At 35.4% G+C, this 288358-nt stretch overlaps 2 protein-coding genes across 2 annotated transcripts; one reads left to right on the plus strand and one right to left on the minus strand.

Moving 5' to 3' along the window:
- Positions 1-9527: 9527 nt before the first annotated feature.
- TBC1D32 (TBC1 domain family member 32) lies at positions 9528-178022 on the minus strand. Its single transcript, XM_090280627.1, has 33 exons — positions 177868-178022; positions 166337-166498; positions 156213-156390; positions 155511-155579; positions 153500-153625; positions 148908-148986; positions 148668-148771; positions 148511-148572; positions 147796-147940; positions 145346-145405; positions 137419-137509; positions 136207-136347; positions 133082-133168; positions 130999-131141; positions 126461-126588; positions 122837-123038; positions 121992-122074; positions 120129-120267; positions 115566-115653; positions 113540-113658; positions 109982-110098; positions 99099-99187; positions 81033-81155; positions 78557-78665; positions 77669-77762; positions 59679-59804; positions 54486-54569; positions 45722-45791; positions 35374-35489; positions 34421-34575; positions 24980-25120; positions 17453-17641; positions 9528-9840 (listed from the first exon to the last, which is right to left on the minus strand). The coding sequence occupies exons 1-33, from the start codon at positions 178020-178022 to the stop codon at positions 9721-9723; spliced, it is 3894 nt and encodes a 1297-aa protein (XP_090136753.1). The 3' UTR covers positions 9528-9720.
- A 65827-nt stretch (positions 178023-243849) lies between these two features.
- Positions 243850-256769, plus strand: GJA1 (gap junction protein alpha 1). Its single transcript, XM_090279801.1, has 2 exons — positions 243850-244073; positions 253831-256769. Exon 2 carries the CDS (start codon positions 253847-253849, stop codon positions 254993-254995), a length of 1149 nt encoding a protein of 382 aa, XP_090135927.1. The 5' UTR covers positions 243850-244073; positions 253831-253846; the 3' UTR covers positions 254996-256769.
- Positions 256770-288358: the final 31589 nt, after the last annotated feature.

Consider the following 288358-nt stretch of genomic DNA (forward strand, 5'->3'; position numbering starts at 1 on the left):
AAAAGCTTATCCTACTAAAATAGATTTGGATTTATGTCTGTAATTTATACTCTAAACCAGAGTTTGAAAAAGTTTCTTATAAAGGGCTAGATAATAAATATTTTAGATTTTGCAGGTCACACCATTTAACTCTGCCATTTTAACACAATAGCAATAGACAGCACATAGACAAATTAACATTGTGGTCCAATAAAACTTTGTTTACAAAAACAGAACACCTAATTACCTCAATTCAAAAAGGCCTTCTCCAAGGCCCATTGTATTAAAACTGTCAAAAATTAATGACAAGGGAAGAATTCTCAAGGCAGCTAGGGAAAAAAAGAAAGTAACCTATAAAGGAAAGCACATTAGATTATCATCAAACTTCTCAGTAGAAACTCTACAAGCAAAGAGAGTATAATCATATATTCAAACTACTAAAAGAGAGAAATTACAAGCCAAGAATAATATATCCAGCCAAGTTATCCTTTAGATATGGAGACCTAAAGAGTTTTCCAGAAATACAGAAGCTGAGGAAATTTACCAACAGTAGACCTCCACTGCAAGAAATACTCGAGGAGGTTACAGAAGATCACAAAACTAAGAGTAAGATCAACAAAAACTTACAGCATAAATAGGAATAATTTTTAAAAACAATAACATAAAAGAGGTGGCGGTAAAGGTCTGAACTTGCAAAGAAGGATGGAGATTAGACACATTCCAAAGAAAAAGGACTACCCTATGCATGAAACCTTCTTTTAAATAAACCTAATGATAACAACACACACAAATACCCAAAACTGAGACACATAACTTCAAAAAAAGAGGAAACAGAAAAAAAGATCATGGCATACCATCAAACAAAAAGGACAAAAACACAAAGGAAAAGAACCGATGGAGGTACAGAGCTACCATAAAACAGAAAATAAAATGGCTACAAGAAATCCTCATACATCAATGATTATCTAAATGTAAATGGAAAACTGAATGCACCAATTAAAACAAAGAGAGTAGCAGATTGGATCAAAAAACAAAAGCCAACCATATGCTGCCTTCAGAAGATACATCTCAGCTGGAAGGATGACTACAGACTCAAAAGAAAGGGTGGAAAACAATACTCCAAGCAAATGCCATCCACAGAAAAGCAGGTGTAGCCATTCTTGTATTTGACCAAATAGATTTCAATATAACAAAGGTAACAAGAGACAGAGATGGACATTTTATAATGAGAAAGGGGGCACTACATGAAGAAGACATAATACTTCTCAACATATATGCACCCAATCAGGAAGCACCAAAATACATAAAACTACTAACATTACTAAGGGAGAAACTAACAATAACAGAGTCATAGTAGGGGACATAAATACCCCATTGACAACAATGGATAGATCATCCAAACATGACATCAATTTTAAAAAATTGGTTTTAAATGACACAGACCAAATGGACATAATTGACATTTACAGACCCTTTCACCCCAGAACATCAGATTATAATTTTTTCTGTGGTATGCATGGAACATTCTCAAGTACAGACCATATGTAGGATCACAAAATTAGCCTCAACAAATTTAAGAAGATTAAAATCACACCAAGCATATTTTCCAGCCATGCTTTGAAATTAGAAATCAACTGCAAAAAGGAAGCAAAAACCCCTCCACAAACATGTGAAATTAAACAACATGCTACTGAAAAAAGAAAAATGACTGGGTCAAAGAAAAAATAAAAAGTGAGATCAAAAGATTTAGACAAATGAGAATGACAATATGACACAAAACTTCTGGGATACAGCTAAAGCAGTAATAAAAGGGAAGTTTATATCATTACATGTCTATCTCAAGAAACAAGAAAAATCACAAATAATCAGAACCAGAAAAAGAAGAGCAAAAGCAACCCAAAGTCGGCAAAAGAAAAGGAATAATTAAAATTAGAGCTGAGTTGAGTGAAATAGAGAACAAAAGGACTATATAAAAAATTAATGCAACAAAGGGGTTTCTTTGAAAAGATTAATAACATTCACAAACCCCTGGCTAACTATTAAGGAAAAAAGACAAAAGACTCAAATAATGTCAGGAATGAAATAGATGTTACCACAGACATCACAGAAATACAAAGGCTCACACAAAAAATACAATGAAGGGACTATATGTGACCAAATACAATAACCTAGAAGAAATTAATCAGTTCCTAGAAATATATAACCTTCCTAAACTGACTCGCGAAGAACTGGAAAATCTAAATAGGCCAACCAACAGTGAAGAAATTGAGACAACCATCAAACACCTCCCCAAAAGTAAAATTTTAGAATCAGATAGCTTCACTAGTGAATTTTACCAATCATTCAAGAATTTGATACCTATCCCTATCAAATTCTTTCAAAAAAAAAAATTAACAGGCAATACTTCCTCATACATTTTATGAGACCAGCATAACCCTGATACCAAAACTGGCAAGAATAACACAAAAAATAAAACTAAAGACCAATATCACTGATGAATCCAGACACAAAAATCTGAAACAAAATAATAAGAAATCAAATAAAACAATACATTAAAAAATATTATATCATGATCAAGTGGGGTTCATTTCAAAGGCACAAGGATGGTTCAACATACAAAAATGTAATGCACCACATTAACAAAATAAAAATCTTAGCAATAGATGAAGAAAAAGCATTTGATAAGATACAATAGACACTTATGATTAAAACAAAGGGGTGTAGAAAGAAAGTACCTCAACATAATAAAGGCCATATATGACAAACCCTTGGCTAATGTTATACTCAATGTTAAAAAAACTGAACACTTCTCCTCTAAGATCAGGAACAAGACAAGGATGTCCACTCATACCACTATTAGTCAACATAGTACCGGAAGTCCTAGCCAGAGCAATCAGGCAAGAGAAAGAAAGAAAAGGCATCCAAATGTGGAATAAAAAAGTAAATGTGTCACTTTTTGCAGACATAATTTTTTTATATAGAGTATCATAAAAATTCTACCAAGAACTATTAGGAACAACAAACACAGTAAAGTTGTAGGATACAAAATCAATGTTTTCCTATATACTAACAATGAAATTTCAGAAAGAGAAATGAAAAACAAAACAATTCCTTTTGTAATTGCAACAATGAAAACCAAAATACCTAGGTACAAACCTAACAAAGAATGTGAAGGACCTATATACAAAAACTATAAAGCATTATTAAAAGACATTTTAAAAGACATAATGAAATGGAAAGATATTCCATGTTCATGAGTGGAAGAAATGACATAGTTAAAATGGCCATATTACCCAAATCAATATACAGATTTAATGCAATTCCTATCAAAATCCCAATGAAATTTTTTAAAGAAATAGAATTTTTTAAATTATCAGATTTGTATGGAACCAAAAAAGACCACACATAGCTAAAACAATCCTGAGAAAAGATAATGAAGCCAGAGGTTACAAACTTCCTGACTTCAAATTATATTACAAACTGATGATAATCAAAACAGTATGCTATTGACAGGAAAACAGACACACAGACCAATATAACAGAACTAACTGAGAACTCAGAAAGTAAACCACATATATAGGAGAAAATCGATGTTTTGACAAATGAGCAAAAAACACACAATGGAGAAAAGAAAGCCTCTGCAATAAATTGTGCTGGGAAAATTAGAAAGCCACATGCAAAAGAATGAAAATAGATTACAGCTGGTCCCATGCACAAAAATTAATACAAAATGGATCAAAGACGCACATATAAGACCTGCAACAATAAATTACATAGAAGAAAACATAGGTACTAAATTTATGGACCTTGATCATAGAGAACATTTTTATGAATTTGACTGCAAAGGCAAGGGAAGTAAAGGCAAAAATAAATTAATGGGACTGTATCACACTAAAATGCTTCTGCACAGCAAAAGAAAAAACAAAACGAAAAGTCAACCAAGAACACAGGAGAAGGTATTTGCAAACAGCTCTGACAAGGGGTTAATAACCAAAATATATTAAAAACTCATACAATTCACATCAAGCAAACAATACAATTTAAAAATGGGCAGAGGACATAAACAGACATCTCTTACAGAAGACATACAAATGGCCAATAGATATACAAAAAGATGTTCAATATCACTAGCTATTAGCAAATGTTAAGGAAAACTACAATGAAATACCACCTCACAACTTTTAGAATGGCTATTATCAGCAAAACAGGTAATAAGTGTTGAGAGAGTTTGTAGAGAAAAAGAAACCCTCATTCACACTGGTGGGAATGTAAACTGGTACAGCCACTATGGGAAACAGTATGGTGCTTCCTCAGAAACTAAATTGAGTTACCATGTGACCAAGTAATTCCTCTTCCAGGTATCTACCCCAAAATTTGAAAGCATTTATTCACAAAGATATATGCACCCAAACAATGGAAATAACCAGAGTCCTTTACTGGATGATTGGATAAGAGATGTGCGACATATATATTATACAATGGGACAATGTTCAACCAGGAGAAAAGATGAGACTATCATGCTAAGCAATATATATTGACAGAAAAATTTAAGAACCATATAATTTCACTTATATATAGGATATAAAACTGAAAGTAACAAATGAACAAATAAGAGAAACAAAAACAGACACAGAAAACAATATGGTGGTTATCAGATGGAGGACAGAGAGGAGGATAGCAAAGAGTAAAGGGGCTTTAATATACCGTTACAGAAGGAGATTTGATTTTGGGTGGTGGGCACACAATACAATGTGCAGATCATGTATAATAGAAATGTACACTTGAAACGTATGTAAACTTATTAACCTAATCTTATGTCACCCCATAAATATAATTTTTAAATAAAATAAAATCATCATAGAGGCATCTGTGAAATACTAGAAAAACCATTGATAATGAAGTCAGAAAACTTGATTTCAAAACAACAGATATAAAAACTCAACAAAATTTTAATAAATCAAGTCTGATAACATAAAAATGATAAAATATCATGACCAAGTAAAGTTAATCTTAGGACTCAAGGTAAGTTTAGCATTTGAAAATGTTGGTAAGTCATCATATTAACAGACTAAAACAAACAAAAACAAACAAAAAACCCTTATATGATTACTTTGATATAAAGCATTTGATAAAATTATTTTCTAATTGAAATTCCATTTCTGGAACTCTCACTAAGATAGGAATAGAAGGAATCTTTTCAACCTGATTAAGGCATCAATGAGTAACCTACAGGTAACATAATTGCTAAAGCTGAAACTTTTCCATTATGATTGATTTGTGAATGTCTCTCTATTGAGGTGAAATTTACATAAAATAAAATCCACCCATTTTTAACTACATATTTCAAAATATTTTACAAACAATCTAGTCATGTATCCATTGCTACATGAAGTGCTATCTGCCTCTTTGCATAAAATCCCTTCTTCATACCCATTCCCCAGCCTCAGCCTGTGGAAACCACTAATATTCTGTCACTACAGATTTGCCTTGTCTGGAATTTCATATAAATAGAATCCTACAGCATAAATTCTTTTGTAAGTGTCTCATTTTGGTTGTATAATGCTTTTCAGCTTCATCCATGATTTTGTGTTCATCAGTAGATGGCTACTTTCTAATGCTGAATTGTTTCATTTTATGGCTAAATCACATTTGTTTATCCATTCATCATTTGAGGTCTGGGTTGTTTCCAGCATAAGGCTATTATGAATAAAGCTGTAGTTATTATTCATGTATAAGTCTTTGTATGGTCATATATTTTATTTCTTTTGAAGAAATACTTTGGAGGGGTATTGCTGAGTCACACAGTTAAGTGTGTGTTTAAAAAAAGAAAAAGCCCAACTTCCAAAACAGTTGTTGTACTTTTCATTCTTTAAAAATAAATGTATGAGAGTCCCAATTGCTCTACTTCCTTGGAATCCTTGCAACCAGGTATTTCTCTTTTGTTTTGTGTATGTACTTTAGTTTTAGCCATTTAATAAGTATCTCCTGTGGTTTTAATTGCATTTCCTTAGTAACTAATAATGAGGAGCATTGTTTGTGCAAAGTTGTCATCTGTATGCCTTCTTTGGTGAAGCTTTTGTTCAAATATTTAGCCTATTTTTTTATTACATCATTTGTTCCCTTATATTGAGTGGTTAAAGTATTTTTTTATAATGTGAATACAAGGTCTTTTACTAGATTTAGGTTTTAAAATCTATTCACGTGGTATGTGGCTTATCTTTTCATTTATTTTAGAATGTCTTCTAAAGTTGTTTTTTTCCTTTTTAAAATTTGAGGAAGTCTATAAAAATTACCAATTTTTTATTATATGGTTTGTACTTTGTGCGTGGTAACAAATGCTTGTCCAATTCACTACCTACTCTTTCCTGTGCCTTCACAGAGAAATGCAGCTGGAGAAAAACATACAACTTTGCTAACTCATCTCATAAGTATTAAATCACAATTATATTTTCCTATTTTGTTCACTCTTCTACTATCCCTGAGAACTATTCCACTTATTCTCACCTCCTAAAATCTACCAAAGTGTTCGCCATCCTAATTCTTAGCTGATGACCTCTTCCTATTTCACTGAGAAAACAATAACTTCCATCTTGTCTCTTTGGCCATTTACACCAGCTCCTCTTCCCTAACGTGAAGCATCTAAGCTCCAGGCAAAGGCTAATTCCCAAACTTATTCACTAGACCCCATCCCCCAACCATCTGTAATTCATGGTCTTTACTCCAGCATTTCTCTATTCAGAATCACCAGTTTTCCTTCTTTACTGCATCCTTTATACCCACATATACACACACTTCCAATTCCCACCTTAAGTCTTTTGATCCAATGCCTCCTCTAGTTATCACCTCCCTTATTCTCCTTCCCTGTACAGCAATATTCATAGAGGGCACTTGCCAAATATTTCCTTTCAGCATCATTTAAACCTGCTCCAACCAAACTTTTGCCTTCACAAATCCATCAAAATTACACATCAAAATCACCAGAACCATAGGTCGATGCTCACTTGTTATCCTTATAACTGTTATTTTCATAGTTGTAAAATTCATATCACATGAAGCCTTCAGACTCTTGAGAGGAGACCTCAATTTTCTTATCCTAAATATTAAAAATATTTCATTATATGTGTAACCCTCAAACCATGTCTGTTTAATCAAATGACTGAGGAAATTGCTTTAGTATCTTGGAAATGGAAGATCAAATTAGAGAACACCATAATTTAATAATCATAAATTTAGATAGAATTCTGTTGGAAAGTTTACATGAATTTCTGAGATTTATTTACCTTCACGTAATCTTTAGATGCCTATATAGCATAAGAAGGCATAACTACAAAATTACACTTTGAAGAGAGATATTTAAAGATTTATATATGTGCACTTAAATTATTCACAAATTTGTTTAAATTGTATCAAAAAATACAGTTTATTACAACAAATCCTGTAAAATGTGTGAAGTCCCTTCACATAATTAGAAATAAATTTGTCCTTTGGACTTATACTTTAAATAATTGAAAACAACACTGAAAGGCAAGACAGAACAGCATTTATTTCTATTCGAAAAAGTATTCTTAAAATACAAACAGGTGCAAAAATAATTCACAGTGTTATCTATACAACAGCTAACATGTAAATAGCTAAAATGTAAAATACAAATATTTACATTATTTCACCAAATTTATTAGTGTCTTTGTCACTGTTCATAATACAGTTATCAAGTGGAAACCAAAGTCTTCTGGCTCGAGCCGAAGTTAATTTTCCAAAATGTAATTGTTATTATCTAGATTTGCTTCAGTTTTCAATCAAAACCACCAATGGATATTTTAAAATTAAGTTATAGTTTCTTCTCCATTTGCATTTCCAATTACCACATAAGAGATTTTAAAAAGAAATAAGTCACAATATAATTGTGATTTAATACTCATGAGATGAGTTAGCAAAGTTGTATGTTTTTCTCCAGCTACATTTCACTGTAGAGAAGGAAAACTCTGATTCCAAAAAACCTCCGCTGCCTTGCGGCATACCTCTTCAGGGGAAAGGCTAAGGGAGTAAACCCCGACAGAAAATCCGGAGCCGGAGTCCCTAAGGCGGTTTGACGTTGTAGTCAACACCGGCAACTCCTGCGGCGCACCTGAAGCCAAGCTGTATTGACTCCGTCTTTCCCTTGGATCCTTCAGCTGCGAAGAGAGGGGGGGGTCTGCTGCATGGGCAACAGCAGACCCTCCATATCACCCTGCCCAGGCTCTGTAGCTTCAGCTCCAATGGAGAGGACACTCCAGCGTCATCGCAAGATGTCGATTCAACACGGGAAGAGACAGATACCGTGTCACTCCCGAGTTGGACTGCACAGCCGCCATTCTCGGCGGTGCAGATAGACTCTTAAGAAGCTACACCATCGTCTCTCGAGACGGACGGCTGCCGACGACGACATTTCACTGTGAAGGCACAGGAAGGACTAATAATAGTAACTTAGGAACAGAATGGAAAGAAATGGATCCATAACATGCATGACAGGTTCTGTGGAAGAGCTTTTCAAAATTAAGTTTGAAAGTACTAAGCTTCGTGTTGCGGGTCACCTAGGACTCTTTTACTTAACTCATATCAGCAAGAGGTAAAGTGAGCAATATGTCAAATTAACTTGCTCAATTTTCTTTTCTCAACTTTCCCAATGCCCTTTAGCAACATCATTACTGAGAAGCTATTGTTGGCATTTATAGCATAAAAGCTGATTTTGGAAGGTTGCTATTGCAAGAGCCAGAATAGCACAAAATTGAAAACTGTAGGGGACCAGTTGTTTCATTGTACTCAAGGAAAAATGAATGTGTGGATGAGCCATTTTCTGTTGAAAAGGAAAAAAAAAAAAGGCTTCAGAGTGCCTTTAATGGTTGACTTAAAAATGTTGAAATTGCTAACTGAAAAATTAACAATTTAATATTTTTATGTATTATCTTTCATACATGAAATGAGACAGTTATAAGAAAATAGACCCTAGCATATTGTATTAATCTCATTGAAGCAGAGATTCTATTTAAATAAAACATAGTGTTGGTGATTTAAAATAATTTAGAAATCTATTTTCTTTAATGTTTTCAATTCAGTACAAATCAAATCTATCACCAGGGAAAATGCACAACTAATGAGAGTCAAATTCTTATCAGTGAAATAACTAATCTATCTTTTAAATGAACCATGTAGAGACTATATTTTACATGAAAAATTATAAATTGATATAGGTATCAAAAGCAATTCCTAAAAATACAATTATGTCTGAGGACAATATTTGTCCTACAACTTGCCATGATAAGTATGATTTGTTCCTTCACATGTCAAATAAGCAACTGTAGTTTTATCTATTTTCCTTATATGTGCAGACAAAAAATAAAAACAAACTTTTCCTTGTGTCTATGGACTTTTTCTGGCTAGTCAAACAATTATTTACAATACTGCTGCTACTTTCAAAACTCATTGGAAAAAATATTTTATTCATCTGGTGAAGGAGGAAATCTAGGTTGGAAATGTCTCTTAAATATAAAGAACTATAAGTAACGTAGATTTGATTCTAAAACAACCGTACAAAACAGCAATCTTATAAAAATAAATTCATTTCATGTCAAAAATTGAGCTAATAAGTATTTATATATTATTACATTACTTAATCTACAGTATTGATTTATAAAGTGTATATTCACAAAGCTTATGTTGCTGTGGACACAGACAGGAAACGATGGAGTCCCTTTGTTTCATGATCTATGAGCTCTGCGCTCTGATGTTTCGCATGTCTCTCAACAATGCTAGTCGGTAGTTTTGTTCCAAAATTTCCATGTATTCAAAGTAATCACTCACTCGAAACCCATGAAGTGCTTCTTCCTGTCAAAAAGTACAAAGAGGACAGTTCATTCGCCCAGGTAAAGAAAGACACACAATTCTAAGTTAATAAATTTTAAATAGTTAGTGTGCCATTTTTTTTCAGCTATAGACAAGGAGTTTCATGTTGCTGGTAAACGTGTGATTGTTTTCTGTTTGCTAGGCCGTGTAAGTATATGAGAGCAAGAAATCATGTCATTGTGAAACAAGGTTGTCTGTTTTCAAAACCAAAACTGTTTTACAGGTAACAAAAAATAAACTCTCAGATGAGATTTTCCTAATATTTTATATATAATAAAGTCTCAATTAAAGAATGATGTTTACATTTGTAATTAGTAAAGACCTTAAAGCTGTTCTATCAGAGAATACTATAATACTGCAAGATATATCTGTTAACAGCAATTGTTCGTAAAACCTTCAACAGTCTGCAATCGATAATGTTGGTACTACGCATGTCTATATTAATTTGGAATTTAATGGTTAGTGTTCTAAATGAGGCACTCTGCAGTAAATACAGTAGGGACAGCCATTTAACATCTTAACAACTGTTAGGACATTTTATGACTATTTCCTTTAGCATCTTCAAATACTAGCATGCAGTACTTACCCATCAGAGTCACAACCACAACAACAAAAATCTGCATAAGAAAGATTATGCTTGACTCAATGTAATAAGTATAACTATTATACTTAAAACAATCATCTATAAGTATTATAGAGTTTTGGAGGTTATAGAAATTTTTGGATAATTCATGCCTTTATGGAGATTATAGTTTAAAAGTAAAATTAACTACTAGAAAAAGAGAGGGAGGGGGAACAGAGAGCCAATTAAAACAACTAATTGATGAGAATTTCCCAAACCTATGGAAAGAGCTAGATCCTCAAATCAAGAAGCAAACAAAACACCTAATTACCTCAATCCAAAAAGCCTCTCCAAGGCACACTGTATTAAACTGTCAAAAATTAATGACAAAGAAAGAATTCTCAAGGCAGCCAGGGAAAAGAAGAAAGTAATATACAAAGGAAAACCCATTAGGTTATCATCAGACTTCTCAGCAGAAACTCTACAAGCCAGAAGAGAGTGGAACCGGCCAAACAGGAGATGATATTTGTTAACAACAGCTCTGATGAGGAGTTAATATCCAAAATACGCAATCTATATAAAGAACTCCTACAACTCAACACCAAACAAACAAACTATTCAATTAAACAATGGGCAGAGTACCAATAGATATACAAAAAGATGCCCAACATCACTAGCTATTAGGGAAATGCAAATTAAAACTACAATGAGACACCACCTTACACCTGTTAGAATGGCTTTATCTACAAGACAAGTAATGACAAGTGTCGGAGAGGTTGTGGAGAAAAAGGAACCCTCATTCACTGCTGGTGGGAATGTAATCTGGTACAGCCACTATGGAGATCAGTAGAGGAATGCTCAAAAAATTAAGAATGGAGCTACCACAAGATCTAGGAATCCCTCTTCTGGGTATTTACTCAAAAAACTTGGAAATATTTATTCACAAAGATATATGCACCTCTATGTTCAATGTAGCATTATTTACAGGACCATGACATGGAACGAATCAAAGTGTTCTTTGACAGATGACTGGATGAAGAAGATACTATAGAATACTACTGAGCCATAAGAAAAGATGAAATATTGCCATTTGTGCCATGGATGAACCTTGAACATATTATACTAAATAAGTCAACAAAATAAATCTAAGAACCATATGATTTCTCTTATATGTGGGATATAAAACTGAAACTCATAGACACAGACAACAGTCTGGTGATTACCTGAGGGAACGGGGGTGGGGAGGTAGTAAAGTGTTAGGCTTAGCATTAGTAAAGGGTAAAAAGGGCCAAATACATGGTGTTGGAAGATAATTTGAATTTGGGTGGTGGACATACAATGTAACAGACATTTCTATGGTACCTACATAGTCTTATTAAGCAGTTTAATAAAAAGAAAAAAGTATGGAGGAAAAAGTAGGGTAAGTCACTTTGAGTAGGTTAAATTGGAATAAAGAGTTGATTCTCACTAATAATCACCAGAAATAATATAAAATAAATGTTTATCACAGAAGCTATAGAATTTACTGTACACTGAGGTCACTTACCAAAGTGTTTTCATTAATGTCAAATTTCACCTAAGAAGCAACAAATCATATAAAACAGTCACATGAGAGAAGGAATTTTGTGAGCACAGCTCTGCTCTTGACCCTTGCTGGACATGAAATTTTGTTGGGTCTGACCAAGAGTAAGACAAAGAACCTTCTTATCTGATCAAAGGGGGTAGAAACACAACCTGCAATTATTGTTTCTTCTAGTAGATCCATACTGGGGCACTTGGTAAGACAGAAATTCCCGGATGTCATGTCTCCAAAACTTCTGAGTCTTGATTGTGGCATTCTGGATTCAAGCTCCAAAGTTAGCATTTTTACACATTCCAAAAGTTTTGAGCTACTTGAGAATTTGTACTGAAATCTGATAACTCGGGACTCTGTCATGAACATTCTGTTTTAAAAGGTCTCGGAAGAACCCTGGTTGCTGTGGCTCAGTGGACTGAGCGTCAGCCTGCGAGCCAAGTGTCGCTGGTTCGATTCCCAGTCAGGGCACATTACTACGTCGCACGTCAGTTCCCCAGTTGGGGGCGCGAATGAGAGGCAACCACACAGTGATGTTTCTCTCCCTCTCTCCTTTCCCCTCTCTCGAAAAATAAATAAAAAAACAAACAAATTATAAAAATCAAAAATAAAAAACAAAAATAAAATAAGAAAGGTCTGGGAAGAGTCTAGATATATCACTTTTAATAAGCACCCTCGTGATTCTTAGGATTAAGGAAGTTTGAATAGATGTGTGGTTCTGGATAGAATGTGAGGTTCTTAAATATTTAGGACAGAGTAAGTGGTTCTTAAAGATTTTTAACTCAGCTGAAGGGTTCAGGGGCATATGTGACGACTGGAGAGATGATTCTATCTTGGCTGGGTACGTCAAGAAATAGACCTTGATCAGATGTAAATGAATGTTCCTGACATAGAACTGAAGGTTACGTCAATACCAGGTTTTATTAGCATGATATAAAATAATAAGACATCTTGGGGCTGAAGGAAAAAAATGGGAGCAAAAGTACATAGGCTAGCTATGGACTCAGTAGAAAACTGTTTCTTTTGTTGTATTCTCTACACGACTTTTTCTTAAATAAGAACAAGAAAGAGATGGGAGAGGCATGGAACAGAAATATAGAAACTCAACAAGATTTTTAAGAACTTTCAATGTGTCAGAGGATGATGTTTTAGAAGTACTTTACAGACATCATCTCATTTTATTCCTCAAAAACCTTCTGTAATAGGTATTATTTTGTGCCCTATTATATAAATGAGGAAACTGAGGCATAGAGAAGCTAAGCACCATTCCCCAGTTTACAGTTAGTGAAAGACAGAGCCAGAATTTTAATTCAGGTGACCTCAAGTTATATAAGAACAATGCAGAAAACATCTGTAAACAACAACCGACAAAATACTGAACATGTTTAATTTATTCTCTCAGATAGTAAATTATTTTTATTATCATATATACTTTTGTTTTTCAAAGGTTAGCATTCAATTGCTTTTTCTCAGTCTAATCACCTTTTCTTAGCCTGTCAACATGTTCTGGAGCAACAGCTGCAACATCAACACACACAAAAAAACCCCTCTTGACAATTAACTGATTGGGTTGAAACTAATCTGAGTTCTTCATAATTATAAATTGATTTTGCCATAACGTGCAAGAATATGCAAGATTTAGTTGAAGCATTTTAATTAAGTATTTTGAGCCTTCACAGCCTTTCACTGGAAGGCAATCTTTTCCTTGCTTGACATTCAGTGACGTTTGTCCCCAGGTTGAATTCACAAACAAAATCAAGATCACTGCTAGCTTATTAGCATGCTTGAGAGGAATGAAATACAGTCAGTTGGCTCAAACAGAGGGTATTCTAAAATTACTATTAAACTAACTCAACAAACATGTGTCTGTATCTGTGTCTACTGTGTATAGGTGTGTGTGTGTGTGTGTGTGTGTGTGTGTGTGTGTATGTGTGTAAGAAGGGCAGGGAGAGGGAGACTGCATTAACAAGAAAACAACCTTAGACTTCCAAGCTTGTTGAGATATTTGGGAATATTTATTTTGTGGGATGATATTTTTCTCTCTGGAAATCTGATGCCTCCAGATTTTCCGAAGCATCATCTGTCACAGATAAAAATGTTCAGAATCCCCAGAACAAGGACTAAGTTCTTCAGCATGCCTTCAGAACTTGCCATCTAGCTCAGTGCTAATCTATTAGTCACCATAGCATGGGAATGATGTATTTAGCTGCTCTATTATCCAACCAGCACTTTTGTTGTGTCTGCAAAGATATTGTGAAAAACTCAGACAATACCTTGCTGATATCAACTTAAACTCATGATACTCATCTAATCTAATATTTAAGTGGTTTAATCAAAAGAGGAAAAAATAAACAAGTTTTTTGTTTGTTTGTTGTTTTGTTTTTTAGTAAACATGAGCTGCCCATTAGTGCTCACCACCTTCTGGTCTAAGAAATTCCAAGGAAATCTTTGAAATATATTGATTGATCATAAAGAATTATTCAGTGGGCAATTATAAATGAAGGAAATGAGTCTAGACCCTCAATTAACTGATTTAAAATACTGAGCTGAAACCAAAATGAAGACAACTAGGTTGGTATATTCTTTATGCTTCTATTATGCCACTTTCTGTCAATACATGAAACTCAGACCAGGAAAAGAATTGTATATTTTCAATCTTCTAGAACCATCTCATCTGAAGTTTCTCAGGATAACTGATAATGGAGGAACACATATGTTTATGGTTTTTCAATATTTTGCAAACTAATTCAATTGGGCCTAATTATTTGAACTTATTTATAACAGTCAGATGTTTGCTTTGTTTACCTTTGTATAGTGATTCAAGTCAAGGGACTAAGATATATGACCCATGGACATGGTCAAATAAATGGGGATAGACTGTGGGCGAGGGGGGAGGTGGGTAGAACAGGGGACGGCAAAGGGGAAAAATGGCACAACTGTAATAGAAAAACAATAAAACATAAATTTAAAAAATAGTTTTATTATCAAAGAAGTATGAGCCCATTCTTAAAAATAAAATCCAAATAAATACATGCAAATATACATAATAACAAGTAAAGGTCTCCTCTTCTACTTCACCTTCTTTCCTCTCAGAAGCAATCATTACTAAATATGTTGAGTCAGGGAGTAATTTGTAATTTAAAAGAATATTATTATGGTTGTGACAAGTACTAATATGGACAATTGCTGATAAGTTATTTTTTTCTCCCTTAGTACAATGCTGAGATTTTGGATCAGAAAGTATAAAATGTAATTTCAAAGGTTTAATCCCTATAACTACAGTTAAATCATATAGCTATTCCTAACTTAAGGGATTTTCTGAGGGATATATAAAAATCACTTCATTAATCAAAATTCTATTATTGATTTATGTTAATAAGTGAAAAATGGTATACATAAGTTTATGTCCTTTGCAAACGAGACAAGACTTAATAGAGTAGCTAAAGGGGTGTGTAAATGCATATTTAAATAACCTACACTCGAATTTATCTCACAAAAAGAAAACTGCCCACCCAAAGAGATCAGTGAAGTTGAGACCTACGTGCTGAAAAGGAAACAGAAAGTCAAGTGAAGTCCGTACCCGAGGGGCATTTTTCTAATCCCTCAATGACTTCAAACAGCAGAAGTAAGAAGTAAAGTTCGTTCCAGGACAAGTATTAATAATTAATTCTCTGCCAGCATGTCCTTAATTTGGATTTAAACCAATTCAATTAAAATTTTAGTAATTTAAATAAGATTTTGTTGGTAAAGATAATGTTTTTCTCTTCATTTAAAAATTGTTTAATTTTAAATTGATAGCATTGTGCCCAGAGCACAACAGAGTTTGGGACACATTTAAAGAGATCGCAATTTGCAAACTCCATTACAATGTTCCTGGCATTAGTGAAGAAAGAGATGAAACTGCAATAATCACCACCATTTATCAATTTTAAAGATGATGAAATATAACGATACCCTTCTGGCAGGAAGGAAGATAAGTGACAATTATTTGAAGAATTTAATAATGTTTGTTATTCAATGTGAATAAAACTAAATTCATCATCCATCTTTCCCTTTACATTTATTTACAATCATTGTTTATTCTATCAACAAGTATTTATTGAGTACCTACTATGTACCAGATACTGTTCTGGGCACTGAAAATACATTAGTAAACAATATAGACAAAATCAAAGTTCTTCCCCATTTTACTGGGGAAGACTGACAAAATACATATAAAATAATTTCAGCCAGTGACAAACACGGTAAGAAAAACGAAAGTAGGATAAGAGGTTATAGAATTATGGGTTAGGAGACACACAAATATAAGAGTTCAGGAAAATTTCAAACTCTGAAGCCTCTATAACTGACCAGGTTGTAACTGACAAAAATATTCCCTACTGAAAAGGAATTCACATTTTGTCCTCAACAAATTCTCATTTGCTTAGCTATCCCTATACTCCAAATACCCTTTTGAGGGTCTTGTTTTGTTTTCTACCTATTGTCTTGGTATATACTTTTTCATTAAGAATTTTTCTAAAATCATAATTCCAGTAATACATGTAGGAAATTTGAGGCCTTTTGAATTACATATTTATGAAATAAAAATACTTGGCAGTTTGGCAATCTTAAATGATCAATGACATTCATTTACAGAAAATCATTATTAAATGGAAAATAACTGAAATATGTAATGGTAAAGAAATAAAGATAAAATTCATTTACACAGAAATTAGCCATTGACTAGAGAAAAACTAGCAAATGATAAATATTGGTTTTGGTGTATACATGTCAATGTGTGCCTGTAGGATAATAAGGGTGATAGGGGAAGGGAAACGTACTTAAATTCAAGGAAAGATCTGAACTTAAAACAAAAAGAGTTGGACTACCACCACAAACTGTACACATGGGTGTATTTCTGTATCATGTATTTCCTAAAGTTCAAAGCTTCAAAAATCACATTACTGTGAACGAGAAAGTAAGCAACTATGTCTTGTTTAAAAATATTAACATGTTTGGTAATGATTTTTTTAAAAGGAGTGTTATGATAGAATAATTTTTCAAGAAAACCTTATATAAAAATTAGAAGTTTAGAAAAATAAAGAATATAAAGGCATAAGAAGTTGTATTAAATTTTTTTAACAAGTATCAAACTTCTGTATTAACACAGTAACTTGCACTTTAATTGGCTAAGATATAGATATCTTTTTGCACAACACGCTAGTTAAAAGTAGAGTTTTGGATCCAGACAGCTTAACTTCACAGTCCAGCTCCATCACTCTCCAATTGGGAATTTTGAGCAATTTACTTAATTTGGTGGCTCAGTTTCTTCACCTCTAAAATGAGGATGATAATAGCACCTTCCTCTAAAGGTTGTTTTTAGGATTAGATGAGTTTAGAACAGTATCTGACATTAAGCAGCCCATCAAAGTTACCTATTAAATCTTAACCATTTTCCCTTTAGATATAAAGACACTTACTTTCAGAAAAACCTGCAGATCTTGAGTCTGAGTGTGCTGTAGAATGTCGTGCTGTAGATGCTTGAATATAGCTATACAGATATACACTTGATAATCAGGACCAAGGAAAACACAAGTGGCAATATAATGGCAAATTTCTATCCAATCTAAATAATTCCAAAAACACTGAGTTATCCACTGTAGACAAATCTAGAAAAAAATAAGTCAGTTCATTAGAAAGTTTATAACATCATATTTGACTTTCAAAAAACAATAACCAATAATTCAAACAAAACCATTGAAGAACTTCACATTTAATCAAAACAGAAAGACCTTCTGCATGTAAGTCTAACGAGGATGCTTCACCTGTTTGTTTAATGCATGAGAAAACTTTCATGGCCTTGGGGCTCAGGACTTGGGATCAACTGATGGTGCTGACACAGCTCAAATACTTATTTCTAAATGCCTTCTTTACTCATACGATCCTCCCCCACCAGTAACACCAGTCTGCTCTCTACAGATAATAAATGCTGAGAGACTATTTTAAATCAGAAATGGAAGTTTTTTCTTTCCTACCTATAATCACAGATGTATAATTATGCAGATGACAGATTGCTAAATGTTACATTAATGCAAATGGACTCTTGCTGAATCAGAAAACAATTTAAACCAAACAGAATTATATAACATAAAAATTGAGAGCAAGTGTACAGAATAATTTAAAAATGAGACTTAAAAAAAATAATTTCTCTTACTTTTTGAATAGCATTTGTTCAGATAATAAAATAGATAGATGTCCATTGTGGAAAAACAGTGAAGTTTAAGAGAAAATAACACTTAAACAGGGATTAACATCATTAACATTTTGGTACATTAATGTTATGAATGGAATCGTGTACTCCTGCAAAACGTATGTCAAAGTCCTAACCCCAGTACTTGCGAATGTGACATTATTTGGACACAGGGTCTTCACAGAAGTGATCAAGTTAAAATGAGGTCATTAGGGTGAATCCTATTCCAATATGACTGGCATACATATAAAAAGAGGAAATTTGGACAAAGAGATACACAGAGAGGGAAAATGTTGGAAAGTCACACACAGAAAATGTCACACATAAAGACAGGTGACTGATGCATCTACAAGCCAATAAATATCTAAGGCTACTAGAAGCTAGGAAAGAAACACTGAACTTCCCCTAGTCTGTTCAGAGGGAACATAGCTTTGCCAACACTTTGATTTTGATGCCTGGCTTCCAAAATTGCGAGGCAATAAATTTCTGTTGTTCTAAGCAGCCTAGTTTATAATACTTTGATACTGCTTTCTTGGAAAATCAAGACAATTAATTGCTTTCCAATATTTTAATTTTTTTTAATTTTATTTTTTGGTTTTTCAATTACAGTTGTCCCATTTTTCCCCCATTGCTCTCCCACACCCAGCCCACCCCTTCTCCCACAATCATATCCCTTAGTTTTCATTTATGATCAACAAATTACCACTGAGGAAAGATTCCCTTTATTGAACCTCTCTTCTCCTATGGCGTTGTCTTAGGGGGTGGGAAGAAGAAATGGGAACAGATATAGTAGCTTATATCAACTTATCATGGATACAAAAGATACGGAGACAATTTTCTTTTGCTCTATCATTTTGTTCTTTTAAAAATATATTGTTGAATAGTTTCTAAAATTTGTTTTTATACTCCTGATTCAATTTGTGGGATGCTGATACTGCTTTTAATTGCCTTTAATATGGTATATTAGGTTACTAGGGCTGTCAAAAAAAATTATCAGAGACTGGAGGACTTAAACAACAGAAATTAATCTTCCCACAATTCTGGAGAAGTCCAAAATTGAGGTGTTGGCAGGGTTGGTTTCTTCTGAGGCCTTTCTCTTTGGCTTGTAAATGGCAGCCTTGTCTCATATTTTCACACAGTCTTTCCTCTGTACATGTCGGTGTCCAAATTTGCTATTCTTGTAAGGACACCTCTCATATTGATTAGTTGATTAGGGCACCCCTTAATGACCTCATTTTAACATAATTAACACCTTTAAAGACCTCTTCTCTAAGTAGTCATGTGCTGAGGTATGAGGGGTTAGAACTTCAACATATGAATTTGGAGAGACACAATTCAGTCCACACTAGATGGCATCATTGAATTTTTGTTTTCCATATATTATTACTCATGTCAGCCATTGACCTTTAAATTTCAGCCATTATGGGCATGTCTTTCAGCTCCTACCCATATTTTCTATTTTGTTTTGATAATGCCAACTCTATATGACCAAATATTTTCTTCTGTTTTTTATTGTAATTCTGTTCTCAGGTATAAAATTTTCCTTTACAAATATTAAGTTCCTTTCTATTATGCTTCAAATCTTTTCATAGAACTTATGAGCTAACTCAATATTGAATCAGAATATGCCTATAAGTGTATAGTATTTGTCAACAACAGGACAAATTTAATTTCCTTTGGTGCCAACTTTATGTTCACTTGAAATTGATAGGATTCTTTTCCCAGACCTCAACATGGAGGCTAAGCTGGCATGCAGAATTTATCACCAAACTTCTATTGCCCAACAAGTGGCTCTACTGGATCAGGGAGGAGAAAAAAACCTCCTGCTCCTACCTGACTAGATAGGTTGGAGCATTCAGTGGTTCTTTGACTACAAGCAATTCTTGTCATTCCTTTAAGGCCCTGCTACCAGGGTTCTCCGTCTTGGTTCTTTGCTGCAGCTACTATCAATTTATGCCCAGGTTGTGTTCATGAAAATGAGAATCTCTGGATGAATGAAGGAGAAACACCTGAAGTGTAGAAATTAATACAAATAATCTCTGCAGCCAGAGAGAGCAGTTGCTACTCAGTTGTGAGTTTCAGGGATGACCAGCAAGGAGGCAAAGATGAAAGGGGTCACAGATTCTGTCCATCTTCTTTCTAGTTGGCTTTGCTTTTCTACAGGTTGAATGGTGTGAAACTGCTGCACACTGACTTATTATAACCTTTAAACCTACCAACTGTTATGTGTTCCAACAAATATATCTGATGTAACAATGTATGTAAAGAGATACTTATCCATCTACCTTTATCCAGATTGGTTAAAAGAAAATCTCCCCAGAATCTGCAATTAGTTCTCTATTATATAGTTTCTAATGCCACTGCAATCTTCTGGCATTGACGTACATTCAAGAATTGCTTTCTGTACATTGTCTAGTTTTCTTCCATTTAATGGAGAAATAATACCTATCTTTTCTACATATGGGAAATTTAGGAGAGTAAAATGAGAAATAACTGAAAGCACTTTGAAAATATATATATGCTCTGTATAGGTTATTCTGTAAAAAAGATACAGATGTCTAGTATTCAATTAATAAATATTTACTGAGTAGTTAATATACAAGGTTATAATTTTTAAGTGAACAAAAGACATTTAGTCCCTGTTCTCATGGATCTTTCACTTAAAGGGGAGACATGCAATTTCTAAAAATATGACCCTCTTGATCTGGCAGAAATTATATCTGCTATTGTTACTATATGTACAAAATACTTCAGAATTATTAAATTGTAATAGAATTCTAAAACACTATTCCCCTGGTAGAGTGCTGAACTATGAGTCACAGATTTTAATTCTTGAGCAAATAATTTCTCCATTTTTATAAAGTGCAAGGGTCTGCAACCAGCTGAGAGTCTGGGATTCTAACAGGAAAAAGGGAAGTAGTAAGTGCCCAGTTGGGCAGGATAAACTTTTTCTTTAGCATTTTTTATTATGTAATTTTTCAAATATGCATATATGAAAATTGTACAGGAACCAGATCTAACACCGCTTCAAAATTTTGATTAGTTGATATGTTCCAAGCCAATTTTCCTCTACAGGTTCCCCCTCTTTAAGTTGCTACAAGTTTTATCTGTGATTATTTTAAAACACATTGAAAAATCTCAGTTATCAATGGTATCAGAATAACTTTTCATTTCACTTAGCACGCAAGGAAAAATAATCTCAGAATAGTAATACCAACACTATTACAAGCAACGTGATTACTCAAAACAAATGATAATGTTTTAAACTGCTTCTCATGAGCTTATACCATCACGTGGGCACTAACTATTAGGTTCATTTGGTTCAGTTTGAATTTATATTCTTTATTTAGCTGGTTATTTATATATACTTATAATATAAAATATTTAAATGATTTGGAAGTAAAAATATGAGGCAAGGAATATTCTCTGGTTTTTCAGCTCATTTTTTCTCTATCGTAAAAGCAATCATTTAAAAAATATGCTACACTCATTCATGTTTTATTATAAGCACATTTGTATCCCTATCTTTTCTTCTTATATAAATGATAATATACTAAAATTTATTTTTCTTCACCTTTTTCTCACTTAACAAAAAAAAATCCCATATATCATTCCATGGCAATGTAAAAAGATAACTTTCACTCATTTTTATAATTGCATAGTATTCCACTATGTATAAAACATTTATTCAATCAAATCCCTATCACAGACATCTGCATTGTTTCTAGTAATTTGCTACTATAAATAGTGCTATTAAAACATATTTGTGTGCATATATTTAAAAATTTTTTCTCAGTATATCTCTGGGATAGATTTCTATAAATGACATTGCTGGATTAATGGATAAATGCACATGTGATTTTGCTAGAAATTTCCAAATTCCTTCTTATACTTCTCAAAACTATACAATACTATATACTTTTAAAAAAGCTGTTGAGTCCTCATATTTGTTGAAAAATAGTAGTAGTTTATGAAATGGTTTACAAAGAAAGTGAAGCAAGCTAATTATGTTTGTTTTATAGTAAGTCAATGATCTTTAGACCTAAAGACACTTTAAAACACTTAACTGGCTTTTTTAGGTTTATAAGGAAAAAAATCACTTGCACAACATGTATCAAAATGTACCACAGCCTTCCTAGGAAATTCTTCTCTTCAATCATACTTAAGCTTATGCCAAAGAACATTAAGATGCAACATTGAAAGAAATATAGTTATTTTATCTGAGGTAAAGTATTCTCACAGTATCTAGATTTAACAATCTTCAAAGAATTCCATAAGAATTAAGAAGAAAAAAAAACTAAAAATAATTCCTAATGGATACCTGAATAAGCCAAAGTATTTATGATTTAAATGGTCAAGTTTTATGATCCAGAGAAGTTTTTAACAACTATTCTGGCCTTATTTTATTTGCTCTCACCATAGAAAGAAGTACTAAAGTAAGAAATAAAACTAATTTCAAAATCAAACATGTAGTTTTAAGTGAAGTCTTCGTTATCAGGGTAACCTAAGTAAGTCAATTCATTTCATTGATACTGCATTTCTCCATCTTTCATATGAATTTAAAATTTAAAAAAAAATAAGGTCTGAAAACGCATTTTTTACACTGCAAAGAATTAAAAGATATTATTTTTGTTGCACCTGTAGGCAAGACCGTATGTCAAACACTCAAATGACCTGAAGCTAAGTCAGGCACATACTTCTTTAAGAAACTTGAACCAGTAAGAGAGAGGTAAAGAAAACAAATAACTATTCCACAAAGCAATATATATATATATATAATAGATATGTAGATATATAAATATTTCTACTAGAAAAGAGGTATAGAAGCAGTATAAAAACTCAAAGCAAAGCAGAATAATGTATTTGTAGCCTATCCAAAAGCATCCATTTAGGCAGACATTCAAGGATAAGTACCTGACAAGTAAAGATGGGGCACAAGGAGGGAGAAGGTATCATTTCAAGTAGCAATATTAGCCACATGAGGAGAGGCAAAGCCTGGACACATTTATAAGTATGACTCTGAACAAAGGGCCTTCCCAACCTTGACATTCTATTTTGAATTTGTATAATTTTACCTTTTCAAAAAGCACTGTCACAAAATGTAAAATGATAAAACAGTATTCTGTAATTCTGCTTTCATGGTAATGGTGGTGGTGGAGACCCAGCAAAAGAGAAAAACCAAGAGGTTTTTCTAGAGGGTATTCAGAGAATTATCCATGTTATGTCAAAAGATGTCCCAAAGGAATTACAAGAGATAAGGATTAGGATTAAAGATATGTGATACTTCTTAAGCCAGGAGAGTTAATAAAATTCAATAAGGGTTTTTTTAACAAAGGTAAAATTGGTCAAAAAGTTAATCAGAACATATAATTTTCTGTTCACTTTAGAAAGAATATATATTTGAATTTCTATTTCATTTCCAACCTCAGTTACTCTTAAAAGAAACTCTGATCAACAAATATGTATTTCTAACTACATTTATTTTTTGTATTCTAGTTGAGCTATTTATTTTTGCTGTAGAGAGCTACATATTTTATTTAGCAACCTACCCACAAATCCTTCATTAATCAACCAGTCCCAATCCCTTAGTGTTTTTAAATTAACAACTTCAAAAAGCACTGCTTGTATTTAGGTCAAAATGAATAAGCTTTGAAATACAAAATTTGTACCCAAATAATTACTTAACAACACATACCCATCTAGTTAATTAAAAGTACTTTACATATTTTATAGTTACTCATAAAATGGCAAATAACATCAACAAAGCAATGATATATACTTTAGACACAAAATGTTTAGTTCACAAAGGGAGCCATTAAAACGGTATTTTACATTAGATAACGTAAGAAACATAATATTACTGCTGAGAAATAATGCAGTGGTTTTTATTAGATAAATCTGCTTGCTACATGTAAGCAGTTTCAAATTGTTAAAGATAGCACTGAATTGATAAAGAGATGCCAAAATGATAGATACGGAATTGATAAGTGAGGCCTGATGTATTGCAAGTTTACTCTTTGGCAGTCCATTTTGAAATTAAAAGACATATGTCAAGAACTAGTAAATGATCGGAAGTATTAGACAATACACATTGTATTAAACATAACTAGAATGGCAAAAAGGAACTCTCAGAAACGTATTGCTCCCTGGCTTGGATTTTTAGAATTGAAAGAATGGACTATTGAGCTTATATTAAATACTTAAGTAACTACTTCCAACCAAAGTTAAGTATTTTGCGATTCAAAATTCCCAGGACTGTTTTAGGTACATGCACAGTAAGAGCTATGATCAGCTGAGAAAGAGTATTCCTTTCCACTACATGCAATTCCTTGCTATATTTAGACTTACTAATTTCTGGAAATTTAAAACTCAAAAGGTGGAGTAACCTGATATGAATAAATGTAATAAATGACATAAGGGCCCTTTAAAATAAGTAATCTTTAAATTAGCCTTCTGAAGCACATATTATCTCCATTAAAAAGCCTATGTCACAGACTTTCAGAACATCTCTACCTTTGAATAGCTAAACTTGAACTTGAATTCTGTGAATGCCAGATATCTACTATAAAGTAAACTTAAATATTGTAATAAAGCCAAGAAGAAAAAGACAGTTTAGGAATCTAAACAAAAAGGTATAAGTACTTATAAAAATGATTTTATTAATTTAAATGTATTTCTTATATCTGATGAGAATATCATTTTCTTTAAAGACACTGAAATTTGTGAGTTGAAGAAAAGTTACTCCCTTATGGATTACCTGTGATGGTGCAAAACCAGACATGTGAAAAGCTGAAAACACAAGGGGCACCTCTGCCTTCAGGAGCATTTCAATATAGTGAGCGCTGCAAAAATACACTGGAGGCATGCCAGATTCTATAGTGTCAACAGGTAGGTACCTCTGCATCAAAGAGAGAAATTGAGAATTGATGAACATGCAGCTAATTTAAAATAATCAAACATCTAAATTTTTTGCTTTGAATTGCTACTTTAAAATTAATGTGGTCTCATAACAAGTTATGTAAATATTATAGTTGCATAAATTTAAAAGTCAGGTGTTAAGCAGTGTACATATACCTTCCAAGACACAGGAATAAAGTTGTCATTTTGTAATGTTGGCAACTTCAACCCCTTGTGGAATGATGGGGATGGGTGTTATATAAGAATAAATATGAGTGAGTACATGTGTAATAAATGCTTTACTTTTAAATTCTATGTGTATTTCAATATACTTACTATGTTTGGCTTTGGCCAATGATTCCATAATGTTAAAAAGTTGTAATTTGTCAGTTCTTAGAGATACTTGCCTATTCCCCTTTTTCTAAATTAATCCCAAATTTAAACTTGTGTTACTAATAATTGAAATTGAGTACTCCACAAGAAATTCATCTTTAAAACTGAGGAAAAATACATAATGCATTTACATCAAAGTATTCAGGCCAACTATATATAAGTATATATAAACACAAATATTTACAAACTTCTATTTCTCATCAATTTCTTTGTAAATTTGGTTATTTTTTAAATTTAGTTTCCACAATTTATTATCATAAATGTTCTATAATGTTTTAATGACTGTCAATATAAAACCAACATTTAACCACAATAATTTGAACAAAGAATAAACTTGAAGATATAAGTTTATGTCAACAAAAACTCTTAGACTAGCAATTATGTCATATAGTCTTATAATAAAAATAGATACTCAAATTAGACCTGAAAAATACCTAATTAAGAAAGTTTCAGAAAGGTGTTTTATGTTCTTGCCTTTACTGGGCCCTCTTATTTTTTAATACAAAAAAAAGTTATTATTTTAAAATTAAAACTTGAACAATTAGTTAAAACAAGGAGGATTTCTTTCCAACTTTATTGCTAAACTGCTTTTATGAATTTAGACTTGAGTTACATACTAAATTTATGAAATCATTGAGTTAATTTCTTAGTGGATTTTCTGTTTTATCATTCATCACCATAAATGATGACTTACTGTTTCACATGCAGAAGTATATATTTTTAGAAAAACATGTTGTAGAAAACTATATTTTATGACCTGTTCTCAAGAAGAACAGTATACACAAAAAAACCATAATGATGACAAGATATGCATAGCATATTAATTGGACATCTTGTAGTTAATTGCATACAGATTTCTAGGACAAAATATAACCTTTTCTATTGAGTAAATAAAAATATTAATATGAACTGCATAAGAATTAATATCTGTTATGTTCTTTATTTTGTGAAATACACAATGTGTTTACCTAATAAGTACTTGTAGAGTAAAATTAATGAATCTAATAAACATATAAAAGCAAATGAACATACATACATAATATTTTAATTTTCAGTACAAACTTAGGTAACACTTTTCTGAATATATGTATAATAGTACTATAAGAATTGTATGTATAAGAAATAATTCTTATACAATATCTATGTTGTATTGAAAACAACATATTTAGAGTTGATCTATTAAGAGATGGTAGTAATAAAATAATTAATTACACTCTCAAAGAAAACAAATCATTATTATGTAATGAATAACCAAAGATAAGGAAAGAGTTATTCTATTATTATAGATTAAACTGTTAGAAGAAATTATACCACATATTTTCGTAACCAAAACAAGCTCCCAGCATCAAACCTTGAATAGAGTAGCTACTCAACAAATTATTGACTGAATGACAAGAAAAGATGCTAACAATTGCACACAGTAATCACAGTAAATTCACTTATAATAATTTTATTAATTGATCTATTAATTGCCATTTCGTAACTGTAATTTATAGTAAATGGTGTTGTTAGAGCCAGATCAATGACAGCTGTGAGCCAAACAAATACAACAAAGAGTATTCTGAGTCATCAAATTATACATTATGTTTGTTACATTTTTAGTGTTTTGATGCATTTTGCTTAGTCACAACACTCTAAAAGGATAATTTCTATTAAAGGTAACCCGAAATAAAATCCAGAATATGCACTGGTTGGTGTGGCTCAGTGGGTTAGGCATCATTTGCAAACCAGAGGGTCATGGTTCAGTTCCCAGTTGGGGCACATGCCTGGATTGCAGGCCAGGCTGGGGGTGTGCAAGAGGCAACCAATCAATGTTTCTCTCACACATTGATGTTTCTCTCCCTCTCTTTCTCCCTCCGTTCCCCTCTCTCTAAGATAGATAAATAAATAAATAAAATCCAGAATATAGGATTAAGTGAAACACATATAAGATAATAGTAGCATTTACTATACCATCTAAGTGACATATAAACTGATATATAAACTATGCTAAATTCATGAAAAAAAATTATCAGTAAAAATTTTTGGCTTGGGATATACTAGAAAGTGGCATAATAACAAACAAGGCCTTTATAAAATAATAAACACTCAGACTATTCTACTTTAGTAATTAAAAATAAAAGATTTGTGCTTTTAAGAAATGAAAGTTTCTTAGTGGTTTTCTTTTTTTCTTCCACTATAGGTAGCTCTGATAGTCATTTTATTCCTGACACTAAGAAAAATCTGGTTCTATGAAAATTAAACAGAAAGATCTTATTAGAAAGACAAGTGCTCTCCAAACCAATCCAAACTGATCCAGTCCAGTCCCATCCAGTCCCAGTGCTCCACCCTGGGGACCTGTGGCAGATACTGGCCATGCTCTGTCAGCAACACTGCAGTGATCCATGTGTGCAGCATGTGCGACATCATGCTTCTTCTAAGCATGAAGAGAAAACGTTGAAGGTAGTTTTTAAAATGTGATTCTGTAACTCTATAAAACATACATCTTTCTCCTCTTGGGAAAAATAAAACACATGAGAAAATGGAATCTTCAAATATAAATGCAATTTAAAGTCACATGTAAGAAAGGGATGGGGTTCTGACTCTAGTCCTCTTTCTTACAAGTGACTAGTCACATGACTTGCTATTGCTAATGCCCCGCAAGTGGGTCACAAGTGTGTCATGACATGCCAATGGTTGTACAATTTAAATCTAAATGTACAGGTGACAACTGCAACACACCTTTGGAAACTGGAAAGCAGAAAGTCTTTGCAGGATTGAAAAAACCTGAATCTTAAGTTAACAGTTGGGAAAGCTGAGAACCAACCAAATTCACTCTGAAAAATCATCAAAAGCTGCAAAAAGTGGTGGCCAGGAATCTCTGGAAGTAGGAATAAAGAGGAAAGGGCAAAAATGAGAAGGACTGGATGGACCTTTGAGCATCTGACCTCTCCTGTTACCTGGGCAGAAGTTTAAAATTTTAATTTCTGAAGTGGATAAAACAGAGGGTCTGGCTGTCTGGCTGAAGGGACACCAAGGTATCGTTAAGAACAGTGATACCATATCAAAAGCAGAGGAAATATACAAAAGAAGTTTTAGAAAATCTAAATGTGTATTTGAATTCTATTAGAATTTTTAACTCTAACCTTCCTGTGTTGGGTAGTTATTATTTTGTGAGGAACTGTGTATGATCTTTTTTTATCAATGGAGTTCTGTGTGAATCTGAATATATAATAAAATACTTCAGTTTTTAATCTCAATTTAATTTGTTCCATGTTTTCAGGTTTTTACTAACAGAGCTGGCATATATAATTTTTATTTTTGTTATAATTATTATTTGAGATTAGGTATTACTATAAAAAAAGCTAATTTCTTATTATATCTTAATCTCTCATTTTCTTAACAGCTTTAGTTTAAATATTTAGCCAAACTCTGATTCTTGATGGAATTTAAAAAAGAATGATTTTTGAGCCTAGACCAGTGTGGTTCAGTTGGTGGACACTGTCCTATGAAGCAAAAGGTCGCTAGTTCAATTCCAGGTCAGGACACATGTACAGATTGCAGGTTTGGTCTCAAGAGGCAATCAATCGATGTTTCTCTCCCTCTCTTTCTCCCTCCCTTCACCCACTCTCTATAAATAAATAAATAAAATCTTTAAAAATTTATTTTATGTTATTGTTGTTCAATTAAAATTGTCCCAGTTTTTCCCCCATTGCTCTCCCCTGCCCTGCCCACCCCGTTCCCACAGTCAATCCTCACCAAAAAAGAATAACTTTTGAAAACTTCCAATTGGTATTCCATTATTTCCTACGCTGCTTATTGTAGGCCAAGTTTCTAAACTTTATTTTTTTGATGCAATTTGTTTACAACATTCTTAAGATGCAGAGGATCCAATATCTTTAAAATACATTCTCTCAGGTCACATAAGCCTAATGTCCTTCACATATTTCTAGTTAAATATTAATTCTCACATTCAACACGTATTTATTAATTAATATGGGCCACAGTTTGGGACACATCAGTAAACAAAACAGAAACCTTACCCTCACAGAATTTAATTTATGTATTTATTATTAACTCAAGTGTATTAATAATATATAGATACATGAATTAAGCAACATCAGAAATTGATGTAGGTTATGGAACACAAGGACAAAACAGTAGGATAATGAGGTTGGTGGAATATGAGACTGGGGAAACAGGTTGAAGCTTTTTTGAGATTGATTACAATAATGTAAGATGGAGCTAAAGTAGGTGGACAAGCTTGTGCTATTAATAGCAAAAGTGAAAGTGTCTCACCACACCGCAGATTTGCTTAATTTTTCTACCTGCATAAAAACTTTCAGTGCAGGAAGACTTCCAGTCAAGATGGCAGCATAGGTAAACCCACTTGCCTCCTTGCACAAGCACATCAAAATTACAACTAGACTACAGAACGACCATCACTCAGAACCATGAAAAATCAAATTGAATGAAAGTCTGACAACTATGAAATTAAAGAAACCACATTCATCCATACTGGCAGAAGGGGCAAAGATGCAGAATGGGGTAGTCCTACATCCCCATGAGGTGAATAAAAATTCTGGACAGATATCTCAGAAGTGAGGAGTCCCAGCCTTGGTGTACCAGGCCCCCTAGCCCTGGGTTCCAGTGCCAGGAAGAGAGTTCCCAATAACTTTTGGCTGCAAAAACCAGTGGAGATTGAGTCGGTGGAAGAAACCTCTAGAGTCCGAAGCAGTTCCTTTTAAAGGACCCACACATGAACTTACTCAGACTCACTTCCTCTGAGTTCCAGCACAGGGAGAGCAGCTTGAAAGGCACCAGTGGCATACAGCAGATGTCCCCAACTGCTGGGCAGCAGACCACTAGCACAAGGCCGCAAGCAACGGCTGCCAAAGCCCTGCCTCTTGTCTCTCCTGCTCCCTCACTGACACTGGGGCAGCAAGCAAAGCTCACCTGAGCTCCACCTCTTGTCCCATCCCCAACCCCTCTGCCTCCATCTTCTACAAAACTGGTCCATGGTGCCAGAAAGGTTGGGGACTGATGGCATAGGGGTGGAACTGAAGTGGCTGGCTTCAAGGTGAGAGCTGGGAGACAGCTTTCTCCCAGACAAAAAGGTAGGCAGAGGCCACTGTCCCTTTTCCGAACCCTCCCCCCACAAAGCCACAGAGCAGGCAAGCAGGTATCATTTCTGTGACTGCAACAACCTGCCTAACACTGTTTGCCCCTCCGTGGAGAACCCCCAAGGCTCCATCCCACCCAACATATGGGCCCACCCAAGTTATTAACAGACTTTTCCATATGAATGGCTGGTCTTGGCTCATGCTTCACAACTTTTTAAATCCTCTCAAACAAACAACAGCCAGCTTCAGTGAACCCCCAAACCCCTAACCTCTTGCTAAGTCACCCCAGGCCAGTCACTAGCAGCAACCAGCCTAGATTCACAGCTTGGGTTGGCCTGGGAATCTCTAAGCCTAGCACAAGTAGCAGCCATCTCAGATTGCTTTGTAGCTCATGCAGGGAGGCCCCAGACAGAACACAGGTCGAGGCTGACCTTGGCCTGAACCACCTGGGACACGCCAGAGCCTGCACACCCAGTGGACAGCTACAGACCACGTCAGAGCACCACCAGCCAGTTCCACACAGCCGATCCTCCGTGCAGGACAGAGGTTGATGGTAAGTGGTAACAGCCATTCCTTGCAGCTGACTGGCCTGGGTAAGTCCCTCCCATTGACCTGCCAACAACAACCAATGCTCAACTACAACAGAAGGATGTAGTCAGTCCATACAAAGGGCACACCTTGGGTATCTAGCTTGGGTGATAGAGGAGACTGTGCCACTGTACCTTACAGGACACCAACTACATTAGGCCATGCTACCAAGAAAGGGAGTCATAGAAGCTCTACTTAATACATAGAAACAAACACAGGGAGGCTGCCAATGTGAGCAAGGAGACATGGCCCAAATGAAAGAACAGATCAAAACTCCAGAAAAAGAACTAAACAAAATAGAGACAAGCAATCTATCAGATGCAGAGTTCAAAACACTGACTATAAGGATGCTCAAGGAACTTAGTGAGGACCTCAACAGCATAGAAAAGATCCAGTCAGAAATGAAGGATACACTAATTGAAATAAAGAACAATTTATAGGGAAGCAACAGTAAAGCAGATGAAGCCGAGAATCTAACCAATGAATGATATGGAACATAAGCGAGCAAAAAAATTCAGAACAAAAAGAAGAAAAAAGAATCCAAAAAAATGAAGATAGGATAAGCAGCCTCTGTGACAACTTCAAGCATTCCACATTCCATCATAGGAGTGCCAGAAGGAGAAGAGAAAGAGTTAAGAAATTAGAAATCTATTTGAAAAAATAATAAAAGAAAACTTCCCTAATTTGGTGAAGGCAATAAGTCCAGGAAGCACAGAGAATCCCAAACAAGGTGGATGCAAAGAGGCCCACTCCAAGATACATTATAATTAAAATGTCAAAGGTTAAAGATAAAGAGAGAATCTTAAAGCAGCAAGAGAAAAGCAGTTAGTTACCTACAGGGTAGTTTCTATAACACTGTCAACTAATTTCTCAAAAGAAACTTTGCAGGCTGGAAGAGATTGGGAAGATATATTCAAAGTCATGAAAAGCAGAGACCTACAGGCAAGACTGCTCTACCCAGCAAAGCTATCATTTAGAATTGAAGGGCAGACAAAGAGCTTCCCACAGAAGAAAAAACTAAAGGAGTTCATCATCACCAAACTATTATTATATGAAACATTAAGGGGACTTACTTAAGAAAAAGACAAAGATCAAAACTATGAAAAAAAATGGCATGAACATATATCTATTAACAATTGAATCTAAAAAACAAACTAAGCAAGGCAAGAAGAACAAACAGAATCATGATGGTTGTCAGATGGGAGGGGGTGTGGGGGAATGGGTGAAGAGGTGAGGGGATTAAGTACAAAAAGGTCATTACAGAATTGCCTTGGGGATGCAAAGTACAGTATAGGAAATGGAGTAGCCAAAGAACTTATACACATGACCCATGGACATGAACAGTGGTATGGGAGATTGCCTTAGGGAGTGGGGGGTACTGGGTGAAGGGAGGTGAGGAGGAAAAAATTGGGACAACTGTAATAGCATATTCGATAAAATATAGTTTAAAAACTGTTAGTACAATCTGAAACCAATGGATCAAACGAAATAGAAAACAGACTACCTTTTAAATAATATAGTAAAACTTACTGAGTGCATTAACAAGTCATTAGCATAGACAAAATTCCAATCCAAAAAATTAGTAAACAAACAAAAAGTATACTGTGGAGTGGTTAGAGTATAGACAGTGGTAACTACAATTAGCTAACAATTTTAGATAGAATCCCTGAAGAAGAGTCTTAGCAGAATGTTATTGTTTTATTGAAAACCATTAAAATTACAGGCAATGAAATATTCAACTTGGTATGTTTGTATGTTTGAAAAGAAAAAAAAAACGATACTATGGAAAGCACTGCATAAGTTTTCATTGATGTTACAGCTGCACCAACTGAAAGATGTCAAGGCTTTACAACAAGGGTTCATTCTGAAACCTGGATCTACATGTCACTCCATTCCATTCACAAATCTATATTCCATATTAAATGATCGCATCAATACAGTAAATCTAATAAAATACAAGCCTCTAGTGTCATGCCTGGTTTCAGGTTTATAAGCAGAGATGGTAGAACACATTTGTGTTGCTATGTTAAAACTAAAAGAATGTGTCATGAAAATATTTATAGATTCAAAGCAAAAATGTTACAAATTATGGTTAAAAACAGTTCACTGGTGATGTATGACACTGTCAAAATCAAAACACTAAAGTAGAATTGAGACTAATGAAATATAAGTACCATTTAAGAATACTCAATATGAAAATGTGTGAATGGACTCAAAATCCATACTTATCAAAAGAATTTTCAAATTACATTTGTAAATGCAGTAGTGAAAAATCTGTAAGATTTTTAAAATTTTTATGTACAATTTAAAGAAGTGTTTGAATTCTAGTTATCAGAAGGAAAATAATTTCATTGATTGGGAAGTATTATTCAGGAAAGGCATATAGCTACTTGAAGCATAATATCATAAAACTTTAATATTTAATACATTTCTTGATGTTTTGCTGTTATTGTCCTTATAACTAATATATATTATAAAAAGATATAACACATGTCTTAATTTAATTTCATATGCTGATATTCTCCAGCCCTCTTAACTTATCCTTGGGTGCCACATGATTCCATTGTTCATGTGCAACATGCCAGGGAAAAAGTTTGGGAAGCATTAGCATAGTTTATATAGTACACAGTTTCCCCAAGTTGGAGATCTTAAATGGCAGTAAGCAAATAAGTAAAAAAAAAAAAAAATACAAAAATATTACTTGAGGGATGCATTTACCACAAAACTAAACTCTGAGATCTCATGGGACTTATAAAATCTTTAAAAATTTACTATAATACCTTGATCAAAATTCATCATAGATTTCAAAAATGTATATAAAATGTGTTTTTCTCTATTGAATATGGTTACAATTTCAACTTAATAGATATTTCTTTATACTATAATTTCACCAAGGAAGTCTTTCTAATGAAGCAACAAAAAATATTTACTTAATAGTTCTTTTTGCATATAGAATTTTATAATTTATTAAGTGAGAAGTTTAAAATTTAATAATACATGTATTATCATTAATTTTTCATTCAGATACCATTAGGTAAGACACCAAATATTTGAGAAAATGTCAAACCTATATCTTCAAAGAGAATCACTCAAAAGCATTCACTTAGAAAATGAATATAAATTAATACAGAGTCCTCTACAAATAATAAGATCTCAAATAATTTAAACAGGAATGAAAATTTAAAACACTACTTTAAAAACAGACTAAAAAGTCTTACAGAAATATGTAATCTTGGCAACCAAAGGAAAGTAGAGGTCAGAAGCCTGGAGAACTGCTGAAGGAACCGGAATGTTTTCTGTTTGTCTCCCAACATTATCATGAACAAAGAAGATACAAACCAGTCATGGCCAGCATAACTGCCCTGCAGGCAGACTGAAAAGCACCGTTAAGGCGATCATAATATATTATCTTACAAAATGAAATATAACAACTCCATAAATATTCAGGATCTCTATGAGGAAAGATATATTAATGATACTTAGTCCTCATTTTATCTTTAACCAATTTACAAAATATTGATTTAAAATTAAATTTTATTACGTAACAAATTACACAGTAACTATTATAATGTACTATTTGCTTAAATGTCTAGTGGAGGCCAACAGCACTAGCAACTGAAGGAAAAGCTATCTGCTTTGTAGAAACACACTTGTTCAAGTCATGAACACAATTGTACTACCTTTTCTGTAGTACAGGTTATCTGCTAAATTACTAGCCTAATCAAGTATTTTAAAAATCCACACATTTGTAGATTCAGTAATGCTAACAGTTTGTTTATATTTTTCTTCAAGTCAAATTCTATTTCTAAAATATAACCAATTCAAATAAAATAATAAAGGGATTTTTAAATTCTTATTCTAGATTTACTAAATTTAGGATAATATTTTTCTACATCAACTAACTCTATTTTTAAAACTATCTTTAATGTCTGAAAATATATTCTAATAACTTTATTCAGTTCCAGATTCAATGAATAAGATTGGACTTAATAATAACTACTCAATTTAATAAAATGTATATTTAAAATACAGAATACTATGAAGATATATCATACAAAATCAAAATACAGGTTAAAGTATTATTTTACTATAAAAGTGTTAAGGTACCTCATCTAAAACTATGAAAACTATATAAGGAAAATTGAACTGTGAATCCACTAAGAAAGGATATGAAGAGAAGATGTTATATGAGCTTGCTGCTGTTTCAGGAATCTCTCACAATGCTTTAAAACCCAGGTAAGATCATTTTCTGCACCATCTTTTAACAGGTTGAGGAACTTGCCATACCTACATTAAAAACCCGCAAAATATACAAAACGATAAATGTCAGGCCCTTTATTGCAAATTCATTTTTTAAAATCCATCAAAGTGTAGTCCTCTTGAAACCTTAAGCTGTTAAGTTTTCAAATTTCTACTTTTGGCATAACTGTGCTATACAGAGCACTTAGGAAACATTAACACTCAATATATCTTACTGATGATGACGATATTTAGATTAGCAGTATTCATCTGGTAAGTTCTGGTAACTTTAAAGCAAAATAAAACAATAATTAGAGAACAAATGTAGATACCATAGATGCAGAAGAAGTGGAATATAAGCATTTCATCCTGAACCTCATCTAAAACACTGAATGCTGACAGGTTAGAATGTTAAAGCTAAGAAGCAATTGTAGTGTTCATCTATTCTAATGATTCTAAATGGGAGTGGCACTTCCCCCAGGGGCCACTTTGGAAACTTACAAAGGCTTTTTTTTTTTTAATTGTCATAGTGACTAGGAGCAATACTGATAGTTGGTAAGTGAGGGTCATGAGGTTGTACATGGGACAATATGTGAACAACTTGCAAATGCCTTGCCTGTTATTTGCATGGATTAAAAGCTACTTATAATGATCTAAAATTTTATGATTTTTATATCATAAAAATTTTATATAAAATCATTGTGATAGGTCATTTTTTACTTTTTTTGCTATTGTGCCATTTTTGCTTTCTTACTCCAGTGGCAAGTTATTTTGCTCACTTATCCCAGATGCACCAAGAATTTATTAGCTGAAGCCCCCTTGTTAGTTCACCCTGGCTGTTATCTCTATCCCAGATGCATCAAGAATTTACTACCAAGAATTTACTAGCTGAAGTCCCTGTGTTAGCTCACCCTGGCTGTTATCTCTATCCCAGGCGCACTAAGTGTACTAAATGCACTAAATGTTTATCAGCTAAAGCCCCCTGTAAATTAGAAAGTGTCTATGTGTAGTTTCTCCCACCTACTACTTTTATTGGGCAGCTCCAAGGACATGAGTCTAGTTTTATTTATTTATTTTTTTTTTTGCCTTTAGAAACCTTTAAAAACCTTATAGTCTGTAAGGCAGGGCGGCTCTCCCATCTTCCGCCTCTGAAGGTGGGAAGAACCGTCCCTGGCCAGGTAAATAAACGCCATCAATTTGTTTCTAAATTGCCTCGTGTCCTCTTTGCTCGCTAATGCTCCATAACATTTGGAGGCCCCAGCGAGATCCCCAACCTTTGTTGGGAAAGGAGGTCGAGGCTGGATGGCTACCGGACGAGAGTAAGGGGGAGATCTCCGAGAAATTTTTCTCGGCCCCGACTCTGCAGTCCAAGCCGTACCACTGCTGTATCCTTGATTGGCTGTTTGGCGTTCAGGTATTGCCAAATACACCGAGGGAAAGGTGTATTTGGACAGGTCTGGAATTGGTGCACCCAGGGGGTCCGGTGGAGGACTGGACGCAGTCTTACTCCCCGGACTAGGTCGAACCGCACGACGGTGGGTTCGAACCTCAGGTTTTCTGGTTACTGTTCTGTTTGATGTTCTGTTTGCTGTCTGTCTCGGTCTTGGTCTGTTTTTCGCTGAAATGGGTCAGTCCTCTTCGTGTTTGTCTTGTTCTCCTTTGGAATGTTTTCTCGAGAATTTTTCTGATTTTAAACGAAGGGCTTACAGCCTCTTTGGGGAGAAGGTGTCCCCTGGACGACTACAGACTCTCTGTGAATTGGAATGGCCTACATTCTCAGAGGCCTCCTGGCCATCTGAGGGGTCTTTTGATCTTCAAATGGCCTACGGGGTCCGCCGAGTCTGCGCCGGGAAGCCTGGCCACCCCGACCAAATTCCTTATATTCAAATTTGGATTGAAATTTTAGAAGAAAAGCCCAAATGGCTACAAAAATGTCAGAAGAAAAATGCAACTATTTTGCTTACATCTAAACCGAAGGATAGCCCTTTTAAGGGTCCCCCTCCGGTCCTCCCGGCCTCACAGGAAAGTCCCCCTCCTGTGAGACCCCCTCCTTACATCCGACCAGTTTCGGAGCCTACTGATGAGGGGAATGCGGCAGGCCGCAATCCTCCTTTTAGTCCTTCCCACACCCGTTCAGGCCGGGATTACACTCCCCCTGACTCTACAATAGAGCCAGCTCCCCTTCTCCCGCTGCGAGAGGCCTCGGCCCCCGCTGAGCCCTCAGGTCGGCCCTTTATGGTGTATGTCCCTTTCTCTACCAGCGACTTATACAACTGGAAGAATCAGAACCCATCTTTTTCACAGAATCCCACTGGACTTATCTCCCTTTTAGAGTCTATTTTCTTTACTCACCAGCCAACCTGGGATGATTGTCAGCAGTTGCTTCAGACCCTCTTCACTTCGGAGGAGAGAGAGCGCGTAAGAGGGGAAGGGCGGAAGCTCGTCCTCGGGCCAGACGGGCAACCATCTGAGGACCCAGTGAGACTTGAGCACGTCTTCCCCTTAACGCGCCCAACTTGGGATTCAAACAGCGAACGAGGTAGGGAGGCATTAGAGCGATATCGCCAGATTCTCCTCCGCGCCCTCCGTGCTGCGGCTCGCCGACCGACTAATCTGTCAAAGGTCACTGAGGTAAGTCAGGGCCCTGATGAGTCGCCGGCCGCGTTTCTCGAGCGGCTGCAGGAGACTTACCGTCTTTATACTCCCATTGATCCTGAAGCACATGAGAACCAGAGGGCTCTAAATATAGCTTTTGCATCCCAGTCGGCCCCTGATATTAGAAAGAAGTTGCAGAAATTAGAGGGCTTTGAGGGAAAGCCCCTGACCGAGTTGGTAGAGATTGCCCAGCGTGTCTTTAACAACCGAGAGGATCCTAGGGACTTGAATAAGAAAATGGCTCGTGTTCTCCTAACTATGGCAGGAGAACCCCCACGGAGGGACAAACAACCGTTTAAAGGACCAAGGCATATGAGACAGGAAAGGACCCCGCTTGGCAAAAATCAATGTGCTTACTGCAAACAGGAAGGACATTGGAAAAATGAGTGCCCCAAGCGTAAGGCTCATATGCCCCGTCAGCCAGTCTTGGTACAGGAAGCTCGGGACTGATGGGGCCGGGGCTCTCTACTTTATGCCCCCAAAGAGCCCAGGGTCTGTCTCAAAGTGGGGGACCAACCTATCAACTTCTTAGTGGACACAGGTGCGACTTTCTCAGTTCTTCAGGAAGCCCGTGGGCCAATCAGCCAGAAAAAGACTCTTATACAAGGGGCTACAGGCAAGGCTAAGTCGTACCCCTGGACTGAGGCCAGAATCACAGACCTTGGTGGCCGCACCGTCACACATTCCTTTTTAGTCATGCCTGAATGCCCGTTTCCTCTCCTGGGTCGAGATCTTCTCCATAAGTTGGGGGCAACAATTTCATTCCGCCAGGAGAAACCAGAAGTGTCCTTGGGATTAGCACCTGCAACGGTGTTTGTCACTTGTCCACTTGAGGAAGAATATCTCCTCCTAGCAGATTCCACCACCACTCAGCTTTCTGACCTTCTGGTTCAATGGCAACAAGCCATCCCAACTGTTTGGGCTGAAAACAACCCTCCTGGCATTGCTTCCCATGTACCTCCTGTAGTTGTTACTCTTTTAAGCAATGCAATTCCATGCCAACAGAGACAATATCCTATGCCCCTGAAAGCTCGGCGAGGGGTTGCAGTCCATATCCGGCGTCTGCGAGAGGCCGGTATTTTACGGGCTTGCAAATCAGCATGGAACACCCCTCTCCTCCCAGTTCAAAAACCAGGCACGGAGGACTACCGCCCAGTACAGGACTTAAGAGAAGTGAATAAAAGGGTTGAGACCATACACCCTACGGTGCCCAATCCTTACACTCTTCTCAGTCTTTTGTCTCCTGATCATACGGTGTATTCAGTATTAGACTTAAAGGACGCCTTCTTCTCCATACCATTGGCACCAGTCGGTCAGCCTATTTTTGCCTTTGAATGGACAGACCCAGACACAGGGGAGTCAGGGCAACTAACGTGGACCCGGTTGCCCCAGGGATTTAAGAACTCCCCAACTCTTTTTGATGAGGCACTCAGTCGGGACCTTGCCCCGTTTCGAGCAGATCACCCTGGTGTCACTATCCTACAGTATGTAGATGACATCCTGCTAGCGGCCAAAGACTTAGACAGTTGCAAGGAAGTTACTGAGACATTGTTGCGACTACTAGCCCGTTTAGGATATCGGGTGTCAGCGAAAAAGGCCCAGCTATGCAGGGAGGAAGTCACTTACTTAGGATACAATTTGAAGGGAGGTAACCGGTCGCTGTCTCAAAGAAGAATTCAGGCTATCTTGCAGATCCCAACTCCCACCACTAGACGCCAAGTCCGAGAATTCCTCGGGGCAGTCGGTTATTGTCGCCTATGGATCTTGGGATTTGCAGAACTAGCTAAGCCTCTCTACGCCTGCACTGGGGGGGCAAAGGAACCGCTAAAATGGACTGAAATAGAGGAGGCGGCATTCCAGGCGCTTAAGAAGGCTTTAGCAACTGCTCCAGCCTTAGCCCTACCCAAACTTGACAGGCCCTTTCAACTTTATGCAGCAGAAAATAAAGGAATCGCCAAGGGGGTGCTCACACAACAACTAGGTCCCTGGAGGAGGCCCGTAGCATATCTATCAAAGCGATTAGACCCCATTGCTGCGGGATGGCCGAACTGCTTGTGAGCTATAGCAGCTACTGCACAACTAGTGAAGGAAGCCACAAAGTTAACTTTCGGGCAAGAACTACAAGTTATCACTGCCCATGCAGTAGAAACTCTGCTAAAAAGTCCCCCTGATAGATGGCTCTCCAATGCACGTATTGTACAGTATCAAGTTTTACTTCTAGATCCAGACCGTGTCAAGTTTCTCCAGTCTGCAGCCCTCAATCCAGCTACTCTTCTCCCGGATGATGATCCCAGCCAGCCGCTTCATGACTGTCTCGATGTGCTCACCACCCTCACCAATTACCGGGAAGATCTAACAGATATTCCCCTGACAGATCCTGATGCCGTCCTGTACACCGACGGCAGCAGCTTTGTCAAGGAAGGGATCCGGTATGCTGGGGCAGCTGTTGTAACAATGGACACTGTCATCTGGGCGCAGGCTTTAGGACCTGGGGCATCCGCCCAGAAGGCGGAACTGATAGCCTTGACACAAGCGCTGCGCTGGTCAAAGGGGAAGCGGGTAAACATCTATACAGATAGCCGGTATGCTTTCGCTACTGTACATGTTCATGGTAGCATCTATCAGGAAAGGGGACTCTTAACATCAGAAGGAAAGCATATAAAAAATGCTCAGGAAATCCTGAACCTCCTTGCTGCTATTTGGCTCCCAAAGCAGGTTGCTGTAATCCACTGTAAAGGGCACCAGGTTATCTGTACGCCAGAGGCCCAGGGAAATGCCTTTGCCAATCAGGAGGCCCGGAAGGTTGCCTTGCAACCAGTGGAACCGCTCACTCTGTTGCCGCTTGTCCCACCTCCAGTTCTCCAAGGGCCTCCTGCATACTCAGAGAAAGATCAGGCACTGGCTATCAGACTAAGAGTCCCGGAGACCCAGGAAGGATGGAAGTGCCTCAAGGACGGCCGCCTCTTAGTTCCAGAGGCTTTAGGGAGGGAGCTCATCAGGCAAGTACATCAAAGCACACACTTAGGGGGAACAAGATTAGCAGAACTTCTGCAGACAGTCTATTATATCCCGGGACTATACCAAAAGGCAAAGAGTGTTAGTCGCCGGTGCCCCCAGTGTGCTGCTGTTAATTCAGCTCCAGTTTCCAAGGACCCATTAGCACCTCATCACCGTAAGGGTGGACTCACGCCGGGAGAACTATGGGAAGTTGACTTCACAGAAATGCCCGCAGCTCGAGGTGGTTTCAAATACCTTCTAGTGCTTGTAGATACATTCTCGGGCTGGGTTGAGGCTTTCCCCACTCGGTCAGAAACGGCCCTAGTAGTAGCTAAAAAGTTATTACAAGATATCATCCCTCGATTTGGTCTCCCCCTAGCTATGGGGTCCGACAATGGCCCGGCTTTCATTAGCCAAATAACCCAACAATTAAGCAAAGCTTTAGGCATCAAGTGGAAACTCCACTGCATATATAGACCCCAGAGTTCAGGTCAGGTAGAAAGAATGAATAGAACCCTAAAAGAGACTTTGACTAAATTAAAGCTAGAAACTGGCGATGATTGGCTAAGCCTCCTTCCCTTTGCCCTGTTAAGAGCCCGCTGTACTCCTTATTTTCAGAAGTATACTCCTTTTGAAATTATGTTCGGACGGCCACCGCCCTTGCTCCCCAAGCTCAGGGCCGATTTTACAGCTGTTAAAACTAACCAAGAACTTCTTAAGGCCCTGCAGGCTTTTTCAGTAAGCACCCGGGAACTGCACGCCTATATCCGAGAGTGCCGGCCCGCCCCAGTTAACAACAACTCCGGACAACCACTGGCAGAACCGGGAGACCTTGTGTGGCTAAAGAAGTGGAATCCAGACAAGCTCGGACCGAGGTGGACTGGACCACACCAGGTGATCTTCAGTACCCCCACTGCAGTTAAAGTCGCCGGGAAAAGGTACTGGATCCACCGCTCCCAGGTCAAGCCGGCAGAACTATCGGACAAGGACCTTGAGAAATGGACAATCGAGCGAACAGAGCACCCCTTGCGGGTGCGGCTGCGGCGGCACTCTTCCTCTTCCTCTCCCCCTTCCCCCTCTTAACTATAGTTGCAGAAAACCCCCACCGCTTAATTAATTACACCTGGCATCTCTCCCGAACTGGAGACAGAAAAATCGTCAGCCAGGTTAGCACTCCTGGAGCCCCAGTGTTTACTTTTGACCTCTGTGCCCTTCTTGGTAATCAGTTTTACCCCGGAGGTTGGGGACAAGAGTGGACCCCAAGACGCCCTCCAGGGCCGTTAGGCGCCCAGCTGGGTACTGGGGCCTTTAATAGGGTTCTAACCGGGCCTGGGTGCGGTACCCTACAGGGAGAAAAACAGTTACGATCTGTTCAATTTTATATGTGCCCCCTCTCAGAATCCCCACCGTGTAACAAACCCACAGAGTTTTACTGTCCACAGTGGTCTTGTGTTACTATAAGCCAGCAAGCCAGCTCTGATACATCCCTCTCCCAGAGCCGGCCTAAGAGTCCGGTGACGTGTGAAACCTTGCGCACCTGTAATCCTATCTCAATGTGGCCTCTCGAACACTGGGACAAACAGTGGAAGAGTGGAAAAACCTGGGGTCTGAGACTTGTCGCAGTTGATCGGGATCCTGGAATTCTCCTTACCATCCAGAAGCGTCGTATTCCCCAGCCTAGCCTCCCAATCAGTCCCCTTGCAGGTTTCGGGTTACCCGAGAAGCCCAAGGCACCACCCCCACCCAGAGCTTCACCGTCCCCTTCTAGGAAACCAGGCCCCCGAAGCACTAGGGCGGTCACCCTCAGACCAGTCTCACTTACTACCCCGAAGCCGGAGACCCAGCCTATATACAGGACCCTGAGCACTGTCTTTCAATATCTAAACAAGACGCAGCCTAACATGACTAAAGACTGCTGGCTGTGCCTTAACCCAGGGCCTCCGTATTACATTGGCATAGGTGCCAACCGCAGTTTTGGTAATCAAAATGAGAATATACAGAACTTAACTCTATCCCAGTTAGCCAAAAGACCCCAAGACTGCCGATGGGGGCATGCTCCTAAATTAACTTTAGGGTCCTTTAAAGGCCAAGGAGCTTGTGTTCTCTCCTCCAGTTTTACCCTCACCACTTCCCCGTATAGTAGCTCCTGTGCCCATATGACTACCCTACCCCCCAGAGGTGCAGCGGAATTTGTCTTAGTTGCTCCTTCAGGTACCTGGTTTGCATGTACAAGTGGATTAACTCCCTGCATTTCTTCCTCTGCACTAGACCCCAGTTTTCCTGAATTATGTATTTTAGCTCACATCCTTCCCCAAGTATACTATTATTCTGGCAGTCAAGGTCGAGAGCACCTGAGGTTAGAGGGTTTATACCGATATAAGAGAGCTCCAGTACTGGTCCCGGCGCTCATTGGCCTTGGGATAGCAGGATCTGCTGCCATAGGAACCTCGGCCTTACTAGTTGGAGACAAGAACTTTAAGGATTTAAGTGCTCAAATAGATCAGGATTTAGGGACGTTAGAAAAAAGTGTGAGTAAATTAGAAGATTCACTCAGTTCTCTAACAGAAGTAGTGTTGCAGAATAGAAAAGGTCTAAACCTGCTTTTTCTTAAACAGGAAGGATTATGCTTAGCCCTTGGAGAAACTTGCTGTTTTTATACTAACCACTCTGGAGTTATAAAAGACAGCCTTAGCCAACTTCGTAAGAGGCTGCAGGATAGGGAAGAGGCCAGGAACAGAAATGAAAATTGGTATGAACGATTTTTCTCTATGTCCCCTTGGGCAACAACTCTTTTAACAGCCTTAACTGGGCCACTTGCCCTTCTCCTTTTAACGTTAACAGTGGGACCTTGCATTATTAACTGCCTAGTAAAGTATATCAAACGAAGAATTCAAGCAGTGAAGCTACTAGTTCTCCATAGCCAGTACAATAGACTAAATACTCAGGATTCAAGGATTTGAATTAGTTACAAAAACCAGTGGGGAATGTGATAGGTCATTTTTTACTTTTTTTGCTATTGTGCCATTTTTGCTTTCTTACTCCAGTGGCAAGTTATTTTGCTCACTTATCCCAGATGCACCAAGAATTTATTAGCTGAAGCCCCCTTGTTAGTTCACCCTGGCTGTTATCTCTATCCCAGATGCATCAAGAATTTACTACCAAGAATTTACTAGCTGAAGTCCCTGTGTTAGCTCACCCTGGCTGTTATCTCTATCCCAGGCGCACTAAGTGTACTAAATGCACTAAATGTTTATCAGCTAAAGCCCCCTGTAAATTAGAAAGTGTCTATGTGTAGTTTCTCCCACCTACTACTTTTATTGGGCAGCTCCAAGGACATGAGTCTAGTTTTATTTATTTATTTTTTTTTTTGCCTTTAGAAACCTTTAAAAACCTTATAGTCTGTAAGGCAGGGCGGCTCTCCCATCTTCCGCCTCTGAAGGTGGGAAGAACCGTCCCTGGCCAGGTAAATAAACGCCATCAATTTGTTTCTAAATTGCCTCGTGTCCTCTTTGCTCGCTAATGCTCCATAACAATCATAACATTTTTTCCCTGTGTTTTTTACATAAACTGAATGCAACCATGTGTATAATACATGGGGAAAAGATAGTACTTTGTTTCATTTAAAGCCTTACTAAGCCTTATTCACCATTTTGGAAAGTCACTTAACCAGTGGCAACTCTTGCAGTATTTGAAGCACCAAAGTAAAATCAGTCTCTGTTTGTAGCTGCCAGAGTCACAATGATTTTACGTGAGCGCCAGCCAAGTCTTACACTATAGTTTTATACAAACACTTCATTATAAATCATTTTCCATTTATTTCTTAACAATAAGACATTTTACGGAATTTTAAAAATATGTGACTTTACTGCTCATATTATCTACAGATTCCATTTCGTCACAGAAATAGGGCATTTAAAATAAAAAGCAGCTTGGGAAAGAATCAATGTTATATGTCCAACGTAAGAAGGTGAGCAAGCTAGAATTACTACCGTTTTCATTATAATGTTACGAATTTATAAAAACACAGTGTTTTTAACATCTTCCACATGTATCTTTCTAAACCTTAATTCTGATTCTGATCCTTCAGAATGGGACTATCACTATCCCCATTTAATAATCAAAATTGGGGGTAGGGTAGTCAATGACTTGGTCTTAACTCTCAGTCTGCTATTTAGCTTGTCCATCTCCTTTGAAAATTACAATTTGAGCACTAAAAAGTCAAGCTACTATAATTGGTTCATTCATTTTAACTTCTGCATCTATCCTTAAGGTACTTTTGTACTCATCGCCATAGCTTAATAGTTTAAACTAATCATATTTTAGAAAATGGCATGATTATGCTACCAATGTGCCATTTTCACAATGTTATTTTTGGAAAAAACCTCATAGTCATAGAGGCTTTAATACACTGGAATTAAACTCTGAAATAATAATGAATCATAACTGATTTACCTACAGAGATCATTTAATAATGTTCCAATATCATCAAAATAAAGTTATTTTCTGAATGATAAATTATATATTTAAACTATACAAAACAGTTGGTTGTTAAATACTATTAAGCACATATTGGGCAGATAAAAAAAAAAATTCTAGAAATACACAAGAGCTATTTCCCTGTAATATACCTGACAGTCATTTTAACGCCAAGCTGCTGCACCAGTGAAAGATTTTCGTTCTTCACATTTGCATCAGTAGCTAAAAACAACAGAAAACTGGATTATAAAAATGTACAAAAGTCTATATAATAATCACATTTTAATTGAAAATTGACTAAAGCAATATTTTTCCATATTTTAATGTGAACATTGAAAACACTGATGAATTTGTTCTTTTAAGAGCTGTCAGTTATGTTTTTAAAAGAATTAAGAGGAAACTTTTTACAAATACAAAAAGCATTTTAAAAGCATATTAAATACAAAGCAACTAATCAGTTTTTAAAAAATCTTTTACTTGGTTCTCAGAGCACAGAAGCTATTAACCATAAAATAGTCTAGAATATTGTCTTTTGTTAAGCAATGCATATATAAGATTTTGAATTACAAATATATATATATATTTACTTCTTAAATGTGTATATATATTTACTTCTTAAAGATTTAGACAAGAGTCTCAAAAGGAATAATCAGTATTCTGCTTATAATGTACAACAATGGATGAGGGTGGAGTGAACAAGTTCCTTCTTGCAAGTGAATTCTATGAGAAGTAAGAATTGTGATTGTCTATCAAAAATGAAGAAGGGGTTCCCTCTTCTCCACATCCTTGTCACTACTTGTTGCTTGTTTGATTTACTGATGACAGACTTATAGATACAAAGAACAAACTGACAGCTGTGAAAGGGGAGGGGCTGGGGGGCCTGGGTGAAAAAGGTAGAGGAATTAAGCAAAAAAAAAAAAACCCTCATAGACAAGAGTATGGTGATTTCCAGAGGAAAAGGGGTGGGAGGGGTAGGAGAAGGAAAGGGGGACAGATGATGATAGATTTAACTTGGGGTGGTGAACACAAAATACAATATACAGATAATGTATTATAGAATTATAACCCTAAAATCTACATAATTTTATTAACACCCAAAAACATTCAACTAAAAAAGTATAAAGAATTAAAAGAATAAAGACAGGAAAAAAAAAACTGAAGAAGGGGTTGTTCAGTACAGAAAACATAGGAGAGGCTGAAAGTTTTGATTAGTCCTTGAGAACTTTGGCTGGCTCAGCTAACACTAAAAAGCATCACTAAATAGCACTGAAGGTCTAGCTGAAACTTTCAGTTTTGGGCTAACGAAACGGTAGTGTACTTATGTACACACGAACACACAATATTAAGGGAATTTTCCAAAATCACATATTATCTAGTGGTAGAGATGATCAAAAGCTAGGTTTTCTGAATCTCATATCACAAGTTTTACTTCTCTCCGATTATATATTGAAGCATGGCATACTATCAATATAATCCAGTTAACTCATGGACTCATTCATTCCTTTTAATAAACCTTTCTGATAAAGTAAGTGTAGCACACCATGCTAGAAGCTCTGGGGGATAAAAGACAGATACTACATCATGTCCTAAAATAACTTTCCATGTAGTGTCAGAGATAAAATGCGTATATAGATAGCTCTAATTTTTGAAAAGTGCTAAGAGGAATAAGAATGGTACAGATAAAATGTTATGTGAATTCAGAAGAGGGCGAGATGAGGAAGACATGGCATTTCAGCTGAACCTTAAAATATGGGTAGACTTGAGATCTGTAGAGATAGGGAAGAACAAATTAAATATCACTGTTATCAAACATCTACTCTTGGAGCCAGCAATAATTCATCTTTTAGCACTCTCAGAGCTAAGGTAATCTAGTTTTAGTTTACCTAGGAATTCCATGGTTTTAGTACTGAAAGTGCCATGTCCAGAAATTCCTCACAGAACTGGGCAAACTAGACTGGTTGGTCACCTAGCTAGAGTGATAATTTTCTTAAAAAATAGATGGTCAGACAGACAGGTATATAAATTTCAGTTAATTTCTAGATAAACTATTGATACACCTGAGTTTTACTTATTTAGACCTGAACACAAACTTAGCAATATTGTTACAATTTTTCCTATAATGATGATAGTTAAGCTATATTGTATTTAGCTTAGAATTCCTTGCTCTTTATAACCTTTACTGTGCTAACAAATGTACCTTCTATCCCTAGGGGAGAATGATACCAGTTCTGTGCTTCTAGCATCAAGTTAAGCAAGGGAGACTACACAATGTCTTCTCCAGATTTTTCAAACTGGAGTCAAGTAGACATTCTGCTCCCGCCAATAATCAGAGGGCTATGAGGTGCTCTAGGTCTCTAGTAGAGAAGAATAAACCCAACATACAAGAAGAGGGAGAGACAGAAGAAGGAGACAGATTGCTAAGAACAGCTTTAGCCCATTTATATGAGCCAATGATTCTGCCTCATTTTCTTAGACAAAAAAAAAAAAAAAAGTTCGATTTAATTTTCCGTCTCTTGGTACAAAAAACATTATGTATCACAAATTATTCTCACTCTGACAAAATAATGGCCAATTTTTAAAACTATTAATCGTCTCCATTGTTCAGCATGATTTCAACTTTTTAATCTTATCAATAGCATTTTTTTTTATATAGCCATAATTTAAACACAGCTTTTGCCAATACCCACTACAATCCAATCAAGTTAAATTCATCTGGGTAAGGACTAGGAAGTTCTTTTTATTTCAGTACCTGAATCTGTTCCTGGTGATCCTATAGCTTATGATTAATTATATTTGTTTCCCAAGTTTAAATATGTAAAAATGTAGTGGTACAGTGTTGGTGACATTGGCTGATTCTGACAAATTTAAATAGTTCCAGTAAGATAAACATTCTGACTTCATATATTCCTATAGCCGTAGTACAGCTCTACCTCCTATCGTAATGTGATATGATGATAAGATTGAGATTTGTAAATTGTTGCAAAAAATGCTGTTAAATTAGAGAACACTTAGAATTCCTATACATATAAACTGGGATTATTAAGCATGAAAAATACTTATCTTCATTAATATACAGACCTGTGTGCTTGTAATAATACTAATGCTGAGTGAATGAATGAGTAGATGAATAAATAAATAAATGAATAAACATCCACTGAATAACACAACAAATTGTGTTTTATATATCAAACTAGAAGCAAGGTGGAGATAAAAATAGATTTGGACTTTAAAATATTTTCTGTATGTTGAAATCAACTAACAAATAGAAAATATAAATCCCTAATCCCTGGAGTCACTATAAAAAGCTTAACAAAATATGTAAGTTGTTAAAAAAAAAAGAACAGTGACACCTGTAGTCAGTGACTTACTCTCACTACTCAACAATGCCTAACTCAATCTCAGCATTAATATTCAATCAACTATTTGAAATAACCATTCATTTTAATTATAAATATAATAATCTCAGAACAAAATGAGTTGAAAAAATTTACTTAATAGTGACTGATATCACAGACGCTGGTAATGCATTCTGTTCTATTTTTGGTTTGCAGAGCTAGCACACAGAGTAGCGGTAGAACAAATTAAATCTTTTCTGCCCGGCACTTGGCTAACGGTGTGGAAAAAAGATAAATTTTCAAAAAAGTAAAGTTTCTCCACTGGAAGACAAATCCGTGGTTGAAGAAGCAGTGACTGCTTTTTACTGACTTTCCTGAAGCCCTGCTGTATCTGTCATAGAGTGAGAGAACTTTCAATCACCCAAAGAAGTCAATGGGTCAGTATACTTCCTCCTCGCTCCTCCCTTCTGCAGTCTGTCTGCAGATTCTGTTGCTTCTTTTCAACATGTGGTTGTATCTATCCATTTTATTCAATTCTTACTGGCATAAAATTCAATTCCTCATAACAAAGGCTGTGTCCTAACTGGCATGGTCAGTGTTATTTGGTAAAAAGCATTTCTCTTTCCATGTCTTCAATTATTCAATTCCCTTTGTCTGCAAGAGTCCTCCCCTGCCCTATTCCTTTCATCTGTACTAGCCCAGGAGGCAGTACCAGCGCCATTGCCCCTGCTCCATTATCACTTCTTCTTTGTATCTTCCATGATGGCACTAGTCAACAACATCACTCTTTCCATTAAACTCCTGCAGCACCCACAGCAAAAACCCTCATCTGATAAAAACCCAATGCAAATAGGATACTTGGCAGTCCCTAGCAGATTGCCTGAAACAAAGTTGTCAGTTAAAAAATATCAGTTTTCTTTTATTTCTTCATTTTCTTTCTTACTATATGCTTCAATCTACTTAATTTGTCATTTTAGGTGTACATCCTATCTTCCTTCCTTGAGGAGAGGAACATTCATATTACACACCTCCTTGCAATTATATTGTAGACTCACAAACATGCCCTATAAATGTAAGAGCATATTTGCTGAATACCCAAAGTATAAAAGGCGTTTAACTGTATATGTTAAGTTTCAAAATATTTTGGTAGTCAAAAGAAAAAACAATAAAATTTTTGATATTTTTTCAACCTTTTTATTAATAACACAAAGAGAAAAGGAATGAAATTAAAATATTTATTATCCTGAAAAGAATACTTAGTTTATTATTTCTAAGAAGCAATCAGAGTAGTGGAAAACTCCCAATGTGTCCAGGGAAGTGAACCAATGAAACATTAGTGTCTGTTAAGATATGAAAAGATACCTGTATGAACTTACAAACTGCAAATACACAGAATTTTCTGTTTGTTCTTTCCTCTTTCTTCGAGGGGATAAACAGCCAAACTAATTTGATTTTTTTCAGATTTGCAAATTTTATAATGGATTGAAATCTCGAGGGAGCTAACAACAGATGGATGACCGTGTTATTCAAATTTCAGCTACCTTAGGGTTTAGCAAGCTGTCATTTTAAAAAAGACAATCAATTTCTCATTTCAAGAAACATAAAAAACCTTGAATATATCTATGCAGCATTTGCTTTAAAATGTCCTTTATATCAAAACAGTTGTTGTTTATTTAAAGTAAATAAAATGAAATTTTACAACAGCAAACCATTGTTCCACCAGCCAAAAACTAAATGACAAAGGATGAGGATCCCTAAAGCCATGGGGAGAAAACAATACTACCAACAAGCTTACCATATCACATAACAAATATTAATCAATCAATAGGAAGCCCCTTTGTTTTTGCTGTACTATAAAATTCTGGAGCCTTTAAAGAATTTAAATTCACATCATGATTTATCTGCCTAGATACTACTTTCAAAAAAGACAATGCATGAGATCTCACTTAGCATAATTTAGAAATATAGCAGAACACAGGAAATACATATACACTGAGCAGTCGGGCTGTTGAATATTTGGGTAATGCACATAACATAATGTTAATTTTATTAGGTTATCTACAGAAAATATAATCCAATAGAACAATGTGCCTTGGCTGCATTGAAAGCTGCAGAAATTAGAGATTTTCATGCTGAAGACTGGAGAAAGAGCCAATCTGACCATGCAAATCTCTATGATTACTACTGCTTACTGATTTTCTTTCTTACTCACAGACATGAGCATTATTCCCTGTATATGTTTCCTGTACATTTTCAGGTTTGTTCATAAAGTTATAATTTTCTTCACAAATGCTTTCCTTCAAAATTGTCTTCATAATTTGTTTTCTTTCCTACTTAACCTAAATTTCCTGATTTTAAATGTAATGATAATGCCTACCTTAGAGAGCAGTTATAGAGTTGAATGATATAATGAACATGAAGGGCCCCAGTACACTATTTAACTCACTAGAAGTGCTCAACAGATATCAATTCCCTTCACTTACCTCAACTTCTGATTAAAGCAACCTTGTATCTTCCTCTCATTCCACTGTTTTCATTTTCTTATGTTCTCTTTTATCCCTTTCCCAAATCTACATTAGATGTTGCTATGTGTAAATAATTAGCTATATGCTCATGTGTGTATTTATAATTATCAATATATTTAAATTGTTATACAAATGTATTTGTGTGAATATAAATGTTTATATATCAGTATGTATACTTCAATAAAAACACATCAAATGTTATATGAAAGATACAAAGAAGTTTGAGGTCTATTGAAATAACTTAAGCTAGTCATACATAACAATGAATATCAAAATAGTAAAGTGAATGCAATAGGAGCACAGAGGAAGGACTTCTGCTTAGAGGTAGAAAGGAAGATGACATTCTAGCTGCAACTTTATAATTGAGTTGGACATTATCATATGGATGTCATGAGGAGGGAAAAGTTTATCCAGAAAGAACCGAAGGAGTAAGTGTTCAGTGACATGAATGCATGGAATGTGCCTGAACAGTGGTGGCTAATAGCGCTAGAAACATAGGCTGGGACAGATGAGAACTGTGTGTTTATATAACTTTATGGAGATATGATATAAAGTGTCTAAATTGAATAAATAACACTTATTTGAACAGTGGTTTCTGTAGCAAAGAGGCCATGTCACTTTTATGAGAAAAAAATGCAATATCCCTGGATGATCTGTTATCGTGAGTGTTATGCTACCTCTCTGCTTTCTTCACCATCTCTTTGTTTACCAACCCCAGGTACCGGATATTCACCTTTGGCAAATTTCAGTTCTGCACTTTACCTCATCCTTTACACAGTTACTAAAATGATCTCCCTAAGATACAGATGAATCAAGTAGAGCTGCTGAAAAATCTTAAGTGGTTTACTCCATTGTCTATTAAAATCAAGGTAAACTGATAGTCACAGTATATAAAGTTTCCTTCATTCATTCTTTTATCCAATCTTTCTTTTATATGTCCAACATACATTGACACTGTTATTCTAGGTGCAGAGGATACATACAATAGTTAAGACATAGAAATGACTTTATTGGTGTTAAGTGTCATGCACGAAATTAGACATTAAGTTAGAATATGAGAAAGATATGACAAAGAGATGCAAACTGAATTGTCTTTATATACTAAGCTGATGATTCAAGAATTTGTATTTCCACCCTATACTTTTCCCTTAAATTCCATATTCAAATATCTAGCATGTACTAAGCATGTCTAGTTAAATGTGTAACATGCATTTAAAACATAACATAAAAAGCAAGCTTTTAAATCTCCTTTCTCAAACTTATTCCTTTCCTATTCTTCTCCATCTCAATGTATGATAATCCCATTTTTCCAGTGACTCAAATCAATAATGTAACCTTCTTTGATTCTTTCCTTCCTTTTTCTCATACCCATATTCAATCTATTACCCATTTCTGCTGGTCCCATCTTCAAAATATACCCAGAGTCCAAGTATTTCTCATCATCTCCTCTGACATCCTCATCCAAGTCGTTACCATTTTTCATCTGGATCTTCTCAAAAACCTAACTTGTCTCCTGGCCTTAGCCCTTTGTCTTCTTTCATTCATTGCTCAATAGAGCAAACATAGTGATCTTTTAAAAATGTATTCAGAGCATGTCAATCCTATGTTCAAGAGCCTGCAATAACTTTCAAAATCCTCTCCTTTATGACTTCCACACAAATAACTCTGCCTTCTGATTTCTTTTCAGCCATACTAATCTCCCATGTCATTTGCTAAAATTCTCTTCCCTTAAAAATATCCATATATCTTGCACCCACTGCTGCTGGTCTGAACACTATTTAATATTGTAATCCTCACCCTCAGCTAGCACTCCCTTGTTCCCTTCCCTGCTGTGTAATTCTCATCTACCACTATACCATCTGACATACTGAATCTTTTAGTTATTTATTGTCTGTCTTCCAACCAAAAGGTGAACTCTGTGAGGGCAAGATTTGTTTCTCTCTTTTGTTCAGTGCTGTATCTGAATGCTTAGAAAAGTTCTATTACAGAGTAGAGGGCAATATCCATTTGTTCAATAAAGATTGTGTATGTAGTGAGGGAAAGAAGAAGCTGGCAGTGTTGCTAACAGTTTAGTGTTCCTGGAAAATAAATATGAGGCACGGAGAGAAAGGGATAATAAGAGAGAAGTACAGAGGGCAAGACTAATTTAAGACCTTTGGTATTACAGTAAAAGACTTATACTCAATGCAGAGTTCAATGGTGAGATTCTATGGAGTAGAAGAATGAGTGGATCAGATTTGGGCTTCAAAGGTCACTTTGAAAGCAGCATAAAGAATGCCTTTGAAAAGAAATCAGACTACATTCAGAAACCCAGGTGAAGAGATGGTTGTAATACTCTAGGCAAAAAGTAATGGTGTCCTGGACTAACATAAAGAAGAGTAGAAATCAATAGAAGTAGATCACATATTAGGAACATGGAGATATATTGGAGATATATTAAGAACACAGAATTAACATGGTTTGGTGACTGGGAGGAAAATGGGGACTCAGAGAGTTCATCGTTCTCCAGTTTCTGCTTAGATGGACAGTAGATGATTGTGATGCCCACCAAGATGGACAAGGCAGGGAGAGGATGTATATAAATGAGGTATGATGAGGTGAGGGCCCTGTTGGACATCTAGAATTTGAGGGTTTCTGAAGCACATTCAAGTGATGTTTACCTGTGAAAATAAAACTTAGAGTAGATCTTTGAGTAGAAGATGTAAATTTAGAAATCATCGATGAATGAGGTATGTAGAACAGAATGAGCAGATGAGATCACTAGGGGGTAGCGATTTAAATAAGAATGGAAAATATTGCCTTAAAGTAAAACAGTTTTTAAGGGATAGACAAAAAAAGTGGCTCAAAATGGAATAAGAAAGTTACAAGGAAATGCAGGCATCTGCACAGAAAAGACTGAATGATATCTGAAATGTATATGAGAGATTTTTAGGATGAGAAACCTTGTGCATATTTGTAATCTAATTACACGTCTCTATGAAATAGTATTTATTTGTACATCTCTATGAAATATTATCTATTATCTATTTTCAAAATTCAAAATGTTTAAAATGTACCTGTATATTCTACTGAGGGGAAGTAGCATTCTGATGGGCTTTCAGAGAGATGAAGCAGAAATTTTTCAAGTAATTCTACTAAAGCTGTAATAAACAAGAGAATAATTAGAATATTAAAGGACAAGAATCATGCATGATAACGCATCTCAAATCACAGACTAGTACATAAAAGTCATCTGAACTTCTTTAGTTATGCCCTTAAGGGGGTCCAGTTCAAAACACATACTGTTTTAATATTCTTAACAATGTTTCTGACATAAATTAAATTTTAATAGCTTCACTGAGAACCTATGAATGTAGACTGGAAAAGAATCATCTGTTATCTTTAGTGTCTCTAAGGACTACTTCAGAATTTGCTAAATGGTTTTAATACAGAAAGAAAATTATCACTAATTAGACTATAACATCTTATCATAATTATCTACGCATACAGAAAAAAAACTTTTGCGAACTACAAGACCAAGATCAACACACAGCTCACTCCCCTTTCAAAACCACTACATACTATGTGTATTATATACTTTGCAACTGCTGATATCTGTCTAAGGCAACCAGATCAAAAGTAAGCTTGGCAGGGGTTGGGGGAAAAAAGAAATGAATAGGCAGGCAGAGTGCAGGGTTCTTAGGACAGTGAAGCTCTTCAATTCACTGAAAATACCATTATCTATAATGCAAGAAAACTAAACCATGTCATGAAACACTTCTTAATTTTAAAAACATATTAACTCTAAGATATTATACTATCCAAAAGGCCAATTGTAGAATACTGTTTTATCTTAGGTAGATCTTAAATGAAAAATCTGGAATTTCTATAAAGGATTTTAAAGTATGAGCCTTTTCTTTTTAATTATATTTATTCTCTGGGGTTGGAATATGACATAAATAGACTATAAAACCAAAATTTATAATATCTTTATACTAAAAAGGGGACACGGGTTTTCTGCCAAGGAAAAACTAAAGACACACTGTTCAGAGATACTTGGGTATCGACACTGCTTTCTTTCTCCCTGCTTGTCATTACCATCACAACAATAGCTGATTCCAAATTTAGGATAGCTCAATGTTTGTAAACATGCAAAACTTCTCATTTGAAATATTTTATCACTGTTAGTGTATTGTCAGATCACAAGAAAATTACAATTGTTTCCCAATAAATTCATTTTCATGTAACCATAAAGATGTCTCTTCCTTGAAAACTTGCTTATTCAAGAACTTACCGTGGTTCTCTCTAGTAATGGGTTTCAAGCACTTTGCAATCTTATAGCATCCAATCATATCCACTTGTCATACAAAATGTTATAAGCACAGTCAATTTTTCTCAATGTTCTGACATAGTTTGTTCTTTCTTCTGTATTTTTTAAAAAACGTATCTTGTTTAATTATAGGTTCACAGAAAGTTGTAAAGATAGTACAGAGGTAAAGAACTTCCTTTATCCCTTTCCTTTAGGGAAGGTATGCTAGTGACAAACTCTTCATCTGGGAATATCTTGATTTTCTCAGTATTTCTGAAGATTATTTCCCATACATGAAGAATTCGGGCTGACAGTCCCTTGCTTTCAGCACTTGAATGATGTCATGCTCTTCCTCTGTCTTTTCTGGTGAGAAGTCCACTGTCATTTGCATTGATTATCCTCTGTAAAGCGTTTCTCTCTCTGCTTTCAAGATTTTATTCTTTGTCTTTAGTTCTCAGCAAGTTAATCATATTGTGTCTTGGTGTGGATTTCTTCAGGTTTACCCTGTTTGGGTTTCTTTATTCCATAGTTTTAGGTCTTTGGCAAATTTGAAAGTTTTCAGCCATCATTTCTTCAAATTTGTAGTCCTGATGTCTTTCCAGGGTTCCAGTGACACAAATGTTAGATATTTTTCTGATGGTTCCACACGTCTCTGAGGATCTGTTAATTTGTCAGTCTATTTCTTCTTGTCTGATATCAAGTTCTCTGATTCTTCCCTCTGTTCCCTCTATTTTATTGTTGCACCCATCCATTGAGTTTTAATTTTGGTTACAGTGTGTTTCAGTTCTAAAATTCCCTTCTGGACTTTCTTTACTGATTCTTTGTTGACACTTTCTATTTTTTTAAATCTGTTTCATGTGTTAAACAAAGACACGTGTGGAAGGGAGGAAGAGGCTACGTCCTAGCTATCACTGGGTGGGGGTGAAAATCCTACCTCTCTACCTGAGCGTCCTCTGCAACCATCCAAGCAGCAGGAGGCAGGAGTGCCCTATTACCACCAGGCGAGGGTGGACGTGCAGGCTGCACAGCAGGGTTAGTGGGCAGGATTTTCTGTGGTGTTTGGCTGAATTGAAGTGGTCACATGCAACAAGTTTTTAGTCATGGTACACTAACCTCTTCCTGGTCCTCTGGCTAGAGAGAGCAGGCTTTTATAGCACCCCTCTCCTTTTTTTTTTTCACCCTTGCATCTGTCGGCATTCTTAATCACTTAGTCTAGGATGTGTGAGGTGAAAAGAAAACCCAGGGACTACACCTCTAAGATGTTCCTTGGGACCTAAAGTCCCTAACCAGTCTGCCTATTCTCTCCACCTTCCAGAGATATCTATTTTTGTTTTATATACCACGTCCAGAGATTTTTAGTTGTACATAGTAAGACGGGTAAGGGAAAGAACATCTGCTCTACCTTTCAAAAGTAGAAGTCATCTATACTTTTTTCATATAATTATTTAGGCTCCTTAAAGCCTGAATATAAGTTTCAACAAATAAATTAGACTGCCGCACACCAATATTTTCATTTTTTTTATTTCTTAGTCTCTTTGGAATAATTTCCTATATTGTTTACCATGTAATTGGTATCAAGTGTTAGAGAATTATCTGACTGTGTCAAATACATTTACCTTATAGCCTATTCAGTGTCTATGGAAATGCAACAACCGTAAGAGTACTATCTGGATATATTAGTAATGCTGAAGCACAAAAGAATTCAGAAGGTGATGGAATAGTGAGGAACTGAGCTGAATTCCTCCCTCCCCTGGTTGCCTATGCCAAGAAGAGAGGTTATAAGAAAAGTAGCTTTAGAAACACATGATGGACAGGTGCCACTGGGAAAATGTTGCTAAGGACAGACCAATAATGATACAGGGTGATGATCACAAGGATAAAGTAAATAGGAGAATGAAAGAATCAATGCTTTTACCCAGTTAGCACCAGCCACTGGGGATCCCCTTTTTAGAACTCAGGCTCTTACTCTCACCATCATGGCCTCTCTTATGCTTTCTTTTATGAGCCTTAAAGTCTTTGTGTCTGCTTCTACCCAACAGTCTATACTTTGGCTATATGCATCTTTATTAAGTGATTTATTAGCAATTTGATATTAGATGAACTATATTACTGAAAATTTTGGTCTCCTTAGTCTATATTTGAAATGAAATGGGATAATCTTCACTGGCTAGGGTCCTATGGGTTCAAATGAGTTTTTTTTTTTTTTTTTTTTTCTTAAGTATAATAAAGAATCAGAGCCATAAGATAAAATAAGTAGAATTTAAAATTATATTATAGAAGTATGTTTACTGACATTAAATTATACAATATTGCATTGAGTTAGAAGACAAAAGAAAATGGTATAACAGGTATTAAGTTTGAGGGGCTAAAAATAAAAACTTAATGCTAATATCTGAAGGATGAAATTAAAGTTTAATTCAGTTTCTTCAATTTGCTTACTTATAATTTCTGCTTTTCCTAAAATGATCAAATATTAGACACTAGTAGTCCAACTGCTGAATAGTTAATACTTGAATTCAAGTAGTGGTAGGTGATATGGACGAGAAAGAACAGATAAAAGGCATAATTAGGAAAAAACTCTGTAAGGATAGGTAACCAAAGGATGGGAGTCAAAGTACAAAGGGAGAAGTCAAAGGGAACTACTTTATTCCCTTCAATGACTGGGTATATGCTAGCGATAGCAATCAGAAAAAAAGAATGCAAGAGGAAACATATACTTCATTTGATATTCTCCATGGTATCTCACATAGCCGTAAAATCTAAAATTTGGGGATAGCATTGGAATTTAAACAAACGGTAGGTCAAAAGGAAAAATTCAATTAAACACTCAAAGAAAATAAAAAGAAACTTAAATATAGCCTGAAGTAAATTAGAAAAAACAAAAATATATTTTTTTTTGTTTAGACATGTTCTTGTCTCATGTCATCTTAATTATGTGGAGCATAATTATGTTGGAGCTCAAATTTAGTCCCTAACATTATTCTTGAACTCTATGTTTAAGAGCAGGAACAATGAGTCTGGAAAACTTCACTGTTGTTACTGAGACAGGATTCTTTCAGAGGTAAACATGAAGAAAAAAAAAAGTTTAAAAGGACAAAGAGGCCAGAAAAAGCACTTCACAGAGTCCAAGTTGTGATAATTTGGGCATCTAAAGAATTCCCAAAATGTGTTAAATGGTTACACAAAATGTATTATAGTTAAAAAGTATACCACAGTTTCCAGTATTATCTATCAGACATGTTGATTGAGACATACTGTCTACCAGAAGTATTGATTAGGAGCTATTGTGAAAAATACAGAGGCTTCTTTTTATAGGGAGATGAGTGTAGAAAAGATGTAAAGGTTAGGAACTATTAAATATGCAATTAATTATAAAATCTACTGTTTAGGATGAATAGACATCAAAGGGTAGGTTAGTGAATTCAGGAGAAACACAGATCAATCAAACCTATGGGGATTTTTCAGACAATAAGGGGAAAAAAAGCAGAACTGTGGAATGATCTGTGTTTTAATGACTAAAAAGAGGTAGCCCATGAACACATTTGAAATTCAACCTAATGGAGTAGAGTATCTACTCTCTGTCCTGCTGGAGATGGCAGAATTCCAAAATCTCTGTCAATAAAAATTCAATAAAAATGTCACAAATACAGCAGTATGGTATGTGCAGATAAAAGCTGGTAAAATCACACAAGCTGTTACCTGGGCAAAGATAAATCAGTTTTTCGGTTTCGTTTACCAAAATATCTTAGATAGTTTTTGAAAAAACATTAGTCACCTCAGATTTTAATCTTTGTTCTACAGGATCACAAGTTTCTCAGAAGTCAATGGACTTCTTGAATTAATATTATGTATTCTAGACATGCCAGTGCTAATCTCCAGAAAACAAAGTTTCTATTAATAATATCATTTTCATAAACCCCCCCCAAAAAAACACCCCAGAAAAATAAAACAATGCACTCACCACATCCACTGATTACATCAGGTTTAGCCTTCATCATTTTGCAAAATTGTCTTTGGAAGTTTCCTTTCCACTCAGGTTGTTTATCAGACATCTTGAAGTGTAATAAAATTTTGGCGAGATCATTATCTAATCAGGAAGATAGCATGTATTATTATAAGACATGCTAGCTACATTGAAAAATAAATATTAATGTTAAGCATGTAAAGCTACAAATTCTAGAAGTATGTAGAATATATATGGCTTTCAAAGGAAAACATTTTTCTGTAATTACATCTTATACCATCAAATGCTGTTTACCACATTCAGTATAAACAGGACTGACACAGCAATGCCAGGTGGTGGAAGAGCTGAAAGGCCCAGTTGCAATACCAGGAAATTGGATTTGAGGCAATAAAGAACTGCTGAGTGGAGACAGTAACTATAGGACTCCTAGAGAGAGACAGCTGTATTACTTATATACTTGTGGTTACAGTTTTCCCTAACCATCAATGGAAGTGTGCACTTTTCAATTTGCATTTCTCACAGTTAAAAATATTTAGTGATCTGATATAATGTTAATTGACAAATGTATATCTGTGATATTGTTATGTTTGAGGAGAACAATAATTCCCTTATTTTCCTGTCCAAATTTGGGTCCAACTGAGACGTAGATAAGAGTAGATAAATTGAGTTTAAAATATTAGTGTTAGTACTGGAAAAGCTAAATTAGGCACCATTATTGGATCTGCTGCCACATGGACTTACAAATGTCTCCCCCGAACCGAACAAACCTACTTAGTCACAGACCATGACAGATTCATGACAGACAACCAGAGCTCTCACCTAAATGCTCTTGTTACAAAAGGTGTGACTATAACCTAAAGATAGGCTAACTTGAAAGTATAACCTACAACTAGGCTGATCCAAGATTTTTCCATTCCTTTTCCCAAATTCACCTTCCAAACATTTTTCCTACCTTAGAGTAGAATAAGTGAGAAAGTCCAGAGAGAGGTCAATGGTTTAGTTCCAGCAAAAGCCCTCAGATACGAAAAACGAGGCAGAGGAAATGGAATCACAGGAATGGTATCGTGGAATATAATAACTACAAATTAGTGATTATGTGAGTAGAATAAATATGAATGACATAGAATCTGATGTTTCCCGAAATTACAATGTTTATAATCACACAACAAATTTTAAAAACCAGAGCTTTGCTTCTGCTCATGATGTAGGAAAGAATAGACTGGCCCTCCTGCTGTAAACAACTCAAAAACCGAATAAAATATGTCAAGAGATTGTTTTTAAATGTTGGCTAATAGACAGTCAAAGACTGTCATATGTGAAAAAAGGGACACTAAGGAGGTGATCTTTATAATTAGCCCCCTTTGTTTTCTTGGAAGCACTTTTAATATTACTGTGTAGAAAGGGAGATCTCTGAGATCTTGATGAATTGAAGAGACAAAAGTTAAATTGCAGAGACTGAGGACTCTAAAATGTGTGGATCAGAGTACCGGAGAGGAAGAACAGAGAAAGAACTTCAGAAACGTGTATAAGTCTTTGTCAAGTTGATTGCAAAATAATCAGGTGTTCTGGTGAGGAGTGAAACTCCCACAAGGATGGAGAGAGAATGGCTGGGAATTGTAAAACGAACAATTCCCAGAATATATACACATAAGTCTAAGAGCTGTCCAAGTTCCAATCAGAGTCAAGAGTCCTCCTTTACTATCAAGGTATTCTGCAGAAGAGCCAGAAAAGTCACACTTGAATGAAAGAGCTAAATTAGCCGTAAATAAAAACAGCTCTACATCTACACTAACAACAACAGCAGCAAAATTAAAGCCTTAAAAGACCAAACTGATCCATGAGTAACATAAATATATATCAAAAATTGTCCATTACTCTTTAAAGAAAGACAACAAAACCCAGCAATCAACTATGTAAAATTAATAATGTTCAACATTCAATTTTAAAAAATCACTAATACAAAGAAAGAAGAAAATATGTAGTAGATATATGAAGTAGATATATAACCAGTAGATAAATGAATCAATATATACTCAGAAAGGACTGAAATGATACAATTAATTAGCAATCAAAGATGTTAAAGTAGTTATTTTTTTAGGATTTAAGGAAAATACAAGCACTGTGAAAACAGAAAAGAAAGAAACATCAAGTTTTTTTCTCTACAAAATTCACCAATCTTAGCTGACAGTATTTCATACCTAAACTCTAAAATTCTTTGTTATGGTAAGCACTATAATATTTTCATACTTGAGGATATTGTATAGTTTGTTTCTCAACAGATTATTATATAGATAATTATACTGATTATAAGGTTATTATAGATAATGCAAAAAGAACCTCAAGTTCAAGGCGAAGGAAAATGTAAACTATATACATTTTTTTTTAAATCTTCTATTTACTCAGAAAATTTTAGTACTTCTTCCCTAGGATGTCAGTCAGTAATTTTCCATGCTCACTTTATATATAATATAAAAACAGATGTTGCAAAAGAAATAAAATAAATGGAAGATTTCATAAACTAGCAAGAGATTCCAAAGCCTCATTTAGATGGTCATCCTCTATTATCTTGAAGCTTATTTGTGGGATATGTGCTTTCCATTTGTGTTTCTGCTTACCTCTTCTCTTCTTCCATAGTCATTTCAATTTACTCTTTTAATTGCTTTTCTATTACAGTTGTCCCATTTTTTCCCCCATTGCTCTCCCCTGTCCTGCCCACTGCCCCCTCTCCCACAGTCAATCCCCATTTAGTTGTCCATGCCCATGGGTCATTTATACTAGTTCCTTAACTAGATCCTTCCCCTTCTTTCTCCACTTTTCCCCCTCCCCTCCCTTCTGGTCACTGTGAGTTTGCTCCTTGTTTACATGCCTCTGGTTCTATTTTGCTTGTTTTTTGTTTTGCTCACTAGTTTCCTGTAGTAGGTGAGATCATATGGTATTTGTCTTTCACCACCTGGCTCATTTCACTAAGCATAGTACTCTCCAGTTCCATCCATGTTGTCACAAAAGGTAGGAGTTCCTTCTTTCTTTCTGCTGCATGGTATTCCATTGTGTAAATTTACTCTTGTTATAATAAAGAATGTTAGACTTTGGAGTGCTCCACACTCTATATATTCAAGAAGCAATTGGAAAGATGCTTAAATTCTCTGTATTACAAAAATTCTCTGTACCTCTAAATTTGGGAGTATCTGCTGTCTTACACATCTTAATTTTGTCTGAACATCTGTGGGTACTTAACACATGAAATCTATATTTTATATAGATTATTCCTAATTTGGAAATATTGTATCAGTTTTACTTTTCTTTAATATGTAATAATTAAGCATATAGTACAGGAGAAATCAGTGAAAAGTCTTAAAAAAATAAGGAATTTGTTTTACCTTATCACCTGTACCTAATCTAGTAGGTGATCTGTTTCCCCTGTTTGACATAGATATATTTGTTTCAAACTTAAAAGTAAAAAGTACATAGAAATGAAAATTTTACTATTCAAAATAATACTTACTTTGATTTTTAAACTAAGTTTCTCAACAGCTACAGCTCAAGATTTATTACATTGGAAAAAACCTTAATTTCATACTCCCAATTTCCTTAATTAATAAGATGATATCAAATAAAAGTCATTTACCTTTATCTGCAAAAAATAAATCTTAATTCCAAGGTTAGGAATAATAATGGAAAAAAAAGAGAATATGTCTGACTCAACATAAAGACCTAAGAAATATTTGATAAAAGGGCAAATTCATTACCAAAAATATTTATAGACTGATTATATGTGCAAGACATAAGGCAAGAAGGCTTTTAAAATCGGAAGAAACAACAATTCATCATCATGTTGTATTACTTTTTATACAGTACCATGCTATTTTTCAAAGTACTTTCACATACCTTCCTCTGCGACTCTGTTTTCAGTTGATTGGAAAAAAGTGGTAATCCTAATTCTTACATAATTGTCAGACTAGCAATGAAGGCAGTCTAGTCTACTCATCTGCTAATTGGGCAATTTTCATCCTTTTATTAAAATATAGTTTCCACTGTATGTCATTTCATTCTCCCCTTTATTTTCTTAAAAAGTTTATTTTTACATACTATGTAGATAGCATTCCAATTTTGAATCTATACTATTAGGATTGTATAATGGATAGTCATCCCATTTGCAGATAAAAAGGCATGAAGATAACTCATTAGGAAATGGGCAAGGATTTAATCTCTGAAAAGAGAAATTATCAGCATTTCAGCAAGAAGCAGGATCAGTGAATAAAGAAATAAACCCAGTAAGGGCATAAAAATTTATTAAACAAAATCAAAATAAATGAAAACTGTCTTATAGAATAAGAAAGATGTTGTTTCAGGGTGAGGGGAGGTAGAAGAGGGTAAAGAGGGGATAAATGGTGAGAGAAGGAGACATGAATTTGGGTGGTGAGCACACAGTACAATATACAGGTTGTATATTATAGAATTGTACACCTGAAACCTATATAATTTTATTAACCAACATTACCCCAATAAATTTAATAAACATTTAAAAAAAGGGATACTGCTCCAATAACAAAATAACAGTATTTACAGGTGTAAAGACTAAATTTCAATGTATTTTAATGCACACAACTTAAAGTAATATCAGAATGTCTTAAGAATGAGGATACATATGTTGGCATCGTAAGAACATAACTACAAACCCCATGAACTTTACTGCTCATTCACTGAGTATTGCATCACTCCAGAGGTAGGAAATAAGATACTCTTGCTCCTCAGCTCCATCTCTAATTTAGAAACTTTACCCATTCATATTTGTGTCCTTATTGACCAAAATACACTGCAGTGATTAACTCATTTATAAACAGTAGTCTGAAACTATAAAATATGTAAAATAAGTTTATATATGCATATAATAATACCTATCAAAAAGCCATTTCCACTCCCCCCAAATATTAATACCTAAACACTACCAGTGGTTTGCATTTTCACTGGTACTTTTATAAAGTACCAAATTTATGCAAATAATACAGATTTAATATAGTGGCTTAGAGTCATGGTCTTTTCCTAAGAACATATTCTGGTGCTCACAGACATTTGATCAACACAGAGAACTGAATGATTAAACACATATTTAATACTGAATTCACTCAGAGATGAAAATTTATAAACTGTGAAAAGAAAGCTCTAACTGAAATTTGCTTCACTTCTGTATAACAGCTTCCTTTCTTTTTTCGTTTAATTTGTAGATAAAAAATTACTCATGTTGAGGCAAAAAAAAAAAAAAATAAGAAAGAAAAGAAAGAACTATACCAAGATATTTATATCTCACATATTATGAACTTTAAAATGATGTTTTCTCATATAGAGATAATGTCATCTAAAAATATCTAATTAAAAATATCTAAACAATTTGATAAATATTTTAATATTATTTGGTGTATTACATTAAAGGAATGATTATTACCATGGAACTTATCCTTTTATATAGTATTGAAAGAGAATGTTTTGCCAGGCAGAAAATCAATTTTCTACCAGATAAGTAGAAAGGCATAGAGGAATCAGTGAAGTTAAGATACTGAAGCTATAAAAGATTAAATTTAAACTATTCACAGAATAAAGGCTGTGCAGTTTTTTGGTTATTTTTTCAATTGTTAAAAATGAACAACTTTTATGTGCTATAAAAATATAAAGGGCCACTTTGTAAATGATAAAATAACTATAATAGCAGTGTCTATTTCATAAATGAGATCTCTAGAAGTCGAGCTCAAGGAGTCTTCTAACTGCAAAGCTATTCAAGCTCTAAAGAATGAGATCAGAATTTTTTCCAGGTATGCGTAAAAATGTCTAAACTTACATCAGAGTAGCCTGGAAGAAAGTCCCACTGTCCACTGATAAATATTTGTAAGAGTTTGATGATGGGAAAAAGAAAGATAGAAGAAATTCAATATTAATTCATATGTTCATTTAATAAATATTTATTACTACCTACTAACTAAGGCAGACAGCATCTCTGTCTCACAGAGGTTACATCCGAGGCCAGCAGACATTGAACAAATAAATATATAAGCTCAGAATAAGGTTTAAGTGCTGTTAGAGAAATAAGCAGGGAGCCAGGGAGTGATAAGCAAGGGAAGAAGCGTATTTTAGATAAGGTGGAGATAACTTCTCTGAAGAAGTAAACATTCAGATTAAGCTCAGAAAATTTGGAAGGAACGATCCATGTAAGAATATATGTCAGCACTCCTGGAATAGGGAACATCAAGAAAAAAGAGGCATAAGTTGAATGTATTATAAGATGTGAAAGAAGTTTCCAAATCATGTATCTGATAAAAGATATATCTAGAATATATGAAGAACCCTTACTACAAAATAATAAAAATAAATAAATAAATAAACCTAATTTAAAAATGGGCAAAGGATCTGATAACCATTTCTCCAAGTAAGATACATACAAATGGCTAATGAGAACATGAAGAGGTGCTCAAAATTATTACTAATCAGGAAAATGCAAATCAAAACCACCGTGAGACACTTCACACCCAGTAGGACAGCTAGGATCAAAAGTCAGATCGCAACAAACAATGATGTAGAGAAATCAGAACTCTCATACCCTGCTAGTGGAAACGTAAAGTGGTGGCACAAGTGCTTTAAAGAAGTGAAACAGTTCCCAAACTAGTAACAGAGAATCACCATGTAATTCCTTTATTCCACTTCTAGGCATGTACTCTAGATAAATGAAAACAGGTTCAGACAGAAATTTGTACAGCACTATTTATAACAGCCAAAAGGTAGAAACAATCCAAGTGTCCATCAGCAGGCAAATGTATAAAGAAATTATTTTACAGCTATACCATGGTATAGTATTTGACCATAAAAAGGCAAGAAGGAAGTTCTTACATATGCTACGTGAATAAAACTTGGAAACATTATGCCAAAGAAAATAAGCTAGTGACGAAATATCACATACTACATTACTCCTTTCATATGGAAGTCCAGACTAAAAATTCTCTCGAGACAGAAGATTAGTGGTTGCACAGGGCTGGGTGAGGGAAGGAGGGGAAAGGGGGTATTGGGTTTCTTTTTGAGGTCATACAATGTTCTAATATTGCTTGTGGTGACGGCTGCATAGATCTGTGAATACAGTATACTAAAAAACATAAAACTGCACACTTTAAATGGGTGAAGTGTATGGTATGTTAATTTTTCTCTCAATAAAGCTGTTTTTAAAAACTGAACTAACAAGCAAAATAGAGACAGACTCAGAGAGCAGGATGACACCTATGGGATAGACAACAGTGCGGTAACTGCGGGGAGGAGGGGTTTATGAGAAGGATAAATGGCAATGGAAAAAATGCAATAAAAAATAAAAAAAATAGCATCAGCCTGCGAACCAAGTGTCGCTGGTTCGATTCCTAGTCAGGGCACATGACTAGGTTGCACGTCAGGTCCCCAGCTGGGGGCATGAGTGAGAGGCAACCACACAGTGATGTTTCTCTCTCTCTCTTTCTCCTTTCCCCTCTCTCTAAAAACAAACAAATTCTAAATAAATAAATAAATAAAAACATATAGTAAAGGTAAATAAATAACTAAAGTTGGTTTTTAAAAGTTAAAAAGGACCCACATGGTTGATAAAGAATATGTAGGATAATTACTATAGAAAGAGGAAAGACATGAGATGAAGTATACGGCAAAGGGCTGTTTCGTCGGCAGCCGTCCGTCTCGAGAGACGATGGTGTAGCTTCTGAAGAGTCTATCTGCACTGCCGAGAATGGCTGTGCAGTCCGACTCGGGAGTGACACGGTATCTGTCTCCTCCCGTGTTGAATCGACATCTTGCGATGACGCTGGAGTGTCCTCTCCAGTGAAGCTGAAGCTACAGAGCCTGGGCAGGGTGATATGGAGGGTCTGCTGTTGTCCATGCAGCAGACCCCCCCTCTCTTCGCAGCCGAAGGGTCCAAGGGAAAGACGGAGTCAATACAGCTTGGCTTCAGGTGCGCCGCAGGAGTTGCCGGTGTTGACTACAACGTCAAACCGCCTTAGGGACTCCGGCTCCGGATTTTCTGTCGGGGTTTACTCCCTTAGCCTTTCCCCTGAAGAGGTATGCCGCAAGGCAGCGGAGGTTTTTTGGAGTCAGAGTTTTCCTTCTCTGATGTGCCCTGACTGGAAGATCGAACCAGCGACACTTAGCTCGCAGGCCGACGCTCAATCCACTGAGCCAAACCAGCCAGGGTAATAGGGTAAAGGGCTGTTTACTTCTTAGAAATCCCTAAGGAGGAAATTTTCAAAAATGGCCTCAGGAGGGATATATGGGTAAAGAGTGACTATTGAGGAGTTCCTAGGAACACTGAGGAATTCATTTGCCTTAGCAATTACCAATGTGTTTGAGGCTTTCAATTGAGTAGTTATGTGAATTTTAAAGATCAAAGAAAGGCGATCAACACCAAGTGACCTGGCTGCCAGCGACCCTGAGTCAGTGCTATACTTCTGCTATTCTGTAAGCCCTGTTAGGAGTAGTAGAAACACACAGGAAATGCCAAGAAATTATTCTCTACTGTTCTCCACTTTGGAGATACCAGCCTCAGCTGGGTAAATATAAATCCAAATGGTTTCTCAATAAAGACAGAAATTCCACAGTACAGTTGGCCTTCTATATCTGCGTATGAGAAACCCAATGATATGGAGAACTAACAGACTTGAGCATGTGCGATTTTGGCAATTTTGGGGGTCCTGGAACCACACCCCCAAATATATCCAGAGACATCTGCAATAGGTATAGAGGATACAGATACAATCTAAATTGCAGATTATTTTATAATTCAGCCTAAGTAATCATTATAAAAGTAACAAAATACATACTTAATGGTAGAAAAGGAAGTAAAAAGAGCAAATGTCTTATATTACTGAGATACATCTCTGATGCTTCCAGTAACCAGCGTGTGCTATCCAACTTCTTGAGCCATTTTTATTTCTCAGTATGGAAGTAGTGGATTTCCCTTCCTCCCTAGAGAAAGAAATCTGCATCCGGAATATACCAAAATGGAATGCAGTAGAGCAGACAGGCCAGTTAGGGGTATAATTCCTAGGTGGTCTTATTTTAGCTTAGGAACACACACACACACACACACACACACACACAACTGACTGCTATCTTACAATCTCGTTTCATATAGGAAAGGCATTATGAGTCAATCTCCAGTAGTTCCTTCTAACACAACCTGACTTGCCACCAGGACTTGATTTTAACAGTGTACAACCCTCCCTTCTCCATTTCCCTTGCCTCTTCCTTATCTTCTGCACAGGTAACAGTAAGTTACTGCACTAACACATTTCCTCTTACTTATCTAAACTCTCAGGTAACAGAGAGCTGATCTTCTGAAGGTTGTTTCTACCACATGAAAGGAAATTTTTCATGTATGTAGAATGATTTATACATCATTATGTATAACTTTTATGCTCATATCTTACACATTACATCTACATATAGGCACATATATGTACATGCACACACATGCACTTATACATGTGTACAAATATACATGCACATGTAAAATGTTAATCAGTAGCTTTTAAAGGGCTTTTAAATTTTAATGTGATAACCCTAAAAATGTAGATAAAAAAATAACTGAACCAGATGATACCTCAAGAGTCTTATTCACAGATAAGATAAATTATCTAATAGCTAACACTGATGTCAATGAGCTAACAAGAGGCAATTTAATAGATGAGGAGATGCTAACTGTAGCAAGGAGGATAAATCTCAAAGCTGGGAGACAAATCAGAAAGATGTTGCCATGTGCACACAACTGAAGTGATTCTTCTTCCATAACAATGAAATAATATCACAAAAATTTTTCAGTACAAATGACAACTAAAACAACACCTATCAGAATCAATGAGTCATTACTTCCAAATCAAAAAAGCAAAATGAAATGTATAGGAACACTTGCCTTTAAAATAGTGATTTGTGCCATAAAATATTACTAGCTTAAACACAGTATTTTAAAAAAATACATAATGTTTAACATACTGCAATGCATTTAACCAGAAACATTACTTTCAAATTAGCTTTATACCTGCTAGATATGCATTTCGCTCCACTTGTCTCATTGAGTTCATGGATATATCATCACTATATTCTCTTAGGTACACTGAAAGCCAGACATGATTCTGATCTCCTTTCTTTTTCTCTGCTATTCTACTATGAGTACAGCATCAGTAACACATCAGCAATATCAGAGTCACATATATTTTATTCATAATTGATTCAAAATGTAACTATGTAAAATCTCTGGTCTGTCCACTGGTGCCTAGATCATTCTCTCCTGCTTAACTATAATCACAGTAAATGCAGGACCACTATTATTAGGAGAAATTATCAGATATTGCTATTAAATTGACAGGAAGAAAGTCATTGGAGGGTTTCAATTAGGGGAGTAATATGATCCAGCCCACATTTCAACAGCATTGCACTGGCTGCTGTGTTGAGAACACACTGAACAATTAGCAGGCTACTGCAATACTACAAGTGAGAGACAGGTGAAAGTGGTTTTTTCAGATAAGTAGAGTCAAGGGCATAGGCCAACAGATTAGATGTAGGGTCTGAAGACAGAAAAGAGCCAAAGAATGCCTTCTGGTTTACTCCCTCAAGAACCTGGAACACAAAGTTGCCATTTCTGAAATGAGCAAGAATACCAAAGAAATAGATTTTGAGGGAGTATCAGAAGTTTATCTGAGACTTAAGTTTGATATGCTTATTAATCTTCCTAGCAGAGGTATCAAACAGAGTGTTAGATGTGAGTACAGAGTTCAGGGTAAGATAGGGGTCAAAAATATAAATCTGAGAGCCGTAAGGATGGTGGGCAGTATTTCAGTCATAAACTAGAAGAGATTCTCCCAGAGTAAGTACAGCTAAGGGGAAAAAAGGCAACTGGGAACTAAGACTTCAGGTAATCCAAAGTTTAGAGGTTGAAGAGAGGTGACGGATCCAACAAAGGAGATAGAAGAATTTGCCAATAAAATCACATAATGTATGTTCTGAAAGCCAAAGGAATAAAGTGTTTCAAAAAAGAGGGAGGGGTCAAAAATGGTCAGTGGTAATACTAGGTCTAGTAGGGCGAGGACTGAGATCTGACCAGTAGATTCCAACATTGTGGAATGGCGGGGGCGAGAGCCTGATTAGTTTCAAGTGGCTTCAAGACAGAATGGAAAGGTAACTGGAACACCAAGATTAGAAATTCCTTCAAGAAATGTTACAGTAAAAATACAGAAATGAGACTGTAGTGAGGGGAAGGGGTTCAAAATAAGGTATTTTAAATATGGAAGAATTAACCTCATTCTTGTTGGCTTATGGAAAAGCTACAATGGAGATTCACCCTGGCTCCCTAAAGAAAATAACCAATAAAGAAAAAGAGAGAACTGTTAGAAGCAATATCTTTGAGAAGGAAGAGTAAGAAATGTAGTGCACAAATGGAGAAGCTGGCTTTTGTAAGTAACATAGGCAGTTTATGAACAGTAATAAAAGATAGGTTGGCACAGATACAGTTGAGTTCATAGGTATCAGGAGCACATGGAAACTTTTTTCTGTTTCTTTTTTTGCCAATAAGAGAGCAAATAAAGTTATCATCTGACAGGACAGATGGGGAAGAGATGAGGAATGTTTGATGAAAGATGTGATGGTAGTCATCTAGGACACTAGGAGAGTAAATGGACCTGCAGCACAAAGTATGACTGCCTGGCAGCGTTATGGGCCCATTGTGGTTAATAACCATCCTGCAGTTATATTCTATACTAGACAAAGAAGCTGTTATTACTCCCTTCTCCAAATCACTTACAAGAGTAGGGCAAGGAGTAAAATTACACTCCTCTGAGCACTGATTTCCAGGAATTGATAACATATTTTCTTTTACTCAGGGAAGTGTCCACCTAGTCTTGCCTTTTGATTTCTGTCTGGCTTGTTCAATTTAAAATAAGGCAAATTTTTACCAAACTCGTTTGATAAAACAAATTATCGAATGTGGCAGTCATGCAATAAAACTGATCATAAATTTCTTATTAAAAAAACGGATAAATATTTGTTTCCAAGAGAAACTTAGCAACATTATATCATAACAAGAAAAAGAGATCAGATAAAGAGCTGAGACACTGAGAATGGACCATGCCTTATACATCAACTTATCTCCAATGTCTAGTAAAGCACATGACAATCAGCACTCAAGAAACATGTTACACAAAGGAATGAGTGGGAGAATAAATGATGAACCCTAAAACGAGAATGACCAACTATAAGGGCTGCTTAAAAAGACCAAAAGTAAGACTGGAGAATATGAGAGTTAACAGTTTGAGAACAGTTTGTGTTCACTGAAAGATAAGAATCAATAGAAAAAGAGTCCAAAAGAGACTCTCTCAAGAGTCTCTTCTTGAAAAATACTTAGTATCACTCCCACATTCTGAAAACGATAGATCACAATAGAGAAAAACACAAAGGCAAAATTTGTAAAGTGAGTTATAAAGACAAATATTAAAAACTTTAAAAACCTCCCTCATACTTCCTTTTTCCTTAACATCTAAGTAGAGAGAGAAAAAATGAAATTTTTGTTTCCATCCAATTTTGAGATATATAATGCAATTTTGAGATATATAATGTATATCTCAAACACTGAATAGAAACAAAAATAATGTATGCCAACTGATGGCCTCTATTGATAGTTTTAAAACAAATAGATGCAAGGAAAGTTAAATGGCATATAAAACCTCATTAAAAAATTCTTATTTTTAACAATCACTCTATATAACTTAGCCTATATGAAATTAATCTTATGTTATTTCTTTCCAATGAAAGTTTGATGGTATTATGAATAAATTCATGTTGGTGTAAGATTAAACTTCTCAAATTAATGAATAGTTTGTTCATATGTCTTTATATTTTATCTTAGACTCTCCAATCTAAAAACTGTTTGAATTTCATAGCTCTTATGAAAACAGTCTAAACACCTGAACTTGAGCTATACTAGCCTTATGTCTGTACTTAGCTCACCTGTCTAGCCTCATCTCTGGTGACTCTTACATTCATATTATAAATCTCAGTCAGCCTTGAACTACTCATAGTTCTTTGAATTTGCTCTATCTAGCCACTCTTTCATTTCTTCTGTCGAAAAATCTCTTCTATTAAGCAGAAAACATATTTAATTTAAATTTCACACCCTGCTTAAAGTATAATTTTATTGGATATTTAGCTCCTGTGACACTGTGTTACCATCCAATTATCTGATTATTTGAATGTATTCTCTGAAAATTCATGAACTCTTCTAAAGCAGTTACTTGAATTTTTATTTTATTAACATATATAACTTATATATTTATAGTGCAAGTCTTGAGCACAAAGTACATGTAAGGTACACAGATACTAAAAAATATTACTCTGTTAAATAAAGTTCTACATACCTAAAATTAATTAATCAAAAATCATTAATGATACTTTTAAGCCAAAAAATGTTCTAATAAAAACTGTTTGGGACCCAAGATCACAGAGGAGTACGTGGAAGCTACACTAAACTCCTTCCAGGACCAAACTGGAATTACAACTAAATTATAGAAAAATCTGAGACCTTCGCCCATTGTCCTTTACAAGATTACAAAGGGTCCTAATATTTGAGAGGGGGGGGATAGTTATTTTTTACGAACCAGGGATATGGACTTGGGGGGGGATTGCTGGGGGAGGGAGATGCTGGGTGGAGGGGAGCAAAGGGGAGAAAATTGGAACTGTTGTAACAATATAATCAATAAAAAACATTAAAAATAAATAAATAAATAAATAAATAAATAAATAAATAAATTATAGAAAAATCATCCTGAATAACCAACTGAACACTAGCTGGAGAGAAGCCTTATAACCACAGACAGACGGAAGAAGCCACATCACTACAGTAAGACTGGTAGGGAGTGTGGAGGAGGCGCAAGAGGGCATGCCGGGCTCCACAGGCATCAGCTTAAGTGCTGGAGGGAAATTTCAGTGGCCAGGAGGGGTACTCCTGAGAAGTATAGGATCTAAATCCCAAGCTGGGCTCCCCAGCCTATAGTACCAGAGCTGGGAAAGAAACACAGATAATATCCATCTGAAAAAGCAGCAAGGTTTCTGTCTGCTAGGGAGAGAGAGCAGGGGATGCAGAGAGCCTCTTAAAGAGCCAATGCACAAAATTTTGTTTGCAGCCACTGACCCTGGGCACCTGAAGAAGGAGGGCAGAGTAGACTAGAGACACAGAAGGACAGTCTGGGGCTCATGGCTCTGTGGAGAGAACTGAAGGAATAGCTGCCAGGATCCCTATGCTGGGTCATTCCACATACTGCAAGAGTCATCTTTCTCAGGCAGAGCGCTCCTCTCTGAATGTCATCAGCCTGAGGGGAAGCAATAGTTCTGTCCACCAAAACTACTCTGCCCCACCCTGTGGTGCTTGAACCTCGCTGTTGAGGAGTACAGTGGAAGACATTCACTGATTAAACCTATAAAAAGCCTGCAGGCAGAGGTGGATCTTTGACAGCTCTGAGACTTCAGCTGAATCTCCCCCAGAACTGAAGTTAATGAAAGCTGGCCTTGGTCAGCAGCCTGATCCTTTCTGCACACACCCAGGTCCAGCAGAGGGAGCCACATGCTATGGGTTTCTGATAGCTCCAAATAGGGATAGAGATAAATAAGCAGGATTTGACTTGGGCCTGCATCAGACTCTTGCAATCTACCTGTTGCATAGAAAAAAACACAAAGAGGCAGCCAGAAAAGAAAAACAAAGAAACAGGACCCAAATGAAAGAACAGAGAACTCTCCAGAAGAACTATATAAAATGGAGGCAAGCAATTTAATAGATAGAGTTTAGAGTAATGATTATAAGGAAACTCAAAGCATGAAAAAAGACATAGATATTATAAAAATGGACCAGTCAGAAATAAAGAATGCAATATCTTAAATAAATAATACACTGGAAGGAATAAATAGTAAGTTAGATGAAGCAGAGGATCGAATCAATGATTTTGAAGATAAGGTAAGAAAAAATACCCAAGTAGAGCAAGCAGCAAAAAGAAAAAAAGATCTTTAAAAAATTAGGAGAACTTAGAAACTTTTGGGACAACATGAAATGTAACAACATTTGGACCATGGAAATACCAGAAAGAGAAGAGAATGAGCAAGGGATCAATAACCTATTTGAAGAAATAATGACCAAAAACTTACCTAATCTGATGAAGGAAAAAGACACACAAATTCAGGAAGCTCAGAGAGTCCCAAACAAGTTGGACCCAAGAGGCCTACACTGAGACACATCATAATTAAAATTGTAAGGCCTAAAGACAAGGAGAGAATCCTAAAAGCTGCAAGAAAAAAGCAGGTAGTTAACTACAAGGGATCACTAATTAGACTGTCATCTGATTTCTCAACAAAAACATTCCAGGCCAGAAGGGAGTGGTCTGAAATATTCAAGGTGATGAAAAGCAAGGACCTGCAACCAGGGCTACTTTACCCAGCAAGGCTATCATTTAAAATCAATGGTGAAATAAGGACTTTCACAGACAAGTAAAAGCTAAAGGAATTTGTTAATAAAAAGTACTGCAAAAAAAATGTTAAAGGGCTTGCTTTAAGAAGAAGAAGAAAAAGAGGAAGAAAAAAAAAAACCAGAGGAAAATAATCTAACATTAAAATAGCACTAAATACATACCTATCAATATTCACCTTAAGCGTAAATGGCTTAAATGTTCCAACTAAAAGACATAGGTAGTTGAATGGATGAGAAAACAAGCCCCATATATATGCTGCCTCCAAGAGACCCACCTCAGATTGAAAGATACACACAGACTAAAAGTGAAGAGATGGAAAAAGATATTTCATTCAAATGGAAACAAAAAGAAATCTGGGTAGCAATACTTATAGCCAAAAAACAGACTTTAAAATCAAGGCTATTGTAAGAGACAAAGAAGAACATTAAATAATGACAAAGGGAACAATCCAACAAAAGGACATTAACCCTCATAAACATTTACACACCCAACATAGGAGCACCTAAACATGTGAAGCAAATTTTGATGGGCATAAAGGAAGAGATCAACAGAAATACAGTCATAGTCAGGGGTTTTAACACCCCATTGACTTCAGTGGATAGATCTTTAGCACAGAAAATCAACAAGGAGACAATGGCCTTAAATGACACATTAGATCAAATGGATTTAATTGATATCTTCAGAGCATTTCACCCCAAAGCAGCGGAATATACATACTTTTCAAATGCACATGCAACATTTTCTATAATATGCCACATGTTAGGTTAGGACACAAAACAAGTCTCAATATTTTAAGAAGACTGAAATCATACCAGGCATCTTCTCTGACCACAGAGCTATGAAACTAGAAATCAATCACAAGAAAAATAAACTGAAAAACACACAAAGACATGGAAGGTATAGTAATCAAAACAGTACTGTACTGGCATAAAACAGACACAGATCAACAGAACAGAATAAAAAGCCCAGAAATAAACCCACACCTTTATTGTTAATTAATATTCGACAGAGAAAGCAAGCACATACAATGGGCTGAAGATAGTTTACTCAACAAATGGTGTTGGGAAAATTAGACAGATACATGCAAAAAGATGAAACTAGACCACCTTCTTACACCGCACACAAGAATAAGTTCAAAATGCATTAAAGACTTAAGTGTTAGACCAGAAACCATACAAATCATAGAAGAGAACATTAGGCAACAAAATCTCAGACATTGCTTGTAGCAATATTTTATCAGCTATATCTCCCCAGGCAAGGGAAACAGAAAATAAAATAAATAAATGGGATTACATAAAATTAAAGTTTTTGCACAGAAAGAAAACCATCAACAAAATAAAAAGACAACCCACAGAATGGGAGAACATAGTTGCTGATACATCTGATAAGGAGTTAATATCCAAAATGTATAAAGAACTTACAAACCTCAACACCCGAAAAACAAGCAGCCCAATTAAAAAATGGGCAAAGGGCCTGAATAGACACTTCTCCAAAGAGGAAATACAGATGGCCAGTAGGCATATGAAAAGATGCTCAACATCACTAATCATCAGAGAGATGCAAATTAAAACCACAATGAGATATCATCTTATACCTGTAAGACTAGCAATCATCAATAAATCAACAAACAACAAGTACTGGCAAGGATATGGAAAAGGGGAACCCTTTTTGCACTGTTGATGGGAATGCAAATTGGTACACCCACTGTGGAAATAAGTATAGAGATACCTTCAAAAATTAAAAATTGATCTGCCTTTTGATCCAGCAATCCCACTTCTGGGACTATACCCGAAGAAACACAAAACACTACTTTGAAAGAATATAAGCACTCTTATGTTCATTACAGTATTATTTACAATTGCCAAGATATGGAAGAACCCCAAGTGTCCACCAGTAGAGGAGTGGATAAAACAACTATGGAACATTTACACAATGGAATACTACTTGGCCATAAAAAAGAAAATCTACCCTTTGCAACAGTATGGATGGACTTAGAGAGCATCATACTAAGTGAAATGAGCCAGTTTGAGAAAGACAAATACCATATAATTTCACTCATATGTGGGATCTAATGAACAAACTGAATTAACAAGGAAAATAGAGACAAACTCATAAATAGTTGCAGAATGACAGCTAAGTTGGGGTGGGCAGGATAGAGGGTGGAGGGATTGAGCAGAAGGAAAAATGGCTCACGGACATGGACAACAGCGTGGTAACTGCGGGGGTGGAGCAAAGACAGGTATAAGGGGACTGATGGGTAAAGGAAAAAAACATAATACAAAATTTTAAAAAACTATCTGGCATCATACAAATATTAATTTCATAAGAAACTTTTAAAGTACAAAGAAATAAGCATAAATGTATATACATTCACAAGCAGAACGAAAACAGTATTTATTTCTTTTTCATTACTTTCTTTTCCAAATTATAACAAAAGCACTAAAATAACATGACATTTGATAGCAAATATTTTACCTTGTTTTAGATCAGCATTTTTTGTAAGTTCTGACAGATAGCAGTTTGGTAAAGGATATGATGAAAACATTGGCCAAGGATATGGGTCATCACCCTAAAAATAAGACAGATGACTTAGAAAGCAGTTTAAAATAACACTGAATTTTAAGGCTTTATGAAATATTTTTCATTGAAATTGGCTATGTTTCATAAAAATTCTAGGGTATACCCTAACTAAACAAAAGCTGTTATAATTCAATGCTCTAATGAATAATAACTCAAATGCAATAACATAGAAACAACACTAAATAAGCAATAGACAAACACGGTCAACTTGTTCTAGTAAGTAGAACTGATAGTGATGTCTTTCATATTTTTTTCATGAAAGAAAATTTATAGCCTTCAAAAGAAGCCTGTATTTCCTATGTTGCACACATAACAGTTTCTCTTGTACTGTCAGTCACTTCTCTCCCATCTGTCCCAGAGTGACAGCCAAAGCGAAGTGCACTTAACATAAGAAACCCAAACCCTCAAGAGAACTCCTATTAATATCAATGGCAGGAGAGGTACACATATTGCTAATCAAATACAAAAGAAAATAGTCACCTAATAAAAATCAAGTGACATGAAAGAGAAAGACATCAAAACTAAAAAATTCAAAGACACACAAGGAAGATGACAACTTTTAAATAAAATAATACTCTGCAACAGAAACTAGTACCCATGACCCATTGCCATGAAGAACAGTATTTTGTTTGAAAGTGTTTGCTTTCATCCTAAAGTTTTTCTACTAATAAAAGTTCACCTCTGTGACGTAGACATTTGAGAGTTGTTGGTTAGTGTCAACGGAGTTGGCTACCTTGCTTTAAAATATGTCAGAAAAACATTTCCTCCTCTTACCCCACTCACCTTCTCTAGTATCCTGGCAGGCAAAATTCGTTCCATTGGTCCACCAATAAGATTTATTCTAACAAGAACATGATTTCTCTCTACTGATAAGCCATCAATGATAAAATCCCTGAAAAATAAACATCAATTTTGTGACCTAATTAAATATAATTTAGTTTTAAAATCAAGTCAGTAGAATGTAAAGAAAAAAGGCCAATTTCTGTAGAAAAACCTAGATAAGAGACGATTTGTTGTTTTTACTTAGAAATGCAGATGGGGCAAAAGTAAGTCTTTAGTTGTGAGTACACAATACACAATTTATTTTTGTATTATTAATTATTGTATTATTTTTCATATGAACAACTATAAACGTACCTTTCTCTACCCTATGTATTTGTTTTTTTCTTTTTCCATTTTTCCTTTTTTGTGAATAATATTTCGTTGTTTTTCACATTAACAGAAGCCATGACATCCTTTCTTGAGTTCTTTCCCTCCCCTATTAGTATTTGCCTAATTTTGACTGTCCTTGACTGCCCTTCATGTATTCGTGGCTAAAAATTTTGATGATATGCTGTTTCCCCACCCCCACTCAATCCTTGGGGTTATTTCTAGGATAAGAAAGGGGAAATGCCTAAGTATTGTTATGTTTTGGTTCCATTTCATTGTATCTAGCAAAATGTTTTGACTTTTGTAGACTAAGTCTGAACGGTTCTCTAAATTGATGATAGTAGATTTTCCCTTTGTTTTATATGCATTTGGTTATTTTTGTCAGGTTCTGGGGAATGATATTGAATTGCCCTTTTTGACTCTTTAATGCACCCACCAAACATTTTTCTCTCCATTTACAAATGCTATTAAGTAGATAAAATATGCAGTTGCATCAAATTCAAAAACTAAAAAATATACAGTGAGAAGTATGTTTCCTTCCAGTCTCTCAGATTCCCCTCTAATTCCTATAGAGCTATAATTCTTACAAGTTTCTTTCTCCCCCCCCCTTTGGAGATTTTGTATAAAAACAAATATGTGTTTATGACTATATTCAAATGTTTCTCCATATTTTTTTCAAAATATACCACTGTATACAATGTTTGTGTCTCTCCTTTTTCACTTAACTTTACCTTGGAGATAATTCTTTATCAAAACATGTATAACTACTCTGTTTTAATATCTGCATAGTATACCACTAGACAAAGGTACCCCAAATATTTGAACTTCTTACTATGGATGGACATTTAAAAAATGTTTCTGGGCCCTGACTGGTGTAGTTCAGTGGGTTGGGTGCTGGCCCACAAAGCAAAAAGTTGCCGGCTCGATTCCTGGTCAGGGCACATGCCTGGGTTGTAGGTTTGGTCCCCAGTTAGGGTGTATATGAGAGGCAACTGATCAATATTTCACTCACATCAATGTTTCTTTCCCTCTTTCTCCCTCCCTTCCACACTCTCTAAAAACAAGTAAATAAAATATTTTTAAAAAATTTTTGTGCTTTTATGATCATTCCACATTAAGCATCTTTGTACACAGTCCATTGTGCTTGTTCACATACATTTCTGAGATTATCAGTGAATCAGTTAAAAAGAGTTAAATTTACCCTGTATCTTACAGCTTTCTTCGCTCTCTAGCAAAGAATTTATGGAAATATAATTGATATAATGGAAGGAAAAAATTAATAAAAGAATATTTACTTGACAAGTATTTCTGCATTTTTAAAAATGGGATCAAGATACACATTATTTTACAATGACTTTAGCACCTTTTCAGTCCATGTTCCCTTAGGTTCTAGTCCAGTGCCTTAAATTCAAAATCTGAATGTTGCTTTTAAACAGCTGCCACACATCCTGCAGCTGCCAATACTACCCTTCTATGTCAAACCTAGAATACACGGTAACAGGCCTGGTTTTCTAGAACTTTCCAAGGCCCAGCTAAGATGAAGGCACACTTTTTTGAAGATTACAGACACAGAAACAATACCAGCTCTTGAATGTGCACTCAGTAAATCTCAGCCATATTGAGGTAATGGCAAGTGTGATACAGTAACAGAAAAATTATCAGGATATGATCATAACCTCATTTTGCAATAATCAGGATTTATGACTATGAACTAACATAATTAAAAGAATGAAGAAAAGGGGCACAAAATCAAACATTTTGTTTAATGAGTCATCTTACACATGCGGTCTGAATTTAAAGGTGATAAAACTACGTGGACCCATTTAAAAAGTTCGTTCTTAACTAACTTACAAAACCAAAAACAAAACAAAATACTAAGTTAAACCAAAACTTAGAAAGAAGTACTCTGCAAGTTCTCTCCAAGAACATCTATCGTAATATTTCTAACTGTGACATGTGTGCTTTAATTGCTTTTTTTACTCTGTCATTTAAATCTGTTGAATTCAAAGAGTAGAGAAACATTAAACAAACTATACAGAGCATTTGTAAAAAAAAAAAAAAATGTTGTTATATCATGTTTTAATAGGCATTTCTTTTCCTTTTATTTTACCTGTGGCCTTCAGAGGTCTCTAAGATACTTTCTTCTTGAGCACATAGCAATATTTCAGATACTTGATACTGAGCCTCTAATAGAAGGAGAGTGTCTAGATTACAGCATATCACACTTAATAACCTGTATAAACAGAAACAATAAAAAGTAGATTTTACAAAATAGATTCCAAAAGTTTAGACTTTCTTGGTGTCTTAAATATTTGCATATAAGAATACAAATTTTAAGAAAGATCACATAGTTATTTCAGATATATTTTAATCAATTTGAATAGTAATAGGCTGCAAAAGTTTTCCTTATGAAATATTACTATTTAAAGACCATGAGTAACTCCTAATCAAGCTTCTAAAAAAATTAAAATCTAGAAATAATAAGTTTTTTCTCAACTGCTAGTTAATTTAAAAATTAGTTAGGGAGGCCCTGGTCTCCCTCAGTTGGTTGAAGCATCATCTTGATGCACAAAAAAGAATCAACCAATGAAAGCATAAATGGGGGGAATAATACATCGATGTTTCTCTCTCTTTCTCTTCCTTCCTCTCTCTCTAAAAAGTAAATAAATAAAAACAAAAATAAAACAGCGAACATCAGCAAATTCATAGAAACTGCAGATTGCCACCATTTTTTCATCAGCAATTACAAAAGAAATGACAGAATCATTTTGCTACCGATCAGGAAATATTTATTAGGTGAAATGTCAATGGCTAACTTTAATTCTCCTGTAAAGCTGGGAGCACCTAAACACACTGATCTATCTTAATGTTACTAAAAGAGAAACAAGTAGAAACCCTGTGGTTCCTATTGTGATGCAAGAGAATGTACACTGCACCATCTATGAAATACTTCTGCCCAGAAACTGAACCTGAAATTAACCAACCCAGGAGTACACTCAGATAAAAACATAACCCTCTTTTGCAACGGTGGAAATGGAATATAGCACAGCATAGGAGGTTCCCTGGTCCTACTATAGTTTTTAGTAAAAGGAACAAGGTAGGAAGAGGAATCACAAACAAATCAATTATTTATTATGGGTTATAGACTATAGAAACAATTATTAATAAATAAAACTGATTACGTCCATTGTAAGGTTAGGTGGGAACAGCTCAAAAGAGGGAAAAAGCACACACAAAAACTTAGGCCTATAGAAAAATTCCGGCTAATTGAGACCATGACACCCTAACTTCTCTTAAACACAAAGGTTTAAGGAGAACCTAGTGAACTTTTTCTTTTCTTTAGGCTACTAATTCAGTGAACAGGTAATGAAGATGATTCTCAATGTCCTCTAGTTTATGATTTGAAAGAAGGTTATATAGGCTCTAGATGGACAATGAAAAGATACAAGATAAACCAGAGCAACTCTGAAAGCAAATAAACACCTGAGCCAAATTTTTCTCATTACAGAATGAGCAAATAGAAACTATAACAAATGGTGTAAGCCTTTTAAGATCTTACAAGTACTAGGAATAATGTAAAGCTTAGGACATTTCATCCAGCAGTAAATTACAAGAATAGCATACTGTAACCAAGGATAGTTCATTCCAGGAAGAAAAGGATAATTTAATATGAAAGCATCTTCTCATGTAATTCATGACATCAATATGTAATAGAAAAGAACCATATAATCATCTGACCAGATACTTAAAAGCTACTTGATTTAAAATTCAACATCCACTTTCTATTCCCTGTCCTCCGAAATATTCTACGTAAATTAAAGAAAAGTTACTTCTTTAACTTGATTTACAAAACAAATTTTATCTCAAGGCAAGACCTAAAAGCATAAACAGGAAAAGCATTCCCATTAAGGTCATGAAAAAGGCAAAGTCATCCATTATTATTTAACAGAGTTCTAAAAGTTTAAGCCAACGCAAAGAAAATGAGAAAAAATAGAGATGCATGCTATCTGAAAAGAGATAATAATATTCATTACTAGAAGATGATAAAACTGTTTATTTGGAAACCATTTTGTCCATGATATAAAATTCAATATACTTAATTTTAAGAAATATTGGTTGAATATCAAGTATTACCACTGTTTTAAGTACATCACTACACACACATGCACAAAAATTCCAGTCTGTATGAAATGCAAAATACTAGAGGCAGGGAATACACAATGAACAAAATAGAAAGTTTAAAACCAAAACAAAAAACAGCACAGATACAATTAAACCAGAGAAGTAAATATAAAGTGCTACCAAGGGAGCAATGTGGATGAATAACCATGTGCAATGTTAAATAAGGTGGTTACAAAAGTCCCCACCAATATGACATTTCAGTGAAGGCAAAAATAAATGCAGACACAAGTCATGGAGTGATGGGGGGGGGGGGGGGGCGGCGGGATTCCAGGCACAGCGAGTAGCCTGAGCAAAGGACCTAAGGTGAAAGTACATCTGACATGTCTGAAGAATAGTAAGGGGGCCCATGGAGCTAACGTGGAATAAATGAGGAAGTATCAGGAGATGATGTCAAAGTAATATTAGGGTTCCTATCCTAATCACACAGGATTCTAGGCCACTGTGAAGTTTTCTTTGATGACATGAGAAACCAGTGGAGTGTGGTTTCATCCTAATGAAATGACAAACCTTGTTGAGTATAGAATTGAGATGATCTGATCTGTGTTTTAATAGATTCACTCTGGCTGCTGTATACAGAATAGGCTTTATTAGGCAGAAACAGAGGTATATATATCAGTTTTTAAAAGCTATAGCAATAACTTAGATATGGTAGTAGCTTAAAACTGAGGATTGTCAATAGAGGATCTATAAATTAAAAGAAAGGCTCTGTGGTGTAATCTTAGGGTGCCCCCATGATCCCCACCCTCCTGGTACTTACTCATGCCCTTATGAGATTCCCTTCTCTGGAGTATTGACAGGACTTGTGACTTTTCTCTAACCACAGTATGTTACAGGTAATAGGATGGATGTGATTACATGATTGCATTACATAAAACTCTGTGCCCTTCCTGCTGAAGTCTTTCCCTTCTACTGGCTTTGAAGAAGCAAGCAGCCATGTTAAGAAAAACCACACGGCAAAGACAATAGATGACCTCTAGGAGATGAGCGCAGCCTTCAGCTGACAACCTACAAAGGCCTCTAGCCTTCATGCAACCAGATAACAAGATCCCTAGTCCTAAAGCTATGAGGAAATAATGCTGATTATCTCTGTGAGTGTGGAAATAGATCCTTCCCTAACTGAGTCTCAAATGAGGACATAGCCAGAGCTGACACTTGGATTACAGCCCTGTGAGACTCTGAACAGTGGGGCCAACCAAGGTGAACATAGACAGAAACTGAGATAATAAATGTGTGTTGTTTTAAGCCACTGTTTATGGTTATTTGTTACATATGGATATAAAAAAATACAAACTCCAAACTTTACACCTAAGAAACTAAAAGTATGGTGTGCTTGCTATTTGGTTAAAATGGAGATAATTATTAGAAAGCTAGGGAAATTTATATTTTATATATATATATATATATATATATATATATATATATGAATTAAATAGGGTGACCAGTAACAAAAAATAATTTACTTTCTACCAGTAATAACAAATTAAAACATTACCATGGAAAATATATTAACAATAGCAAAAAATATAAAAGAAATGCACAGGATCTGTATGAAGAGAATATAACATATCAATGAAGAATGTAAAAAAATTCAATAGAAAGCACATTGTGTAATCATTTAATTAAAAAATTAAAGTTTTTATGGAGCTCAACAAAATATCTCCACTAATAACCTAAAATAACTTTTTAAAAGAGAATAATGAAATGAATGAAAAATTTGTAAATCTATACAATCTCATAGACATTTATCTCTATTTATGAGGTACTTACCATGTTCTAAATTTGGGAGATAACATATTTAATCTCACAATTACTCTGTGAGGAAAGTACAGTTACTATCTCCATTTCACATATGAGAAAATAGAGGGAAGGAGAGGTTAAGAAATCTTGCCAAAGATCACTCTGGCAATGTAGTTCCAGAATCCATGACCTTAACCACTGGGTGATGCTGCCATATACTGGGGAATGTAATGTAAGACTACAAATATTAAATTCACAAAAGATATATAAGACTTCTATGAGAAAAGAAGAAAACATTTCAATGAAAGTAATTAAAGAACACAAATTAAACAGAAACATATGCCATGATAACAGATTGGAAAACTCAGTATTATAAAGATGTCAATTCACTCACTATTGTTCTAGCCAATAATAACTAAAATCCCAGTGGGCTAGTTTGTGTGACAAGCTGATTTTAAAATTTATGTGGAAAGAAAAGGACTAAAAGTAGCCAAGATATTTTTGAAAAAGAACAAAGTGAGAGACAGTTGCTCTCTCAGTTATTATATATAAATCATTACAAAGCTATAATAATTAGAATGATGTGATATTTGCATGACGATAAACAAAAATCCAATAAACAGAATAGGAAGCTCAGAAAAAGTCATTTGTATAATCAGATTTTTGTAACACACTAAAAAATTATATATGTATGTCTGTATGCAAAAAATATTTAGCTAATGTTCTATGTGTATCAGAGTTGTTAATTACAGCCAATACTAGAAAACTGAACATAACTCAAATGTCCATTAATAGCATAAACAAAACATGGTATATTCATACCATGAAATATTATATAGCAATGAAAATAAATTAACTGAAATGCATGCAATATTAATCTTAGAAAAGGCTATACAGAAAAGATCAAACATGAAAGGATATACATACAGTTAATGGTACCAATAATATAAAGTACAAAAAACAGCAAAATTAAAATATAGTTTAGGAATACATAACTAGGTAGTAAAAATAAACACTAAATACCATAAAAGTCAAAATTGTGGTTACCACAGGGGACAAGGAAAGAAGTCAAGATCAAACAAATGCATAGTGCTAATTCTCTTTGTTTACTTGATTGGCATTATGTGGACATTTATTTTACAACAATTTGTTAAGCTGTATGTTTATATTTTATACAATGTTTATATTTTTAATATTTCATTTAAAAATTTAAGTGCTATATTAGGGTAGGTAATAGGAAAATGTATATCATTATACCCTTAAGAAATATAAATGTATATTCAACAAATTCAAAATACTAATAAAAGAATGCATACTTTAATAATTATGCATAGAGATTCTTGTAAGAATCTGTAAGAACTACTGCCATTTACCACTAAATTATGTAATCATCTAATAAACAGATCTTAATGACTCATTAATTATACCAGCATGTTTGTATAAGCTAGCAGCTAGAGTAAACATGAAAGAAAAAGCCACTTGAGTAAGATTATTTTATTTCTTTAGCCTAACCATAAAATACTAAGGCTAGGTTTACAACATGAACAGAGGTGTGTAGATTAATTTATAACCACTAACCTAGAAAAATAATCAGAAAAACATATCTCAAGATTATATATTATTACACTTATAAGCAACACATTGTGAAGGTGAATTTTTGTTGCCCCCAAACCAAATTTCCCAAAGTTATGAAAAAAAGATTCCGCTGTTTACTTCACATATAAGCAAGCTGGTTATATCAAATAGTATTCCAAAGAAAGTAAACAATTATCCAAGGTGAATTCAAACTCATGTGTAAACTACATAAATTTTTAATGGTATGGTTTTTTGGGTTTTTTTATGAACAGAGATAACATATTAAAAATAATTTAAAATAAATTAATGTAAAGATATACAGGCAAATTTCACATGTTTGTGTGTATGTGTCTTTCTCAGGATACAGTTAAAACTAGATTAAATTTACCTACTAGACAAAGGAAATAAATAAATATGCAACTTCAAGATTTTCCCTCTCTGAAAAGTTATAACGTTACAGTAGTCCAATTGTACCAAGTGCTGGCATCTCACAGTATCATCTATAAACTAGATTTAACATTTTCTTCTTCCCTGGTCACCTAGTTAAAGAAAGCTTCCATCAGCAAAAAAAGTGTGTGTTTTGAATGCATATGCCATATGTTCATCCAATTTACTTGTGTCCTCAGGGCCAGTTTAGTCTTCTTACAAATGCTATTCGGACTTGATGGTGAAGTTCTGTGCATGTATAACTCTATGTTTTGGAAGATCATAATCACAATAGCAGCTGAGTGGGGTAAGAGTACAGGGAATATAAGGGCATATCTGAATCTTACCAACTGAACTAACCCTATTTTAAAAATCTTATAAACCAGGCAGCAAAAGACAAATACCATGTTATCACACCTATAATAGGAACCTAATGAACAAAACAAATGAGCAAAATAGAACCAGAGGCATGGAAACAAGGAACAGCCTGACAGTGACCAGAGGGGAGGGAGGAGGGGGGGGGGAGGGGGAAGGAAGGGTCTAGTCAAAGAACTAGTATATATGACCCATGGACAAGGACAACAGGGTGGGGGGCTGACTATTGGGGGGGCAGTGTAGAGCAAGTGATGGGGGAGTTGGGACAAGTATAATAGAAGACGAAGAAAAAGAAAAGCTTAGCCTTTCCCTTAATCTTCTACTTTTATCTCCATTCTCCAGTGCCCCTAATTCCTAGTGCTTTTAGAAAACTGTGATATGCAGAAAGTTGCTTCTGAACCTCCTCCCATTGCCGCCTTGGGTCTTAGCTTTCCTGTGCTGCTACTACATTATATTTCAACCATTTGTTCTGTAGCTCCCGAAATTATATTGTGAAAATCTCCAACCAATATTTGTCTCCAAAACTTTCATCCCAACAAACCTTCCTTACTGAGACAGTATCTCCATCAAAACGATGGTGTAAACCAAGAAATAGGAAATCTGATCCCAGGTAAAAAGGATCCAACTCAGAAGACAAAAGCAATTCCCAGGATGGAAAAGGGAAATTCCAAGGCTAATACATAGGACCAAAGGAGCCTCCAGTACAAAATGGAACAACAGGAGGTAATACAAGAAAAAACAGTAAGAGATGTCCCTAGGTTATTGAGTGTTTATGTTTTCAGAAATAAAAATGGGACATGGCCCCTAACCTCAAGAATATAAAAACCTTGAGACATAATTAGAAAGAATGATTGTAAGCCACTTTGGTGTTTATCTCATGAATCAGTACAATGTATGGGTCAGATGTTATATTCTCAGGAACCAGAATATCCAGTTTCAAACACCAGCTTCACCATTTACTAGCTGTGTTACCTTAAGCAATTGGCTTAACTTCTCTGGCTCAGGTGAGTCAACTTGTAAAAGTGGAGATAAGAAAAATAGCTATTTCATAGAACTATTCTGAAATAAGTGACTTAAGTGTAAAAATAATACCAGTCCAAAAGACATAATAAGCATTGTGTAAGTGTTATGCAGCAGCAGAGGTAGCAGTATATGTTTTAGGATAGTCTAAGGATACATCAATAGAAACACAGAAAATAAAGCAAATGAACAAAATAATGCAAATTTAATTTCAGAAGAAAATAAAGAAAAAGAAAATACAGTCACAATATACTACTTCCCCAATAAGTGAATAACGTTTATAAGATGAAATACTCAGAGGCAGATTTAACGGCAGGTGCACCGGGTGCGCGCCCTGGGCCACAACTTCTGAAGGGCCCAGCAAAACCCCAACTTTATACTTTTTTCGAATGACACCAAGTTTGGTTTCATATGTGCAATTTTTAATTTATTTAAAAATATGGTTAACATGTATTTATTTTCCCTGCTTCTCTCTTTTTTTTAAGGGGCCCAATATTTTCTTCTGTGCCCGAGGCCTCAACCGACCTTAATCTGCCTCAGGAAATACTGCAAACTTTCAATAGGGCTTTCATCAAGATTGTGATTAAACTATGGAGCAGACAAAGAGGAAGAGCTCAGGAAATATAAATTCTTAGCTTCTATTAATAAATCTCTAAAGACAAGAGATAGTGTTTAAAAATCAAGATATGATATAGTACAAGCACATTATATAAAAACCTGGAGTCGAATATGAAAAGAAGTGAAGGAGTTGAAAGTAGCAGCCCCTAAGAAGTGGGACTTGTGAGTAGGGAGGGATGGGTGGAGGATTATTCTTCATTCCTAAAAACCATCCCATACCATTTGGCTTTTTAACCATGTGGTAGATATCACATAAGCCACAAACTGATATCTTGTCTAGCTGTTCTGTCAAAAAAAAAGATAAATATCGACTCTGTGCTGGCAGTGAAAAGTACATTTAAACCACAAAGAATCTGAACCTTTACTTAGTTCTTTGCTTTTGCTCATATAGGTAAAACAAATATTTGTTTTCTAAGCTCTGAATTTTCTTTTAAAAAGTTCTTTTCACCTAATTAAATTTTATCTCTAATGTAATGAATCTAAATCAGTATGATTTAATTTCTGTCATAAAGAAAAATATTTTTGAGTAAAAGTTATAAAAAATGTTAAACATGAATTGGGCATTTCAAATGAATTTATCTTGTTCAGATTAGAAACTTAAAATGAAATTCCTCTGGGTAAAGGATTTAGGTTCAACCACAGGAAATTAGCATTACTGAGTTACAAAAATGGAAATATTCTGAATGGAAAAAACAATCAAAATATACTCATGCAGGACAAAGAATTGTTAACCAGGGTAACCCAACTACTAAGATTTGCAGGATTTTATATTAAACATTAATATAATGTCACTGCTCTTATGAGATAATCAATTTTAACCTTGATATATTTACCCTATAAATTTATGATATAGTTATATCTTTTACATATATTATATAATATAAATATATAATTAAGGGCTTCTTATGCACTGGAAAAATGCTAACATGTTACATTGCATAACCCCAAATAATTTACAAACATCCAATTTATCACTGTAATACCACAGACAGCTGCATAAATTATTGATGCTCCCCAGGAAATATCAATGTATCTTTGAACATGTACCAACAAGAACAAATAACATAATTTAGTTATAAGCAAAAGAACAGTCTGGGGCCAGATTGTTTTTATTATCAACTGGTCAGAATATGGGGTCCACCAGCTTACACTGACCATGGTCGTGAGCCCCCTACGAGGTTCCTTGTCAGTGCTGACTTAAGGGAAGCCCATACGCCCTGAGTGAGCCAGGATGCTAAGAGTTCTGCAGTTGAGCCTTCGGCCCAATAGCAACAGGAAGATACAGATATTGTTTTGCCTCAGATGCAAAAGGAGACTCCCAATCTAGTCTGGAAATGGGCATTTTACATCACTGCAAAACTAGATTTTGAAATACCACACACTGTATAATTTATTTCTTTTTCCCTTCCCCATCTCCCAACCCCTTCCCTCTTAAGTGATTTAACAATTGCAAAGTCATGATGTAAGGGTCTGTAATTCCATGCCTGTAAACCTCAGGACAAAGAATTTAGAATTTTTAAGCATTCAGCAACAAAATACAGTACAGATGGGAGTCTGGAGCAGTACCTCATAATCAAGCATATTAATATTTCTTTAGCAAAAGATATTTACATTCGAATCCTTCAGTTTAAGTAAGAACTATAAAGTCTCACATTATTTCAGGAAAATTTGGATGTAGATAGAAAATACAGTATAAAAGTTTATCTTTTAAAATCTTTTTCTGAATTTTAGAACTTCAAATCAGAGATTGAGGCATTTGAATAGATAATGCCATTAATATCCATTAAAATATTCATACATTTAAAAGATTTGTATCTTTAATGCATGGTATATAGAAACTTATTCTTAAAATCCAATTAAACATCTCGGTATTACAATTAACTTCTAGAAATGAAAATCAGTGTCAAATTTATGTGAATATTCATTTGAACTACTTGAAGGAATAAAACAATCTCTGAAATTCAGGACTAATTCTTTCACTTGTTTTGTAATGCACCTTGAATATGGTGGATACCCCAAGGGTATTTATTCTAACAACCTAAATCAAATCTCACCACCAAAAGAATAGAAACTCTGTTCTTAATTACTGCATACTTTATATATCACTTATTAAATATTATCATATCATTAATGCGCACAGGTGGGCACTTGTCCAGGGTATCAGAATGGTCAGTCTTAGGAATTCCAAGCACATTCTTTGTTTGCATCATGTCTGCAGTCACAAGCCCCTTCTCTTTACCCTGCCCCTTTTTCCTAATATTTCTCCCTTGAATAGACTGAGTTAACACATCTCATTTCTACTCATATTCTAAATATTTTGATGTATGTATCCCCTTAAATTCAATGTCATACTTTCACAAACTTAATCAAGCATGAACGTTGTGTATGTATCTCACTTAATAAAACAACATAATAAACTAATACAAAAGATGTCCTCTGATCAGCACATACAAACTAGCTAGCAGAAATGCAATGCCCAATTACCTGGCTGATGGTCAAAACCAAGAATGGGACATGAATTAACATAGAAATTAACCACACCCCCCAAACTAGAACTTCAAGTTTCTGAAACACATAGGATCAGATCTGAAGAGAAAAGAGGAACAATATCAGTTTGGTAACAAAAGACTGTGTGAGCAACAGACGTGAGCAGGGGCTATGGAGGGCCTGCGCACTTGCTCTTGAACGAAATTCTTATCTTCATGTGAGAAAGTGCTCTGAGATCTCCTGAAGGTGGAGGTTAGTTTGGACTTCTGTAAATGTACACAGAGTCTACAATTGGTACATACTGAGTTGGCATAAATTGCCTGGTATGCAGATCCAAATGCTCGATAAAATTTGGACATATGGTTAAGGGAAAACTTAGGGATAGATACACAGGTACAGGACTAGTCAGTAAAAGATAACCAAAGCCATTGTAGGGGGAAAAATGGGAAAAAGGACTGAAGACATACACTAGAAGAGAATTCAATTGAAAAGGTAGATTAGTAGAGAAAAAGAACCAGAAAAGGACAACTGACAAAAAGGAATCCAAAAATAAAGAAAAAATGCCACATAATCCTCAAAATAGGCTGCATATAGCAGTGTAGCACTTAGTAGAAATTCAATAAATGTTTTCTGAGTGAATAAACAAGTATTTTTTTAAAGTATCAATATTGAGTAGAATATAAAATGTCACAGAGAATTCAAGTAAAATAAGCCATAAAAAGAGGGCAGATAGAAATACGTAATGGCTGAAAATTGCCTACTCTTTAACTTTGCAAGTCCATTTCTAAGGATTTGTTATAAAGAAATAATTACAGGCATAGAATTATGGAGATGTATAATAAAAAATTTAAATAGCCTATATTTACTGAAATATTATTCAGTCTTTTAAAATTATGGTATAGATGAATATTTATAAGAATAAAGGATAATTTTAAATAAGTAAAAAAAGGACTATTTAAAACAATGAAATTCCTGTTGTTCAAAAAAAATATGTCAGCTAAAGGGTGAAAAAATATGGGCATAAAGGGGCTAACTGTGGATCTCTTTAAGAGGTAGGATAGTGAGTAGTATTGTTTTCATTATTTTCTAATCATATAAACAGGAACCTGTTGATTAAGGAAGAATTTTAAATCAGTTACTGATGTCTTCAATTAGTAGTAGGTCATTTGATTATTTTCTTCAAATTAAATTAATAGAGTAAAAGTAGACTTTGGATATGTGTATGTATAGGTAGGTCTGCATGTTTGTGTGCATACAAAACCCAAAATGTAGATGGCTTTATAGTCAGATTATATTCTAATTTCTGATATTAAAAAAGATTACCAGAGATGATTTTCAAATTATTTCTCATTAGTAATGTTAGTCATATTTAAGTTTAATTAGTATCTGGGTCACTGGAAATAAATAATTTGATCATTTATTGTGATAAAATACTAATGATTGTCTATGTTTGTTAAAATAACCAGAACATTTCTAAAGAGATAAACAAATAATACTTACTAATTTTTCTCTTAAAGTCATCTTATAGGTCAGATTTTTTATAAAGAAGATACTTATGCATAAACCTGCTCACCATACTGTGTATAAAGTCTACATGATAAATGTAAAACAACTGAAAGAACAAGTGATCAATTTTAAAGGCAGTTCTGTGAGTATATATTCTTGAGCTCTGCTGTGAAGAAAATTAACAATAAATAGACAACATCAGGGTTTCAAATGTATTAGAAATAGATTTTAGGAGATCTATATTTAACATTTTTTAATAATATTAAATTTTAATATTTAAATTTAATTAAAAATTACTTCATAAATTTAAGTTGTTAATAAACAATTCTACAGTCTGTAACTAAAATTTTATTTGCAGTTTGATAAAAACTATTAATAGTGAATGTAATATTTCTCCATGAGATATACAGTTTTTATACTGAAATAAAATATTATAGGAAAGAGCATAATATTCCCCTAACTGAAATATAGTTAAGAAAATCTCAAACTACTAATCCTTGAGCAGAATCAAAAGTTTCCAGGGTATCTGCACCAATCCAAAGGCAACAAAAGCAAAAATAAAGTGGGACTACATCAAACTAAAAAACTGCTGTGCTGCAGGGAAATCAACAAAATGAATAGGCAACCTACTGAATGGTTAAAAATATTTCCAAATCATATATATGATAAGAAGTTAATATCCAAAATATATGAACTCATACAACTCAATAGTAAAAATACAAACAACCTGATTAATGAATAGGCAGAGGATCTAAATAGACATTTTTTCCAGAGAGATGTACAGATGACCAATGTGTACATGAAAAGATGTTCAACATCCCTGCTCAGCAGGGAAATGTAAATCAGAAGCACAATAAGATACCCCATCACAGCTGTTAAAATGACTATTATCAAAAAGACAAGAAATGACAAGTGCTGTCAAGGATGCGAAGAAAAGGAAACTCCTGTGCACTGTTGGTGGTAATGTAAATTGATGCAGCCACTTCAGAAAATTGTATGGAGGTTCCTCAGAAAAATTAGAAACAGAACTACCATATGATGCAGCAATTCCACTTTTGGGTATTTATCCCAAGAAAATGAAAACACTAATTCAAAAAAGATAGATGCAACCCTGCCCATGTTCACTGCAGCGTTATTTGCAATAGCCAAGATAGAGAAGCAACCAGAATATCCATCTATGGCTAAATAGATAAAGAAAATAAATATATACAATGGACTATTATTCAGCAGTACAAAATAAAATATTGCCAGCTGCAAAACATGGATGAAACTTAAAGGCATTATATTAAGTCAGTCAGACAGAGAAGGACAAACACCATATAATCTCACCTTACATGGAATCTAAAATAAAAATAAAAACGATCACATAGATACAGAAAACAGACTGGTGGGGCTGAGTGACGTGGGAGAAGGGAAACAGAAGGTACAAACTTCTAGTTACAAAATAAGTAAGACATCGAGATGTAATACCGCATGGTGAGTATAGTTAATAATCCCATAGCATATATTTCGTCGGCAGCCATCCGTCTAGAGAGACGATGGTGTAGCTTCCTAAGAGTCTATCTGCACCGCCGAGAATGGCTGTGCAGTCCGACTCGGGAGTGACACGGTAACTGTCTCCTCCCGTGTTGAATCGACATCTTGCGATGACGCTGGAGTGTCCTCTCCAGTGGAGCTGAAGCTACAGAGCCTGGGCAGGGTGATATGGAGGGTCTGCTGTTGCCCATGCAGCAGACCCATAGCATATATTTAAAAGTTGCTAATTGTATGTTGTATGCCTGAAACTAATATAAGGTTAGGTCAACTATAGAATTATAGAGAGTAAGAAAGCCATTGTGCTGTATTTGGCATCCTTAGAAGACAATGTGTTCAAAAAAATAATTTACACCCAAAGTTTTCAATAAATGTACAGCTTTCTTTTTAAAAAAAAGTTTCAATAAACTCCTATTCAATCAATAGATTTAGCAAATAAATGTGAACCAATAACCAAAAAGTACTTCGCAATGTGGTGGACATAAAAGTCAAGGAAAATGATACTCCTTCCAGATGTTTAAGTTTTAGTCTCAGGGAGAAATAAATATAAAGTCTGTGGGAAGGACCATGAAGGCAGAGGACATGCGGTAAACACAAGATAAGAGTTGCGATAATAAGTCACAAAGGAAGTAATTCATAAAGCAACCTTGGCCTTGAAGGATGAGCCAAATTTGTGTAAGAATACAAAAGTGAAGGCAATATTCAAGTCATGAAAAACAAGTACAGAGGCTATAATAAACACTGTGCTTGAGGGAAGTAAGCAGTCTAACCTCCTCAGAGCATTGTCCAGGCTGAGAAGAGGAAGAAAATAATGTGCACAGGAAAGATGGAGATATATTATGCAGCTCCTTGAAAGCCACATAAAGGATTCTGAAATAGACAATTATTGAAACAGGAAGGGTGAGTGTGTTTCTTTTCTGCATCAATTACCTCACGTTTTTTTCATTTTCCTAATATGCGGTTTCTCACTAGGTAGTGAGGTTAAGGAGAATGAGCACCACAGCTTACTGTCATTTACATCCCCCATATCTAGCACAAAGCATACTAGTGTTCAATAAATATTGCAACGTAAATAAAGCAGAGGAGTAAACTAAAAAATTATAAGTCTTATTCTGCAGTCATACACAGTAAGTACTGCATATCTTATATCACTACACCAAGTAACCCAGATTAACCTAAACTTCCTCCTGGACAGAGAAAAATAATAGTATCTCTGAGTCATGAAGGCAGGTCAGGAAAAGGCAGAGCATCCTTCTAACACAGGTAGGGACAGGGAAGGTGGCAGTCCAATGATAGCATTAATGGCCTCATCTTTCATACCAGAGAGTCAATCATTATTGTCTAAAAGTGAACTAAAAGCTCAAACCACTTGAAATGTTTTATATAATATTTTCTTAATTATAGGGAAGCCTCTGGTATAAAAAAGTCATCTGAAATTCAGCAATTTCTTCTGTGTCACTTGAGTTTCTTCTCTTTCATATAAAATTCGGTTAAGTTTAAAATTATACAAATACCATATGATCTCACTTACATGTAGAATCTAATAAACAAAATAAAGTAATGAGTAAAATAGAATCAGAGGCATAGAAACACAGAACAGACTGACCGCTATAAGAGGGGAGGAGGGAAGTGGGGACTAGCTAAGAGAAGGGGCAGAGATTAACCAAGGAACATATACTATAATTCATGACCCACAGACGAGGACAACTGCATGGGGATTGCCTGAGGGAGTTGCGGGCGGCTTGGGAGAGGAGAGCAAAGGGGGTAAAATTAGGACGACTGTAACAGCATAAACAATAAAATATATATATAATATATATAACAATGCAAAAAAGAATTTAAAATTATGATTGTTTTCATAAAAAATTATTTCTCTATATTTATCCTGTGTATATATATACATAAAAAAGCATCTACAATGATTTTCCTTTAAGTTAATAATGTCACTTTCAGAATTAGTAGGAATTTTACTTAGTTATAATTAGTTTCCTGCATTGGTTAATTTCTTCAAACAAATTAACCAATGGAAAACAAAGAAGAAAAGTTAAGATAACTCTTAGGATTAAATAATTATACAGATGGTTGGGCCACTTAAGAGATTCATTTTGTTTTTTTGTTTTTTTGTTTTTTTTTTGTGGAAGGTGTGTCAAGAGTTCAGTTTTAGACACATGTCAAGTTTGTGGGATATCCACTGACATACAGATGACACTTAAAGGCAAATCTGTAAGTGGATGAACTAGAGGCAGAGTGTACACAGTAGTTCCCTCTTCTCTGTGATTTTGCTTTCCATGATTTCATTACCTGTGGCCAACTGTGATCTGAAAATATTAAATGGAAAACTGCAGAAAGAAACAATTCATAAGTTTGAAATTGTACTCTATTCTGAGTAGGATGATAAACTCTCACCCCAAACCACCCAAGTCATCAATCATTCCTTTATCCCGCATATCCATGCTGTATAGAGCTACTCACACATTAGTCACTCAGCAGCCATCTGGGTTATCAGATCGACTGCAGCAGCACTGCAGCGCTTGTGTTCACGTAACCCTTATTTTCCTTAATAATGGCCCCAAAGTGCATCCGTATTGATGCTTGCAATGTGGATATGCTGAAGAGAATGGGTCAAGTTATATATGTATATATTAAAAAAACATAGTATATATATAGAGTTCAGTACTATTTACAGTTTAGACATCCACAGGGAGGCTGTTGTGGATAAGAGGGACTACTGTAAAAACACAAAGTGGGCTTAGGACTAATACTAAGGAGACCCATGTTTAGAGCTTGCTGAGAGAATGCAAAGACAAGGAACGGCAGCCACAGGAGTGTGTACTTTCACAGGAGCAAAGAAAGAGATAAGAACTTTCACACTAAAGAAATGGTCTACTATACCAAATGCTGCTGATAGTTACAGAAAAATGAGAATTAAAAGGAGAAGAATCCACTTGATTCATCATTATAAAGCTATAAGTAATCTTAAAATGAGCAAGATGTGCAGTCCGGACAAAGTTCTAGAGCCAGAGTCAAATCTATGCGGGCTGAGAAACAAAAAGAGGTGAGTAAGTGGGAACAGTCGTACCTTCTGATTCCCTTCACCCACCTCATTCAGCTACTAGAAAGAAGAAAAAAAAAAATCACAAAGCTAGGAAAATTTCTTTAATCCAGCTGCTTTTAAAGATAGTAATGTATAGATAAAGAAGCCAGTTATATGTCTAAATATGACCAAAGGACTAAAAATTTTATGAGTCTCTGGAGCCCAAACACTTCTACTTATGCTCCCCACCAAACCCTGGCCATTTGAACATGCTAAATAAAATCTTAAGGAATATACCAGGTCTGTCCATAAAGTATCCATCCATGTAATATGAAAAAGAGCACAATTTATTGAAGATACAAGATACAAGAAACATTGCACATAGGACAATGACACCTCAGTCCTCTTTAAAGTAGGCACCTTGCAACCTCACAGAGTTCTCCCAGGGTCTCTTCCACTGTTCGAAACATGGTCTTGATCTTGCTGCAACTTTGCCATGCCTTTTTTGGGTGTGGAGAACCAGGTGACTTCCATTAGGATGACTGGGCCTTCATTTCTGGATCATAGCTGTAGACCCACAATTCCTCTCTGGTTATGACTTGTTTGAGGAAATCTGGTTCATTGGTAGCAGTATGAATCAAGTCATTATGAACTGTAGCACAAAGTTCCCTCTACTCTGGTAGCAAAGCTGAGGAACGAATTTTGCCACAAGTTTCATGCCAAGATCCTGCATCAAAATCTTGGACACAGTAGTTTTGGAATCCCCAGATCAGGTTCCAGTTTTCACACTGTCAGCTGCTGATCTTTGTTGATTGCAGCCTGTACACAGGTGTTCTGCTTGTTGCGGGTCTTCCAGAACATGGATCACTTTCCACAGATTCTAGACCATCTTTGAAGTGATCGTGCCACACTTTTATTTGCACTGCAGTCATTGCATGGTCCCTGAAAGCCTTTTGAATCATCCAAATAGTTTCCACAGAGGAATGTTAAAACTTAATGCAAATTTTGATGCAGATTCATTGCTCTACTTACTCGGTCATTTTGAATGTGGCGGCCACACAGTACACATGCTCTCTCAATGGCATCTACCACCCCCACTGACTAGTACAGTGAAGTCCTCATTGTTCACACATGTACATTCCGGTCCACTCTTCCTTGGCTGCCAGGTTACATCAATGTCATGCAAATCATAAAGTTATATTAACGACTGCCAGACTTTTTCTGGACAGAGCCCATACATTCAACCAGAAAGATTTAAAACTTGGGAAACTGAAGTTAAATAGTATGATTAAAATAAAGGAGCAAAATTTGGTCCTCAAGATAAATCAGGCATGTCTAGGCCGCTTTCAAGACTATATTATGGTGAGAGTCCAATCTAATACCAAACCAGGAAGCCCCAGTTCACTAATGAGTAGACTGTATAGTCTGCAAAATGCCTCTTATAAATCTAACAAGAGTGGAAGGCACTGTAATAATACAAAACCTAAATGTAGACAAAGGCCATAATAGGAAATCTAATGGCTAAAATTTACTCTGTATGTAATACTACAGGAAGGTAAATTACTTTTAAATACGCTTTAAAAATCAGTTTATTTTAAATGCTTTTTGAAAGTATATAGAACAGATGTTTTTTCGTGTTTCTGTAATATCAAAATATATCTCAAGTAAAACTTAGCATCTTACCTTAGACCAAAGATGTGTGATTGTTCATAGTTGAATAAAGAATGAATCTTAGCTTCAGAATTCAAAATTATAAGTCTATCAATAATATCCTGAAAGAGAAAGAGTTAGAATGAGACTGTGCTTAACTGAAACCATTTAAAAGAAAATCAGATCAACAAAAATTTATCTACGTGGGATATCGAAGTCAAGGAACTAGTAAAATGACTCAAGGACATGGACAACAGGGTGGGGACTGACTGTGGGAGAAGGGATGAGCAGGGTCGGGGGAGCAAAGGGGGAAAAAGTGGGACAACTGTAACAGAAAAACAATAAATAAGAATATTTTTAGAAATTTATTTAGATCTGTGGTTCTCAAACTTGGCTTTACATTTTAATCATCCAGGTACCTGTTAAAAAAATAATGCCTGAGTCTCATCCCTAAAGATTCTGAGTTAACTGCTATGAGTATGACCTGGGCATTAAGATTTATGAAAGTTCCTGAAATAAATTATCTAATGTTTGCCAAAGTAGAGAATTGCTAATTTATATCCCATTCTAGTACTGTGTGATCAGCTTAGGCAGCCAGTTAAATACTGATTAAACTGCTAAAAATGTAAATTACTTTGAAATCAAATATGAAATCTACAAATGTGAAGCATGAACAGTTTTACCTAATAACTATTCAAGATTTTGTTAATATATATTCTCTCTTTATGTAAATCAGTGGTTACCAACCCTGGTTAAACATTGGAATCACCCAGAGAACTTGACAGAGAAATAGACAGACAGACATGTGTCCAGGGCCTATTCTGGAACAACTTAGTCACTATCAGTGGGGGTATGATTCTGGCATTAAAATCCTTTTAAAAGCTCCCCAAGTTGTTGCAATGGGTAGTCAGGCATAAACATCACCAATGCAAGAGCAGAAAAAATCTGATGACCTACGTGCCACCAGTTGTCCCAAAAATTGACAATTTCAACCTACCACACAATTTTTGAGCACTCTGTAAAGGCCTTTCTTTCTATAATGCCCTGCTTTTGTGTATACCTTTGGGTTCAGGCCTAAGAAACTTATTCATAGACAAACACTTGTCTCTCACTTTGCTCATTTTCCTGACCAAGAAATTTTCTACCTGCCAGTCAGTTTAAATTCAAGATAATTCTGGGACCACTAGGGCAAAAGAAAGGTTTTACTAAGGAGTAAAGCCATGTAATATGTGAGTGATATAACAAAGAGCATATCATCAAATAAGTAAGAAGCCGGGGAATGAGTTTGTAAGGAGGTGGACGTAATGGATATCTCAAAGTCACATTTAAAACATAATGATCGAAACATAGTAAAAACCAGATTGTATGTAAACTTACCTAGTAAAAGTGTATACCCAACACTTAGGAATGCATTTACCATTCTACAGATAACTTTTTAAAATGTGTCAGTATTTTTACAATCATCAAATAGTAAATAAACTGCCTAACTATCAAGAATAAAAAGATTGAGCTCTTAAAATAATCTGTCATTGTTGTCTTCTGCTTAGCTGGGCAATCCTTGTTTCAAACATTATGACTGAATAAAGCTCATTCAAATTTCCAGCTTCATATTTATACTCTCATTAATTGACCCACTGCTTTCTCCATCCCTTTACTAATTTTTCCACTCTGACAGTCCTGATTTAGCTCAGGTGACAGAGCCAAATAACTCCCCTTGATTTTGCCCAGGCACCTAAATACTACTAAATAAGTAGTCTTTGCAGCAGACATATGGAGGAACTTGTTTGCTATGTAGTTCTCCTCCAAATATCTAGATATTTTAATTGTGCAATATTATAATATTTAAGAAATTATCTATATCACTTTCTGCCATAGTATATCTTAACAGATTGAGCTGGAATTGATTATGTATCACTAGCTTTCTCTTACCTGAGAGGAGGGATACTGTCAATTAGTTCTGTGCCTAGCAATTTCTAAAAGCATTTTTATAGATACCTGTTCATTCCTAGGGTAGTAGTATAAGTGACTGAAATTGGAACAGTTATCTGATTATTAAGTTTAGACTATTTGATAGCCGATGATACCTTGTGACTCTAAAGTTCTAGCTCTGAATCTAAGTACTAGATATTGTAACGAGAGAAAAAACAGAGAATGTATTACCAACAAGCTAACAGAAAAGTAGATTGCAGCCATCTATCAATGATAATGCATTTTCAGAAAACAAATGTTACAGTAAATAATTTCTTCTTCAAAGAGGATTACATTGATGAATCACCACTTAGGGGACAAAACAAAACACCTGGGAAGCCTGCCTTAAGGAGAACTTCAGTTTCTAAGCACTGCAATGCGTGTCAGTAAGGCGAGTCCCTAAATCAACAGCTTCCCAGCAACAACCTGGTGCAACAACCTAGGCTTGGGACTCTCAAAAAGTAGTCTGAAACTCTGTCTTTTCTTAAAGATATTACCCAGCTTGAGAAAATGTTTAATAATTTAGTAGGGCATAATGAGACCACAACTGGAAAAGCAAAGAGAAATATTTATCTATTCTATATAAATATATACTTAAGTGCATACTCTGCCTACACTTGTCTCAATGACCACGTTTGTGCTACCTGACAAAGAGCTTCCCAGACAAGAAAAAACTAAAGGAGCCCATCATCACCAAACCATTATTATATGAAATGTTAAAGGGACTTATTTAAGAAAAAGAAGATCAAAACTATGAACAATAAAATGGCATAAAATACATATCAACATTTGAACCTAAAAAACAAACTAAGCAATAAGAAGAACAGAGACAGAATCATGGATACAGAGAATGTTTTGATGGTTGCCAGATAGAGTAGCATGGGGAAGAATGGGTGAAGAGGTGAGGGGTTTAAGAATTACAAATAGGTAGTTACAGTATAGCTATGGGGCTATAAAGTGCAGCATAGGAAATTAAGTAGCCAAAGAACTTATACACATGACCCATGGACATGAACAATGGTGGGGAGATTACCTGAGGGAGTAGGGGGTGCTGGGTGGCGGGAAGCAAAGGAGGAAAAATCGGGACTGTAACAGCATAATCAATAAAATATAATAAAATAAAATAAAATAAAAAGAGAGAACATAAGCACCCCTATGTTCATTGCAGTGTTATTTACAAGAGCCAAATTTGGAAGCAGCCCAAGTGTCCAAGTGAGTAAGACAGCTATGGTACATTTACACAATGGAACACTAAATCAGCCATAAAAAAGAAGAAAATTTGATCCTTTGTGACAGCATTGATGCACATGGATAACATTGTTAACTGAAATGAGCCAGTCCGAGAAAGACAAGTACCATATGATTTCACTCATATGTAGAATCTAATGAACAAACTGAATTACCAAAATAGAGACACTCATAGAGCACAGGCTGACAGCTCTGGGGGAGGGGCAGGGCGCAGAGGGATTGAGCAAAAAGGAAAAACCATAGAAGGAACTCATGGACATGGACAACGTTGTGGAGCTTGTGGGGGAGAGAGGGGTGGGTGGAGGTGGAAGAGTGTCTAGGGGGAATAAATCATGATGAAAACAAATAAAATAATTTTAAAAAAACAAAGACAGACTAAAATATTTAAGGCAGACTTGTGAAAATGGAGGCAGAAAGTAAAGTAATGCAGCAACAAACCACGAAATGGCGGCAACACCTAGAAGGTGGAAGTGGCAAGGAAGGCTTCTGCCCTGGACCCTTTGGAGGAAATGTGGCCCTACTGACATATTGATTTCAGATTTCTGGCATCCAGAACTGTGAGACAATAAATTCTGTTGTTTTAAGACACCTGGTTTATGGTAATTTGTTATGGAATCTCTAGGAAACTAATACAGTGGGAGATGGTAAAGATGCCAATATGGAGAACAGAAGCCCTATGCCCTCTCCTATAGAGAATACCATCTGGAGAAATGATAATTATAGCAAACAATTATATAGCATTTATCTGCCAGGCAATTAATCTTTCATGTTTCATTTAATTCAATTCATTTAATTGTCACAACAACCCGGAGATAGGAATGTTATTGCCCTCTTTTAACAGAGGAGAAACATAAGGTCTTACTTATCCAAGGTCACACAGAACATGAGAGGCAGAACCAGAAGCAGTCCGGCTTCAGAAAACAAACTCATAACAACTACACTATGTAAATGCCTCTCAATAAAACCAAGATGGACAGCAATAATAAGAAAGCATGCAGGGTGGGTGGAGCAGTGGGGATCAACAGAGGGACAGACAGATACTACTACCTTCAAAGTTCTATTTCCATTTGTCCTTGATTTTCCTACAGGTTGGTTATGAAAGTCAACATATTTCTTCTTTTGCCTAAACTAACTCAAATTTATTTTCTCCAGTAACCAAAGGGGTCCTAGGTAATATACCACTTATGTAATTGAAAAGCAATTGAAAATTGTACCTGTTAGAGCAGTGATTTTCAACAGGTGCCGCAAGAGGCCCAATGGCGTATCACAAGAATTTAAAACATGCAATACCCGGCTCTTAGTCAGGGGCACTGACCCCTTTTCCCTTAGATTGTCAAATTAATAAAATGACAGCAGGCAACACAACAACAGCCATCCAATTTGAATGAATCCAAATCATACCTATTTTTTGTCAGATTGGACAAAATTTTTTTGTGCTGTGCCACAGAATTTTTGTAATTAATTTATGTGTGCCATGAGATGAAAATGGTTGAGAACTGCTGTGTTACAGAAAAAGAATATTTGTGTCATTCCCCTTTAATATACTAAAGTACAACTAGAGAGTGATTTGCAGGGCCTATAGTTTTGGTGGATAACCAATGCAAAACCATGAAAACTTTAGAGCAAATATACCTAAAATATAATGAATTCCCTAATATTAAGAAGAAAATGAGTAAAGCAAATAGAAAAACAGCAAAAATAAACTGAAAGCCCATAAAGAAAGGAATAAATGTCATTGACCATTAAACATATGAAAAGATATTCAGTTCATAATGAGAAGAATATAAATTAACATTTCTCTTCTGTCAGACAGACAAATATCTAAATCCCTGAACACATATAATCTTAGTGAGCTTGCCAGGAAACAAGCACTATATCATTTTATTAATGGGAATGCAGAAGAGATTATTCCCTGTGGATAAAAACCTAGCAATATATACCAAAACTACATGTGGATTTACCTTTCAACCTGGTTATACCACTTCTAGAAATTTAGCCCAAAGGTAGGCAGAATTCCAAGAGAGCCCCAAGATTCTCAGGTCTTAAACACTCAAAAGGTACTGCACTAGTGAAAAGATTTTTGCATATGCAATTAGTTCCTAATTAGTTGTATTTAAAATAGGAGATTATCAGGATGGCCATGATCTCATCATCGAGCCATCGAAAAGCAAAGCGTGTTCTCAGGCTGATCACAGAAGAGGAAGTCAGAGATATACAAAGCATGAGAAGGATTTGATATGAGGGAGGTTCTTCACTGCAGACATGGCAGGGGCCACAGAACAAAGCCCTGAGGGCAGCCCCTGATTGACAGCTAGCAGCAAACCAGGTACTTCAGTCCCACAGCTGTAAGAAATTGAACAAGAATGAATTTGGAAGTGGATATTTCCCCAACACCTCCAGAAAAGCACTGGTTAACACCTTGATTTCAGCCTTGTAATACTCTAAGCAGAAAACTCAGGCACACAGTGCTGTACTTCTGACCTACAAAACTGAGAACTAATAAATGGGTGGTTTAAATTTGTTAATTTGGTAGCAATGTGTTATGCAGCAATAGGAAAAAATACACACACACTGGTAAATACAATGTAGTATAAGCCAAGGCTTTAAATTTTGGCATAATTTATAAGAGCAAAAACTTAAAGAAAGTAAGTTTCCACCAATAGACAACTGGATGAATAAACCACAGAACATCCACACAACAGAATACTATGCAAAAGGATGTATTACAGTACTAAGTACTATAAAAAAGGATGAGGAAGAGCTCTATATACTGCTATAAAGTAATCTCAAAGATAATAGAATTTTTAAAAATGCAGAGGGCTGGATGGTATTTATAGCATACTATCTTTTGTTTAAGGAATCTGGGGGAAAAGAAAATATACTCTTTTCCAAAGGGACAGAGTCTAAATCAAAAACGAATAAAAGCTGTTAGCTGTGAAGCAGTGCTGCAGAATAAAACCGTCTGCAGTGATGGAACTGTTCTCTCTCTGTGTGCTGTCCAATATGGTAGCCATTAGCCACAGAGGCTTAATGGGCACTTAACAACTAGACATGTGGATAAAAATTAAAGATAAAAATAAATTTCTAATTTTATTTATTTGTAAATAATCAAAAGTTAAATATCTACATGTGACTAGTAGCTATTATATTGAAAATCAAATCCTATGGGAAAAAATGAAATTAATATGTAAGAACATTCTGTGAATATACCTTGTTATATATGGAAATAACAAAGTTTTCTCTAATTTAAAAGACAAAATTAAGACCAAAGGAAAACAACATATCTAAATTTCAAACATTCTAAAACAAACCTATTATTAAATTAGTGGATAACAAGACCAAGTAAAGCTTTATTTACTTCAAATGATTTTAAATCACAATATTTTGATAGTGAATCCCCAGTGGCATGTATTCTAAGGACAAAACTAACTGAAAAGAAATGTCAGTGTGCATTCACTAATCTTATTTTGAAACTATTATGTGTATGTTATACAATAAAACAAGTAATTTTGTTCATGCATTAGGAACCAAGTTTTTTCAGTGAAAGAGGAAATAAATAAGTAAAAAGCAAATAAGAAAAAATATCAATATAGGCTCAAGATTAATTTTTCTCTTTAAAAAATGTCATCTTTTTCCCCTTGCCTATCCACTGAAAGGACTAGTAATAACGACATCCCTAAACAGTGAACATTCCTAGTACCCATGTTATAGTTTCTAAGTTCTAATTTCTACTGAAAGAAATAAGGCTGATTCCAGGCCTGAGCCAGAAAATGTATACAATAAGTCTGGAGCATCTTCTAGAAGAAAGCAAACTATTAAATACTGATAAATACATGTGAAAAAGACTTAGTAACCAAAGAAGGGATATCATGGACATTAGAAAGAGTTAATTACTGCATGGGATTGAAACATGCACATGTAAAAAATTAAAGTTCATAATGATAATAAAACTTCCCTTTTGGAGATACTAAAACACCAATTCATTACTCTAAAAATTTATTTAAAAATAGAAAAATCAAGCACTTGTTCTGCCATTTCTGAAAAAATTGTATTTCAGGGTTTCCTTTATTAAATAATTCTAGTTAAATATAAAACCAATACAGAATCACCAATTTACATCTCCTAATAAAACAATGACTCAGTAACCCAGGACAAATAGCTCAGTTCCTCCAATAAATCAATGACATGAAAACAAAAAGAGAGTAAGAACTGTTTTAGAATAAAAGAGACATATAAGACATAATGACTGAATGCTACATGTGGACCTTGTTTGGATTTTGACCTGACCAACTGTAAAAAAAGATATTTTTGAGACAACAAAGGAAACTTCTACACTGACAACATATTAAATAACATTAAGGGATTACAGCTGCCTAATCTTTAATATATGATAAAAGTTTACAAGGTGGTAATTCAAACCAAAATAAAACCCAAAAAAGTCCATATCAGTCAGAGATATTTACAGATATATTTACATTATGCCCAAAATATACTTTACAATTCTCCAGTTAAGGGGAAAAAAAGAAAAAACAGGAGTAAAAGAGAGAAAACTGGAAAATAATAGGGGAATAGATGGTCGGAATAGTGATAAAAGTTAAAAGTTTACTGGTTGGTATATGGGAGTTCATTATACTATATTTTAATTTATTGGGTTGGCCAAAATATTTGTTTTTTTCCATAAAATGGCTCTAGTAGCACTTAGTTGTCTTTAATTTCATTCAAAACAATTTTGTTAGATTGTATTGTGACAGCTGTCATATCAGCGTGCATTTTAAAAAACTTCAAAATTGGTGAATTTTTGTGTAGCCATTTTAATATTGAAGATGGAAGAAAATATGCAACATTTTTGGCATCTTATGCTTTATTATTTCAAGAAAGGTAAAAATGCAACTGAAATTCAAAAAAAGATCTGTGCAGTGTATGGAGAAGATGCTATGACTAATTGAACATGTCAAAAATGGTTTGTGAAGTTTTGTGCCAGAGACTTCTTGCTGGACGATGTTCCACGGTCGAGTAGACCAGTTGAAGTTGATAGTGACAAATTAGAGACATTAATTGAGGACAGTCAATGTTATACCATGCTGGAGATAGCTGACATGCTCAAAATATCCAAATCAATAAAGTTATTGGTGAAAATGAAAAATGTGTCTTTTATTTTTCAGGAAAAACTAAACAGATATTTTGGCCAACCCAGTAAGTTAGAAAATGGCCACAAAATAAAGTGCACACATTCTTGAATATGTGTACTCACACTTACACACAAGCACACACAGACACACACACACCATATTTCACCATTACTTCCTAGGGTTCCTGCCATCATGGGATTTCCAAAGAAAAGAAAAAGTTACTGAATTAAATCATTTTGAATAAAACCTAAGAAGGACCCAAGTCATTAAGAGTCTAGGTCTAGACAATAACAAATAATTAAACAGTGATGTTACTGAGAACCTACCATGCTCTTAGTAGCAAAAAATAAACAAATAAACAAAAAACCCACACTTGTTAGGCATTCAGGCCAAAAGACAAATAAGAATGGTTCCTCTCCTCATGGATCTTCTGGTCTATTAGGAGAAACAATACAAAAATAATATAAAATAGTGTGACATGTGCTGTACTCATGGACAAGGTGCTACCTATGAAAGTACAGTCAAGAGGAACCCACTAGAAAGGTGTCCAAAGAAGGACAGAAAAGACTTCACAGAAAGAGTAAAGCTAGAATAAGTCCTGAAGAATGAGGAGCTGCTCTCTAGCCAAAAAGCAAGGTTATGTACCTTCCAGACTTCAGAGAAAGAAAGAAACGTATTGAAAAAATATGGATGTTAGAGAGTGGAAGGTAAGATGGGAAAAAAATGGAGGCTTTGAGAAATAAGGAGAAGCTGAATGCCATGCAAAGGACTATGGACTTTGTGTGGAGGCAAAGGTAAATCAGATTTTAAACAGAATGACTGCATCTGGTTTTCATTTTTAAAGGACCACTTTGTTGATAAATTAGTGTGAGAAGAAATTACAAGTTGAGGCTGGAAGAAAACAGCAATTAGGATCCCACTGAAGTAATTTAGAAATAAATGAGGGTCTCAACTAAGGTGGTCTTAATAGTAACAGAAAGTAAGTACAATAAAGTTATTATGGAGGTAATAATCTATGAATGATAATTCATTGCATCTATAGAAAGAGGATGGTGTCATTTGCTGAGATAGAAAAATAGGAAATGGAATTGATTTAGGATAGAGAAAACATTATAGATACAGTAAAACTAAGATGCCCATGAGTTTTCCTAATGTCCATTATCTCGTAGAAATATGGACATAGATCTGGCAGCCAAGCGAGTGATAAGAACTGTCATTGCACAACTGAATCCAAGGAACTGGATGCAATCAGCCTGGAGGACGTAAGACAGAGGGAAGAGAAATCCACAAAGGAGACCATGCAGGAGAGGCTAGAGAAGCTGGAAAAAACCAGTAGTAACACAATCACAGAAGAGAGTAACAATAAGGATGAGTGGATTAATTCCGCCAAATGCCACAAGGTGGCAAATTAAGTTAAAGGAAAGACAGGTACATAAATGGCTAATTATAAACTACATAAGAAGTGCCATGATACGAGTAAGCACAAGATAAAATTGGCACACTTCAAGGACTAGAGAATATAAAAGTGATGAGAGAAGTACCTATCTTTATATTTTACTCACGTAAAATTTCAAATATTTTCCATATAAAGTTTTAAAATTTTTAAATGTTTATAGAGTTAACAAGAACTATAAGTATTCAAAAGAGCAAAACTGTGTAAAACACACACACACCACCACCACCGCCGTCACCACCGCCACCACACAAGACAGTGACCAGAAAAATAAAAAGTAAGGATTAATAGTGGAATTTCAGTAATTTTTTTAAATAATGTTTTTATTTATTTGTTAGTTTATTTATTTATTTTTAGAGAGAGGTGAAAGGAGAAAGAGGGAGGGAAACATCACTGTGTGGTTGCCTCTCACTTGCGCCCTCAACTGGGGACATGATGTGCAACCTAGTCATGTGCCCTGACTGGGAATGGAACCAGCGACACTTGGTTCGCAGGCCGATGCTCAGTCCACTGAGCCACAGCAGCCAAGGGAAATTTCAATATTAATCAAATAATTCTTTATAATGCATATATACATATCTATGTGTGTTAATTCATAGACTCACCCAAAGATGAGGAACTAAATACCTCTGGACAATTAAAACAAGTTACCAGTCTGGAATTATGATTATGAAATAAATCTCAAATGAAATAAATATGTATATACTGCCCTCAAGGGGCAGTTAATATGTAGTTCATTAAAATATAAGGAGAAAATGTATTGTACTTCTTGAATACAATTTATTTCTAATCATCCTAGCCAATAAAGGAGCAGCACTGGTGTGACTAATAACATAATAAAGTCATCTAAAAATAATTCACACATATTTTATTTTCCAAATCTCTTTTCTTATTGGGGAGTATTAACCTTGTATTCATTCCAATAGGCATTGAAACTGTTAGGTGGCGTGGGTCAAAGATTCCATTCAGATAATTTAGAAGCTGATAGTCAGTGGGTAAACATATCAGTCTTTAAGTGTCATTAAACTGTTCCTTTTTTTTCTGTCAAATTGCATTTTTACTACAAAAGTCCAAAAGTATCATTTATAAAGAATAAAAATTAAAAGAGAATTACTTACAATAATACATGTAGGAACTTCACGAAGAGAATATTCCGCTTTATTAGGGAGATCCTGATTGCCTACCAGCTCATAAATAGCAGGGTAAGATAAGAAGTTCACCAGTGCTAAAAAAGACTAGGGGAGGCAGAGGGAAAAGTCATTTAAACAATTCATTTTTTTAAACCACATCCACAGAAGAATCATTAATATAAAGTTTTATAGCAGTATGACTATAAGAATTAATTTTTAAAGAAACCTAATTAATCCACATAAGTGTGAAATACAAATATATATATATATAATAAGTACAAAATAGTTAACATGAACAATAATGTATGTGTTGACAATTCATAACTATTGTAATAGAACAACCTTGAGAGTCAAAAAATACTTTAAAATAACATGTATCTCTTGAAAAGTTTTGTTCTAAGAAAAAAAAAGATTCATCTTTCTCATTGTTTGTATTTGTTACATCTGATGTGTAAAAAAATATCAGAAAATAATACTTAGGGTCTCTGGACAAGATAATAAATTCTATATATTCTTCACTTTTGTCACAAAGCTATCTTTATCCTTTAACTACATTCACTGGAAATCCAGCTAATCTAAGTATAATTAATGTTAAAAGCTCATTTTCTGGTACAATGTTCCCAAGTTAATCTCTCTGTGAAGTTTTTAAGCTTCCAGTCTCATTTTGTCTTAGAAACCACCTGAAAATTTTTCTTTGGAGCTCCTGTGCAAGAGCATGCGGTGCTTACCCATCACTAAGCATCCAAACTAACTCCTTAACATGACTTTCAAGGCCTTTACTGATTGACCCTTTCTTCTCTTCACAGGCTCAAAGGCCTCATTTCCCATTATTCCCCAGTATGAAGTCACTACTTCAATCAAATCTGACTGTGTTTATTTCATTTAGCATAATGTTCTCCAGTTCCATCCATGCTGTCGAGAAAGGTCAGACTTCCTTCTTTCTTTATGCTAAGTGAAATAAGCCAGATGGTGAAAGACAAATACCATATTATTTCACCTAATACAGGAACCTAATGAACAAAACAAAGAAATAAGCGAAATAGAACCAGAGGAATCGAAACAAGGGGTAGACTGACAGTGACCAGAGGGGAGGAGGGAGAAGAGTGGAAAGAAGGGGAAAGAGTGGGTCAAAAAACTAGTATAAATGACCCATGGACATGGACAACAGGACGGGGATTGACTAGTGGGGGATGGGAGAGGGGAGAGCAATGGGGGAAAAAATGAAACAGCTGTAATAGAACAACAATAATTAATCATTTTTTTAAAAAATCTGCCTGTAGTCTTCTTCAAGTGACTGCCACATAAACAAACTTTTCTTGTCTACATACGTTCTCCTCCTCCCTCTCACACACTCATTATCCCATTCATCAGCTTTCACAACAGTTTTATTCTAGTAGGCTTTCCAGTTAACTCTATCCAACTCCAGAAGCCCTATATTTTGCCAATACCTACATGTTAGGGTTTTTTGGGTTTTTGTTTTTGTTTGTATTAATTGTACTTATTTGTAACTACTAAATTTCCTGCTTGTTGTTTTTAAAAAACTTTATTAGACTCAGAAAAATTAAGAATCAAATTGAGACTTTTCACTAAAGTCAGAGCATTATGAAATAAAAAGAAGAGTTAATTCAATCTCTCATTTAATAGATGGGCAAACCGGAGGACCAGAGAACTGAAGTGGCTTGGCCAAAAACACACAATCATAAAATTGGTCGTAAACTAATCTTCCTTTTCTTATTTCCAGGCTAAGGTTACTCAATACAAACCACTACAAAATCTTCAGACACAATTTAAGAATATTACCCTTGCTCCATAGGCCTTCTTTGAGAACCTGGAAGGAAGAGTCCATTTTATACCCCTCCCCTTATCAGACCAGAAACCATGTTACTTAACAGTAGCTTAACACTGGATTTTAACAAATGCTGCTATAGGATGAAAAATGAACTCACATCAAAATTTTTAAAAGCTTTTCTTTTTCCCATAAATATTCCATAACATGAAGATGAAATTTCTAACCAATTCTGAGAAGAAAATAACATATTTATGGTTTCAAATTAATATCTGTTTGAATAGTAATAATATTTACATAAAATAGAACAAATAAATGTAATAGCCTAGTCACCGTTTACTGAATGCCTACTTAAAGATAACACTATGTTAAAAATATGCACTACAGAGGAGGAAAAAAAAACTGATGTCAAGGAAACGATGTTTGCATAATATGTCTATGAATTACTATAAAATGAACTGTATCAAAACTACAGACTTTATAGCCACACAGGCAAACACTGTAAAAATTCACTAATCACCAGAGTGTTCACTAGAAAAATGATTAAAACAGATTTTCGTTTATATTAGGTCAATTTTGGTAAGCACATTTTTTTTAATCCTCACCTGATATATTTATTAATTTTAGAGAGAGAAGAAGGGAGAGAGAGAGAGAGAAACATTGATGTGAGAGAAAAACATCAATCGGTTGCCTCCCATATGGATCTTGCTTGGGGATCCAACCCACAAACTAGGTATGTGTCCTGACCAGGAATCGAATCTACAACCTTTTTGGTGTACGGGATGAAGCTCTAAATAACTGAGCCACCCAAACAGGGCAGTAAGCGTAGTTCTTAAGAAGTCTGCCAATTTTATCTTAGCTGTTGAATTCATGGTCAATCACAATATTCCTCTGTGGTTCTTTAATATCTGTGGCATTTTCAGTAGAGAACCAACACTTGCCCTTGAGCAAATATCTGTTAAATCTAGAATGTCAAGCAGTACCATTCTTTTCATCTGTATTGACTCCCCTCTATTTTTTGTCTATTTCTTGCCATTCAAAAAAACAACTGATTTTTAAGTTATTTTTCTTGAGTTTGTGTTTTCCACTGGAAAAAAAAAACAGTCTTCCATTAAAGAAAGAAGACTTCTATTTTTTGTTTTAATTTGGTAATTTTGTGATATCATTTGAATGAAAATTTCCCATAAAGTTAGAGTCATGAATCATCGTTTCTTTTTAGTAAAATTTGGAGAACATGTTAAATATGTAAAAGCCATCAAATTATAACAGAACATTGTGTGGGTTCTTAAGAGTCTGGGTTATTATTTATTTATTATTTTTGCCACATTACTCTGAGTGATGGCATCCTCTCTCTGCCTACACCTTCTTCAAACAACCCTAAAAATTTTCTATTAGATTTGAGTTCAAGGTCAAAAAGCTTCCTTATTTCTTTTACTTTGATTGGTTGGTTTTTGTTTCAGGGTTTTTGTGTGTTTGCTTGTTTTGTAACATGTCCTAGTGACTATTGCTCTTTATTAAGAAAGAAAACTTATAACAAAATATTATGTAAAAACAACAGCCTTCCATACATAACTCCCTAGTATTTTTACTATTCACATAAGTTATTGTGAATTTTTAAAATTTAGAAATGAAAAAAAGAGGGGAAAGAAAAAAAATTAGGAAAAGCTGCTGGTTGTAATTGAATAAAGTCTGGATAAATTAATTTCTGAGACATACACTTAAAGCCTATACATTATTAAATAAATCAAATCATTTCTTACCTTTTGACAACTTTGGTCAATAGGATCCACTGGAGTAGCTCTGGGATGGGTTACTCTAACATCATCTCTTCCACATTCCAGATTGGTCCATAATTCAGTTATAAGTGCATTAACAAACCCTAAAAAAAATTGTTTTACATCTGTTTGTAGTATATTATTTCTATTATGTAGGAAGGGTACAATTATCCCTCAGACAAGACTCGTCCACACTAACCAAAGACACATAATAACCTCTAACCTTGGTAAAAATTATATTTGCTATTGTTAATATACTTTTATACCTCATTATCATAAAACTTTTTAAATGATGAAATTACAAAAGATTATTTTCCTTTGAACTGAATTTTGAGCCCCTTATTTTATCCTCTGGACAATAACAACTCTGAGCATGTTTTTTTTTTTTTTGAAAAACAATGTTTACACTTTTGCCTACAAATGAACCAACAGTGAAAGGCAGACTGAAAGTGGTGTCCGTGTGTGTGTGTGTGCGCGCACGCGGATGGAGGCATTAGGAGACAGGGTAGGCACCCAATTAGTATAGGTTCCCTTACTGTAATTTTTTGTAATTCCATGTGGTTATAATATTTCTCCATTTCAGTCGACTTTGGCTCAGTACAGTCTTTAAATTCTCATGAGTCAGATACTACGTATCTAAATGAAAGTGATTATTAAATTCCTTTATAAAGAATCATATCATATGGAAACATGTAACACAGAACATCTAATCATCAAATCAGTAGTTTTATAATAAAAACATCTGAGAACAAAGCATCCCCTAAGTATGAAAAGAATATAGGCTCTGAAATTGAGATTATCAGCGTTCAAACTACAAACCGACAGTTTATTGGTGTATGTCTTTAGGACAATCCCTTGACTTCTGATAGCATCAGTTCCCCCATTTTAAAACTGAAATAGTGCTATATTCAAGAGTTTCCATGAAGTATAAATGGCATCATATCTGTAGAGTTCCTAATATCATATGTAAGACACCATAGGAATTCAAAGGGTGTTAGTCTTCCTTACTTTGTCCTATGAAAAATTGCATTTAACTTTCTCATGAAAAGTTTGATATTATGAGGTTCAGAAGTTTAATAACTTGATCAACAGGGAAGCCTGAGATAAATCCAAATGCTTTCATTAATGTGCTCTCTGAGTACTGAATAAATTGGATTTTATTCTAAGTAAAAAAAAAAAAAAAAAAAAAAAAAGAAAGAAAAGAAAAAGTGGTTCGGCTTAGGACAACTTCTGCCAGAAAACATGCTTCATAATACAAGTAATTCAAATTAATTCAGCCAAAAAATATTCAATACATGCTGTAGGAAAATATTTGTATTTAAGAAGAGAATCAATAGTGATCGCTAACGTTATGATTCATCAACTCAACTTTTGAGAAATATAATCATAGCATCTCTATTAGAGACTACATCTTCTTTCCAGTTCAGGGTTTAGATAATCTTAAGATACGGTATTTTAAACCCCCAATACTTGAACTTCTTAGAAATCCAATCCATAGTGGATGATGCATGCCAACTGCAAACTGCAAAGATAGTGGTGAAAGTTAAGTGGCAAGAGGGAAGCTTTCAAGAAAGAAAGAGGAAGAAAGGGAGTAAGGAAATAGTATGTATGTGTAAAACCTATTGATTGTAAATTTTGATGCATCATAAGCCACCGAAGCTGAGCATTAAAAAGTCTTTTCAGATGCAACTGTGCCAAGAGAGAAGATGATACCCTTTCGATTTATAAGATGAGGGCAACTTAAAGCATCAAGTATTTCTCAGTTTAGTTCATTATGTGCCATTGTTCTGATTTGTATAGAGTTCACAGGAAAAGAAGATTTCCAGTGGGATTTCATGGACAAGAAGAGATAAAAAGGAAGCCCTGTAACTTTCTCTTACCCAAGGCCTAACTTGGAAAAAATAACTTCAGAGTAATATCCTCATACTTGACAATGCCAGTTAACTTTTTCATTGGATTGTTCATTTTATTTAAATAATTATAATTATATTAAAAAGAAAAACTTACTTACCTGAACTCTGTAGTGCTATTGCACCTGCTGCTGTTGATGCTACTTGTGTAACCAAAACCCCACAGTCAAATTTTTTATGCCTGCTGATCTAAACAACATAAATAAGGAACAACAGTGAGACGCAGGAAAGCATAGCATGCTAATATTTTACTTACATGTAGAGTTACTAATTTTTTAAATTAGAACACTAGATATTACTTCAAGTAAAGGTAAAAAGAATGACAAAAACAAACTCAGAAACTATAACAATTAATGAGTTAATACTAATGTAATATTTTTGATAGTTTTATTTCAGATCTAGGTTCTGGTCCCAGCCTGGAAACCTGAGTAACTTTTCAACCTTGAACAAATCACTTCTCTGTCTAGGTCTAAGTCTCTTCATAGACAAAATAAGGGACTTTAACCAATGTCAAGTGAGATTCCTTCCAACTCTAAATTCTATGATCTTATTGTTTAATTCTTTAGACTGATTAATCATTTATAAATTTCCTTACTAATAAATTTGTTTTGGCTGACAGTTTTTTAACTGAGTTTTTAAGTAATCAAACAGCTTTAAAAAGTACAGTGGTCTCTTCTTAAAAATGACAATTATTTTTACAGGCAATGTGGATTTTTTCCCTAAGAAAGAGAATTTTATACATAAAATACACATCAGAAAAGAATGTTCATAATTAATATAAAAGTTTCTAAATGGTGTTATAGAATACCTTAAATAATTTGATATTTCACAGAGATTATACATGTATTCAAGGTAAAGTACAGAAGTGAGTATTTCTCTTAGCAGAAATCAGAATTAGGAAATAACAAAGTCCTTCTCAGACTTTGGCTAAGATCAGTTGGCTTATAAAATGTTTCACTTCTAAACACAGGTAACCATTTCTAACATATTTTTCCAACATATGATTAAAAGAATCTATTTTAATCAAAAATTTTAAATATAAACATTACATTCAGTTTTAAAGCTAAAAAATGGGTAGAGAGGACCATGGGAAAGAATTCAGTTAATGTCTTCATTTTTCTGCTATGTTTTTATAATTTGCCTTCCTTCTTCCATTTTTATTTTCATATTTTCTGTTTTCCTTAATTTACCATACATTAGTTCTGCAACTAGATAACACAGAAGTAAACAAGATAAATATCTAGTCTTTTCACACTGGCCTTTCTCCATAACAACTGCAAAGACACCTTACTCAACTACACTCGTTGACCCTGCTGATTCAGACACAAGTAGCCTTGGGGCTTCCCAGAGTCACATTAATGCTGAAAAGGAAGTGGCAGAAAAAAAAACACAGAGAGAACTTAGAGATACTTAGCTAAATAAGACTCAGATTTCAGGGACACTGTAAAATACAAATCTGAGTTCTAGTCTTATGCTGTCAGTTACTAGAACATAAGCAGATCATTTAACCAGCTTGGGTCTCCACTTTCTCTTGAGCAAAATTAAGGATGTAGCCTAATTGCTTTCTTACACAGAAAGTGAGAATTTAAATTTTCAAAAATGTTGTGAATAGTACAAAGCACCATTAAAGTATTATAATAACTTATAAGGTTATAAGTTTCTGAAGTCTAGGAAACAACATCTTCTATTATAACCACCAATTTGGTACAAAGGAGGGCAAGATTATCCAAAAATCTATAAATGTAAAAAATGACATCTAGTCATAGGTGTATTATCACAAGAGTAAAAGTTGTCTGCATGGTTTCATGAATCTAAATGATAAAAAAAAAGTCTTTGAATTGCTTGAATATTTTTTAAAATGTAAAAACAAAATGAAAACTCAAATGGTTACCTAGTACAGAGATTCAAACTCACCAGCAGAGAAATTCAAATTGAAACAGCACAATTTCATTTATGTAAACTTAAAAAGGCTGAAAAATCCCTATATTTAATATAATCTGAATATGTAACCTCAAAATTCATGTTAAAATCCTAACCCCCACAGGTAATGGTAGTAAGTGGGGTCTTTAGTAGGAGATTAGGTAATGAAGGTGGAGTGGCCTCATGAACAAGATCAGTGCTCTTACAGAAAAGATCCCAGATAATAAATGGTGTTGGAAGATATGAACAGGTGCATGCAAAAAAATGAAACTACACCACAGACTTACACCACACACCAAAATAAACTCAAGATGGACAAAAGATTTAAATGTAAGCCATGACACCATAAAAGACCTAGAGGAAAACATAGGCAGTAAAATCTCAGATATCCCACATAGCAATATTTTCACTGATACATCTCCTAAGGCAAGGGAAATAAAGGAAAGAATAAACAAATGGGACTACATCAATTAAAAAAAAAAAGAAAAAGAAAAAGCTTCTGCATGGATAAAGAAAACATCCACAAAATGAAAAGGGAACCAAGCATATGGGAAAACACATTTGCCAATGATACCTTGGACAAGGATATGAGCTCCAAAATATATAACTCATATCACTCAACACTAGGAAGACAAACAATGCAATTTAAAAATGGGCAAAGGACCTGAACAGACATTTCTCCAAGGAGGACACATAGAGGGCTCATAGGCACATGAAAGGATGCTCAGCATCACTAGCCATCAGACATGCAAATAAAAACCACAATGAGATACCACCTCACACCAGTCAGAATGGCCATCATCAACAAATCAACAAACAACAAGTGCTGGCGAGGATGTGGAGAAAAGGGAACCCCAGTGCACTGCTGGTGGGAATGCAGACTGGTGCAGCCACTGTGGAAAACAGTATGGAATTACCTCAAACAACTAAAAATGGAACTGCCTTTTGAACCAGCAATTCCATTGCTAGGATTATATCCAAAAAATCCTGAAATCCCAATTCAGAAGAACCTATGCACCCCTATGTTCATAGTAGTGCTATTTACAATAGCCAAGTGCTGGAAACAGCCTAAGTGCCCATCAGTGGATGAGTGGATCAAAACACTGTGGTCCATTTACACAATGGAGTACTACACAGCAGAAAAAAAGAAGGAACTCCTACCCTTCATGGAACTGGAGAGTATTATGCTTAGTGAAATAAACCAGTCAGTGAAAGACAAATACCATATGATTTCACCTAATATAGGAACCTAATGAACAACACAAACAAATGAGCAAAATAGAACCAGAGGCATGGAAACCGGGAACAGACTGACAGTGACCAGACTGGAGAAGATAGGGTATAGCAGGGGAAAGAGGGGGAAGGGTTTAGTCAAGGAATAGGTATAAAATAGGACCCATGGACATGGACAATAGGGTGGGGAGTGACTGAGGGCAGAGGGGTGGGGTGCAGGGGAGAGCAACAGGGGGAAAATTCGGACAACTGTAATTGAACAATAAAATAAAATAATATATTAAAAAAGGAAGGAAAAAAAAAAAAAAAACCCAGGGAGTTCCCTAGCTCCTGCCATGTGAAGATGCAGTAAGTCTGTAAACCATAAGAGGGCCTTCACCTGACCATGCTGGGATCCAGATGTTAGACTTCCAGCTTCTGGAACTGTGAGCAATAAATATCCACTATTTATAAGCCACCCAGTCTGTGGTATTTTGTAACAGCAGCCCGAACAGACTAAGACAATCTTATACAAACTCAAGGATATTACACATACCACATTGGTATGAAAGCCTGGGATAGGAGAATGCATGCAGAGGGAAATGAAACCATCAATCAGGAATGACAGGAGAATAAAATTCATCAGAGAGAAATCTTGCATGGACAGATGAGAACATTATGCATGAAATAAGACATGTAAATAACTAATACTTGAGTTCTATTTAAACAAATAAAAACTCACCTGCATATTCAAACCTAATACCATAAACCCATGAAGGAATTGTTCATGTTTTATTTATAAGGAGATGGTCAGGGCCTTCACTCAGGAACTACTTATTCATAGGCAAAAGCAACCCTAAAAAGTTAATTAATTGTTTTTTTTTTTTTTTTTTTTATGGGCTTAAACAAAAGTAAGAAATTAGAATTGGCGACTAAGGAAGAACAAATACAATGATACTTATAATCAGGCAACCTAATAACATAAATACACAACTGCTTCAAGAAACGGAGAAAATCACACCTGTGAACCTAAAAAACTCAGAAGTCTTGTATATTCACTTTGACAGCAAAAAACTGAATATATCTCTATAACCTTTATCTGAGAAAAGGCTATATTATGTTGTAAATTTTATTTAGGAGTAGCAATAAAATCCCTCTACAAACACTTGTTTCTTTTTAAATGTGAGGCCTACACTCTCACTGACATGTACATTTAACCCCAATTGGTCTTTCTCCTAGAGTTCCACCCAGTTTTAGTATATCCAGATTTTGATATTGCATTTATGAAACATCTGGATAATTAACTGAATTTTTCAATTGCATCTGGATGTTTGTCATCCGATAAAGCCATAGATACCACATTATCTTGCTAATGCTTTCCTACAAAAATATCAAATTAAACATTACAATGCTGTATGGCTTTTTAACTCAGGTTTAACAGCCTCTTCACGCACAGAAAACAGGATGGTGCTCTTAATGGCCTTTAAAGCAACAAAAAAATCCTTCTGCCTGTGGCAGATGGTAATTCATACCTGTAATTTTTTTCTGTATCGATTGAACATAAATGTCACACATTCGTTGATGGCATCTGTTCTTTGAAGAAGTAGTAGTCCTTTAGGAGTGGCAGCAAAATTTAGTAAACCATCTAATAAATTCTCTTCCCAAGCCATACTGAAACACATAAAGAAAAGGTATTAATTTCTTTATTACACTCAAACTGAAAAGAAAATATTCTAGCTTAATACTGTTGGTAATTATATTTATAGAGTACACATCAATTATAAAATATTAAATGTTTTAAAATATGAGAAAAAGCATAGTTTCCTTAATACTGAGTTCCTTTATTCTTACATTTCCTATCCCAAAAATTTGCCTTCACTGAATAAATCAAATATTCACCGCATATGTCAGCATTTTTATTATACTTAGGTTCTCTTACGCATACTTAAATTCATTCTATCTTCCTATTATAATTTTGTTGTTCTGGGTTCCCTATCCCAAACTATCCATTTTTTAAATTTACTTTCTTTTTATTATAGAGTATCTGTCTTCTGACTTTCCAAAGCATATCAGACATATTGTCTTTACCTTCATAGGTTTGTAATTACACTTTTGGAGAACAACATTTTTTTTCTCAGAACACTTCTAAAAGAAAAGCTAGTTACATTCTCCACAGAGAAAATCTGAAACAGTCACAGGACACAGAGTTAATAGAAGAGTCAAAGTTAGAAATCTGGAAATACAGAAGAGGATATGAGACTTTCATTCTAAAGTACAAGAAGAGAAAACATACTCTCTACTAGATATTCCCAGTTGTTTGGAAAGAAACTATGGAGATTAAAATAGGTCAAAATCAAATGCTTTTATGTACAGTAAAACTGAGTATGTAAAAAGGGTGCCTTTCTCCCCCCAGAAAGTTTCAGAAGTCTATTTTGGAAGTGATTTTAAGAAAGATTTGAAAACCAGGACATTTCTGATTAAAAAAAAAAAAAAAACAGTACATGTTTTGACACATATCCCTCTGTGATAACACACCAATGGTCAAAGATATAACCATGTTCAAGTAGAAAATAAGTATCACCATGGACAAAGTGAACAGAAGCATTAAGAAGTTAATTCTCAAAAAATTAGCTATAATTATTTGTCAAACTATGACACTGTTAAAAAACGCAAATGGCTTTCTGTTTGGTTGGTTTCTTTTAAACTATGTCTACCTAAAAAGAAATGTTAGTTTTGGATTTCTCTTAAGAGTATTCCTCAAGATCCTTCTCTCTAAATATGATCTTTTTAGACTATGCCAGCACTCAATAAAGAAGAGAATCCAGGAATATATGTCACCACATCTTAATTTTAAATATATATATATATATATATTTTTCCCCCATTAATCTGACTCCACAACCTATTGATATCTGTGAATAAACATGGAGACTTTTAAATTAAAAATGGGTATAAATACTGATGTAAATAATTTCCCCTTCAAAGTCTCATTAAAATGCATTCTCGCATGTTTTGAAAAATAATAATTGAAATATAAATGGACTTCTTTGGCATTTGAAAACACATGTCTTCTACTGAACTCCCTAGTTAGGTGTCCAATTTTAATATTTCGTTATTTTCCAAATTTTCTGGAAGCAATATAACATGCCAAGTTTCCTAGTCCAAAATGTAAATACACAATAAAGCAAATAGAATAAATATTGCTAGATTATTTTTAAGTTACAAGTATTATATGATTCCTAAACTTTCTCCCAGGTATAACTTTCCTTTATCCTATATATACAGTTACCTTCCTATAAAGTGTTTTTGCTATAGTAGTCTATCATATTCTTCTTTTAAAATTATTTCAGCAAGTATATTTTTTAAAAAAGATTAATTTAATCAATTATACTTACATGCTTTGGGATTCCTGGCTTATCGAAGAAACAGAATCTGAATCTTCTACTGGAGTAGGAATTCCTTCTGATAACAAACTTGTCTAAAAGGTAACAGATTAATTTGCACCTTTTTTTTAGTGATAGAATTACTCATAGATCTCATGCTACATTTTTATATTTGACCCTTAAGATAATTAAAATTAAATCACCTTCAAAAGTTAAATTTGGTTCTTAATTAAATATCATAAAGTATTTCATAAATAAAGCATAAGAATGGGGAAAAAAGACAGTCCATTGATATATACTCCACTTAATTATTGCTACATTATAATCTATAGCATTCATAACAAAATCCAGCCATTCTGTGAAAATTGCTCAGAAATAACTTCCAAATAAAAATGTCAGACTACACAAAGATAATTTATCTAAGTCTCTCCTACAGGAAGGAAAGACTTTGTTGACAGAGGAGGCACTAAAGTCATCCTGTGCCAAATTAAAGAGCACTGTGTCGCCTGGAGTATTGTGATGCTAACGAAATCATATTTGGCCCCAACTGGTAAGGCTTAGTTGGTTAGGCATTATTCTGCAAAGCAAAAGGTCGCCAGTTCAATTCCTGGTTAGGAAACATGCCTGGGTTGCGGATTCAATCCCCAGGCAGGGCATGTACGAGAGTCAACCAATCAATGTTTCTCTCTCACATTGATATTTCTTTCTCCCTCTCTTCCCCTCTCTCTCTAAAAAATAAATAAAATCTTTGGGAAAAAAATGCAGTAAAATATTCTAACTGAAGTATAACACTACAATAGTGATTATATTTGAAATAAAGATTTGCAGGGAGGAAAAACATACTTAAAAATGCTTACCTTCTTCCATGCCTTTGCTAGAGATTCATGTAAACTATAAGGGATTAACATTTGCAAGCCTTCACATGTACCATATATTTGGCAACACATGGAAATGAAAGCTCCTTTCACCATGGGCAACATTTCTGATCCAGAAAAAATAGAAATATCTTCATCAAGAAGTTTTTTCAAAAACTGAGCTATTATATGAGCACCTGTAGGACTAAAAGATGATACCGAAAGGTGATTCCTAGGTTATAAATCATGACTTTATACAGCACTGCCAAAAACACTAGCCTTGTCACAAATCCCCCATTTGCTTGGCCTACTTTTAGTCCTCCTCTAGCTTTTCTCTGACGTGTCAATATTCTTGTTCCCACCCATGTGAAGATGTCTAATAATGAGAACATTTTCAATAGAACAGAGTAAAAAAATAAAGATAGAAAAAGTAACAAAACTATACATTTAAATGTTATAGACGGCATGAGTCCAGGGCCATATATAACCTCACTTAATTCTATATTAGAAACATAATCCTGAGTTCTCCATTCCTAGTACCTGTTACACATTCCCCCATCTATTAACAGGACTCAGCTCCCCCTATCTCAAAGTCTGGGACACTTTAATAGTAATAAGAGTGATAGATAAGGAAGAACACAGCAAATGTTCATAATGTGCCAAGGACTGTTCTAATTACTTTAAATTAATTCAATTCTTAAAATAAACCTATGGAGTAAGTTTATTATTCTTCAATTTTTTACAGAGAAGGAAATATAGTTAATGCTTATAAAAGTTAAGCAACCTGAACAATATCACATAGCTAGTAAGAGGCGGCATCAAGCAAGACTCAACCACCTCAGGCTGTCTGGCCACAGAGCAGTACACTTTTAATAGTTTTTGGATAAAAAAGCAAACAAACAAACAAAAACAGTAGGTAGTATATAGGATGTACCCCTCATCCACCTTCAAATTATAACATTTACCAGTCTTATTTTTTCTATTCCCTGACCTCCCCTCATGCTCCTTTGCTGAAGATCATATGATAAATCTCAGATATCATGTAATTTTACCCAGTGTACATCTCTAACTAACCCTGGCTGGTTTGGCTCAGTGGATTGAGCGTCGGCCTGCGAGCTAAGTGTCGCTGGTTCGATCTTCCAGCCAGGGCACATCAGAGAAGGAAAACTCTGACTCCAAAAAACCTCCGCTGTCTTGCGGCATACCTCTTCAGGGGAAAGGCTAAGGGAGTAAACCCCGACAGAAAATCCGGAGCCGGAGTCCCTAAGGCGGTTTGACGTTGTAGTCAACACCGGCAACTCCTGCGGCACACCTGAAGCCAAGCTGTATTGACTCCGTCTTTCCCTTGGACCCTTCAGCTGCGAAGAGAGGGGGGGGTCTGCTGCATGGGCAACAGCAGACCCTCCATATCACCCTGCCCAGGCTCTGTAGCTTCAGCTTCACTGGAGAGGACACTCCAGCGTCATCGCAAGATGTCAATTCAACACGAGAGGAGACAGATACCATGTCACTCCCGAGTCGAACTGCACAGCCATTCTCGGCAGTGCAGATAGACTCTTAAGAAGCTACACCATCGTCTCTCGAGACGGACGGCTGCCGATAACCGATAACCGATAACATCTCTAACTGATATAGTTTCTATTTTATATGCTAATACCCCCACCTAACAAAATTACAATTTCTTAATATTATCTGGTTGTTAGCCTTAAGCTTGTCTTTTTATAAAAGGTTTGTTCAAATTAGAATTCAAAGAAGTTCCATAAAATGTTATAGGCTATTATGGTTATTTAGGACCCTTCTTTTTTCCTCCATGTCATTGATTTTTTTTAGAGAAACACAGTTGTTTTCCTTGCTCATTCTTTATTTGAATAATTGCATCACCATGATGCCATTTAAATTGTTCCTCTAGTTCCCCATATTTCCTATAAAGTCTAAGTTATATCTAGAGGCTTAATTAGATTTAAGTTCAATTTATTTTCTTTAATGTGTCCACATACATCTGCCTCCAACTGCTTCTGAGGACCCAGTAAAATAAGAGTGCAATTGCACAAAAAGGGGGGAAATCCCTGAATGGTGGCAAGAATGAAAAAAAAAAAAAGTTTTTTTGTTTGTTTTTTAATTTTTTTGCAACTACAGCTGACACTCAAAAGAGAGCATTAGAAGACTTCTGGGAGGACAGATAGGGAGACAGCAGTTCCAGATTACACAGGCAGAGAATCCCACACTAAATGCCCCGCCTGAGCTACAAAGGAGGAGACCCCCATGGCAGGGCTTTGGGCTCAGACAGTAAGCAAGTACAATGCGGTCCATGGTGAGGAGGGGTCTGTGATCTGCCACTGCCTGACACTCTTATCCCAGGGCAAAACTCTGAACAAACGTCTAGAGCAAGTGAAGGCTTCTCCAGAAAGAGAAGTCAGCACCCAAAATAAAAGCCATCTTTATTCTGGCATCTGGAAATGTCCTTAATATGATAGAAAACGCCTAGCAATTCACTTATTTTGAGAGAAAATCTGCCCATCCGCTTGCCACACTGATCCACGCAAAGCTGCCAATCAGAATCTTGTGCAGGAAAGGTTTGGCTAGAAACTCTTCACTTTATAAAAAATAAGTGGAGGACTCATCATCTACATCTATTTTGTCTTAAATATGGACAGAACAAGCAATGTGAAAAGACCAGATACCACAGAAAAGCTGATCCCAGAGGAAAGAAGAGAACTCTAGGAATAGAGGGACACCGTTACCTACTGGGTTCAAAGAGATCTGGAAAGATATCACAGCCATAAAGTAAAAACAGATGACCAGAATAGCAGATTACACAGAGCAGATCACACCACATGCTTATCTCAGTGCTCTCCCTGCAAGTTCCAGGAAAAACAGGGGCTCAAGAAATAAATAGATATAAACCCGCAATGAAAAAAAAAGAAAAAGAAATAGCCATAGCCAACAGATGTCAGAGAGGAAATAACAATTTTATGAATATGAATACATGTTTCATGTAGCATTATAAGTGCAGGAAAGTGTAGAAGTATAGCGAAAATATTGCCATTGATTAAGGCAGGAGATGAGACTGAGTGAGGGTACAGAAGTAAGATGAGGAACTAGTAAGCTTTTCCTTTGTGCACTTTTGTGAGGTTTGACTTCAACCAATCATGTGTGGTTTTGGAAGTTTAACCCTTTGAGTGCCACACCTAACTCAAAATTTGGATCAACATGAGAAAAATTATATCAATATATAACCTGAGGTACAAAACGAGAGAACAAAATATAAAATACGAATTATTCCATTGTTATTTACATTTAGAGCCATTGAAAAAGAGTCGCTAGAAGCAACGCTGGCCCTTTTGGGAAAACTTGTCAGCGGCACTCTAAGGGTTAAGGGAACAAAAATATCCCGTCTAAAGTGAACCTTCCTATTCTTATTCTGCCTGCATAGTCCACAATCCTGGTTACTCCTTCAACTTTCTGAAGATTATCTAATATGTTATTAGTGGCTGGTCAGGAAACCTAACTATACCAAGAATAGTTATTCACGTTTCCATTAACATTCAGCATGACATTTTGGAAACTTTGAATCAGATTGATAAAATATGTTAAAAATTCCACAAATTATTTAAAACAAACACATACCTTTTTTCTTCAGAAGGGTTCATATTTTCTCCATAAAGAAGTAAGGTAAGCCCTTCTTCTACAGATGCAATTCTTGCCAAAACATCAGCTATATAAATTAAAGCTGCTTCAGAGCAATTTGGAGCAGTCTGTACATTAAAAAGATAAAATCATATAATTTTAAGACATGCAAACATATCACAGACTAAAATTCAAGGGTGGTAATGTAATCTAATAAAGTTATACTACCACAACAAAAAGAAAGTTATAATTGTTTGGCTGTGAAATAATATGTCTGAAATAAAAGTGTCCCTAGAGTAGATTCTCTTACCAGCATAGTCAATGGGGCAAACACAGACTTTTAACACAAATCAGTTATTGTTTATGAAGAGAGTAGAGAAAACTACTCTTCTTATTACAATTTTATACATAATTCTGGTGGGCAAATGCATTAGCTCCTCTATTTTCATTTTGCCCTTTAACTCCCATTTACTGGGTTCCTGAACAGGCATGTCTTGGAGATATTCTGATTCAGTCCCAGACCATGGCAATAAAATAGGTTGTAAATCTTTTGGCTGGCATGTGCAATAAATCTAAGCACAATAAAATAAAGTTTGCCTGCATATGCAATCTAATCTTATTATACATGGTATTTAACACACTACCACCCTTTTTAAAGGATACCATCCTTTCCTACACCTGATTGGCCATGCATGAGCTGGAGGTCTAAGTACAGCCAGTTCAAGAACTGGCTAATAGCCAATGATATCGCTTAATGAAAAAACACAGGCTGGATCAACCCCATTTCCTCATTTTTTATTTTAAACAGAAGTACTAAAAAATATTTTTGCCAGTGTATAGCAAATTAGTACAAAGCAAATACTAAAAACTAGAGAGTCATGTTAATGTTGGAACCCATCCAGGAGCCTAAGTCTACCAAATTTCCTATTCTTTCTGGGACCTATTGATTCACCTGTATCTGCATGGATGCCAATGCACATATTCTCTATTATAAGTATGAATATATACACATTGCAACCAACACACTGCAATAATTCAGTGAGTTAACTAATGAATCAAGTATATTCACCTGAGAATTCCTAATTATATTAACTTACGTTAGTCTATTTCACACTACATATCTTTCTTAAAACAACTTCTCAGCCTAGAATACTTTACTTTTCTCATACAAACACAAAGATTTTTAAACTTTCTCTTCCTCGTTTTCAATATTTTCTGTTTAGTAGTCTGCCTTTCCTATTAAAGTAGGCTCCTTAAAAGTAAAGAATATGCCTTAGCCATTTCCATATTTCAATAAGACAGAAAAGAGCCAATGAGATATTAGTGGCTCAATGCATGATACTGAATGTCTTAACTTAAATATTGAATGTCTATTATGTGCCAGAAGGTTGTTCCTTAATCTCAACAATAATTCCAGCATAGATACAATTACAGCAAGCCCTTGAATAACCTTATTTCATTACAATGTTGGTAAAATACCATAGGAACTTAACTCTTGTTTATGTCAATCATCTTATGGTAAAATTGGTTTATTATGTGTTTTTTCTCTTAAAGTCACATAACTTATCAACAAAACTGAGTATTTATCGTATAGAGAACATCACTTCACTGCTAGAAATGGAACATTTCAGAGAAAATAATAACCCATAGTCTGAAGAGAGGAATTTTTTATGTAAACAAAATTTAAGACTTTCCAGGATGGAGGAAACATGTGCCAACACAGGGAAATATCATAACCTTGTTTAGAAAATGCAAATAACCTGTTATAACTGTAACATATAGGAAAGAAAATGGAAAGTTTAGTAAATGTCTAGTTGAAAAGTTTGAAATTTATCTAGCAAAAAATATATATATATCAGAGAAGGATTGTGATGACCTTCATGGCAATAGAGAGGATAGGCTAGAAAGATAAAAGACTGAAAACATGTAAGAAAATTATTTCAACATTCCATTCAAGGAATTATCAGAGTTTAAACAAAAGCAGTAATAGTGAGAACTAAGAGAAATACATGGATTTTTAGAGGTATATAAAAAAACAAACCTAGAAGCCTTAATTACAAATTGAATGAAAGGAATGAAAAAGGAGTCTAGATTTATAGCAATCCTCCTCCCCCGACAGGGAAATGAAAGCAAACTTGAAGAATTGAAGAATGGGCAGAAATACACCATTTTGAAAATATTGAGTGTGACTAGCTCATAGAATAACCAAAAAAGGTGCTCAACAGGCAGCTAAAAACAAATCGGGAGCTGAAGAGATAGAAATTTAATAGTTAACGATACACCTAATACATGAGACTACAGAAGGTCATCTGGGAAAGGTGTACTGAAAAAAAAGAAATTGAACCAGGTCCTGAATCACTGAAGACATCCAGGACCTGGAAGGGGGTTCTCAGAGGTGAGAGAGAAAGAATGGTAAGGAAGGGAGGAAAAACACGGTCCATTTATAATTAATTCTATATACCATAAGATGTTTAGATTGAGGTTTCTTTTTTAACCTATAGATGTCCAATTACTCCAGCATCATTTGTTGAAAAGCTAAGTGTCGCTGGTTCGATCTTCCAGTCAGGGCACATCAGAGAAGGAAAACTCTGACTCCAAAAAACCTCCGCTGCCTTGCGGCATACCTCTTCAGGGGAAAGGCTAAGGGAGTAAACCCCGACAGAAAATCCGGAGCCGGAGTCCCTAAGGCGGTTCGACGTTGTAGTCAACACCGGCAACTCCTGCGGCGCACCTGAAGCCAAGCTGTATTGACTCCGTCTTTCCCTTGGACCCTTCAGCTGCGAAGAGAGGGGGGGTCTGCTGCATGGGCAACAGCAGACCCTCCATATCACCCTGCCCAGGCTCTGTAGCTTCAGCTCCACTGGAGAGGACACTCCAGCGTCATCGCAAGACGTCGATTCAACACGGGAGGAGACAGATACCGTGTCACTCCCGAGTCGGACTGCACAGCCATTCTCGGCGGTGCAGATAGACTCTTAAGAAGCTACACCATCGTCTCTCGAGACGGATGGCTGCCGACGACGACGATTTGTTGAAAAGACTACCTTTTCTCCATTAATTCTTACAGCATCTTTGTAAAAAAGGGGTGAGGGGCAAATAGAATGATTCTACGAAAGCCAAGTAAACATTAATTTCAGAAACTGTCTCGTGTGTCAATAATTTGGTAAGTAACAGTCTGAAAGTGGTCACTAGCTACATATTTAGGAAGTTGCAGGCAACAGCAACCAAAGCTACGTCAGTGATGTGATGAAGGCACGATCATAACGCAACAACTTAAAAAATGACTGGGAAGAGAGGAAGCCAAGACAACAATGGCAGCCTTCTCTAATGAAAAGATTATCATTAAAATGATCATATATTAAGTGGTAGCTAAAGATGTGTATAGTCAAGCATTTCTCCTATCCAAACTATGAGGCAGACTCAAGACATATTTAGAAGCAAAGGAAAGATATCAAAAGAAAATAAAAAGTTAAAGATTTATAAAAGCAAAGACACAAACAGCAGCTATAAGATCCAAGAACATATTTCTTAGTTCTGGTGTATGGTTTATATTTCACAATACTATTTATATTATGGATATATATATATCTGTGTTAGATATTCTATTTGTTTTCCTTTGTTTATTGTGTTTTCCCAAGGTTGACTATAAGATCATCAAAATAATGTATCATTATATCCCTTAATCTCCCAGAATTCCACACTTTGTACCACAGTAACATAAATGCTTAATGTTTTCTGAATGTGCCATGAATAAATAATACATGGATAGGTAAGTAGCTGCCCAGTCCATCAGGGGTAGGTGTAGGAGGAAGATGAAACCAATAAAAACATTAATGTAGACATGGAAAGTCAAAAAATCGTAGCTTATTGATAAGTTTTAATCATTTCCCAGAAGTTTAAGTCACAGAAATGGAAGAATATATTACAGATAGCAGTACTAGTAGTGGTACCATCTCTGCCACCTGCTAAATATCTGACCTTTAACAAATTACTTCTCTGAGCCTCAGCTGTGATGATTAAATTACATAATGCAAGGAAATATACTGTACAACTGTAGAGAGACATATAAATGTTCAGAACATGATGTTTATAAGCTTTTTTCCTCAGGTGCTACTAGTTCTTCATATAAAACGAAGCTGGCTCTTCAGAAAAATAATCATATTTCCAAAGGCTATAAAATTGCCATTAAAACAAATAATAAAATATTCACAAGATTTACTAGATTTGCAACACAAATAGTTTCTTAATAGAATAACTTTTCTTAGTTCTTACAATCAGCAGATCTAAGCCTAACTAGGAAAAAAATCTTTTTAAGCTGTTATTTTCTCCCACATTGTCATAACTAATAAATCAACTGACTGCATAAACTATGATTTAATAATAAATACAAATCTATGTCAGCATAAAATACATTCATATAGGGAAAGATAGTATAATAAAAGCATATTTCAAATATGTCAAAGTTAGAAACAAAGTCCCACTGAATATTCACTAATACCCAAATAAGAGACTTTTTCTCGTTAGTAAATGACACCAACCTCATTTCCTTCCATTAAATTATGAATAGGCTGAAGAAGTGCCTCAACCACAGTGTTGTTATATAAGCACTCGATTGCACATTCTTTTTGATCACAGAGTATTTGCAAAACTTCAGCCACCATACTTGCAGGAGAGTAATTCTCTGTAATGCAAGAAGTATTTTCTTAATTAAACCTTTAGACATTAAGTACTTAATATATCTTTTATTTATGGGTTAGCGATTGCTGTTACAAAAAAGTTCAACACAAGGTTAAATAGTTTAAAAATCACACAACTTAATGCCCAAAGAATGATGTATTACCAAGTTACAACCTAAAACTTGAGATATCAATTAGCTTAATACATCTTCAAGTTAATAAAAAGTGAATAAGTGACAAATATGAATGCCAAAAGACAACAATGAAGTTCATTCGCTGTTGAACATTAAGTGCTTGTTTGACATTGAGGATGGGGTTAGAAGCAAATTTACAGCTTATCTCCTCCTGGCAAATACTTACTTTCTCTTTTATTATTACGTATAATATTAAATGTATTCAAGTGTTGATCTTGGTAGAAAATTGGACAAAATATGGTCAAAAAAAAGGCAGGAGAAACTTTCTTTTAGACTAGTATACTTATAATACCATAAAACCAATGAAATGAATGAAAATTTTTTTAAGTTTTCTTTTAAAATATATACAGGAAAACACAAATACACATTAATGTGACATGAAGAACAGTCATTAAAATAAAGATATTTTTAGTTTCAAATATTAATCTATTTTCAGATTATTTGACCTAATACACTAAGAAAATAGTGTTTCACATGAAGAAACTAAGGAACTAAAAGTCAACAGCATAAGGTTGTCCTAAAAAAGATACAATACTAAAATAACACCAATATTCTAAATTTATGTTATAACATTCAATACCTCATGAACGCACTAAGACTTCAAGTCAATACTTGACAAAAAGAAAATGGAAAAGGAGAGTTAAGTAATTTTTTCAACCAACTCCAGATAAGAAACCCTGTTTGCAATAAGAGATATTATTGATGAGCATATGGCCATTTATTCATCCATCCAATTACTACTATTTTTGAGTGCTTACTGCATGCCAGACACTGTGCAAAACACTGTAGAAATAAGAAAGACAAAAACAGCCCACTAGATGGTAACTGAGACATGAACATCTCTTATAACAAGGAAGGAAAATGTTTACCATAAAGGAAGCACAGTGTGTTGCAGGAGCACAGAGCACGGGAACCTAACCTAGTCCTTTATAGAAGTAAATGTTGTAAAAGCAAAAAGAAGTCTGAAAGCCACTGTTAGGACTAATAACTTTTTATAACTGTGTACATGCAACCTACAATTGATAGATGCATTATCACAGCACTAATATATGGCCCAAACCTTTTTTTCTGATTCACCTGAGTTCCTCTCAGAATTTGTGCCAGCGTTTCTAGAGTAACTCACAAGTTTAGGACACTTTGAGCCAATAGATTATGAGGGTGTTTAGATAAGGTGTTTCACTTTGCAAACTTTCATGATATTCAAAGGTAAAACTGTAAGTTATTTTTTAAATGTTAATATTAAAATACTTTTAAAACATTAAACACTAACAGGCATTTTGCTAAAAACCATGAAGTTTTTTTTGTTGTTTGTTTGCTTTATTGTTTAGTAAAAAGAGAAGATCCTGAAGTTTTGGGTGTGAAATGAAAAAAGCCAGGTGATCAAAACATCCAGGAAAATAAAGGATAGAAAATATCAAGAAAGAATATATAAGTACTCATAAATCAAACTTCCCTTAATAGCTTTTCTTAAGAACATCTCAATCGTAATATACAACAATATTAAAATTCCCAGCAAAATCAATTTTAAATAAAACGGCAGTAGATAGATTAGAATCATCTTAAAACATCAATAAACAAATTTAAACTCTATGGCTTACTTCCAGGACCAATATAATTTATTATGAATAATACTGCATCTTATGAAACCTCTCAACTAAACTAGGTCAATCACTCAAAACATCTAAACAATAGAATATTTAAGTATTTATAGATGTTTTCTATTTTTCTACTTAAAATAGAAGCATAATTACCTAAATGTGCAGCTGATGTCATCTTTGGACAACTTGGTGAGTAATATATAAGTTGGATAAACAGAACCAGAAGATCTGTAAGGGATACTGAATTTTCAAAAAGAAATAGAAAATAATTATTTTCTAGCATAGACTTCTAAACTTTAAAAAATTTAACTGAGCTTCCATCCCACTAATCTGATTTTTCCCAGAGATTGTGGTACAATCAGGGAGAAGGAGGCTATAATCCAAGAAAAAAACACTCCAGAAGAACAAATTAACATAGTAAATTAAAGGTGGCAAGTAGTGCAGTAGTTGCTTTTGTGATGGTGCAGTTTTACTATTTATGTTGGACCAATCAGTTAATGTACATCTATCATAGGAAGATCTATAAATCGGATCAGGATTTTCTTTTATTCAATTAGGAGCAATACCATTCAGTTTCATATGTTGGTCCATCTAACTTACCTACATAGCGTGGTAGAACTGAGGTCAGAAAAGATTTTCTGAACCAGACAGTAACTAGTATAGACTTTGTGGCCAAATAGTTTCTGTCATAAATAATTCTGATGTTGTAGCATTAAAGTAGCCATTGACGACATGCAAATGAACAACTGTGGCCATTTTCCAGTAAGTCTTCATGTACAGTAAAATTGGTATTTATATATTTTTCACGTTACAAAATACTCTTCGTTTACTTCTTCCCAATAATTTAAGAATATAAAAACCATTCTTAGCTCACAAGCCATACCGAACAGTGTATCAAATTTGATCCAATGACTGTAGTTTACCAACTTCTGCTACAGTCTTCACCTCAGAAGATTCTGGTGAAAGCACATGTGAAACTTAAAGGTAAACAAGACCTATGCTAATACAGTAAAACAGACTTCTCAAAACTGAGTTTAGAGATGACGTATGATATCTGATAGACCAAAATGCAGACGTTAAAAGCCAATATAAAGTGCTAAATAAATGCTAGATGATAGACATACAAACTTCAGTTAACTACTTGCAATAACATCACAAGTATATACCAATCTTTCTATTTTTGTAAAGTTTAACAATATCCTATTAAAGGGCAGCTCTTCTGAAAGTCAGTTCTCTACAGAATGCCTGTTATACATAGAACTGCAATACCACGGGAAATACAAGAGAAGTATATAAAACAGTTTCTTTTTTCAAGAAGTTCACAATGAGCCTAACTCAGGGGAAAAGATTTAGGTAAGTAAAACAATGATCAAACAGTAAAAATAAGTGTTCAAAATGGAATATTCTATAATACAATTGGCACACTACAGCCACTAAGGTCTAATTTTGTAAGTCTCACAAGCTGAGAATTGTTTTTAATTTTAAAGGTAGGTAAAGTGTGTCCGATGTCCACAAAACCATGGCCAAATTCAATAATTTACTACTAGGACTCACAGCATTCAAAATATAGTTGTACTCCCAGCTATGATTTTTTTTTTTTTTCCCACAACAAAGGGATACAAAGCAAAATCAAAAGGGAAAACACACATAAGGTGAAGTCTGGAGCAAACTAGGTGCAAGGCCCCAATGGTCTTCTTCCAGTGGAGCCACACAGAATACACTCGATTCTTTTGTCATCTAGTAGTTATAGATTGAATGATGTCTTTTAACCCTTTTCGCCAAATCTGTTGCCCTCAGAACACAACAAGGACACCAGCCTGTTGAACCAAGCACGCCGTTGACCGGAGGCAGCCAACTGACCTGGAGTCTGCACGATCCTTCCCCATGTGGGAAGACCACCCTCCCCTCCACACCCCCACTCTTATTAGGGTTTTCTGGACCCAAGGGTAGGTAGGACGACGACCATGTCCAGCTTGAAGCAGCTAGAGGAGCTTGAGACCTTCGCCCATTGCCCTTTACAAGATTACAAAGGGTCCTAATATTTGAGAGGGGGGGGATAGTTAATTTTTACGAACCAGGGGTATGGACTTGGGGGGGATTGCTGGGGGAGGGGGGTGCTGGGGGGAGGGGAACAAGGGGGAGAAAATTGGAACTGTTGTAACAATATAATCAATAAAAAACATTAAAAAAAAAAAAAAAAAAAAGAATACACTCGATTCTTCCAGCAACAAGTTACGAGAGAACACATAAAACGTTGTCTGCCAGGGAAGCTCATCAGAGACTCAGTGCCCAAGGTTTTTACTGGGAGTTGATCATATGAGCACCCTCTACCTAGCACCTACCAGGACTCCAGACTCCTAGAAGGAAAGCAGATATTCATCTTAACCCACACTGTGTACACAAGCAGTGTCCCGCTTCTGGGAAGAGTGAGATATCCAGGTTCCTAACTTCCAGCCACGATCCAACCTTGTAAGAGGCCTTTCCAAAGACAGTAATCTCAGGCATGCTATGACTCTTTTTTGCACACATGAGTACATGTATACACACACACATACATGCAGAGAGAGAAGAGAGAATACAACAGAGACAGTACGTGGCCCACAAAACCCGAAACATTTACTACCTGGCACATTACAGTAAATGTGTGCTGATCTTTATACTACATTCCTCCTATAGGTTTAAAGTTTTAAAGGAGTCAAAGAATGTAACTAATAGCGCATACTGAAGTTTGATGAGGAAAACTTAAAATGGGACTTAGGGTAACAATAACAAAGAAAACCATCAAATGGTGCAGGGCTTTGCAGTTTATAAAACAGTATTCTCAATCCTGATGCTTGCGCATCACAAAAATTTTGTGAGTCCAGCATGACCGATATCACTATTACGTTTTTACAGATAAAGAAAATGAACCTAAAATTAAGTAATTAGTCCAAAAGGTCACAGCTAGTTTATAAGGAACCAGAATTTAAATGAGGTCTTCTAGTTCTAACTCCAAATCTGGATAGCGTATTCAGTATGTCTAGGATTTTGAAAAGCAGAGAGAAATAAGTTAAACATAAAAGGCTGGATAAACAGAAAAAAAACTACACAGGAAGCAAACATACATAGTGGAAAAAAACAAAAATGTAACACTGCAAGGTATACAAACTATCAATAGACAAAAATGTATGCTGCTAAGTACCAAAGAAGAGACCATGCAATATCGCCAAGTTCTAATAATCCATAGCATATAAATCTTACCATATCGAGACACACTCATTTATCCTGATTGTACATACCTTTTCTATTCTTCAGCTTTATGGGAAATAGCTTTCTGCCTTGTGTATAGATCAGTAATCTTCCCAAAAGGCACAAAGAGTGAATGAAATAAATATATTGTAATTCTTGCCCTGAGTAGTAGAAAGTTTTCTGCTTGTTTCCTTAAGAGAGAAGCAAACAATTAGATTTATTTTATGCCATTGTATTTTATAGATTCTGTCATCATTTCCTTCTAAACATTAAACAAGTTTGCAGTTTATAATGTAGACAGCAGGTATAAATTTTTCAAAATTATTTTCTTTACTGTTTCCTAAGATCCTTTGTTACCTAAGTCTCTGGAGAAAAACATTCATTATAAAATTTAACAAACTCATAAAAGTATGCACACAGTATTCATTCTTAAAAAAAATACTCTAAGATTGCCAAACGTATCATCTGTTATCAAGAAAAACTTCAAGAGTAAGTTAAGGGAGGGAGGAAATCAATAGAAAACATTAGTGTTTAATTCTACCAACTAAAAGTCAATGCTATAAAAGGTCATATTTATAACCATGTTAGCAAATGAAATTAGAATCTCTAAAATATATAAACTTTCTAATATATTTATCATGTGTTCATTCATTCATCCATAGATTGATGATCTACTGAGCACCTGTTTTATGTGAGATCTTGAACTATTTGTCTGTCAAAAACTAATAAGAGCATGAAACTGGGCTTCCAATTCAGAGTACAGCAAATAGTCTGGTACAGCCAGAGAATAAGGAGAACAAGTGGGAGAGACAGAGGCTAGCAGGTATCAGGGCAGAACACAGAATACTTAACTGCAGGAAAAAAAAAAAAAGGAGATGAGAAAGTAGATAAAAATAAATATTTAAGAAAATAAAATCAATATGCCTTAGAGAGAACTGCATGTGATCCATGAAAGAAAATTCTCAGGTTCCTAACTCAAATACCTGTGCACAGATGAATTTTTCTCCTATTTACGTAATTCTAAAAAGGGTAAAAAAAAAAAAAAAAACATCTAGAAAGAGAAGATACTTTGATTCCAAATGCAGATAGATTATAGAAAGCTATAATTATGGTATATATTTTAAATGTGTGAAAATATCTTACATTAACAAAGTGATGCAATTTACCATGCTACTAACAACTATTAAAAAGTTACTACTAAGCTATTCTTAATAAACTATATGATTTTTTTTAAGTAATGTAACAGAGAAAACCATACTTACCACACTGCTTTGAATGCTCCACAATCCCATTGGCTTTCATGGTCTCACATAACTCTAAGTACTGAACACACTGCTGAACCGCTGCAGTTATCTAATAAAATAATAACGTAATAATTATAAAAGTTTGCAGCCTAAAAGTCCTGGTGTGTGCTAGGCAGAGAGTGCCTCCATAACCAACCCAATGTGAAAAAAATGGGCAGTCTTTAATGAGCTTCTTTGGCAGACTACATTTCACAAGAGCTGTCACAATTTGATACTTGGAAAAAGACTTGGAAGCTTACGCTTGGTGTCCTACAGATTTCACCAAATGCACCTTTTCCCTATGCCAAGTTTCCTTCGTATCCTCTTTTGGTTATAAATCATAGCTGGGATTATGACTGTACGCTGAGTCCTATGAGTCCTACCAGAAATCATCAAATCTGGGGGTCATCTTGGGGAACCTTGTACTGTATCTGTATGTCTCCTCTAAATCATAAAATTACCTCCTAAAAACCTGAATCTCACAATAGATATGGCCAAATCTACCAAATCTAAAGTCATTAGCTTTCTCAACTCCTATTTTTCTCCTGCTTATGTCACTCATTAAGACAAGTAATTCACTCACCCTCCCCAATTTAAAAGGCCAGGTTTTCTAAATCCTACATTCTAAATATAGTACTCCTAAATCCATCCATTAATCCCAAGAGCCCTAAATCATGTTTCTATCATCTTTTGGCTTGGATTACTGAGAAGCTTCTTCTTATCTTTTTGCTTCAATACAGATAACCCCCATATAACACGGTTGTTAGGTTCCTAACAAATGCCGTGTTATGCAAATCCGTGTCATACAAAACAACGAACTAGTACAAAAAGGGGGTTAGGTTCCCCAAATTTAAAAACATAGTATTATATTTTTATAATTAATAGAAGTCTTTACTAAAGCAATTTTCATCAAAAGTATTACATATTAATATGAATTAAGTAATGTTTTCTTCGTCATCACTACTAAGCTCCATTACCAAACGCGTTCTTTTTCCGACAAGATATCCTCATCCTCTGAAATTTCTTCAGCATTATTTTGATTTCTAGGCTCTACTTTTTGCAAAAAATCTGTCATTTTAGATTGCTTGCTTTTAGCTGAGAGATCTTTATCAATTTCATTATACGGTGCTAAGTACTTCTGAAGTTCTCTCTTAAACTTTGTGCTCCTTTCAGTGCAAGGATCTTCATTTAAGAAATATGACTCTATAACTGTTCGGCAAAGTCTAGGCCTTTGTTTACATTTTTTAGCGTAAACTGTTTAACTTCTTCGTTTTCATCAGTGCTGTCATTCCCTAAGCTATGTTGGCACTTTCCAGATGTCATTTCCACCAAAGTTACTTCATCCATTTCTTCTTCTACCAGCAATTCTTGAATATCTTCTACAGTCATAGCATCCAAACCTTCCCCTCCTAAAGATTTAGCAAGTTCTACTATTGCATCCATTCTGTTTTCTGCTGGCTCTGATTAATTTTAAAATTCTACAGGCAAATCTGATATGAAGTACACACTTGAATGAAAATTTTAAATGAATTATCTTTTGCTCTTAAAAGCTTTTATCATGTTCAGTATTGTATGGGGATTTCCCTGATTTCATGTTATACGGGAGTTTTCCCCAATTTTCTAACTATGTTAGAGCGAAACCATGTTATAGAAGTACCGTGTAATACAGGGGGTACCTGTACTTCTCTCCTATGTCCACCTAGCACCTTAAACCCATTTTCCAAATATTCCAAAGCCTTAGTATGATGTTACTTCAGTACTTACAAACCTGTCAGTGGCTTACCACATCTCCAGAATAAATGCCAATCTCCTAAATTTGACATTATACAGTCTCATCCCTCTTATCCTCCAGCTAGCCCCTGCACTAACCACGCACACAGGCACAAATTTAGAAATACATCAATCTCTGTAAAAATCAGTCACCAAAAGTCAATTCAACATGCAAGCAGTCAAATGACCAAATCATCAAAAGCAAATTCACTAAAAATGTTCATGAATCAACACACACCAATTAGAATTGAAACACTCAAAACTGACATTTACATAAAATTCAACACTGTCATTTGCAAAAGCAAAGAAGATGAAGATTTCCTTTAAAAAAAGGTCTTTTCTACTTTTATGGAATTATGCCCTGCCCCATGCATGAGTAAAATAAACTGAATTCAACTGACATGTACCCAATTTAAAGCATCCAAGAGTGTTTCAAAAACCTTCATCCATTAAATATTATTTTCAGAGAACGAATTTTCAAGAAATTTCTCTAATACCCATTCACATTTCTCTAAGCAATCTATGTCCAGTCATATAAAATGTGCGGTTTCCATATGTACTATGTGTTTTCCAATCCCTAAGCATTTAAACGATATTACATTGTACTGAAATATTTTCCTACCACTACTTAAAGCACCCCCACTACTTTTCCTGGGTAACACCCACTCATTAAGAACAAAAAATTTTCCACAATCCTCAGAAAAGTGTAGTTTGTTTTATAGATGATTTTAATCTATTTAATAAATCAAGGATAAACCTATGCAAACATGGTGATAAGAATCCAGTAGAAAAAGTTTAACATTTTATAAATCAATATATATCAAAAGGTCTCAGTGAATTACATCTGAAAGCCAAGCAATCAGTGTTAGCCCCTTGTTTCTGAAAACCAGCCAATAACAGACACACTCCAGGAAACACATGTGTAAAAGACAGTCAGTCAGCAACAGCCTCACCTGAGTTGCCACTCTTCTAGAATTGGCTGAACTCACTCTCCCCTCTGAAACCCATCACTTCCTGAGTTCAGCTTTTCCCCAAACCCTCTAAGATTAAGAATCTTCTTTGCCTAATTTAAGTAAACAATAAATTCAGCTTTATGCACTATTTCAGATATTGAAAAATGGTCTTAATCCTTGAAAATTTTGGAGCTTCCATTCAGATTATCTTTAAGACTCTGACTTGGCAGCATTCAGTGGGATCTTCAGACAAAGAGTTGTTCACTAGGCCCCCTTGAGTCCCAAACTGATACTCCTTCAGATTTGCCACCACATGAATCTGTGTTAACTATAACATAAGCTCCAATTTCCTTCATTGAGCTTTCATTGCAAAATCTGTAATAAAAGTAGCCTTTTATTTTGGAGGGGCACCACTGGGTAAAAATTTTTGCTATTGACCTGCTTATTCTTCGCTTGTTTTGCTTTTGCTACTTGTACAGTCTTAACTTCTGTTTTATTCTGGTTTATCCTGCATCTACTTCTGGTTTATCTTGCACCTACTGAGTAGCCCGAAGGGAACAGAAGGAGGCGTAGTCCTGCCCAATCAATCAATGCTAGCCAGCCCTGAGATTACCAGCTACAGCAAAAATATCATGCAAAGGCAACTGGTCAAATTGCCTTGGACTCCTACAAAAATTTTATGAGAACACTCCCTTGGCTTGTCAGTTCACAAAAGAGGCAAATCAATGACTGCCATGTCACTGATCATATAGCCCCTTCCAAGCTCCTGCTTGGTCAGAACATGAGACACTCATTATTTCCCAAAAGTGCAATGATCCTTTTCATGTTTATCATGAGTTTCTCTAAGTCAAAGTTGCAACCTCCTCCAGAACTCCCTCTTTCTAGATAAACTTACTTTTGCAATCCTAATTCTTACACATACCTTGGTAAAAAGCAACAACAACAACAAAATAACAATTGCCATTATAGAAAAATAAATACTCTTAAAAGAAGCTCTAAAGAATAAGAAAAGAGCAAAGAATAGTCAGCTTCTTTAACTGAAAACTCAAAACACTGTCTCCAAAATAACCTCTCTCAAAGACTCTTAAGTTCATCCCATTCAAACTTCCAGCCCATCCTCCTTGCAACCATCTCTACCTAGCTTTATCTTCACATCTCTACCTAACTTTACCTTCACAACTCCCTTACATCCACTCCTATTCTTACTACTCCTTCCCCTTGCTTCTCAAATGTGTCATATTTTATTTATGAAAAGGTAAGAATCACAGAAAAAGGTACAACCTCAGTAGAAAAACAATCACATCACATAATATCCCTTTAAAACACAGGAGCAGAAAGTAGATCTAGACTTGGTAAATTTAAACACGAAAGAGTCCAATTGAAGGTATAAAGAATGATTGTCCTAAACCTCGAGAGAAATTTGCTATAAAATTCTGGATCTAATTTGATACTTATTCTCCTGCACTATCAATGTATACTAAGACGAGAGGGTAAAATACACTATGGTAGGAAGAACCTACAATAGAAAAAAGAAACTGAGAATTTAAATAACCTCATTCTTAATATTTTTTAAATGACTTTGAGAGAGCAAGTGTGGGGGACAGACAGGCATGGGGAGATGTGGGAAGCAGACAGGCTTGGTTTAAGAGACTCTGACCACTGTGCGGAGCCACCCCCTGCTGGGCCCTTAGCCGGCAGGTTGTCTCCCAGGCCTGCTCTGAATCCCACCCTCCTGGGGATTTTAAAGATAGAATAGAAATACAAAGTGGCTTTTAAGGAAAAGGGAACCTGCTCTGTTTTTCTCTGTAAAGCCTCAAATCCTTGTCAGTAAAATGTGAAAAACAGAACGATTAAGTAAGATGAAATGATTTTGACCTTGTGTAAAATACTTGGATGTTTCAACCCTGTATTGATCTGCACTTCCCTTTCACTCCCTACCATTTGGGAAAGGGCTGCATATTTTCCTTAATTACTTCCGCATGTGGAAAGTGGATAAAAACCCTGACTAATAAAGAAACAGGAGCAATTTTCCACTAGAGAAAACCCCTCCCTTCCTTCCTCAGATGGAGAGTGTCTGATTAGTTCCTTCATCCACTCCGAGGGACCCACAGTCTCTCTCAAGCAAGAAAAATAGAAAATGAATTACATAAAGCCACTTCAGAAGTCATTCCCTTAAGAGTAGATGAGCAAAGATTCAAGTGTTAAAAATAGAAGGTTAAATATTTATGATGATAGCCAAAACGCTTTTCAACTAGTTCATGACTTTGCAATACTATGGAAATAAAGCTCTCAATCTCCTCAGACATATCTTTTTAAAAATGACAGTACATATACATAAATTATTTGTTGCCTATAGCTACCTTCTGAAAATGCTATAAATGTCATAATTCTAACAAATGGAATCACTCAGAGTAGCCACAAACCATATATTAGTTATAAAGTGAAATTAAAGAAAATGAAAATTTCAGATTCTCAGTTTTCCTAATCACATTTCAAGTTTTTAGGGAGAGCAATAGCTAGTGGCTCCCCTGTTGGGCAAGGCAGACATTGTGTTGATGCAGAAAATGTTATCAACAGCACTTAAGAGAAGCTAGAGGAAATGCTAAAAAGGCTGCTACGGCTAACGTCCTTATGAGAGGATCTCTTATAGAACAAAAGACAAATCCATGAAGTGGTTCAAAGTCTCCACTGTATATGTACAAAACTGATCACTAATTGTGAAAAGAAAATGGAAACAAATAGACCTTACATCCATTTTTCCCAATGTTTCTATAGAAAAATTGCAAGTCCTCTTTAATGTAAAATGTATATTTATTCTTACATCTTTAAACTTCTTTCAACTTCAAAGTACTCTCCATTTGATGTAATACATCTATCAAGATGGTTTTTTTCCACTGCTCAAAACAGTTTTTGAACTCCTCGATTTTAATGTCTTTTAGTGATGCTGCCATTTTTTGTTCACCTCCTCTATACCAGCAGAATATTTCCCTTTGAGGACTTCTTTCATCCGGGGAAATAAAAAAAGGCCAGAGTGAGATCAGGTGAACACGGAGAGTGAGGCATGGGGGTCATGCCATTTTTTATCAAAAACTACTGAATATTCAGCGCCGTGTGGGCAGGTGCGGTCATAAATCACCCATCATGAAATGTGCAAACGCATTGAAAGAGTCTTAAAAAAAAAAAAAAATCACTGAAGCTGAACTCTGTCTCTCACAATACCACCAGCCAGTACATGGATACAGATGGGCCCCTAAAGCACTCACCTAGTAAGGGAAGCCTGTACTGCAAGGGGCCCACTCCCCAGAAGATAATTCCAGTTTGGGGGGGTCCCCCCTCATATATATATATATGTGTGTGTGTGTGTGTGTGTGTGTGTGTCGTCGTCGGCAGCCGTCCGTCTCGAGAGACGATGGTGTAGCTTCTTAAGAGTCTATCTGCACCGCCGAGAATGGCTGTGCAGTCCGACTTGGGAGTGACATGGTATCTGTCTCCTCCCGTGTTGAATCGACATCTTGTGATGACGCTGAAGCTACAGAGCCTGGGCAGGGTAATATGGAGGGTCTGCTGTTGCCCATGCAGCAGACCCCCCCTCTCTTCGCAGCTGAAGGGTCCAAGGGAAAGACGGGGTCGATACAGCTTGGGTTCAGGTGCGCCGCAGGAGTTGCCGGTGTTGACTACAACGTCAAACCGCCTTAGGGACTCCGGCTCCGGATTTTCTGTCGGGGTTTACTCCCTTAGCCTTTCCCCTGAAGAGGTATGCCGCAAGGCAGCGGAGGTTTTTTGGAGTCAGAGTTTTCCTTCTCTGATGTACCCTGACTGGGAGATCGAACCAGCGACACTTAGCTCGCAGGCCGACGCTCAATCCACTGAGCTAAACCAGCCAGGGCGGGTGTGTGTGTATATATATATATATATGTATATATATACCTTTTGATAGCTTACAAATTTAGGAAAATTTTTTAAGAAAAATTAGGTTTAAATTAAAATCTCATGCAAGTTTGACCCATTATGCACATGAAATAAAGTATTTGACCAAGTTGATAAAATATTAAAGTTATTTATAATAAAATAACTATTTGTAGGCTAAAAATTGGTAATGGCATAATTAACTTTTCAAGTAAGGATTAGATTTGAAGAGTTAACCTATAAAAAATATATTTAAAATACTTCCATTGGGGTCTCTATGACAGCACCAGTGAGTTATTTGTATGCCAAACCATGGGGAGAAATAATTATTGTTCTTTTGCTTTTCCTCCTTTCTTTATTCTAACAAGATCTATGGTCATATGGCAACAATACATTTTCACTTCAAATGGGAATGGGAGAGAAATGAGATGTGAAAGACTTTATTTCAATTCAGTCTGTCTAAAGATTTTTAACTACCTATTACCTCTACAAATAAATTCCACTTCTTTTTTTCAATATCTCTCTTCTCACTTCTGAAGCTCAATTCTTTTGATTCTCAAACACAAAATAATTACTGTTCCCTTTAATTTTATGCTCTACTGCATTCACTCAAAAATTCACAACTGCATGAATCTTTCCCTTCGTCTGACTTCTAAACTCAAGATTCTACTACAAAAACCATTTTTATCATCTCAAAGTCATATTAATATAACAATATTTTAATACATTTCATATTTTTCATGTTTGTCACAATTATTTGAATTGTTTTTTTCATTTCTTTCAACTTTCCTTCCATATTGTACTACTAACAGCAATAAATATAAAAAATCATGCTACTATATTTTACAGTATTGATTTCTATTTGGTTTAACTTGAATCAATTTTTGGAAATGCAAAAGCATATCTCATTCTGAGTTTTCTCATTCAACTTCAAGTCAATAGTATGGGTATATTTTATAGAACTCACCCCCTTACAAATAACTGATATGAATTAAATTACACAATACTACTCAAAAATATGGTTTATATCTCAAACTAACCTGTTAACAGGCAAAATTACTATGCAGTTATATATATCTTAATTGCTGCCTTGACTATACTTTAAGTCTCCACTTTTATCCTTTTATGTTTCAGAGAATGGTAGTTTGAAACTCACATAAAACGGGGACTCCTTCATTATCCAATAATTATCACTCAACTTTGCACATTCAAGTTATTACATCATATATCTTTTTGTGATATTATGTCTCAACATAAGAATAGAAATATAGACTTACCAGAGATTTATATTTTTTTTCAAGAAGTCTTAGTACGACAGTTCTGCTATAATACCCATGCTAAAATTAGGAGAGAAAAAAGGTATTTAATTTAATATTCAAGCTATTCTATGAAAAATCTGTTTTACCTGCATTTCCAATATTATCATAAATTACACAATAACTTATTTTAAATCATTGTAATCAATGCCAAACAGGTTTTTCTATGTATAATAGATTATGGGGACAGCAATTCTAAGAATCCAAATTATATCAAAAAAACTGTGGATTTACTGACTGACCAGTAGAAAAACATTCTATCTCTCAATTGTGACCAGTCTCCATACCAAGCTATTTTAAAACCACCATCAAAAAAACCTAACACCAGTGTATAAGAGAGCCTAAATATAAATACAAAAGTGGGTATGGGTTGGAAATCACAACCCTCACACTGCAGAGGATACATATGCCAAAACTTGCCAATGTTGAAATGCTCTGAAGTGACAGTATCATAATCATGTCCTGCCAATCATATTTTTAAAGGATTCAAAGATCCGAAAATCTTTAATTCTCTCCTTAGACCTAAATATAGATGTGATTAAAACATGCTTCTTATGCATTGTACATGTAAATATTACTTTATATTATTTCATATATATTATACACTTTTATATTAGATATCACTGGTGTTCAATGTAGTTCCTTCCTTTACTTGAGAATAAAAATTAGTAAACAGAATACTATTCAATAAAAACTACCAGAATTCTGGAGACCAGAGTTTAATTAAATGGGGTTTTAGTTGATTGAGGGCTAATAAAACCCTGTGTGTTTTAACCCTCAAGGCTTAAAATGCTTTCAAAACCATTATTCATTTTCAGGTTTATAAGAGAAATATGTTGACCTACAACTAAACTATTGACCATGTTCTGAAAAAAAACTTCATAGTGCATCCCTCAGACTGCAGTATCCAAGCTCTAGCTCTCAGGCCAAATTCAACTGTCATTGACTTGGTAAACAAAGTTTTATTGGAACACAGTCACATCCATTCATTTATATATTATCTATGGATGCTTAGGGCCACAACAGAGAGTTAAGTAGTTGCAACAGAGACAGTACAGCCCACAGAGCTAAAAATATTTACTATCTGGCCCTTTATATAAAAAGTTTTCCAACCACTACCTTAGAAGGTAGAGGAGAATTGATGAATTTTCATCAATACTAAAGCACACTTGGAGAGCTGATTTTTTTGTAATTTTCCATTGGCTAGTTCCTGTGACCTTCCTTATTCTCTTAAGAATCAAGTACTGACAATAAAAATGTTAAGTGAAAAGTATAAACAGTTAGTAGAACATGATTTTTGTTAAAAAAAGAAACCTAAACACATAAATTTAAAAATATATATAATTAATAACTATAATATATTAAAATCTTAATAGTTATCCTTGTGTTGTAGACTTACAGAAATTTAATTTTATTTGTGCTTTTACATATTTTGCAGATTTTCTACAATAATGTTGTAATTTGATCATCAAAAAATTAAGGAAAAGGCCATACTCATGTAAGAAACAAAATGTTCAGGTTAATTAAATTGAGCAAACATATATCAACACATACTAGAGAGTGTAAGTAAGGGCTAAGCAGTGGACAGAATTGTGCTTTGGTTAATTGGGCATTATTATACAGTTTAGATAACACAAACCAAAAAAAAAAAAAAAAAGGCCATGAGCTAGATAATGTATAAATTGCACTAAGCAACAAATGAATATGTTGCTGCTTTGCATGGCAAGTCATGGGCCCAGCCCTTTTGCTCCCCACAAATACATAATGCTCAGTAGACAGGTAGAAAGGGACAAAGATATGAGAACATAAGCCAACACTGTTGCTACTACTGCCAGACACAGGCCACTCTATTCAACAGCAGATGAGGGAGGAAACAGTGTAAAGATCTCTTTACTCTTAATACTAATTTCAGTTCAAGGACAGTGGTGAGCTCCATAGGAAATCACTAGCATTTAGGCATTAAACACATCTTCCAAACTGCAGGTTCAGGAAGAGGTAAACCAAGGAATATTTTCAGACAGATCACATAAGCTAAAGAAAAATGAGCATTGGACCCTTATGTTCTACCATACCTGCTTTAAATATTGGAAGTTTTTAAACTAAAGATGACTAGTTTGCTACAGGTCATTCAGCTTAATAGGTTCAAATGAATTACCATTTAAAACTCTATTCTGGTTCTGTGGCTTACTAGATAAACAATCAGTAATTTAACTTCTCTATGCCTCCATTGTTGCATCTGTTAAATGGAATAATAATACCACCTATCTAATTCGTTGTTATAAAAATTAAATTAGTTAATACATATAAAAGCAATTATAACTCAGTACATAGCAAACACTCAAACATCAGCTATCCTTTCAAATATAGATATACACTGAAAAGTAGAAAACTTTAGTTTATTTTTTTCTTACCATCCACTTTTTGAACCACACTGCTTTGGTATCAACCAATACAAGAAAGTAGATGGGATGCAACATCTTTTGTGAGACAAGATGACTTTGATCATGTTTAACTGATAATAAGGACAAAGTACTCTCCACAATTTCTTCCATATACCTTAAAGTTTGGGAAAGAAAAAACAAATGGTAAATATACACACACATAAATATATAGACATATATTATATATAACTGGGGATACATTTTATATTTATGAAATGATAGTATTAAGTAGCCTGTAGAAACTACTTTTTTATATTTCAGTAAATGGGTCTGCTGCTTTATAAAATTATATTCTTTCTATTTCAACGTAGACTCTTCAAATTTAACTTTCCTTTTTAGAGTCACAGTCACTCTTAGAGTGTTATTAAAATTGTAGAGCTAAAAGGAGAAAGTTTAAAGAACACATAAGGAACTTATCCAAAGTAGTGGAGACCAATAATGAAAGAACCAGAAGTTACAACATCCTTTTTTTACTTTATGGTGATAAATAAATGATAGAAAATGACACCTGCATAGAGCAATTCAAAAAACTAAGTACAAAACATAAAAAGCTAAACAATAAAGCTTTATTAATCCCTTCTTAAGTACATAAATTAATTAAGACACTCTCTACTCTTCCTCTTTAAAATGTATGTGGGACAGTAATACTCCTATATTTTATGTTGGAATAAACTAAGGCACTTACTTCTCAGGGTGACGAATCCAGAAAGATGGAGCCTCCTTCTGGTATTCATTTAGAAGACGAACCTATAAAACAGTGTGTGACAGTTCTCAAAAGATTAGAATTCTTAAATATATAACTATTTGAATAAAAATAAAAGCATATTATAGCAAACGAGTACCTGTTTAAGTAAGCGGATCACATTAGGATTACTTAAATCTATGCCAGTTGAAACAGTAGGAATATGATTTTCTCTAGAAAGAAAGTATAACTCCAAATATTTAGCTGAAAGTAAAAGGAAAATATGACTAGTATATCATTCAATTATACTACTTTCTGGGGAAAAAAAAAAAGTTATTTCTGAGCCATTTTTCTTAAATACAAATAAAAGAAAAAAATTTTTAAGAATTAACAAACATACCTAAGCTTGTATAAATTTCCTTGGTCAGATGTAATGGTGAAAGGGTAAATGTCTGTGCATAGAATTTTAAAATCCGGTCCTATGGAAATAAAACAAAAGATTTGCATCAAAAATTCTTACAAAAATAGAATAGAGATGAAATATTGTTCACATACTAAAAATTTAGAAAATAAATCATTCAGAAACTTGTGTAGTATGTACATGGGCATATAATTTTTGAGAAAGGAGCTAAAAAGACATAATGGAAAAAAGAAAGCTTCTTCAATAAAATTAGAAAGCCACATGCAAAATAATTAAAATAGACTAGTTTGTCCCTATGTAAAAAAATTAAATGAAAATGGATCAAAGACCTAAATATAAAATCTGAAACAATAAATTCGTCGTCGTCGTCGTCGTCGTCGGCAGCCGTCCGTCTCGAGAGACGATGGTGTAGCTTCTTAAGAGTCTATCTGCACTGCCGAGAATGGCTGTGCAGTTCGACTCGGGAGTGACATGGTATCTGTCTCCTCTCGTGTTGAATCGACATCTTGCGATGACGCTGGAGTGTCCTCTCCAGTGAAGCTGAAGCTACAGAGCCTGGGCAGGGTGATATGGAGGGTCTGCTGTTGCCCATGCAGCAGACCCCCCCTCTCTTCGCAGCTGAAGGGTCCAAGGGAAAGACGGAGTCAATGCAGCTTGGCTTCAGGTGCGCCGCAGAAGTTGCCGGTGTTGACTATAACGTCAAACTGCCTTAGGGACTCCAGCTCCGGATTTTCTGTCGGGGTTTACTCCCTTAGCCTTTCCCCTGAAGAGGTATGCCGCAAGGCAGCGGAGGTTTTTTGGAGTCAGAGTTTTCCTTCTCTGTGAAACAATAAATTACATTGAAGAAAATATAGATGCTAAACTTGTGGACTTTGCTTATAGAGAACATTTTATAAATTTAACACCAAAGGCAAGGGAAATAAAGACAAAAATAAATAAATGGGACTAAAAAATATTCTGCACAGCAAAAGAAACCACAACAAAACAAAAAGGCAATAAAATTAATGGGAGATGGCATTTGCAAACAACAGTTCCAACAAGGAGTTAATATCCAAAATACATAAAGAACTCATACAACTCAACGTCAAACAAACAATCCAATTAAATAATGTGCAGGAGACATGAACAGACATTTCTCCCAAGAAAACATACAAATGGCCAACAGATATATTGAAAGATATTCAACTTCACTAGCTATTAGAGAAATACAAATCATACTACAATGAAATACCACCTCACACCTATTAGAATGGCCATTATTAACAAGACAGATAATAACAAGTGTTGGAGAGGTTGCAGAGAAAAAGAAACTCTCATTCACGTGGATGAGGATGTAAAATGGTACAGCCACTAGAGAAAACAGTGTGGCATTCCTCAAAAAATTAAATATATAGTTACCAGCCCTGGCTGGTGTGGGTCAGTGGACTGAGTGCTGGCCTGCGAACCAAAGGGTCGCTGGTTCAATGCCCAGTCAGGGCACATGCCTGTGTTGTGGGCCAGGTCCCCAGTTGGGGGTATGAGTGAGGCAACCACACATTGACGTTTCTCTCCCTTTCTCTTACTCCCTTCCCCTCTCTCTAAAAATAAATAAGTAAAATCTTAAAAAAAGAAAAATAGAGTTACCATATGACCTAGCAATCCTTCTTCTGGGTATCTACCCAAAAAAGTTAAAAACATTTCTTCACAAAGATATATGCACCCCTATGTTCACTGCAGCATTATTCACAGTGGCCAAGACAGGGAAATGACCAAACTGTCTGTCAACAGATGACTGGATAAAGAAGATGTGGTGCATATATGCAGTGGAACACTACTCAGCCACAGAAAAATGAAATACTGCCATTTGCAATAACAGAGATGGACCTTGAGAACATTATGCTAAGTAAAATAAGTCAATCAGAAAAAGCTAAGAACCATATGATTTCACTCCTATGTGGGATATAAAACAGAAACTCACACACACATAAAAACAGTAGTGAGGGAAAGGGGTGGGAGAGTGGGAGGGGTAAAGGGAGCCAAATACATGGTTTGACTGTGGGTGGTGGGCAGACAATGCAATACACAGATCATGTACCATAGACACATACACTTGAAACCTATATGATCCTATTGACCAATGTCACCCCCTTAAATTTAATCAACATCATCATCATCATCTTGGGTAGAAACGTACCTACTGAAAAGGCACATTCTTGTGTTGGTCAGCAAAAAGTAAAACTGACTGAACCTAGTAGTAAATCTAAGACAGCAGTACATTGTAAAATCTGGTAACAGATACAGACATGGGTGTGTAGTGAAGTTTGACAGAGAAGGGTACAATGTAACGGTGCCAAGGAAACTGAGTAGGATTGTTAGACATAAGACAAAAATAGCACTCCTTTCTGAGTCCAGTATTTGTGGCCTTTTATTTAATTGCTTGCATAGGTAGTCTCAGTAATTAGATATGTAGGACTCTAATAATCCTGCCTAATCCCGAGAAAAAGCATTATGTAATAATATATTTTCAGAACTTTATTAAAACTTAAATTAGAAACTATCACTAGTTAAATGAATTAAATGAGAAAACAGATATAGTTAGAATAGTACTTGGCACTAGTATGTACTTGAAAATGATAGCTATTACTATCATTTTAAAAATACCAACTTTAATATTGAGATGAGATTAATCCTAATGGTGAAATTCAACTTTCCACTAAATAAAAACATAAAATTGCTTTGAATGTTCTACTCTGGGTAAAAATTAACTAATAACCTTACCTATATCAAATATTAGAATAAAACGCTTACAAAAAACAGTTAAACGAATGACTAAAATACTTTCTAATAACTTCTGCTGAACACAGAATATTTAATTATTTAGGAAGTCTATTTTTTTATTTGCAGCAATTGATCAGTATCTGTCACACTTTTCAAATGCTATAGGCTTCAATCAGTTACACTTCAAGAGTCCTTTAGAGAAGGAAAGGAAGAAACAGAATTGAACTCAAAAAGAATTTGGATCAAGCATAAATTTGAAATGAAAAAAATACCATGCCTTGTTTTCTACTCCAAAATGACTGGTTCTATTTAACCATTTCCCCTCTTTAACAACTTCTTCCAATTTTTTAAACTTAATTATTGACACTGATTCTTGCTGCATAATAATCTAAAGTGGCTAAATAAAGCCACTTATACCAACCCATTAAGATCTTTACTATGTTTATAAAGTCATATAATTTTTTAAATAATTAAAGGAAATCTATCTGACCACTATTCTGCCACTGTTAAGTAAATGAAAAATACAGAGAAATTTACAACTGTATTTGCTGTTAAGAGAGCTTTGAAATGTCAAAGGTGGACCTAAAATATGTTTTTATCCCTTCAAGTTCTTGGATCATTTAGTTATTTTGTAGTTTTTTAGTTTTACAGAAGTCTACATTACCCTCTGGTGTTAGTAAGCTTGAACTGCATCCGGGTATTAGGTACCAATTAAACAACTTTTTCACCTCTTATAAAAATAACAAGCCACTTGTTTACAAACTATTTCTGTTTACTAATATATCTTCATTGATGGAAGAGTGATTTTAAACACACAAATGTATTGACATTTTTTTAAACTGCTTGTTTACTATCTTCTCTATTAGAAAGTAAACTCTATGAAGGCAGACTTCTGTCTTGCTACCAGTGAGCTCTCAGCATCTAAACTAGAATGATGCACACTGTAGGTATTCAACACATATTTATTCAACAGTTAAAAAATATTTAACTCTGTAATAATGCCTCAAAACTTCTGTAAAAACACTGTATCAATTTTAAAGCAAAATTTTTCTTCACTGACCTATCAATTATGAAGAAAAAGACTCTCTAAAAAGACCTAATTTGTATTTAAATGTGATGCCAGGATACAGTCAAGATTTTTTAAAATTCATATCATAGATATTAGCAAAGAATTACTGCACTTTTTAATACCATCTTACTTTTAATCATACACTAAGTATTCCTGAGAACTTATATAAAAATCACTTTTTACAACCACTTATCTCTACAGACTTCATAATTTCATGATTTAGGGAATTTTCTGTATTTGCACTATCATTCACTTCAATTATCTTCTAACTCTTAGCTTTACACTTTACAAACTGCTCTTTTTAAGCAGTTAAGAAATCTCTAAATAAACACTTAAATGCATAACTATAATTCTTACAACCCTTTGGAATAAATTCTAATTAATCATTTTAGTTCAAATTTTCATACATCATGAATTCTTTCAAAAACACTTTAAAAGTTTTTTAAATAGTTTTCTTAATTCAAAAGATGGCACATACTTGGATATCCCTTTACAAGATAAAACAAAATGCACAGAGTAACACAGTCTACTATAATCTGTCAGTGAAGTGTGATACTGGCCATACAATACTTTGAATCTAATCATGAAATAGCAAGTTAATTCCTTTAAAAATTTTTCACAATTCAAAAGCTAGAACTGAAATTCCATCAACATTTGAGCTGCTGTTTAAAAAAATTATCATATTCCATTTGCTTCTGGTAGGGAAAACAGACTATATTTAATATTTCTAGAAGCATTTCCTTACACTGAACATGGGATCAGGATCTGAAAGAGACATGGTCAGTTTTTCACAGAGAGTGGTCCAGTTTTCACAGTTCAGTACATCCGATGGTGGAGCCGAACATAGCATATGCAAGGCTTCATATCTCACCTGTAATTTTTAAAAAGATTTTTATTAATATTCAGCTGCTAGATAGAATAAGATCAATTCTCCAAATTTTAACAAACATTGAAAGGCAGAGTCTGGATAATTGGTTTAAAGAGGCAATTGAAAAGAAACAGATGATACTTTATAAAACAATTCTTTTTTTTTTATTAAGTATATTAGGGCGATATTGGTTAATAGGATCATATAGGCTTCAAGTGCACATTTCTATACTACTAGATCTGTTAAAAGAAATCATTTTTAAAGCTGCTTTTAAACAGAGGAAAAAATAGGTTATTTTATGTAAGGCGAAAATAAAAATACTATATGTATTAAGACATATGACCTAGACTTTCCTAAGTGGATGAGGAGGAAGGTGGGGGCAGAACCTGAATCACCAGGACACAGTTGTCCCATGGCCTGTCCCACAGGTCATCGCCACTGGAGGAAGTGTTCCTACAGTTTGCGGGCTTTAATCCATTCCAGGGTATATGAACAATTCTCCCAAAAACAATCTAGACTTGTTTTTGCTGCTACACCAGATTTCCTGACCTTCTAACCACTGAGGTAGAAAAAAGTCATTCAGCAGCATGATGCAAAATTGAATTTCTGTATTTTCACAGAAAGCTTACTTCTTAATCATTTTTCTCAAAATCCAATCAGAATTCACTCAAAAAAGTGTGACCCAAGGGACAGCGGTTGAGAATAGCTCTATTCCAATTACGAATGTCACAGAGTTTCTCCCCCACTCGCTCTCTAACTAATAAGTAGTAACACACCGATTCCAACCTGCTCCTCAAAGCCTCGTTTTTCCCAAATGAAGGCCTAGAGAGTTTAAAAAAAAAAAAAAAGGTGAGGAGTGAGAGATAAGAGTTGAGACCTCAGGAAACCAGACGCTTTGAATCAGAGTTTCAAATATCAGGTAAAAAAGACAGAACACAAATGTATTTTTAAAATGTCTATGTATTCGTATGAAATAACTCCTCAATACAATTTTATTTGTGATAGGGTTTAAGGGAAGTATGAAGAATTTTTAAAAACATTTTTCTTTTTCTGTTAATTTTTAGGACAAAATACCATTAAGAATTTCCTACTTGCAAAAGTAGAATACGGTTTCTGAACAAGTATAGATCTACAAATAATCACTTAAGCTAAAGACATATAAAAATGCAAATCCTATTTCAATGTCTTTTGAAACATAGTGCTTACTATAAAACTAAAAGAACAAATCAGAATGTAAAATTCTAAGAGGAAAAAATTATTCTTCTTTAATTTTTTAGAAAATCATTGGGAGTAAATCATAACTGTTCATTCATGGAGATCAAATGGCAAGATACAGACAGGAGTCTTAGATACTTCAAAATCCTATCATATATTCTAATTCATCCTAACCTTCAAATGAATACTTCCTAAACATTAATTTATATAAACCTTTAAAATATGAATAGATACAATTCAACAGAATTGCTTCTTTAAAATCATTTTTCTAATAAATGAATATTTCTCAAAGTTACTCACATTTTCCAGAAGTAGAAAGAGCATTAAATGATTTTTTTTCTTCAAAGAAATCACTAAAATATCATATACAAAGCAACAGTTAAGGAACAGAGTTTGGGGAAAAACTGCTGATAACTTCATCCCTACAAAACTGAAACTAGAAATAAAAATTTCATCATACAAATCATGACTATTCTCTAAGGAAGAACCTCCCTTACTTGGCCTTTCATTTCAAGACTTGGAAGTCTAGGAGGCCTATCATTCTAGCACTGACATAATAATAAAGACTATCTTCAAGAGGAACAGCCCAGTTGCTTCTGATTATAATCATCACACACACACACACACACACACACACACACACTTGAACTTGACAGCTATCCTTTAAACTTACCTCTTTAGGTTGCCCTGGATCCAACTGGTCTAAAATGAATTGTAGTTTTCCTTGACAAAATTTGTAACTCTATAAAACAATTGACAGACAAGTCATTTATTAGGTACACTTTTAGTAATACTGCTGTAAATGATTTTCAAATATAATTCTAAGCAAAAAAAAAAAAAAAAATGCCTTCTGAACAAGAGAAGAGAATGATCCATTTTGATTTGGCAGCAAACATCAAATTTTTGTTTCCCAAGGCATTTAAATAAGAGTGAATGTCCCAGTAGAACAGTGTACTTTATGCAACTGAAAACTATTATTATTTGCTGAGCCATTGCAATGTGTAGAACATTATAAGACTCAGAAGACGTAAAGCCAAAATGTTTTGTACCCAGAAATGTGAGATGAATAATACTGAAAGATAAAACGACATAGAAAAGAAGCACTAATAGCACCCTAGACATGACTACAATGCTGCTTGAACTTTTGTTCCTCACTTTCCCGTACTTTTCCTCAGCCTTTCTCCATGCCTCAGATATAATGTAATCACTCACTGAATATACAATTCTAGAAGTTATTTCATGGACCAAATCTTCAATATTAGGTTAAATCGTAACACTAGAAAGCAGAAAAATAATCTGGCTAATAAAGAATGTTTTAAAGCTAGTGTTTATTAAACACTATTTCAAGACATAAACACAAAACTAAATAATATACCTGATTGAATGATGAATCACTATCAGAGCAATTGTCTGTGCAGTAACTACTGCTTTTCTCCTTTAGCATTTTTTTCTGCTTCTCCTGACTTCGCATCTCATCTTCTTCAAACTTGTTAATCATAGATTCCACCACTACCATCATGATGTTCTTCAGGGAATACATCATTTCTTTGTATCTTTAAATTCAAAGCAGTCTCAGTAAGAGAAAGACCATTAGCACAAATTAAAACATTCAACTAAATTAAACTGTTTTTTTCTGTAAAATCCCTTTAAGAACACAGTTGTAAAGAGAAAAGAAAAACCTGTCAGTTTTTCTTAAAGAACAAATGGCACAACAGAATTCACATGACAATAATAAAAATTAATTAAAAATCCCTACAGTATATTTTTCCAAGGTTTTTTTTTTTCATCTGGTGACATGGACCAAGGTAGTAAAACTAAAAGAAACTAAGGCAGCATGTTCCAATGGCATGGATTCCAGTAATGAGCAATAAAGTCAACTGTTAATATCATACTACCAAACCCAGCCTGTTTTACACTTCCGTGCTTTATTTCTCTATCTCCCTCCATTTTCATTCTTTCTCTTATCCCTGTCAATTACTCTTTACATCTATAGGCACGAGTAGCCACACTCCCTAGAAATAGATTTTAGAGCTAAATGAGACCTTAAAATAATCTAGCCTAGCCCTTTACTTTGCAAATAAGAAATATGTGACCTGAACCATTGAAATTTCTAAACCTCATATATATTTAAGTAAAGATTTAAGTAAACATAGTGAGTAAAGTGCTAAATGTGGAGTCAAAAAACCTGAATTAGAATCCTGACTACTTTACTTACCAGCTTTGTCATCACAAATAAGTTTTGTTTCCTTCAACTAAAAATAAGATAAAAAGAATACAAACCTATTTCACATGGCGATAGCAAGAAATAATTGAGAATATACAAGGTCTGTCCAGAAAGTATCCAGCCATTTAGTATGCCTAATAGAGACATTTTAAAGATACAAGATACAAATAACATTGTACATAGGACAATGATGCCTCGGTCCCCTTCAAAATAGGCACATTGGGATCTTACACAGGTCTCCCAATTGCCATCTGCCACCCTGTCATATTTTCCTGAATCTCAATGATGGTCTGAAATCTCTTCCCTTTCAAAGGTGATTTGAGTTTGGGGAAAGCCGGAAGTCACAGGGCACCAAATCTGGGGTTCAGGGGACTGAGTAACCTGGGTGATTTGATCTTTCATCAAAAAACTCTGTACAAGATGTGATGCATGAGCGGGTGTGTTGTCATGATGAAGCTGCCAATCAGCAGTTAGTTGCCCATAGCTGTGACCTTATAAATCATCTGACTAGTTTCCACAGAGAAATGTTCAAGCTTAATGAAAATCTGATGCAGATTCATTGCTCTACTTGCTCACTCATTTTGAATGCGACAGCCACACAGTACACATGCTCACTCAATGGCATCTACCCCCCAACACACCGACAAGTACAGTGAAGTCATCATTGTTCACACATGCGCATTCCAGTCCACCCTCCTTGGCTGCCAGCTTATATTGATGTTGTGTAAACCATTCTCGTTATATTAATAATGGTTGGACTTTTTCCAGATAGACCTTGTGTATCTCAAAGTTCTTTATAAATATAAAGGACAATATAAGTACTTATTGTTTATCACTATAATAATGGCAATAAATTAGGAAAATAAAAACAGAAACTTTCCTGTTTTTATTTCTGGTTAATGAGTCATTGTAACAGATAAATCAAAGAAAGAATATGCAAGGTACTCTCTCACTCATAAAAGCAATAAAATCATGCTGGAGGATTTGGATGGAAACAGTAGACTAAAATTTTAAAGTTTAAATATTTTAAAAGATTTTAAATCATATAAATTATGTATTATTAAATATATATAATTTCTATATATTATTTAACAATATAGAATTTACATAATATGGAACTATAAACAAACATAATACATATAGTTATATGTGTATATATTTTTAAAGTCCCAGGAATTCTGAGAAAACAAGAAAATACTGAAAGAAAATGAGACTAGATTAGGAACAAAACAGGGTGAAAACACACACAAGACTACTTCCATAGAGGTGAGGTAATCCAGGGAGGATCCAGGATTAAAGGAAAGGGATACAGAAAACGGAAGAATCCTAGGACACTCATTAGACTGACTGGTGAAGTAGATACAGGATAACTGAGCCAGGAAGCCCCAGCCTCCTCCTCTACAATGACCAGCAAGAAACAGGAAAGCACAACAATGATCTGGAAGCAATTAATAGCTCTCTCCCAACCGCTGCTCTCTCATTCCACAGAACTGAATTACAGCTGGGCATAGGACTAAACTACACTCTCTTGCAGTTAGATATAGCCAGGGGAATAACAAAGTCCTATCTGCTTAAAACTCACAAAATGTTGATTTAATGAGGAAATACAGAGAAATGATTTACAGAGAAAAAGGGTAACTAAAAGCCACAGAAAATTTGTTTCTTTTTAGACATGTTTACTCCAGATCTTTTTGAAACCACCAACATGAATTCTCTGAGAGGATTATCAGCAAACTGGCCACAGAAAGAGGTAAGAATAATAATTTTAAAAAGAAAACCAGAGAGCCACATCCTCAATCAAGAGTTCAATGAACTAGAACTCAATAGTAGCTATTGCAGTTTTTAAAAAGGCAAAGGAAAACAGATATAGGATAGTCTATGGACACCACTGAGAAGAGTCCTTTATACTGAAAGAAGTCAAAATAAGAAAAAGCTCTAAGAGGTAGTGAATAAAAAATATATCAATTAACAATAAAACCTACATAGTATTTTTACTTATATACATGAGAAATATATGACAGACCCTACAAATGAAGTCATGTGCAAACCTCTATTTAAAAAAATAAATATCAAAATGTTTAATTAGGAAAGTAATTTATAATTATTAGAGTAAAAATATTGTTAATAGATGCACTAAGTAATTTCTAAAGAACCAAAAAAAATATTGGAAGAAAATATACTCTGTACAAATTAAAATCTTTCATCATGTTCACAAAGCAAAAGACAAGCATTCATTAAGACCTTTCAAGTCTTTGTGAGGTAATTATTATCATATTAATTTTTACATGTAGATTAACTAAAAGACATGAAAATTAAATGGCTTACCTAGAGATAAAAAGTAATTTCCTAATAATCAAATATAAAACTTTGCTCTTAGCATTAAAATGCTTTTATTTTCTGACTAATAAAGAATTTTAGTACTCTATTTAAAATAAATTTAATACTGCCAGAAATAGGCCACTAGGAATTATAAAATCATACAGAAATAGAAATAACTCCAATTCTTGTTTTTTTCTCCTAGACAAGAAATAAGAAATCTTAATTTTTATGGCTTTTACTTGATATATATTAGTGGTTTAAACTTGTCAAATTTATTAATAGCTGTACACTGTCACTTTATTCAATAATGTATATATTTAGATAATATAATCAGTGGTCCAAAAGGGAAGGCCTGTCTAAAGTAATAAATCAGATTAATGCTTTAAAATCCAATAGGTAATACAAGACTGAGGTATATACTACAAGTTTTCTAACACTAGAATGATTAGCTATATTCAAAGATTCAACACCTGCCTTCATACTACATAGGAAACAATCATGATGGCCCAATACAAAGAGAAACCAGATGCAAAAGGCACCTAGAGGCATAACCTACATCCAAGACCAGAGACTAAATTAACAATGCAAATGTCAGTGTCCAAATCATCACCAGTCTCCACTGTAGATAAGTGTGAGCAGATGACCAAGTTTTAGCCAATGGAAAGTGAGTGAATAAAGAATCTTACCCTCCACTCTCTCTTCCTGTGACCAGATTGAAAGAGAGTTGTGTGGTGAGTGTGGCTGCTTCAACCATGCAGATGAAGGCAAATCCCAAGGTTGGCAAAATATGTCTTCTTGACATAAACTAAACTACCACCTGTTTTTGTAAAGGTTTATTGAAACACATCATACTTTTTCATTTATATTTTGTCTGTCAGTTTTCCCACTAAAACAACTTGTAAGCCTAAAATATTTATGTATGACCCTTTACAGAAAGTTTTCCAGCCTCTGCTTTAGGATATGATGGAACAATAAAATGAAAGGAACCTGCGGTGCCTGGACAAAGTCATTGAGCTGACCCACCTACCTGCCTTGCACTCGTGTACTTCCGAACTGTTATACAAGAGAGAAAAAATTGCATTCTTTGAACCACTATATTTTGGTGTCTATTTGTTGTAGCTGTTTAATGTATATTCTAACTAATATACTCTTCCTCTATTTTCATGTGTGACCTTTTGCACATATCATGACATTTACCATACTGTGTTGAAACTATCTCTTTCAAGTTTCTGTTGAGTTGGCCAAAAGTTCATTTGGTTTTTAAGTAAAAATAAAAGACACACTTGTCATTTTCACCAATAACTTTATTGAACAACACATTCACCATTTTGTTCCACTACCTTCTGCCATCTTTCAGGCAACTTCATAATTCCCTCTTCCCAAAACTTTTTATCTTTTCAGTAAAGAACTGTTCCATGTGCCTTTTGAAGTCTCCCAGGGGATTGAAATTTTTTCCATAAAGAGAATTTTGTAAATATTGAAATAAATGGATATCCAAAGGTGAAATGTCTGGTGACTATGGCAGAGGAATCAGAACTTCCCAGCCAAGCTATAACAGATTCTTTCTGGTCATCAAAACACATGAGGTCTTGCGTTATCCTGATGGAAGATTATGCATTTTCTGTTGACTAATTCACCTGGCTGGTTTGGCTCAGTGGATTGAGCGTCGGCCTGCGAGCTAAGTGTTGCTGGTTCGATCTTCCAGTCAGGGCACATCAGAGAAGGAAAACACTGACTCCAAAAACCCTCCGCTGCCTTGCGGCATACCTCTTCAGGGGAAAGGCTAAGGGAGTAAACCCCGACAGAAAATCCGGAGCTGGAGTCCCTAAGGCGGTTTGACGTTGTAGTCAACACCGGCAACTCCTGCGGCGCACCTGAAGCCAAGCTGTATTGACTCCGTCTTTCCCTTGGACCCTTCAGCTGCGAAGAGAGGGGGGGTCTGCTGCATGGGCAACAGCAGACCCTCCATATCACCCTGCCCAGGCTCTGTAGCTTCAGCTTCACTGGAGAGGACACTCCAGCGTCATCGCAAGATGTCGATTCAACACGGGAGGAGACAGATACCGTGTCACTCCCGAGTCGGACTGCACAGCCATTCTCGGCGGTGCAGATAGACTCTTAAGAAGCTACACCATCATCTCTCGAGACGGACGGCTGCCGATGAATTCCAGATGCTTCTCATCAAGTGCTCCTTTCAGTTTATCTAGTTGGGAGCAGTACCTGTTGGAATTAATCTTTTGGTTTTCCAGAAGGAGCTCAAAATAGAAGACCCCCTTCCAGTCCCACCATATACATAACATCACCTTCTTTGGATCTGCCCTGGCTGGTTTAGCTCAGTGGATTGAGCGTCGGCCTGCGAGCTAAGTGTCGCTGGTTCGATCTTCCAGTCAGGGCACATCAGAGAAGGAAAACTCTGACTCCAAAAAACCTCCGCTGCCTTGCGGCATACCTCTTCAGGGGAAAGGCTAAGGGAGTAAACCCCGACAGAAAATCCGGAGCCGGAGTCCCTAAGGCGGTTTGACGTTGTAGTCAACACCGGCAACTCCTGCGGCGCACCTGAAGCCAAGCTGTATTGACTCCGTCTTTCCCTTGGACCCTTCAGCTGCGAAGAGAGGGGGGGTCTGCTGCATGGGCAACAGCAGACCCTCCATATCACCCTGCCCAGGCTCTGTAGCTTCAGCTCCACTGGAGAGGACACTCCAGCGTCATCGCAAGATGTCGATTCAACACGGGAGGAGACAGATGCCGTGTCACTCCCGAGTCGGACAGCCATTCTCGGCGGTGCAAATAGACACTTAAGAAGCTACACCATCGTCTCTTGAGACGGACGGCTGCCGACGACCTTCTTTGGATGAAGACCGGACTTTGGTGTGGTTGCTGGAGGTTTATTTCACTTGCCCCACAATCTCATCCAGTCCACATTATTGTAAGGTATCCACTTTTCATTGCCTGTCACAACTTGTTTTAAAAAGGAAATGTTTTTGTTAAGTTTAGGTAGAGAATCACATGCAGAAACATGGTCAAGAAGGTTTTTTTCCACTTAACTTATGTGGAACCCAAACATCAAAGCGATTAACATACCAACTTGGTGTAAATTATCTTCAACACTTGATTTAAATATTTTGAATATGCTGGCTGTCTCCCACATGGTACAACACTGATTGTTCTCAATTAGTATCTAGATTTGATCAGTATCAACTTCAACAGTCTACCCAACCGTGGAACATCATCCAGCGAAAAATCACCAGCATGGAACTTCGCAAACCACTTTTGACATGTTCAGTCATAGCACCTTTTCTACACACTGCACAAGTCTTGTTTTGCATTTCAGTTGTGTTTTTATTATTCTTGAAATAACAAATATTAATATGCCGAATATGTTGTTTATTTTCTTCCATCTTCAATATTAAAATGGCTACAAAAAATTCACCAATTTTGATGTTTTTTAATATAAATTTTTAAAGGTTTTATTTATTTTCAGAGAGGAGAAGGGAGGGAGGGTGTATGAGAGATATATTGATTGGTAGCCTCTCGCATGCCCCCAGTTGGGGACCTGGCCTACAACCCAGGCATCTGCCCTGACTGGGAATCAAACTGGCAACCTTTGGGTTCCCAGGCTAGCATTCAGTCCACTGAGTCACACCAACCAGGTGATCATGCACGCTATGACAGCTGTCACAATACAATTTAACAAGATTGTTTCGAATGAAGTCTAAGACAACTAAATGCTACTAGAGCCATCTTACCAAAGAAAAAAAAAAAAAAAAAACACAAAGTTTTGGCCAACCCAGTGTTTCAGTGTAATGTCAAACTCCCAAATACACTATGGCTTACTGGAGGGTGAGTCATCTTTATATTCCCAAATTCTAACACCTGATATATAGATGTTACTTATTAAACATATGATAAGTATATAACTGATCAGAGAGGAGAAAAGACAAAATGATTTATTGCTCTAGTCAGAATTATGAAAAATGGCCAAAATCTAGAACACTGATATCAAATGCTAGTGAGTAAGTGGAGCAACAAGAACTTGCATATACTTCTGCCAAGAGAGAATACGGGTCGGCATCCGTCCGTCTCAAGAGACGATGGTGTAGCTTCTTAAAGAGTCTATCTGCACTGCCGAGAATGGCTGTGCAGTCCGACTCAGGAGTGACACGGTATCTGTCTCCTCCCGTGTTGAAGAGAATACGAGAAGTCTTCTACCTGGCAAAGGGCCCTCACCTGATCATGCTGACATTCTGATCTTGGACTTCAGCCTCTAGAGTCTGAAGCCTTCTTCAGTCTTACCTTGAAGCCGCAGAATGAATCTTAAAAAAAGACTCATGGAAATGCCACATTGTGCTGAGGAAGTTGCTTTGTTTTGTGCAAGATCAGGACTTGTTGTAACTATTCAACTAACAATGCCCCAGTTCCTGACAATGAATTCTGCAGAGAGATGATGTGATGTCACTCTGCCCTGCAGAGAGGCCTGGATATGAGGGCCAAGAACACAAACTTCCACATATCTGGTCATAAAGTTCTTGGAACATATCCATTTACATGAATTTAATTTAGTTTTTAATGCATTAGGCTGTTAAATTCTGAATCTACTTGTTCATAATGTGACCCCATGCTCATAGTGATTAGGATTAAAATCAAAGACAGGGTACACATACCAATTGCTATTCACTTCATAAGCGCTCTGCTTCAAGTGTAAGTTCTTCAGTAATCACGGGTACACAGCAGCGTACATTAGAGTTATCAAAATTTTAGCAAACCCTTCTATTCTTTCATTATCAGCAGAATAATGAATGTATTTAAGTATAAATTACAATATTTCACAGAATTTTGCTCTTCTCAAATTCCAATATCTTGAACAACTGTAATATTCACACAGAAAGAAATGAGTTTCAATTTCCAGAAATTAAGTTCAATGGTACATGAGCATAACTACTAATATAAAAATATTCTCTTTCCATGATTATATTAAGTATAACTCTCAAGTAAAGAGTAAAGAACACTTAAAAGTCCATACCATTCATCTACCTTTCAGAAAGTTCCAGAATAAAGATGAACTAGTTAATCATCAATTTTAAAGTGATAATAAGCAATCAAATAACCCATGAATATTATAATGCAAAGTGATTTTATTCTCTTTCAGATGGAATTGTCTTGTTCAGGGTACTGAGGCAATAATTTAATAAATGTTAATTTATTAAGCTTTATTTGCTAGTGTGGTCTCTAAAATTACCTAGTAATAACCAAAGTGCTCCAACAGACTTATTCGAGTAGATATCTAAAATAAAATACAGGAGAAAGTAAACATAAACTATCTCAGGGAGGGTAAGAAGATGCTACAAACAATATAGCTTAATAAATATAAGTTTGCCTTTTAAAATTTTGGGGGAAGTGGGGCAAGCCTTAATCAATATTTGCTATTACAGGCTTTCCAGAAATTTAATTTTGAGTGAGTTTATGATGGAGGAAAGGAGGATGTTAGGAAAAGTTAAGGTACAATTTAACTTAATGTTTATATTTAATCTGTTTTATAATGATGTATGTGACTACAACTTTATGCAGTCTTTATAATGTGATTTAAAAATTTAGTGACTGGTGAAAAAAATAAAATATGGATTACCTAATGAGTTTGTTCATATGAGTAATATATGTAACATATGTTTTAAACCATTTTTTGTTCAGACCTGTTTTTAAATTCTTTTAAATTTCAAATAAAGCTTCTAAATTGTCAATAGATGCAAATAACATATTTGCATTTATTTATCAAATATACAAACCTAGAAACAATATGGGACTTTTTTAAAGCAAATTTCTGTTTGTTCTTAATTTGAAGGTACTGAATTAAAAAAATTAAAATTTATCTATAAAATTTTACCTATAGTGCAGGTGAAAATGCAAAATGGTACAACAATCACTCTCCTTGGTATTTACTCAAAGGAGTTAAAAACATATATGGGCACAGAAACCTGCATGCAATATTTATAGCCATTTTATTCATAACCGCCAAAGTTTAAAAGTATCCAAGAAGCCCAGTACATCCAAACAATGGAATATTACTCAGTACTAAAAGGAAATGAGCTATCAGACCATGGAAATATATGGAGGAAACTTAACTGTATATCATTAAGTGAAAGGCTACATACTTTATGGTTTCAGCTATATGGCATTTTGGAAAAGGAAGACAAATCTATGGAGACAATAAAAAAAGATCAGTAGCTGCCAGAGGTTGGGGGTGGTGGTGAATAGACAAGAGTACAGAAGATTTGTAGGGCAGTGAAACTACTCTGTAAGAGAGCATAAGGATAAACACATGGCATTATAAATTTGCCCAAACCCCAAAGAATGCACACCACCAAGAGAAAGCACTAATGTAAACTACAAACTCTGGGTAACAATGATGCATCAATGTAGGCTCCTCAATTGAAACAGATGTACCACTCTAGTGGGGAATGTTGGTAAGGGGGATGTCCGTGCATCTATAAGAGCAGTGGCTATTTGAGAAAGAAATATGTACCTTATATTCAATTTTTTTATGAACCTAAAGCTGTTCTAAAAAATAAAGTCTATTAAGGAAAAGTGAAGGAGTAAGTCACGCACATAACTAGGAAAAGGGTAGCAGAAGCAACATGAGTGCAAATCCCTCAGCTTGAGAAAGAACAAGACCAATGTGACCGGATCAGTGTCAAAGAGGATGTGATAAGAAATGAGGTGGTAGAGGGAGCAGAAGGCTCACGGTGGGCCTTTTGGCTACAGAAGAATCTGGATTTTACTATGAATGAGATGAGCCTTTGGAAAGTGTTGTGGGGAAGGGTGGCCCAATCCGACTCACTGTTTCGGGGGATCATTGCAGCTGCTGTGAGGAAAACAGACCGTGGGGGGCATGGTTAGGGGTGCTTTCAAGGAGCCATGCTGAGAGAAAAATTACTTTAAAATATTATTTTGGGTATACTCACTCTTTAGATTCCTGAGTTCTTTTAGTAACATGCTGTACAACTGTGTCATAGCCAGATTCCTCACCCTGGTTCTGATCAGATGTCCATTTTTCCATTTCTTCTTCAATCATAGACCCCAAAGTGTTGCATATATGCTGTCTAAGGTATTTCACAAATTCATAGCTGGAACAAATATTTTAAAAACAAATACAGTAAATATCATGAATTCATTAACCACATCCAGAAAAAATGTTAGCACAGAATGTTAGTAACATACTCCAATTTCTTACCTTGAAGTAGAATTAAATTAGTCATTCATCCCAAGTCATTTAACAATACACAGTGTGATGGGATGAAGGGAGGCAGCAAATTTCAGGACCAACCTGATCTTTAGTGGGTTAGAAGTCTTTTCACACTTTTTTAATGCTCCCGTCTCTAATGTGTAATGCACAGTAAAGGAAAGGGAAAGCAGTTGTTAAAGATTTTTGTAATTGTTCAAACTAATAAAGAAAACCAGGCCAGAATAACAGCAATTATGAAAGAATAAATAGGAAAAGGTTAGGTTCCAACCAAAATGTTTTTTGTACATTTTGAGAGTGGTAACTGACCTAAATTTGACCTAATCATCTCTTTTTTTTGTGTTTATAGAAAGAACTATCTCAGACAATTCAATACATTGTACAGCTTCCTTCATACTGTTAGGTTCTTGCTAACATTAAAATGAGTTTACAAACTCAGACAATACAGCAAATATGAGAGGTTAAGAGTTCCAAAAGTGGATAATTCTTTTGGGAAACATGTTGACTGAAAATAAAGAGCAATGATTATAATTAATATCATGATTTAGAAAAGTAAGAGGCTTTGTGGTATCTCAAATAACAAAAATAACTTAAGATGGTCTATTCTGTAAATTCCACTATCTTCAAGACCTTTAGTTTGAATATACCAGGACAAGAGATCAAGGAGAGACTGAATAATTTTCTTCCCAGAATTATGAGTCCATCGTGGTATGCAGCATATAGTCTTCAGTTCAATATTTATCAAATTACTGAATATGCTCTAAAGAACAGCCACCTTACCCAAGTATCCAAAGGATTTCATTTTCTATTTTAACTGCTTTTGATTGAGGTATCCTGGCCTGCCCATTTCTCCTTAGCTCTGAACACATGACTGCTTCCTGAAATCCCCATGGCTGCTTCAGTAGTTTTTCAGGCCTGCCATAGACAGCACAGACCTCAAAAGTCAAGTAGGAATATTTAACATGAAAGCCACGTGATATCATAACAAATGTACAAGCTGAGAATTCTAAGCTGTGCAACTCTAGGAAAGTCCCAGTTTTTCCATCTGTAATTTGGCAATAATCCAATCTACTTTATCCCACTATTTTCATTTAAGGATGCAGTAGACAAACACTTAGACTTTGTCATTATAAAGTACCAGATTTTTTCTTAAAAGGAGTTTAGCAAATATATTCTCCTCTCCCATAGCTCCAACTTCAGATTCATGAAAAACAAGTGATTTCTTTAGCTCTTTCTTCAGTCAAAATGTCCCTCCAGAATCACAGATCTATATATGCTGGACAAGGCTACTTTATGTTCTTTCACCATATCTGTCAGCATACCAAATCTATCACCACTCAGGACCACCTCTTTTCTTTCACATATATCTGTTAACGGTACCACCCTTCAACCAGACACCTGTGTAGAGCCTCAAACAGCTTTAACAACAGTCTTCTCCATTACACCACATATCTAATTAGTTAGCTATAATTCTAGAAATTCTTCCTCTACAACTTCTCTTTCCCTTCCCACTGCCACTAGATTAATGTCCACATCTTAGAACCTTTAACTAAATAATTGCAAGAGCTCTCTTAGGTCATACTGTAAATCAGTGGTTCTAACTATAACATGAATTAGATTCACCTAAAGGACTGGCTGAGCCTCGCTCTCAGAGCTCCGATGCAGTAGGTATACAGTGAGACCCAAGAATTTACACTTCCCACATCATCCACGTAGGTGATGCCGATGCTAATGGTCCCAGGAATATATTTGGAGAAGTGCTGCTCCAGATAGATCTGTATTCAGACAGCTTTTAAACTAGCGTAAGGTTCTCCCACCAACTTTCCTACTCAAAGAAGCAGTAGTAACCCAAAATATTAATGAATACATGTACATTTAGCTGCTTTATATTAAAAATATTTTAAATATGTAGGTATCATTTTATGATCCTCTTCATTAACTTTTTGATTTACAGAACAAGCAATAATACCAATAACAGAATAAGCATGTCCTGTCATCATTTTAGGAATCACATAGACTTAGTTTTTATCTCTCCCATTTAACAGCTGTATGAGGCTGCCCAAATTAAATATCCTCTCTAGGCTTTACTCTTTTTCCGTCTATAAATCGGGGAAAGCATCTATCATGGAAATTACTATAAATATTCTAGATAATATATGTCTTACACCTAACACAGGGCCTGACATGAATTTAACAATAAGTGCTAGCTATTATTACTATCATTATTAAATTTAAGACACATTTTGTCATTGACATTTAAAGCCCTTTTAGACTCCAATTTATGCTACCAGTAAAGTCTCATTCCTACCCCTCACACATACCCAGCACTCCGTGTTTTGTTTTCCCAATATCTTTGATAATATTTCATCTATTTAGAGTGTTTTGCCACCACCTCTCCTTAAGTAAATTCACCTTCTACAACCTAAAATGCTAACTCATGATAGACTTTCCGAGTTCCCCAAACCGGATGTTCTTTCTCTCCCACGCCCCAAAAGTACATTGCCCCTCTATATTAGCACTCAAAATATTGTTTTTTTGTATATGTGACCTGCTTTATCTTTTGCTTGCCTCCTGAGCGTATCTAAACCCAGATTTATATATCCTTTATTACCCTTAAGTATGGAACAAATTCACTTATTGGCTTATATTCTGCAATACCTTTTACAATACTTGTTGGACTGAAATATAGCACAGGAAAAGGGCTTATCTCTTCACTTCCTACATCGTTGGCTAAGTTTGAATTAGATTATCCTTTCTAAATATTTGTTTTAGTGGTTAGCTCCCTGTCTGTTTAATGCCCAATAAAAATTTCAGGTAGCATTAAGCTATAATTAACCATACATGATCTTTTATTCTTCCTCTATTCTTCTAAGAAAAAGAGAAGAGGACGAAAGGGTAAAGTACAGACGAAAGAACTCCCTTCTTCCCAACTACTCGCCACATTTCTGGCACAAATACTCTTCCAGGACTCCCAGACTTGACATCACAGAATGCTCCTAGACTTCATCTCTGCACTCCAGCCCCACCCCCACCCCCGGCTTTATCACATCCATCCAGTCACCAACCCTTGTTAACATTTCCTGCTTATCCCTTGGCTTCATCACTTTCTGCTTTTTTTCCCCATTTCTGTCAATCATTACAAAACCACATCACCTTACACAGAGATTACTACAGCAGCCTTCCTGCTTGTCTTCTTATTCCTATTTTCTTCCCTCTCATCTTCATCCTAAACGCTGTAATCATATTAATTCTCAAAAATCAGATTTCACTTTTCTAAGTTAGATCCATTTTACACATAACGGATACCTCAAACCACATCACCTACAAAATGTCTCACTAAATAATTGTTGTGTTTAAAACTAATTATTAGCTGCCTATTAGCTTTCAAATACAACCTCCTTGGCCTGGAATTTAAATACTTAATCAAGCCCCTTTATCAGGGCAGCTCCACTTAAATGAGACCACACTCAACATTCTCTAAAGACCACCAACCATGTTGATTTGCATGTAAGCAAGGAGGTACTTTTAAGTGACTAATATGTACCAGACTCAGTGCTAAGTACTTATTAATACTGTTCTATTTACCATATGAGATAGGTAAAATAAACAAGGGCAGAGATCGAAAAGTTATAAAGCCTTGTCAAATAAACAAGCTACTAATTTAGGTCCGCCTTACTCCAAAGTCATTGTCACTTCCACCACCCCACGCTTCCTCAAAGATGTAAAAATTCCAAAAAGGATTTATTACTTAAACGTTCCTCAAATTATAATTAGCAATTGCATTTAAAAATACAACTTACTTAAAAATTTATTTCAAGCTAGTCATTGAATTTACTTTTAAATGTTTAATATTCATACTCAATGTTTAACAAGTAACTTCAAAGCTTCAATAAGTTATCTATTAAGAACGGCAGAAGAGGAAGACAGTTATTCTGTAAACTTAATGTTCTGCAATATTAGATCAAAATAAGCACTAACTTTCAGAAATACTCCAAGAAAACAAAACCTAAAATTCATCATTGCCTTATTACTTAAAGCACTTCCCTTATACAAGCAAACTTCCCATATATTTTTTATTTAATCTTTATTGTATTTTTTTCCATTCCCATTTAGTCCCCTTATACCTCACTCACCTCCCAGCAAACACCACACTCTTGTCCATGTCCATGAGTCCTTTTTCCTTCTTGCTCAATCCCTCTATCCCCTAGCCACCCTTCTGGGCTATATTTTAAATGTTAACATTTTTTGGTTTGTATACTTCTAAATTATAAACCAAATCTTTGCAAATTTTATACAAAATGGTGAAAAATTACAGGCAAGAAAAGTTCAAAGACTAAGCTTTCATAAGAATCCTTTAAAGATGTTCTTAATTTTTTAACATTTGACAGTCCCCATACTGCCTCCAAAAACACACAGCTGGCCCTGAGACAGAGCTGGCTGACGTGTGTGATTAGATCTGAAGAATCCAAAAAGATTTATGCTCTCCAGCACACTACCTCACCACAACCAAGAACTCTCTGAGTAAAGAATCAGAATATCTGAAATATCAATACCATAAACTTATCATTGCCTTCTTTGATATCATCCCTTCAGCCAATCTCTGTGACCTCACATCCAGCCTGTTACTACTGGGAAACGGAAAAGCAGATGTGGCAGAAAGTATAGAGACATGAAAGGTCCCTAAAAACAATGTTAATCCTGTTCACAATCCTGCCCAAGCCTACCTAGGTCATCAGACACACCAGCTTTCCTCCACGTCTCTGAGATATTCAGTGAGAAATGGAAGGTGGGACAGCCTCAGTTATTTCTCTGCAACTAAAGACATCCTCTCTGAAGATGAATTCTACATCCCACCATCAATTCTAATATGGAAAGACAGAATTATCCTTACTTCTTAGTTTTATAAGCCCCATCTCTGTGCCACTAACCAGGCAATTAGAAGAAATGAATATTTAACTGAAAAATATACTTTTTGTGTTCGCTTTGTATAAAACAAACCTATAAGCAACAAAAATATGTTTTCATAACTTAAGACAGTGGGGAAATACAATGTAAGCCCATTAAGAAAACAGATTCAAGAAAATTAAGAGATACCACTATAAAATAAAAGACACATTTAAAAAATCCCCACTATTTAGCATCAGCTATAAATAGCAAATATGCTGGAAAATTTTAAATCTACTCTTTGGGAACTTGAATCACCACACACTTTTTTCTAATGGCATCATTTTTAGACCATAGTTATATCTATAACCACATTAATCTCTCTCAGGAGACCCCCTTCAAAGTGCTTCAAGTTTTTGGTTCACCTTCCCACTTAAATGAATCCAAGGACCCCCAAACTGAATCTTGCCTTAAGAGGTTGCTGCTCTTTTTGAATAAACCTTTTAAGAAAAAAGATCTCCAGGGAGGGTAAGGCCCTCTATTATGCAAGAACCACCAGGCTGCCTATGCCCTTAAGATGCTCTACTGACTCATTGATCATTGGAAAACTCGGAGAACTTCCAACCCCAAATTAGTGAACAGTCATTTCTTCAGATGGGTAAGACATTTCTTACTCTTGGAGTAAGAGTAACTAAAGCCTTCAAATTCTCATCTCAGAAGTCATTTTGCATTGGTTCTCTTACCATCCGAATTTATGGCAATAGCCAATAAAATCCCAGAAGGTATGTTGTTCTTCTGTGATGGTGCCCCAGGAAAGATCGTTGGAAAATTAATAATTAGTTTTAAATACAGCTAATATTGTTGCTTTGGCTGAAATACGTCTACAAAATTAAGCACTATGTTTCTTTCTTTATAATCCTGATAGTGTTGATACCATCCATTTACTCTTATAAAGTCTATATCGAATCCAAAAGATAATGACAGATTTTTAGCCAGTCCATTGCATCAATTTTGGAAATTATTCTGGAGGTATAACAATATTCTGCTTATTTTGTATAGAAGTAAAAGCTTTGGGGGCCTAAAAGAGACTTTCAAAAGGTCCTATACTAACCTGAGGGACTGTAAACCCAAATGTTACAGAGTGTAGACAGGTAAAGTACAGCAAGCCATGATTAAGAGAGAAAAGGATATAGGTAGCGATGAACAAAAAGAACATGCTTCATCTAAAAGGAAGAATATCTATAGGGTTCTAGTCACTTGTTGCCATTTAGGAATATGAGCCTGGTATTAATGTTTTAATGCTTTAAGAATAGCCAGAAAATGGATAATTTTATGGGCTATCTCCCTTTAAATGTTGATTTAAACCAAGCCAAAGAAACATATCCACAGACCAAATATGACCTGAAGGCTTCCAGTTTGACTGTTCAACAACTTCTCACTTGAAGCATTACAAAACTCTGAACAATAAAGATACTGGTAAGTCTCCTCTATGTTTAAAATTTCTATTTAAGAAATATAAAAACTGCCTCAAAAATATATAAAATTTTAATAATCTATTTTAGAGGATCCTTACTAGGATTAATTTAAGTCAATTGTGCTACTATTAAGGCCCTTTTCTTTCAAATCTATTTTTAGCAGACTCTCCTGGGTTAACATTCTCAGACTTAACATATTCTAATTGTGCTGGAAAGACCAAGATTATAATATTATAGGTTTGCATCAAGTTTAATTCCACATCTTACACTGATCAATCTTGCAACCTTAGATTAACATCTGACCTTGCTAAATTTCAGTTTCCCACTACTTAATGATGATGATAATCTTAATGCAAAAAATGTTTTTACATAGTATTTTCTTATACATTGAAACTTTTCTCACCAACAGATATGTGACTAACTTAGTTTGTTACCTTAAAGATAATTCAATAAGAAAAATAAAAATTTGGTTACAATGACACTATTGCCAAATAAACGCAAAAATATATTTCTCCAAAAATTTCCAAAAGGGGGAACATTAAAACCTGAGAGCACAGTTGTTTGATGCAAAGGAAAAATGTGTTGACCTCACCACATTTCAGAAGCAGCTCAATTAAAATACTCAGCAATGTGCCTGATCATTTTGTTATACTACTGATGAATATGAATTTTTTCACATTTTTACAGGAAAGTCTTACAAAGTTGAAAGAAAAAAACATTCATTTTTCCCATTCTTTTTTCTACAGCTTTATTACCTAGATTTTGCAAGAAAATTTAATAATTTTGTTCCATAGTGAATTTCCAGAATGTTCAAAATATACACATAGAGATTACTATTACAACATAACATGAAAAAATATCTAGTACAAGTTTGTTTTAGGAAATCATCCTCTTAGTTATTTAAATAAGCAAGAACTTTTTCAATCATACACAAAAAAAATTGTATCAGTAATGGTATTTAAAGGATTTTATTAGTTTAATTATGAATTAAAATGTTGATAAGTGGAATTCTTAAAATATTATGGTCCAGAAGCATGGGATTTATTAAATGATAAGCCTAACCATATATCATATTAGTATATAAAAGGCTATGTAAAAACAAAGAATGAGTATTTTACATCACCTACAACCTTTGGATCAAAGGTAAAACTTATGAATCATACTAAATACTAAAAATGAATTCATTAATTATGGAAGCACACATATACAGTAGTCCCTCTCTATATCGCAGTTTACTTATCACGGCCTATCCGTATTGCAGGATTTTTTAAAATATTATATTTAATTATTTATCACGGATTTTTCGCTGTATCGTAGGATTTTGCGGTACTGTATATGTATGTTGTTAAAGTTACATAGGTTTAAGAGTGTAGAATATGTTTAAGAACATAAGTAGTGTTTATAAAAGTGTGGAAAAGGTTAATAAGGGAGTGGGAAAGGTAAATAAGGGACTGGGAACAGTTTATAAGTGTATGGGAAGGGTTTATAGAGCCTTAAAATATATATAAATACTAAAATAAATGTAAGGTTCCTACTTCGCAGATTTTCACCTATCACGGGGGGGGGGGGCAGGGGGGGTCTAGAACATAATACCCGCAATAAGTGAGGGAATACTGTATTTGTTAGCAATTTCTCTATAAAGGGATAGCACTTTACATTATTAATGTTTCCTTGAAATTAACACTTAAACACACTAGAATTCACTAATTAAAGTCACCAGTAGATTCTTCCGTAAAACAAAGAATAAATACAATTCAACAAATATTATCGTGTTACTTCCATATCAAACCAAAAATACCAGATAAAAGACTATAATCATTAGGGTTGGTAAGTTTTTTTGTTTTTTTGGGGGGGGTTGTTTGTTTGTTTTTTTAAATAAAACAACATAGTAGCCTCCCCTTATCTGTGGTTTCCCTTTCCACAGTTACAGATAGCCACGGTCAACTATGGTCCAAAAATATTAAATGGAAAATTCCATAAACAAGTTTTTTATTGAACACCGTTCTGAGTAGCATAATGAAATCTCTTGCCTTCTTGCTCCATCCCTCTCTAAACATGAATCTTCTCTTTGTCTAGCATATCCATGTTATACATGCTCCCTTCTCATTAGTCACTTAGCCATCTCAGCTATCAGATCAACTGTAGAGATATTGCACTGCTTGGATTCAAGTAAATCTTATTTTACTTCACAATGGTCCCAAAGCACAAGAGTAGTGATGCTGGCAATTTGAATATGCCACAGAAAAGCCATAAAGTGCTTCCTTTATATGAAAATCTTGTATAAATAGGACAAAAAACATAGTACATATAGGGTTTGGTACTATCCTAGGTTTCAGGAACCCACTGGGGGCATTGGAATGTATCCCCCTGGGATAAGGGGAGAACCACTGTAATACAATAAACATTGAAAGGCAACTAAGTCAACCCTGGCTGCATGCCAGAATCATCCAGAGAGCTTTTTTTCAAAAACACCAAGGCCCAACCTCTACTATGCCTCCTTTGCCAAGCCCCAGGAAATTTTGATTCATCAGTATCTTTTAAATGGCCTCCAACTGAATTTAGTGAAGCCAATATTAAAACCAGGGCTGTTTGTTTTACAAGAAGGGCAATCCAAGTGTAAAAATTTACACAACACATGAACACATAATGTAAGAAATGTCCTTTTCCCTACTTCTCTCACCTCCCATAGGCCTCAGATCCTTGCTGTCACTTTCAGAGAAAAAGGGGAAAGTCTGGACCTTTTAGAGAATGCTGACAGTTTACAGTAGAAAAGTAGAAGAGGCAGAGAGAGTTTAGGGCAGCTGCCCTCGAGACAGATCACCTGATAGGACTACACTGCCTATATTGTGGTTTCTCCTCAAATGATTACATCTGCCCCCACTTTATTACAATACCTGAAATTCCATCATTTATGGACTCAATTGTCGTAACCATTTTCTTACAAAAATGCCAATGACCTAAGGACACCAGTTTCCTCTGTAAATCTGTTTAATCAGATTATTTTTCTTGTTAATACCATGACAACAGCAGGTGGATTTAAAAAAGGAATGTTCTGAAAAGTGGCGAGAGGAGAACAGATATTCTGAAGTATGAAACACTTAGGGAAGCAATACATATCTAAGTTGCTTGAAAAGATTTAATGTTAAAAAAGAGTTAAGTCAGTGAAAAAAAAAAAGAAAATATGAACACCTGAGCTAATTAACCTTTAGAATTTCTTCCAACTCAGAGATTGTACGATTCCAAGAAAATACCAAAGACAAATATCTCCCTCCTTCCTTTCCTACGTAAAGATTCCTTCCCTATGGAAATATTCCTTCCTCCCAAAACACAGAACTCAGGCTAGTGAGGCTAACACATGAATTTTACCATCTATACTTTTGACATTACAAATACTGTTAGGATTATAAATCTTACTTTTCAGACTACACATTAGTTATACAGGAGTGTGTCTGGATTTTTTTAGGAAGGCCACAAGTAAATCTCTTCAGTAAACAGTAAATATTAACTATACAAGTTAATTAGCAGTCATTTAATGAACTGTTGAAAAAGAGTAAATTACATTATTATAACAGTTGTTAGACTGCTAAGAACCACACTGAGCCATCTTTAACTTGAAAAGCATTTTAAAATTGACATAGCTAAAACAGTACTTGCTGGTAATGATGTAGCCTTAAATGCTTACATTAAAAAAAAAGAAGAAAAGCTGCAAATTAATCACCTAATCATTCATTACAAAAGTTTTAAGTTTCCCACAAAGAAAAAATAATACTAATAATAACATCCAATAGCAGCTATTAGCAGTGGATTTTATGAAGAAATAAACCAGAAAATCATAGAAATTCAAAAGAAGCCATATGTATAACCAGAAACACTAATGAAATTAGAAACTCCACATTATAGAAATTTCTTCCACTTTTTAAAACTCCCTTAAGAATCTGTTGAAAAAGTATATGTTTCCTCCATAAAATTGCAAGCAAACACAAACTTCTACATAAAATATTAAAGGGCTCCAGGATCCCCTGATACCCGTATATGAAATGAGGAAGAGTTCAGATAAGGTAAGTTCAGAGCATCCAAAAGTCAGTAAAGTTTAACATAAAAAGAAAAAAAATTTAATCTCATCTCTGTGAGATCAAAGTAAAATGCAAATACTAAATTAAAAATGCCACTACTACTAATAAATGGGCACACCCAGTGGTAAACTTTTCAATGCAAAGGCTTAAGTTAAATTCTATGAATCAAATCAAAAGGAAAACTCAAGTCTCTAAAGAAACATATCCTTCAAGATTTGCCTGAAATGGTACCTCTCTCACTCAACGTCCTATCCCTACTGCTCCCCAACCCAGAGCACTCTGTACTTCTCCTATGACACATATTTCCTGATAGGTCACAGACATCTGAGTATACGCCTCATTCTTTTACAGAAATTTAAGCTGTTCTATAGGAAGTTAATAACCTCACTTCAGGATTCCTGCAGTCCTCAGAATGGATAATTGGTGCAGCCATTGAGATATCAGATTAGCAAAAGAACAGGAATCTGAGGAACTCAATGTTTTTTGGTATAGGAACAGTACTTTGTAATCATAGAATTGCTCTTAAAAAAATGCATAATTTATAACTAATGTTTCTGTGTTGCCCATGAGGAAAAAAAAAAAAAGGAGAATTAAGATATGTTGGTGTGTCACTAAAAACAAGGTAGGCAGATGCTTTGGAAAATCAGGAAAGCATAAATAAATATGTAAATTCAGTATTTGGATAAATGAAATAATAAACCTCCAACTTGGGTGCTATTTTAACAATAATCAAACCTTTTTTTTTTAATTTTAATCCAACTACATTTTTACTTTACTGGGACATCTAGTTTGTTTGTTTAAGACATCAAAATCAATTTTACTTGTGAAAATTTTCATCAGTTTCCTCCAGATGTAAGAGGATCTCCTCGGCGCACTCTAGGGAGGGAGCACCAGTGATTTTCTCCTTCACATTCTGGAACAACTGCCTCAGCATCGCCTGTAGCATCGCCTGGTCCTCCCCGGGGAAATGGGCCATCCTCTGAAAACTAAACGCAGAAGCCCATTACTCAGGGTGCAAGGAAATGCAGCGCATTGCGCACGCGCGCCCCCCTCTAGACCCGGCCTGCGCGCAGCGCCGTTTCCTGGGAAACCGCGGCAAGCACTTTGGGGTGGGCCCTTGGCTGCCCAAGCATCGTTCGGAAAAAACGAGTCGCCTTACTTTGGGAAAGCTGGGATCCGCGAGGCCCTGCCTTTGGTGCTCGTTGTGGGTTGTCTCCGGTACCAAGAGAGAACGAGAAGCTCCGCAAGTAACAGTAAAAAGCAACTCAAGAAGGCAATGATGGGTGGGCCTCACCGCCGGGCGTCAGCGCTGCGTGTGACGTCAGTACGTCAGCGTGACTTTCTGGTTGGGAGGGAGTGACTTTTGATGACCTGCAGGGTACCTGTAGGATTGTGTGCCTTTTCTTTACCTTCGGGGGGGTTATAGGTGGGAGGGGAAAGTGCGACGGAGAAGTGTCAATAAAAGTAATAGAAGTGAAACTGAAATTGCATGAAAAGTTTCAACTGGAAAGTGAATAGTATTGAAATGTTGCCAAGCTGTCTTCCTTTACGAGCTAATCCTAACCCTTACCAAGCACTTTGCAAGATCTATGAAGAGGACGCCCTCATAATCTAGCAGAAACAAAAAGAAATTGAAGATTACAACTCGGTGCAATTAAATTTCATAACAGAGAAATGTGCCAGTGCTGTGGAAACCCAGAATCACCTTTTAATACAATAGAAAAGTTGAGGAAAGAAGCGAAAACGAACGATTTGCAAAGGATAAGGACCTGAGAGAGTGTAGCATATTTTTGTACTTCAGTTAGTAGAGTTAAAAAGAGGAAGTGAGGAGGCTGGAGAAGTAAATGGGCCACATCTGAAAGTCACAGTTGGCACATTTAGGGGATTAGAGACTTATCTTGCAATTAGTAGGACACAGATGGATTTTAGAGAAACACCATGAGATACCGCCTATAACGCTTGCTCTGTAGGAAGCTGCAGTGGATATTCATGTTTCCTCATCCGGTTTTTCAATCTTGATAAATGCCCAGACCATGGTCATGTCCAGGCTACAATAAGCCAACCCAAATCCAAGTAACGGATAAGTGACTGTGTCAATAAATTCTCTTATCCAGCTTATATTTTACTCCCCAGTCCATCTAATACACTCCATATGTTAGCCAGGATCAATAGACTCTGATGTCTGTGCTATTACTTCCAGGAGCAAAAGTATATGTCTTTCCTAACCCTAGCAGCATGTTTCTTGGTAAAATGTATGCTTAATCTTCATTGCCTCACCACTTCATGAAGAAAAATAAAAACATTTTAGCAGAGTGTACATCTTGTAACTTTATGTGTAGGTGAAGCTATAAAAATAAATACATATATGTGCATATATCTGTGAGTGCACATACATAGAATCACAAGCAACATGACAGCTACATAGACGAATACAAGTGAGTTGTATTGGCAACTCAAACCCAGGATTGATATAGCCATTAATGATGTGACTTTCTGAAATAGTAAACTGTTACTGGTAAAGTTCAGAACAAAATCAAAAAACTTATTCCTTCATTTACAAAGTTTATACGTTCATGGAAAATTTAGTGTATTAAAACTGCTAAATATTATCTTTATATAATGGAAGGAGTTCTTAGATACTTACCAAGCGCTTTTTCATCTACATGAATGCCCAGCAGGACAACTGAAATTCATAAAAGAATCAGGACAATTATTCTGTATGAGAGATTGCCCTGTGTGTATTTCAAGATGTTTGCTATCCCTAGCTCACATTACAAATGCTAGAAAGTACCACTAAATCATTGCGATGAAAAAACGTCGCCATGTATTTTGAAATGCCTGTTGGGGGGTTGGGGATGAACTGCACAGTATGAGAACTTCTGTTTTAAAAATGTATTACCTTAGAAAGCAGAAAAATAAAAGCATGTCTGAGATGGAAGAAGAAGATAGACAAAATGGGGCTATGAGGAGAGGGTAATGAGTTTAAGTAAATTTCAGTAAATATTGTCTGTATAAAATAATATCTATAATTTGTTAAGATAAAAAACATAGTACTAAAATGCTGTAAGCAATCAAGTGTAAATAGGAAGTATAATCATAAGTTGAATTATTCTGAAATCCTTGTATTTTTTATATTATCCTTTATTGATTTTGCTGCTACAGTTGTCCCAATTTTTCCCCTTTTTCCCCCTCACCTCAGGCAATCCCCACACCATTGTTCATGTCCATGGCTCATAAATATAAGTTTTTTGGCTACTCCATTTTCTATACTGTACTTCACATCCCCTTGTCTATTCTGTAACTACCTATTTGTACTTCTTAATCTCCTCACCTCTTCACCCAATCCCCACACACCCCTCCCATATGGCAACCATCAAAACCTTCTCTGTATCCATGATTCTGTCTCTTCTTGTTTGCTTAATTTGTTTTTTAGCGTCAGTTGTTGATATTTATGTGTTTGTTGTCATTTTATTGTTCATAGTTTCTATCTTCTTTTTCTTAACTAAGTTCCTTTAACATTTCATATAGTAATGGTTTGGTGATGAACAAAACTCCTGAAAAAGAACTAAACAAAATGGAGACAATCTACTCGATGCAGAGTTCAAAACATTGGTTATAAAGATGCTCAATGAATTTAGTGAGAACCTCAACAGCATAAAAAAGACCTTCAGGAATTAAGGGTACACTAATTGAAATAAAGAACAATTTAAAGGAAATCAACAGTAGAGTGAATGAAGCTGAGAATCAAATCAACAATTTAGTATATAAGGAAGAAAAAAAGCAAAACAACAAGAAGAAAAAAGAACCCCGAAAAACAATGATAGTGTAAGCAGCTTCTGGGACAATTTCAAGCATTCTAACTTTCTCATCACAGGGGTACCAGGAGAAGAGGAAGAGCAAGAAGTTGGAAATCTATTTGAAAAAAATAATGAAAGAAAACTATTCTAATTTGGTGAAGAAAATAGACATGCAAGTCCAGGAAGCACAGAGTAGTGCCAAACAAGATGGGTACAGAGAGGCACACTATGAGAGAAAATCAGTTAGTTACCTACAGGGGAGTTCCGATAACACTATTAGCTGATTTCTCAAAAGAAATTTGGCAGACTAGAAGGGATTGGCAAGGAATATTCAAAGTCATGAAAAGTAGGGACATAAAGTCAAGATTGCTCTACTCAGCAAAGCTATCATTTAGAATTGAAAGACAGACAAAGGCCTTCCCAGACAAAAAAAGCTAAATGTGTTCATCAATACCAAACCAGTATTATATAAAATGTTAAGGTGTCTTCTTTAAGATGAAGAAGAGGAAGGCCAAAAATATAAACACTAAACTGTCAATAAATAAATAAATAAATTATATATATATATATATATATATATATATATATATATATATATATATATATATATAAACAATTGAATCAATAAATAAAGCAGAACAGAAACAGAATCATATATACAGAGATTGTTTTGATGGTTGCCAAATGGGAGGGGAGTCAGGGGAATGGGCAAAAAAAGAGGAAGGGATTAAGAAGTACAAATTGGTACTTACAGAATAATCATGGAGATGTAAAGTCCAGCATAAGGAATAGAGTAGCCAAAGAACATATATGCATGACCCATGGACATTGACTGCCTGAGAGAGTCAGGGAGGGGGCAGCTTGGTGGAGGGAGGCAAAGGAGGAAAAAATGGAACAACTGTAATAGCATAACCAATAAAACAGTATTTTTAAAAATAAAGTAAAAAAAAAATTGGCATCTTCTCTGCTTACTTCTCCTAATCATATGCTACTGCATTTTTAAATTTTTTTATCACAAAAAACAAACACACCACACACCACGCACCATGCACCATACACCACAGCAGTTGAATGTTCAAAACTAAATGGGATAAAACACCATAAACAAAACAAGAATAAACTAGGATCATAAAACATCAAATATATAAATATAATAAGCATTGTCACTGGCCTTCTAATTTATAAAAATCATCTCATCTCAAGATGGCAGCAAATGTAATGATTATTACACATATTACAATAACAAAAAGTTTTATTGAAATTCCATAACCACAATATACAGTGAAAGGCAAAATAAATATAAGTAGCCATGCTGCTAATTTTTATTTAACTGTGAAATTTTACTAAGATTGCTAATCCTTAAAATTACTTCCCTTTAGGATTTTTAAACATATACAGAATATTCAATAATGCTAAAACAGGGAAGTAAATTAATTTATAAAATACTTCTCTAAAATATTTTAAAAGTCAAATTAATGATATTACTAAAGAAACTGAAATATTATGTAATGATGAATAATAGGTATGAAAAAATCTTCAACCACACTTGTAATAAAAAAAAAGAAAGCTAACTAAAACAAGGTAACAATATTAAATTTACAAAATTATCAGACTTTTAGAGCATAAATATATTTAGGGATGAGTAATATTTAATAAAATAATTACTCTTTTATGGTGTTATTAGGAGCGCAAATAAGCAAAAGCTTCCTCAAAAGGAAACTGGCAATATGTCATCAAGAACTTTTGATGACAACAAACTCACAACTATCAACAACTGAATCTAAAAAATGAAAACAAAATCCAACTAAGCAAACCAGAATAGGAACAGAATCATAGGTATGGGAATCATTTGGAGGGTTATCAGCTGGGAGGGGGGAGGGGGGAAAATGGGGATATGGTGCAGGGATTAAGAAGCATGATTGATTGGTACAAAATAGACAGCGGGAAGTTAAGAATAATATAGGAAAGGGTGAAGCCAAAGAACTTACATGCATGACCCACAGACATAAACTAAGGGAGGTGGGATTGATGGAGGAAAGGGGGTTACTGGGCAGAGGGGATCAAAGGGGAAAAAATTGGAACTACTGTAACATAATCAATAAAATATACTTAAAGAACTTTTGAGTCATTAATTTTATTTCTAGGAATCTACTCCTAGGTTCAGAGATACAATTAATGAATTTATTATAAGGATGTTTACAGACAGGTTATTTGTAACTTAAAAAAAACTGGAAAACCTTCTAAATATTTCATAGCATCTTGAGGGTTAAATAAATTATAATGCAACCATATGCTGCTAATATCAGCCATTAAAAAAAAATGTTTCCTGTGAATGTTTAATCGCATTCATAGGGGAAATATTCACATTTAAAAGGGAAAGTTTGGATGTAGATTCACTCAATATTTATTTATTTATTTATTTATTTAGTGCCTTAGTGTGCAAGGCATGATCTTACTGGGCAATACACACACATATATCACAACTATAGGTGAAAATGTCTCTTACCATAATTGCAATATTAGTACATACAAAACAAGTCTTAGTACAGGAATGGTATAAATACACTAAACCCTCAAGCATTATAGAAGAAAGCCCATGGATTATATCTAAACTTGATAAATTGGTAAATAAGGGCATAGTTTTAATATACTGATTAATAAGAAAACTATCAAGACAGTTAAAAACAAACATTTGAATATGCTTTCTTCTACAAAATTGAAACTGTGATGGGGTTGAAGCAGCAATAAGGCAGAGGCTCTTGCTTTTTGCTGTAAGCCCTACTACATCATTTGATTTTTATTAACATATATTCGTGCTTTCATTTTATAAACAGAATGCCCTTTTAAAAGCTGGCAATACATGGGAGCCCAATAAATAGCACTCCTTTCTCATCCAAGGTCAGAACTAACTAAGAGGTAAACAAAGGAGTCAGACAGCTGGAGATAAAGTATTAAATTTGCTAAAAGTTTAATTGAAGAATGTGACATGTATCTAGCACAACAGGCTTGCTAATATTTTACCACTAAATTAGCCTTTACCCATCCTATAGCATAGCCAAAAAACATCAGGCTACCCTCACAACTGGCAGGCAGAGAACAGAATGGAATGCATACATGCTGTACATAGGCTGAGGCTAAAAATCAAAAAGAAAAAGGAGTTGAAGCAAACGTATTTTGTTTCTTCTTCCAGAATCACTGATCATCTCTATAAAATTGCTCACTAGCCATCTACTAATCAAACATATATAAGACATGCTATGTGCTAGATACTCTGCTATGTGCCATGCTAGGCCAGAAGAGCAATAAAATAGGTAAGATGAGGCTGCTGTTCTCAATAGCGCACAGTCTGGTGAGGGAGACATGTAACATGTAAGGGAAACATGTATACAAATAATTAGACAGGATGCTACATAACATCTTTAATGATTCCCTCCAGTTCTAAGAACCTGTGTTGGGGAAACTTTTTAGTTCATCAATTATTTGTCCATATAAAGATAGTAGTCATTTTTTTCCTTTAATCTTGGCATATAATATTTGTATTATCTAGATAAAGCTGAAATTGTCTAACTTAAATTCTTCAGTCACCTATATCTCTTTATTACTTTTGAAATATCTTTTCCAGGACAATTATTTTCACATATAGTTTTAAAATATCCTTGTTTTCCATAATATTTAATATTTGTGGCAGTTTTCAAGTTTATTGGTATGACTCTCAAGAACAAAATTAATTTTATTCTTTCATTTCCCAGGTGCTTTTTCTGTTGATGCTAACCATGAACACTAAGCAAGTCACTAAAATAAACTTTGAATTGGAAAAAACAATCTGCTTCATAGAATTTGGTGATAAGTTTTTCTGTAAATTTTTTATCTAATACAGATACAAAAATTACTAATATAACCCAATAATACCCACAATATTCTAGTGAATTTCAAAATGTCAAAAGTACTATTAGACTACCAACAGTAAGCACTGGGTAATTTTTAAAGCCTTTTTTATCATTTCAAAAAATTTATTTTGGTATTAAGCAAGGTCATCTGTATGATATACATTTGTTATAACCAAAATACACTATAAGAAACAATTTTACTGGGTTTTAAGGACGTAAAATTTTTTTTGACCATTAGATGGGGCAACTTGAACATACACATTTATTTCTACTCTGTACAGGAACTACACCAAAATGATGATAAAAAATACAAAACACATAAACCCACAAGGACAAAGAAAATGTTGAGAGAAGATAACAGTTTGGTTTGTTCAAGTGTGGAGATTATAGGTGAGGGTTTACCTACTCAGACAGAGGCTGATCATTCTGAGAAGAATCTTTAGAAGTTGTGGGTCGTAATTAGCTTAAAATCTCACATTACCCTACAAAAGAAAGCGTATTTGGGTAAGAAAACACTTATGCTCATGTAGACACAAATTTTCACAAGTCTAGCTGTATTGTAAAAGAAAGAGTCGAGTAAAAGCCTTATGGGTATTTTGAGTTGGAAAGAGTTTGTTGATAACACAGGGGAACAGTTTTTAACATAATTCCTATTGAGTTCGATTTTTCAGCTGTTTTAGACTTAAATAAGCATGTGATTTCAAAATCGCAGTCAGTTTTCTTCTATCATGTCAAGTTTATTCTGTACAGCTTATCTTAATGTGACCACTTTAGGCTGGATCAAGCCTAGATCAAGGGAAGCACTAGTGCTCTCCTATTGGCTGACAGCAAACCTCCCTTGAGTGGGGAAGGGTGAGGGACAACCTTGGAGACCAGCTACAGGTTCATACTTGTCTAGGCTATTCAGTTACACATGAGACAGTGTGGTGAGAGGTTGTGTGCCACTCTATATAGTGAATCATATTCCGAAGTGTAGTCCAAGTTCTTGTCTGTATACAAGGAGTTACCAGAGTTTTCTTTTTTTATTTACATACGTACCTATTTCCTTTCCTTCAGATCATGTCTGCCTCTGCTATTTCTGATCATAAGTGCCTAAACAACCCTGATTTGTATTGTTCTATCTGTGGCAGTTTCACCATTCCCAGTCTAAGGACAAACATCAGCTCATTTGTCAGGCAAGCTTATTTTGCATATTTTAAAGTAAAGCTTGGTGATCAAGATAAGTCTTGGGCCCCTCACAAGGTGTGCAATCTATGTGTCGAGAGTTTACGTCTGTGGATGAAGGGAAGACATGATAAATTGCCATTTGGTATACCTATGGTTTGGCGAGAGCCCAGAGGTCATTCAAGTGACTGTTACTGTTGTATAGTGAAAACGTCAGGATATAACAAGAAAAATCAATGTAAAATAGAGTATCCTAGTCTATCCTATATGTCCACTACCTCATTCACCTGAAATCCCAGGGCCAGTTTTCACTGATCTACCCTCTTTTGAAAAACAAGAGCATGGTGAAGAACTAAATTACAGCAACGATGAAATTTTGAAATTGAAGATGACTCAGTTAGTAAGGGATTTGATCAGCATGAGCTGAATGACTTGGCATGAGATTTGGGACTATCCAAAATGGCTTCAGAACTCCTAGCATCAAGACTGCATGAGAAAAACTTGCTTGAAAAAGGAGTGAAGGTATCCTACTTTTGATCAAGAGAAAATGCATTTCTGCAGTACTTTCAAAGTGACGGTGGCTTTGTGTAACATAACATACATGGTTTAATGGATGAATTGGGAATTCCAATCCAGAACACAACTGAATGGCGACTGTTCATTGATAGCTCAAAGCAGAGCTTGAAGTCTGTTTTCCTCCACAATGGCACTATCTGGTGCAGTCTCAAATAGCCATTCAGTTTGTTTTCATGAAGAATATGAAGACATGAAGAGTCATTGATCTGTTGCAATATCACAAGCACAATTGGATCATCTGTGTTGACCTTAAAATGGTCTGCTTCTTTCTTGGTCAGCAACACGGATATACCAAGTATCCTTGTTTTCTGTGTATGTGGGACAGCAGAGCTCATGAGAAGCATTGGGTGAAGTCAAATTTGCCTCCAAGATCTGACCTCAAACCTGGCGAGCCAAACATTCTACATGAGCTACTTGTTGACAGAAAAAACATTATATTCCCACCTCTGCACATAAAACTGGGTCTCATGGAGCAATTTGTGAAAGCTTTGCCAATTGAAGGAGACTGTTTCGGGTATCTCATTTTGACATTTCCTAGCCTGTCATTTGAAAAATTGAAATACCTTAATATGTATGTTTGGTAGCCAAACTTTACTACTTGTACACAATTTGACTTACAATAACAAAATATAGCCTTTATATAAATAAAATAACTCTAAAAAAACAGTATATTCAGGTAATTTTTTTCTTTATTTTCCTTTGCATGTACATTTTGTATGATCTTTGGAACAAAGGGAGGGTATCTTGTACCTTAAACAGTTGACATGATAGAGAAAAACTGCAGTCATTTTTGGATTCAGATGCCAAAAGTTAGTCAAAAACAAGTGTCAGATCAAACTCAATGAAAATTGTGTTCCCCAGTGTAAGTTTTATTGAACACAAAGAGACACTCAGGAGAAAAGTTTGTGTGTCCTCTGAGTGGGAGCACATATTTATCCTGAAATCTTATATCTCTTCAAACATAGGTAGGTATATGAGGAGAGAAAGCTTTGGTTTACCAGAAATATAAGTGTGGATTTACTCACATGTCAATGGCAAAATAACTTGAGAAAGTATCCTGATGTGTTTCAGAAGAGTGAAATGAGTCAGAAGACATAGCTAACCAAATTCAGGAAGCTATAGCTTGCAAAGATTTAATAATTCATGGCTTTAAAATACTGAGTATACCATGAGATCTCTCTGAATTTTACCTCCAGACTAGCATGTCACCTGTAGTGCAGATTCTTACATGCGCTCCCTATTGAATGAACATTTTTATCTGTAGAGAGGACAAGACTCTCACACTTTAGTATTTCCAAATCCATCTTTTGAAAATACTGTGCCTCCTATTATTTCCTAAGTCTCTTCCATCTTAGTAAATGACCCACCCTCATTTTCAGTTGCTTAGCATGAAACTTTTAGGTCATCCTTGATTCCTTCCCTTCAGTCATATTCTATACCCAGGCTATTGGGAAATTGTGTCAGCTCCACTCTCAAGCATGCCCAGAATCTGTCCATTTCTTACCACATCCATGATGCCACCTCAGCTTAAGACAGCATTTGCACTCTCTATGATTTCATCTCCCTCTGTCCTTCCCCCAGCTTTCCCTAGCCATTCTGATACTTAGAGACTTCCTTGCTAGTTCTGAAACACATTAAACATTCTCCTCAGCGCAAGGCCTTTGGTCAGGTTAGTGCAAAAGTAATGCCCGACATTTTTAAAAAGTTTTAGATAGTATTTATTAAATTTGTGCCTCTTCTTATAATTGTTCAATGTCACAGTGACTAATTTATACCTTATCTTTTCAGGTTATAAAAGTATTGTTCATAATCATCCACAATATTTCAATATTTGCACCCATGGTTATCCCATCTAAAGACCACATTAGAGATGTTTTACTCTATGAGTTTCATAAAGGTACCAATGCAAGTAGAGCAGCAAAGTCTGCTCAGAGCACTTATGGGGACAGCGCAGTGACTGAAAAAAGTTGCAGGAGGTGGTTTTCCCATTTCCAAAGTGGGGATTTCAGTTTGAAAAATGAGCAAAAAGAGGGTCAGCCAAAAAAACTTGATTCCGAAGTGTTGGAAGTTGTTGTCACAGAAAACCCTACCATTGCCTCTAGGGAACTTGTAGAACAATCTAACATAGGCCATGCAACCGTGCTACACCAATTAAAAATGACCAGAAATGTTTCAGTAGTTGGAAAGTGGGTCCCACACGAACTGTCTCCAGAGAATCTGCAACAGCGTGTTGCTTGTTGTGAATCATTGCTTTTGTGACACCTTCAGGCACCATTTTTAGGTAGGTTTGTTACAGGTGCTGAGAACTGAATCTTTACCATAATGTTAAATGCCACTGATTGTGGATCAGCCGAGGAGGAAGAAGAGTTCAACAACCAAGAGGAGGACTTCATACAAAGAAGATCATGTAGAGTGTATGGTGGGATATGGAAGAAATTGTTCATTATGAACTGTTAGACAACAATCAAAAAATTACCGTTAATCTTTACTGTGAACAACTTCGCCCTCTGAAAGCAGCTTTGAACCAAAAGTGAGCCTCCTTAGTCAACAGAAAGGGTGTCATCTTCCATCATGATAATGCTCATCCTCACACGGCTCAACTCACCAAAAATTTCTTGAAAGAACTTGGTTGGGAAATATTGTTTCATCCTCCATATTCTCCTAACCTTGCTTCTTCTGATTATCATTTGTTCCGAGGACTACAGAACTATTTTGATGGTCTTAGGTTGACATCAAGAGAAGAGGTTGAAAATGAGTTGGATTCATATTTGCTTCAAAACCTAAAGAATTTTACAAGTCTGGCATTTATGAGATAGTTGACAGATGGAATGAGGTTTTAGAAAGCAAAGGAGGTTACGTTAATGAATAAATATTTTTGTAATCACAGGCTTTTTTATTTTTAAAATAGACCTCAAAATTGGACATTATTTTTGCACCAAGCTTATATTTTAATTCCCTCTGACTGGAATGTTCTTTCTTTCAGATGTTTATATAGCTGATCCTTTCATTTCCTTTATATCTCTGTTGAAATATTAATACGTCAAGTAGAGATCAGTAAAGAGAGATCTTTACTACCTTATATTTTTAAAGTAAAAAAAAAACTAAATACCTTTTCTCAGTCATTCATCACGAAGTTCTCTTCAATCTTTTCACTATCAGATTATTTCCAAGCAGTTAAAGAATTAGGAAAAAACTTCTCAACTCTCTCCTTTGAAACTTTTAACACTGATTTTTACTTTGCTTCTAATGAAATATCTATGATACATTGGTAAGAATAAGGAAGAGGGAGAGAAAAAGGGCTTATCAATAGCAGCCATGCAGTAAGAAATATCACAGTGCACAGTGACCTGCTCTAGAGAAAAATGCGGTAGATTGCACTACTGGAGAAACCAATAGCCAACACAGCTGTTAGAGACCCCCTGCACTTTTCACCACAGGTATTTACATTCACTGATGCCAGCCAACCAAATCCCTCTCTGCTTCTCCCCCTACCCCCACTGGAGCCCAGAAACCAGCTCAGGTTTCTATAGCTGTCCTACTGCAAGATGACAGCCTAGACACCCTGCAGCTGACTCATACTGCCATATACAAACTTGAGGTTAGCCCCTCCAGCTGTGGACTTGCACACTGACAGCTTAACACTTATCATTAGCATCGACTGCAGTGTGTATATCCAAGGGAGAGTATGCAGATATGGGAGAGCACGCTGTCAGAATGGCCATCATCAATAAATGAACAAACAAGTGCTGGCAAAGATGTGGAGAAAGAGGAACCCTTTTGCACTGTTGGTGGGAATGCAGACTGGTGCAGCCACTGTGGAAAGCAGTATAGAAGTACCTCAAAAAATTGAAACTGGATCTGTCTTTTGACCCAGTGATCCCACTTCTGGGAATATATCTGAAGGAACCCAGAACACTAATTTGAAATAACATATGCACCCCTATGTTCATTGCAGCATTATTTACAATCACCAAGATAATGGAAGCAGCCCCAGTGTCTGTCAGTAGATGAGAGGATAAAGCAACTATGGGACATTTATATGATGGAATACTACTTGGCCATAAAAAAGAAGAAAATTTTACCTTTTGTGACAGTATGGATGGACACAGAGAACATTATGCTAAGTGAAATAAGCCAGTCAGAGAAAGACAAATACGATATGATATCACTTATATGTGGAATCTAAAGAACAAACTGAACTTACAAGCAACATAGAGACAGACTCATAGATGGAGAGCAGGATGACAGCTAAGGGGGAGAGGTTAGGGGGTGTAGGGATTGAGCAAAAAGGAAAAAGGATGCATGGACATGAACAACAGTGTGGTGATTGTGGGGGCAGGGGACTAAATGGTAATGGGAAAAAATACAATTAAAAAATGGGAAAAAAGATTGCACCCAAACCAAAACTGCTAAAATAATAAGTGAATTAAGTAAAGTTGTGGGATACAAAATCAGCATACATGAATCAATTGTTTCTATACACACGAAGAATGAAACGGCTGAAAAAAATAAAGAGAACAATCCCATTTATTATAGCATCAAAAACTTAGGAATAAAGTTAATCAACAAGATGAAAAAATATGTACACTAAAAGATAAAAGGTTTTGATGACAGAAACTGAAGAAGACGCAAGCAAATGGTAAGATATCTTGTTTTTGGATCAGAAAAATTAATATTTTTAAGGTTTCCACACTACAAAAAGTTATCTATAGATTCAATGCAAGTTCTATCAAAATTTCAATGACATTTTTCACAAAAATAGAAAAAACATTCTAAAATTTGGATGGAACCACAAAATACCTTGATTAGACAAAGCAGTTTTGAGAAAGAAGAAAAAAGCAGGAAGCATGATACTTCTTGTTTTTAAACTATATTACAAAGCTCCAGTACTCAAAACAAGATGGTACTGGCATTCAAATAGAAAAGCTAGGCCAGTGCAACAAATCAAAAGCCCAGAAGTAAGCCCTCACAATATGGTCAACTCAATGGAAAAGGATGGTCTGGTAAGTAAATGGTGTTGGGAAAACTGGATAATCACATGCAAAAAAAATAAAACTGGACTCCTATTGGACACCATCCACAAAAGTTCATTCAAAATGGATTAAAAATTTAACCATAAGGGTTGAAACCATAAAATTCTTAAGAAAACATTGATAAAAGTGTCTTGACACTGTCTTGCCAAAGATGTTTTGTATATGGCACTAACTTCATGAGGGTAACCCAGTATGCACAATATTTAAACTGACTTCATGTGTGTCTCCCTTGGATCAAATTCTAAACACTGAGATTCTGAATAATTAGGTTTATGAACAGGATTTCTACCCTTCGTGGGATCACATAATACAAACATAACCACCCAAGCCAATCACTTCAACAAGGGTTCTGAGAGGGGCAGAATTTCAAAGAAGTGGCTGCTGTTGGAAGGTTATATAGACCATACCTAGTTCACAGGATCTAATTCCATGCTCACCAAACTATCCTTTAATAATGTGGTTTACATTGAATCTTGTCCATTAGGGGAAAAGACACTGGCCTTTGGAGTTACATTTCTATTTCTAAGTGAATAAATTGCCTTCAAAAATATAAGCAAGAGGAGATAAAATAAATAGAGGTTGGTCTATGGAGCGGAAAATAGAAAATACACGAATGCAAGTACAAGCAAAGAGTGAGAACTAGGAAATTATTTGACTTGTCAGTTCTTGAGATTCAGCTTCGCATCCTGAACTTCTTTCCATGAGATTCCCCTGTAGCTGCAGATATATCACATTATATTTGAGTGTATTTCTGGTTTTTCAACTGTAGCACATGGACAAAATTTTTAAAAACTGAAAAGCCTGAAACACTATCAGATCCTAGGGGCAGATTGCACTAAGTTCTCCAAGGTAGTGAAGAGCTGAGATTTCTTAGCAGTCAGCCAACTTTAGCTAACCTTCCTTCACTCAATAATATTTATGGACTTGCTTATTCAAATTAAATATCAATGATAAATGTCTGTAGTAATATTTTTACTTGTACAAAGAAAACTATACACACCCTGAAGATTTTAATTATTAGTAAAATATGAAATGTTGTCACTGAGTTTTGTTTCTTCAACTTTTAAATCTAAGAAGTAATAGTAGGAAGGTCATGAAAGTGGTGTGAATAAAATAATGATAACCTATCACTTTCACATTTTACAAAAAACAAAGATGGTGATAGATCCCAAAATCTCAATATTTTTCATATATCATAGGTGTCACACTAGCTTCCTCTGTAATTTTATCTGAATCATGTTTAGGTCTTTCTTTACATCAAGATGTAGAATACAACAATGGTCATTTATACTCAGCACAATTTTGTTTACCTGAAGAAGGCTTAAGGGAAAGAAAGACAGCATGGTATTATAAGTGCTGGCATTAACCTACGCTAGAAGTCATGGCACTTGGGTGGAAAAAAAATGCTTTCAAGACACAGGAGGTATAATGTTAACTACTTACTAATTGAAGAATTAAGAAACCCAGAAAAGTAGTTTAGAGAAAACAGGTGAGTTCACTGTAGTCAATATTTTAAAAGGAAGGAAGGAGTGAATGAATGGAGGAAAAAAATTTTCCTCAAATTTAATCACAGTAAATGCAAAAGAAGTATAAATATTATAATATTAACCTATATCCTATCTATTGTCACTTCTGTGGTAATGACCATAAGTTATGGCACATTATATTCTGCATATGTCTTCAGAAGTTACTAAATGTCTCTAACAGGAATTAATGATGACCATGTGAAATGTCTTAACATTATCAGAAAACTAGGCTAACGGAGACAGAATTTTCTCTAAATTGCTCAGATTTTATAATAGTGCTTAAATAAAAATTTATCCTCCAATGCAACAACATGAGTTTATGTTTTTTTCCCCTGGACCAACTTTGCACACAATTAAATATAAAGCACACTTCTACTCACTATAAAAATTGTTAATATGCAGTTGTAATGGAAACAATAAGTTATACAGGAAAAATTGAATTCTTTATATATTTTCCCAAAGGTCTATTACTTAAACTTTAAACTGTTTTCTAAGACAAATAGTTCTTTTTGATACCTAGGTGTCAAGGCTTTGAATAAAAGTGTGATCATCTGCGGCAAATACTCAGATACTACGCTTAAGTTAAAAAACTTTTGATATTGGTTGATTGTGTATGTTTTTTATTTCAGATGACCAATGTATTTCAGAAATATGCCTCCCTGTGTTAGAAAAAACAAAAATGCAGCTAATAACTTTCTTCTAAATATCCAAATAAACACTCAGAAAATCCTGTACTTGACCCTTTAATAAGATACTTGTTATAAGAACCGAAAGAAGTGTCAGATTCATTCCTAGGATAAAATCCCTAGATTTTTTAAACTTCAAAAGTTTTTCAAATGATTATACCATCCGTAAAATAATATAATATTTGAAAAGTTATTCTTAATCTAAAAACTCATGTTGGGGTGTGTTTAGGCAGTTGTATAAAGCAATTAAACATTTTATCACTTGGTAATAACTTAATGCTGTATCTAGTTATTCATTTCTGATTCTGCTTTCTCATGATGGAAGGAACATAGCGTCAATAAGCTATACCAGAGAAACTGGAAACAAAATAAGATTTACTCAACTGGGTACTGTTTAGTATTGCCATTTTGACTTTCTCTTTCATGTTCCAACAGAATGTTTCAAATTAGCAAAAATTCTTCTTTAATGAATTTAAAAAATCACTTTTCTGATTAGGCATGTTCTCTATTCTCTCATTTTTGTTTAAACAAAATAAGGAATAGAGATTCATAAAATTATTCAGATTCAAAAAGGGTAGCAAAAGTAAATATTCTGATGAAACAAAATTTTAATATTATTTTTGTCAACTTTTAGAAACAAAGAACACTGTCCAAAACACAGGCTTAATTATACCTATCACTAATATGCAACTATAATATTTTAATCTGTAACAGATCATTATTTTTTATTAGAATCAATTGATCTTCATTTTCTTTCTTAAAGTAGAATTGTCTTACAAGCTTCCCATTTGTCTAAAGAAGTCATGATTGTAATTAAAGCTATTTTTTACATTTATTTTGCCAGTTAAATAGTAAGCATAAGCGAGAGTTGAAAAATAAGTACTATATATTTATATAAGTACATATCAGTATTAATCATCATGTATTTTGATTTTTTCCTATTTTACAACTCCAAATTGTTGCATAAAATATTAGAACATTTTCATATCCTTTATCTTTCCCTGCCCACTATAAATAATTCTCTTTTGCCTCTTAAATTCTTGAGTTTTGCTGTGTAGATCAGGGTACCAGATGAGGGCAGAATTGAAAGATGTTTTAGCTAGATTGTTTTAAATTAGCAATGACAAAAGAGTTGCTTGCAGAAGAAAATTATAGAAAAGAAAGAAAAGAGAGCAAGCAGGCAAGGATCAATCAAGGCTGGCTTTATGAAATGTTTCAGTTCTGAGGATGAGAGCTAGGGTGATCTGTGCTCCCATGTGATACAGAACTGTAGAAAAGATAGGTGTGGCTGGTGTGGCTCAGTGGATTGAGCATCAACCTGCAAACTGAAAGGTCGTGAAAGGTCGCTGGTAAGATTCCCAGTCAGGGCACATGCCTGGGTTGCAGGCCAGGTCCCCAGATGGGGGTGTGAGAGAGGCAACCTATTCATGTATCTCTTGCTCATCAATGTTTCTCTCCCTCTCTTTCACCCTACCTTCCGTTCTCTCTAAAAAAATTAATAAAGTCTAAAAAAAGTTTTGTTTTATATTATGACTGAAGCCATTTGTAAATTAAGTTGCTTTTCATATTTTTAGGAATGTGGTATTATATTTTTTATTTGTGTTTTTTTTTTTTACCAATTACACACCATTTTCAGGTTGATTTCAGAGTGAAAGCAAGGAGGTCCAACTTTAATTATATGGATTATAATACAAATTACAGATTATTGCTGCACTAGGTGGTATATATTTAATCTGTAATTTCAAAGAAAATTAGTCTTATTATTAAATTTCTTCTTTAAGCTTTGTTGTAAGTTATAACATAATAAACCAGATGATTAGGAAGCTAATTATATTTTGCAGCTTGGTTTCAAATACCAAATATATTTTATGAGTAAATATTTAAGGCCAAGGTATATTACCACACAAATTAAAACAGATTATAACATGATAAGACCACAATAATGCATAACTAACATTTATTGAATGCTGATTCTGGGCCAGGCTTTGTTCTAAGCAGCTGACCTGTGTTAACTAATTTGATATGTTCACTACAACTCTATGACATAGAACTAGGTTTCTCCATATTTTTCTAAAGAGGAAAATGAGGCAGAAAAATAATAAATAAAATGCTCAGGGTCACACAACCCAGCTGGTAGATAGTGGTACTGTACTCAAAATTAGACAGACTGGTTCAGAGCATGCCTGCTTAACCTCTATATTATATTATCTCTTTAAACAAGACATAATTAATTTATAAACTATAAAACACTTTACTACTGGTACTTGTGAAAAATACAAAAAGTGAAATATAAAAACATTTTATAATTAATAACAAAACATATATAAGGAAATAAATTTTCACAATATGAATTTCAAAACAATCCTACTTTTGATAATACAAATAATATACTTTGAACTACATGTCATTTACTCCAATTCATTTACTCACTTCACTTTCAGCTACCGCTGCCATTGTTATCACTACTGGGTAATGCACACATAAACCTTGGTGTGACTCATTTGAGAAAAAAACTAGCAAAGTCACTTTTTTCTGCATTTTTTCCTTAAGTGAGGAAAAAATAGTATGTCAGAGTTTGAGACTTGTAAAAGGAAAATTTCACTAAGAGCTTTTAGGAACACCTAGTTTCTCTTATCCACAAAAGGCTGGGAGCTGTGTGGAGAGGGTGTGATTAGATAGATAAACAATAGATAGATAATTATATATAGCAATTTATTTAATGTATACTATCTGTATTTGGCAAAATTAATAGACATAAGTCCTATAATTGAATCTGGGTTGCTTCCTGAGAAAGTTATATCAGATTTCTCCATTGTTGCTTTAGGAGCATAATAGGGCTGATGGGTGTGAACCTGGGGACACAGATATCAGTTAAAATTCATGGTCACTTTAGAGAATAATGCATGTAACAGAAATGTGGAAACGATCCCAGCAAAGCATTAAAAGGGTCAGTCTATGGACAAATATATCCAATGATCACCATGGTAACAATCCTGATAGCTATGGAGTAAGATTTTTCCCCTCATCACAAAAGATGATTCTCCTGAGGGTGGCCTGTACTGAGGCTTCGACAACTGTAGTTCTTGAAATAAAATTGCCACTCTTATAGGGAATTGCCTTTAAAAATGACTTTCTCATGGAACAGCTTGAGTCATTTCAAAAACAGTACTTAAGGGACTATTTTGAGAATGATGAGAGCATTAGTAACATTCTAAGAGGGTGCTCCCAGAATCACCTTAGACTAGGCTGATTTCCAAAGCATCCTTTTATGCTGTTCCAGATGACTCTATAAATGTGGAATTTAAAACCTAAAACCTTTTTAATTTGTAGATGACTTCACCCACAAAGCTGTTTAGTTGACTCTGAAAATACTTGGAGCTGTTTTTTGTGAGTGGTCTTTTTATTGCAGAAAGATGAATATCTTAAGAAGACCATCAGGAAAATCTCATTTGGGGAACTTGAAATACCTGCCATCACCATGTAATAATTTATTTTCTCTGCATGGGAAGTAGGTGAGCTTAACAGACTCTGATTTTTGTTTACTGTTCTTACTCAAAGAACTGTTAGGATCTATGGCTCTTTCAAAAAACACGCTGCTTTCTCTTCTGGGGAAGAGAGTTTCTTGCAGTGTACATCCTCAGGTCAAAGAAATTTTGTTCAGATATCAGTCTTGTCTCTTTACCTGTTTATATAAAGGATAAGGAGAAACTTGCCCTCAGTGCCCCAGGTGAGGTATGAGGATTATGAGTGCGTCTCACCACGGGCCCACAATTTCTTCTCTGAAGAGAGTAATAAAAGAGATTGGAACACCTTCACCCCTTCTGATATTAAGCCAGTCCTGCTGATAGAAGCTCCACTGTAGGTGCTGAGCAAGCTCTTTGTCATCCACTCCAAATGATTTGGAAAATTAGAGAATCTCACCTTCAAGCAGAGGGCAGGCACAGTGCAGGTACTATCTGGGTATTGCTTTTCACCGTGGTGGAGATAGGATAAAGGAACAGTGAAACTTTTTTGCCTGATGTCTCTATCTTGAAGACTTATTATTTTTATCTCTGTGCTATAATAACTTCAACAAGTAGTCTAATGGCAAATGGGAAAGTACATATCTCTATTTTTGACAAGCACTAGAACTGTACAGAAACCACCTAACTTTTTTTCTTTTAAGTTTTAATTTAATTTTGTTGTTGTTCTATTACAGTTGTCCCATTTTCCCCCTCTTTCTTTCCCCCACCCAGCCCAGCCTTTCTCCCACAGTCATTCCCCACCCCGTTGTCCATGTCTATGGGTTATTTATACTAGTTCCTTTACTAGACCCTTGCCCTATTTACCCCTTCTCTCCCTCTTCCATGACTGTTTTTCTGTTTCTTGTTCAACTTTGTTCATTTGTTTGTGTTGTTCATTAGTCTCCTGTATTAGGTGATACAATATGGTATTTTTCTTTCATTGCCTGGCTTGTTTCGCTAAGCATAATTCTCTCTAGTTCCATCCATGTTGTTGCAACAGTAGGAGTTCCTTCTTTCTTTCTGCTATATAGTATTCCATTGTGTAAATATATCAGTTTTATAATCCACTCATCTACAGATGGGCACTTAGGTTGTTTCCAGCACTTGGCTATTGTAAACAGGGCTGCTATGAACATACGGGTGCATAGTTTTTTTTGAATTGGGGGTTTCAGGATTCTCCAGGTATAGTGCTAGCAGTGGAATTGCTGGTTCAAACGGCAGTTTCATTTTTAGTTTTTTGAGGTAATTCCATACTGCTTTCCATAGCGGCTGCACCAGTCTGCATTCCCACCAACAGTGCAGTAGGGTTCCCATTTCTCCACATCCTCGCCAGCACTTGTTGTTCATTGTTTTGTTGATGATGGCCACTCTGACTGGTGTAAAGTGGTATATCTCATGGTTTTTATTTGCATCTCTCTGATGGCTAGTGATGTTGAGCATTTTTTCATGTGTCTATGGACCTTCTGTATATCTTCCTTGGAGAAGTCTTTGTTTGGGTCCTTTGCCCATTTTTTAATTGGGCTGTTTGTCTTCTTGGTGCTGAGATGTGTAAATTCTTTATATATTTTAGAGATCAATCCCTTGTCTGAGGTATTATTGGCAAATATATTTTCCCATATGGTTAGTACCCTTTTCATCTTGTTGATGTTTTCTTTTGCTGAGCAGAAACTCTTTAGTTTGATGTAGTCCCATTTGTTTATTCTTTCCTTTATTTTCCTTGCCTTAGATGTATTGGTGAAAATACTGTTACATGGGATATCTGAAATTTTCCTGCCTATCTTTTCCTCTAGGACTTTTATGGTTTCACAGCTTACATTTAAGTCTTTGATCCATTTTGAGTTAATTCTGGTGAGTGGTGTAAGTTGGTGGTCTAGTTTCATTTTTTTGCATGTCACTGTTCAGTTCTCCCAGCACCATTTGTTGAAGAGGCTCTTCTCACTCCATTTTATGTTCCTTCCTCCTTTATCAAAGATTAGTTGACCATAGAGGCCTGGGTTTATTTCTGGGCTTTCAATTCTGTTCCACTGATCTATATGTCTGTTCTTATGCCAGTACCAGACTGTTTTGATCACAGTGGCTTTGTAGTATTGTTTGATATCTGGTATCATGATTCCTCCTGCTGTGTTCTTCAGTCTCAAGATTGCTGGGGCTATTCAGGGTCTTTTTTGGTTCCATATAAATTTTTGAAGTGTTTTTCCTAGGTCTGTGAAATATGTCACTAGTATTTTAATAAGGATTGCATTGAATCTGTAAATTGCTTTGGGTAGTGTGGAAATTTTAATGATGTTGATTCTTCCCATCCATGAACATGGTATCTGCTTCCATTTATTTGTATCTTCCTTAATTTCTTTCTTCAGAGATATGTAGTTTTCCGAGTACAAGTCTTTTATCTCTTTGGTTAAATTTATTCCTAGGTACTTTATTTTTCTTGTTGCTATAGTAAATGGATTTTTAAAAAATTTCCAATTCTGACATTTTATTGTTGGTGTACAGAAATGCCTTCAATTGCTTAATATTGATTTGTACCCTCCTATTTTGCCAAATTCACTTATTATGTCAAGTAGTTTATTAGTGGAGTTTATAGGGTTTTCTATGTACACTATCATGTCATCTGCAAATAATGACAGTTCTATTTCCTCTTTTCCAATTTGGATGCCTTTTTTTTTTTTTTCCTTGTCTGATTGCTGTGGCTAGGACTTCCAACACTATGTTGAATAGGAGTGGAGAGAGTGGACAGCCTTGTCTTATTCCTGATCTCAGGGGGAATGCTTTCAGTTTTTGTCCACTGAGTATGATGTTGGCTTCTGGTTTCTCGCATATAGCCTTTAGTATGTTGAGGTATGCTCCCTCTATTCCCATTTTGCTGAGAGTTTTCATCATAAATGGGTGTTGTACTTTATCAAATGTTTTTTCAGAATCTATGAATATGATCATGTGGTTTTTGTCTTTCAGTGTGTTGTGGTGCATTAACTTATTGATTTGTGAATATTGAACCATCCTTGCATCCCTGGGATGAATCCCACTTGATCATGGTGTGTGATCTTTTTAATGTGTTGCTGGATCCTCTTCACCAATATTTTGTTGAGGATTTTAGCATCTATGTTCATCAGCGATATTGGCCTGTAGTTTTCTTTCTTTGTTGTGTCTTCACCTGATTTTGGGATTAGGGTACTAATGGCTTCATAGAAAGAGTTTGGGAATTTTCCCTCTTCTTTGATTTTTTGGAATAGTTTGAGAAGGGTAGGCATTAGTTCTTCCCTAAATATTTTGTAAAATTCACTTGTGAAGCCATCCAGTCCAGGGCTTTTGTGTGCTGGGAGTTTTTTGATTACTGCTTCAATTTCAGTCTTTGTTATCATTCTATTCAGGCTTTCTGCTTCTTCTTATTTCAGTTTTGGAAGATTATATGTTTCTAGAAATTTTTTAATTTCATCTAGGTTGTCAAGTTTTTTGCCGTACAATTGTTTGTAGTAATTTCTTACAATCCTTTGTATTCCTTTGATATCAGTAGTAATTTTTCCTCTTTCATTTCTGATTTTGTTTATTTGGGACCCCTCTCTTTTTTTCTTGGTGAGCCTGGCTAAAGGCTTGTCAATTTTGTTTATGTTTCCAAAGAACCAGTTCCTACTTCTGTTGATCTTTTGAATTGTTTGTTTAGTCCCTATATCACTTAACTCTGCTCTGATTTTGATGATTTCCTTTCTTCTACTGGCCCTGGGCTTTGTTTGTTGTTGTTGTTCTAGTTCTTTTAGCTACAGGGTTATATTTTTTATTTGAGATTCTTCTATCCTTTTTGGGTAGTCCTGTATTGCTATGAACTTTCCTTTCAAGATTGCTTTTGCTGTGTCCCACAGGTTTTGGGTTGTTGTGTGTTCATTATCGTTAGTTTCCAGAAACTTCTTGATTTCTTCCTTGATGTCATTGTTAACCCATTCATTACTTATAGCATGTTATTAATTCTTCATGAGTTTAAATGTCTGAGTTTTTTTCTTGAGGCTGACTTCTAGTTTTAAGGCATTGTGGTCAGAAAAGATGCTTGATATAATTTCAATTTTCTTGAATTTTTTGAGGCTTGTTTTGTGTCCTATCATGTGGTCTATCTTTGAAAATGTCCCATGTGCATTTGTAAAGAATGTATATTTTGCCTCTTTGGGGTTAAAAGTTCTATATATGTCAATTAAGTCCATTTGGTTTAGTGTGTTGTTCAATGCTTCTATATCCTTGGTGTTTCTTTGCTTTGAAGATCTGTCTATTGTTGATAATGGTGTGTTAAAGTCCCTTACTATGAGTGTGTTGCTGTTGATATCCTTTTTGTAGTCTTCTAGCATTTTCCTTACACATTTGGATGCTCCTATGTTGGGTGCATATATGTTTACCAGGGTTACATCTTCTTGATGGATTGTTCCCTTAAGTGTTATGAAATGTCCTTCTTTGTCGTTTTTTATGGCCTTTGCTGTGAAATCTGTTTTGTCTGATATAAGTATTGCTACCACAGCTTTTCTTTTTTATTTTTCATGCCCATTTGCCTGGAATACTTATTTCCATGCCTTCACTTTCAGTCTGTGTAAATCTTTCATTTTGAGGTGTGTCTCTTGTAGACAGCATATATGTGGATCATGTTTTCATATCCATTCCACTACCCTATGTCTTTTGATAGGAGCATGTAATCCATTTACATTTAAGGTTATTATTGACAGGTATTCATTCATTTCCTTTTGTACCTGTGTTCCTCTCCCTCTCTCTTTCTCTTCTTTTTCTTAAAGCATTCCCTTTAGCATGTCTTGCAATGCTGGTTTGGTGGAGATATATTCTTTTAGTCTTCCTTGTCTGGGAAACTCCTTATTTCACCTTCCATTTTGAAGGAGAGCCTTGCTGGGTAGAGTAGTCTTGGTTGTAGGCTTTTGTTTTTCATTGCTTGAAATATTTTTTGCCATTCCTTTCTGGCTCGTAGTGTTTCTGTTGAAAGATCAGTTGATAACCTTATCAGAGCTCCCTTGTATGTTATTTGCTGTTTTTCTCTGGTTGCTTTTAGGATTCTCTCTTTGTCTTTGAATGTTGCCATTTTAATTATGATGTGTCTTGGAGTGGACCTTTTTGTGTTCACCTTCACTGGGACTCTCTGTGCTTTCTGGACTTGCATGACTTTTTCTCTCATCAAGTTAGGAAAATTTTCTGTTATTACTTTTTCAATCAGGTTTTCTATTCCTTGCTCTTCCTCTCCTTCATGTATCCCTATGATTCTAATGTTATTTCATCTCATGTTGTCCTGCAGTTCTCTTAAACACTCTTCATTCTTTTTCAGTATTTTTTCATTTTGTTGTATTGTTTGAATATTTTTTTCTACATTTTCCTCTAACTCACTAATCCAATCTTCTGCTTTGTTTAGCTTGCTTTTGATTGATTCTACTCTGTTCTTCAGTTCAGAAATTGTATTCTTCATTTCTTCTTGGTTCTTATTGATAGCTTTTATGTCCTTTTTCATGCTGGCATAGTTCTCTGTAAGTTCCTTGTAGCTTCTCTGGAGTTCTTTATAGTTTCCATGGAGTTGTTTATAGTTCCCCTGGAGTTCATTATAGTTTTCTCTGAGTTTTTCAAGTTCATTGAGCTTCTTTATAACCATTCTTTTGAATTCCATGTCCAATAGATAGCTTGCTTCTGTTTCATCTAGCTCTCTTCATGGGGATTTCTCTTTTCCTTTCATTGGGAGGTTGTTTCTGTGCCTCCCCATGTTGTATGCTTCTTGTTTCTTTTTGTTTCTTGGACTTGTCTGCTTTGATTTCCCACTTTTTTGGTACGGGATTCTTTATAGGAGACCTGGGGGATTCAGTGCTGCAGTCTCTTTGATCTTCTGAGCTTGATGCTCTTGGGATGCCCTTTATGTTGTTTGTTTAAGCTGTCTGGTTACATTTCAGTTACTCTTTGGTGGAAACTTCCCTCTGGCTAGTTGATTGAGAGTCACTCTGCCCACCTTGTCTTGAGTTCTTTTGTGGAGATGCTGTTAAATCATAAACACACAACCCAGGCAATCAACCCACACCCTCAAAAATATTCTCCACCCACAATCACACTGTCAGTAGCAAATGAGCCAATATTAATATAGATGTAAAGAGGTTAAGATTATTATACTATATGCAGAACTGATAAGAGTTGTTTTAACTGATAGATGATTTTTGAGAGGGAAGATGATAGAATAATAATAGTAGCAAGTAGGGTCAAGGCTGAGTGAGAGAGTAAGTAGTATTTACATTGTATGCTGAAATAGGGAGAGCAGAATGCAGAATGAAGTGAGAAAGTGGAAGTGTATAGTATTAGGTTTATATAACAGTTATGCGCTATATATTTAGTGCAAGAGGGAGAATAAACAGAAAAGACAAACAAACAAACAACATTAAAGAAGAAGAATAGGAGCGAGAGAGGGTAGGGAACAGATTAAAGAAAGATTTTTACACTAGTACAACCCTTGGGCACTGTCCTCCTTTTTCTGGATCCAACCCTGGTCAAAATTCCATGGGTTTCAAACCTTCTTTTCTGGCTGGCTGGCTGTGAGATCTGGCTGGTTTCTGTGGCTGCTTTTCTCTCTCTCATGGGCCTGCTGTAGCTTTCTGCTGTGAGCTGCACTGAGTTGGGTCTCTCCCCACTTGTCCTGCAGCACCCTCCAGCAATCCTCAGGTTTGTCTAGCAATGTTGTTCTGCTGGCAAGCCAGTGCGCATGTCCCTAGTCCACACCCAGCCTTGGGTCCTGTCTTTGCTCTTCTTACCAAAAAGTCTCTGTGCTCCAAGCTGCAGCACTGGGCTGCGTCCCTCCCTGGCTGGCAGCGTCTTATTGTTTGCCTGTGCTCACTGCTTGCCTGCCTGGGGTCCCTACTGAGTCTGCATTCCCACCGCAGCTCTCCTGTATGGGCCCCTCTCCCCAGCTCAGTTCTGCTTTCTTGTTGGGTGGAGCCGTGATGCGCGCAACCAGGCTCCAGGGTTGTCAGCCCAGATTTGCCAGCCCAGGGGGTCCCCACCTAGACTCAGTTCGTACAGTTTCCCACAGTCCGGGCTGTTCGTTGTCTCCACACACCTCTGGCTGTTTCAAGGAAACCTTCTCATTGACTCCCTCTAGGACTTTGCTGGTCCCAGCGCCTATGGCAGGGGGCAGTTTCTAAGCAGATGCCAGCTAATGAGCAGGTCTGCAGCTGCCCCTTTGGAGTGTGGTGCAGCAGTGGTGCTGGGCTGGGGGGCCCAGCGACTCCTTTTGAGAGCGCGGGCAAGCTTTTTGCCCTCTTTCACGCCACTTCCCCACTCCCTTCCCTGTTCATGCTGTCTGAAATCCGCACTCACTTACTCCTCTCCGTGTTTGTACTCCAAGTTTTTCCGCGATGGGAGCAAGCAGAAAACACTGCTACCTACTCCGCTGCCATCTTTTCCCCTCTCCCCCACCTAACTTTTGATTGAAGTTCTCCAAGCATTGACCTCATGTAAGTGGAGATCTAAAGTAATGTAATAAACAAATAAACAAAAGTTAACAAATTAAAAAGTGTAGAGGACATGGAAAAATGTGCTTACCTAATCATAGATTAGGAATTATGTGTAATCCATAAGACTAAAAGCAAATGAAACTGTACATAAGCAATATAGTGGATATATTGCTTCACAGTAGTACAGGTTAACAGTTCTAATAATGCTATTCACGTATGTTGGAATCGAAAAACTAAGTACAATAGATGTGGGAGCCAGGTGTCTCACTGTTAGAGTGAGAGTTTAAGATAAACTAGTAGAGAAGGCTGTAACAATTCTTCAGTTGCAGATTGAAGTTGAAGACATCAGTATGAACTCAGGTTTAGCTTAATATAGACACAGATGGTTACATATAGAAATATTTATAAATATGTGTATATACATAGGTTAGTATGCACTTATGTATTATCTTGTTCTATCAGTTGAGAGGGCCTAGAAACATTGAAATCCTAAAAGCAAAGAGGGTACCTAGTACTCAAATCTGATTCCTAAGATCATTCTCCAGAAAGAACAACAAGGGATCTTTGGATAAATAGCTAATTTTAGAACTGGCACAGGCAGCATGTGACATGCCTGGATCATCTTGTAGTGTCAGAAAGTAAGGAGAAGCTCAAAATAAAATAAAACCCACAAGGACGGGGTATGTCAAAGGGACAAGGAGGCCTACTGAAATAGCTCCCAGTGACAAAAACTGTCAAAATTTGAGCAAAATAAATAATTAAATAAATAAAGTAGTATTGAACTATAACACAGTGTAAAATTAATCTCCATGAGTTTATACTGTTATAAATTAATGACTGAATAAATAAATGAAGGAAAAGAGACTAATCTCTCATAAAGAATTACAAATATAGGAGGCCCTTGACTCACAATGTTTCTACTTAAGACTTTTCAACTTTACGATGATGAGAAAGCAATACAGATTCAGTAGAAACAATATTTAGAATTTTGAATTTTGATCTGTTCCTGGCCTAGGAATATGCAGCAAGATAGTCTCTCATAATGCTGGACAAAGACAACAAGCCACATCTCCCAGTCAACCATGTGATCATGACAGTAAACAATCAACAACCTACAGTGTGTTGTTGGCTTACAATACTATGAACTTAGGATGGGTTTATTGGGACTTAATGCCAATCAAAAATCGATGAATATTTGTAATTTATGTAGACACTCTGCCCTTGAGGTGCAACATAACTCCCACTCCTTACAGTTAAGCTAAACACGATGACTTCCTTCCAAAATCACCATATGGAAGGAGAGAAAGAAAAGAATAACTTTACAGTAGAGAAACCTGACAGACACTAACTACCTTAGCCAGGGAAACAAGGTCAACATCAATAGTTTAAGTCATGTTGATATGATGCTATGAAAACAGCACTTTACTTCTGTATTCTTCCTCTCAGAATCCATAAAGCCAGTTCAATTGTGAGAAAAATATTAGGAAAACCATTATTGAGGGACATTCTATAAGATACCTAACCAATACTCTTCAAAACTGTTAAGGTCATCAAAAACAAGTCAGGGAAACTGTCACAGCCAAGAAAAGCTTAAGGATATCTGACAACTAAATATAATGTGGTATCCCAAATGAGACCTTGGAACAATAAAAGGACATTTGGTAAAAGCAAAGAAAATCTAAATAAAGTCTGTACATATTTGTATAGACTTTGGTTAATAGTGATGTATCAAAATTGGTTCATTAATTGTCATAAATGTACCACACTTATGTAAGATGTTAATAATAACAATCTTTCTGTAATTCTAAAACTTTTCTAAAAAATAAAATTTACTTTTTATGGTAGCCATTCTGGCAGATCTGAGGTGATATCTCATTGTGGTATTAATTTGCATTTCTCTGATGATTACTGATGTTGAGCATCTTTTCATATTTCTATTGGCCATTTGTCCTCTTTAGAGAAGTGTCTATTCAGGTCCTTTGCTCATTTTTTAATTGGATTATTTGTCTTCCTGGTGTTGAGTTGTATAAGTTCTTTAAAAAGTGCTGGTGAGGATGTAGACAAAAGGGAACCCTAGTGCATTGTTGGTGGGAATGCAGACTGGTGCAGCCACTGTGGGAAGCAGTATGTAGATGCCTCAAAAAAAAACCCTAAAATTGGAACTACCTTTTGACCCAGTGATCCCACTAGAAATATATCCTAAGAATCCTGAGACATCAATTTGAAAGCATATATGCACCCTTATGTTCATAGCAGTGTTATTTACAATAGCCAAGATCTGGGAAAAAAGCCCAAGTGTCCATCATTAGATGACTGGATAAAAACGATGTAGTACGTTTACACAACGGAATACTATGCAACCATTAAAAAGAAGGAACTCTTACCTTTTGCAACAGTATGAATGGATCTGGAGATTATTATGCTAAGTGAAATAAATCAGTCAGAAAAAGGCAAATACCATATGATCTCATGCATAGTAGAATCTAATGAACAAAATAGAAACAGAGGCATGGATACATAGAACAGACAGACAACTGTCAGAGGTGAAGGGACTAGATGAAAGAAGGTGAAAGGATTAGTCAAAGACACATATGCGTAATTCATTGGCACAGACAGTAGTGTGGTGACGGCCAGAGGAAAGTGGGGTAGGGGTGTGGTTTGGAGATTGGTGGGCAAAAGAGGGGTGAAATGAGGACATCTGTAATAGTGTAAACAATAAAAATAAAGTAAAAATAAAATAAATAAAATAAAAAGCAATATAAAAATGAAAGAAAAAAATAAAGTTTATTAGAAAAAAAAAGTACATATCTCACTGTGTGTGTCTAGTTTGATTAATGGGCCTTTTGTGAGCACAAACAACCTTCTCTGATTTAACATAATTTTAAAGTGTTCTTACCAAAATATTAATTTAAAATCTTAAGTAACATAGACACCTGGATCTAATCTAAGCTGGGTGCTTCATATATATGACTTAAATCGATGATGCATTTATAAATACTTTTTCTGAAGATAGGAAAATAAGTTTTAAAAAGTGAACTAGCCTAAGGTCATGTAACTGATAAATGATAAAGTAAGTCATGCTAACTTATTTCCATCTTAAGACAAAGTCCACCTTTTGATTCTACAATTTTGTTGTTACAGAAACTAATTACAAGGACTAATTTACAGTTAGGGATCTTCAGAGGATTCATGTCCAGCATCATGAAGAACTGTTTTGGAAAAATAAGATATCAGTGGCCAAGATCTTTTCTACAACCTTTCAAAGAATAATATATATATATTTAATCTAAAAAGATTTAGATTCAAATCTCTTAGGTGTCTTACAGGAAACTAAAGAACAACACAAACAAAGGAACTAAATAGAACAAAGAGCAGAATAGCAGTAAATAGGGGGGAGGGGAGAGGGAGAGAAGGGGGATAAGTAGGGGAAGGGATTAGTCAGGGAACCTATATAAAAGACTCATGGACATGGACAACGGGGAGGGATATGATTGTGGGAGAGGGGGTGGGTTGGGTGGGGGAGAGAAATTAGGGGAAAAGGGGACAACTGTAATTGAAAAACCAAAAAAAAAAAAATTTCTTAGGTGTCAGACCCTGTACTAGGTAGCTTTGTAGATAATAACCTTCAATGTTTCAGAAAAACATAGTCTAGTTTAAAAATAGTTATAATGGTAACTTATTTCTATAAGAATTAATGTAGAAAGTCCATCTAGGTAACCAGAAACCCAGCAGAATTTTTTTAATCCATTAACATTGCCTCCAAACATATTAAGTGACAGTTTAAAATGAGTTACCTATATGATAAAAAGTAATAAAATAAAATAAATAAGTAAAATCTTAAATAATTTTTAATATAATATAAATCTTTAATAACAAAAGATTACATGCCTTAGGAGACTGGTTAACTAATACAGATATATATAAAATAAAGCTAATTATCACCCACCCCTCTCCCCTGCATTATTGATAGTCAGATGTGTGTCTTTCAGACCGTTTGTCACATCATAAAAGCATATATATACATATGTAACATTATATGAATCATAATATATATGTTACTCTGAAATTTGAATTTATTATTTCCTGTTACATCACTTATGAACATCCTTCCAAAAAAATTGTGTCAACTCTATATAACATCACTAAATTCCACATTATGGGAATACTAGAGTTTATCTAACCATAACTTTATGATCCCTATTAAGGTTTCCAGATTTTACCCTCTCTGTAATTTAATAAATATCTCTTACAGATATCCTGCTACACTTATGCTTTTATTTCTATAAAGAAGATTCCCTGTAGTGTATGGGCATTCTAATTTAAATAGACTTTCCAAGTTTATTTTCCACAAAGTAGGAAACTAGCATCCCAACTAACAACGTATGACAGAAATTCTTTCCCTATATCCTTGCCAAGCTAGATGCCTCTTTTTTAGGATTTTACCAATTTGATGAATTAAAAAAATGATATCTCATTATTGTTATAACTTCCATTTCCTTGACTAATAGTGAGAATAAATATCTTTTCATATATTTATTTATCATTTAAATGTTCTTTCATTGATTTTCCTATTCAGTCTGTGTCCATTGTTTTCTTTTTCTATTGGGTTGTCATTTATTTTCTGAGCAAGTTTGGAGATACTCTTAATTAGGAGTATTATCCCACTATACTGTATCTAGCATGGAATTAATAGTTATTCTAAATTATAAACACTTATTGTGAGGATTAAATTATTTTATATATGTAAAGCACTTAGAATAGTGCCTGGTTCATGGCAAATGCTCGTTAAATGTTAGTTGCTATTTTCATTACTTCTATTATTTTCCCCAAAAATACATTTATGTTTGAAATTTACTAAAATAAACATGTTTTTAATAATGAATAGATAAATATGTCTACTTTTCCTTTGTATCTTGCTTATAACTGACCACTTCATATAAATTTTATCCTATAATTTTGTCTAATATTTTTATTATCTTTGATTTAACATTTAGACTTTTAATCAATCTTGAGTTTAGTTTGATATATGGGATAAGAGGAAGATCCTGGAATTGTTTTTGTTTCTTTCAGATGGACAATTGTTTATGCTAACATGCCTTATTAAATAATTCTTTACCCATTGATTGATATACCACTATTGTAATATATTAATTTATTGTATATTCTTATACTCTTTCCTGAATGCTTTTTTTTTTTCTCATGCCAGTACCTTACTGGCTTGATTACAGAGGCTTTTAGCAAGGTTTAATATCTAGTAAAGCAATCTCTTCATTTTTGTTCTTTTTAATATTTTTATTGTTTACTCCTGTTATTTATTCTTCCATCTGAGTTTTCAAAAATACTATTCTTTTCATGTGTAGAATTGCTGGGGAGGGAAGAGCACTTCTTGTATGCCGTTCGTGGGACCATGGTGCACTTGTGTGCCATCCCCCACAAGAGCAACCAGAGTCTCATACCTTACTTCCATGTATCATTTCTTCTTACACTGTCTCACTTTCTGCACCTCCACACTTCTACTTTCTGCCAGATAAGCTCTTTGTCACCAACACTTTGTCTTAGGCTCTGCTCTGGGGAAACAAAAAGTAAGATACTTTTCTTTTAAAAAAATAAGAATAGAAATATTTTATAACTGTAATTTATCCCATGAGAGCTGCTTTAGCTGATCCCATGGGGTTCATATGAAATGTATTTTATTTTAATAATTTCTCTGTGATTGGTGATTGATAACTTGAGTTCCTTTATTATCAATTAGATATTTTGAAAGTTTTATTGATTTAAAAGTAGGTAAGCTTTTTATAGCTGTAATTAGAGAATGTTGTCTATAAAAACATCTATTATTAAAATATATTTTGTTTTTCTTTGTTATAAGCATCAATTTTTATAAATATTCCTTGTATATAAGAAGAGCATATGTAGTCCCTGTTGAGTATAGGATCTATGTAAAAACCCACTGAATTGAGTGATCTTTCTATTAATATTATGTAGTCTAAGTACATCTTGTTTTATTAAATAAATCAATTTTATTATTATATTTTGGGTCAATGATAAGAATTCATATTGTCTTAGAGATGATAAAAAATTATATGCTGGTTATTTCTAGTTTTTGCTTTGAATATTTCATTGATAATATATTTAGGGCATGCATTTTTGTTTACTTTATCATTACATAGTTTAATGCTTTGGCCTAGAATTTTCAGCTGGTCTTGTTTTAATTTTGCTACATTTTCCTTCTTTTAGTTTTTCATTTGCTTAATATAATTTTGCCTGGTTCTCTATCTTTTTTTCCTTTCCACTTCCTTTGAACTATGTTTAGCTAGATGTTAGATTTTTTTTTTACCCAAGCTGACAAGTTCCTGTTTTGTAATTGTTGAGAACCAATATTTCACGTACATTTTAACTGAACACTTTTTACTACTTTGCCTTATTTTATGTTTACTGTTCAACTGTTTTTTCTTAATTTTCTTTGTAAGTCAATAACACAGCAATTATCTTTTCATTCCCTTTTTTCTTTTTTCTTAATAAGTCCTAGTATATGTTCCAGTTTTACTTTTTACTCTCCTATTCCCAACATTTTAAAACATCAGTTATCTCTTTTACAAAGCTTCCTCATTGGTCTACTTTCTCCTTAACAAGATGTAAATTTTAGAATTATAGCCTATTCACTCATTTCAGCCATTCCTCTGAATAAAACCTTTAGCATATTATAATCCCCAACTCAACATCCCACGCCATCAACAATTTATTTTTCTCTAACATAATTTAATCTTTTGGGTTTTAGGCTATCGTTGGAGTTGCTCTTACACTTTGTCTTTCTACTTCAAAAACCCTTATTTTATCATCTATTATAAATTCCTAAGCAATAATTCTAATTCCTTAAGATCTGTAGCTCTCTCTGTAAGGTTTACTGCTCCCCATTCTTTACATTCCTCTTTTCTGCACTAGCTTGAAAGCTCTCTAATAATTCAATTATTGTTTTCTAGAATAATTCCTAAAGCATTTTTTTGTGAGACAGAATATACAATTGTTATTCTTTCTGAATCTTCGTGAGCTCAAAATGCCCTTCATTTGCTCCTATGGGTGCATGGCTGTACTGAAGCATGATTTCTTGATGACAATCCTTTTCTTTCAGTAAATTGTTGTCATTATTGTGCTGCATGTAATACTAGTTCCTGGTATTATAGATAAGAAGTCTGATACTAGTTGTTAGTCTTTCTTCTTTCTGGAAAGAGCTTCCTTTATTCTTGAAATGCAGAAATATCACCATGTCATCTTCTTTCAAATGAACCCTGTCTGAGACACAGTGAGCCTTGTAAATCTGTAGTCTTTGTCAGCAAAGGAAATTTTATTTTGTTTGATAATTCTCTGTTTATTCTTTTTTCTCTTTCTGAAATTCCAATTATGTTCTGACTCCTGAAACTATCCTCCAAGTCTCTTCTCTTTTCCTAATAATTTTCATCTCTCTTTGTGTTTTGTTTTGTTTCTGTTTTGACTTTTTTGTTTTTCATTTAATCTTCCAAACCATTAATTTACTACTTAGAAGGCCCATTCTTGATTTGATTAATCTAATGACATTTTTTTAAATCATAATTCTAGAAAGTTTTTAGTGCTAAAATTTTATCTCTGGAAGCTTTCATAGCTCCCCCCCCCGTACCCCCCCACCCCCACCCCAAGGTTAATTCTGCTTCTTCCACCACTTTTAGTCCATTGAGCTGTCAGGTTTTAGCTTGGTCTCCTCATTTCTGATTACTGAATCTGCTAAAGGGATTACCACTTCTTTTTTGCTAATGTTTGATCTCCTTCCACTGTTCTTTCTCTTAAGCTCCTTCAAACAGGGACAAATTAGCAAGTGATAAAAGATACAGCAAAAGAAGAGGGGAAAAATAAAAGATACAGTAGTTGGTTGGTTTGTTTATCTTTTCTGATGAGCCAGTTTTTTGTTGTTGTTGTTTCTTTGTTTGTTTTGGTTTTGACATTACCTCTCTTTTGAGGCAGAAGAAGTGGCATCTTTGCTCTCTGGTCTCACCCAATGCAAACAATATTCCTCTTCCAACCACAGAGACAATGAGCAAATCAGCCCAGTAGTGAGTGGTCTCCTGAATTGTTGGCTTTAGCTTGTGTCCTTCTAGCTTGTGTCCTTCTTGGAAAGCATAGTCTTCTGCAAGAGGCGACTGACCAGACTGCCAGTAACACTGTTAAGATATCTCCCCCACTCAAACCCACTCACAGTCACATCAGAGCCTCACCAATGTATTTTACCTGAAAGACTCTTCGGACCCATTTAACCCCTCATATCCTCATGTCCTACAGCTCCATCTGTCTTCCTGGAACTGTCTTCACCTCTTCTCTTACTTTTCTCAGATTGCTGATCAAATGTGGCTTCCCAGAAATATCTTCTCTATTCTGTGTAAAAGAGCAAAACCCATTCCTCTGTGTTTATAACCTCATTTATTTCTCATCAAAGCAATCACCTTGTATTTCTTATTACCTGTCTCCTTCTACTAGAATATAAACTCTAGAAAAGCATGGATTTTTATGTTTGTTATTGCTGTATCCTCATTGACTAAATCAGTGCCTGAAATGTCATAGTTGCTCAAAATATACTTGTTGAATGAAGATATAAATGAGATTCTCATACTGTGGCCTCACATGCATCTTCTTGACCTTGTCAACTTGTAGATCTGGTTGTTTTATTATTCCATAAGCAGAGTAAGAGAAATCCAGAGTTCGTTCTCAAGCCACATTTTATATGAATACTCCTACCATGGGCCATGTAAAATTTTTAATCTATTTATTTTTATTCTCAAGTAAATAAATTTGCATGAACTCTCAATCAAAGATGGCACATTGAACACATGCCTCTATTTAATTCTCCCTTGAAACCACATTAAGTTGATAATAAAGGATTTTAAAGAATATTAACTCACAAAAAGGGGAGAACAGATGCAAAGATAACAGCTATAAAATTTTATAAGCTAGAAAGCAAATAGATAAGCAGTAAGTGGCTCAGCAGGCCTGAGTAAAATTAATCTTAAGGTAGCAGAGGGGAAAGCTAAGAGCCAAGTGGTGGAACCTGGTTTAAATGACAGAATTGCTTAAATGCTCAGAAATTGGCAATCACAGATACCACTAGAAATAAAAATGATCTCCTGTTATATCTTGGGGATAACGAGATATATTCTCTGAAGGGAAAAAAACAAAAACAGAGAATTCTGGACTTTGAAACCAGTGTTGGCCAAACCAACTAAAGCCAGAGTACATGGGCGCCCCGTGATGCGGTACCATGGCAGGGAAAAGAGGGTGGAGAGTGAAGGATGTATAGCCCAATGTATGTGGTTTATAGAATTCCCTCACTTGTCATGGGTATTACATTCCAGATACCCCCGCGAAGTAGAAACCTTAAATATTCTACACTCTTAAACCTATGTAACTTTAACAACATGTATACAGTATGGCAAAATCCCGCGATACAGCAAAAAATCCGCGATAAATAACTAAATATAATATTTTTAAAAATCCCGCGATACAGTGAGGTGGTGGTAAGTGAACCGCAATACAGAAAGGGACTACTGTACTATTTGGGGTAGTGTACACATTAAGAAATGCCATATAGGACTTCCGGCCAAGATGGAGGCATAGACAGACATGCTGCATCTCCCTAACTAAGAAGTAATACAAGTTCCTGAGACTCAACGATTTGGCTGAACTAAGTGGTTGGGTTGGTGAAGAATGGGGTGGTCTGTGGGCTTCATTTTAAAACTGGTTTCTCTTTTCTATCCTAATGGCTTGGACCGAAAGGGCTCAGAGGTCTAAGAGGGGGGAAACCTAAAATATTTCCCTCAGCCCAAACTAAGTATAATGGACAAAAGGGTTTTGGACAGATGAGATGTGCCTGGCACACCTTCCTCCAAAGAAGCCTTTTTTTTCCCCCCTAATGTGGAACATTGAAAAATTAATCCCTGCCTTTTGTCATCTAGTGGTTATGGAATGAATGATGTCTTTTAACCCTTTTGCCAAATCTGTTGCCCCCAGAATACGACAAGGATGCCAGCCTGTTAAACCAAGCACGCCATTGTCCGGGGACAGCCAACTGACCTGGAGTCTGCACGATCCTTCCCCATGTGGGAAGGCAACCCTCCCCTCCACACCCCCACTCTTATTAGGGATGTCTGGACCCAAGGGTAGGTAGGATGATGACCATGTCCAGCTTGAAGCAGCTAGAGAAGCTTGAGACCTTCACCCATTGTCCTTTATAAGGTTATAAAGGGTCTTAATATCTGAGAGCGAGGGATTGTTATTTTTTATTATTAAAATAATTAATTAAGCAATTATTTATTTAAAAAAGAAGAAGAATATATGAAAGGGTGAAGCGGGAGAGCTTGTACGTATGAACCATGGGCACGGACTTGGGGGGAATTGCTGGGGGAGGGAGATGTTGGGTGGAGGGGAGTAAAGGGGGAAAAACTGAAACTATTGTAACAATATAATCAATAAAATATACTTTAAAAAAAAAGAAGTAATACAACTAACTCAAAACTAGAAACAACCAAAAGTTCCAGAAAATCAAACTGCATGGAAGTTCAACAAACAAAGATATAAAGAAGAAATACTCATCCAGACAGGTAGGAGGGGAGGAGCCAGGGTGGAGAGGACTCGGTGTGGTGGCGGCAGCAGCAGGCCGGCAGAAAGTGCAGTCACATGTTTTCAAATATCAGGAGGGACACCTGGGGAGCATTCCCAGCTCCTCACCAGACCTCACAGTTCATGGTCCCAGCACCGGGGAAAATCAAGCCTCATCGCTTCTGACTGTGCAGACCAGTGGGGGTTAAGGTAGAGGCAGAAACTGCCAGTCTCTCAGCAGAGTCCACTTGTTTAAAGGGCCCCCATGGTCCTAGAATGTCCGCAGACCCACCCACTCTGGAAAGGACGGCCAAGGCAACAGCTAGAGAGGCTCTAGTCCCATATGGAAGTGGGAGAAGTGCTTGGAAAAGAGGAGAGCGCTGGGCAGGTGGCATGGTTCCCTCTCAGACCCCTCCCTCACATACAGTGCCACAATGTGGTGAAACAGGTCGCCCTGTACTGATGAATCACTAAGGCTCCGCCCCTTACAACGTAACAGGAGCAACAGCTGTACCTGGGACGCAGAGGCAAACAAACACAGGAGCCTGTCAGAATGAGGAGACAGAGAACTATGGCACAAAAGGGGAAATATATCAAGGTTCCAGTGGGAGAACTAAGCGATGAGGAGGTAGAGAACCTAACAGATGAGGAGATAGACAACCTAAGAGAAGCAGAATTCAAAACACTGGTGATAAAGATGCTCACAGGCTTGACAGATATGCTTGAGTATGGCAGATGTATAAGGGAAGAAGTGAAGGCTATGCTAAATAAAACAAAGGAAAATCCACACAAAACCAATGATGAAGGGAAGGAAACTGGGGTTCAAATCAATGATTTAGAACATAAGGAAGAAAAAAACCAACCAACCATTGCAGAATGAGGAAGCAAGAATTGAAAAACATGAGGAAAACGTCCCAAATTTTGCAGAGGAGATGGGCATACAGGTCCGGGAAGCACGGAGGGTCCCGGGCGAGCTGGACCCAGAGGGGACCACACCAGGACGCATCATGATTGAGATGCCAAAGGTGAAATATAAAGAGAGAGTCCTGGGGGCAGCAAGAGAGAGGTGGAGAGTTGCCTGCAGGGGGGTGCCTATAGGACTATCAGCTGATTTCTCAGAGGACACTGCAGGCAGGAAGGGACTGGCAAGCAGTATTCAATATGATGAAAGGCAACCTGCAACCAGGATTACTCTATTCAGCAAGGCTATCATTTGGAATGGAAGGACAGATGAAGTGCTTCCCAGACAAGGTAAAGCTAAAGGAGTTCATCACCACCAATCCATTATTATATGAAATATCAAAGGGACTTACTTCAGAAAAAGAAGATCAAAACTATGAAAACTAAAGTGACAACAAACACAACTATCAACAACTGAATCTAAAAAATGAAAACAAAATCCAACTAAGCAAACCAGAATAGGAACAGAATCATAGGTGTGGGGACCATTGGGAGGGTTATCAGCTAGGAGGGGAAGGGGAAGAAATGGTGATATGGTGCAGGGATTAAGATGCATAATTGGTTGGTACAAAATAGACAGAAGGAAGTTAAGAATAATATAGGAAAGTGTGAAGCCAAAGAACATATATGCAAGACCTGTGGACATGAACTAAGGAGGGTGGGATTGCTGGAGGGAAAAGGAGTACTGAGTGGAGGGGGGCAAAGGGGAAAAAAATTGGAACTCCTGTAACAACATAATCAATAAAATTACTTAAAAAAAAAGAAATGCCATATAAATATTATTTAGAACATATTATCAAAGTGTCCTTATATTCTGTAACTCGTCGTCGGCAGCCGTCCGTCTCGAGAGACGATGGTGTAGCTTCTTAAGAGTCTATCTGCACCGCCGAGAATGGCTGTGCAGTCCGACTCGGGAGTGACATGGTATCTGTCTCCTCCCGTGTTGAATCGACATCTTGTGATGACGCTGAAGCTACAGAGCCTGGGCAGGGTAATATGGAGGGTCTGCTGTTGCCCATGCAGCAGACCCCCCCTCTCTTCGCAGCTGAAGGGTCCAAGGGAAAGACGGGGTCGATACAGCTTGGGTTCAGGTGCGCCACAGGAGTTGCCGGTGTTGACTACAACGTCAAACCGCCGTAGGGACTCCGGCTCCGGATTTTCTGTCGGGGTTTACTCCCTTAGCCTTTCCCCTGAAGAGGTATGCCGCAAGGCAGCGGAGGTTTTTTGGAGTCAGAGTTTTCCTTCTCTGATGTACCCTGACTGGAAGATCGAACCAGCGACACTTAGCTCGCAGGCCGACGCTCAATCCACTGAGCTAAACCAGCCAGGGTAATTCTGTAACTAATACTTAAAAATCTATTGTGGTGATTATTTCCTTTTAAGTAAATATACTTCTTGGAAACAAAAAAGAAAAAGAAGAAAGAAAGAAAGAAAGAAAGAAAGAAAGAAAGAAAGAAAGAAAGAAAGAAAGAAAGAAAAGAAAGAAAGAAAGAAAGAAAGAAAGAAAGAAAGAAAGAAAGAAAGAAAAAGAAAGAAGAGAAAGGAAGGAAGGAAGGAAGGAAGGAAGGAAGGAAGAAAGAAAGAAAGAAAGGAAGGAAGGAAGGAAGAGGCACACCTCCGGGAAGGGGGTGGGGAAAGGTGCAGCCAGGAGGGAAGCAGAATCCTGAAAGAACCTGAGAAGTGCAAGTTAAACTGAGTCAGCTAAAGAGAAAAGTTATATTTACACCCTACTGCTTCAAGCTGATTTAAATTAAGATTAATTTATATATTTTTCACTACCTAGAAGACTTAAAACTACTTTTTCTTTGCACATTTGAGTTGTAGTGGAGTCAACATGCTGCCTCACTATACAGACGTTTAGCTACACAGAAGACTTTGAAACCCAAAGAATTTAAATGTCCTTGCCAAGGTTAAAGCTGTGAAAGGAAGGGCAGTTTTAACTACACCTTAGTAGTTTGACCTTAGTAGAAAACTGGCCTTCTTTGCCAAATACAAGTATCTTGATTCCTCGGCAAGTACTCCTATTCCTACATTTGACTCTCCCTTACCTTTCTTTTCCACCCCAGCTTCTAGTTAGTGATGTGGCTCTTTATTCTGCTCAGGACCCTATGTCTGATGTGTATTACAAATATAGTTAGCTTTTAAAAATTACAGTTGCAAGTAGATTAAAAAAATGAAGTTATTTTACAGCAAGTTGCCTATGAAAACAAGTTAAGAAGAAACCCCAAGTCACTGATAGACTCTGAAGAGGTGTTGTTGTCAGGAATGGAATGCAGGAGGGAGAAAATTCCAACCACAATCTCACTTTGAGAGAAGTATTGATAGTATTAATACTATTGATAGAACTCCATTTTAAGGTTTATAATGACAATAAACCTCTGGTGAAATACAGATGGAGGATATATCAGCTGACAGAATATTTTCAACAAGAATGATCACTCAGACTTTTGACAACCGCTTAAATGTATGCATAGTCAAAACATAAAAAGAGCTATCAGATGTATGAGGATTCTGGATGTGAGGCATTCTACCCCACCCACCACTTCACTTCCTTTTATAATTTGAAGTGCTCCTGCTCCTAGTCAGGAAAGAACTAATTATTTAACCATTACTCTTGCTGTGTCTTTTAAAGTAACTTGATTCCTATTCAGTGCAGGCCCTCAATGAAACTGTGGTATCTTGATATAATACTTTGTAATTTATAACCTTCTGTTAGATATATTCTTTCCTGTCATTCTCACAATACCCCGTGTGATAGGTGATACAGATGAGAAACTGTGGTTCAGAGAATTAAAGTTATTTCTCCAAGGTCATGACACTGGCACAGGAGGAGCTGGGTTTCAAAATCAAGTCTTCTAACTTCAGATTCTTTCCCACACAGATCACTTCCTGAATTTATCTGCTTTGCAACAGGGCAAAGACCCCCTCACCTTAAGTCTGCCTTAGGAAATTAATCATACTTTTTCTTTATCATCAAAAAGTAGTTTGTCAAAAATAACTGTCAAATATTCTTAATCTGATGAACTCCATTGCCCTTCTAAATTTAACTCTATACCAAATTATGCATGGACAGAGATTCCTTGGCCTGCAGGTCCAATATTTGGAAATTTTCTGTAGTGCCTGACAGAACTTTTTGATCCATCATATTTAGTCACATCAATCATATTAATTCGAAGAACACATTGTAAAGAAAATAATGTAAAATGATTGATGTGAACAGATGTGACATGGGATAATTAAGTTTCAGTTTAAGGACCCAAGAAGAAAAACACCTGATGCTCTATAAGGTTCACTAAACAAAGACTTCATTGCTAACAAATATAATTTACAGACTTTGTTTTCCCAAGTGGGAGAGAGAAGAAATACAATATGTATAAATAGTATAATGTGTGTTTATCCACCACGCATGGGCAAAAAATTTCTTCTGAGTGTCTGAAATCTAATATTTCCCATTGCACTTCAGAGCCAAGTCTAATTTAGCAAAGCTAATCCACAGTGGAAAAATGTGTTTGAGGAAATAAATTATTTATCATTATTATACATATGGATGAGAGCATTTCAAAATAATTCAATATATATATTATTTTAAGAAAAATAAAGGATTTTAATAGATTATATGTAAATATTTCATTGGGAGTATTTATTATATGTAAATATTTTATTGGGTATATTTATTATATGTAAATATTTTATTAGGAATATACTTAAAGCACTTTAGATGGTAAATTTTTAAAAGGCATTTACATTGTTATGAAATGTGACCATTCCTTTCAAGATCTTCTTTCTCTTGAGTTTTATTTCATAATGTAAGCCTATATAAAACAGATACATATATATATATATGTTATAAAAATAATATAAATGAAGTCACTTAAAAATGAAGTTGGAGCTGTCGTTGCAGAGGAACTGCCCTGCAAGTTTTACTCTTCAAATTTTTGGAAAATTAAACTGAGCAAAAGAACCATTAGACTGGCTCTAAAGCAGCATTGCATTGTACAGCTAACAGGAAAGCAGATATCATTATACCTGCCTGAAAATTAAAGACATCCTTTAGAATTAGCTTCACTCTGTTAGCATAGCTGCACCTAGAGAAATTCCTTCCTTAGCTTATTAACACCCATAAACATTCCTTCCTTCTATTGACATAATTAGTTCCCTTCCCTGTTGAATAAATATCCCTTGCCTTCACTTCCTAATTTGGACACTATTTGGTGTCTGCCTGAATCAGTGTCTCCTGAATCACTAATTTTTGGGGTCTCAAATAAATGCTGTTGCCTCTCACTTTGCCTTTTCTATCTTTAGGTTAACAGTTGTCTGTATAAAATTTTATACTTCAATGTTTTCCTGGGAGTCTTTTTTTCTATTATATATTGAGAAATGTAATATTTGTACATTTAAGTATCTTGGTGGAGAGAATGGTAATTTATAATCAATCCAGTGCTTTTAAAGCAGATCTTTATTGTTCCTTTTTAATGTTTCTCTCTTTCCTCTCTCTATTACTCTTTCTATTTTGCCTTCCTCCCTTCCTCCATTTCTTCTCTAGTATAATTTTTACAAAAGGAACCCTCAAAATCCCAGTGCCTAATTCTCAAATGCTGTACTTCTAGTTCCTTGTGTGCAGGTGGTATTCCTGGAAAGCTTATTGCACACTCAGAATTGTTTAGACATGTAGTTGTGTGACCTTGGACATGTGACTGAATTTCTGTTCCTGAGGTTTCTTATCTTTATACTTCTGATAATTACAGCTATATACTCGTGGAGTAATTTGTGCAAATTAAATTAGGCAATTCTAAAATGCTTAATGTATTTAGTAGTAAATGTTCAATATATTAGTTTCTTTTTTTCACTAGTTAAGGGGTAACAGTTTAATTTTTTGTTGAATCTACAGTTTTATCTCCCAATTTTGTATCTTACTTTCCTTCATTAATGCCCCCAGAAAAGATATGAAGATGAAAGCTGCAGGTTTCTTCTTCTCTTTCCTTTTTTAAATTTAATTAAGCACATATCATGAAGCATTTGGCATGGTGCTGATATAGTAGGCAGTTGAGCATGAGCAGAGTAGGAACACTAGGCCAGGTACAGAAGGTCACCAGTGCAGAAAGGCCCAGGTGCCTAGCAATGGACAATTATCACGTGGGACCTCACCCCCAAGGTGAGCTTTCTTCTGCTACGATATTGTTGGCCAGGCACTTTAGAACCCCCTGACCTTTCATATTGCTGGTCATGTGGTTCAGACTCTCCTCTGACCTTTCCTCCTCTAGTACATCCCTAGTCATGTGGTAGACCCCCTTAGAGGAGGAACAAAGGGAGCCAGAGCATAGCCTCATACAAGCCCTTGCACAATCACTCCCTTAAGCATTAAACTCTAGAGATAACATCTAGTTCTCAACTGTGTTTCAGCTCCAGGCCCAGAAAAGCAGCAAGGCCAGGCAGGCTGATGCTACTGAGGGTGACATCAGGACCAGAAGCGATGACTGGTGCCAACTGATCACTGGAGACCATGACCCTGAGAGGACACACCTGGAAAGCTGAATATTCTATTGAGATCCTCCCTTGAGACCTCCAGATAAAAACTCTCAAGACAAAGGACTCAACACTCCCTCTCTCCCTCTGTCCCTCCCCCTCTCTCTCTCCCCCACCTGTGCCTTTCCCCACTCCCTTTGTTCCCCAGGCACATTCTCTCTGTCTTTCTTTCTCCTAAGTTCCAAGGGTCCTTCTTTTGCCTCTGTAACTAGTTTTCTGAGCCCACACAGCCTAGCTGGCTTACTTATTTCACGGCTCACTTCTTCTACCTCTGTTCTTTCTAAATAAACGTTTGCTTATATGTATTTGATTCTTGGCTCTAAATTCTTTCTTAGCCAGAACTCAAGTACTGAGGTTGCTCAGTTGAGGTTCTAACTCAACTGGTAACTTCTGGCACCCTTTCACCACAAACAGTGTCATGCCCTATGAGAACTAAAGAATAAAACAATTTATAGGGAAGTAAAAATTGGGAAAAGGCATGGAGAGGCATCATAATTAGGGGACAAAACATTGTATATGATATCCTAAGTTCTTCACAGATATCCTATCCAAATAGTCAAACACGTAAGTAGCCTCTCCTCACAAGAAGTACCAGCTTCAGCCCTGGCTGGTGTGGCTCAGTGGACTGAGCACTGGCCTGCGAACCAAAGGGTCACAGATTTGGTTCCCAGTCAGGGCACATTCCTGGGTTGCAGACCAGGTCTCCAGTTGGGGGTGTATGTGAGGCAACCACACATTGCTGTTTCTCTCCTTTTCTTTCTCCCTTCCTTCCCCTCTCTCTAAAAATAAATAAATAAAATCTTTTTAAAAAAAGAAGAAAGAAAAAAAAGAAGTATCTACTTCAGCCACAGCCACAGTCACAGTAGAGGTTTTCCATGTCCCGAACTTCCTTATTTCTGTGCCGTTGCCCATTCTATGATCTTTAACTACAATATCCTCTCTATCAAAATTCTACTCACTCTTCAAGGATCATCTTAAATGTTATCTACAGTGGAATTTTTCCTGGTTCTGCCAAATGAGATTAATTACCACCTTGTTTGCTCTGCTTCTTTATAACTCTAGTATAGCCACAGTGTTTACTTGGCAGCTTTCCCTACAAAACTGCTTGAAGATGGTATCTTGTCTTATTACTTTATGTATCCCTAGCATAGAAATTCTGTAAATTTTAATACAATATATGATTTAAAATATACAGATCTATATAGTAATCATCCTTAACAGTCACATTGTTTCTTAAATTTATTTAAAATAACAATGTATGGATATGGAGAGTTGAGGACATTTCTTCCAACTTGCCTGCATAGCATGCACATGATAAGATTCCCTCATGTAAGCACAGTTACTAACAAAAAGCAGAGAGGTTTGGAGAATGCACTAAAATGGGAGATTGAAAATCTGGTTTAGTCCTGGCTTTCCAACTCATCAACTGTATCTCCTTGTGTCTTTGGGCCACAATCCACTCATTTGTAAAATAAGAAGTTGAGCTATATAATTTCTAAGGTTATTCCCAGCTGTAATATTCTGCCATTCTACAATTGCCAATCCCAAAGTCTTATCATTACATTGCTGAGACCAAAGGAATTACACTGATAACACTGAGCTTAAGTAAAAAATTTAAAAAGATGACGATGCTGTCTCCAAAACAACTGGAGAAACATTATTTGTGATTAGGATGCTGTGCCATCCCTTTTTTTCTGAAAAGTTTGGGAAAGACACCAATGTTGACACGTGGTCTTAGGTGCTCTGAGTATATAATCAATGACTGCTCTTGATCAGGTTTCCAAGAAGAAGAGCCAGAGATGGAGATTCCTGTTTAAATTATTTATTAGGAGAATGTTCTCAGGAGAAGGGCAGTGAACAAAAAGAAATGGGCAGGGAAAATAAAGCTCAGCAAAGATGTAGTCTCAGCTGAACAATAGCTTTAGCCTGATTCCACGGAAAAGCTCTGGAACATGAATTACACCACAGATTTGACTCACCTTGAGGCAAGGGAGCTAAGCATTGGGTTCCTAAGTCAGTGAGTTGTTGGGCAAGGTTAGGGGTGGATTGTAATCGCTAAGGTAAGTGAAGTGGCTTCTGACTTCCCTTGACCTAATGCAATTAAAAAGGATGCATTGAGTTGTTAGTAGTTAACACTAAGAGCCCCTGTAAGATATGTGTTTCAGCTGGTAAGAGGAATCTAGGCAGGTACCCCCACCACCCTCTGATTAAATTTCCTTTGCCTCCCAGAGTAGAAGGAAGTGCTCAGAATATAGAAGTGTTTTCATGTTGAAAAAATATTGTTAATAGAATATTCTAAGTTCTAAAGGTAGTCATGCATTTACTTATTAGATTAGTAAACATTTATATTCAATTAGTAAACATTTATTGAGTCCTGCTTAATATGATGCATTCCAGTGAACCATGAATCTGTGTTCAAACCAGATGCCCTTAATGTGACAGTCTAATGCGTTTTAACAATTTAGTTTAAGAAACCAAACCCTACATTTGGCAACTTGTTTGTTAGAGTTTATCTTTGGGTGCGATGGTTATATACACTATGCTTTCTGAGAAGGGCCGTCTAAGAGGTGAAAAGATCGCTTACACTGAACCTTAACTATACAAGAGGGTGGACCTGATCTACTAGGAGCTCCAACCAGTAACCTGTTGGTATCAAGGCCCAGGACTCACGGATATGACCTTTGTGAAAAACAGAGCTCTTGGTAGTTTAGGAGCCTCTCTATGGCATCACAGAACACGTGGGGCTTTGAATTTATATACCATACAGTTGCATATGATGGGTCTGAGTGTAATGGTCACTTGGTTCTTTCCTCTTGATTAAACTTCTTTTGGGCTGCTTGTGACCAGCAAGCCTTCCAGTAAGGAAGTTGTTGCCAGGCTACTGGAATATGCAGAGAATATTTATTACAACCCTCAATGTAACCTAGGTCATATGGGTGCTGGATGTCAAACAGATATGAAAATTCATATTTAAATCACGTCTTTCCTGAAGAGCATGACTACAAAGAATGACTCCATAGTTTCTAGTATAATTGAATAAAGGATAACAGTACTAGCCAGTGAAATAGAAAATACTGAAAGAGGATGTTTGGAAGACAAATGTTTGAATTGGCTCAAAGAACCAGCAGCTCTTCCCATCCATGCACATACCTCATGAGAGATTCCCCCTTGTGAGGGGCTTTGCTTCTTGAGCATAACTCCTTCTTGCCTGGCATCCTCTCTAGTTTATCCCTAATTGTAAACTTTCCTGCTTCCTTACCTACTTTGCCTAGTGCTGCGGTGTGTCTTGTGCTTTGTCCACACTTGATTTGCGGACTAGAACTAAGTTCGTCCTTTCTATGGTTAGCTTTAAATTGTGGAATTCCAGACCAAGAAGAGCCCCAGATTCCCCAGTCACCAGGAAGTAGAGATCTTTTATTTTCCTTGAGGCCTCAAGTCTTCAAGAGAGTAAGACAGTGGTTCTCAATCAGGGGCAATTTTGCCCCTGGGACCATTTGGCAAGGTCTGGAAACTTTTCTGACTGTCAGAGTTGTGGGGTGATTGCTACTGGTATCTACGAGGTCATTTGGGGTGTAAAGGACCACACCCAGGAACAAAGAATTATATGCTCTAAAACGTCCATAGGGCTGAAGTTCAAATTTGGATACTAGTAGAATGTTAGCCTTTCTCACCTCAAGGTTCCAGAACTTAGATCTTTACTTTACTGAAGTTGTGAAATAATATCCTCCAGACAACAAGAAGACATCTGCTTTTATTAACAAAGAGCTCCCAAGTTTCATACTCAGTCTACGTTCCCAGCTGCTAATGAAGAGCATGAGTTGATTAAGGAGTTCCTTTGCTGACTTGCTGCTGCTCTCCATGGTCTGATCTCGCCCTCTGGTGGAAAGCATTGTAAATGCAGTTGAAAAGAGAATTCCCCGTTCCCTGGCATCAATGTAAGGAGGGCGGTATTGGGCATCGGAGTACTGTACTTAGACTAACCCACATCCTCTCAACTTCCAACAACAAACGTATTATGGAAACATAATAGAATTTTAATGGGGTTTGGAATTCAATAAGTGGCAGATTTAATGATTATTACCTGCACACAGTAAGTTCTGGTTTGAGACAAGCAACATCTGTCATCTTCTTGCTTTGCATTGCGTGGGAAAATAAGTGAGCAGTGCCCTGCCCCCCCCCACCCCCCAGCCTGCTCAAAACTACCCCAGGGCGCTACAGCACAAAGCTGCCTGCCTTTTGACCCTCTATAGAAACAGTCTTCCACAATTGCTATTGACAACTCCATCAGAAGCCAAATTAGTTGCCTACTCTACTATGCAGTTCTGACTTCTATGCAGGAGTTAACTGATGTGCTCTTGATCTGAAGTCTGGGAAGAGCCTGTGACATAAATCAATGACCTGGAAGGAACTATAAATCCCCCAGAAACTCTGGATGTACTTGATTTCACTGGGACCATATTTAACACAATCTTCCTGTTACTGTCCCTCCTCTCCCTTTATCACTCAAGGGGGTGGGGCCCAAAGACTGGTGCTCTAATTCAGACTGCTGTGACACACAGAAAAATGAGAAAGAGGATCTTTGTGTTTGTAGATGCAAATGTAGTTGCTAAAACTCTAAAGAAAAACAAGAACATAAGTATCATAAAAACAGATTGTAGTTACTGTAAGGGGGAAAAAAGTGCATGATGGGCTTCTGGGGCGCTCATAAGATTCTCTTGTCACAAGAGATCATGAGAGTGATTTATGCAAAAAATATGTATCTAAATCCAAAATAATTCTTTCAATAAATATAAAACAACAATTCTAAGTCATAATAAAAAAAGAGAGACCTATAATAAAAATGAGAGAAATTTTCTCATGTGTCTGTTGGCCTCTTCTACAATCACCCAATCAACTCCCATGAGTACTGGCACAATCAGCCTTATATAATAAGATTGTTGCTTCCACCGGGACTTACAGGCCATTCTTTCATCTCTTCTAGCAGAATATGACCTGGAAATCTCTGCCTATACTTCTTTCTTGTGGAAGCTGACCACAGCAATCTCCTCTAAGGCTTGGAGGCGCTACCTTCCCAATAACGTACTCTGGTGAGCTGAGGTTTCAAGGGGTCAAAACTTACCAGAAGATCTTTTGTCCAGAAAACTTTGTAATCTTTCACTCCACCTGAGCCAGCAGATGGAATAAAAATTATTCATAAATAAAAGGGTAGAAAATAAATTTATTCTGAATATATTTTATGTTTAGATAACATATTTAACACTCATAATATATTTAAACATTAATAACTGGATACAAAATTTCCAAAATTTTGAAGAAAGACCATTTATGTAAATTGTTTTTAGGATTGTAACTGAATGCTAATATATATAAGCAGAACCTTTTCACACACAATGGCTTTGATAGAATCGCTGACATTCATTTACCTAAAGCAAAGAATAATTAATATATTCTAATCACTACAAAAACCCATTTTAAATCATTCTTACTTTTACAATTTCAGGAAATTCCCTTAAAGGTTATTTTTTAATCCCTCCAGCAATTCATAGATATTTGGATGAATGAACAAATGAATCAAATTTTATTTATGGTGTCTCTAGAAAAACACTCCTATGGAGCAAATAGAATTGACAGCTGATTTCATAAGAAGCGTGCTGACTGAGACAATGTAACTGAAAACACCTCAGAAGGATGTTTGGAATATGATAAGGGTTTAAGTAAGGTTTTAATGTTCAATCTAAATGCAGCGCACTTCTCAGTTGCTTATTGTGACACATGCAAAAATATGAAAATTATAGACAATAATAACAATATTCAGAATTGAAATTCTTACCATAAAATAAGCATTCCAAAAATATTTGCTTTGTGAATAAATTAATTTCAAGTTCTTAGAGATAATTATTATTTTAATAGATTTTCCTGTTTCTTTTCCTGTGCATTTTTTTTAACAGAGGTGAGACCACACTGCATACATTACCTTATGTTCTGTTTTATGGCTTTATACTATGAATTTTTTTTCTGTCCTCACAAGCACTGAAAACCATTTGAAAACATAATTTTATTGGCTCCCTAAAACATTTTATATTCCTTAATCCACAGTTCTGTTGTTGGACAAGAGCATGGTTAAAGTAATTTGTTTTCTGTCTTTTAGCATTATAACTAAAGCTCTAATAAACACTGAGGTATAACTGCATCTATTATTTTTTAACATTGATTCACAGGAGTGTTATCAGAGGGTGAAATGGTACTCATATAGTAAATATGTATTGATTTTTCCTGATTGACCTTCATTTCCCCTTCTTTTGATGACAGCATCTCACTTTGGAAGGTCACCCTGAATCTTAAGAGATTTGGGTGAAGCTGATGCCCCCACCCGCCCTCCCACCCCCACCCCCCGGCTCCAAAGTGCATGCAGAATCCATTTCCAGGGATTTGAGGCATTCTACACTCCTGGCTGCAGTGACTGGCTCAGGACCAAATGTGAGACCCAACTCAGGCAACTAGATTCAGTCCTGGCTTTCTTTTCAGAAACTACGGTGGAAAAGTCATCCCCTTTCATTAGGGATTGCTAACCTGGTATGATATAACCCTAACTTTCTAGTGGTCACTGGAAAAATACTGCCTTCATATGAAGCTAACACAGAGAAAAGACAAAAGCTAGAAATTAAATATATAAAAACAGACTCCTAATAACAACATTTTAATAGCAGATTCCAACCTGAAACTAGGATAAAATAATTTGTTTTTTTGACTTCAACAAGTTGAGGAGAAGCAGAGTTTGCCATGCCAAAATAATGACTTTCTAGATATTGATTTTTTTAAGGTGATTATATTGAAGAACCCAAAGACTCAGAGATAACCTTTGACCTTTCCCCTAATGGCCTAAGAGGATTTAGATAGAGGACCTACTTCAGAAGGGAGCTATCATCATAGATAACTGTAGTTTAATATGAACTAGGTGTGATAGACAGAAACCTAGCAGGACCCTTTGATCCAAGTCCTCTTTGTATCCCATTGTTCAAGATGGCCCAGCAAATATTTATTTACAAAACATTTGCTCTTCTATCTCCATGTGAATTACCTTCCTCCCCTTTGAAGTCCCAAGCTACACACACCCTTCTCCTTACCTCAAGAATGGCAGAAACCTCAACTACCTGATCTGTTGGTCCTTGGAACCCTCATATTCTTATGTAAGTTTGTATATATTATCTGTTATTTTGATCATTTTCTCCTGTTAATTGGTCTCATGTTATCTCCTGACTGGCTTTTAAAAAAATTGCCTTAGTGCTATTCCTAATAAAGGAAAATTTGATAATGTGTATGTTCATGATCATCTAACCATTACTCATCCTCCTGCTTAATTCCCCATTCTTTTCTTTAAGGAATTTATCAGAAGTAATAATGCGATCTTCAAAGATAGACAGTTTAAATGTTGAAAAGGCTATTAACACCAATTTTATTAATTCTTTAAATTATAGCAACTAGGATTATAAAGCTTCTTCTAAAAGTCAAAGACAGTGAGTGCCATCAGACTGTGGGCAGCTTAATTGAACTCTCTTAGCACTTAGCTCACTTTATCTAAACTACTCTTAGAGCAACAAGTTTTCCAAAAATGCAGATCTGCCTAATCTTTATATGTCACACTACTCAAAAAGAGAGAGAAAACTATCTGATGGAAATTATTACCATCTTTGCAGAAGTGGGTGAAATGGCTTTTCACCAAATGCTTGTATCCTTCTTTAGAAAAGCAGCAGCTGGATGCTTGACTATAATGTCTTTTGAAAGGTGGGTGTATTGTGCATTCTGTGATGATGCCGATATGACACTGCGAACTGTTGAAGGGAGCCATGATTCCTTTCCCTTGATGAGTTTTTGAGTGTGAGCCATGCACTGTGTGTTTCCTTAGAGGAGAACAAGATGCTGAAGTGCCTCTTAGCATTGTCCTTTTATTTTCTTAGTGAAGTGATTGTACTTCAAAGGGAAAACTGTATCAATAGTGGCTTAGTTTTGGATCTTTATCTTCCACAGGGAAATAAGACTCTTGAAGTCAGAGACCCACTGCACTCAACATTATATCTTCGGGGCAGTGCTTAGAACCTGGCAGGATACAGCAATTTCTTATTATAATAAATGGACAAATAAATGAGCAAATGAACAAGGCCCAATATTTCTTGATTTTGTAGGGGGAAAGAGTATGTGTATTATACTGAATTATATAGTTCTATTTCAGTTTGGTATCAGTACTAATAATGATTATAATGGTAAAACATAATAAATTAAGCTTTACTGAATTTTTCTTATGTGCTAGGCATGATAGTAAACACTTTATCTGCATGATCTTAATTCTTACAATAATTCTGAGGTGGATGCTATTATCTTCATTTTACAGATGAGAAAACTAAAGAAATAGAACTATGGAGAGAATCAGAAATTTTCAACAGGAGCCCTTCCTCCTTATTTTATTTTTTGGTATTTGTTCTGTTTTGTTACTTACGTGACTTGCCCAAAGCCCCATTTCAGTGTAATAAGACAGCCAGTATTAAAACACAGTTTTCTACATTGTCAGATGAAAATTCTTCGTTCCTAGAGTGATTTTGGTGTGTTTCAGAATCAATCCATGGATCTTTTTTAGAAATATTGGTGAAAGACAAATACCATACAATCTCACCTATAAGTGGAGCCTAATGAACAAAACAAAAATATGAGCAAAATAGAACCACTGACATGGAAATAAGAAACAAATTGACAGTGACCATAAGGGAGGGGAGAGGGGGATAATAGGAGAAGAAGGGAAAGTATCTAGTTAAGGAACAGGTATAAAGGACCCATGGTCATGGACAACAGGGTGGGGACTGACTGTGGGAGTGGGGGGTGGGCAGGGCAAGGGAGAGCAATGGGAGAAAAATTGGGACAACTGTAATTGAACAACAGTAAAATTTTTTAAATGAGAAGAAAATAAAAGAAATACAGGTCCATAACTGCTCCTACCCCAAGTGTCAGAGGCAGTATAGCTCTGGTGAATCTCAGTCGCCTGCATTTAAAATAAGTTCACCATTTAAACATCACACTCTGCAAATCTGGCACCTTTTACAGAGTTTAGAGAAAACATTAGAGGGGTTCTAATGTTATAAGTAAAAGCCTTTGTGAATCAAACTTAGACAACACTTTAATGGGAAAAACGCTGTCCATTGTGAAGCACTGTCTGCCATGCCCTCATCATGATCTGCGCCTGTAAATGGAAGGGTTAGCATATATAAACCAATAAAACTGTGGGCTTGAAGTCTTCTGTCCATATCTTGATTTGATTTTTAAAAAGAGTCAATGTTAAGAATAAGAACTTACACCTTAGACACATAAAGGACAAATTTATGCACGTACTACATTACATTAGACTGACACCTGCTGTAGCAGTATTTTTCTTCTTAAATTTGTGACTGTTAATCTTAAAGCTTTACAAATTAGCATGATGGCCAGCAACTGCTTTAAGACAAGTCAATTACACATCTCAATATTTCAGTAACTATGACAGCTAGAGAACTTAAGAAAAGCAGCTTTGATGTGAACAAACTATTTCTACCCACTGACATTGGTTTTCTAAATGATAAGCTGCCATGCTGTGTGTTTTGGGGTAAACATATAGCCTTTTAAAACAAGTTGTTCTGTGGTTTTATTTTATGTTTGTGAACTTAAAGGAAATACTTTTCTAGCTTACAAACCTAATTCATTATGCAGGAAATTATTTAGAGAAAGACGGAAACAAAATCAACTCAGAGACCCATGTCTTTCTATAAACATGAGTATTTAAAAAAAAAAGACAATTCAAAGTGCTAAACTGAGGAATAAGAGACCTGGATTCATCATAGTTACATTTACTAGGCCTCTCTGGATCTCCAGTACCTTATTAATAAAATGGGAAAGTGAAGGGTGGGAGAGAAAGAAAAATGAGAAACTCTCAAGGATCTTTTAAGAGTAGGGGCTGATAATTTTTTTTCTGTATAGAGTTAGAAAGTGAGTATTTTAAGTTTGTGGTCAATATTGTATTGGCTGTAACTATTTACCTCTGCTATTGTAGCACAAAAGCAGTTATTGACAATCCATACACAAATGGTCATGGCTATATTCCAACAAAAAATAAAATAAACCTTTATTTACAGGTGTAATTAGTCAATAAAAAAGCTAATCTTGGGTCCCTCCAGGGAAGTTTTAAACTTAAAACAGCATATTATAAATCATTAGCTGACTGACCTGTCCCTGGTAAAGATTAGGTGCCAGACTTCCAGATGTCCCCGGAGATAATCATAGAACTATTCTAGTCCACACTGATGTTTTCCTACACAAATTCCAATAAAACAATTGGCTGCTAAAACATAAGAAATACACACCAGGTGAAAATAACAGAATCCATAATCTGAACAACTTAACATTTGTAATTTCTAGGATACAATTAAAATTTCCCAGACATATAAAAACCCAGATAAATGGAATGCACTGCCAATAGAAAAAAAAAAAAAAAAGAACTAAAAACAAGCCAGATATGACCTAAGTGTAGGTACTAGAAGTTAAGGGTTTTAAAGTGTCTATTTTAAGCTCAATGAAGTAAGACAAAATATGCTCACAATTTAAAAATAAATGAGGAAATCTCAGTAGGAAATAAAAATAATAAAACAAGAACAAAATAGAGAATCCAGAACAAACAAACCAACCAACCAACAAACAAAAATCAATAGATAGGAGCAGGACGTAGTGGGAGAAGGGAAAGGGTGAAGAGGAGATAAATGATGAGAGAAGGAGACTTGATTTGGGGTGGTGAACACACAATAGAGTATACAGATCAGATGATGTATTACAGAACTGTACCTTGAAACCTATCAAATTTTATTAACCAATGTCACCCCAATAAATTAAACTTAAAAAAAAGAACTAAAGACAGTCTGACTTTACATGACATGTCTTGGCATCATATTAAGTGTCCCCTCTGACTCTCGAAACTGTCCCACCTTGATGATAAATTACCTGGTCACCCTATTTATAGTGCAGGTCACACTGGGTTCTAATGTCTCTCGATGGAGACTCTGGGTTCCTTCAGGAGGGGAGCTCTGACTTTTTTCCTTTTATCATTGCATCTTCAGTGTCTGGAATAGAATCTGACACATGATAGCTACTCAGGAAGTGTTTACTGAAGATTAACAGCCAGTCACCAAAAAACTGATATTTCCTATTCAGATATATTAAGTGCAGTCTTAATGATTTCATATTATTTACTGAATTGGGCTTGAGCTTATTAACTAATCAGCAATTGACCACAAGTATGATAGAAAAAGAAAAAATAATGATGGTTACAAGATACTGGGAAGAGAAACACAGAGGACGCAAACATGATAAAAAACCAAGGCATGTTCCAAATACAGAAATGTCCCCAGAATCTTTTTATTTAACAGGATCTGCTATTCCAAAACCAAAGTCTGGAAAATGCAATCTACCATGCAGCCAAAATTTATAAAGATCTGTCAATATTTACAGAAATGTAACATGCTAGAAAGATAAAAATTATTTATAGTATGTGACTTGCTTGTAGCTGTAGAATGACATTTTAATCTTGAAAACATAAAAGTAGTACTTTAAAAAACAACCTATAATAGCTGTCTGGTCCTTTGTGAAAAGATTCAGAACCCTTGAGGAAATGCATGCTGATATTCAGTTTTACTATCATGTAGTTTATTTTTACTTGATAGAATAGTAGAAACGGTAATTTTGATGTATAAATTTACTCTCATGTTAAAATCATTCCCAGTATGGGGGTACTTAGAGGTAAGTTAAGTCATAAGGGTGGAACCCTCATGAATAGGATGTGTAGCCTTATAAGAAGTCAAAGAGCTGGTTTGCTTTCTTTCTGCCGTGTGAGGATACAACTCAGAGAACAGTTCTTATGAGAATCTAATACTGGCACCCTGATCTCAAGTTTCCAACTTCCAGAATTGTGAAAAATAAATTTTCATTGTTTATATGCCACCTAGTTGATGGCATTTTGTCATAGCCTAAATGAAGACAAGTCAAAAAGAAGTTGCAAAAACAGTAGAGTTTCCAGGTACCCTTTACTCAGCTTCCCTAATGGTTACAGTTGAATAGTGTATTAACCAAATGAGAAAATTGACAAGATCATCTCTTCTTGAAATACTAAGTATTTTGGAAATATCCTGATATAAATATGACAAGAGGGTGGTAAACACACAATACAATATACAGATAATATATTATTGAATTATACACTGAATCCTATGGATAGACTTGGAAGAATAGAGATGACAGAAATAAAAGCAAATGAATTTAAAGATAGATCAAAGGAAATTACCCAACATGAAAAATACAGAAAAAGAATGCGTAAAGCCTCAGAAAACTCTTAGATGATAGCAAATGCTTCCATGAACATGATGGTCCAAAATGGGCTTGAGAACGAGAATGTAGCAGAAAAAAAATTATTTTAATTGAAGATATAATGACCAAAATTCCCCAAATTTGATGAAAGATAAAAATTTCAGTTGCAATATTTGCACTATTAAAAACCAAAGGTAAAGATCAAATATTGAAAGCAACCAGAAAAAAAATGACATCTAAAATATAAGAGAATAATAATTCAATTAACAGTTCACTTCTCAGAAACTGATGCCAGAAGAGTGAGGAATTAAGCAAGAAAATGCTTAAAAGAAAACAAAAAACTTGTCAACCCCAAATTCTGTATTCAGTGAAAATAGTCTTCAAAACAAAGCAAAAATAAAGAATCAAAATCTATAGAATCATCTTAATGCCATTCTAAAAAAAAAAAAAAAATCTCAACAGTTTTTTAAAAATTGTGTGTGTTTGTGTGTATGTGTGAAAATTAAAAAGATAATAAAAATATATATATAAAAATGCATCGCCAAGTACAGACAACATGATCTGAAAGAGAATAAAGCTGAGGTACTTATACTATCCTACATCAAGATGTATGATAAAATTATCATAATTAAGAGAATATGCTATTTGTGCAAAGATAGACAAACTGATCAATGGAACAAAACAGAGAGTTCAGAAATAGACCCAGACATATGTGGTCACATGATTAACAACTAAGATAAGGCTACAATAAAATAGAAAAAAGATGGCTTTATTAAATAAATGATATTGAATCAACTGAATTTCTATATTGACAAAATGTATTTTGACCTCTACTTTAGAGTATATACAAAATCAATTTCGGAGGTATTATAGTTCTAAATGTGAAAGGTAAAATAATAAGACTTTTAGAAGGAAACATGGGAGAATATCTTCTTGATTTTGGTTGAAATAAGCAAATATTTTTTTAAAAGATTACAAAAAGTGCTAAAGTAAAAGAAAAAAAATAATCGATAGTTTAGATTGTATTAGACCTAGCCATTTCTCTATCAAAAGGAATGATTAAGAAAGTAAAAATTGCCCTGACTCATGTGGTGGGATTTTTTTTTTTCCTTTTAAATCAGCTCATAGAGAGAAAAAAAAAGACATCCACAATATACTTATCTGACATAAGATTCATAGACAGAATAAAGAACTCCTATAAATCAATAAAAAATGACAGAAAACTAAAAAGACTACTAAAATGTTCAGAGAATTTGTTTTTAGAGAGAATTTTTATTTGTAAACTGCCCCAAATGGAAATTATCCAAAAGCCTTTTGATAGTAGAAAAGATAAATTGTGGCATATTTACACAAGGATATGTTACACATAAATAATAATGTATGATCTCTAACTGCCTGCAACAAATAATATGAATGACAGTGAAAAAAAAACCAGAACAAAAATGTAAATTTTTAAAGACCGAATTTAATGAAAAAGTGGGGAGAAACATGAAAGACTAGATAGTGATTACTCTTATGGAAGAAGTAATGAAAGGAAGAAGCTTCAAGGAAAGCTACAGAAGATGGTATGGATGTAATTTTCCATTTCTTGATAAGTTACGAGTTCATTAGTTGTATTTGATTTAAAAAAATTCTTCAAAGTACACATTTAGGAAATATTCTCTCTCTGCATATATGGTATACATCAAGAGTTGGTATAAAAAAGAGGGAATTATCCAAAGTAAAAGTCACAACCAGCTAATCAGTGGCAAAGGCAGAGCTCCAACTTGCAGCCTGGAATGCAGATCTTTTCACTCAGAGGCCAGGGCACAGGATGACAGAAAGGCCGTTGTCAGAAGGGTATTGTTGGCCTGGTTCCTCTATTGATGAATAGCCTCAAATATGGACATTTGATATCATTTCCAAGTCAGGTTATATATATAATCAGGAGATAAACTGACAATTTGAAAATAAGAACATGTTCTTCAAAACCTTTAAACATTCATTCTGCCTCATGATGAATTGTCAAGCAATTTCATGTTATTTTTAAAAAATCCTATGTGATATGAATAACAAAACTATATCCTTCCTGGGGGTTTTAATTAAAATTGTTAACTAATTAACTTAAATGTTAAAGTATACTAAGCATTTTATAATCTGGCTTTGCCATGTGTTTATTTTTTAGGATATTGGAATCTCCTCAGAGTTGTCTGTACATAAAACCACAGAAATACTAAAGAAATAATAGGCTTTCTATAAGTGTTTCTTGAATCTGAATCCAGAATTGTAGTTTTCATTGCCTAATTAAGGTCTAAAATAAAGATTGATTTTATGCTCTATCTGGTTTACTGGTTAATTCATTTAAAATATCTGTTAAAGCTGACTACATTTTAGAATTTAGTCTAAACACAAATTATGCAGTCCTTTTTACGGATGGGTGTAATCAAAAGGTCTGATTCACAACTCTGTAGCTTTTCCCCCCAGTGGGTAAATAAATCGTTTCATAAAAAACCAAGCAAGTTATTAAAACTCTTTACACAGAAACCCATAAAACAAGAACTATATTACTGAGCTCCATTCATCGACTTTATTAGCATTTTAAAATTTTTTAAATACTCTAATACCTATGGTAATCATAACTTTATTTCTTTCACTTTCTACATTTTAATATTTAAAATCCATTAGAATTTTATTCAAGAATGTAAATAAAAGAACTAGAATTACTGAAGGGAGAGTGGTTACTGGAATGAATTCCCCTCAACATCACATGAATCTCCAATAGACTTAAAAGTCACCTGAACCTTCCAAACATATCAAGTCTACTATTTTGACTGGGGATTTTATAAAACAGGATTGTCAGGAGGTTATCAAATATCAGTTGTCTTTGCTGCTTGCCAAATCAGAAGTCAGTAATAAACAACCTGCCTTCCAGTATATCAACATAAGCAATCCAGGGCAAGAAAAATAATGGAGTGCAGGGAGGAGGGAGGGCTGGGGATTGTCAGTGTGAGACATAAAGGAAAGCCTCAGTGAATGTAACTAAACCTGAACTTCACATGATAAAGGATTCAAACTACATATGAAGTAAATTAAGTATTATGAAGTACTAAGAACATATATTAATTTTAAACTAAAAGCATTTAAAATATCCATGCCTTATTTTCAGTGTAAATACATAATTTCTTGAGATGGGGGTTATTCAAATGTAAAATTGTTAAGTAGTCCAATGTGTTCCTATTATCCTCCAATTCTTCTGCTACTGTCTTTCAGTTTACAGCTTTCACTTTCACCTCTTACCCCCAGGAATCCAGAAGCTAATTCCATTTTCTAATGTACTAAATTGCACTATATAAGCAGTGCATAGTTTCCTTGTTTTATGATGTCTGTAATTTACATTTAAATTGTTCAACAAGGATACCATCCTAGAAATGTGTGTACTGGTTTATAGAAGTTACACATAGAGTATAGATACTTAATCAAGAACTTATGGTCTAGGGATAGGTGGCAAATATACATCAGAAAGGTCATCTCAGATATGACTATAAGTTCTTCTGTATTCATGTCTTTGAAACGTACCAGGCATTCTAATTGGCATTGTGAATGTTCAATATGGATTTTCACTGGTTAAATTAGTGCTTTGTTGATCAGCAGAATGAATGTTAGAAATAGGCTCTCCTTGGTGAAATTAGTGACATTTAATCCATAAAGATTCAAGATACTAGTGACTGTACTCCAAAATAGTCCTGTGTCCAGTCATTGGTTTGGAGGATATCTGGTGGCTAGATCTTTCTATTATATCATGAGTGGTGTTTCAGGAATATCATCGCTTCTGCCTCCAAAAACTTTTCATGCAAGATGGTGGTCTCTGCACCTAAAAAGAACAGAGCTGAGACAACATAAAGAATACAAAACATGTTGTATGAAATGTTTAGTACCTGCTTTTTATTAATTGCTTATTAGATCAGTATCTAAACGTGAAGTTGAACTTGGTCTAAGGCTTGTTTCATTTTAAGCTGGTACTAACATCATAGGGGAGTAGCCTTAATATACCTCAGTCTTCTTCTGTCATTGCCACTAATATATGCCAAAAAGAACATAAAAGTTGTGCACAACCAAATTTGCTTAGGTCATTTCACAAACCTGTTGTTTTATTTGTTTATTCCCATAAAAAAATTCTATACCCAGTCTTTTAAAATTCTTTTCATAAATCCCAATGGTAAACTAATTTTTGTTAATTTTTTTAACCCTTTCCAAGAGCATACTTTCATTTCCATTTTTGCCTTCTTAAAGGCTCCAATGTCTTAATCTAAAGGTGGAACTTTCATGGTGGGAAATCTAGCCTACATAGGGAACAAGTAGAGACATGGCTTTGGATCAAAAGAATTTTGATGTCCTTAAAGCTATATTTCATCTGGTGATAACATTCTGACTTCATACTGGGCTGGCCCTAGACTCTAGCTTTTTGTTGCGACTACATGAATTTCCAATAGTTTAAAAAGCACCTCAAACCTCCAAATATATTAAGTTTCCTACAACAGCTTTGGACCATAACAACTTGACACTAAAGTACTACTGATTTCCAGTAGTAAATAAATGATTAATAAGAAAACTGGAGGCTCTCTTAAAAGTCTAACTGGGTTTTTTAATTTTGTCATTTTTAGAACTATGAAGGCTGTAACATTTTTAATACATATAGAATTTATAGTTACTATGATACATGATTTCTTTGAGATAATTGCGTTTTCATGGTATCCTAAATGAAAATTCTATTAAATTTGGTGGTGTTCATAAAGGACACTACTGTATAAAGCTGTCCATAGGTACCCTTCCCTGTGCACCAAAGCAGACTTAGACATACACCAGAAAGGCATTTTAACGACTTTGGTAAGTGGTGTTATAACCAAGCATATAAATATTTCATTTGGGAATTTTTATCTCTGCTGACTTCTCAAGCAAGGCTAAGTCTTTCCCTTTTCTTTGGCATCAATCCAACAAGCATGTAAATAATTGTGTTTATATATTTGTTATTATAACTATATGTTTATTCATGTTCTTGATTGTTTGCAAACATTTTGCATATAAAGAAATCACCTGAACTTATAAAAATATTTTCTATGTTCTCCAAATTTCCACTGTATCTAGTAAATGCCAAACACAAAATGATGATGAATGATTATGCTGACAAGATAACTACTTTGCTGAAAATTTTTAATTAAATAATTTTCATTTTATTTATCCTAAAATATTATAATATTTTCTCATTTCTAAGCTGATATTTAGCTAACTTAAACTGTTAAAACAAATAGCTGTCAACCCATACAAATGCCTTATTTTCTCTCCTTATATAATCAAAACTAATCTATGTGCAAAATCAAGAGTTTTAGATCCAAAATCTCCAGCTTTCGAGGTGTACCTCAGCGGAAGACCATTTGACTGTAAAATCTCTGGTAACATTTTTTTAAGTGGGCATACCATTAATAGGATGCTTAAAAATAGCAATCCCCTATGGGATTATGGAGAATATGTACCTTAAAAACAAACAAACAAAAAAAAAAAACTAGTGTCATTTTTCCTACCATTATTTGCTTGCTTTTTCAAAATTCGGGTAAGAAACTCAAAGCTCCCCTACCCCAGAAATAAAACTCAAATCCAAAGCTAAATAACATAGTTCCTGACATAATAAATATTTGCCGAATTAAAAAAATGTAAACATTCACAAATTGTCATAACAATCAAGCTTAATCAGAAATGTGAAATTTTTTTAAAGTGTAAGTATTAGAAGATTTACCAGTTATTTTCTAACAATGTTCATTTTCACTCTGTACAGAAGGTGGAGCCAAAGACATATGTATGCACTGGCTGGACTTCTTTCCCTTAAAAAAAAAAAAATAAAAAAAATAAAAATGCTTCCCTTGACAAAAACTCCTTTGTATGTAGCCTGACAGTAAGATTCACTTGGAGATCAATGTGGGCTACAGATGAGTTCAGATTTTACTTAGGTCGAGATAACCTTTGATCATGAAATCTCTCTCAAGGATGATAGAATGCTAAATAAATGGGAAACAAGTTTCAGTTGAGTGAATACTTTGGAGTTACAAAGTAAATTGTCAGAACCCAGAAATGTATTTATTGAAAAAGGATTCTAGCACAAGTCAGTAATATGACAGGAAATCTTCATTCACTAAATGAAATATGGTTGACCAACAATCACCTTAGGAACACATTTTCTGTCTGATTTTACCAATGTGGGTAGAGTATTCCTAAACCTGTGTACTACGAGGTCCCAATTAACTTCTTCTCCTTCCTGACTGTATAACAGATATTAGATAACATGAAAATTTGGTGCAAAGAAAAGATTATTCTGATGCTAATGAAAGGCAATCCATATGACAATGCAATCTTATTCCATTTCAAAATAATTTTAGACCCTCCCAGTCTCAGATAATCTTTTTATTCTGCACTGCTTTGGCTCCCCCAGGGGCACTGCTTTTCAACTCGGCTCAACTTGCTCTTCCTTCACGGTCAGCTGATAACCCCACCTTCTTTATTTGACATGTTGCCTTTAACATTAGCTTCGCAATGCGCACACTCTCCAACTCAAAATATATTTTTTCCTTTATGGTCTGCATTCACTCTAGTTTTAAGTGAATAACTATCCTTTTTTTTTTTCAAAGTTAAACACCTCACAGTGCCGCGGTTATACTGTGCTTACAAACAAGCCCACTTGTAGCCATTTTAAACACCTTCCCTCTTCCAGAGACTGCCTTGCCTTTCTTTCCATTCTTCTTTGATTAAATGAGGAGGATTGAGGGTATGTGTATGTTGATTTTTTACCACACTGCTTCAGCCTATCACTAATTTCATCTGTACCTGTGGTTTCAAATATTAATTCTATAAGTATAATCCCCAGATTTTATAACAATTTTTACATAAACTCTGGTCTTTGTGTTAAGTTGCCATCTTTATCTAGCTATTTCAGTTCATACCAAAATGTTCCAAACTGAAATCATTAAATCTCTTTCAGGCTATCAGTTCTGAGAGAGGGGGGGGGGGCGGGGGGGGGAGAGAGAGAGAGAGAGAGAGAGAGACAGAGACTTGTTTTTTCACTTATTTATGCATTCATTGTCTGATTCTTGTAAGTGCCCTGACCAAGGATTGAACCCACAACCTTGGTGTATCAGGAAGATGTTCTAACCAACTGAGTTACACAGCCAGGGCAGTTGTGTTTTTTAAATTTTTGTTTAAATTACTTCTTCTTTTTTTTTTTTTTTTTTTTTACAGTTTACATTAAATATTAATTTGTATTAGCTTCAGGTGTACAGCATAGTGGTCAGACTTAACAAAGTGTTTTCCCTGATAGGTCAGTACCCACCAGCACCACTCATAGTTATTGCAATATTATTGATTATAGTCCCTATGCTGTACTTTACAACCCTGTGACTGCTTTATAACTACCAACCTGTACTTCTCAATCCCCTTACCCTTTTCTCCCAATCCCTGACCCTCCCTAACATTTCTGCAGCTTTGTTTCTGCATTAGAAATTAAGGAAGAGACTTTAGGAAGATTACCTGAAGGTGGGAGAGAGAAAGGTGGGGACTGGATTACAAAATAGTTAAGATTATTTGCTCTTTTGAGGGTAATTACATTTTAGAAGGAGGAATCTGAAGGAATGATTAAAGAGTCATTCCATAGGTGCATTAACCCAGCTGCATAGAAACAATGGACAAGGTTTAAGGAAAAGAAAAAGCTTTGACTAAAGTTATACGCTTACCCAGTTAGGGATTTGTGATTTATTACAACACCTCTTTTTTGTCCACAACTGTTACAAAATTCTCTTTAATAATCTCCAATCTACAGTCCCCAAATGTTTTTGAATATTTATTCAAAATTAAAGCGAAAGTAATCCACCAGAGTTTGTGTGAGATAGGCATTTAAATTCCTTAAAAATGAATCCCTTTATCTCTCACAATTCTGCAAATTGATATTCTGAAACAAAGGTAAAAATCCACAAATGCAGTTGGTTTTCAGATTAAGAAATACTTCTTAAAATTCTGAAAAAGAGCCTACTCTCCACTGTGCCAATAATGTGCATTTCTCAAGGCACAGAGCAGCAGGTATAAGAGAGTCTATGGCCTGGATCGTGGTGGTGATGAAGCCGTGCAGAAGATGAACTATAAATGATTGTCCCTCACCTCTCTTAAGCAGTGTTGCCTGACTAGCAAATCAGGCTGTATCCATTTCTGCATGGATAGGCCTGGCAACCAAGATACAGGTTGGGGAAGTCAATGTTGATATTAATTAAATGGCATTGGCATTTCTGAGCGGATGATAAAAACATCTAAAACAATTTTAGCCCACAATTTTTGCAAAACATTCCAGTGGAGACAAGCTTCTAAAAAAAGAACCTTCAAAATAGTATAGCCAACAAATGAGAAAACAAAATCATGTCTTAAAACTACAGCATTTCAAAAGGTCTTGTATTAATCATTTTAGTGCAATTATATTAAGAGAAAGGTATCTACCAGAAAATATTTGCCTTTCTCTTTTTTCTTCTTCTGATATTTGTATCAGCAAGAAAAGAATAAGATATATTAAACCTGGGTGAATCTGCTTTCTTTTCAAAGAATACTAACGAAGAGATTTGCCTGTCCATCTTTGGGAGCATCACTGAAGCCTGTTTATAGGGAATTGTCCTACCTCTGCCCTCTGGTATGGCATCTGGGGAGTCCTCAAAGGAGCTGCCCTCTCTTAGAAAGAGGCAACATGACTCAGGCTATTATACACTCTAACACAGGGTACTGAACAGGAAGACACATGGAAATGGTGAAAAGGCGAATAAAAATGATATGCTCAGCTCCACTGTCACTGGGCAGGAAACTCTCCAGCAGTTTTAGAGGCGATGGTCTCAAGGAGGTTTGATGGCTTGGGGACCCACTTAATGCCAACTTATCATATCAGTATTTCATAAAAACTGTCCTGACATTTCATTACAAAACAGATTTAGTTTCTAGTGCATTGACATGAATGAGGGTGAGACATTATAAATTTTCAGTTCCCTGAGGATCTCACAGAGGTATATCCAGACTTCACAGTCAAAAATGTTTTATATATAAAGTTATAAACGTAAATAGTTTTTGCCAAACTGAAGGAAAGAATAAAAATTCAAAGCAGTCAAAGGGCTGGAAGTTAGATTGGGGATGGACATCTGGGCACATTTGTTCATTTTTGAAAACTCTCTTGTCTCTTTCCCATCCCCACCATTTCCTCTGTTAATTTTCCCAACTTAAGAGAAAAGGAATTAGGTCATCAAATAACTTACAGGTACCTTTTACTTCACACACCTTGGCCAATATGAAACAAATCTGCACTGGCTATATACTCTTTTCCACTATTTCTATTCACTGTAATATATACATTTTACTTTAGACAAGTTTGCAGTAGTATGAAATAGACAACTTTTTATTATCTCTGGACTTTTGGTGGAACAAGCACTAACTAAAACCAGTCGTTGTTAACTGTGAGGAGTAACTACAAGTAGTAGCATTCTCCTCTCCAATGCTTTCATTTCTCTCGTCAGCAAATTTAAAAACTTTATCTCGACCTCGCTACTCCTCTCCCCAACCCAGTCCACGTTCCCCCTCCTGCTCTCTGCTCTTCTCCCCGCCTTTCCTCTTCCCCTCCCCTTTCTTCTAGCCCCTCCTCCTCGTTGAGTCAGTGGCTTGAAAATTTTAAAAGCTCTGTGCTCCAAGTTAGAAAAAAGTTTTTACGAGGTACCAGCACTTTTCTTTCATTAGGGGAAAGGAGTGAGGAAAGGACCAAACAGCAGCAGACTTTTAAACTTTAAATATAAGCAGGTCTGAGCGCCTGAACGTGCTTATTCATTTTACTTCATCCACCAAGGAGTTCAATCAGTTGGGAGTGCCTACTTCACTTCTTTAAGAAAAGAGTAAGTTAAATTTTTTTTACCTATTCTTTTCTTTTTCTACAAGTAAAACTTTTCTCAAGTTTTTGTGTTGTATAAATGTACCTTTAACATGATACTCTAAACGCAATAATGCACTTGAAAGTGCTTCTAGTTTTAAATTGAACGTTCGATATTTACTTTTAGGAGTGTTACAAACTTTATTAACAATGTAACAGGTAAAATAAGATTAAGACCTTTCTGATTAGAATAAAGTACTACTTTGCTGGATATTTAGTTCTTCATTTTAGTGTATACTTTTACTTTTTTCTTTATCAGGATAGTCTGGGTGCTTTGTAAAGGGGGGGTGGATGGGTATTTAGGGGCCTGGGGTGAGAATTTGACTGACAATGTCACAAAAATCAAAGTGCAGATTTGCTTAGCGTGCTCGCGGTAGGATTCTGCACTTGGTGCTTTTTCATATGGAAATCTTGATTGATTGTTCTATAGCTTTGCAAAGCAAGTTTCTTAACAAAGTGCTTTGTTAAGACCTTGCGGTTACTTGACTTCCACGTGGTCCTTTCCTAGAATTTTAGCCCGTAAACAAAAAGGTATAAAAGTCAGTGTTGTAATATTGAGGTTTTTAAAGCAACAGTAAAGAGTTACTTTGTTTTCCAACAACTGTGGAAAACGTTGAGACCCTCAGGAGAGCCACTTTTTTTCTCAGCCACCCTGGCAATTCAGAAGATGAAATCCCTTGAATGGGAGTGGTGGGTGGTTACTTAACACAGCATTGGGGGGTGGGAGAGAACCCTTCAGAAAACAGTGTATGCCATGGTCGTTTCCAAAACTATCTCCTAAAACTGGAGCTCTTAGAAAGAACATGAGTCGAAATTTCTTAAACAGCGCCTTAGAGGGAGCTAACAAGCCCCCAGCACCATAACCCCCTCCCGTCCTCACCCCCCGCCTTCCGCCTGGCGGAACCTGTAGCGGACTTAAGAACTCTGGCAAACACTTTTGAGTGGGACCTGCCAGTAGGCGAAGATTACGCTGGTTTGTCATGTTAAAGGATTCAATTTATTAAATGCTTTTTGTTAACACACATTCTGTTAGCGTGTTCGCTAGGGATTTTGTCTGTTACGACTCCACAGACCAAAGTGAGTCGTTTAGACTCTTGTAATGAACCAGCAGTTTGAACTGTATGCACCGAGAATGCTGAAAAACATTAAAAATGAAAGCTTAGCGGAGGCCAGGGGCCGGGGCGCGTCCCGCCGTCGTAGCGCGCGGCTGGCCAGGCTCTTGCGCTGCCCCAGCCTCCGGGATTTGGAAAGGTTTGGTGAGCCGGCGCCCTCGGATCCTTGTTAATACGTCAAAGCCAGCGCAGGTCCGAGATCCACCACCCAAAAGGAGGGGGGCGGGGGGACTCCGGGCCGAGTGGTAAGAGAAGAGCAAATCATCAGTTTAATTAAGCGTGTCAACCTAATGTCTCTAACCTCTCACCCCATCGCAATGTTTTTGTTTTTTTTCTCTCTCTCTTTCGTGATTTCCTACCGTGTTAAGCGTTGGTAAGGAAATCTGAGTACCTTGGGAATTACCGTGCTTAGATTGCACTTGTAACTCTCCTGGTAATTCTCGAAACTTTCCAAGAATGTGAAGTAGGACGCAAAAGTGGGGGTCCGGGCGGGGTGGGGGGGTTGCATTACCGGATGCGGAGTCCGGTAATGAAATTAGGGAAAATCTAGTGAAGTGTCCAAGGGCAAATGGGTACAGGATTCCGGAAACGCGAACCTGGAATTCGGAGAAGCGGATGGCCCACGCTGTCGTCTTGGTTGGGCATCCAAGTATTTACTGGAGCATCTCTGATAAAGCTTATCCTTAATCTCCCCTTCACACGCTAAGGCTTGCCTGTGTTTTTTCTAGAAGTGCTAAGTAGGGGTGGGAGGAAAGGGCTACACATTTGGAAAAATAGACTTGGCTTTATTTGGAGATAGGTTTAATAAATTCTTTTGCTTCCCAAACCAGGTTAGTAATGAGAAGGTTGTTAATTTCACCTTCCCCGGAAAATTGGGCAAACTTGAACTCAGTCAAAAGTGGCCCCCCTGGCAATTTAAAAAATAGATTATGACTTTTTATTTTATTTTTTTTAAGAAACCTAATCATTACTTTTATGCATGGACTGCTGAAAATAAAATCCTGTAAGTGATGCAGAGATTTCATTAAATTAACACCATCCCCAAGAATGAAATAAGCCAGCTAGAAAATACCTCAGGGAAGAGGAATCAATTCTTCTAGGTAGGCCAAATTGATAGGACGTCCTACTGATGGCAGGAAGCGTTTTCTGTCCTGGCAATGTGTTGATTTCTGTACTACTGAAACATGTTCCCCCAACGTGTGATACTTTGTAGTTCCCAAAGTCGGGGTATAGTTTGTCACCTGTCCTTGGCCTGGAAAATGCGGTGGTAGTGGTTTGCATCCACTTCCTTCATTGTTTAAACATTCCACATTTTTTAATACCTTTTGAAGTTTTTTATCAGCTCAGCTACCCCTTACACTGAGTCCCCCACCCTTCGCAGTGGAATTCCTACGCCGCTGGCTCAACCTGGGAAACAGGGTTCTTAAGATATTCTGCAGCAAGAATCCAAAAGGGTGTGTTTTCAAATATTCACTGAGGCTTTGTTACTTAAATGTTTCCAATTACTGAATGGAGAAGAATGGAGAAGTCACATTCCTCAGTTTCTCTTACAATAAATAGGCAGAAGTCTCCCTAGGTATGAGCCTCAGAGCCTTTGTATGGGATAGTGGAGGAAAGGGAATGATAGGAAAGTCACCAGAGATTAATAACGTTCTACTCCACCTTTCCTGTTGTTCTGACTTTCCTTCAAGATTCTCAGCTGTTTCAATAGGCTGTTGAAACTTGTCCACACATCATTTCAGCTCTGGAAAGAAAAGGAATTGCCTAGTGTTTATCATTAATGTCAATATTCAATATAGATGTCACATTAAAAACAATTCTCCAAAATTTCTCCTCCATGGGAGGTTTTTTGGATCCTTGGGATAGCAATCAATTCTGAACTTTGCCTCTATCAGTTCACTGTTTGGCAGTTGGATGTACAAACTTTCTTTTGCCAAAATTAAAACACAAACCATGGTGAGATATACATATGCCTATATCTATAGTATTTAAATAAACTCAATGACTTTAGCCTTAAAAAGTTCCATACTCTTCATCCAAATTTCCCTACCTTTCTAAGTAATGTCTAAAAAATGTTTCATGCAATGCTTAAAATTTACAGTAATATAAAAAAAATAGTGTCTATTTATTTTTGAATTTCTGTGAACCAGATACATTCAGTAGGATATGGCTTTTTCACAATTTTGGGGAGATGCCTTCAAAGACATGGTCTTTCTCCCTATCAATTTATAAAAGTCAAATTCTCATCAATCCGTATGGGATTGCTAAAATAGCAATATTGTACTCATTACAAGAGCATCTTGAAAACTAATTTTTATTACCATTAGGAAAATGGTAATTTCTTGTTATTTTTGCTAAAGATGCCAAAAATAGAAAATAAATGAGCTGTATTTACATCTAAAGATCTTTTAAAGAGTACTAGCTAAACTTTTCTGAGTTCTAAGAGTTTCATGTGCATGAGTTACCTCATTCAATGCTCATTAAAAAAATACTGTTCTTGATACACTTGTGAGAGTCTTAGGGGTGTGTTTATATGAAGACAGTTTAACCAGACTGTTCAATAAAAATAGTCAATTTGGAGGGGAGAATGCGGGGGAAACATCAAGAACTGAGGGAAAAAAATTTGTTAAGTCCATCACTACAATGGAAAAACATGGCTTTTGGCCTGCAGCTTCTGACTTAGGGTGTTTGTCCAGCACCCCTGAAGTGGCCATGAGAAACTTGTGTTAGTGGGAAGTTGGATGATAGTTGTTGAGCTAGGGAGGGGATTTAATTGTCCCTGTTTGGCAGGCATCACCCTCTCCTTAGCTGGAATTCCTCACCACTTAACACCCCCCCCCCATCTCATTGTTCTGTAGAGGCAGATGGTGATTGACAATGTGGTGAAGAGGGGTGACAGCCAAAGGAAGAAAGGCCTGTTGATGTTTTTCACCCCAGCAAAAAACTTTAGCATTTCCATGCCACGCATAACATTCCCGTGGATATGTAATATATTATTCTTTACAAAGGAAATTTAAGGAGAATCAGGGAACCAGAGGCAGAATTTTAAATTGAATAAATGTTTCTATGGAATTTGCTGCACCACAGAGTTAGGCTAACTGTCCAAGGTATAAGGAAGCAAAGGTTGTGTATATTCTGATGAACTGGGAATATTTTCCATGTTTCCTTATAAATCATGTAACAGCCTGTATAGACTGAGATTATATATAGTGATGTTATATTAACCAGGGTAACTATCAGATCTTGTTCTTCCTCTTCAGATCCCAACCTTCACCCAGATTTGTCACCCTTGGAATAAAAGTGTAAACAGGCTATTACTTCTTACAACTATGTTCTCAGTCACAATAAAAGCATGTGGTACAACCAGAATTAGAATTCCACAAAATTGGGGGACAACAACATGTTTTTGTTTTTTTTAGATCTTAACCTGTAACAACATAACAGTGAAACTGAGTAAACATCTTGGATACATGATGCACCTCTGGTCTAATAAATTCAAGAAGCTCTTAAAGAACCTTTTTTAAATTAATTCAGTCCTGTTGCCCACTCAGGAGTTATTTGAAGCATTTTGTTTCTCAACAGACAATTCAGTTTCAGCAGTTGGCACTTGAAAATTTAATAATATGCATAATATGAGCTGTTTACAATGCTTTTTTTTTTTTTCTGTGAACGTTTCCTTTTTCAACTAATTTGAAACTTTCGAAATTTGGGACACATACACTTAAGAGAATTCCAAGGTGATTGTAAAATAATAAAAAAAATTGGTGAGACCCTTTTTTTTTTTTTTTTTTTTTTAGTAAGCTCCATTTAATTCATTCAATGGATACTGTATTACTTATTACTCTTACTCTTTTAAGCACTGGGTATGCAGCAGTGGACAAAGCAAACTTCCTCATGGAGTTACAATCTTGTTGAGGAAAGCAGATAGTAATAAAACCTTGTCAAGGAGTGAGACAAATAATAAACAAGCAAACATATAATATTTCAAATAGAACTAAGGGACATTTTTTTAAAAAAAGCAGGACAAAAGGAATAATAACTGACAGGGCTGGAAGGATGCTTGATGACGTGTGACCAGAGCAGAGATCTAAGTAAGGATGTGAGCCATGCTGATGGAACAGCTGACTAGGCAGATCAGCTTGTTAGTTTATTTTTTTAAGATTAACTGTTTAAGGGAAACAAGTTGGCAAGCAAGTTGACTAGGCTACTGATGTGAAACATGAAGAGATGGCTGAGACCAGGCTAAGAACAGGAATGGTGTTGACACTCGGTCATAGTCTGGATTGGGGGAGCAGGAGGGTGAACTTACAGTATTGCTTGATGGGTTGAAAGTGTGTTATGTTAATTATGTGGGGGATATGAATATCACCAAAAGAATATCTAGCTGTTGTAACTGTACAGGAATGGTCACAACAGAGCCCATTCAGACATTTACTGCCAAAGACAGGAGTCCTTATAAAAGTTAAAGACATTAGGAGGGTTTACATTTTATTTTGGGGACTTAAAATTTTTTAGTCTTAGTATATTAGAAACACAGACATTCCATTTCCCTTTCCCCTAAGAACTCCATTAAATGATTTTATCAGGATCTTCCATAGACATTTCATTATGCATTTTTAGACTTTGTGATTTTATTCTTTCAAATATTAATGACCTTAGTCTTCCCTAAGTGTTTACTTTCAATCATATAAAGGTTATAGATATCAAGTCTCACTTTAGTTTTCAGCAATCATATTCACCTTTCATTTGAAGTCCTCACTCTCAATTCATTACAGTTGTCTCTCTTTGGGAAAATCTTTAAAATTGAAAGGAAAGTGTTTCTTAATTCTCTTAATAATTATTAGGATATTAACGAGATGAAGTTACTTGACTGCAGCTTTTGGCACAGTGATTTGTTTTTAAGGCTCTGGCAAAAGAGATAATGAAAAGTGATTTAAAATTGAAGCATTATTTTCATTTTGAAGTATGTATTTGAGTCCTTGTGCTCTTGGAAAGCAGCAGGTGTTAAGTGACACTGGCATGGGGGAGGGGGCAGTAAAGGATGAGCTCCTCCTCCTGCTCCCCTTTCTCCACCCCAACCTTTTTAGACACTTCATTTCTGCTCTCCTGAACATTTTGAACAAGAGAACACCCAAAATGTCAAGAAAACCATTATTTATCTCCTGGCCTGAAACCTTACGTCAGAATCTACCTGGTGGATTTTTTTCTTTTCTTTTTTTTTTCAAATAATGAAAAAATTTATTCCATAATGCCCCTGCCTTAAAAAAAAACAACAAAAAACAAATTTGTTCAGACTCGTGATGCCAGAAGTGTATGTTTTTAACAAATGCTGCCAAGTGAATGTGATGTAGTTCAAAAGCCACACTAAAGAAACCAGGGGGTCCTTGGGCAGGTCACACAGGAGTGCCTTTGGCTTTTGGCTTCTAGGCTAGACCACAAAGAAAATGGGATCTAACATGATAGGATGAAGGCACAAGAAGAGGAAGGGGGTCCAGCTGCTGGCAAGCATTGACTCCTAATAGGAACTTTGTACAAGTCCTTCACCTAGACCTTACTTAATCTACATATAAAGTTCCAGCTTTGGAACCTGGAGGTAAAGGCATGAACATACATGATATATGTTCAGCTGCCATGGTTTTCTCATGTATCAGATAAGGAATATACCTGTCTCTTGGTGAATATGTAAAGTATATAGTCTATAAATCAATGCCTGGGGCTCTGTAAACATATAATTATGCCCTTATAAAAGAACAATAATTTTTCAACTAAAACTTGAAAAAATGAAAATATTAATGGGGGCAATCATTTGACAGAATTTTTGATTCACAACAAAATGAACAACTACCAGAAATTACTACCGTTCTTGTTACCTCTCTTTGAGAACCACAAGCATAAGCCATCACAGTAAACTGTGATAGTGGTAATGACAGGTATCTACATGTTACAAGATAGTAGGTGTCCAGTTGGATAATCTTATTCAGATGAAAGAGTTTAACTCATCAATGCAAATGAAGCTGTGTGGTTGCTTAAAGAAAAGACAACCTTGCAATATCAGTAACGAACTACTACCTAGAGATTTGCTCAGTGACCTATTCACATACTGTGGCAGTATGGGGTTATTTTATTTCTGTGGCATCTCAAAATCATACGAAAGTTAAGTTTAATCTTGAATAGAAAGTAAAAAAAAAAATTAGTAGTTAGTTGCCATAAGCATCTATACAATCATATTTTACTTTGAATAATTATCAGACATTGACCAAAATGAAAACTTCTATGCCTGGTCATATTTCAAAACATGTTAAGTTTGTCTTGAGCTTGATCATTGTGTAAATGTGATAGGTATGCAAACAATTTACCATTTTACACTTGATTGTTTCTGTTGTTCTTCCCTACCCCCACCCCTCACTACAGTTGGAATATCTGAGCAAAAGCAGATGACACTGGCAAAATATTGTAATTCTTTACAAACAGAATTAGGGCCAATTTACACATTATTACATAGACACTGTCTATTGATACAGCTTCAAAAATTCTGTTATTTTTTTGGACTCTCAAGGACTACTTTTTCATTTCCAATGTAGTATTTTCTGCTGCATTGTAGGTTTTTTTCTTCCATTCTTTCACCATCAAACTGTCCATCAGACCTAAATGACTCTCACATTTCAAGCCTTCCTGTGGCAAGTTAACCCTCTTTGTCAGCCTTACAAGTCTTTGTTCTTGTTCGACTGCTCTTTTCATGCATCAGTTTTACTGTCTAACGTGTGACTCCAGGATCTAAAATGGACCGTCCTAAAAGTAGAAGAGAAGCTCCCTTTTTATGACCACTGGGAGAGTTTTATTTCTGTGACCTGCCTAGTCACCTCCCACACTTACCCCAGTATTCTTTGGCTTGGCACCTGTCTCTAGGCTATCCTCGAAGATGTCCACTGTCTGCTAATTGACATAGCTTATGCATAGTTTCAGCCATCTTTCTGGTTCTCATTCAGGAAATCACAGGCCAGGTTTCCATTTTATTTTTTCTGGCTCCATAACCAGGAAATGCAAGCATTAGACAGAAACTAATGTTGCTGTGGTGGGGAAAAAAACTCCTCTAGATTTCAGTTATTTCCTCCAAGGAGAAGACGGCTTGAAGTTCAATACCAGATGAGAAACTCCTTTATATTCAAATAATAAACATAATTCTAAGAAGCCTGTATAATCCTACTTTTAGTCACACTATTTAAAATTTGTTACTAAGCTTCCGGAAAGTCTTTGCTTTGCTTGTTTTTAATTATTAACTAAACTATTTCATCCTTTTCTAAATACCCCAATTACTACTCTCTGCCAAAAATTAGATTATATTCTCTATGCCTGCCACATGTATGCCAGCTTTTAGCCCTCAGTAAGACTGTATTTATCAAAGCATAAGGTCACTTCTAGCTATAAGCCAGCTTTATTAACTTTATAACCAGTGTGATGTGCTGGAATGCCTTGGGTATGGGAACACAAGTCTTCTGGCTCTACTGATTGCTAAATATTTCCTATACCCCTAAGACTTCAATTTTGATCATGTAAATGAACTGGCAATTAGAAATATAAAATAAAATAAATAACTTTTGGAATACCTGCCACGTCTACAGATTTGGGCCTTTTCTTCATCTCCAATTCTGGAGAAGTTCTAGGCTTAGGTAATTAGGTATTGATAGGAAATTTAGGTATTGCATAGGCTGAGGACCCAAAGCCCAGTAAGGGAATTTGAAGTAAGTATATAACAATAAAAAGGTGAAACCAGCCATTTTTGTTAAAGATAAGCTTTACAATGGTATTTTTAATTGCCCAAGCTATAATTAGAAAGGAGACAAACTGAACTTTTACTTGAGATGTAATGGGCAATTAGGTTTTGCTTTTGAAAGTAGGTTCCTGCACATAATGACACGTCAAAATGGTGGATTTCAGTACATTTTTTTTCTTCAGGCAGAAGACAGACTTCTGAACCACATAAATCACTGCTTAAGAAGAAAGAGTATAAATGATCACAATATACAGAATACACAGATTGCGCTTGAAATACCAAGGAGAATTTCAGAATACAATTAGGAATAAAGTGCTGTATAATAAGATTGAGGCTTGGAAACAGGTTACAAACATGTGCATATGTATGTCTATATGTGTGGTCACGAGTGTCCCCATCTCAATTCTTAGGCTTTTTGAATAACACACATCAGCATTTTGCTTAGGCATGCATCCAGACACAGGCCTACAGGGCAAGAACTGTCCTCATTAATCAGACGGATAAAGCAAGCAGTGGCACTTATGGATAGAAGCTCCTTAAGTCATGTGTAGTGGTTGAGCAACTAGTACATCTTCACAGGTTAAGATTGCAGTTTACTTGGCACCTAGGCTCTGCTCTGTTGCTTCTAAATCTTACTGTATGAAGAAAATTGTAAGATCTCTTTATCGGCAGCAGGGGGAATGGGGAAGAAAGAGTTTATAGTTTTTTTTTTTTAGGAGATTCCTAGAAGGATCTGGGACCTTCTTACAATATTTTGACTGTTGGCTGAAAGAAACTATATTATTAAGCTAATAATTTGCGATCTATAATCATCTAGTTATCTTTTTGCTTCTTTTCAGACGGCACCCAGGAAACATGGGTGACTGGAGTGCCTTAGGCAAACTCCTTGACAAGGTTCAAGCCTATTCCACTGCTGGAGGAAAGGTGTGGCTGTCAGTCCTTTTCATATTCCGAATCCTGCTGCTGGGAACAGCGGTTGAGTCAGCCTGGGGTGATGAGCAGTCTGCCTTCCGTTGCAACACTCAGCAACCTGGTTGTGAGAACGTCTGCTATGACAAGTCCTTCCCAATCTCTCACGTGCGTTTCTGGGTCCTGCAGATCATCTTTGTGTCTGTTCCCACACTCTTGTACCTTGCTCATGTGTTCTACGTGATGAGAAAGGAAGAGAAGCTGAACAAGAGAGAGGAAGAACTCAGAGTTGCCCAAACTGATGGTGTGAATGTGGATATGCACCTGAAGCAGATTGAAATAAAGAAGTTCAAGTATGGTATTGAAGAGCATGGCAAAGTGAAAATGCGGGGGGGCTTGCTGCGAACCTACATCATCAGCATCCTCTTCAAGTCTGTCTTCGAGGTGGCCTTCCTGCTGATCCAGTGGTACATCTATGGATTTAGCCTTAGCGCTGTTTACACTTGCAAAAGGGAGCCCTGCCCGCATCAGGTGGACTGCTTCCTGTCTCGTCCCACGGAGAAAACTATCTTCATCATCTTCATGCTGGTAGTGTCCTTGGTGTCCCTGGCCTTGAACATCATCGAACTCTTCTATGTCTTCTTCAAGGGTGTTAGGGATCGTGTGAAGGGGAAGAGCGATCCGTATCACCCCACCACCGGCCTGCTGAGCCCCTCCAAAGAGTGCGGATCTCCAAAATACACTTATTTCAATGGCTGCTCTTCACCAACTGCGCCCCTCTCACCCATGTCTCCTCCCGGGTACAAGCTGGTTACTGGAGACAGAAACAATTCTGCGAGCCGTAATTACAACAAACAAACAAGCGAGCAAAACTGGGCTAATTACAGCGCAGAACAAAATCGAATGGGGCAGGCAGGAAGCACCATCTCCAACTCCCACGCACAGCCTTTTGACTTCCCCGATGACAACCAGAATTCTAAAAAACTAGCTGCTGGGTATGAACCACAATCCCTTGCCCTTGTGGACCAGCGGCCTTCCAGCAGAGCCAGCAGCCGCGCCAGCAGCCGGCCTCGGCCCGATGACCTGGAGATCTAGATCTAGGCGTGAGCGCATCAAGATTCCACTCAATCGTGGAGAAGAAAAGGTGCTGTAGAAAGTGCACCTTAGGTGTTCATTTTGTTCCAGTGAAGGTGGTACTCAACAGCCTTCATCATGAGGCTTAGAAAACACAATCATACTAGAATACCTGGGTTCATTGGGGGTGTTTGGGATAAGTGGGTGGAGCGGGAGGGGATAAGGGAGGTACATGTTGGTATTTAATGTAGTTGGTTCAAAGGACTTAAGTTCTAAAAAAAAGTTGTTGTGTTAGGTGATACATAGGTAAGGGCTTTTTCTCTCCTCCCACCCCCAGGGCTCCTGATGCCATACCCCTAAGAATATTCTGAAGAATATTTCTGTGTATGTGAAAGAGTGGGTGATATTTGGCTAAATACTTTTTTTTATTTTTCTTCCAAAAACTGAAGTAAGTTTTTCCAGGAAAAGATGCTTTCTGAACATCTTATTTCTTTTTCTATCAAGAAAAAGACAGAGGATTGTTCTGTGTCCCTACTAAAACATTCCATTTTTAAAATTTGCACTTTGAAGGAAAGCTTTCTAGGCCTGACCCTCCAGGTGTCAGTGGACTTGTGCTACTATGTTTTTATTCTTGGTATCAGTTAAAAAGTTCAGACAAGGCCCACAGGAAAAGACTTTCCATGCATTTGCCAACCTCAGCCAAGTTATATATACATTCTTTTTACATCCACTCACAGATTATTGCCATCACTTTTCATCATTCCTCAACCACTATTCACATTCATTTAATGAGTTCTGTAAACATTTTAAAAAGTTGGGATGTCACTTAACATTTTTGCGTTGAGTCAGGGAAACAAGCCATGTTCAATATTTAACAATCACTTGTATGTGTGTGTGTGTGGAAGTGTGTTTTATTTGTCATGTATTGGTACAAACAGATACAATATAAACTCACGAACACAGATTTGAGAATAATGCACCCACAGTGTTCAAATTTGAATCTTTCTCATGGATTTTGTGGTGTGGGCCAATGATGGTGTTTACATTGTATAATTCCTGCTGTGCAAGTAAAGCACACTTTTTTCCTAAAATTTTTTCCCCATGTATCCTATTATGGATACTGGTTTTGTTCATTATGATTCTTTTTTTCCCTTTTTTCTTTTCTCTTTTTTAGAATATAGCAATAATGCTATTGCTGAAATGAATGATTTTGTTTTTTTGAAATGTAATCATCGATGCTTGAATGATAGAATTTTAGTACTGTAAACAGGCTTTAGTAATTAATTTGAGAAACTTAGGAAAAAAATGCTTAGAGTGGACTTTTAAGTGTGCCTAAATGAATTTTGCAGTAATTGGTATTCTTGGTTTTGTCCTACTTCATGCACATTAATTCAGAACTTGTATTCTGTTATGAGTTTGACAGTTTTTTGGAGTAACCAGCAACTTTGATGTTTGCACTAAGATTTTATTTGGTATGCAAGAGAGATCAAAGGAGGTTCAGTAGTACACGTGTAACTAATTTATTTGAAATATATCTTAAAGAAATCTTCCAGTTTCTTCAAATGCCTTTTAAAAACTCATCACAGATGATTAAGGAGAATGCAGAGTATCATGCCTTTCCTCTTGCATGTCATCTACATGTTTTGTACAATGAGAAATACTAATTTGTTTGACATTCCATGTTAAACTACTGTCATGTTCAGCTTCATTGCATGTAACAAAGACCTAGTCCATCGGATCATGTGTTCTGGAGAGTGTCCTTTATTCAATAAAGTTTTAATTTAGTGTAAAGATAGCCTCTATATCCTGTGTGATTTCTATAACTCCTGCATCTATTCATAATCATCAAAGACATTTCCATTAGTTATGAAAATTTGGGCAAATAAGAGTCACAGGATTCAGGAATCTTTGAAAGGACAGTATCATTAGTGCAACGTTGTTAAAGATAACTGAGTAATTTAGTAGATGTGCACATAACAAAAGTAAGCATAGAGAAGACAAGTATGCTGAAATTTTAAACTAAAAGCTGGAGCGAAAAAGAATAAGACCAGGGTTGGTCTTTATGCTCTGTGATGAAGGGAGTAGATACTATGATTCTATTATTTCAGGACACTGAAAATACAGAAAATAAGATTTGACATCTTAGCACCCAAGGAAAACCAAACCATTTAGATGTAGAACAATTTCAGGTAGTTGATAATATAATTTTAAATATTAAGTATATTAATATTTTAAGTCACATTTAAAGTTTTTAAACATTAAAATCATTTACATAAATATTAGCACAAAACTAGTACAATAGTCCCTCTATATCACAAGTTCACGTAATCACGGCCTCACTGTATTGCGGGATTTTTAAAAATATATTTAATTATTTATTGCGGGTTTTTCGCTATATCGCAGGATTGTGGTACTGTATATGTATGTTAAGTTACGTAGGTTTAAGAGTGTAGAATATGTTTAAGAACATAAGTAGTGTTTATGGAAGTGTGGAAAAGGTTAAGGGAGTGGGAAAGATTAATAAGGGACTGGGAACGGTTTATAAGTGTGGGAAGGGTTTATAAAGCCTTATATATAAATATTAAAATAAATATAAGGTTTCTACTTCATGGATTTTCACCTATCGCGGGGGGGCGCGGGTGTCTAGAATGTAATACCCGTGATAAGTGAGGGAATACCTTAGTTTACCGGAGCATAAAAATACTAATTTAAAGTACTGTAATTTAGTCCAATTCAGTTGCTTTTTCTATTTTTATGAATAAAGTTTATGAGGTTAATCCTAGAATCAAAGTATTATCTAAGAGTAGTAAGATGGAGTTATAAATGGGTTTCTGATGTTTGTGTGTAGGGGGAGGGGAGCAAGCTACATCTCTGAGATATAGTCATAGACCATTGTAAACATTTCCCAACTTTGAAGCTTTTTGCTGTTTTAAATAAGTATTTAAGCATATTATAAATAAGCAGTTTTAAACTACAAAAGTATATGAAATAGAGAATCAAACCTCACCTCTCCCCATTTTCCAACATACACATCAGAGAGGTTCTAATTCTGAAATGACTATTGAAAGTTGCAGACTCGCGCTTTATGCGGACACTGTTAAGTAGCTGTTCTTAGAATGACCACAAAGTCCCTGCCCTGTGAAGCTTACAATGTGCATACTTACAGAAGTTTTTAAAATGATGTTCCATTCCTCATTTTTCTTGTCTTAATTGGCTGCCTGCTTTCCACAACTAAAAATTATGAGGAAACTATGTAGTTTCATTCCATAAATATTTATTACTCATTTTTTTGCATAAAATTCTATGTTTAAAAACTGGAAAAATTTGAATTGTTTAGAAGTAGAACTTTCAGTGGTGGTGAACATATTTTATTGTGTTCACTACGGCAGCCACTAGCCACATACAGCTATTGAGCACTTGAAATGTGACCAGTGAGTCTGAGAAAACGAATTAATTTTATTTTATTTAAATAGCCACATGTGGCTAGTGGTTATCATGTTGGGCAGTGACCTAGGGTCTGCAAGGGAAAAAAATTTTAATTTTGGGTGGAAATTGAGATGAGGACAGTCATGTTAGAAAGGGTAATAGGGAAGATAAACTCAAAGGTCCTTTTTATAACCATAACAATATTTCTTGCTCTGTAAACAACAGGAAACTTATTTTAAGCAAAGCTTTTGCTTTTATATAAAATTACCCAGTCTTTTGTTAGATAATCATATGTTTTATATTACCATTGTTTTACTTCAGAACTTTATACACAAACTTATGTTGCCTATTTTTAAAAATGGTAGGATTGTCTAATGTCTTCAATATTAGAAAGAAGTGCCCTTATTTGGTTCAGTGCATTAGCATCCTAGCCGCTGGGGGCCTTTATTAAACTTCCAGGTCACAGGCCATTCTTTTACCTTATTTTGAGAAAATTGCTGAACCTCATCCTGCCCAGAGTGCTAATTCCCAGCCCACACACTATCTTCCCTAAAAGTTCCAAACTTCAAATTCCAACATGCCCAAACATCCGTGCTTTATACTTGGAGGGGGAGCAAAATAATGAAGTTTGGGGGCTTATTAAAGTTTTAAAGTGAGTTATTTTCTATAAACAGCACACCAACAACAGTGTGGAAACAAGTTTATAATCTTTACTGGCTCCGAGATTCTGTTTTCACCTTTTCTTGGTTGGGCAAATATAGCTGAGCCCTTGGCACGTCAGAATTTGCAGCTGGCAATTTTCAGAACTCAAGAGCAGGCGTGGAACAAAACACCACAGAAACAATGCTTCAAGAATACTAGAAGAAGAGTATCTTGTAAAGCAGAAAGCTAATCTGGAGGGAAAAAAATTTACATTTGTTTCTTGGTCTTCAAAAATGTTGAAATTTTAAATCAGATTATTTCTTCTAGTCTCCGGATGTTTCTTTCAAACAACCAAATGCTTATTTGGGCTCTGACGTGCTGAGCAATTACAGTGCCCACACACTTTCCTGTTAAATGTAAAAACTGCCTCAAGAGGCACCCACTTTAGAAAGCAGACCCTGGTCCTGGCTTACTCAGTGCAATGAGTCATCTATCTCTATGCAATATAAAATGAAATCGGGCCTGGCATTTGTACTGGAATCTCTCGTCAGTCAGCCACTTCTTACAAAACCATGCGTCTGAATTAGTATAGACAACAAGATAGTTTTTAGTTGCTTTGGCAGCAGAAACCATGAGGGATATTTTAATGGTAAACAAAAAGAAGTGTAAGACTGCCTTCACTTGGAAACCCTTGATTCAGAGTTAAATATTTCATATATTTAGGTATATTTATTAATTCTGAACACCATTACCTAATTTAGAAACCCTTCTTTTGAAAATGTAAAGTAACCTTAAGTCTAAACTGTGCGAAATGACTCCAACTGAGGTGAACTCAAAGAACCCTACAGGATAAATGGTAAAATGTTGCATTCATTAAAACAGGACTAGAGGCCTCAATTCGAATCAGAATCCCAGAGTATGAATCGGTCATTGCCTTTGAAGACTTAATGCGAGTGTGGCTCATTTTCAAATTAGTTCCTCAATTTAGAGCAACTGGAGTTAAATTGACCTTTATAAATCTTTAGCATATTAATTCCTAATCATCCAAGCTACTCGCCATATAAACACTTATTCAACGATAGACACAATTGGAGAACTAGTTAGAGAAAATGTTTGTTCTAAGACAACTTTCTCTAGTTTGGCCAAGCTTGTCAATGACTGCCCTTTTTGTGGAAAGGTCATTTAAAAATATTTGAGGGAGCCATCTTACATTCATGAGTTTCAGATTTCAGTGAGACTGAAGTAATTTGGAAATTAAATGTAAATACATCCAGCATCCTTTCATCTATAATTCAATGGAAGTTGAAGTTATAACTAAGATTTGCCTATTACATTCTTTTCTGTATATTTAAAACAGCTTATAATTTTATAATTAATAACTTAAAAATAAAAATGACAGCAGACACCATAAATTATAATGTGATTGAGGTTATCTCTTTCAGTTTAAAACTTTAAATTATATTTCTTTTCGATTTTCACATTCTTAGTTTCTTCAGTCTAACCTCTCACCAGAATTTTCTGATTTGTGATAACTTTAAATCTGTGTGTGTGCTTTCTCACAGCTTTTGTTCACAGCTGAAGTTTCTACAATTTGTTTCCTACTCTGAGTCTGCAAAATTCACATTAAAATGGATTAAATGATAGAAAGCTTCCAGCAAATTCCTTTTCTTCTTTTTTTACACATATTTAGAACAATTTTGTTGTTAGATTTTGTTGTTAATCTGTGGTAGCAAACACTTCCTTTTGTCATATATCTTACACCTTGCTCCCCTAAATATTTACTTTTTAACAAATGAGTGTCAAGTTAAATATTTCAATAGTATCTCTGGAATACTCTAGCAGATGTTTAACATTTACAATCAGTGGAAACCATCACAAAATTCATTTATTTTTCATCTTTACTCTGGTCCTCACTTGCCCAGGGAACTTGCTGCACTTGATAATTAAAGACTGTGAGAACTGTAGGGGATGGTTACCTCAGACTCCACAGGGGCAAGTGTGGGAACCGGGGTGCTAATTGGGATTTTACCATGTTTAGTGAGCATTAGACCCATGCTCTGCCTCTAAACTGATAATTCTACATGAAAATTAGCTATTATGTGTGAGCGGGGTTGGGGGGGGGGAGCTAAAGAAGCCATAATGTCTTACAAGTTATACTAGATAACAGAAAAATTTCCACTGTGGGAATCTGTTCATGTAAAAGTACTCTAACCTTGTAAGGAAAAGGAAAAAAAGAGTACTTCTGATAGGAAAAAGTATAATTAGCTAGTTAACAAAGGATCTTACAGGTTTTGTTTATCAGCAGCACTATAGCTTTGGAAATTAATTATTAAAACAAAAAATTACTCTTTTAATTTGTCACGGATTGGTCTAAACAGGGCTGAGCTTATAATTTGATAACAAAGATAACCTGATCATTGGTTCAGGTATTTAAGGCACATGTTATTTATTTTTTAACAATTCTCTCAATTTGTGACTAAATACAGGATAACCTTTTAAAAAGCAGGCACTGTTTTAAAAAGCCACATAACATTAAGGCTGAAAATCTTTTCAAAAATTAGAAACATGTATATCTTAAGATGTCCCCCAAATCCCAGGACGTATGGGGAATTTCCAATATATGTAGGACAGAATCTTCATTGCCTCTTGAAAAGTGTTCAGCAAATTTGGATAATCAATGAAAATGTGCTGTGTGGTGAAACTATGTCAAGCAAAAATTATGTCATTGGAATTAGGTGAGAAATTTGCAAGAAAATAGTGAAAAAAATTTTGCCACATTAAATAAAATTTGGTTTTGTGTTCATTCTTACCCATTTTTAAAAAATGGTATTTGAACAAGTTTTGTGTCCTTTCTTGTTATTTTTAGTATCTCCCAAACCATAAATACAACCATGTGTCTGGGCAAAGATGTATTGATGGTTTGAACATGGTGTACTTACTTTTATTTCTGCCATTCATTTTCATTTATAGCAAGTAACATGTATTTTTCATCAACGATCAGACTTTGCATATTCTCAGTTTGTGGGCTAGAGGTTTGAGGAGTAGAATACTTTTCTTCTCATGCTTTTCAATACCGATAATTTCAAACATGATTTTTTTGCATCTATCTAGGAGTACTTTTATTCATTTATTTTTTCAAATTTATGGTTCTAGGAATTTTTAGAGCTGGTAGAAGCACAGATGAGCTGAAACTGGCTACTTGGGGTTGTGTCTGTTATTTATTCACTGTGTGACCTTCAGCAAGATACACAGGTACCTCCCACTTTTGAAAGTTTGTTTTACATCACTTCGTTTTCACAAAATACCTATATTAGAACCTGTTTTTGCTAATTGGGAGAAATTCAAAGCAAATTTTTGCTTTGATTAAAACACACACACACACACACACATACACACATAAAGGTGAAAAGAGTGAAAACAGTGTTCACCCTTTATTTTGCAGAGAACTGTTATCAAGTTAATGCACACCCTGAGCAGCAAAGGGCCTCGCCAAGCTCCTTCCCAGGAAACTACAGTCAGCATCTGGGCATCAGACTGCTGTAGCTTTGAACTGTGTCTGTGAGCGTCTGTATTTTCTCTCAATTTATTTTGTGTATTAGTTACAAGATACCCTGGCTGGTTTGGCTCAGTGGATTGAGCGTCGGCCTGCAAGCTAAGTGTCGCTGGTTCGATCTTCCAGTCAGGGCACATCAGAGAAGGAAAACTGACTCCAAAAAACCTCCGCTGCCTTGCGGCATACCTCTTCAGGGGAAAGGCTAAGGGAGTAAACCCTGACAGAAAATCCGGAGCCGGAGTCCCTAAGGCGGTTTGACGTTGTAGTCAACACCGGCAACTCCTGCGGCGCACCTGAAGCCAAGCTGTATTGACTCCGTCTTTCCCTTGGATGCTTCAGCTGCGAAGAGAGGGGGGGTCTGCTGCATGGGCAACAGCAGACCCTCCATATCACCCTGCCCAGGCTCTGTAGCTTCAGCTTCACTGGAGAGGACACTCCAGCGTCATCGCAAGATGTCGATTCAACACGGGAGGAGACAGATACCGTGTCACTCCCGAGTCGGACTGCACAGCCATTCTCGGCGGTGCAGATAGACTCTTAAGAAGCTACACCATCGTCTCTCGAGACGGACGGCTGCTGACCTTAGTTACAAGATACGTTCTACAGTAATTGCTTCTTCGTTTTATGCCATGTCCACTTAGGAGCGCCCTACTTTCAAATAGCGGGGGAAACTTGTATCACCTCTGAGCCTTAGTCTCCCACCTATAAACAAAAATCGAAATTTACTCCTGCAAGGTTGTTGTGATGATTAAGTGAGAGTTGAGTCAAGTGCTTAGGACATACACTAACTCTTGAGGAAATGGGAAACAGTAACTAATGGTTGTAATTTCTCTCAAGGGAAATGAACAAAAAGGAAGTTAGTACAGCCAGAGGACAAAAATCCAGTAGTCAGATTCTGAGTGTCAAAACATTACCTGTGTGTTTTTTAATTCTATAGATATTGTAATAAGTAAAACAATTACATATTAATTTGCATAATCACAAGGTCATTGGAAAACAAACCTTAGTGCCTTACATCATATTCAATGTTGTGAGGACTGGAAAACAAGAATAGTATAAATATGAACAGAAAACAAGGTGAGAAGCACTTTAAATAAATTCAGGTCCTACAGCAGATAGGCACACATAGTAAATCAGCTTCAGAATGCTGAAAATTTGATGAATAAATATCAATTTATAATAATAAAGGTCAGAAGGTGTCCCCACCATGAAGCTCTTTAGGAGCAGGAGCATTACTTACATATCAAAGAAAAGACTAGACAAGGGAGACAGTAAATTTCCAGTTTAGAAATTTTTAATAACTCCCTTTGTCTTTATGGAAATAACGACTGCAGTCTTCAGTATGTCGCTAAGATATTACATCAGCTGGATCTAAGCTCTTTTGCAATCTCGTTGTTCTTCATAGCTCTCTGAGCCATGGATGTTCTAGACTTCTTCCAGTGCCTCCAAAGCTCTCAGTTTCTTCCCACCTATGGTCCTTGCAGGAACAATTTCCTCTGTCTGAGTCACATTCTTTCTTCTTTTTCATCTGGCTCCTACTCATCATTTAAATCTCAGCTGCAGTCTTGGCTTCCTTCTGGAGCTTTTCTCTGCCTTCCTGGGGAGGCCCATTTTATACTTCATGACACCTTGCTTGCTTCTTATCACAAGATGGACTAAGCATTTGACTTCCTTAATCTACTTACAGCAAAAACAGGAGACTTTTCTTTTTCTCTGCTGTATTGTCAGTGTCAAGCATAGTAATAATAACAATACTAACAATTCTTGACTACTAATTAATGAATGCAATTGTAGCAGATACAACTTTCTGGTTCTATGTCAGCTATAATTGCATTAGGCAGATAAGTAAGTTGAAACTAATCATTCATATCAAATTCTTCCATTTTCTTTGCTAATCAAATTACCTCTGCAGTATACTAATATTTTCTTTCTGCAAAACAAACCTGAAAAATAATTGTTAGTATCTTCACTTTACAGATTAGCGAACTGAGGTTAAGTAACTTGACCGAAGTCAGTACTCTAAGTGGCCCAGTCAAGATCAGAAACCATGTTTGCATGCTCTTAACCACTCTGCTCTCCCACACGGCCTCATTGGAGAGAAGACCAGACTAACCAGAGAATGCAAATCTCTGGCCCAAAATTTATAGCCATTTTTAACTATAAATGTATGTGGTGGTTTTCTAGTTTTTGGTTTTTTTTTTAATCTGCATCATGTTTGGAGAAAATATTAGGCCTACCTAATAGATACATAGATCAGAAATAAACCACCTCTTGGTAAACTGATACTTGAGCTACAAAAATTTAGAACCACATCTGGAGCCTGGGCTGCTGTGGCTCAGTGGATTGAGCGTCAGCCTGCGAGTCAAGTGTCGCTGGTTCGATTCCCAGTCAGGGCACATGACTAGGTTGCACATCAGGTCCTCAGTTGGGGGCGTGAGTGAGAGGCAACCACACAGTGATGTTTTTCTCCCTCTCTTTCTCCTTTCCCCTCTCTCTAAAAATAAAATAAACAAATACATTTTTAATAAATAAATAAATAAATAGAACCATACCTGGGCCTACTTTGATTTCAGTTAAGGCCAACCCTACATGCATGGTAGCAGCTGCAAATTTTCCTCTTTTTAAATTTTTTTACTTCCTTCCTTGCTCTAGTACTTTGGTGATGCTGCTACTATTGATTCTTTCTTCTTTTCCTCTACCTGTCTTTCCTCGTCCTTCTTCCTTTTCCTCTTCTTCCTCTTCTTTTCCTTCTCTTCCTCTTTCTGTTGTAATAAAATCATCAAAAAAATGCAAACAAAGGCAGAGGTATGCAAAAAAGTGAAGCCCCTTTCCAACCCACTCCCTAAAGATAACCAAATTATACATAGTTAAATATACTGTTTGTGAATTATTTTATTTATTCTTTACAATAAATTTTCATGTTAAAAATATGGATCTACTTCATTTTCAATTGCTATATAATGTTTCACAGGAAGAATATTCTGTATTACATTCAATTATTCCTCTATTTATGGGCATTTCAGTTTTTCCCCCAATATACCATTATTACAAATAATACTGCAATAATTATACACATATCCTAGCAGTGTACTTAAAATTAAGACAATTTAGTTAGTAGAATCCTCTTTTTCCCAAAGTGACATACCTTAAATACTTCATAATGCTCCTTAATCAACACATGGTTCTTAATATGATTGACAGTATATTTGACTCATGACAGAAAACGTCTTAGTTCAGAATGATATGAGGCATTATCTTTCATAATCTCCAAGAATTTTGCTAAGGGGAAATCAAGAGCTCTGCCAGAGATTTCTGTTCCATCTGCACTCAGCAATTCATTCTCACTTTCTGCCTACCTAACTGCTTGATACAAAGACCTGTAATTAAAGGACAAAATTAATTTCATAGTGACATAGTATATCACTATGAAGATCAGGAAATAGCTCAGATTGCTTAACTTCTATGTCAGTTCTTCCTGATGAACACTAATTATAAACACTGTAAGTAAAACACATATTTTTCCAGATAATATTTAACAGAATTTTTAAAGTAGTAAATATTTATTAGAGAAAATTTGAAAAGAATTCTAAAGGTAACAAAAGAGCAAGAAAAAAACCTTCTATCTCAACATGAAAATACAAGAATGATTACATGTAAAAATTCTGTTTTAATATTTTTAAATATGAATATGAAAACAAATAAAATATTTAAAATGTATGCATGTTTACATTAACAAAATATGTTTGAATGTCATTATTTGAGCTATTATTTATAAAATCATTTTTTTATTGTTGAACTTTTGTTTGTTTTTAATATTTTTTGCTGTTGTAAGTAACATTTAATGGACAACCTTTTTCATTGTTAAAAATTTTAAGATTTATTTCTTTAAGATAAATTCTAAGAACTATAGTCAAACTTTTGCACATTTTTAAAGATTTTTTTTGAACCTAGGAAGAATTATATTTGATATATTTTCATGACTGTTTTGATAGGTGAAGCATTTTTATTTTAATTTACATGTTTTTAATGAGGACAATAATATATGTCTATATTTATATAGATATGCCTATGGCATTTTCTCATATAAAATGACTGTGACCTTTGCTTTTTGCTCTTTTGTGGCCTTAGTGTTTTTAAGAGTTTTTTTTTATAATAAAAAGATCAACCATTTGTTGTTGTTTTTTTTCTTTTTGCTGTGGCTCTTTTTCTGGCTTTTCATGTGATCTTAAACTTTAAACCATTCATATGTTGCTAGCATAAAATTTCTTAGACTTTATATAGCAAAAGTTTTGATGTTTACTTTTAAGATTATAAAACCGTTCTTGATATTCAATCACAATTTTACTTTAGCTGTTTATTTTGCTCTTATTTTTATTTATCATTTGACTCTTTATCACTCTTGTAATTTTGGAGGACATATGTTAAAGCATATGTTGATTTTTTTCTGAATAGCTGACCAATTTCCTCAATACTACTTTCTTTTCAAAGTCAGTCCATATTCATATTTTCCTGATAATTCAGAGTTATCTTTTCACAACCTTTTTTTCCATTAGAGACCAAACAAAGCCTATATGTTACATTTTGTTATGCCTCGTAAGTCACTAGCAGTCTCTTCCTACCTTTTCTATGACATTGAGGTTTTTGGTCAATGCAGTTTTTAAATTTTTCCATCTGTTTCTCATTGAATTGTGATGCTTCCTATATTATAATTTACATTTTATAGAGTCAGTGCTGGTCCATCAAATCTGTTTTATTGAACTATGTCTAGTTAATGTTATAATGGCCTCATAAAAGTTATTTTTTATTTCAGAATATATTTTATTATCTAAAAGGGCATTTTAGAGTTCAGTCTACTATTTTGAAATTTATTTTTATTAAATGTTTTTATCTATTTATTTTTCCAGATGCTATTTTAGACCTTTTTAACTTTTTAAAGGTGTTTCTAAATCCAAAGATTTGGATCACAAGCTCTCACCAGACATAAAAGATTTACATAAACCAATAATTTCTGGAGTAATGATTTTTTTCAATTCTTTGCCACATCAAAATTCTCTGAAAACAAATGTAGAAACCAAATCTACTCTAAACCTTCATTTAGTTCATAAGTTAATTTGAGGAAAGAAATTATTTTGTAGTAATCCACCCGGACATAATGAAGAAGAAAAGAAACTCCATGGAAGAGAATTGGGCTAGCTGTGATTTGAATAGTAGATGAGGACATTTTTCTCTGTGTTGTGAATTGCATCCAGGGCAAAAGCGAGAAGGAGGGAAGCTAGAGATAATAAGATTATGAAACCAAGGTAAAGGTTCAAAGCATTTTATTCATTTAGTAATCTAGATCAACAAGGAGCAGAAGAAGAAAAGGCAAAAAATTAGACTTATGTATTTTCATTCATGATCTGGAAAATTCTTCCCTTTGCCATCCAGGTTCATTGCAGAGAGAACTTTAGATGACCAGTCATTTTAGGTTTATGCTCTACTTGACATACTAATTTCATAATTTGGTGGTATGTGTACATGTTTCGAAGATGACATTTCAAGCTTTTGCAACTTGCTTAACTTGTTTGTAAGATGAAGTCTGATAGACTTAAAATTATTTTTATTGAATTTATTGAGATGACATTGATTAATAAAGTTGTACACGTTTTAGGTGTACAGTTTTATAAAACATCACCTATATATTGTATTGTGTGTTCACCACTCCAGATCAAGTCTTCTTCTGCCACTATTCACCCCCTCTTTATTTTCTCCTACCTCCTCCACCTCTGGTACTTACCACACTGTTGTCTGTGTCTATGAGTTTTTGTTTTTGCTTAATCCCTTCACCTTTTCCACCCAGCTCTCCATCACCTCTCCCCTCTGGCAGCTGTCAGTCTGTTTTCTGCATCTATGAGTCTGTTTGTATTTTTTTGGTGGTTTATTTTGCTCATTACATTCCACATATAAGTGAAATCATATGGTACTTACCTTTCTCTGACTGCCTTATTTCACTTAGCATAATGCTCTCCAGGCCCACCCATGTTATCACAAAAAGTGAGATTTCCCTCTTTTTTTACAGCTAAGTAGTATTCTGTTGTGTAAATGTAGCACAGCATTTTTATCCACTTGCTACTGATGGGGACTTGGGCTGCTTCCAAATCTTGGCTATTATGAACAATGCTGCAATGAACATAGGAGTGCATATATTTTAAGGGGTTTCTTTAGATATATTCCCAGAAATTGAATCGCTGGTTCATAAGACAGTTCCATTTTTAATTTGTTGAGGTACCTCCATACTGTTTTTCACAGTGGCTGCACCAGTCTGCATTCCCACCAACAGTGCACTAGGGTTCCCTTTTCTTCACATCCTTGCCAACACTTGTTATTTGTTGGTTTATTGATTGACATCTAAGAATGTTTAGAGATAAGTGGCTGATTTCTCAACACATGGTAAGACACTGTGTTAAGGTGAAAAGAAAATTAAAGACAAATTAGTTAGATTTTCTGTGGATAATGAAATATAAGACTCCGTAATATGGGCTTCAAAAACACAACTGTCCCTTAGCTGGGTTCTCAGCTGGTTAGTGCATTGTCCTGATACACCAAGGTTGTGGCTTCAGTCCCTGATCAGGGCACATAAAAGAAGCAATCAATGAATGCATAAATAAGCAAAACAACAAGTTAATGTTCCTCTCTTTCTCTCTTAAAATAATCAATAAAAAATAAAAATAAACAAAAAGAAATACAACTACCTTTCCTCTTACTGGCAAACATCGTGCATGTTAGGACAGTCAAATGACATGACTAATTCAAAACATCAGCTGATCTGGTCTTTTCTGGAGTTGTTTTTGCAGCAAATGTTGAGAACCCACTGGATAGGGTCATAGTAGGAAAACTAGAGCCTGTCATTTTAGTCAGTTGCAGACAAAAGCTTACATTTTATCTTATTTTAATTTGTCAGGTATTGACACCTCTCAGGTAACTGCTAGTACAAATAATTTCTGCACTATCTCATCAGGACATTTGGTGGCCCAGAACCACCCAACACATGAAATATGATATGTCCCAACATCTTAGGAGGAGAGAAGAGTTAGATGTTGTTGCTCTTCTTCCCCCTTATTTTACCTCTCCTATTCTTTTTTTTTTTTTTTTTTAAACAATGTCATTGACTGAGACATGATTCCACTGTGCACTTTTATGTCAGCCCTTGATTTAAGAAATGCCCTTGGACATCTGGTGGATTGAGGTGCAGGCCCAGACCATTCTTTTTACACTGTAAAAAGAAACAAGGACCAAGGAGACTTCTGGAAAAGAAATTATCCTAAGAATGTCATCATGGCCCTGAAAATGTAAGGCTCTCTCTCCATGTTTCTCCATATATTGTTTACATCGTCTGAAACATTGATGAAACATATTTCTTCACCTGGCTAACCCTTTCCCATCTTTCAACACTCATCTTTGTTGTAATATTATTCTCCATGGTCCTCCAGTCCAGGTTAAGTATTGTACTTCCACCCTGTGCTTCAATATTTACATTCTTTTCTCTGTCATAGCATTTATTATACTATATCGAATGATCTATTTGTGTTCTCTACCTTCTCAATTAGAATGTAAACTCATTGAAGAAAGGAACTGGGCTACATTCACTCTTGGTCACCAGTGCCTCCCACCATCTATGACACATATAATACTTCTTAGAATAAGTGGATACAGTTTGATTTAAGGGCATCATCTCAGGAAGAGAAAGAAGGGACCGTGATTCTGAGTTAAAAATAAGTCCCTCTTCAAATAACACTATAATGCCTCATGGATAGTGCAGGTACCTTATAATAGCATTCTCGATTCCCTCCTCCCACTCTTTTAACATTGATGTCGTTCATCTCACTTATCAGTAAGCTATAATCACCCAATACATTGTTACTATGATTACTTTGAACAAATAGTTATCTGTTAGATCAATTAAGAATAATAAAATCAAATATTTTATTTTACCATTCATTTATCCCTCTGACACTCATCCTCTCTGTAGTGCCTGGCATATGTTGCATGCCAAATGACAATAAACCCAAGAGGATCATATAGCTTTGAAAGCAGGGAAGGGGAAGGAAGTTGTGTTGTGATTTAAGTGCACTAATTCTATAACTTTTGTAGCTAGGATTAAATAGGTAAACAAACAAACAACAATGACAAAAAGCAGGGCTCCATGACTTAAAGTTATAATGGAACCACCAGAACTAAAAACAGAGCATATTTATGGTCATGGCTTCCATCCAATGGAAGTAAGGTGTTGGAGTCTGTGGATCCCCTAAGTTTTGATGAATTTTTTGCTATGTATATGACAATAATTGTTATAGTTATTATTATTTAAAAAATTGATAGCTGCTAGAAAATTCTATTCAGCAAATATTTATGCATATGAGAAAGAGATATACCTACAAAGATATTTCATGCCAATGTCAGTTATTATACTGAAATGTCAATAATCTGAATAAACAGCATTAGAAAATTGGTTAAATAATCTTACAATGAAATCCTACTGAAGCACTAAAAGAGTCTAACTAGAACGATATTAAAAATATTCACAATATATTGTAACAAGGGGGAAAAAAAGCAAGTTGAAAATCAGTCTGTTTCCTTTTAAAAATATACATTTAAAAGTATGAAATGTTTAAGTCTATTGCTCTTATTGCTTTTTAAATTTTGTTTTTTTTCTCAAAAAATTATTTTACAATGACCATGTATTGATCCTGCAATAAGAAAAATTGTTGCTTTAAAATTTTTACTTTTTATTTTAAAATAATTAAAACTTCAGAAAAGTTGCAAGCATAGTACAATAAATTTTTATCATCCCAATTTACCAAATGTTAATACTTACTGTGTTTGCTCTATCATTTGCTCTGTGTGTATGTGTACCCACACACAAATATATGTGGTGAATTTGTGTGTATATATTTTTCTAAACCATGTAACACTAAGTTAACATATGCCTCCTTACCACTGAATTAACAGTGTGCATTTCATAAGAACAAGAATGTTTTTTACGTAGCAATAGTATCACATTATATCTAGGAATACATACTATTAGTATAATTTATAATCCTTGCACTGTTAACCTTGATTCTCAGTTAATATAGTGTCTGCCAGTGTCTCCACTGTAAAGTTACTAATTTTTCCTATTTTTTGGAAGTGAGTCATTAAATCCAGTCCACACTGTAGGAGAGAGAAGATTAACTTCTATCTCCTGCAAAGAAATATCTACATATAAATTTATAATTATGCTATAAGGAGGATTTGTCTACTCTTTTGCTTATTTGTCTATTCAATTATTTATTTCTATCAGTATGAGCTCATGTATATTGATTTTATACTTTGAATTATAATCTCATAGTATGGCATTTATAGTATTTCCCAAATTGTTCCAGCTTTGAACAATGAGAAAACTTTTAGATTGGCTCCCATGTGCCTGTGAGAAGCCCCTGTTTTTGTTTTTTGAACATTTATTTATTGTCTTATATTAAAAGGTGCTCTAGGCTCATCTTTCATTTTATCTGCCCCAGTCTTAGAAAAGCCATTTCTCTTTTTATTGAGAATGGAATTAGAAACCAAGACCTGGAAAAGAAAAAGAAACTAAGAACTGAGTGCAGGTATTCTGGTTGCTATTGAGGTATCATTGCTTCTAGTGAACAGTGTTAGGGAATATATGTATGTATATTAATAAAAAATACACATATGTCTATTCTCATCTACTTATTATCTATCTGTGTATCTATCTATCTATCTATCTATCTATCTATCTAGCTATCTACCTATCATCAAACTAAACATGAGTTCAAACTGATGCCTCAACTCTAACTTAGTATCACATGGTTCATTCCAGACTTCTCCAGTTGATTGTACTTTCTTTCTCTGACAGTGAGAAGCCTGGCTCTCATAACCTAACATTAATTTGCCTATTTATTCAACCCTAATATTGCTCTAAGTTACTTTCAGAATTATTAAACCAGTGAGAAGAAAACTACAAACTAGAATACAATGTTTATGCACAGTTCTTTTGTCTTTAGCTTTATAGTTTACAATCAAAATAGTGTTTTCCACAGTAACTTAAGTCAGCTCCTTTTTCTCCTTCTTATTTCAGAGGGGTAAAGTCTTATATTTGTAATACAGTCAGATTCATTTGTCACAGTCTGAATTTGATAATCAAATTGTCCCAAATTTGGCCAGCAGTTATACTTTCAATCTGGCTCCTGTGTCCTTACATATCTTTATCAATTTCTGAGCAACTCCTTACTTTTTGACAAGATAGCTCAGGGCTTATATTTAACTCTGCCTGTTCCAGCCCCAGAATCAGTCATTTTTTCAAGTGATCTATGGCTAGCTATCACTGCTTAAGAACTTCCAGTGAACAGATTTTGCAAAGATGTACAATAAGTATCTATAAATGAAATAGGCTGTGTGTATATGTGTCTAATAGTTATTTTGAATTTAAAGTCATAAAGGGAGAATCACAGAAATAACTGCAAATGTGTTTGGAAATGTAACAGTATCTCCTCCACAAACATCTTCTTTATTGTTTCCAAGTTAAACATGTTTTTTTCTATAGAACTACTATGCAGAAAATATTATTAACTTTTTACAGTCTTATTGTTTGTTTTATTAACAGTTTTGAAACAGTGTTCTTTATATGTTTTTCTTCTATGATTACTAATTCTTATAGCATTGTATGGAAAGATGTACTAAATTACAAAAAAATCCTTTTTAGAAACAAAATATTGGAACATATGTAATTCAAGGACTTATATACACTAAATTACAATACACATCTTTCTTTAAGCCTTTTGGAAATTTTAACTTAAGGAAGTAATGTTGCCCAAATAGATATTCCAGTTATGTAATGGGAAGGAGTTTCAGGCAATTTTGGTACCCTACATCAAATTCAAATAGTCCTATCAATGATCTTCTTCCACTATTTGCAATTAACAAATACAAATTTTGAAAAGCAGAGGAAAATTCTCTCACTTTTTATCTCATAGAGATTTAAACCAGCAATTGAATTTGAAAGCCCAATAAAATCCTGAAACTGTTGCTGTGGTAAACCTTTTTACTGTCAATTTGAAAACTGAAGACACATTTTAATATTGTAACTCTATTATCTAACTATAGAGTAAATATTTAAACCTTGCTTCTGTTTAGTAACTTATGATTAGATTCTTGTGGAAATAGAATTAAATTTCAACCATATCTTATAATATGAAGTTAAAACAATATTTGAAAAACTTACAGTACTTTTTTTGTCATGAAAATTTAAGTTAGATACTAAACTTAACATGACAACATGTACAAATATCTGGTGACTTCGTAACTTCACAGGCAATTTGAATAAGATGCAAATTTGGGATGGATATTCACATTGGCTTATAGGTTCAATACTGGAAATACACTACAACTGAATACATAGAGACAAAATTTATCAGATAAAAAGATACTTTTATGAGATAATTTCATTTTAAAAATATTTTTATTTTTTATTATTCTGTACCCTTTATTCTCTTAACAAATTATCAGACTTTTCATATCAATAAATAAACATCTATGCTACCATCTTAATGCCTTCAATTTTTCAATTATATGAATGCACCAAAATGATTTTAATTAATCTCAAGGCTAATATCTGTTTACTTTAAATTTTCTTTTCTATTTTTCTTAAGAAACAAAGATTTCCTCTTTAGCATCATCCTAGTGGAACTTGACTTAAAAGCTATAGCTCTGAATTTTAAATGCCAAAGTTCTTTTAGAGTCATGCCTCTTGAATTGTTAATTTTACAATGCTGTGGAACACTAAGCCATCTTTAGTGGTCATTACATGATAAGAATATTTTAAATATTTTTTACTTTAACTGTAATGTATCTGGTTTGATGAAAGGGAAGACACTTTAAATCAATCATTTGGAAACTTGCAGTTGCTTTTCTTGCGTGTGTTACTGTGTGCATGTGTATATGTGGCATATATTTTACTGAAAATTATATTTAAATATCACATTACAGTTTACAAAGCACTTTAGGGAACTGGATGAATGAAAGTGAAGGAATTAGCCAAGGAACATATATGTATAATCCCTGGACACAGACAACAGTGTGGCGATGGCCAGAGAGAAGGGAGTTCTGGAGCTGAGGGGAAGAGAAGCAAAGATAGGGGGTTGGGGACATCTGTAATAGTGTCAATAATAATACTAAAAACAAAAGATAAAATAAATAAAACACTAACTGAAAAACTAGGTAAAGGTGAGATGACTGTAGAAGATTGCAATTGCTCTTTAAATTTTTCTTTTTCCTGATAGGTAATCTTTTCTAAAAGCATGTCTAATTTTACATTAAAAAATGCATCACCAAATCATTCACAGTCAGTAAGCATAAACTACCCTATAGAATTTAAGATAGTATGTATAAACTGTTTAAGATATATTGGGTGTATGTTCTTTCTATCAAATTATTACATTAAGCTAAAAGAAGGATGAATCAATGGCATAGTAAGAATATTCTCAGTTTATTTATTTTGAGCAAAGATTACTGTTCACTAACTTTTTAGTTTTACTTTAGGAAAAACAATGAGGAAAAAGTATGAATCTCTTGTTTCTTTTATGAAATATCACAGCTATAACCAGCAATCACTTATGTATATGACCAGCAATTCTAAATACAATATGAACTACATGTAAGAAGTAGAATTTACCTAGATGAATTTTGGTTGTTGTTATTTTTTAATATATGCAGTCATATTACACTGGGGAACACAATTTTCGTTGAGTTAGATCTGACTAACTTTTGGCATTTGAATCCAAAAAATGACCCTAGTTTTTCTTTATCACGTCAACTTTTTAAGGTACAGGATACCCTCCCTTTGTCCCAAAAATCATACAAAATGAACATACAAAGGAAAATAAAGAAAAAGTTACCTGAATAGACTGTTTATTTAGAGTTATTTTATTTATATAAAGACTATATTTTGTTACTGTAAGTCAAATTGTGTACAAGTAGTAAAGTTTGGCTACCAAACATACATGTTAAGATATTTTATCTTTTCAAATGACAGGCTAGGGAATGCCAAAAGGAGACACTTGAAACAATCTCCTTCAGTTGGCAAAGCTTTCACAAATTGCTTCATGAGACCCAGTTTTATGTGCAGAGGTGGGAATATAATGTTATTTCTGTCAACAAGTGGTTCATGTAGAATGTTTGGATCAGCAGATTTGAGGTCAGATCTTGGAGGCCAATTTGACTTCACCCAATGCTTCTCATGAGATCCGCTGTCACACATACACAGAAAACAGGGATCCTTGGTGTATCCATGTTGCTGACCAAGAAGAAAGCAGACCATTTTAAGGTCAACACAGATGATCCAATTGTGCTTGTGATATTGCAACAGATCAATGACTCTCTTTATGTCTTCATATTCTTCATGAAAACAAACTGAATGGCCAATTGGGACTGCACCAAATAAGGTGCCATTGTGGAGGAGGACACACTTCAAGCTTCACTTTGAGCTATCAATGAACAGTTGCCATTCAGTTGCGTTATAGATTGGAATTCCCAATTCCTCCATTAAACAATGTATGTTATGTCATATACAAAGCCACCGTCACTTCGAAAGTACTGCAGAAATGCTCTTTCTCTTGATCAAAAGTAGGATGCCTTCGCTCCCTTTTCAAGCAAGTTTTTCTCATGCAGTCTTGGTGCTAGGAATTCTGAAACTTTTTTGGATAGTCCCAAATCTTGTGCCAAATCATTCAACTCATGCTGATCAAATCCCTTACAAACTGAGTCATCTTCAATTTCAAAATTTTCATTGTTGTTGTCACTTAGTTCTTCACTATACTCCTGTTTTTCAAAAGCGGGTAGTTCAGTGAAAACTGGCACTGGGATTTCAGCTGAATGAGGCACTGGGCCGATAGCTGATGGTAGACTAGGATACTCTATTTTACATTGATTTTTCTTGTTATATCCTGACGTTTTCACTATACAAAAATAACAGTCACTTGAATGATCTCTGGGCTCCCACCAAACCATAAGTATACCAAATGGCAATTTATCACATGTTCCCTTTGTTCACATCCATAAACTCTTGACACATTACTTGCACACCTTGAGAAGTGCTCAAGACTTATCTTGATCACCAAGTTTTACTTTAAAATATGCAAAATAAGCTTGTCTGACAAATGTGCCAATGTTTTTCTTTTGACTGGGAATGGTGAAACTGCCACATATAGAACAAAATGAATCAGGGTCCTTTAGGCACTTATGACAAGAAATAACAGAGGTAGACATGATCTGAAGGAAAGGAAATAAGTACGTATGTAAATAAAAAAAATAAAGTCTGCTAACTCCTTGTATACAGAAAAGAACTCGCACTACACTTCAGAATACAATTCACTCTATAGAGGAGCACACAACCTCTCGCCACACTGTCTCATGTGTAACTGAGTAGCCTAGACAAGTATGAACCTGTCACTGGTGCCCAAGGTCACCCCTCACCCTTCCATACTCAAGGGAGGTTTTCTCACAGCCAATAGGAGAGCACTAGTGCTTCCCTCTATCCAGGCTTCATGCAGCTTAGAGTGGTCTCATTAAGATAAGCTGTACAGAAAAAAAACGACGTGAAAGAAGAACACTAACTGCAGTTTTGAAATCAGCATGCCTGTTCAAGTCTAAAACAACCATAAAATCAAACTCAACAGGAATTATGTTAAAAATTGTTCCCCTGTGTTAGAAAACTCAGTGGCTTCTATAATTTGAGTCATTTTAGAAAAACAAACCCTTGCCTCCATATTATAAGGAAATAAGAATACTTTTTCCATATACATCATCCAGTATAAACAAACTTCACAGTCTGATTTACTTTCATCAAAAGGTAAAATGATTCACTGCTATACTTGCATGGGTTATTTTAATCCTTGGGGGTTTGCACGAAAAAAAATAAATTTAGCATGTATATATCTTTTTGGATTTCCCAAAGCAAGATGTTGATACAAAATGTATTAAATTGGTTGAAGTTCATGATGAAGAAAAATAAATTGAATAATTGAATATAAAATGTTTGTCGACTTCTAATATTGCAACAGATTCAGCTATTGAGACCTGATTAATTTCTTCAGCTCATCCATTGTGAACATTACTCAGCCTTATACTTTAACACCTCTCAGTGCCATCTTTTAGTTGGTGTTTCATGTTACAATTTATATGATCACTTCATCTAACTTCAATAGCTCTTCCCAAGATTTCACTTTATTATCACAATGAATTTTATTATCTTTATAAAGTTGAATATATATTGCTTTTGACATGACAGATTTCTTAAAATATTTCACTTATAGTCACCATCTTTGCCTCTGATGAACTATCTTTAGCTTTCTAGAAGCTCTTAAATATAAAAATTTTATGAGCTGAATAAGGCATTTTCAGTTTTTTATTAATAATTAATTCTCTTTAATTAACATTTTCTTTTAAAAAATTTTGTCTAATTTCTTTCTCCAAAGTTATAATTTGAGTTGGAGTTGCTCTTGAATTCTGCTCCTCTTAAGCTTTTTCATATAATTAAGTTCTGAGCTTTACATATGTGTAGCTGTTCTTTATTATGATTTTAAAATATTTATTTATTTAATATATTTTATAGCTTATGCTATTACAGCTGTCCCAATTTTACCCCTTTGGCCCCCTCCACCTAGTGCCCACCTTCCCTCTAGCAATCTCCCCTCCCTCTTAGTCATGTCCAATAGTCATGCATGTAAGTTCTTTGGCTTCTCTATTTCCTATACTATTCCTAACATCCCCCTGTCTATTTTGTACTCGCCAATTATACTTCTTAATCCCTGCACCTTTTCCCCCATTCTTCCCCTTCCTCCTTTCATCTGAAAACCCTTCAAATGATCTCCATATCTATGATTCTGTTTCTGTTCTGGCCGTTTGCTTAGTTTTTGTTTGTTTGTTTGTTTTCATTTTTAGATTCAGTTGTTGATCATTGTGAATTTGTTGCTATTTTAATGTTCATAGTTTTTATCTTTTTTTAAAAAAATAAGTTCCTTTAACATTTCGTATAATAAGGGCTTGGTGATGATGAACTCCTTTAGCTTTACCTTGTCTGGGAAGCACTTTATCTGCCCTTCTGTTCTAAATGATAGCTTTGCAGAGCGGCCGCCACATCGCCTTGAACAGTGAGGCCCAGGGGGGCGGGAGGACGGATCCCAGTCTCCTAGCTGAATAACTGTGTGAATCCATCTTGGACCCCCGCCCCCAAAGAAAGCACCACAGGGTTGCGAAATAGGTCGCGGACAAGCAGGCGCCGGTCGCTGATTTGTGACGCGTACACAGGCACTGCCCCGGACAGCCGGCCCAAGAAAACAAAACGCATCTGTCAAAATGAGGCAGACAACTATAGAAATCCCAGTGACACAACTCACTAGACAGCAGATAGAGAACCTGACAGATGAACAGATAAGAAACCTGTCAGAGGCTCAGTTCTGGGCCATTGTTATCAGGTGGCTTACAGAATTCACAAAAGAGCAGGAAAAAGATAAGAAAGAAGCGAAAAACTTTCATAACGAAAGGAACAAAACCGCATACGAGATAGAGGGTGAGAAAAAAACATCCAGAGTTCATTTCAACAAACTGGAATATGGAGAAGGAACAAGCAGTCAACCAATGCAGCGAGAGGAAATGGGAAGCAACAATGAGAGGATCAGAAACCTCTGGGACAGCTATAAAAGGCCCAACATAAGAATCATTGGTTTGCCAGAGAATGAGGAAGATGAACTAGAACTTGAAAAATTGAGTGAAAATATAATAAAGGAGAACTTCCCAGACTTGGGGAAGGGAATAGACTTGCAGGTCCAGGAAGCAAGGAGAGTTCCCAAGAGACTGGACCCAGGGAGAACCACTCCAAGACACATTATAATCAAAATGTCAAAAATTAAAGATAAAGAGAGAATCTTAAAAGCAGCAAGAGAGAAGAAAAGAATTATGTACAAAGGGGTCCCAATAAGACTATCAGCTGACTTCTCAAGGGAAACCCTACAGGCAAGAAGAGACTGGCAAGAAATATTCAAAGTAATGAAAATCCAAAACCTACAACCACGAATACTCTATCCAGCGAAATTGTCATTCAGAATAGAAGGAGAGAGAAAGTGTTTCCAGGACAAAATAAAACTGAAAGAGTTCATTAGATCCAAACCACTGTTATATGAGATGTTAAAGGGACTGGTTTAAAAAAACAGAAGCTAGGGAGATGAAACAAAGGCAAACTAAATAGGCAACGAGAGTGGAAAAGGAACTGTGGGTACGGGAAGCATATTGGGGGGAGGTCAACAGGGAGGGGGAGTGGGGAGAGGGAGGGAGATGATATAGGAATTGGGGATCAAGGTAGGAGGGAATGGAATAGACGGAGAGAGGTTGGGAGGAACTGTATGCACAACTAATGGACATAATCTAAAAGGGGGGGACAACTGGAGGGAGGGGGGCCACCGGGTGGAGGGGAGCAGAGGGAAGGGAAATTGGCACAAATGTAATATTTTAATCAATAAAACACATTAAATCTGAAAAAAAAATAAATGATAGCTTTGCTGGGTAGAGTCATCTAGGTTGTAGGTTTTTGCTTTTCATTGCTTGGAATACTTCTTGCCAATCCCTTCTTGCCTGCAAAGTTTCTTTTGAGATATCAGCTGATAGTCTTATGGGAACTCCTTTGTAGGTAAGTCTCTTTTTTTCTTTTGCTGCTTTTAAGATTCTCTCTTTATCTTTAACCTTTGGCACTTTAATTATGGTGTGTCTTGGTGTGGTTCTCTTTGGGTCAAACCTATTTGGAACTCTCTGTGCTTCCTGGAATTGTATGTTTATTTCCTTCACCAAATTTGGGAAGTTTTCTTACATTAGTTTTTCAAGTAAATTTTCAGTTTCTTGCTCTTCCTCTTCTCCTTCTGGCACTCTTATGATTCAGATGTTGGTATGTTTTTAGATGTCCCAGAGGCTTCTTATACTATCCTCATTTTTTTGAATTCTTGTTTCTTCTAGCTGTTCTTGTTGAATGCTTATTTCTTTCTTATGTTCCAAACCATTGATTTGAATCCTGGTTTCTTTCCCTTCACTGTTTGTTCCCTGTAGATTTTTCTTCATTTCATTTAGTGTAACCTTCATTTCCGCCTTTATGTTGTTGTCATATTCAGTCAGTTCTTTGACCATCCTGATCACCAATGCTTTGAACTCTGCATCTGATAGGTTGGCTATCTCCATTTCACTTAGTTCTTTTTTGGGGTTTTGTTCTGGTCTTTCATTTGGGCCACATAAATCTTTGTCTTCTAAATTTGGCAGCCTCCCTGTGTTTGTTTTTGTGTATTAGTTAGAGCTGCTTTAACTCCCTGTAAAAGCCACCTGTAAATTGTGTGGGGTCGAGGCTTAGGTAATCACTAGTGTGGGGCAACTGACTTCACTGCTTTGTGGCTCTGTGTGGGGGCAGACCTCTGAGAAGGAACTGTGCCACTGCCTGGCTTCTGGGGGTTTTCCCAGCCAACACTGACTCCGTTACCAGTCACTTCACCCATTCCCTTATGTGACTGGCACCCTTCCAGCTGTTGCTCTGGTGTTGAATCCCAGAGTGGGTATGTTTGCATACATTTTAAGACCATGCAGGCCCTTTAAGCAACATTTCCTGAAAATCCGGTAGTTTTTTCCACTGTCCCAACCCTCACTGGTTTTTACAGCCAGAAGTTATGAGGATTTATCATCCTGGTATTGGAACCCTGGGCTGTGTGGTCTGGCCTGGGGCTGGGATTGCTCACTCCCAAGGTATCCCTCCCAATTTTTATCCACCATATATGAATATGGAACCACCTGTTCTGTTGCCACCGCCACCTCTCCGCACAACACTGCTTCTCCTTGCCTCTCTGTCTGTCTCTGTGTCTCTGCCCCTCCTACCCATGTGGATGCATGTGGCTTCTTTAAATCCACAGTTGTCAGACTTACATATGGTTTGATTTTCTGACAGTTCTGGGTGTTATTTGTTTTGAGGTTTAGTTGTAATTCTCTATGATTGCACAAGGAGGTGAAGTGTGTCTTCCATCTTGAGTGGAAGTCTGGGTAGCTGTTCTTTAGAAATTTGAAGGTATGAAGTCAAAGGCTTTTTGGGGATAACTACCCAAGGTGGATAAAAAAATATCCCAATACATAGAGCAAACTGGAAGTGCAGTGGACAACCATAGCTAATGCAGAGCTCTGCTGCCAACCTTTCCTGGGCACCAGCAAGCCCCCCAATCCCTGAGAAGTGCTGTGACACCTGCAGTGACTGGCCCCTGGCACAATAAAACAACCCTAATTATAACCATGACACTTCCAACTCTCTTGAGACCCTTCAGAGTTACCGCTCTTACGGCTCTTTATTTTTTCTTTACTATCTTTCTTGGAACATATCATATGATTTTCTTTTAGTTTTGGGTAATGCTTAAAATGACATCAATTTGCTTAATCTCTGTGTAAATATTTGTAATGTTGATATTGTACAATACTGTCTGCAGTATCTTCTAGCTCTCCTTTCTTTGGGCTCTCATTCAGCATTTAAACATGCTTAATTAAGTCTTTCCCATAAAACCACACACACACACACACACACACACACACACACACACACACACACACAAAAGTAACCTCTCTAACCTCAGGCTCTGTCTAGCAACAACCTAGTTCTCTTTCTTCCTCTCCTTCAAAGCCAGACTTCTTGAAAGAACCTCCTCTATACTCTGTTGAAACATGTCCCATGTACTCTTCTACTCACTGAAATCTTGTTTCTGCTTCATGCATCAATGACATAAATTGTTGTAACCAAGGCATGGTTTTCTATCCTTTCTTTATCCTTGAGATGCACATGTTTCTGTTAACTGTCTCCTGGGAAAATACTTGGCTATCTCAAAGGAATATAAAAAATAACATGCTCAAGATAAAATTAGTCGTGTTTTTCCCAAATCTACTTTGTAGTTGTAATTCTGTAGGTATGAATGGTACCACTATCTAGTTTATAGATGGATATAATTTTAGTCATTAATATTTATATTTTTACTGTTTCACAATATGTAGATATATTGGTTTGGGAGATATAAGGATATTTTATAGAATAGAATGCAAAAAATAGCATTTTTATTAATGAAATGAGAAAAAATATATATACTCTTCCTCCAATCAAATTTCATTTAGGTTGTTGTATGACCAAAAACAAAGTTTATAAGTGAAACCTGAAAAGAATGTGTGCTATACCAAGCACTTGCAAATCAAAGAAGGAAAATGGCTTCTGAAAGTTAAATTAGGGAATCTACAACTACTCAGTAAGATCAGTTATCTATGGGAATAACCCAAAAGATGATTGAAGTTTCTAATTAAAGACATTGGAAACACTCAAAACTCTAACAAAGCACTTTAAAAAACACAAGCCTAATCAAATTTAAAATGTACGGAGAACTCAAACTGAAAAGAGATATTTAGCTAGAAAACAGAAATCAAAATAGCATTGAGTCAGAAATTGACATGTATATGATGAAAGTCTTAAGGCAGGTATCTCATCCCTTTGGTGCAGATGTAGGTTTCAGACTCTTGGAACATAGTGCCAGTAAATATTTCAATCACACAATTGATTTCCCTTTCATGCTCCACTATCCAATCACAAATTGACTTTCCATTGAGACCAGCCTGCATGAAAAGAACAGCTATGCCATTTGTGCTTACTGGATCCAAAATATCAGTAAATATACACATACATTGGCCTTTCAGTTATACCCTAGTCTTTTTTTGATTTAGATAACCCAAACCCAGTCATCTATGACTTCTTAATTTCATATTTATCTATGATTCTTAAAGTCATAGTCTGGAATATGAAGGTCTAATTAAAGTATTGCTACCTCCTTGCAGGTAGAAAAGTTTCACTTGAGAAATCCTTTTATGTTTGTGTAATTGATCAAATTTTAACCAGTGTTTTGTTGTTGAAACTCCAGAAACAAATATATTTAATTAACTGGTTTTTTATAGACTTTTTCTTTGCCATTTTTATAACAGTACCTTTAATGTATAACAGCAGTTTTAAACTTTAAAATTTTCTTACTTTATCACAGACTGGCAATTATAGTCACACATGTAGCATTTGTTACTCATAAGGGAACTAAGCCAGTTCTTTCTCCACACCAACCATTGTGAATTACCAAGATGATCTCATTCTATTTCACCACTCAACATGAATTACAGGGTAAGAATAAAGACTAAACATACCTTTTTCAGAACACATCCTTTGGTCTGATTCTAATCTCTTGACTTTTCTGGATATTTCATCTTGTATTTCTCATCACTGATCTTCCAAAGTAAAGACATTGTGATTAAAAATGTTCTTTTTAAACATTAACCTTAAATAAACATTATTATCAACACCATTCTTCTTTTTATATACTCAATTCTCAACATTCTTAACTTGAATTTATATTTTTTTCTTTCCTGTTTTTTTCTCTCTTGTTTTAATCTAATATTTTTTTCTAAATATTTTTCCTTTTGCCTTTTCTTCCAAGTGATTGTCAATATTCAAATGAAAAATGTTATCCACGTTCTTCAAGATGAAATGTCTGTACATCTCTTTGGCATGTAAAGATAGTTTTACTCTCTAAATTAAGGAATCAATTTGGAGATAAGCACCCCGTGTGTATCTTTGACTTTCCAGCACCTTGAACATTATTTAAAAACAAAGTGGGATCAAATGGTAAATATTTTTCAATCACAAATAAAACTTTAATTTTGCCACAAGAATAAAGAACAATTGATAAAGCTATAGATTTTATTTTCTAGGCATATTTGAAACATGTAATTATGTGACTTGAAACATGTTAAAAAATAAGCAATCATGTAAGAATGAACCCCACTATTAAGTATATCTGTATTTTTTTTCTAACTCTTACATTTAACAACTAAAAATGGGTGGTCCTGGTCAGTGTGGTTCAGTTAGTTAATGTGTGGCCACATAAATGGAAAGGTCATGGGTTTGATTCCCAGTCAGGCCACATACCTAGGTTTTGGATTCAGTCCCCAGCCAGGGAGCCTAACAGTGGCAACCAGTCCATGCTTCTCTCTCACATCAATGTTTCTCTCTCTTTCCCCCTTCCTGTCTTTCTAAAATGTGATGAAAAAATGTCCTCAGGAGATTTTTTTTTTTTTAATGAGTATATGTGGCATTTTCCTATGAAGAGGTTTATAAATTCCTTGAAAGATGGAAAATTTTGCCATTTTCTATTTTTTGTTGTGTTTGTACATCCACCCTCATGTACTCTAATAATTCCACCTCTCTTATTTTCTCTACCAAATTTTAAAAAGGCCAGAATTTGCATTGCTAGTTAGATAGTCCACATAATATAGAACACTGTTGTGTGTTTTATAAGAAATTTTCATATAAAAATAATTTTTTCATCTGCCTTTTCCCTCCTGCCATGTCTTCTCACAAACCAAAATTATAATAGCTACTGGTGGTATATTTTTAATTTGTTTTGGTCTATGCTAAGCACTGTTCTAAGAGGTTTATTTTATATATGAGGAGGGACCCCAAAAACCCAGAATTTATTTATTAAAAATTGTGTATTTATTATTACATGTTTAAACTTCAGTCACCTTCAAAGTACTTTCCATCTGATGCAATACAACTATGGAGACATTTTTGCCATTGCTCAAACAGTTTTCAAACTCATGGAAGTGCTTCTGCCATTTTTTGCTTCACCTTTTCCACATTGGCAAAACATTTCCCTTTGAAACTTATTTATTCAAGGGAAATTTAAAAAGTCACTCGAAGTGAGACAGGGTAAATAGGGAGGGCATGGCATAGGGTGGGGTGGGAGTAGTTTTAAGGCAAAAACTGCTGATCACTCAGAGTGGTGTGGACAGGTGCTCTAGTAAATCACCCATCATGAAACGGGCAAACACGTTGAAAGAGACTTCAAAAAAAATTCACTGAAGCCTCATGCAGCCTCTCACAACAACACCAGCTGGTACATTGATACAGATAGGTTCCTAGAACACTCACCTAGTGGGGGAAGTCTTTACTACAAGGGGCTCTCACTCCAGAAGATAATTCTGGCTTTTAGGGTCTCCCCCTCATATGTAATTGTGTATATTTAATCGTAAAACAACCACAATCTTATTTTTATTTATTTTTCCCAAAAAAGGGTCAGTAAGTTTCTTTGTTAAGCAGCATATAAAGCCTTTTTCTTTATTATTCCCTTTTGTATACTGAGGTTCTGTACCACCATGGCATACATGTATGGTATATAGGACTTCTAGTATCATTGTTAAAATAGCTATTTATTTATTTATTTAGATTTTATTTATGTATTTTTAGAAAGAGGAGAAGGAAGGGACAAAGAGAGGGAAAGAAACATCAATGTGTGGTAGCCTCTTGCGCACCCTTACCTGGGAACCTCGGCCTAAACTCAGGCATGTGCCCCAACCCAGGCATGTGCCCTGACCAGGAATCTAACTGGTGATTCTTTGGTTCGCACGCTAGTGCTCAATCCACTGAGCCAACCCAGCCAGGGCTAAAATATCTTTTTACTTGGGTTTCTCTAAACTGCTACAACCTTTCTCTCTAACTTTTATTTGCTATCTGTGTAAGGCATTTCTGGACCTACTACTAGACATATAAATATGCTATAGAGTATTGTTAATATTTACTGACTTCTTTATACACTAACCATAAAATGGCAGTGCATTGACATGGCATTTTTATTCTATTGAGATTATATACGTGTATATATTTATATGTATGTGTGTGTGTATATATATAGTAACTCATCATTGAGTGGTCAAACACATTAAAAAGAGATGGCATAGATTGAGGTTACATTAGAATGCTCCTTCTTTTGGGAATAATTGTATACTATTTACAATAACACATATATTAGTGCCTTTCTTCCTTTAATTCCAAAATAGTGCCATGATTAAACTTTTTTTGGCAACTTCTAGAGATATGGATAATGTGTAATGTTTACACATAATCTATATTCAAAACCTCACAATTAAATATTGTTTTCTGCTACATTTAAAATACTAAATAATAGAGTCATTGCAAAATCTTGAATTTTTTTCTGTAAATTTTGATTACATCTTCTATTGTGTTCTCTCATTTTATTTTGGTTCATTTTAATTTGATATAATTAGTATGTATAACAAAAGATTATTACCATTTTTTTAGAAGAATTTTTTATGGTCCCATGGCTAACCAATTTTCTCTCCAGGATACCATTTAATAATTTAAATTTGGAAGTTTATTGTGGGAATGAGGAAAAAAATGATGTTGACCTTTTTGAAAAGCAATGATCTTTAATTACAGAAACATGAAAAAAGCTGTGAGGAGAGATAAGAACATCTACTGAGAAGGTGTTAATTTTGTTCATTTAAGGTTGAGGCAATCTGGTTAGTTTGCATAAAGGGAGGTTTTTATAATGAGGTAGGCACTTAATACTTTCAGGGAGAGTGGGTGTATTCAAGTGCGGTCTTGTCTCTGCAATCTAGAACAGTTTCACCTCGCTGCTCTTTAAAATCCACTGTGTCTGGTAGATCTAAATCAACCAAAGCTCTGTTTGTGATAGCTCTTCAAGGACATTATTTTGAGATTTATCTACAAAGACCTTTTCCCTCCTTTCATTGACCTGAAAAGGGGATTATGTGATAAAAAAAAACTCTTCCCTCCTTTTCTTCCACTTAGATATTTAAAAGTTGGACCTATAGTTCTCAGTCAATTAAAGGAATATGTTTCAACCAGTAGATGATGTGCAAACTTTTTTTTTTGCAATAGGTAGCAGTAGGAAAAAGTGAAAGCCTCTTGCTTGTAAAAACATTTACTGTCTCCTAGCAATCTGCAGTGATGCTATGCACGTCTGACAATAGATAAATGCTTTCTCATGTCATAAAACTTTACAATAATACACTGAAGTTACTTAACTGTTTGCCTTAAGAGTTGGTGTCCTGATTGTAGAGTTTCAGAAAGCCTTGACTATATAGAGAATCATCAGTTATTGACAATAAACTTAAAGCCATAGCCATTTTGTCAAACCTCTATATTTTTTCCGATGGGAAAACTGAGAGATAAAAGAACCTTTCAAAGTCACTTGATTGTTCTGGATATTAAGCCAGGGACTAAAACACTCACCTTTCATATTGAAAATCCCCTCTTTTTTTCCACAAGGGCATGGTGTCTCCCCAAATATGCTCAGAGCTAAGGTTGAACTGACTGGTGTGCTGGAGAAAAAACTATAAAATATCTGAAAAATAACTTGTATTTGTGAGGCATATATGATGGGATACAACAATGTATAGTCAGTAAATACAGTGGACAAAAGAAAGGGGTGCTGTAATAAACCACGACTTTCTACCTGGGTAGGTCATTATGGATAATTACACCTCAGACTTGTTAAGTTCTTGAGCGAAAGGTTTTTAAACCAGTCTTGTTTATTGTTCTTGTGCATGTAAATGAATACACCTCTGAAATGCCAGAAGTCATATCACCCTCAAGAGAGCACATAATCTTATCTGTCCTATATTCCAATCCCACCTTGCTTTCTCCCACCTTCATGCAATCTTCCTTAAATTGCCTTCTTAATTCCAAATATATAAAAGACACTGCAAATTGTTATTCTCCAGGGTATTTGGAATCTTGCTTCATGGCAATCATCCACAGCTTTCTTTTCTTTCCTTTCTTTTTTTTGCGTATTTTATTCTATTTTTTAAAAATAATTTCT

Source organism: Furipterus horrens, unplaced genomic scaffold (assembly GCF_987537825.1).
Source record: "Furipterus horrens unplaced genomic scaffold, mFurHor1.1.pri manual_scaffold_6, whole genome shotgun sequence".
In the NCBI taxonomy this organism is placed as follows: domain Eukaryota; kingdom Metazoa; phylum Chordata; class Mammalia; order Chiroptera; family Furipteridae; genus Furipterus; species Furipterus horrens.

Excerpts from the sequence above, each read along its gene's own strand:
- TBC1D32 (XM_090280627.1), bottom strand. The coding sequence starts at position 178,022 with ATGGCCCATTTCCCCGGGGAGGACCAGGCGATGCTACAGGCGATGCTG. Across the intron at positions 147,941-148,510 it reads TGGATTCGTCACCCTGAGAA|GTATATGGAAGAAATTGTGG; the intron begins GTAAGTGCCTTA and ends CCAAACTTTAAG. Across the intron at positions 110,099-113,539 it reads TTGACCAAAGTTGTCAAAAG|TCTTTTTTAGCACTGGTGAA; the intron begins GTAAGAAATGAT and ends TGCCTCCCCTAG.
- GJA1 (XM_090279801.1), top strand. The coding sequence starts at position 253,847 with ATGGGTGACTGGAGTGCCTTAGGCAAACTCCTTGACAAGGTTCAAGCC.